At 38.8% G+C, this 240,012-nt stretch overlaps 4 protein-coding genes and 2 non-coding genes across 11 annotated transcripts; 3 read left to right on the top strand and 3 right to left on the bottom strand.

Annotated features, from left to right (window-relative positions):
- Nucleotides 1-20,837: 20,837 nt before the first annotated feature.
- trnag-gcc (transfer RNA glycine (anticodon GCC)) lies at nucleotides 20,838-20,908 on the bottom strand. The gene has a single exon. It is a non-coding gene; the product is annotated as a tRNA-Gly (tRNA).
- Nucleotides 20,909-23,812: 2,904 nt separating this feature from the next.
- On the top strand, nucleotides 23,813-139,714 carry ano3 (anoctamin 3). 4 transcript variants are annotated; one of them, XR_010330050.1, is made up of 27 exons: nucleotides 23,814-24,091; nucleotides 69,424-69,618; nucleotides 76,321-76,448; nucleotides 78,256-78,411; nucleotides 83,343-83,443; nucleotides 84,706-84,768; nucleotides 87,687-87,818; nucleotides 89,052-89,158; nucleotides 89,363-89,418; nucleotides 91,869-91,990; nucleotides 93,705-93,839; nucleotides 95,396-95,492; nucleotides 98,757-98,817; nucleotides 111,183-111,265; nucleotides 112,041-112,181; nucleotides 113,304-113,468; nucleotides 113,828-113,864; nucleotides 113,956-114,067; nucleotides 114,659-114,716; nucleotides 115,577-115,674; nucleotides 116,105-116,250; nucleotides 119,136-119,288; nucleotides 130,873-131,020; nucleotides 131,555-131,629; nucleotides 133,965-134,070; nucleotides 134,736-139,513; nucleotides 139,584-139,714. XR_010330050.1 is itself a non-coding variant. In XM_064335719.1 (26 exons), exons 1-26 carry the CDS (start codon nucleotides 24,046-24,048, stop codon nucleotides 134,916-134,918), a joined length of 2,886 nt encoding a protein of 961 aa, XP_064191789.1. In that variant the 5' UTR covers nucleotides 23,813-24,045; the 3' UTR covers nucleotides 134,919-139,714. The 4 variants fall into 4 exon arrangements, 3 of the variants coding, with proteins under 3 accessions (XP_064191789.1, XP_064191788.1, XP_064191787.1); XM_064335719.1 differs by lacking the exon at nucleotides 84,706-84,768 and adding an exon at nucleotides 84,615-84,659 and having other exon boundaries at nucleotides 23,813-24,091; nucleotides 134,736-139,714; XM_064335718.1 differs by having other exon boundaries at nucleotides 23,813-24,091; nucleotides 95,399-95,492; nucleotides 134,736-139,714.
- muc15 (mucin 15, cell surface associated) lies at nucleotides 96,927-107,139 on the bottom strand. Its single transcript, XM_064335722.1, has 4 exons — nucleotides 107,019-107,139; nucleotides 103,743-104,458; nucleotides 101,312-101,485; nucleotides 96,927-100,040 (listed from the first exon to the last, which is right to left on the bottom strand). The coding sequence occupies exons 2-4, from the start codon at nucleotides 104,443-104,445 to the stop codon at nucleotides 99,919-99,921; spliced, it is 999 nt and encodes a 332-aa protein (XP_064191792.1). The 5' UTR covers nucleotides 104,446-104,458; nucleotides 107,019-107,139; the 3' UTR covers nucleotides 96,927-99,918.
- Nucleotides 139,715-141,235: 1,521 nt separating the features above from the next.
- slc5a12 (solute carrier family 5 member 12) lies at nucleotides 141,236-180,319 on the bottom strand. 2 transcript variants are annotated; one of them, XM_064335720.1, is made up of 15 exons: nucleotides 179,903-180,319; nucleotides 161,783-161,848; nucleotides 161,551-161,602; nucleotides 160,650-160,717; nucleotides 159,606-159,760; nucleotides 158,022-158,162; nucleotides 155,735-155,864; nucleotides 154,566-154,654; nucleotides 154,210-154,319; nucleotides 153,971-154,038; nucleotides 153,804-153,890; nucleotides 150,459-150,634; nucleotides 146,294-146,397; nucleotides 143,090-143,214; nucleotides 141,236-142,834 (listed from the first exon to the last, which is right to left on the bottom strand). In XM_064335720.1, the coding sequence occupies exons 1-15, from the start codon at nucleotides 180,254-180,256 to the stop codon at nucleotides 142,685-142,687; spliced, it is 1,875 nt and encodes a 624-aa protein (XP_064191790.1). In that variant the 5' UTR covers nucleotides 180,257-180,319; the 3' UTR covers nucleotides 141,236-142,684. The 2 variants fall into 2 exon arrangements, with proteins under 2 accessions (XP_064191790.1, XP_064191791.1); XM_064335721.1 differs by lacking the exons at nucleotides 160,650-160,717; nucleotides 161,551-161,602; nucleotides 161,783-161,848.
- Nucleotides 180,320-182,269: 1,950 nt separating this feature from the next.
- On the top strand, nucleotides 182,270-182,351 carry trnas-gcu (transfer RNA serine (anticodon GCU)). The gene has a single exon. It is a non-coding gene; the product is annotated as a tRNA-Ser (tRNA).
- Nucleotides 182,352-234,979: 52,628 nt separating this feature from the next.
- On the top strand, nucleotides 234,980-237,494 carry fibinb (fin bud initiation factor b). 2 transcript variants are annotated; one of them, XM_064335725.1, is made up of 2 exons: nucleotides 234,980-235,223; nucleotides 235,512-237,494. In XM_064335725.1, the coding sequence occupies exon 2, from the start codon at nucleotides 235,518-235,520 to the stop codon at nucleotides 236,052-236,054; it is 537 nt and encodes a 178-aa protein (XP_064191795.1). In that variant the 5' UTR covers nucleotides 234,980-235,223; nucleotides 235,512-235,517; the 3' UTR covers nucleotides 236,055-237,494. The 2 variants fall into 2 exon arrangements, with proteins under 2 accessions (XP_064191795.1, XP_064191794.1); XM_064335724.1 differs by having other exon boundaries at nucleotides 234,981-237,494.
- Nucleotides 237,495-240,012: the final 2,518 nt, after the last annotated feature.

Here is a 240,012-nt window from a genome sequence, read left to right on the forward strand (position 1 = left end):
ACAATTGGGAACATGCTACAAACATCGGTTCTTTTAGCGGTCTATAATTACGCTGTTTTTTAATTTCTAGTGTAAGCCATCACGCCGCATGTTTTATTAATGACTCAAAGAACGGTTCATCATTTAAAAAATATTTTTAAGTTACTTAACCATTCAACACGGAGATAGCTCTGCTCTTATTCCCTTAACGCTATCCTTTTACTGTTACTTGGTACCCATATGTAGCATATCACCGAATATTTGTAAAGAGGGATGCTCTTTGATTTTATTATCTCTCACATTTGGTTGTTTACTTTAAGTGCAACATACAGGATAGTTAACAAAGTGAATTTAATATGTAGTTAGGAAACCATTCCTCCTCACGCTCCCGCTCGACTGTGAATATACTCCTGGCGTTATGTTGCCCTCTAGTGGCTACTGGGTAACCCCATATTACTTTTTTTTCTGCCATAGGCGTTTGATACGAATCAACAACTGTAAATTGTCATACTTAAATCTATATGGATTTTGGAAGCATGGACTAACGTCTTAGTTCGATCCAAAGAAGTACTGAGGTTATTGTTTTGCCGGTCATAGCAAGGACGTTCCTTATGTGCCTTGGCCGACTGGCTATTTTTTTTTACTTTTAATTTTTTTGTTCTATTTGTTCCATGTTCGACACTGCACATATGATCTATGTATACTCAGGGGGGTATTTATTTTGTCCTGCTGATCCATCATTATACTTTCTGGTCCGACCCTACACAGCATTATATTATAGATGATTACACAGCAGTATCGTGAAATATTAATGGTGGAAATGGACCTATCAAGCGGGCCAAATGTCTTGATCTCCTACATCGTAAGAAAATTCAAACTGCGTTCATACAGGAGACCCATTTAAAACCAGTTTATGTACACAGATTCCAAAATAAGCATTTCAAAGTCTTAGCAAGTTCATGTGCTACAAATAAAACAAAAGGAGTTTTAATCCTTGTCAATAGGAAACTCAGCCTAACTCTCCATAACACTGGAGGGGACTCAGAGGGAAGGTTTTGCTATGCTTATCTCACACTCAATAATAACAAATTTTGCTTTGCCTCACTGTATGGCCCTAATGACTTTGATTAATATTCCTTTTAGAAGTATATTATGTCATTTTTAAGTGTAGTATCATGTCATTCAGTGGGGATATTTTTAAGCTAACTTCTGTGATCAGTTACTTATACTTTTTAGAACCAGCCAAACACAATGATAAATGACACATCATATTTACACAATCCCCACCATATTTTACACAAATCCCCCTGTAGAGGGCAGTACCAGAACATTCTTGCTTTCCGAACAAACACATTTAAAATCCCAATGGAATTAATGTTTTTTGTCTTGATAGAAAAACCTGCAGCATCATGGCTCTGAAGAATTGGCCAAAAATTATTTATAACTAAACATACGTCTCCTGTCATTTCCATTGCTCATCCCTCAAATGTCAAAACAAGCTTGAATAAGAAAGTTGGAAGACTTTTGGCATTTTAATGCAGTTGCCGCATCCTTCCACAAGATGTCATCATTACTTTTCCATTACGCACTTCGCTATACAATCACTGTCTGACCTACATTTTGAGAAGACCAAAGATAGAGTGATAAAAAATGAAAAGGAATTGCCTTTTCATGGACCTTATTTTTTATTTATTGCCACAGAAATGGAAAAACACGCATCTGAAGCACAACATTCCATCGAGGGTTTTCAGAGTAGCCTCTGTGCACTGTGTCTCACTAGGGCTCGATGAATACAGGGACTGCAGGGAAGGCGACAGGACAGCCCAGCTGTGAGCATGCAGGTGGTGTCGACAGATATGAGAAAGGACTCAGACGCACCGAAATAAGATTAGATTCAATTTTATTATTATTTTTTTTTCCAAGGCGATCCCATAGATATTTTGATTTTAAAACAATGTTATTTCCAGACAACTGCCTTACACTGTTACCTCAGCTTAGTAAACCTTTTTTCTCAATGGTTATAAAACCATCAAATGCAATGTTCAGCATTCCTCAATAAAACTCTCAATAAATAGAACATTGACCTTTTATGCACATGTCATTCATGCATAGCTTTTGTATGGAAGTATTTACACTTACAGGCAAATGAAAATATTGGAAGAGGTCAGGTTTTGTTCACAGGCTTTTAAAATTGAAATTACTTACAAACATCCATGCTCTCTATCCACATTTAATATTCATTGTCCTTTTCCTTTTGAATTTTGTAATTAGTTGTTTTAGCACTATACCGGAAGACCGAAAGAGTACTGTAACAGTTTTCCCATTTTGTATTGTTGTACAAATCTAAACATTGCATACATTATGTTCAACTACTGAACTGATTTGTAATCACATGAAATATTTTTGAAAAATATAATACCAATATTTTACTGTACTCTCAGTTCAGTATCTTCTATTTTATTCTATACCACTTCATCTGTACCACTTCAGGTAAAATGGTCAGCTAAGTACTCTTGATCATGGGGTATAACTTCATAAAGTGGCTCCACTTCTCAACAGGAAATCTCATAAAATATTATGAAATGTGATATGACAAATAATATGTCCTTAAAATGTTCAGTGTTACTTTTATCCATCAATTTACTAGTTCTTTGTTCTCTTTCCCTGTTAGCACTGATAATTGTAATCAACAAATACCATAATGTATAAAAGAATATACTGTATATCTTTACTCACTGGACCATACTATTTTTCACATTCACTTTTCAAAAACTTAGTGGGAATTTGTTTGCCGCATGTAAAGCAAATAAAAAACCATTCATGAGACACACCATTGCAAAGTGCATACAAGAAAGATACAAGCAAGATTATGAACAACAAATATCCCATGCCAATCATTGCCAAATTTTTTACATTTTAGACAGAAAGACCTAGTTAAGAGGGCAAGGGGAAATAATTTAAAGCAACCCACTATGGACTAAATGACCAGATTCCAAAATTCAAGACAGAAGAGAAGTGCTTCCAATGAGGAAGCAATATGTAGAAAAGGAATAGGGCTGTTATCTTGGTGGATAAACTGTACATTGACAGAATATTGCACAGCAACAGGAAAGTTATTCTCTGGCTATATAAAAAGACCCTCAACACTAGCTACTTACTAAAACATTTTTTGTCAGGAAAACTACTTTCAATAAGTGTACTCTGCTTTTGTGCCAAGACCCATATCTTGGAACTTTTTGTACTTTACTTTATCATGTGTCCTTGTGTAGTTGATCTATGTTGATCTATGTTTTTCTGTTTCATGTCAGTTTTCACTTACTATGTGTACACTTACTGTTTGCACATGCTTACACACACAGGCACACACGTGCACGCACGCACACACGCACACACACACTCACACAAGCATAAACACACATACTACACAGGACATCTGACTTACATAATTCTAACTCCAGGCAAAAAGTTCTTATTAACAAAAAATACCAATAATTCACCATACAACCATTGCTGATCCAGATGGTTGCTTTATTATTTTTGTGCCCATATATAATAACAGTTTTACTACTGGCAATATTTACTGACCCAATTCTGTTGACCCCACTTTTTTCCATTCTTCACTTCTCTGAACAGTCTTACAAACTCCACAATCATAATTGGTGGCAACTTCAATACTTGTCATCACTCGACAGACCTAGTAATTCAGGTGACTCACGAAATTGATATTCAACTAATAGTACATGAGTGCCACAGGGTGGCAGTGCAGCACAATGGGTAAGGAGTTGGTAAGGAGCTGGTCTTGTAACCTAAAGCTCACTGGTTCAATTCTCACTGCCATTGTACCCTTGAGCAAGATACTTAACCTGCATTGCATAAGTCCAGCTGAATAAATAAATACACTGTAAAGGCTATGTAAAAGTTGTGTAAGTTGCTCTGGATAAGAGTGTCTGCTAAATGCCTGTAATGTAATGTCATTATCCACTAGGGCTGTCAAAAGTGCCATGGAATTGTGTTCGAATATTAGCTTTTGTAATTAGTTAGAGTTCGAATATATTCGAATATCATTTGCATATAATTCACAAAAATAAGCTGCTTATTGTCGGGCTCGATATGCACGTGACGCTCCCTCTAAACTGGCCTGCACGTTATTTTCCACAAGCGGGCAGTAGAATAGAGGACATCGGTGAACTTTCATACTAGGTTACTACATCTGGGGCCTCGTTTATAAAACGTATTTTAGATCAACTATGTGGCGCGTACGTACAAAATCACGTCAAAGTAGTGATTTATAAAATTTTAACATGACTCGATTTGACCTTGGAAACGGTTGTGGCTCTACGTCAGGTCTTCACTTGACGTATGCACATGCAAGTTAAGTTTATAAATGAGCCCCCTGCAGTTTCTATAGCCCAATGCGCAAATGAATAAAGCACTTTCTCGTGGATGTAATTTGCCACAACTCAGCATTTATTAATCACAATAATAGGGGAATGATTGTTTATAGGAAATCCCTGTTTATTTCTTAACACAAAAACTATTCAAACGGCTAATACGTGTAGCCTAAAACAACATAAATTACTTACTCTGTTTAGTTTGTTTAACTTCTTTCATCATCTAATTTTATAAAAATCTTCAGAACAGAAAGGAAACATAGCCTGCCATTATTATTATTATTATTACATTATTTGGCCTAAATTGTTAGCTAACCAGATCCGTTGAACGAAGTGAGAAAAGAGACTGGCTCGCGAGGCTAGCTGACCAGTAACGTTAGGTGTCCAGGAGCTGAAAGTATCTCCGGAGGTTATTGGCAAGGAAAACCAGACGATCCACTTGCTCTGGGTTCAGGGCAGAACGTTTTTTGTTGACAGAGGAAGTAACGTTAGCACAGCAAATGAACTTTGCGTGCATGAACATGATTCGCCGCATGAAATTAAAGTCTGTATATTTATGTTAATTACAAAATGCGGGACCCAAAACTAATATTGCTCAAATTTAGGTTCGAACTTTTAGGTTCGAAGATTTTCAAATATTTTTCGAACTTTGAATATTTTGTGACAGCCCTATTATCCACCCCATTACACTCAGTGATCATGCCCCAGCCTCACTAAATCAAACATCAGACACTCCCATTAACCAACATTCAGATGGCGTTTTGATGTATATTTCAAGAGAACATAGGTGAAGAACTTGGTTTAACTGGTTTCCAAGATACTCTATTTTCCAGATGTGTTGTTACTTAGAAAACTGTATTTATGTCTTTTTATGTGGAGTATGTATGGTCAGCAGGGAAGGCCATGCACACTCCACAAGACATAGATACAATTCTCTGGACTTTTTATACTTTAGCTTCTTGTGCTTTTTCCCTGTGCTTGCTTGTGTTTCTTAGTTTATTGTGTTATCTAAAATATTTTTGCCTATTGTGATTGTTTTGTGTATTTTTGCCTAAAATGCAAAAATGTTATATTATACATAACTTGACCAAGAAAGCACACAGATTTTCATACTCTCCAATAGCAACCCCTGTTCATAAAATCTAATCATTTCCATGCAAACATTTTTTCCTAATGTTTTGAAAGGGATATTATTTGCATACATGCATATAATGTAAAAAATAGTAAAACTATTAAAATTTGTTTTAAATTGTTTTTCTTGATTTAAAATTTTACAACTACACTTAAGTCTCTCAAAGTTTCATGGAGTTCAGGATGTGTTGGTTTTAGTATTCTCAACTTCCAAATTTCTTCTTTTGATTCATAAGCTAATACTGTGTTTTTCAAACATAGAGTATAAATAAAGCTTTCAATTTCCAATTTAGTGATGTTTAAAGGTCCAGGAAAATGAAATATGTCAATACTTTGCTTGTGTGTTTTTTTTAATACTTTTTTTGAATTCATAAATGACCAAGAAAAATTTTAAAATTATTTTTGAAAAAAAAAAAAGTATAAAAGCCTGTGCCAAATTTGGCTTGCTTTCTCGTTTGGCCAAACGGCAGGTTTTCAGCAAGCAGGGTTGACTGGGTATTTGTTACGTAACAAAAATCTGAAGTCCGGTGTATTCTTTTCTACGCGTAATACGTAAATGGTGCTCTTGCCACCTTTGTGAGGGTAAGGCAAGAGGCAAGCCAAGTTTAAGGATACCAAAGCATTGCCCCATCTCTGGATGTGGAGAAAGCATGGGCATAGGACCCATTATAACTGGGGGGAATGTGTCCACTTTTCACAAATGCTTATGCCCCCCCAAAATATTGGTGGTTGGTTTCAAATGTACACCTTTCATCGTGCACCAACATTATGTAGTTTTTAGGCAGGCAGAGTGCAGCTAACTGACACAATGGCCAATAAATGCTTATTTCATTGCATGTCTCCTCCCAATGTTTGAAGCAAATAAAAGTATTCTCTCCTGCTAAAACAGTCTCTTTCAGTTTGAGCAAAACACTCCTTTGCCATAGAGAATCATTGCCCGCATTATCACTGTAGATGTTCTGCTCTCCTCACAAAGTTCATTTGTTTGAGTTAGCTGATGGCAGACAGCTCCAATAAAGTTCCAGACTTGTAAAATTAAGTTCAGGTTCTTTACTGGTTCAATCATTTCTTGTAAAACTGCACAGAAATAACAGAAATAAAGTTTGCATACGTCTGATGTGCATTTGATTAGTTGTAGGTGGGACCATTAGGGAGGAGTTCACTGGGGAGGTGGGGTGGCAGAGCGCTGCTGACCACACCCATACAATCCAGAGGTTTTTTTCAATACGGATTTTATGCCTGATTTGAAATATGTTATTATAGCTATTTGAAAGGACAGTGTCAATGTGTAGTGGATACATCCCTTTGTGATAATTTATTGTTATTTCAAATATTTTCTGCCACTTTACAATCACTTTAAATATCAACTATAACCTACTTGTTGGTATTGATGATTTATCTAATTAAATGCCTTATTGTCAATGACGAGTTATTCAAATTAAATTTTAAAAGCAAGCCATGCCAGTAATATTGCTCAGATTCTGTATGGGCTGCTTTCTGTGTTAAGCTCCCTCTTCGAGAATGTCACTTGCAAGATTTATAAGGCACATCAATGCAGAAACCCCTGAAGCGGCACGGCCCATCTTCTACCCTGCTCTGTTTGTTTGCACTGAGAAATGTGATCGCTGCTCCCAACAGAATCAGACCTGGAAAGAGAAAATTGTCACTGCAGCCATCAGCTTTTTATTGATTTCTGTGGAGAATCTGCAAAACTGGGACATGAGAGAAGCAGGACAGCAGGGTATTGTGAAACCCTGTTATAATTTACATGGCTTGACTGTCCTCTTCTATTCTTCATTCAGGTGCCTGTGGGCAGGGCTATGTTGATTCGTCAGGGAGGATAGAGCACGATGTGCATCTCGGCATGTACAAGTTGTGTAGGCAAGGCACTGTACACTAGCATGGTACCTCTAATATTGGCCATGCCACCAGCAAACTAGAAGGAAATGGAAAGTCTGGAAAGATCTCTTGAACTTGTTGGCTCATTATGTTGATGTTGGAGGTGTTTGGCTTTTTGGATTGAACAAATCACCATGCTCAGAGAACTCCATTACACTTCCTGTCTCAGGCTGCCTGCACACAGAGAATACACCAAGAATGAAACCTGAGCCTTCTTTTCCTTTTCGCCCTTAGCTAAACACTTAGATAGAGTTTCTGTACTTCAACATTTATGTAGAATAATTGACATTTTTAATTTACTGAAGAAAACACACCTTGAATTATGTTGCTTAGTCTTTGGCAATAGATTTTTAAATAAAATTGCTATATAGTTTACAATTCAGAGCCAACCTGTTTTTAATGTGCCTATAATGCTAGATTGAGTAATATGGATCTTTTTTTAACACTATGGGCCAGATGTGCATACATCAAACTCGCAGCCCAAAAGCCTGCAGCCTGACGAGGGTATGTTAGTGCGTATGCGGCCTGTATGAAATTAACATTTTATTAGCAGCAAGCTAATTATCAATCAGCGAATGGGACTGCCAAATTAATTATTTTTTACACTCGGTTGGGTTACTCTGTAATCTTTTTGATAGTGCGCTTATTGAATGGAGTCCCAGGTGAAGTTGCATAGCACAATGAAGTACCACAAATAAGCTTGCTGACTCACGTAGCCAGCAGTAGCTAACTAGCAAACATTAGTGTTTGTCAAGCTGTAGTTCACAAAAGTGCCTTCAGCACTACAATGACACTAGCCCTGTCCATACTTTTGTTTCAAAATTAGTGAGCACTACAGTAAGCAAGTTGCCCCGTTAAATTAAAGCAATAAGCCACAAGAGGCCGTGGTTTACAGTGATTTTACAACAGCTAAGGGGCGTTGTTAGGCACGACGCGGAGCGTCAACGGCTTCGAACGCGGTTCAGCCAATCAGAATCAAGGACCGGAACTATGTTTTATATATGAGTTTTGTTAATCTTTGTTGGCCGTACGTGACAGTTTTTTCATCAGCCCCTCCAAATATAATGGGATACTACAAATATAAGATGATGTGGTTCAAGGTATAAAGGCTTCATTCATTGATCAAAGAGATCACTACAGCAATCTTCTCAACCGAGCATCTTGTCACTCCACAACACAATCCTGAAGTGTATACGAGTTGTGATTGGTCGAAGTAATGTGGGTTTTTTAGCGAAACGATGTTTTTACATCTGATTGGCTGAACTGGACTGGAAAAAAAACCTATGTGTGTTTTTGTTAATGCTAGTGCTATGAGGATTGTCTCAAAAACCCACAAATAAATGCAGGCAAGACACGATGCACAAATGTGAACCAGCTGCATTTAATTGTGGATCAGCGACATTCATTTGTGGATCCACTGCATTTATTTGTGTATCCACTACATTTATTTGCGGATCAGTTACATTTCTTTATTTATTTTTCAGATAATAATACCCCCATAGATGTACTGTACAGCAATATGATTTAAAACACTCATCATCTTGTACATTACTGTTTGTGAGTTGAAACTAATGGACATTTTTGCTTAGCTAACAAATATGCCCCCCCCCCCTTTCTCTCTCGCATACACATCCAGTCTCTCTCTCTCTCTCTCTCTCTCTCTCTCCAGAAGCTATCACAGCTATCACAGATCGGGGAAATCGGGATGATGATTTCTGTACAACTAAGATGTGTTCCAAAACAAATTTTAAAACGTGAATTGTGTAGCCCAGGGATGGTTGTGACCCTAAATGACTGCATAGAGTGTTTATGCCAGCAGCCGGCTCTGGGATTTTAAATCAGCTGATAAAATAAAACAATAGAATGCTTTCAATAAAAAGACAATAAAAAATGCTTAACATTTTGTTGTCTCTCCCAAACAAGTTCAGACAGTATAGCTGTTGTTGGGCTTTTTTGATGACGATGTCCACATTTTCTGTGAAATTGAGTATGTTATCAATAACTATGCTAAGATATTTTTATGTGTGGACAATTTAAACTGTTTCCCTGTGGCGTGTGCCTTTGTCTACCACTGTGTGTGGTTGGGGGTATGCCTTTAAAAAAAACAAGAGTGCCCTTGTTTTTGGCAATGTTCATCTTCATATTAGTCAGGTGTGTTAAATTTCTTCTTTGCTGCAAGTATAAAAGAGCTTTTATTATCTAGTTTTGATTCTAGGCTTTTGATTGCCTCTGGAGTATGTTACTGGCGTTTATCAACGTAAGGACCAGACTTGTGCAAATGAAAGTCAAGGAAGCCATTATACACCATTATACAGCCATAAGAAAGCAGATATAGGCCAAACCTTAGGTTTACCAAATTCAACTGGTTGTAGCCTCATTAAGAAGAAAGAGATCATGGGTGATCTGAGTAATCACAAAAGGACTGGTAGGCCAAGGAAAACCTTTACAGATGACCAAAGAAATCTAATCCCAAACACCTGTGAAGCCATTTATCCCAAATGGTGCCCTGAAATGGGGGGCCATGTATAAAAAATGCTGTTATTTCTACGTGGTGAAACTAAAATGCATTAAAATACCCTTTAATGAAAGCTGAGAATCTGTACTTTAACAACATATGAATTGTTTGATTACAAATATAGAATTATGGAGCATAAAGCCAAATCAAAAGAAAAAAAGGCTTTATGCCAAACATTATGGAGCTCAAACACAGAGATATGCATGCACTTTCACACACACACACACACGCACACACACACACAGATGCACACACGCATTATAGCCTGAGCCATGAATCGGGTTGGTCTTTAAATTGCAGTGTTTATCGTTGGCTACGTATATTGTGTAGCTGTAGCTAAATGAAAGCTACTGACATCAGTTTGAATCCTGCCAAGCCAGCTCTGCTGAAGACTCTAGCTAAAACCAGTTTAGATTCTAAACTGCTTTACAATGGTTTAAGCTGTGTGTTTAGCACTTCTAGTTGGTAATATCTGATCTGTGGCTGGCCAAAGCTGGTCTGTACCTGGACAAAGCTGGTAAAACCTGATTAAACTGGTAGAGTAAGCTGATGATCAGACTGGTGGACTAGCTGACTATGTAGGCTGATCAGCTGGTGAACAGCTGCAGAAGTACACAGCTTAAACCAACTTTACCAGTTTAAGCTGGTTTAAGATGGAATTTTCATCTGGGTAAGTACAGCCAATGCCAAGCAAGATTGCCAGCAGCAGGACCTGATTGCCCACCCACTGTTGCTATGCATTAAAGAACTCATCAATTAACCATGAGCCAGAATTTAAAATGGCAAACTTATCTCAAAGAAATGGCTGTGAGTACACTCTGCAGCAATCAGCTGGATGATGGGGTGGGGGTGGTTAGAAGGTCTGGAAGATGTGCATGAGGTGTGGCTGTGTAGGGGGTTATATATATATATATATATATATATGTGTGTGTGCATGAATTATACTGGCAGAGTAAGAAGTTATTGTCTAAACAAGCAATGAAAAGAAGTGCCCAAGAAGTGAAGCGTTGAATAAATAAATACAACTAAATAAATGCATACGTACAATATACAGATCACAGACAGAAGGCTTATTTTTTATATAATGCTATATTTGGAATGCCCAATCGTGTTCTTTGGCCCGCATTGCTGCAATAGCTGCTATCGATTCAGGACAGCACAGAAAAGCATGGGCTGTCCTCAGAAGTACATGATGTTAGGTGGTGCTTTGTTATCGTACTGTCTAAATATTGGGCTCACACAGATAAGAGTCAGGAGGAGATACTTTTTTGCCTCAACTGGCAAACCGATGGCAACTGATCAACCAGCAGGGGTCAGTGTAAGATGCCGTCATACCAGGCAACTGAAGCCCTACCTCCCTGGGTGATACTAGCAGCAGCCCAGTACGGGAGCAGATTGTGGGGCAGCCAGTAAAGCACTGGAACATTCCAGATTCAATCCCAGACTGTGGGGCCCATAAACACACAGAAAAACGGCCTTAACAGGTTGAGCCACCCAACAGGCCCCAGGAACTTTTAATTCTATTGCTGCAATGGAGTTATTAATGTTAAATAATATTTCTCCATTGGGATGTCACATTATATTAACCATGATGCCTTTAATATCACTAGTCTAAGTACCATATTTTTCCCCCTTTTTGCGAAATGTGGTTTCTAAATCTACAGGCAATAATATAAAATATTTTAAAATGATAAAAATAATAAAATGTCTTGCACTTTGTTACCTAGAAAGATTCATATGAAGGACTATTCATAACTGCTAATAATCCTCAGTAGTGTCCTCTTAGCTTGCAAGGTTACAGACTGCAGTGCTGAGGTATCTATATAGCTATAGTGTGATTGCCAGAAATCATTAGCTAAACAATCTGTTTATAGTCCTTGACATGGCTACCTGTTGATGAGCTGGCTCATTTCACACAATTAGATGCTGAGAATTTGGCTTCCAGACATCTATCTGTGATGTGGTGAGCGCACACAAAAATCCAAGGCAGCCACTGTGATTAAAAACCTTTAAACTACCTGGCACTGCAAACGGGACTTCCTTCCATGGTGATTTTAATTGACATTGACATCAATAAACAAAAGTAAAGTTTTATTGTATTTTCACATTTATTAGCGATGAATTAAATGTTTAAAAGATTTTTTTTTTAGCCCAATGTTGCAACATGGTGAACTAATGTTGGGAAGAGACTTTTACTTTTACTTAGGGAAATTAAATACACAGTCCATTCTTTAAATTGTACATTCCATCTGTATGTTGGAGAAATATTTTTTTTCAGAGTGGCAGTGCAAAATACATATTTCTCCAACTCTGAACCAATTGCACAACATACCATAGATAGTACCTCTCTGTCAGGGCTTTATTTTCTGGCCAGCACATGGCATGTTGTGAGCTTGGCGCCCTGGCAAAATGGTATTTTTGCCATATAGTTTGACATGCCTGAGCGGTTTGGTAATATTGTGACTTGTCAAGCACCGAAGTGGGAGGGGAGCCACTGCTGGAGGTGTGTCAGTTAATATCACATGGTGAACCTTTTTTTGGAATTTTTGGGTTAGTTCACTCAGTTGTCATTTGCACCATTCGGCACCCACCTTCCCAGATTACATCTATGACGTATGGCACAGGCCGTCATCCGGTGTATTGGTATTTTCGGGACACAGATGTACTGTATTTTTGCAGTTTTCATCAGTGATGGGAAATGGAGGTGATTCGTTTTCCATGCAACTGGGTCTACATTGCTTTTCAGCAAAGTTTAATTTTGCCAAAGAATGTGGCCATCTCTGACCACTGCAGCGAGGAGTGTTTCTGGGGTGCAGGCGTAGAGTTAGTGTTTTTAATTGGAGACTTTTGTGTTGTGTTTAGCCTATGGCTCTTGCAATGGGGTAGGTTTAATTGTTTTAGAGGTGGAATCAGACTCCAAGATGAGTGACAACATCCTGAACTAGTGAATTCCCCCTACAATACTGACTCATTCCCCAGAGTCTTTATCGGGGATTGAGGCTGGGTGCCATTACTGGGAGTCCTTAAAGTAATAATCTCAAAGATTTTCATTAAAATAAATGTCTGTTAAGTCACTATCTATTGCCGAATTCGGTAACACAATGGTGATTGAGCCTATTATTATATTAATTAATATTATTATTATTATAATAATTTATGATTAAAGAACTGGGTGTCTGTGGCGACATTCCCGGGAAAAAATCACAAGCGGCGCGTAGTTAGTGACGCATTTTCCATCACCCATCAGTGGTTGGTCCGCCAGAGAGGGTAGGCGGAGCTAACGCAACAGGCTCGCTCTTCAACTCACTTGTGTGTGAGCAGCGCACTGTTTTTTCCAGTGTCTGCTGGCGTTACAATAACAGATAAAGGGAGGGGAGGGGGCTTATGGAACCCTAAAAAGTTTTTGTGTAACATGAGAGGTCATATTATTTGTTGATGTAGATTTCGTATTACATTTGATGACAATGTAACGTTACTAAATTACATAGCTATTTGAACAGCTAACGCTAGCTACCGGACCATGTCAAGAAAGGCAACATTAGTTTAGACAACGTTGCGCACAGTATCCATCTCTCATATCAGGTAACGTTGCGTTAGCTAGCTAGCTAATGTAATTAACACAATCTAATGTCAGCTAACAATTAGAAAAAACGCTAGCTCACGCTACCGACCGGTACCGACCTTGCCAACCGTCTCTCGAATGCAATGCTACCTTGTTGCAACGTTGCAATGTAGCTAACTAAAGGGGCAGGCAACGGTTCTGCTACTAACCAGTTCACACCGCTGCAATTTTCTGTGCAACATTCTAAAACCGTTTGGTCTCGTTGCGAATCATTGATCTGAACTGGCCTTAACGTTACCGTTATTTACATTGCCATCAAGTTCATCAGTATATTATAATGATCGGAATAAAGCCGGAGTATACGTGGAGCAGAGCCGGGTCTGATTTCTGTGTAAAGCTGGAGAAAACTAAATAAAAGAATACGAGAGTATGGATTAGCGTTGTTATTATTTTATTACGCTTCCTCATATGTTCCTTCAGCCATGATGCCCTTTTTTGATGAAATCTCCTTTGTTTTTGTTTTATTCTTCTTGTTCTGATTGCTAATTTAACACCCAGCTCAGCTTTATTCTCGAACAGTTTCGCTAGCAAAACCAGAAACACCAGGGGTAACATTTTGTAAGGCAGTTGTTTCAAAAATATTACACAACAACAGTCATTCACGAAAAAGACTGTCTATTGTGCACGAGATACATAATTGCACAAGCCACAGCGAATCCCGCGAATTATTCTCTGCAGTGTAAAGATGCTCATACCGGGAAAAAGGTGGATAAAGAACGTCTGTGGAAATTGATCATCACTAATTCTACCCCAGATCTGCTACAGCATTTTAACCCGGCTCGGCAGTGTAAAGACAGTTTAAGTTAGCCTAATGTTAGACAATGAATTAATATGTACATAACATTACTTTTATAACAACCATTTTTTATTCAGTAAATAATAAGTGTTATAGTTGGTGTGGCCCAGGTGCCAACTGACTGACGTCACACTGGCAACACTGGTTGGATCCGGTTGGATCTATGGGAAGTGAGGTCCAAAAACGCGCCTGCAATTACCGCTTCTCGCCATTGGCACCGCCATAGAGAACGAAACGGAAATCTTCGAGATTGTAACTTTAAAACCTGCACTCAGTTTATACTAGAGATTTGGTGAGGCAAAGGGGAGGCACCACACCTTAATAGGAAAAAAAAAATCCTTTATTCATATCAAAATGAAATTTTACCAGTTGAATAAACACACAAATGCAAGGTTTTTTTGTATTATGACTGTTCATTTTTAAAATATGCAAATGAGCTATTTGCTAATTAAATATGCGCTGATTTGCATATAAGGTATTCAATATTTAAGCTCAACAAATAAAATCTGAACTGATGTGCTCAGTAACTCAATAGTTAGGGCTTGTCAGAGGCTTTTGTCAAAATATTGTTTTTTAAATTAATTATTCCAAAATTATGTACATGCTGAAAAAAACGTTTTTTACCTATTTTTACTGATAAAATGCCATATAAAATGAAAATGACAAAACACATCAAAAAATGCCTCTGACACGCCCTAGCTATAACATTTAAGAAGCAGTATGTAAACTTATGTAGCTGTATCTATTGTTAAAGTTGAGATAAATTGAATACCCTATGGGCAATATACAGTTTTGAGGAAATGGCTGTTAAAGATTTTCTAACGTAAATGAAATCGAAGAGTTCTGCTTGTCTTTCGTCCATCCTCACAGTGACAGCAAAGGAAATAGCCACATATGGTATACGCTCCTGGAAACAAGCTTTTTAATGATATATGATTCAAACAGGTCAATTTTAAAACCGCGGAGGCATTTAATCATAAAAGATGCTATCATAAGCTTATTTTATGCTTCGTGTTCTTGGCAATGGTGTTATATTATCATCTAAATTAACTATTTATAACAATTATTTCCTTTTAGCCTGTTCATTTTATGAAACTATAGAAGTTATAGAAGCAAAATATAAAAAAATATCAAAATTGACATATGGAATCAAAATCATTGTGTTTGACGGTGGTGCCTCCCCTTAATTTCATTGATGAAATATGTTAACCCGCCACTTTCATTAAAAAAATTTCAATATCCTCACAGAGTTTCGATAAAGAAAAATGTTGTCCTGTTAGTTCCTCTGAAGGTTTGAGCATATTCATTATGTGTTTCATAAAGTCCATTCCTGGGCATGGATAATCTGCCTGCCATCTGTCTCAGACACATGTATGTTAATGGCCCTTTTTGTTCAATTTAGCACTTGACCATCAGATTTAAAATTCCATCTAGTGTTAACATCCTGAAATAAAAGATAACTTTGCAGGTTTTGTGAACCTTATTTCCGGTGACAGGTGTGTCCAGCTTTGCTATGATGGCCTGTGATCCTTCTTATATTTATTCACTGTGTGTCTGCTGTTAAAGGCCTGACCATGTAGGATTGTACTTATGCGGCTGTAATTTTCACCAGCCCACCGTGATGCCCTGCTCATTTAAGGCTGTGGTGTATTCACAAGTCCATAAATCACAGGTGAAGGTCAATGCTTCCAATTTGCTGATGCATTCTCAGATGAAGGCCATGAGTGTCTTAAATCTCTGGGATAATATCGTTTAAAAATGTTGGGATGGCAGTTTGTATCTCAGTGCACAGTGTTTTAGGTGGTTTGTGAATCCATTATCTTCTTATAAAGATCCAAAGCCAAGTAAAAGTACTAGAATAAAGATCAATCACCATCACTTTGCCAATGCTGCATTGATTGCTGTTGCTCGAAGGTTGTCTGAAGTCCACCGCTGTTTTTTGACAGATCAGCATTGTTTGTCTGTGTTTGGTTGATCCTGATCTTTTGTCTAAAGCACTAATACTGGCATGCCTCTGAGGATGTTTTAAATGCAGGTGTTTTAGCAAAGGTTCCTTGCATCTTTAGGCAAATAGGCTATTTTTCCTCAAAGCAATTCCATTAGTATTAAAGAAGACAATTTTCCATTTTTTGAGCATGCAGGAATATTCATTAACTGTGTTGTTTATCTTATGCAGCCTTTTATCCCTCATTTTTCTCAGTGGTGTCAATAACTTTGGAGGGCACTGTAGTTAACCTCATTATGCAAGCTAGCAGACTATATGCTACAGTTGGTCTATTTAGTCTGTTTATCTATCAAATGTGAACTTGTGAATATTCATAATGGAAAGAACCCACCTCCTCAGTACACCAACTCATCTGTTCAGAAATATTTAACCTCAAAAATAAGCTTTTTCTTATGGCTTGACAAGGCACTTTAAAATTGAAAACAGTGATTTCACAGGGTCTTAAACATTCATGCCATCAGTATCCCAGTGACATCTCAAGTCTAGTCACAAGTCTAGTCCTGACCTCATTATTTCTTGACAGTGTTTGAGGGGAACTTACAGTTTGTGAGCTGGATATCCTGCAATGTGAATGTTTCAGAAAGTATTGCCCAGTGTTATCATGTACGTCAGTGGATGAGATGACTTATTTTTACCACCAACATGGGATCCTGATTCATTAGAATCAAATGATCGGTGGTTTATTGTCAAAGCATATCCTTGGAAAGTCTTATTTCCTAATTCTTTCTCATGGGTGAAATTAGCTCACATAAGTGTGTATACTAGGTCAGGCTCGTCGTTTTGTATGATTACGTTATTACAATCACTTAACAGATGCTCTTATTCAGATCAACTTATAAAAGTGGAGAGCATTAGTGTTAGCTCCATGAATACAAAAGTTCAATATCACCACAAAGGCACAGAGGACCCATCTAAAATCAATATGTGTAAAATCAACCAAACAATTCAACAAAGAGTACTGTAAATAAAAAGTAAATACCACTATACAGATAACCTTTGCACAGCTATACCTATAATATTATTGTTCCACAAGGAAATCTAAAAAGAAAGATCATGGCTAAAGTTTGTTGAACCCTAAATCTTTTTAGCAATCTACTTGAAATCCCCACTCTCTCCCTGCTGGTCTTTGTTTGCAGTGTTGCCCCCCACCCTCCACCGATTGCAAATCCCTCTTCACCTCCTTGAGGGACTAAGCTTCCGATCTTAAAAAATGCTAGAAACTCCGTAGTCTGATGAAGTGGGTCTTTAGTCTGTGTTAGAAGATGGTTAAAGTTTCTGCTGACCTGACAGTGGGAAATTCATTCCTCCACTGGGAGGCCAGACCAGAAAGGAGACATGAGTGGAAAGTTCAGGCAAGCAGTGAAGGAAGAAGCAGGTGCCCAGAGATTGCAGAATGAAGAGGTGGGTAGGCTCTGATGATCTGGCGATTTTTAGAAAACATTATGGAGCAGTCCCTTTTGTTCACTGAAAGGCATGAGATGAGAAGGGGAGTGACATAAGTGAGACTGGAGAGGCTGTAAATCAGGTGAGCAGCAACATTTTGGATGAGCTGGAGTGGTCTGACTGGCAGAGACAGGGACCTTGACTAAAAGCTGGGTTGAGTAGGTGTTGGTGAGGGGTCAGATTCTCCTTGATGTTTTAAAGGAAGATATAGCACACCCAACAATCCTTTACTCTGACTTTTCTAACAGATGAAGAGTTTGACCATATGGTGCCATACATGATAAGTGAAAGGTTACACGGGAGGGGGGACTTAGCTGGGAAATGTGCTATCTCTGTTTTAGCCAACTTGAGCTTCATTGTCATCTCAAAGGCAGAGAACAGACCATTGAGATGTTTTTAGGCAAGCTGCGATTCAGTGTATCATGAGAGAAAGAGAAAAAGTTGTTTGTCATCAGAATAGCAGTGATAGAACAGACTATGGAAAGAGATAACCAAAACAACAGACTTAAAATAGAGAGAGTGCAGAGGACCCAAGATGGAAGCACTTTATTTTGAGTGTTCAGTGTCGACACTTAACTTGATATTGTAGGAACAATGGAATTATATTTCCATGTATTCCACAGGAAACACAAGTGACATTTACAGCATTACTGCATTACAGTAAACCAATTCTGTAACCCTGGAAACACACAATTGGTAATACAATTTACAAAACTTGGGGCAGCCCATTATCCACTCCCGTTTTTCTCACTTTCACCACTCACCCATAACCTACCTCACCTCTTACCACCATCGCTTACAGGCACGGTGCCACCAACAAGACCCAACATTAACTTTGGAGACTGATAAAACAAACGCAGTTTATTTAAGTTCTTTTGTTAACTTCTGCCAAAGTTACCCATCGCCGAACAAAGGCGAGAGAGGCGAGTGACCCAGCGGAGATCCTGAATGATGCATTACCTACTTGGACCTGCATTCCATCCTGCCAACACAGAGTGAAAGTTCTTTTCCAACAAAGAGAGACACGCTGACTTTTTCTCCACAGATGTTCTGCTGTTGCCATCTGGGCATTTAATCATCAATATATGTGTTTTATCAATGTGTGTGATTTTACGCATTTATTTTGTTAATGGGCTGAAAGCAAACTTATGCATTTAGACTATCTGCACTAGCTACACAGACGACAGGAGGCCATCTAACCTCATGCTCATTAATTCCTCCTTACTAACCTCTTTCCTTATAATAGGAAGGATCTAAGCATGTGGTGTGTCTTTAATAATAACAAATGTAAATCTGACATTGTATTCCGTTATTCACATTTGATTAATTTGCCTATGCACATTATTTATTGTTTCATTCATTGGCAAAGCTACCGCATGTGGGTCTGCTAAGGCCCTATTCATACTTTCCTCTTTTCATACACATGTTCTTTTCTTCCCCATGTGTGCTTGAATGTGCACGCACATGCACACATAGGCCTATGCTCCCACTCTCCGGCTATCTCTTTTACACAAGTTCACATTTCCCTCTTGTATGTATAGTATTATTACTTACATTTGCTTTTCTTGTAAATAAGCCCCTTTTATTTACATCTGGCTGTCTGTGTTATTATCACTTAAACATTGAATAAGCTATTCTATTCAACAAATAAGATTCCTTCAGAAATTGAATATATTTCTAATACTTATTGATAGTAAATATTGTTAAAAGGGTATTAATTATTAGATATTAATATTGTAATTTTAATAATTTATTGAAATTCCCAAATTATGGCTGACTGATTACTACATTTTGTGCCACGTGTGAGGACATTGATGTATATGCCCTAAATGCCTCGTGTGTAAAGCAGAGGTATGTCAACAACATTTTGGTGCCCCATGTGAGTAACAGAATTTGCCATAACCAATGATTTTTGTGATGATAACACTTGTCTTGTTTTTGTGGAAAGAAGAGAAACAGGGTGATTATTATGGGTTAAGGAGGGGTCAAGAGTTGATTTCTGGTGCAGGAGGGTGACACTAACTGGTCTAAAAACTGCAGGGATACACCCATCAGACAGGGACTAGTTAAACAGGCAAGTGATTAATTGGGGGATGCTTGGAGAAATGGACTAGAGGAAAGGTGTGGGGATGATTTCTAGGGAGCAGGTAGTTGGATAAGAGGAAAGAATGCAGAGACAGGGTACGGGGAATCAGTGGGGAGGGGGGAGGATTGTCTGGGGAGTGGATTAACTGAGGTGTTGGAGGACTCCATCATATACAACTCCATTGAATGAGTTGAAGATATAAGCAACCTTCCCATCAAATAAGGTAGTAAAATCATTTGCAGTGAGAATTGAATGAGGTGGGGGATGGGGAGAAAGTGAGGAGGAAGTGTATCAGTTTGTGTGAGTTCTAGCCTTATATATATATATTCAGGTCTAGTCTGATAAAAGTTAGCCTTAGTAGCTGTAACAGTGGATGAACATATAGAGGTGAGGGAGTGGTAGCTGGATAGGTCAGCAGGGCCTCTAGCTTTGCACCATTTATTCTCTGTTGCCTGTAATGAGGTCCTGTTATCTTGGAGGGTGTCAGTTAATCATGGGCTAGGAGAGGTCAGTTTTGCAGGTGGGGTGATAAGAGGGCACAGAGAATCAAGTATTGATGAGAGGGAAGAGGAACATGGATACATCAGTATTAGTAGGTGCTGGGAGAAAGAGATGAAAGGAATGTAGTGACATCAAAGGAGAGGGTGGGACGTTAGAGGTTGTGGAGATTGTGATGCACCATCACAGGAGTGGGTAGAGGAGAGAAGAGGTTGAGAGATAGGTGAAAGGAAAAAGATGGGGAAATGGTGATCAGAGTTCTGTAATGCGTGATCATCAAATTGGAAACAGACCACTTTCTGTGAGCTTAGGATCTTCTTCTTCTGGCTGTTCCCGTTAGGGGTTGCCACAGCAGATCAGATCTGCATATTTTGATTTGGCATATATTTTTACGTCGGATGCCGGGATTATCCGGACTTGGGACCCTCACTAGGAATGCATTGGCTTGTGTATCCCCAGTGGCTGGGTTTGGGGCATTGGCCGGGATATGAACCCGGTCCGCCGGCGTGGCAGGCGGGAGCTCTACCGCTGAGCCACCAATGCAACCCCCTAAAGGTGAGCTTAGGATACAATATGAAATGTATTACCCTCTTCAGAGTCCTGTATGTCATCACTAATTAAACATAACCCTCTTACACACCAGTATGCATAGTTTGCCTCCTTCAGTATTTATAATTATGTGAACTGAAGTCATCGTTGCCTGCCTGTCTGTTTGGCCCTCAACAAGATTAAACTATGACTGTGTGCAGTATCATAATGAACCTGACATTTCAAAGTCTTTGGGGTTTCAGTACACCTCCAGTATTCTGTATTCTCTGTAGCTGCTTGCAGCTGGCTATAGCTGTGTCTTACTTGGTCAAGCTGCCGGATCTATGTAAATGGAACAAATTTGAACAAGCCTTAACTGAATGGTTGGACCTGTCTTATGGCATTATTATTATTTTTTTAAACATTTTAATTGCAATAATTTAGCATGATATGCATAATCAATAATTCAATTATTAATCTGAAATTATACATTGTAGTATCTTTACATATACTGTATATAGTATATACTATACTTTTTAAGTGACAGTGAGAAAAATAAAAAATTAATTAATTAATTAAGGAATAAACAAAAAGATAACATTTCAGCATTTGTTTGTGCGTATTTCCATATGCACATATTTACACCTCATAGGTATGTGCATTTGTTAGTCGATTTACAGTAGGTAGAACATTTTTTGGGGTTAGTGGTGCTTGGATTTTAATGATTTGATGCATGTGTAAGAAGTTGTTTGTTAGGAATTGAATCCAGAATGGGCCAGTTCTGACTTGTACTGTACTTGGGTGTACCATTGTGTGTGGTAATAATTTGCAATTAGCATTGCACTGGAAAAGACGTTTTTGGCTGACAATCCGGTTTATCAAGTGTCAAGAGCTTGTCTGCACCAGTCACTCACAGCACAACTCTGGCTAGGCAATTGAGCAGCTCAGCTATAGAGTGACATCAGACTGAGAAGGAGATATCTTGGCCAGTCTTGCTCTCCCAAATTAACAGATGATGTTGCAGCGATGAGACAGGTCCTTTTGTTTTTGGCTTGTTGATACGGTTCTTAATTGAAATGAGCTCAGGTGTGAAAAATGGGGAAACATTTTTTTTAATCTCGCAAAAAATGGCTATTTGTTTAGCTTGCCGGTACCTTTTAACATGTACTAAATGTATTGATGGAATGTCTGAATATGTGTTTATACAGTACTTAATTTCCATCAGCGTATTTATGTTAGCTACTTAGTCACCACTGCATACACTAAGAAAAAAGGTATGAAAAAGTGCCTAAATCATACAAATGCTTGTCACTGGGGTGGTACCCTGTTGCTACATAACGGTACCCCTAGCCAGCAATATACAATTCATTTGTACCATTTGTGCTTGTAAAACGTACTCATTAGTACCCAAATTGAACAATATTGTACTTTAGGGTACATTTGGAGATTTGTTCCTTAAAGAACAAAAATGTACCTCTACCCTGTATCTTTATTTCTGGGATTGTTAGATGTTCCATACAAATTTAAACATGAAAAAAAACATCAATCTAGGTTCTATCCTTTGTCCTTAAATGACCTACAGTAGGTATACCTGCAAAGGAACACATGCTTTCATTTTACTGGGTGCCATTGCATGACTGAGATGACCTATGATGTACCAGGCACCAAGTATTTGCGTGCCTTGAAGGCCTCCAGGCATTTTCTGCCACTGCTTGCTGTTCTTGGTTCCTGTTTCACATCCCAAGATCTAACCAAATGCTTTAGAGAATGTATTGTTGGTATGATTAACAAATCATGAGTGTGGCATTTCGGTGTCATTAATACCATACCATACTGTACCATACCATACCATACCAGACCGTAGCCATTAATCTTTCCTGTAGGAACATACTAGTGTTTTTTTTCGGTATCAGGTGATTTTTTTTTTTTTTTTTACAAAATAAAAAATGGTAATAAAATATATATGTCTTCAATATTTAATTTAGAATAGCATGTTTAATATTATAATTTTTGTTTGTTTTAAACCATTGCAATCTGGAAAATGAGCTACATGTCCAATTAATAAAAGTTTCAGAAAAAAGCATGTTTGGTCATATATTGGACAAATTAATTTAAATGTTCTCCTTTTATGTAATTAAAAGCTGGTATTCATATGTGACATTGTGTGATATTGGCATGTCATGCTTGGAAATCATTTAAGTGCATGCTGGTTCCCGTGAACTGAGGACACAACCTTTGTAATCTCAAGTTAGTCATTTATTTTATTTAAAACAAGATAATCATATAACCACATAACAATCATCATTGCATGCATTTATACAACTGCCACCAACGAAAATGTACAAAAATATAAATTATACATTTTTATTACAGCCCAAAATCAGTGTTGTGCAGTCAACAAATCTCCTTATACTTCTGGTAAGGCATCTACCAGAATTATTTAATTTTAAATAAATCGACTTGTGATATCTTTCAGGCTTTTGTAATTTTGTAATCTTAAGACATTTATCTGCAAGCAAAAAGAGGGAAACGACAGTTGCCTTTAACTTTGCTTTGGCCATGAAATGAGAACTTCATAAGAATTAGGAATGTTTACGATTTGAGCATGAGTTGATAAATAAATAAAAAGACCGCAATGAAACGAAGTGGGTTGGGTAGGCGTAGTATTCCAGCACCCCATACGCAATCACTGTTTAATGTAGTATTGTAGAAAGCAGACCTAATTAAACTCATTTTGATACGACTCCTCTCTGGGATGATGAGCGAATTTGACTGCGTATAATTCGGGACGTTACACCACTATCGGTTGTTCTCTGGAATAATAAACTGTTTTTAAAATTAAATAAATAAAATTAAGTTGTATTAATGGAGAGATTCTTTTTATTAAAGTAGTAGCCACGGAGGCAGCGAATTTCATGGCAGGACCTCCCTTACAGTATGTTGCCATGACAACAGCCATGGATGGAAGAGCTTGCTGAGCTGAAGCAGGTGTCAGGACTGCGCATCGCCACAGAAAGAGCTTGGTAGCCTACAGTATGCTAGGATGCTGCAAGAACACCTACGCACGCATTTCATAGATTCCAATGTCTTCGGAAGCGTGGTTTTGGTGAATTAGGAGTATTTCGTACTGGGGAAAGCAAGCACACGCCGCAATGGTCCACCACTCCGGCTCGATCCAGTCCTTCAAGCAGCAAAAGGGTAGGTATTTATATGTGTTTTTGTGACTTGCGACAGTTTTTATTTGCGAATTTGAATGTCATTATGTATGACACATTTTAGAACAATTGCTATGATACAATGACTGCAAGCGTGGCTAGTTTGAACGTTTTTTTTCTTCTTTTTTTTCTCTCTCTCAAATCCGCATGTTCTTTTCTGGTGTCCTGCAGTAGTGGAAAAGGGGTCGCTTTAAAACTATGACGCAGAGTTCAATGTGCAACCATAGTTTATGGAATCACGTTTTACAGTCGACGTGGAGTGACACTTGTAATTCGGTCAAGGCAATCTGAAATTCAATTAAATTAAGATATTTTTGCGGTGAAGCAATGTCTTGTTTTGGTTTGGGTAGTCAATGACTTTAAAAATACGAACGCGTGTGATCAGTAATGTACAATTTTAATCAAAAGTAGGCTAGTTGCTTCACAGCTTCGAAACGCTGCATGAAACACTATCAGTGATGTTACATGATATCAATTACGATTGGCTGTGATAATTGTGTTAGGAAATAAGGTCCATCGTTTGGTTGAAGACAAGCCTGGACCACTTCCGGACTGTAATACTAATAGTTCAAAAAAATATATAAATTGTGCAGTTATGTTAGTAAAAAAATATATATATATTTGTTATTTTGTGTTTAAGCTCCCTGTGATGTATTACAATTTTCACATGGTGACGTACTGTGACTACAATGCCAGTTTACCTTCTATATCTGAGTTTCATCTTATTTTCTACCACCATTGTACATATTAAAGTACAATACAGTAGCCAACATACATACATACATACGTACAATATGATGCCCTTGGAATTAAAATTGCATAGTTTATCAGAATGAGGAAATTGGATCTTCCAATGTTGTCATTTTTCTGTAAATGGGTAGTGGCATGCATCTTTGGGCACCAAATGTGATAATGCATGTCTGCAATCTTTACATTTGATGCAGCCAAGCAATTATATTCTAGATAAATAAAATACAAAATGAAAGGGTAAATAAAGGGGAACTGCATGCAGCTTCTGCCATTTGAAGTAGATTTGAACCTTCCCCAGGTTGTCCATGGTGTGCATTTCAAGGCAATATTTTCAGTAACTCTGGCCACTCTTCCAAGTAATTTGGAAACCATCAATATTTGCCAGTTCAGCCAAGAAAGGAGCACTTCAACGCTTTTTGTTTTCAGTTAATTTTAGTGGCTTCATCCCAAATAAAGCATTTAGTTATTATATAGCTGCAAGTTTCACTTTCCAAAACCTGGAATAGTAGCAAAGGATGATCTCCAGAACTCCTCTTGTTTATCCAATTATTGTCTTGCCTGAAGTGACACACTAACACTAAGTACTTAGAGGAACGTGTCCAATAAGATATATTCACATTAAGCTGCTTTCACCCCACAGCTTTCTATGGCTGTTATTGATTCTAGATATCTGTTCAGACCATTAGTGCTACTCTAATATGGGTTTAATTTATAACTCTGCTGCCCATATCTGTACAAGTCTGACTCTTATCAGTGAAAGACAGGCTCTTTAGCTCAACACATTAATGGCCTCAACATCTGTACTATGAATATATTGCTTGGAGGTTAAATTACTGGATATAAATGTACATGTAATTACTGTAAGATATGGTAGTGACCATTAAGATATGGCAGTAAATTTTATACTCTGCTTTATCTGATAGAACCTTGCACTCCTAATGTACTTATAACATCAGGATAATAATTATTGAGAATTTATATAATTACCTGGAATGTGGAAATCATTAAATCAATAACAAACATTTGCAGATTTGTATTGAAACATATTAATCTGATATATATATATATATCACATTTTAGGTCAGCAAAAGTACCTAGACAATTGACTGCTCAGCTGTTGCTTGACCAGCAGTGTGTGTGTGCTTGCATCATTAGTTCATGCACAAGAGAATTAGGAGGAGGTGTAGAGTGATTCTAGGTGTTGAATTTGCATTTGGAGTCTGATGTTGTTGTCTCACAACGTGAAGAACAAATATGTCAATGCCAGCAAAGCAGGCCATCATGAGGCTGTGTAGATCACAGAGACATTGCCTAAACATTGTGTGTGTCAAAATCAACTGTTTGATACATTGTTAGGAAGCAAGAATGTGCTGGTGAGCTCAGCAATAACAAACGACCTGGTAGACAATGGAAGCACACTTTAGTGGATGACTGAAGAATACTTTCAATTTCAATTTCAAAACTGTCAAACAGATCATGAACACTCTCCAAGATATAGGCATAGATGTGTCAGACTACATATAAAAAGACAAGGAATAAAGACGAGGCTACACTAGCATAACCTCAGAGGGTTCACCTCAAAATGGAAACCACTGGTAAGCGTCAAGAACAAATGGCAAGATTAATAAAATTCAATAAGTTATAGACTAAAGAGATAGACCAGGGTTTTTTTTAGGGCCAAAAAGTGGAAAGTTCTTGATTGGCCAAGTCAATCACCTGCCCTGAATCCAAAGCAGAAGGCCCCTGAAACAAACAAGAACTGAAGATGGCTACTGTACAGGCCAGAGAATTACCAGGGAAGGTACCCAGCTGGTAATCTGGTAATGTCTGTGGGTCGCAGGCTTCAGGCAGTCATTGAATGCAAAGGACTTGCAACCAAGTGCTAAATATGGCAACATTATTTCAGATTTTATGTAAATCTGTCAAATTACTTTTGCTCCACTACAACAGAGGAACAATGTATAAAAAAGGGCTGTAATTCCTACATGGACCACCCAATAACGATGTAAATGCCCTCATCTTAAAGCTGAACTTTTAAACTGTGTGCTCTAACCTGCACTCAGCTGTCAGGCTGCTGTAAATCAGGCTTGTGAACAACATAGCTCTTGATCACAACAGGGTGAGAGCTCACAATGACAAAAATATATAATCAAATATTAAACAATTTGCAATAATATAGTGCCCTCTATCACTACTGCAATGTATTTTATGCAAAAACTATGCAAACAAACTAAGCTCCAATAAACAATCAATAAAGTGTGCACTGAACTTCCACTCCTGTGCTGTGCTAAAATACAAAATGAAAGTGACTGGCTATGCAGCAGAATAGTGAAGTCATAATTTCAGCTAGAAGAAAGCCATAAACTGAGTTCGAAAGCTATGTAAATGAGCTTGAAGAACATGAGACTATAAGGCTACTGTAATATATACAGGGTTTCAAGTAGGGGCAAAAGTCACAGTGGGTAGACTATAGAGAGGGTCAATTTTTTCAGGTAGTAGCTTGCTTTTAGATAATTTACCCTGCACTGGAATGTCTAACTTGAGATCATTTTATCACTATTTACAAGGTAAGAAGTGACTTTTTCATTTTTAATTTTTTTTAGAAAAACAGCACTTTTCACGTTTGAAATTATATTTACGTCCATAGAAATCTTTTCAAATGCTCATGAAAACACTTTCAGGTCTAAGGACAAAATGCAGAATGAAAGAGCAGATTGATTGCTTAGGGCTCAGAGAGGGATTCTTGGGATATCAATGCCATCATTGTAGTATTAACAGTTTTTAAAAATTGTTACAGACAATTATTGGATTATAAAATATCAAAATCCTCAACCTGAGGTATCACTTCTGCCCTCCTTTGGGGGAGGGGACTACCTTGTTATTTCTTTTGTCATCTCTAGTAGTTTTACCGATCAAGATGGGATTTTTGCATCAAAGTGCGAAGAGTCTAAACTTTACAACAGTGTAGATGTTACTGCAGTGCACCTTGGATCAGTGAACGAGAAAACCAATAATTTAAGAGAATGTTATTTTTCACCTAAATTGGTTATAAGAGAGTAACATCATATTCACTGTTTCATTTCAGACCCAGTGTGCTGGAGTACAGAGCCAAAACAACAAAAAATGTGTCACTGTCCAAATAGTTATGCACAGCAGTATATTATATAATTAAAACACATAAGGCTATGTGTTAACATTTCAACCATCCTTCCAGGAGTAACTTTAAAAAAAATCAGGATTCAGTTTCAACAACATAACAATTCTTCTCTTTTAACACAGCTTTCGTTTCTTGCTCTATTACTGGTTTTGTGTACACTAAAATGTGGAATTCCTATCTAAGTCCTGCAACCTACCATGTATTTTCTGCAGGTTTGTGTTCTGGATGCAAATTTATCAGTGTATTCCACTGAGCTTTAAAGACAAATATGCCAAATAAAGACAATGGTTTTTTTTTCAACAATGCTATCAATAAAAAACAACAATTAGGGTCATTCTGATTTTGTAGATTCAGAGTGAAACATGCTTCTTTCCATGCTTGAATTTTGTTCAATATTGTGATTTGAGATTTCCATGTGCATGACTTAACAGAATGCCTGATGGACCATTATATGCACTGAATATCATAAATTCTCAATGTCAACTCATGCCCACAGTAATGGCCAAGATAATTATCCCAAAGTTTATGTTTCAGAGACCTCTCTGCATACAAGAGCGATTACGTAATGATGTGAAAGCCTGCCTTCAAGCATGAAATATGCAAAATTATAATTGAAGCTTTCCAGTCAAATTATGTGTGAGTGTGTAAATATAATGAGATCAGGTTATTATGGAATCAGTGTTTGTTAATGTTAGCTGTGTTTTATATGCATTTCTGTATTTGTTAAAATGATTCCCATAAAAAGCTCAAACATTGCCAGTTCACAGTGACAATATCTGTTAAACAAAGAGCTTTGTTGAAGTCATGCCTTTCAGGTTGTGTGGAAGAAAAAAGTGTGAATTGTCACCTCAATTGTTTCCATTCTCTTTCGGTCCCAGGGAATTCAACGGTTATAATACAATTTATTTGAGTTCAAATTTGGAGATTATTATTGTTTTTTTTATTTACATGAAAATTGACCACATAGTGCTGTGACTGCACATATATTAGTGTATGCAGAAGTATTTAATGTGATATTAAGACTAACTGAATGCATATTATGGCCTGTGCTTGGCCCCCATCAATGTTGCTTGTAGCTACAGTATGTATATTTTATTATGAAGAATAAATTCCCGAATGAACCCCAGGATAATATTTTGTGTATGGATGTGTAAGTCTGGTATAGATTGTGGAACATGCCAGTGCTGACAGTGGGTAGCAGTCCCACAGGGTGGTGCATAATTGGCCAAGTATTGCCTGGGAAGGGAAATTATTTTAGTCAGCAGGAAGCTGTGTCTTTTTGTGCAAGAGTGACACCTCTGGTCAGTTGACACCCACAGTCTGTCCTCAAACTAGACATGGATGATCTCTTTGGAATCAATGTGTGTGTGTTTAACTGCCAAACTTAATAAAGGAAGAAATGATTGGCACCACTTGGTTAAGAGAAGAGTGCACGTTACTCTGTGCTTTTCCAAATTGACAGAGGAACAGGCAGACGGGTAAACATGGCTTAGTAATATAATTGGGCACTCCAATTTATGAAAAAATAGGGGCAAAACTGAAGAATAAATTAAATAAGAAGAAAAAAGAAGGCTTCTTTTGACTTTTGAATATTCTAATGAAAATGTAGTTCAATTAGCATCTTTAACACATTGAATGGATTGCATTTCTCATGTCTCTATAACTCTATCGTGATAATATAGATTTAACATGGATTCTGAATTATTTGCTGACGATGGTTTTATATAGAATGAATGGCTAGACATGAACTGTACTCAGAAGCATCTTTAAATGCAGTGTGTCCCAAATTCATTGCCTTTTGAGGTCCCTTTACCTTTAGGAAGATACCTTTAGAAGGAGCTCAGAGCATTAGGGGCAGCTGCTTTCGTATTGGGACGCAGCCATTGTGTGTTCAGAAGGAACCAATGAAAGAATGAAACCCTCAACCCTTCACAGAACCTAGCCACCTGAGGACATAATAGTTATATTTATACACTTATATGTATCTTATTTTATCCTAAGGAATCAAGGAAAGGAAGTAATGTGAGAAAGTAAGATCGGATTTTTGACTTCTGTTTTTTGGCTGGACCGCAACGTGAATGTATGTGACTGACTCAGTGAGCGATTGAGTGAGTGATGAAGTTACACCATTGGTCGGCCGAGTTATGAAGTCACACCATTGGTTGGCCGGATCACGTGTGTTAGGTCCAGCCATATACTAGGTTTTAACCTGGTTTTGTTATCTCTTGGTGTATATCTGAGAAAAAGATTGACAGACAATTCTGAGAGTGACAATTCGTTACATGCAGGGCAGTCTTTCAATCATGATAATCTTGTTTCTTCACAGTTTTGGTTTAAATTTGGGTGATTACAAAACATCCCGCATGACTGGCATTTAACTGCAAGTAAAAGTTACAGAAAACGCTGATTGGATCCAAGTATCACTAGAAAGCTTTTCTGAAGTTGCTTTCAAACTCATCATCCAAAATGGACTTGTCATTTGCCTTCTTGATTGGTAAACTGAATGTCTTACACATTTTACATGCAGGATGTTGGGAAAGGATTGAGGTGAAATGCAGATTGATGAGTTGGTGGGGTGACAGACTGCCAGTGTGGAATTTGCCCCTCACTGGCATCCACTCTAGAGCTAGGCGTTGAGACAGCTGAGGTGATATCTTTATTCCTCCAGTGTGAGTCTGATTATGGGCTAGGGGGATCTTTGATCATGCAACAACCCCTCTGCTTTGGGCAAATCGCCTGCCTGATTATGTAACCAGACAGATGGTGTGATAGTTTTGTGTTTCTGCTTTGAAATAGAGTTATAGGCAGATTAATAGCAACAAATAAGCAACAAGACTGGATTCTTCTGCAAACAGTGACTACCTATCCATCTTAAACAAAAGTTATTTGAAATATCTGATAAAACAGACAAGTGCCATATTTGTGCCAGGAGTTTTGGCAAGGTACATTTGGTGGTTCTTGGCTGCAGACAACAGATGCAACATATTTTCCCTCTTAAAATGTTCTATAAACTAAATTATGATACTTGTGAGTGACATTTATTTTTACTCTTACAGTATCAGTCATAACAGGAGTGGGCAAGCAGTATCTAGTGCTTGATTCCAGATTTTGTGTGAGTGTGTGTGCATGCGTGTGTGTGTGTGTATAGTTTAGAGGCACTGCTCCTACTCATGCCTCATAAGAAATGTCTGCTTGGTCATCCATGTATGTGCCTAAAGTGGAAAATTCATCAATTGATCGAGCAGATTCCAATAATTATAATTTCAATCTTTCATTTCATTATATGTGAAAGTCCCAGGGCTTTGTACCTACCAGTTACAATGAAAATACTTTAAATACTGTACATGGCCCAAATAAGGCTGGTATTTGTAATAAACCTATGTAAAATTAAACACATTACCTTTACTGTGTTTTACATTTACATTACAATTACTCTGCATGCCTTTTAACAGTATTGTATGCTCATCTGTCTGTTTACAATCATTCATTTGGAATGGGCATATCCAGCTATTGTCAATTTTACACTGGATCTGTTTCAAATTCACAGTACCCAGCCTCATGGAGGCAGTCCTGACTCCTAGAGTGTTGCTGTCCTTTAGATTTTCTGGTCCTTTTTAAAAACTGAATTATTGTTTTTTGGTCATGTGATCACTTACTGAGGCTGATTGCTGGTTTTATATTGCCTTTTGCATGGAGAAAAAATGTGCCAAGCCCAAAACCGTGCAGCCAGATATGCAGTAGATACTACAAGCATTGTTTCTCCTGATTAATTTTCTTGTTGAACTCAATGGAAAAAATATTCAGGAGAAACAATGCTTGTAGTATCTACTGCATATCTGGCAGCAGCATGGTGGTTTGAGGCTCATTTTATACCTTGGACCCTTGACGACTTAAGGCCATTTAGCCAACAAATGTGTTCCATGCTGTATCAGCATAATTTACAGCTGAATCTAGTCCCACCTCCCAATTCCCATAGAGATCCATTCAAATGCAAAGAGTTTTTGTATCGCTTGTAGGACAACCTGACAATAAGATATCCAGACTCTGATGATGATGATAGGTCACAGACATCAAGAAGTCATGGCATGCAAATGATATTTTGCCATTTTGGGCTTGGTCCATTTTTTTTTTGCCTAGGAGTATATCTTCTTGGAGCATCTAAAACAATGTTGAAGAAAGGCGGTTGTATTTAAGTGGCATTGATGCTCAAACATCACTCATACATACATTTGCCATTTTTATTGCCCTTCTGTGTTAAAATAGCTATCATTAGATTAGCCTTTAAGGAGCCTGTATTGCATCTCTCATCAAGCATTACTGAAGTATTCTCTTTTGATTGACTGAGTATTGAGCAGTTAGATTAACCTTATGTGAGTCTACATTAACCTCTTAAGCATAAATCAGGCCCAATGATGGATCCAAACACGTATTCTATATCGTTTGAATAAATGATAGGGTGTAAAAGGATGTGAATCATATATAGAAAACAAGGTAATTCCTTAATGGGCTTCAGGGTCAGATAAAAGACAATGAAGGATTCAGACCCCACACACAGATGGTTTCTACCCCCCACACTTTCCCTTTCTACCCCAGTTTTGAGTGTCCATTTCTAATTGGATGCCCATTCTAAATCGATCTCCTATTGCACCATCACCTTCATCAGTTCAGGAGGATGTGCTACATTTATTGTCTCTCTGCTGGGCAGTGAGGTGAGGGATTCCCTGATGACTGAAACTCTCCTTTCTGGGGCAACATTATGGGCAACTGTGCCTTGCATGGCATCTGGTCACATTGAGCAGTATATTGGTCAGGATACTACTTGGAACACCATTTTTTTGCTGCACTAAGGTCCTGAAGTGACTGAGCTGGTTATTCCACTCAGAATAATGTTATTTGAGAAGCGCTGAGAAGTCCTGGGGTAGTAATGCTCTTGGAAGGTTTGTGCAGTTCTGTAGGCTTAATCCTCAACCTCCCATTTTCTGCAATGCTCCAGGAGTGCAGACCTTGGATTGTTTGCCCGTTAGGCCTTGTTCTGTGATATGTTCTGTTAATTCAGATCTTCCACTTGGTGTGCTAGCTTTTGCTGAGGGTCATGTCAAAAGACTGTGGCTTGGATTAAGTTTGAACTTCCCTCTTATTATTTTTGCTTTAGTACTAATTATACCAACAATACTACAAATATGTAAAGTAAGTTTAAAGGTTAAATCATCTATTAGTTAAACCCATAAGCGGTCAATGTAGTCAGTATCAAGGAAATGGTAAATAAAAGGTGTTGCCAGAAATTCGGAGTGCCCAAGCTGGAGGCAGGACAATTTTAAAGGGGAAAGACTGCTTCTGTACAAGTAATCTCATTACCTGTCTCCAGCTTTGTAGCCCTCACTATTATCCCTTTCATGAAATCATTTGTGATCATAATGTCAGTGTATCATATGCTCACAATATAAAAATCACTGAAAGAGCAATTCCTGGAGTTCTTTGTGGAATCCCACTTGCTTTATGCAGTATTAAACGAAAAAGCTTCTACCCAATGTTATTGTTTCCTTCTTGTCTTCAGTGTCATTGGTGTTTAATGCATCTCAACAAAAAAGGTTTTCAATGTACAAAAATGCGAAGTTATTCACGCATACAAATCACTGTCTATAAGCCATTAATTACAAATAACAAAATCTTGGCCTGCCATTAAAAGTATTGATATCAAAATGAGGCCAAGTTACAATATTGGCTATTTTAGCTAACACAAATTAAACAAGTAATGCTATGTTCCAAAGCAGTGCTACCCAATGTTTCCCAAATTATTTAATGTAACCTGCCGCTGTGTTTTTTCATCTTACCATCTGAATAAAATGTGGTCATTCAAACTTTGTATCACATCAAAGTGTCTGGCTAAAGAATTCTGGCAAAAGAATGCATTGTCACTGATTATTTAATATTATTTAATATATTTTTAAATATGAATTCTTATTTTTGCTATTTATAGTTTATATTAAGTTTTTTACTGCGTGATACATGTTTGAAATATGCTAGAGTCAAATGTACTGCAAACAGCACAGCTCATCTTGTCATTTCACTAATGGGATTCAATTTATTGTATGTATCAATCATTAGCAAAAAAAGCAACATTATTGTGAAATCTGGTGTCCTACATTAGACCTCCTTTTGGCACAGAAAAAGCCCCTTATTCATGATTCAGTGTTGGATTATTCTGGGAAAGTTGGTTTTTGCTTGATTGAATTGCAGTTGTCCTTAAGATAACTTGATTTAATCCAGACCTGAGACCACTTGTGAAACTTATGAAAAAAAGAGGTGACAAACATCCAACAGAATAAAAATGTATATTAACACTGAGCTTTTTTTTACACCAGGTATCCTGCAAAGTGCCATTTTGAGGACTCATACTGTACATGCAGCATTGAGGTGTTATATTGGCACTTTAATGTTTAGCATATTAACTTAGAGGAATGCTTCTCAGAAATCAATTGTGTGATGCAGATGAGCTCTTGTCATGGTGAAAAATCACACATTATCAGGAGGCAAAAGGAGGCAATCTTACAGTAGTAGCGAGAAAGTGATTGAGTGAGTGAAAGAGAGACAGCTGGTTAATCTTCTTATGAGATTCACTGAGCAAGGTTCTGCCAGGATAGGGCATTATTTCCCTGAACCCTCAGTTAATGTATAATCTGTTCTGAAAGCTTGCTCACAGCTGGGTTGCTAAGCAGCACGTTATGGACAGATTCCCTGAACCAATGCCCTTCACTGCAACGAATGACACAGGTAGATGGATGTCCCAAGTTCACTGCACCAATTTTCTCAGCTTTGCAGTGGTCACTTATCAAGTATGGTTCCAGAAATCTGACTGGCGAGGGGGCTTAACATTGTTAAATTAAGATGTGCTTACTATTATGATAGTCAAGTGGTTATGAGCATAGGTAAAACAACATTTTACTGTCATGATGGTTCTGCAGGGCCACAGAGGAAAATATTATTCCATTTTTCCACTCTTTAGTGAATTAATTGATTCACTAAATGTAGCTTGTTTGTCTCCTGTCTTGCATAACTCTATGCTTTATTTCAGGTCCCCCTTGCAAAAGATAATTTTATCTCAGTGGGTTTTTTCCTGGTTAAATAATGTAAAATAAGTTTTAAAATTAAATTTAGACTCTGTTCCCTTTTCAGACAATTTGGAAATTTAACAAAGGAATTCAGTCTGCATATATTTAATGTGTCCTTAATTTGGATGTAAAAAATTAATTAGAATAAACTCTCTTATGAATTATTGCATATCTGTGAAGTTAGTTTAAAATGATCAAACTCAGCCATTCTAATTACCTAGACCATCAATTTAAGGCATATTGTTTTGAGGAGACTGAACAGTGATGGACATATAATTTGCATACATGCTATCTCTGGCAGTTTTCTTACCTGTTAGGAAAGCATAGAAACACACTCAATGTCAAAGAGCACCTCAGTGACAAGTGGCCAGTACAATTTCCCACTTCTCCTATTCCAGCAGGCTTGGGGATTAGTAGGATGTGCACATTATTTCCTCTGGTCTATTGTTAAGCAGTATGTAAATGACACTATGCAAATATAGATAGATGGATAGATAGATAGATAGATAGATTTTTCAAGACAGACATTTTCGAATGACACTGTGAACTGACTTTTTTCACATGTGAATGAAAATTCCCATGTGCAAAAACAAAATGTGACATGATATCACATGAAATTTCACATTTTCACGTGACTGACTTTTTCAAATATGAACTACAATTTTCACATAGAATAGGTTACCTTTCCCTGCTCTCATTTTACAGTATAAGTGGAATTATTTTTATAGTTCATACCTGTACTCCTCACATGTTGGGTATTCAGATGTGATGTTTGGACACACATACTAGCCATATACTAGGTTTTGGCCTGGTCTTGTTTCATAAGGATAGAGGCTGAATATTTGGTAGTAGCTCTACCGTGTATGTGGTCTTGCTCTTCCTATGGCTAAGAACAGTATGATGGGAGATGGTTGTCTTTACCTTGTAAAAATGGAGAGGTGAAAATACTTTCAGAATAAAGTGTATGTGTAAATGTAGGTAAAAAGTGTAAAATGTATGACAATCTAAAATTGCCCAGTTATGCAGAATCAAGGCCTGTCTGATTAAACTGAGGATTATGGCCAGGTTCCAGACTGCTTTGCAGCACCGACATTATGTTGTATTTGTTGATATATATTTCAGTGTGAGGAAGTCTGAGATGATGTTGGCTTTGACATTATAAAAATGAACAAAATCTATAATACTCCCAAGTATTGATAATATTAATCATGTCCAAGTTCTCATTGTCTTATGATTAACTGGTTAACTTTAATTTGTTATGGGTAGGCCACCAGTTTCTATGTCATGTGTTTCACATGGATTCAAACCTGTATTTAAATTATCATCCAGGAGTCCTTATAGGATTTTGAAAGAACTCAGTCAAGTGACTAATAGTACAAATGAATGGCCAGTTATAATGTTTAGAAAAACAGGGGTAGTGAAAGGAAAGGAAGAGAACATGGATGGAATGTAGAATGCACACACTATCTAAAGCATGTCTTTGTGGTAATGAGTGGAACACTGCCTGTCTGGTACACAGAGGTTTTCATTTGGCAGAACTTGGACTTTTACAAAAAATCACGCAAAGAAGATAACAATAGACCCACAGTTAAAAACAAACAAGCACAAATTAAGGTCTGAGATCTACATTTAGACAAATAATCTGTCAGCAGGGGAAAAGACAGCCTTGAGCGGCAGCTGGTTGTCATTCATGATTTAACAGATGAGTTCTTGAATGCAAATACTCCACTGGAGAAAGTGGATTATCACAAATATTGTGAAGAATCAATGTGACAGCCCTCCCATTTCACTCACTTCCAGATTTATGAAAAAACTGTTGGTCCAAAATGGGCAATGGCAAATTATTTGTACAAGAAAACATTACTGCAATGTTACAGGGTGAATTATGGGATAGAGTTGATGGAATACTTCTAAATCTTACTCAAAAGGAAAAGCGGTAACTTTTGTTGCTGAAAGGTGTATTCCTTCTTATGAAAGTTTTGTTTTCACCAAGCACCGTTAATCAGTGACAGAAGAGGTTGTTAAACAGCAGATCATAATCAGATTACTCACATTAATCAGAGTTAGGATACTTTAATTTAAATTTCAAATGCTTACCACTTTTATTTCAGTTAGCATTTTTAATAATATACGTACATCTGTGCTTGAAATTACTTTTTATTAGTTGTTCTGTTTAGTTGTTGAACTATTTCTGTGCAGGTTAAGTGTTATAAACCTGCGTTCAGTTTTAATTAGAGTATTTCCCACTGCTTCAAACAAAAAGTAACATCCTCTGTATATCACTTCAAAATGTTGCTGCATGTCCACAGGTTGAATTTAACATGTGAGTGTCATGTGAACACTGCTATCAGTCATCAGTCTTCCACAATTTACATAATTTACATTGGCTGGAGTGGTGCAATTGAGATAATTGTTTGACACGTGGCTTGACAAAAAAGGCTATCTTGTTGGTGGTGGACTTACAGTAAATAGCCTACATCACAGATAACGACTGATGGTCCTAGTTATGGGGCATTTTCTTTGTAAGGTGTGCTGGGAATTCTGTTAACTAAAGCCATACACATGGATTTTAGAATAGGGTGCTCTCCAATGAGGTTTCCTTACATGGCTCTTGAACATTTTTTTTCTTGCACACACTCATGCATGTATCCACACACAAATACACAAATGCACCCGTGACCATATGAAGCTGTACTATGGCAAATTGATTTTTGTGATTCGTACATTTATAGTGTTTATACTCAGGACAATGGAATGGGATATTTATCGACCGTTATTTAATAATATACAGTACACACACACACACACACACACACGTATATATACATGTGTGTGTGTGTGTGTGTATGTATATACCAGCACACAAACATATAGGAATGACTTTGAAGCTGTCCTGTAATGCAATGGAAGAAAATGATTTGAACACAGCCTCCTTTCTTTGGTGCTTGGGAACCCGTCCAAGTTCCATGTGAGGTTCCCTCCCGACCCAGAGAAAAATAACAGTCAGTCTGTGCATCTTCCTGAAGCCAAGAAGTCATTCTGTGTTACCACATGCCACTGGTCAATAGTAGGCAACGTGAGGCCCGATGCTCAGGGTTTGATGCTAAATATGAAACGCACTATAACCATTCATGTGTAAAGACCACTAGTGTATGAAGTATGGCCAAAGTTTGATCTAAACTCTGGAAATCCAGCTGTGGGTTGCACCAGCTATACGTAAGATCAAAAGTAGGCTAGTTAGAACTTAAGTTTTTACTAAATTAGGGTTTACACATTATTAAATTAAAATGGGTTGCATTGCACAAACAAGCTTTTACATTGAACTTTGCAGCTACAAAATAAACTGTGGTGTCGCCAATGGCAAGCAAAATTGAAACATGGCCTGTTTTGAGTATTTTGAGGAGGCTGACTTAAATGACACTCACTGTCAGTGTGTGTCAAGACAGGCTAAATCTTTTACATAATTTTGGTGATGAATTGATTAGAATTAAGACTAGATACGGAAAGCACTCATATCTACACCATGGAAGCAATTGAGCACATCTGAGTAATCAGACTAATCACACCCATCAAGCCATTTGTCCCAAACATTAAGGTGCCCTGAAATGGGGGGACTGTATCAAAAAACTATGTATCTATGTATCACCTGGTTTCTTGAGTCTCAATTTCTGTTTCTGGTTTCAAGTAAAAACTCAAACCAGCAGACTATTCTAACTGTTCTTTGTTTCGATGAAACAAAGGTGGTCGTATAAAAATCTTTGTTACTGTATTTGTGTAAGACACTGCAAATGGTATGCTAAGCTGTAGTTTAAATATAAAATAAGAATGCATCAACATTCTGTTTCTTTCAGAAAAGTAGGTTCAAATTGATCTAATAGCACTGGCACACAGCTGTCAGACTATCTCATTCTATCTCTATTTAAAACTTCAATACCACCATAAATTAAAAAATGAACTGATGCACAGAGAGATTATGGGAATGAGATTTATGTAAAACCTCAAAAGCACCGTCACATGAGAAAATAAACCAACACGACTTGCACGGACAGATTGTGGGAGTGAGTTTCAGCGAGTGGGCGTAGTTCAGAAAGCAGAGAGGTGTGCCAGACAAAAACAAAAGCTCTTGGCTCTGACATATCCACCTACTGATACCACCCAACCCAACAAACCCCCACCACACCCTGCCACTTGTGGCCAAAACATTGACAAGGCCATGATGGATGGTCCTGATCACTGCCTGTAATTTCTCACTCCCAGGATCAGGCAGCTTAAGCCACCAGCAAAATTGTGAAGCAAAGACTTATACTTACGCAATCCATTGACAGTTGCCTCCAGTTATGACTGACTGTCCATAAATTCTGCCATGATTTGTTTCCCCTATATATTATTTATAGGTTTAGTTGGTGCAGTTCTTGCTTTGGTTCGCAGAAGAATTTGTATGCTACACCAGTTTACCTCCTTTGAAGGCCAGTGGTCCTCAGTCCTGTTCTCACGCCTCTTTCTATTCAGTTATAAAAATGATCAAATTTAATGATCACGTTTTTGGAATGATGCAATCTCAAGCTGTTAGTTGACCCTTATATGCTTATGCCTTAATCTTTAGTCATCTTACTGACAATGTAGAGGGAGAGTCATGCATTTTCATCTATTTATAGTAGAGAAATTAAGCATCACAACATTGATTTTGTAGAAAAAAAGTGACTTTCTGCTAGGGAAATGAATCCTGTGCAACCATGCAGAATTCAAGGACAGTTATCATTGACCATATAACAGTGGTTCTGCCCTGCTTGGTTACAATTGTATTAGCACCCACTAGCCTCTTGCCAGTTGTATTGTATGTAAGTTCATAAACTGTACTTAATTAGGGCTATGCTGCTCCTCTAGTTAATTAAATATTGTGTGGCTTGGGGAAATGATGGATATAGTTATTTTGTGAAAGAAAGGGGAAGATTGTCTGCAGAATACATAGCCCCCTGACATCAGGGCACCAAAATTTTTGGGACATATTAATTTTATGCAAAAGAAAGTAGTGATGTTTTGTTGTATTTTGCATGCAATGACTGGTTGAAGTCTGTGACACATAGACCTCATCTGGGCCCAGGAGTTCAGAAGTGATCTGATCAGATTTTGACTATCGGATTGGATTAAATCCTGCAAATGGGTAGTTCAAAACCAAAAAAGAGGATTGGGATCACTTTGGAATCCGATCAGATCAGGTAATCGAATCCTAGCTTTAATCTGGATCAAATCTTCAAAATGCAAAACTGAACGTAGTTCAAAACTTTAACATAGGATTGGGATCATTTTGATCCAAAAATCAGGATTACCTTGATCCCAGTAGAAGGGTGGATTTAGAGTGGATTACCAGAACAAAATATAGTATACAATTCATTTCAAAATACATTTCAATATAAAAAAGATGGTAGAGTTTATAAATTAAAATAATAAATTGTTTGTAGGCTCAATGGTTGCAACATTTTTGACGTTTTTGTCACATTTAAAGTGGCCTCTAGCCTACCTCTCAGGACAGTGCATTAAACCAAATAATACGTTTTTCAAAATACAAGCCTGCTTTGCTTTAATGTTTACAAACAAACCTTTTATGGCTTTTAAATCAAATACAAAAATGGTAGCACTTGCAAACTGCTATTCCTTATATCAAGAGCTGTCAGCTGAGCTAAAAAAAAAAAAAAAAGAAGAAAAGATTGTTTACATTTGTAGGGCCATAAAAATTGACACTCAAAATATTGCACCTTGAAATCCCCCCGAATATTATATATAATTTGAAGGTTAGAAAATACATTACTTTCTCAGTAATGTTCCAGTGCTTTAAAGCACTGATAATCAGGATCTGGTAATCTTGAAAAGTCTGAATCTGGATCAGGGTGATCCTATCCTGAATTGCTTTGAAATACCGGGACAAAATCTGGCTGAGTTGCCTGATCCTGGATCACAAAATATGGGATTTCAAAATCTGATCGGATCTGATTGAGATAAAAAGTTTTGAACTCCTGGGCCCAGGTGATGAGTATCTTCTCTGGTGATACTCTGCCAGGCCTATGCTGCAGCCATCTTCAGCTCCTGTTTATTTTGGTGGCTAGTTGCCTAACGTTTTTTCTTCAGCATATGATTCACATGTTCAGTTCAATTTAAAGCAGGTGCATGATTTGGCCAGTCAAGAATTTTCAGGTTTTGAATAATTTGTTTGTTGCCTTAGCAGCATGTTTTGGATCATTGTCCGGCTGTAGGATGAAGCACCTTCTAATGACTTTGAAGGCATTTGCTTGAACTTGAGCAGATAAGATGCTTCTGTACACTTCAGATTTAATTCATTGCATCACCGAAGACAAGTGAGCCAATACCATGTTTTACAGATGAGGGGAGTGCTTTGGAACTTGAGCAGTTCCTTTTGGCCTCCACACTTTGCTCTTACATCTTTCACTTGATACAAGTGAATCTTGGCCATATCTGTCCACAAGACCATTTCCCAGAGCTCTGCAGACTCGTTTAGGTACTTCTTAAAAAACTAGTGTTAACTAGTGGTTTGTGTCTTATCAGTTTAATCAGCAGTTTAATCTCGGTAGTTCTGTTCATGAAGTCTTCTGTGAAAATTAGTCACAAACACATCCACGCCTGAAAATGTAATTCATTTTTTTAAATAAAGATGTGATTTATATTTTAAAAAACTACTACAGTATAAGGAATGTGTTGGGCAGAGAAAATTCTCTCCTTTGAATAGCCAGGCATGACGAGGTATATCATATAAGAAATAGGATTTATTTCTGCAGAAAGAGTAAGAGGTACCTACACACAACAAGGTGGATAAAGTCAAACTGAAGAAGCCAGGGGCGGTCCCTGCTTTTATAAGCAAAAAGTGTTTTAACAATAGCATGCATAATTCTGTATCTGACTGGTACATGGTTAATACATAAGTGTATAGTAAGATTTAACAAAGGAAATGATTGGCTGTGTCTCGTCATATAACATGAATATTTTTTACATGAAGTAATTGTTTAGTCTTTGATCTATCAGTTGTTTTCCGGGTCCTGGGCAGCGTAATAGCCGATTCTTCCTTATCAGGATGGCAGAGGGAGAATAAAGTGAAAGGCCAAGCCTCCCAGTTCAGGATGGCAGGGGGAGAATGAGGTGAAAGGCCAATCTCCCCAGTTTGGACTTTTAGAAAGGCATAAAAAGACAGAGAAAGAAAATACACACACATAGACACAATTATAGGCTTTATTTCAAACTTGTTGCCTTTGGGAAGTTTGGGGCCTGGAGACGGAGGAGCCCTGCTGCAAGGCTTAGGAATTTAGAGTGGCACCGGAATTCTAGCAATGACAGAGAAACCTCTCCTCTCTTCAAAGGCATGGGGGCATAAATTGAAATGAAACAAGATTTTCATGCAGTAGATTATTGATTATTATCTTTGTCTTATTATATTCAAAGAATTATATTGGCAAAAAGACAAAACAAATACAAATGATAACAAATAGAAACTCTAAACAGGAACAAAATTAATACTGGTAATGAAATACATCTCTCAAAAGTATCATTTCTCTTTAACTGCAAGTGTTAAATGAGCCAATTTGACTCAAGCTGAACACCATGGTTAAGTCACTACTGAGACCTTGGAAATTGTCTTGTGTCATAACACAGATGATAAAAGCTCTATCAGCCTCAGTGAGAGCTTAAACCTGCTCTGGCTTTGTGTATTATGACTGAGAACACATCTCTGCGGCCCCAATACACTTGCCGACCATGGGGCTTCCCTCTGCAGCTTTCCCAGAGATCATTGGCGATTTTAGACTCTTTTTAGGGGTGCTCAAGCACACCTAAATTTCATCTCAGCACCCCTAAAAAAAATAAAAATTATTATTATTATTATTACTATTATTTTCTGAAATAATTTCTAGCCCTCTTTAACGTTAGATTTTAGCGAACTTGGGTGAGGGCTTAAATGCTTGAAAATTGAAAATCAGCACCATTCTACACTTCCTACCCACCCCACCCCTAGTTTCAAACTGAGCTGGCGAGATGTAGCTAGGTAGTGAATTTAGTATTTCATGGCAACAGCAGCCATCTGCAGCTCCGCAGACCGGCCTGAGGCGTGAGCTGCCCCTGGAATGACCGGCCCCTGGCGTGAGCGAGGAAGTGCGCATGCGCTTACAAGCGGAAGGAAAAAACAGAGAGAAAGCGGTTTTTTTAAGTGATACTAATTCTAATAAAATTAACCAAACACGGGCTTACATTTTCTGAACCTCGGTGATATAGTGGTGTAAGTAGACTGTTAGATTAGCTAGCTTCTAGCGCTTCTAGCGCTAACCAGCGGTACGCTTCTATCAACACAATGCACACAACACTCGGCATATGCTGATATGCACTTATAGCTACCACCGCTACAGCATTTTCAGTAATATGGGAGCATGCAGCTGAAATCCTCTATGGAAAGCATCCTTGCAGCGATCTTATCTACAATCAGTAGGCAGTGCTGTGCATATCCCGCTCTTATCTATCTATATATCTATCTATCTATCTGAATGTTCTTACAGACAACGTTGGGTCAAATCAAAATTACTGTGCAGTTGATTCGATGTGTTTGCTGATGTATCAAGGTAATTTTTGCGAGCTTTAAAGCCAGCTATCTAGCTAACGGCTAACGTTAGATCATCTATGAGCTAGTTTGCTTGTAAATTTGCTCATTTCAGATTTTAAACATTGCAGTGAATGAATTTCATTTGTGTGGGTGCTGTTAAAGTTAGGTAACGTTATTTATGTGTGCTTCAGTCCTCCCCCAACAAGTAGTCAATTGCCTTTTTGTAAATCCAGGGCCACAGGGTCTGTTGATTTCTATTTTCGCTGTATAGCCACCAACCAATACAGATACATGAAGCCAGGCCAGGTGGGTGAACTGTGTGTAATCAAATGTCCGGAGTAGCGAGTCAATCAGCATATCCCACAGCCCTCCATGGCCATGGTTGAGTACCCCTGCTTTAGAAAGATGATAAATTATAGGAAATGATGTGCTCCTAATTGCTAAAATTGTAGACACCTAGTCCCTGAGACTTTTTGTGGAAAATGTAAACCTGTATTGCAAGAGACATTATGAAAGATTCCCCTCTGAGTTTGAAAACCATTGTATATAATTGTATATGTTACAGAGTGTGTCGTATGCACTTGTGAATAAAGTGAGCTGATGAAGAACCTCATGTGGTTCCTTCAGAAGAAGGGCCCTTTCCCCTTTATTTGCCATAAGTAGCAAGAGATCTGCTACTTAGACCCAGCCCCCAGGAGACTTGCATTATCTGTAAACTCTTAGCCTGCGGAATCTCTAGAAGATTATCTTGATAAAACCATTTTAGCTTCCTTACCACATCTGATTTGTGGTTTCACGAGGCATGGAAAGTTTGATGGGCTACAAAATTCCTGGATTGCACTTGAAAAATCCTGGATAAATGACATGCTCTGATAGTTTAAAGTAATTATGTAGAGATGCCTTGTTACTGCTTTGTTTTTATATTTCACTGTTCACTGTTTCAGTTTGTAGCAAAATAAATAGTAAATCATTTGTGCTGGCCATTTCATTGATTTAAACACTTCAGTTTAGTCATTACCGTTTAGCCATGTTCCATTTTATCAACATCATAAAATTCTTATGTAATAAATATATAGCATTATTATATTCATTATTAAAAATAATAATGATTTTATTAAAAATGTGTGCCCTATTATGCATTGCTTATATTATTATATTTCTGACTAGTGCCTTTCACTCTTCATTACACAAAATTACAAAGAAATTTGAACCATATTAAATGGAACACCAGTGCTGGTTCAAAGTGGTATATTGAGTAGAATATCATGATAACAGGAAGTGGAGATTGAATTTTTATTCCCAAGGTACACCTTACAAAGATATGAATTGTCAATCAAATCTCCAAATTCGTTGATAGGCAGAGTGAACTGTTTGGATCAACCTTTATCAAAATGTACAACTCACAACCAGATGAGAAATTTAAGTTACAACAAATATTCATGTCTAATCTAAAAACGAGGTTCAAATACCTTAAAACAATTAATAAGGTGACCAACATGGACAGTTAGGCAATACATTAATGAGAGAAGATACCAAACCACAGCTTTTGTCCCAAAGTAATCCAAACAGCAAAAACCAAAAGAAATGTAGAACACCTGACATGGATGCAGGACTCAGATGCCCACTTCCAAATGTTAGGAACATATTCCTTCCATGTTCCCCATAAACTAACTGGAAACTAAAAGAAAGCTGCATAGTTTACTGATGAAAAAGAGGAGGGGGCATGGACATGGACACCCCTTCTGACAGAAAACACACACATACACACACGCACACACACACACACACACAGATTCACACCTCATATGGTAAAAAAAAATGGAGACAAAAATGGATTTTGTACCAACATTTTGGAAAAAAACTGTATTAAAAAAAAATATATTGATCAGAAATATTTAGAAATATTTTGTTTTAGTTTCGGTGTATTTGCATACCTCCTAACTGGGTATGAGGTACCACTAGCATTAAAAATGTTTTGTTCCAAAATATGAATGATGATGGAGAACAATGCAGAGTAGTATAGCAGTATTACAGAACCATGGTGATATCTCTGCAGTAACAGTTACATATTTTTCCCTCAGATTCAGTAATGTACTTCAACGAAAGGTACTCAGAGATTGGGATATCTTCCAGTGAAAAAGCATCAAAAGGGAAATAATTCTAATTAATGTTTAATTTAATTAGTTGGTGTTTTTTGTGAGGTGATTGTATAATCAACACATTCAAAAGTTTTGATATTGACTGCATTAGAGCTTTCCTCCTTTTGTCTCAGTCATATTTAAAATGCTACTTTCTAGCTGTAATTGGATATCTCATAAAAAACACGTTTTCAACGTACAAAAATGCCAAGTTACTCAAAAGTATTGATATCAAAATGACGAGTTACGGTACTACAAACAATATAGGCTATCTTGCCTCACCGAAATGACATAAGATGTATTTCAAAGCAATGCTACCCAATATTTCCTCAATTCCTTCAAGTCACTTGGCCTTGTGTTTTGTAATCTTACCATTTAACAATATCATGCAAACTTTGTGTCAGATCAAAGAGTCAAATATTTCGAATTGCCTCATGGAACACATTGAAATTAATGTACAAAACTGCTGCTGAGTAACTACAGGAAGGATATTTCTCCAGAAAACATGTTTGTACTTGCTTCTGAACTGAATTTGAGTACATGTGCAAGTTATTGTATAGTTGCTACGTACAATAAATACTGCATGCAAAATACACATAGTACATACATACATAGAGAACTTCTTCATCCCCATGGGGACATTTCCCTCGCAGCATGTTACATTCACATTTACGAACACACACTTATACCAAGAAACATACTATCATTCACGCAACAGAAAGGCTGGGCAGCGAAATACATACATACCCATACAAATTGGACATATACACGCCTATTCAATCAATCTTGACTGTGAGAGAGCCATGTAGTGCATGCTTATACACACAGGGCCAAGTGACTTGAAAGAATTGAGGAAATATTGGGTAGCATTGCTTTGAAATACATCTTATGTCATTTCGGTGAGGCAAGATAGCCTATATTGTTTGTAGTACCGTAACTTGGCGTCATTTTGATATCCATACTTTTGAGTAACTTGGCATTTTTGTACGTTGAAAACGTGTTTTTTATGAGATATCATTTCTTTTTGCAAAGCGTTTTATTATGAGAGTGAGAAATGCGAAGTGACCTTGTAAGAAACGGTTGTGGATTATGGCTATCCTTGTGTGAATTTGTACAGTCTGATGAGCGTGTACTGTTTAGCAGTTTCGGTTTGCTATATATGTAAAACAGTGGCTGTGACAAAGGGTGCGGTGGCGTAAATGTAAAACGTATCAGAAACGCATATGAAATATGGCCAGTGTATGTACTCACAGGATTTGGCGTCCATCCAACGAGCCTTGACTGACAAAAGAATCAGCAAGCCCGTAGAATTATAACTCCCTAGGTCGCAACTTGTGTAGCCTTCTGTCCTGCTCCGTTGTCTGTTATTTCGTGGAGATGCACTTTTAGTGTTTGTAAGGTTTGTAAGGCATTTTGATAGGCTTATCCGCAGGTAGGAATCCTCTTCGCTGTTTTGCTAAACTAGAACCGGAAAACATGATAGTGGAGAATAGGAGCAGACGCATATGTCCCAGCAGGCTTTGCATATGAGAAAATAGCAACAGTGTGAGAGAAATTAGGATGAAATTATGAAATTGCGTAGTTGAAACAATATGTTTTTAGCAGAATGGGCATGTAGGTGAAGGTTGACATGATCAGGGAGTATAGTGCGAAGTAAATGGAGTGACCATGAGCGAGCTTATATTCCTTATCGGACGGTATATATAACAGTCGCTATGAAGCACTAGCTGTTAAAGTGGAGGGGTAAGTAACGTGTGAAATCCATTGCACTGCTGTGTTTTTTCATGTTCACTACTAGTAGTTATAATTATGAGTGAATCATGTTTTTAAATGTAATGTTTTAATGGGGAGTTGCAGAACGTACATACGTAGTAATTGTTTGTATGTGGCTAGATAGAGAACAGGGCGAGGTAACATGAATGCAGAAACGTGGCGTTTGCTGATAAGAAGGTTTTGTACAGTAGCCAAGTGAAGAAATGTAGTTAGTAGAAATGGCACAGCTGTGAACTGGTGTAACTTTTTAATAAAAGGAATACATTTGCCGTCATGAAATGCATATGGGTGGCCGTGAATGAGTTTTGTTAAAGCAAATATAAAAGCGTAAGAAAACGTTAGTGTAAAAGAGGGAATTATCTGCCTGAGGGCGAGGCGGTATTCAATCCTTCAACCGGAGGTTTACCAGTCTGTGACTTTGTTAGTGCAGCACCATGACATAGCTATGCAATGCGTGAAATATCATTAGCAAACCTGTCCGTGGTTTTAAAGAACACAGGCCAGTAAGCACAGAAGGGCTCCCGTTGAATCCATATGGCTTTGCAATATTGTAGCCGGTTAATAACTGAACGTGCAGACGGTACGTCATAATTCAGTGTATACGTTCGGTGAACGGGTAGATATGGTGCAAAAGCAATAATTGAGAAATAGTAGACAATTATTAGTGAGGGTAAAAGCAGGTTAAAGAAACACGTTCCTAGCTGGGCTTGAACCTCGGACCCTGGGTTCCCAAGACTGTAACCTCACCCACTAGGCCACAGGCGGACTAGCGGTTTGCACGGAAAATGTTTCAGAGTAAAAAGGTATGGGTATTTTGCATGTGTATGCGAGTTTTTCATTGGGTCGTGTAGGTGAAGATTTGGTGGGTGTCGGTAAAATGTCCAATGGGGAGATATGTTATTAGTGGGATAGGCGGCAGGAAAAATAAGAATGAGAAGAAGAATGAGAAGAAGAAGAAGAAGAAAGAGAAGAAGAAGAAGGAGAAAACGCAAAATCCCCTTAGTTTGGGGCTTTATTGTGTGGACATGTGAAGTTGTTCATGAAATCTGTCTGTTGAAATGGGGTCAGAATGTACAGAATTTAATGTTTTTAAGGGCTGAGTGTCTGTGGCTGTTGTGGTTATTTCTGTGGGGAACCCTAAAAAGTGCCAAACTCTCGGTGCTGTATAGGTATGGGGCATGCCCCCGCCAAGGCGTAACTTGGCGGGATGGCATACCTGCCATCCCAATAATTTGACAGGTAGAATGAGTACTACTGAATGGCAGTATTTTGCAATACTCTTCTGGACTTCTGGAGTTCAGAATCACTGTTTCATTGTCATATTTTGAACAAGGGAAGACAACTTTTCATGGAGTTCTGCTAACTTCTCAGATTATTAAGTCTCCTTATAGTCTCCTTAAGTCTCCAAACCAGAGGACACTTGGGCATGCGGTGAACAATATTTCCATGGCCTCCATAAATTCCAATGCATATATTCTCAAGCAGCCAACCTCCATACTAAATCTGGAAGCAGAACTGTATGTTTTTTATTTCTGCTAACAAAAGATCCTGAATGGACCAATTTAATGATGTTGAATCAACCCATTTCCCAGGCTGTGGATCCATTTGACATCATTAAATAGCACCATTCAGGATCATTAGTTTGCCAAAATAAAAATGCTTAGTGAGAGAGGTGGGAAACTTGGACAGAACAGGCATGAAAAGACTGTAGAGCCTTTGAAACTCTTCCTGCTACATTCTGAGAACTGCTTTTCATTTTCTAAAAATGTATTTATGAAAGCTCGTGGGGATTAAGACAGTTGCTGAGAAACCTTTGTACAGACGATACCCCCTACTCAATTATTAATATCACACCCTAGGGGAAGAGAGGTGATAAAAATTCAGGACAGCAATTTTCATTTGGAAGGAAACATTTTTTTTTCTCCAGACTGACAATCATATTTGATCTCATTATTTAACACACACTTCTCAATTCTCAATTGTTACACGCCGCTACTGTAAGGAAATAGTGGCATGTAGCTGCTGTACTCTCCCCAGAGAAATGTCTGCTCTATTTTCTAAGTCTGAGACCTTAGCTCTTTTAGCAGTTTTTTTCTCTAAGAGTGATTAAAGTGCCCATTTTAGTGGCTCTTATTTTTCAATTAGATACCTATCTGCATAGTAAATCAGACCAATAATGTACAGTAATTTAGAGTTTAATTTGGCCCTGTTGCCGCAAGAGATCTTCCCGGCAGAGGCTAATTTACATGTATTTTTTTTCTGTAGAAACAAATTGTTGTTTGTGTGACGTGAGCACTCAAAACCATATCTGACAGTTAACACTTCGATCTCAGGACTCATGAACAGTGGCTTGTGGTCAAATTACAGCTGGTCTTATTTTAACAGGAAAGAAGGGGAAAATACATTTTAGTGACAAGTTGTAAGTCGAGACATGCTTGTTACACAAAACATTTTTGTGTGTATTTGAGTGAAAACGTCTATAAATGGTTATTCAAACTTTGTGGCCAGACTGGGGTGAGCCATATATGTAACGCATCATAAATGTAACACAGTCAATAACTTTTTATTTTTTGTTGTGATTGAATTAGCACGTCTGTTGACTTGAATGGTTCCCAATCTCTCATTCCTGGTCGCTATTCTACCATTGTACCAACTGTATTGTGATAATGATAAGATCAAGGGAATGTGTGGCCAGCAGACATATTGGCATCAGAGACAGACTTCTTACAGTCCCCCGTTTGATGCTTATTTGCAATAAAGCATCACATGCACATAGTCTTCATCAGTGGCGGTGCTGTCCTGCCTTAGGTTGCTCTCCTATCACGCGGAGAACCTTACCCGTCATTGGAGCAACACCTCATTCCACTGGTCTTACTCTGAGCACTGCCTGCTATTGCCTCTGCTTTCCCTGTGGATGTTATCACCACCACAACCTGGGTGCCATGCTGATGAATAATAAACTATAACGAATAGTCAGCGGCCGAGATATTTGAGACTGGGTACTACCCAAGCCAAGGGGACTGCTTTACAAAATATAAGTCTTTGTCGGTTTAGGACAGAACACATACAACAAATCATAACACCTTGAATCAAAATCAGTATCAAACAGATGCATACCGCGGCTTTAAATGTCAAGTTCAAAATCAAATTCTGGGATTTCTTCTACAAATCCTAACTCATCCTCAGGCCTAGTAGACAAAATGTGACGTGTGGAATTTACATATGGAAAATGGTAGGGCCCAATGGACCAGGCTGTAGGACCTGAGTGGCAATCAACTCCTTCAGTTTTAGTTCATTCTTTTTCATTTGTTGGGTATCCATCCAATTTGAAACACCTAATCCGGTTCCCGTAGCTCCTAGAACACCATCCAGGAACCCGAGCAGCTTTCGTCTGGTAGGTGTGGGGGTTGGGCTGTCGCTCTGGAAGTTGGCAGCCACCATGTCATGGTATTTCAGGAATGCTGTTGTCATGAGGTCCTTGTACTGGGTCACGCTCTCCCCCTTGCAGTGCTCGTCCAGATCTGGAGACCATGCTGTCAAGTTCATCAGGACTGGAATATGGACCCATTGGACATTGTTGTTCAGGGCGCCCTGATGTGGTCCTGCAATTATCCCAGACAGAGGTGCTGGGCGCTGCTCTGGGCACTCTTGTGTCATCGCCATCACCGGTAGCATTACAGTCAAGAGGATCACCCACATATTTATACTGGTTTTCTGAAATAAAGAGAAGAGAAACAAAAATAGTTATAACCCCCCCCTTTTTTTTTTTTTTTTTTTTTTTTGTAATATGCTAGTACTTCTGGTGTTGAAGCTACTACTGGAGCACAGGTAGGGGTGCATTTGTTAAGTTCTGTGTAATCAACACAAAGCCTCCAGGAATTTTCTGGTTTCCGAACTGGCCATATGGGAGACATTGCTGGTGAGAGACAGGGTCGTATGACGTCCTGTTGCAAAAGAGACTCAATTGTAGATTGAATATAAGGGTTTGCTTCCTCTGGGTACTTATATTGGTGGAGTGACGGAGGATCACGGCCTTGTATATTCACCTCCATGACTTCACGATCTATTCGCCCACAATCATGTTTACTATTAGCGAAAACACCTCTATGTTTTGCTAACACTTCCTCCAAACCTGCATCGTTAACTCTCAACAATGTATGTAAGTCATATTCTTCCGACTTCTTTATGGCATGCACTGCATGAACATCGGAAATCTCCACAAACTCATCTTTAGACTCAGTATTGCGCCAAATGCAATTGTTGCCATAATCTATAATGTAACCACGCTTTTTCATGATGTCTGAACCTAAAATGTTGCGACCATCTCCTGTTGCACTAAGCCAAGCTTTGTCTTTAAACCTGTCTTTGCCAATTTCAAAGGTAAGGTTATCTAATTGGGAAGCCAGAGACATAGTACCATCAAAGCCTTCTACTGTGATAGTCCTATTACTGTGACTAGGGGCTGCATTAGAATGAATTATGGAAAAGAAGCACCACTATCCACTAACCAATTATCGCATCGGCCTCCAACAGCGATCTGTGTAATTGGTCTACCCCATCTATCACGTGACAAAGGTGCCACGTGCAGCACGGAGGCCTGACACCCCTATGCTGAGTGTGAAGTGGTATTGCTCTTCATCTTAGAAATAGCTGCCTGCAAATCAACATTCTCTGCACTCAGTTTTGTTATTGCTGACTGTATACTACTGAGTGTCTGGCTCAAATTCGAGTGATCAGTACCCTTATTGTGAAAAGATTTGCATTCCTTAGCTATGTGTCCTTCCTTTCCACATGCATAACAAACAAACTTTTCATCCAAATTATAGGGTAATGGGCTCTCTCCTCTTTGCTGCTTAATGTAATCTGGCTCATATCCTTCATTTCTCCATGACACAGACCTATGTGAACTATTATTATGAGGCCTTCCTCCAACTGCAGCTACTGGATATCTCTTCTTATTCACCAACCTGTTGTTTTTGGAGTTGTAAAGTTGAGTCATTTTTGTAACTATTTCTGTGTATGGGGTATGGGAGTCTATGTGAAGTGTTAAGGCATCTCGGGTGTATGTGTCACTCTGTGCAATCAATGTAGACTTGAAAATAGGGTCTTGTTGGGTTAAATGTGGCATACCACTATAGTCAGAGAAAGCTTCCCATAATCTAGAAGCATATGCTGCTGGGTGTTCTCCCTGTTGCATTTCTACTTCCCTAATTCTTTCCCAATCTATCTCTCGAGTTCCCAGGACCTCTAGTAGTGCCTTCTTCCTGCTAGCTTTGTCTGCATTTTTGTTCTGTATATTAGTAGAAAGGCTCTAGCTAAGGCGTGTGGAAGGCATGCAATTAGTGTGACACAAGCATCAGCATCAGTAAGTCTGTGTAGATCTACCGCACGTTCTAGTGATGCAATGAATTCGAGCGGGTCTCTCTTATAAGGCTCAAAGTAACCAATGTTCTTGATTAGGGATTCAATGTCACCAGGTGAGAGAGGCCTAAGTGTAGTGGTTGTACTTGTGCGTTCCCTCTGCCCCCCTCCCCAGGCTGAATAGTAGTGGTTGAATGTACAGGGGCCATAGGAAACTTAACTGTGTAATCCGAATAGCTATCCCAATTACCCCATGCAGGTTTCCCCCAAAATTGTTGGTTTTATCATCCTCATTGTCTAATTCAGCCACTAATCCCTCAGGAAGGGGTACCCCTACCGCTGCTATGTGTCCTTGCATGATATCTACTGCTCTCTTGTATTTTCCTACCCGGTCTGAATTGCTAGTGTGAGTTCTGGGAGTCAGATCGGTACATTTACTAATCAAGTAATCATACGCCGCTTGTGCACGATTCAAGTCATTGACTGTTTTTTCTAGTGACGACATAAGATTCCGATTATTGTTTTCTAGCTGTGCAACCTCCTGCCTCAGCTTTATTTGAATCTCCATGTTAAGCGTGGCATTCACTTTATAGCTTTTAAGAGTGACTGCATTCTCTGCTACTTGCTGTTGAAGAGTATGGTTTTCTATCTCTACAACGTCTAATCTCTTTTTAGTCATTTTGTAAGATGCCAGAATCGCTTGCAATGCTGTAGCAATCTTCCCTTTCTTATTTTTAGGTAATTTCAAATCGTTTTCAAACTGAGACAATGCCCACTCGTAAGGCGCGTCTTGGTTTTCTATCCCTTCAAGCACACTGCTTTTGCCATGTTTAGCAATGTACCTAACCACAAGGTCTTCCATCCTCTAATTTATAGTTAGCTATCACACAATACACGAACAATATTGCCAAACCAGCGTTAATTCGCAATCTAGTCACGTGAATTAGTAAGTGATAAATTACAGAGTACACCCAATTTAAGAATCTATGTTCCAGTGCTTCGGAACCAATAAATTCTACAGACCAGTTACTTTAGGTCTATGTTCTAACCGTTGCGTTATCTAGTTGCTTTAAGATAAACAACAGCTACCCTGTTCCTGTACTTCGGACACAGGTCGAGGATTCCAGTTTACTTTATACTTTTAGCATAAAGGTCCCGGTGCTTCGGGCACAATTGATTCTGAAGACCAGTTACTTTAGGCCTACTTGTATCTACAAGTTACAACAGTGCCACACTCCGTTGGGCACGGTCCAGTTACTCTTAATTCCAGTGCTTCGGAATTAAAACTCTTACTGCCAGTATGATGGTGAAAACAAACAAACTGTCCCAGTCCTTAAAACTCCTTTCTAGGTTTTTTTTAAACGAGGGGGTTCCCTAAAATACAAACCAGCAGCATAAAAGAAGAAACCACGTTTCTTACCTTAGTGTCCCCGGTTTTTTTTTTTTTTTCGGAATTCCTCGCTGGGTGGCTCGCCAGTTGTAAGGAAAAAAGGACGTCTCTCGAACGTGATGAAAAAGTACAAAGTTTATTTCCAATACCGGCAGTGACAAAGCGCACGAATGACACCTTGGATTCAGCAGAGTCAGACTGAACCACGAACCTTTCCAGAGGCTGCTTCTTATTTGTTTTCGAAGCTTTGATCAGTAGTGTTGAATACACATACCAAGACGGATGTAGTCGGTCCTTGTAACACCTATCAATTAGGCCATAGTGTATTGGCCGTCCTGTTGTGATTGAATTAGCACGTCTGTTGACTTGAATGGTTCCCAATCTCTCACTCCTGGTCGCTATTCTACCATTGTACCAACTGTATTGTGATAATGATAAGATCAAGGGAATGTGTGGCCAGCAGACATATTGGCATCAGAGACAGACTTCTTACAATAGCCTAATCATTTGAAATAATGCTCTGTTGTCAATGAGATTAATGCATAGTTTTGCAATGTTGTAAAACAACGATCACAAGTTAATTCACAGATCAGTACATTGTCTTACAACAGTCGGCTACATGGAAGTTTTGATGTACAGTAATGTACGGTAGTAATGGTAAAAATCCAGCATAACTAATCAGACTCGATTAAGTTATGAACGTAGGCTAACTGATATGGGTAATTAGGCTACTACTGACATGCCAGAACTGTGTAAAATAAAATTTCATAATGCTAGGATAAATTTTAGAGGGGCTATACAGTAAATTTGTTTTTAATTTAGAATTTATTTAATAAAAAAATTGCCTGTAGACGTGTCTCTCCTCTCAGCGTCTAGTTACCCGTTTACTGAACAGGACAATTATTTAAATTACTGAATTATTGAAATAAACAATTATAGTTCAGCATTTTGATGGGTGGCACATTCTCCACTCACCATGCTCCACTCAGCTTCCTTTTGTTTAGATTAAATGGGAATCCCATTGTGCTGGTTTGGCATGCGATAAAGGAGTATGTGCATCGTGAAGCCAAACCCAAGAGTAAAGTAGAACTCATATTGGCTATCAAGACATTCCGGGTTTACAAGCTGACCACAGAGCTCTGCAGCAGATATGTTGACCATCTGAACAGAGTGTTGCGCCGAGCTGCGCAATTGTGAGGCGGAACAACAGGAATGTAGGCCTTTGTAATTTAATTGGATTTATTTCATCCCATAAGTATTAACATATTTATTTAAGATTGGTATTGCTCATAATTACCAGTTGTATACAATAAAAAAGATCCAGTGTACTTGCTGCTATAATCCATAAAATTATAGTTCAGTCCATTATATTAAGTTTTAAGAAATTTAAAGAAAGTAAATGTCCCAGAATTCTTCTTTGTTTGTTAATGCCAGTCACTGTCGCGAAAGGGTTAATAAAGATGGTACTACAGATACTAATTTGATTCTCGGCTTGGGCCTTTCTGTGTGGAGTTTACGTTCTCCCCATGTTCGCATGTCCCTTTTCCTCCGGGTTTCCTCCCACAGTCCAAAGACATGCAGGTAGGCTAATTGGAGACTCTAAATTTCCCATAGAGTATGAGTGTGTGAGTGAATGGTGTGAGCGCCCTGCGATAGATTGGCGGCTTGTCCAGGGTGTAATCCTGCCTCTCGCCCAATGCACGCTGGGATAGGCTCCAGCACCCCCCGCGACCCTGCCTAGGATAAGCTAGTATAGATAAAGGATGGATGGATGGATTAATAAAGAGAACTCCTTATGGTTGTTCAGGTTCTGACAGCATAATACAGCGCAAGTAAAATTAGTTAAAGGTTAATGCTGCACTTATTTCTGTAAGTTCTTTTTCACAGATACTAATCAATGCATGCTTGCCAAGTCATGCAGTAAAGGCAGAGACATTTGGGCTTTAAAGCCAGGTTTTATGCAGATGGAATACTCTAGACATAAGTGACCTGGAGCTTAGATGAGCTCAATGGCCTGTTCTTGTCACGATACATTGTTTTGTTCCCATGTAGAAAGAATGTAAAAATGACCCCCGAGGCTAAAGACTTTGAGGAGTGGAATTAATTTTTCTATGTGATGTCACAGTTATACAAATACATCTATTAAAATGGTTTTAATGGCTGAGATCTAACATTATCTTAAAATATAGGTTATTATGGTTGATGGCTTGTATGCATGGTGTACGTTTAAATTAAGATTGAGTCATGTGTGCACTCAGTTACTCTGTAACCGTCATGCAGCTTGGCTGATAGGCTGAATGAAGCTTTATCCTGGCATCAGAGGATCAGGACTGTGGTGGAGGGTAAATGCACGCAGCATTTATCCAGCTTTTTAAAAATGAGGCAGAGCATTTACTCACCTATTTTCTGTTCAAGAGAGTTGATTAACCATTCACATTGTTGCAGTTTTTCACAAAGTTACACTTATGCTTCATTTAGTGTTATTGTATGACAGTGCCATCATGTTATAATTTAGCCCTGCCACTCTACAAAAAAGTATATGTCATTAATGTACACGACTAGGCTATATAGATCATTACGTGCAATGGACTTCAGCAATGCAGAGGATGTGAAAGAGGTACAAAAGCCTCTCTTTGTTCTGCAGAGGGTGTCAGTTTGATTGCGTGATTACATAAAGAAAAGATTAACACTGCCGTATGCGGCAGGCTATTTGTGAAAATGTGCTCAACCCATGAGAAGTTTGGCATTTACAATTAGCTTAGTGGAGATTAATTGGTTTCAGTGTTTTTATCAGTTTACTGTACAAGAAACCTCACCTGTTATGTAGCATAAACAGATAATGTTACACTTTGTATATATAAACCTTTACCAAGCTTAATATACGGATCACAGTATTAAGAAAAGAAGATAGCGATACGATGGTATATCCATTACCCGGCTTAATCTTGGCTGTAAATCTATAATTATGGTTTCAAACAGGATTTTGTGTGCTCTTAGGCACATTTGCCCTTGGAGAAAGAGAAAGAGCCCTTGTCTCTGTAAACTGGTGCATGCCATAATGGAAGGAATAAACGCTGTTTTTTTGTAATTTAATTTTCATCCCAGCGGCCTTGAATGGTTTTGCTGCAGTAATAATACTCTAATCGCGGTTCATTAATTTCTCCTACTTCATTGTGCTAAGTTATCACACCCTTTACTGAAGTGGTGAAATGCTACTCAGAAGCTATCAGAAGGGTGACCTGCTGGATTAAGAAATAACCCCCCAACCACCCGGCTGTGCCATAAATTCACAATCCCCTTAATCTCATACTCTCCTCTTCGTCAGTAAGCTGCTCTGGGAAAATCCAGATTCTGGACCGCAATGTCGCCTAAAGAAGAGCCTGCTTCATGATCTGAACAGAACAGTCGAGGGCTTGCCTGAGTGCCACTTGGTGAATCTTTGTCATATACTCGACAGCCGGTGATGAGGATGGCGTACTGCTCTCTCATCTGTATCCACCTTCTCACTTCCTCATTTCATTTCAATTGTCCCCCATAAAATCAGTTCTGGTCAGCTCACAAGCCCGCAGTGAGAAACCATTTATGTATTTATATACTTCTATAAAATACAGATGTGGCATAGTCAACTCAGTGGAATTTGACTGAAATCAGCAAGCCTGATTTCAGTCACTTATCATAATTCAGATATGAGAATTAGAATTTGCATAAGTCAAATTTAGCTATGGTGACATATTGTATGACACTTGCTTTTTCTAGTGGAAGTCTGAAGAACAGTCCAGTGCCTTCTGATTGGCAAATATAAATATTAACCTAGATTTATGTTGTAGAATGCTTGCTTCAGGTAATTTCAAGTAAATTCTGTGAATGTAACAATCCTCAGGTAACTTGAACCTATAGCCCTGTACCTCTCTAGCAGGCCTCGTATTGTCGATGTGCTGCCTTGACACATTCAGACATGAGATGGTAATTAGCCTTTTTTGTATATAGTGAGTGATAAAATCATGGAAATTAGAAGTTGTGTGTGCTTTGTGGATTCTGGGACTATGCAGCAGCAAATTACTTAATAGCGGTAATAACGGAAGAGTTTTAGCCAATATGCTCAAAATGGGAACCTAACCCAACCAACATAGCATACACTGGCTTATACATGAATGACTGATCAATAAAGTATATCTTGGCAACAGAAAGGTAGTTGATATTATTACTGTCATTAGTGGACAATCCGGCCACTTTATGCCCATCATATTAACTGGCCCAACCGCATGAATAATTAATGCATGCACTAGTGCAATTTGTACAGCATGTGCATTTCCGCAGTAATGTTTCTGCCACATATTTACAGTAAACAGCAAGATAGTTCCATAACAGTCATAAGTAAGCCCAGGCAGAGTCTATGGACTTCTTTTGGGTTTTCTGCTCTGTTTCAGGAGTAAAATCTGCAGAAATCTGTGGGGTGAGTTTTTTCTCTAGCAGTATTACAGTCATTCACCACTTTACTTATGTGGCTGAGAAATAAGAAAAAAAGTCAGTGACATAGGCCAAACCTTAGACCAAAATCAACTGTTCGGAACATCATTAGGAAGAAGGAGATTCCTCGGTAATCGCAAAAGGCCTGGTAGGCCAAGGAGGACAATCACTTGATGGCCAAAGAATTCTCCCCAAAACCGACAGATCAGAAATGCTCTTCAGGAGGCAGGCATGGGTGTGTCAGTGACTACTATTTGCAGAAGACATTCATGAACAGAACTAAGGAGGCTGCTCTGCAACGTGCAAAGTTAGCTGCAAAAACAGGATGGCCAGGTTCCAGTTTGCTAAGAAGTACCTAAAAGAGCCTGCAGAGTTCTGGAAATAGGTCTTGTGGACAGATGAGACCAAGATTCACTTGTGTAACAGGTAGGACCCTAGGACCCGGGAGTCATTGGTGGTTGGAACAGGCCAATATGGTGGTACGAGAATCCCGTTCTGATGTGGCGGCTTGCATTTGTGTGGAAGCAATTGAGTTCAGCGTGGGAATGAAATAGCACTCTTGGCTACTTGCGTGGGTGTGTTAATTCACCAGTCTGCAGTGGACTTGCGTGGCAAACCTGTTTAATATTGTTGTTTCATTCGGTCCCAAGCAACATATTTAATAGACGGACAAATGCTTGTTATTTTTGGGAGGAAGCCCCAGCTGGAGGAGGCATATTACTGAGTTCAGTCATTGGGAACCCAAAAACTTCAGGCAGAGACAAATTCAGTTAATTTTGCACATTTATTGAGTAACAAACTAAAGTAGAAAATTTTTGTTTTTCGATTTCAATAAATATGGCAAAGAAGAAGGCATTAGGCTTAGACGTGCCAGGCCAAGTAAACATATTGTGGCAAGGTTATTCCCCATGAGAAATTTCAAGGAAGCTTAATATTTCCAGGTGCAGTGTTCAGTACACATTAAGAAGGGTTCAGCTGATGGGCAGTGATGTGAACAGGAGAATACCTGGACGATCAATAGGCAGTAGACAAATATCTTGTGGTGTCTAGAAAAAGAAACCATTGTAAAATTGCACCAAGCTAGTAGTAACATTACATAAACCACTTGCCTTCCAAGTAACTTGAGATGCACCAGCAGCGTCTGGTGCCTGAGGTAGTCTGCAGATTGCAGACAAGCTTTGCAAAACAACACTCCCCCATCTTCATAGCATTTTGTGTACCAACCACGCAATTCTTGGTCAACGAAATGCCAGCTGAAACTACGCAACAAAAAAAAAATTATTGTAATTTAATTACGGAAAGCAATCAATTAATACAAAACAATGCCGTACATGTATTTGGTATTTAAATTACATCCCTCGAATTGAACCAGATGCTACAACCTTGTGCTTGTGTTTCTGTAACCCCTCCCCAACCCACTCAACATCCACTGATACGCAACGATACTTTATTATCCACCAAGGCATAACGCTGCATTGCTGAGGTAAAATGGAAAGTGGGGACTAATAATCAAGCACAAAAATGTGACCGTAATGTTAACATATAAAATGTTAAAACATGTTCGGTAAGTTTACGAGATGATGCATTTCAAGGGGTATATCCTAATGAGATAAATTTGTGTATATAATTAGCCATAGTAGTAGCTTGCATACGATTTAGCCTCGTTACGAGACGTGTGAATAACTGATGGAGTAATTTAGCTGCAGTAACTCAAACGCTATGGAGACTCCCTGTTCAAACTTTGAATCGTGCACGCTCTGTTGGAGCAAAGTGACCATTGCAAAGGTGTTTGACTATAGACTGCTAACGTAGCAAGTAATTCCTATTATTGCAACCAGTCACCCGACCAGCCTTGCAGTTAGAAAATAATCATGACGTCAGATGACGAGGATACTAACAAGAAGAGAGAGAGAGCAGCAGACCTACTAAAAAGAAGCGTGTCCATGCCCCCCAGAAGTTCCTCGCAAAATATCAGGAGCAATGGCCGTGCCTCCGCCCCTCAAAACTTCCGCACTATGCATTTTGCACATTGTGCAATTATTACATTACATTACAGGCATTTAGCAGGCATTCTTATCCAGAGCGACGTACAACAAGTGCATTAGTTCAAGGTGCAGAGGTGCAAAAGAAACACACTAGAGTGAAGTAAAGATCGAAGTCCTAGAAGTGACCACATAGATCAGGACTCCAACCCTGTAGAGTAACCTGTTCAGCAAACAACAATCCTGCCAAGTACAAACTAGCACTGAAATCACATTTGCCTAATCAGAATCAGACAAAAACAAAATCAGTCCTGCCAAATAAAAAACTAACGTAATCGTATTAGCCTAACTAGGTACATTGAGCTAAACTATAGGCTAGGGAGGGGTGGGGAGAGGTGCAGCCTGAAGAGATGAGTCTTTAGTCTGCGTTTGAAGGTAGTCAGATTCTCTGCTGTTCTGACCGCCACGGGGAGGTCATTCCACCAGCGAGGGGCCAGGACAGACAGCAGACGGGAGCGGGAAGTACAGACGCGAAGAAGGGGAGGTGCCAAGCATCCAGAGGTGGCAGAACAGAGAGGTCTGGCTGGTGTGTAGGGTCTGATGATCCTCTGGATGTATCCTGGTGCTGACCCCTTAGCTGCCTGGTATGCAAGCACCAAGGTCTTAAATTTGATGCGAGCCATAACAGGCAGCCAGTGGAGGTCAGTGAGCAGGGGGGTGACATGGGAATGTCTGGGGAGGTTGTAGACCAGACACGCTGCAGCATTCTGGATGAGCTGCAGGGGTCTGATGGCGGATGCTGGCAGACCAGCCAGCAGCGAGTTGCAGTAGTCCAGGCGGGACAGGACCATCGCTTGAACCAGGAGCTGGGTTGCGTAGGTGGTGAGGAAGGGGCGGATTCTCCGGATGTTGTACAGGAAGAACCTTCACGTTCGACTCACCGCCGTGATGTTCTGGGAGAGGGACAGTCTGTTGTCCATCACCACTCCAAGGTTTTTTGCGGTGGGTGATGATGACACCACGGTGTCCCCTAGGGAAATGGAAAAGTCAAGGAGGTTAGAGGATGGAGCAGGGATGAAGATCATCTCTGTCTTACCTGGGTTCAGCTTAAGATGGTGGTTATCCATCCAGCTCTGGATGTCCCTCAGGCAAGCAGAGATGCGAGCGAAGACCTGTGTGTCAGAGGGGGGGAAGGAGAGAAAGAGGGTGTCATCGGCATAACAATGATAGGACAACCCATGGGCAGAGATTACAGGACCAAGAGATTGGGTGTACAGGGAGAATAGGAGGGGACCAAGGACTGAGCCCTGAGGAACTTCTGTGGCAAGGGGGCGAGGTGCCGATACTGCACCAGCCCAGGCGACTTGGAAGGAGCGACCGGAGAGGTAGGACTCGATCCAGTCTAGTGCTGTGCCACAGATCCCCATAGCTGCCAGGGAGGACAGGAGGATGGGGTGGTTGACTGTGTCAAAGGCAGCAGAAAGGTCTAGGAGGATCAGGACAGATGAATGGGTGGCTGCTTGTGAGGCGTGAAGCGACTCACTGACCGAGAGGATATGATAGGAAAGGGAGAAGGGAAACAGGATGGTAGTTCTGGATGACGGAGGGATCCAGAGTGGGCTTTTTCAGCAGTGGGGTGATGTGGGCCAGCTTGAAGGAGAGGGGAAACATCCAGAAGACAAGGAGGAGTTCACAAGGGAGGTGACAAATGGGAGGATGTCAGGTGTGATAGTCTGGAGGAGAGAGGAAAGGATGGGGTCAAGAGCACAGGTGGTAGGGCGGTGGGAGAGTAGGAGCTGGGAAACATCAGAGTCAGTGAGGGGAGAGAAAGTGGAGAAACAAGGGGAGGGAACAGAGACGGGGGAGTGGGGAAGGGTGGCGGTGGACGTGAAGGAGCTGCGGATGTCTGCAATTTTCTCATCGAAGAAAACTGCGAAGTCATCTGCAGCGAGGGAGGACTGAGGTGGGGAAGGAGGAGTGCTGAGGAGAGAGGAGAAAATGGAGAACAGTTGATGAGGGTTAGAGGCAGATTTATGAATTTTTGTTTGATAATAATTAATTTTAGCAGAGGTTACAGCAGTAGAAAATGTAGCTAGCATAGACTGGTAGGCAGACAGGTCGGATTGAGCCATGGATTTCCTCCACTTCCTCTCCGCTGCACGTAGGCTGGCCCGGTTGGTTCGGAGGGGGTCAGACATCCACGTACTAGGAGGGGACGAGCGTGCCGGCCTGGAGACTAGAGGACAGAGAGAGTCAAGTGCTGAGGAGAGCGAGGAAGACAGAGCGGAGGATGCAGAGTCAGTGGGAAGGTTGGAGAAGGATTCAAGAGTGGGGAGTGAAGCAGTGACACTAGAAGCGAGAGAGGAGGGAGAGAGGGAGCGGAGGTTACGGCGGACCATGACAGTAGGAGTGGATGGAGGGGAGGGAGGGAGAAGGAAATGAAGTGGTGGTCAGACTGGTGCAGAGGGGTCACTGTGGGAGAAGAGAAGGAGAAGGAGGAGGAGAGGGCTGCAGGGGTTGCAGTGTTGCCTGGTGTGATCCAGGTCTCAGTGAGGGCAAGGAAATGTAAAGAGAGGAGGGACGCGTAGGCTGAAATGAAGTCAGCCTTCTGCGTAGCAGACTGGCAGTTCCATAGCCCTCCTGCGACTGTGAAGTTGTCACAGGGGGTCAATGAGGGATAGCGAAGGTTGGAGAAGTTCCGTCGCCGCGGGGGGCCTCGCCTGCGGAAACGAGTTCTGTAGGGGAGAGAACAGGTTGGGATGGGGTTGACACATAGCATAGCAGTGAGGACAGGGAGTAGTGAGAGGAAGGGTGATGGTAGAAGGATAGAGATGCAATAACACTAACTGGGAGGCCAGACTACAAGCCCTAATTACCAAATGAATAGCAGCTGATGACTGAGCAATTACCCCACAAGCCAAGCAGCTAACTAGCTCCACACAATACCTGCCTAATGCAGTTAGAGCAAATGAGACTAATAAGATGCTACGCTACACAAACAAACACCAAAACTAATGCTGGGCAAACTACAAAACAGGTAGAAGTCTAATCTAGCTACACTAATGGCAAAAAACAGATACTTAGCCCGCTCTAGGAGAACTTCTGCGGGTCCTGCACAGCAGAGTCCAATTGCACTTTCTAACTAACTAACTCCAAACAGTTCTAATATAGCGTCGCTCCAAGCCAGACTACAAGCCCTAATTACCAAATGAATATTATTAAATAATTATGATTTTGACATATGATTTTTGCCACCAAGGAGCTTCAGGTAATAATCTAGCTAAACCTCCAGTTACAAAAGCTTACATTCCTAGATAATTTGTCAGTTGAATACTTTTTTTTCATTAGGCCTATATGATGTGTGCCTATATAAGCTGATTCAATTATTTAATTATTAAATAAAAATGGAAATCATGAACAGAAACTTGGTTTTATTCATAATTGACTGTGTTTTACATCGCAACATAAGTTTTTTTTTTTTTTTTTACATTACAACATAAGTTTCTGTAAATACTTGAAAATGCAAACATATGTTACAATATACAAAATAAATTATTTCCATTTTTATTAAATAATTGAATGCAATTCACTTATAGTTATCAGTTTGTATAAGCACACATATCATATAATGAAAATCATATAAATGAAAAAATTGTTTTAAGCAGGTGTACTCAAACTTTTGACTTTCAGCCCTACAGACGTGAATGTCTGTGACTGAGTGACTGAGTGATCTGACTGAGTGATGAAGTTACACTATTGGTCGGCCGAGTTATTAAGTTACACCATTGGCCGGCCGGATCACACGTGTTAGGTCCAGCCATATACTAGGTTTTGACCTGGTCTTGTTTATTCAAAGAACTAGCTAACCCTCACTATGACACACACAGCTGTCACACAAACATGGGAGGGGGTGAGGTTTTGTTAACTTGGTGAATGACTGTTTACTATGTTTGAATTCTCATTGGAGTTCTGTGGCCTGAAGGCTTTTAAATCCTAAAGCAGGCTCAAATACTATTTTAATGACATTGCCACAAACAGATCACTACATATATTTAAAATGGTTCTGTCCATTTGAGGTGAAAAACGTACTGAAAAAAAATTACTGAAATAATTAGTTGTCACGCTGATGCAAGTCACTTGATTATTTAATTTGTAGATTGTATAAGTAAAATATGATCAATTTGAGTGGGATCACATGTACTCTGTCACAATAAAATGTACTCTATGAAACTGTATTTAACACTTTACATTGCACTATGTGCAGGTCACATAGTACTACAGCAAAGAGCTTGTACCAGTGTGAGGAGAAGTGTGCCTCTGATGACAGCTGGTGTCCTGTGGGGGCCTGGCGTGTCAATGGGATAAACTAGTGTAGAGGAACCCTGGCTCATCCTGACAGGATGAAAAAGAACAATTGTTTCATGTGTCTGTGGACTCCCTGCCATAGCCTGTGACTATAGTTCCCAGCCTGCACTCATGGTGAGTGCCCATTATGATCAACTTGGGATGCCCTGACTTTACGGAACAACTCTGTAAAAGGACCCTCAGTAACCTAAGATAAAGGAGGCAATGTTTGAAACAGCAATAATTGAAAGACTGAAAGAAAACAACACTAACTGGTGCTTTTACCCTTAAATATGTTTACGTGTGTTTATTTAGTGAGTAACATGATTACACAATAATTTTTTAATCTACATATTATCAAAAAGGCATTACATGTCCAGAATCAATGAGAAATATACACAGGTTTGCATATATTTCACCATACACCATCACAGTTAAGGCTTTTATCAATATTTGAAATTGGCTTTTAAATGTATGCTTCCTGTCCAAACAATGACTACAATTTATCAATTATATCTTAAATCAGGCTGACAAAAACAGATCCTCTGGCACTTACCCACTCTTGCATTGTTGATTTTACCATTAATAATTTTTTGTGGCTGTGCCAGTGTCCGGGTCTCATTTTCACTTCCTGGTGAGCATAGGCGGTTTTACCATAGGTCATAGGTAGGCAATTGCTTGGGGCCTCGTCCACCGAAGGGGCCTCATTTCTTTCTTTTTTTTAAATTTATAAAACATTTTTATTTTCTTGTCACTCCAAACGAATGATAATCTGTAATAGATAAAAAATAAATCTGTCTACATGTAAATGTGGGCCTATCCAATTAAACATCTATATTTGCCAATATTTATTATTACCACATTTTACATTTAATGACTATTCCACATTGACCTTCCTGCATTTGCGCCTAATCAATGACGTAGAAATTTGAGTTGCCATCAGAGACAGAGAGTCACGATCTTTGTTACCATAAAGCTTTTCAAAGTGGATTTGAGAAGAGGAAGAAGGAAGATGTCCAGTTTAAAGAAAGTTTGCCCAAACTGACGAAATTCTTTAATAAAACAGCCAGAGACTCCACGACGGAGGAGCAACAAGTAGAATGAGAGCACCTATTATCGACCACCCTAACCGCTAGTGTATTTACTTCGTATTTATTAGAGAGAACTGGACATTGTTACCTATTTAAATGTAAGTCCTGTAAAAAAACACATAATAAATTGTCTAAATGTAAAAAACCAACTTCATACATATACATTTAGTTAGATTTTGATATAGTAATACAGCCTTATTTACTATATCAACTTTAAGACAAGCAACATGCTTGGAATTATCTCATCGCAACCCATTAAATCCAATGGCGCAGACGTTGCTTAATAATAATTTCAAACTGCTTTCCTAACGGTATTTTGCATCCTGCAACTTGGGTTACAACAGTGAATATGTACGGATTCCTAGACATGCTGATAGCGACCACTCTTTCTCATATTAACCTCAAATATGCAAGACAGGACACTTACTACAGTATGCTAGCAAATTTATGTCAAGTTCCATTCATTTTATATGGGGTGGTCGATATACGTCCCCTTAGCAACCAAAATCTAGCGCTGGACCACCTTTGAGTTATTTGCCGGCACAAAACAAATTGCGAAAGTACTTTAAAAGAATGACTACTGGAGGATAACGAGGACATTTTTCCTACATAATTAGGTACAGGGTGTTACCGATATTTCGCCTATTTTTTCATATGTAGTTGCAAATCAGTTTTACGTTTTCCTGTCTGTCGAACAAAGTTGGTTGATAATAGGTGCTCTCACTCTAGCTGACGTTAAAACAGGTGTAATGTTAGTTGAAGAAGCTGAGCTAGCTAACATTAGCAGCCTGACTGGTGCCTCAGCCTGTTGTGCACCCACCGCACCTACTACAACTTCACCTACTGCCTCTGCTGGTTGCGGTGAACCAGCTACAGTGTGGGAGGAAAGTGTCAGAGGCGACACAGACAGCAGCCCACCACAAACCAGACACCTGCTCGGACCGGGACCTTTACCCCTAGAGAATAGTGGATGTTCAAATGCTTTATCAAAAAGCATATACTATACTTTTGTCTCGAAATAATTAAAGATTATATACTTATAATCTTTTTCTTGCCATGTTGTCTTCTTCTAACTGACTGAAGGTCATTTGAAGTTCTTCAGTTAGAATTCTCATTTGGGTCTGTCCTTTAGTTCTGTGGCTTTGTTAACTGAAAAGAGCTGCCTCCAAATAGTTTTTGTTCACTAGCTATGATTGCGTTAAGCAAAATGGAGAAGGGCCTCACATTGGTCTTTGCCTGGGGCCTCCAAATCACTAAAACCGCCCCTGCTGGTGAGCAAAAGTTGATTGAAATTCATTGCTTGTGACAGGAACAAGTAATTCAGCCCCTTGAGGTTCTCTCCTTGGATAGACGGAGCGATGCATTGCTATGGCAGGGAGCATTCCGAGGAACCACACTAAGATGTGATTCCTCTGCGTGAAGGAGGAATCTTTTTCTTTGGAAGAGAGGAGAATTCTTGCTGAAAATCTGTCTAAGGGTTTCAGGGGAGAATGTATGTGAGGGCCACAAATTAAAGGAACAGTATCTAAGTATGGACTGATACTTCTCAATAGCATTTAAACCAACCCATCTTATATTTAAAATATAAAGGATGTAAACCTAACCAAAGTACTGCATTTAAATAATGCAATTATGAATTAGATTTTTTTAAGTGATTGAAAGGCTTTTTTATGAGACAATTTGTTGCATTTCAGTCAAAATAAAAGAGGCGCACACTCACAAATGGTGACACTCACAAATGGTGTTGGGGGGGGGGGGGGGTTAATGGTTCAGTTAAAGGGTGGTAGGTCCTGCTAAAACACTAGCCATTGGTAGCCCAGTCGGGAATCTAATTCTCACTGTGCGATTGGTGAGTGTGGCCTTCAGTCTCGAGGTAGTGCATAGTTTCCATGGCAAAGTATATTCTCACTAAAGAGATCCTGAGATACAGTATAACATTTAAACTAAATAAATGCATAACCATATTTTATAATCATATTCTTTAACCATATTATCAACTCTAAACATTTTATCACATTATCATCATTATCCACTTGTGCTGATGGATTTATTTTATAGGATACACTATACTCACCACACTCTTTCAGTGTAGAGGTTATTTTGTTAATCCTTTAATAAGCAATAAATAACTGTTCAGATTATTGATTGTATGACACTGATTCTCAGGATTGCTGATTGACTGTTGTTTTCCTGCTACTTGCTGAAGAAAACTGGTACAACATTGAATTTTGAATAACTATAAGCCTAACCTCTGATTTGATTTGGAAAAATAATGGAGTGTTACTGCCAGCCTCTAGTAGTGCTTAGGCTTGATCTGATTTGTATGATGTTCCGCATTAAGAGATGTATTGGATTACAGTGGACTGCAGTACTACACAATAGAAGAACAACACTCATATTCCTTGTGTTAATATTCTATAGTTGTAGACTGAGACCTCCCTGCTGACCCAGGCAGGAAACATTACAAAACAATGTTGTATTTTGTATAAAATTGTAACACAGAACCGTGTGAGCCTGGTTTCATAAAGGTATTTTCCTGGCAGATAGAAGGGGGGCAGGGTTGGTGCTCTCTGTCATCATTCTATTCTGAATAAATTAGCTACTTACTGCAGATCTTAATATAATTTCAAGTCTCAGTGGTGCCTCCCATTCTTTTCCCCCGCAGCAGACATTAGACACTGGAGCTTGCAAACAGGCGAGTCTCACTCTCCCACTTAGGCATGATGCAGGGTCCCGCTGGGTACCTCAGTTTGCGAGGCCTAGAAAGGAGACACAGAGGGACTACAGGAATAAAAATAGAAAAGGGATGATCATGGCCTTTCTAAATCTAATAAACATGGCCTTTCTGAATTTTCAGCGTTCCTCAGTACATGAATAGGTTGTGGGAATGTGACAGAAAACAGCCATTGCTGGCTTCGAGGAATAGTAAACAGCAAAAGCTGTAAGTCACATTGTGAAAATAAAAGCTGTTTTTTGGGGAGGGAAGGGCTTGTGAATGCAGTGAAATGTCGCATGGGAGTTCACCCTTTCTGCAGCTTGCAAAATTTGCTTATTCTAAAAATCATTAAATGTAATTACCATAGATTGCACGCAGCATTTTCAAAGATGCATCAAAAACATATTCATCTGTTAACAATCCTCCCCTCCACTGTCTCTCCAGGCATGCACACCAGTATCAGTGAGATCCTGAAGGAGAAGACCCTGAAGCCGTCTCGCCGGAGCCTGCCTTGCCTGGTCCAGAGTCGTACACACCCCCAGAACCTCAACCACGGCCTGTCCGTGCCTCTAAACCTCAACCCTTCACCGAAACCTCGCAGCGGCAGCCCCTCCTGCCCCGACATCTCCCACCGAACAGGTTAGGCCTTAACCTTCCCTTCTGACATGAGGGCCTATACTCATAAAGCATCTCAGAGTAGGAGAACTGACCTAGGATCTTTTATCTCATTATGGGTAAAAGCAGAATTTGACCAAGCTGATTACCTGTGTAATCAAGGAGGGGAAAGGAAGCAAGAAAGAGCAAGTAGGAGAACATTAAATGGTTACAACGAGAGAGCAAGATTATGGAATTCAGCCTGACATCAGTACTCTAGTTGAATGATTCAGCCCACAGAAAACCCAGCCACAAAGCAAAACAAGGATGACAGCAGCAACCTTGGTAGAACTGTCTTTTTTCAGTTTACACTGCCCCAAAATAGCAGTATTGTGCCAACAAACTGTGTTGTGTCATGCTTTGGCACCCACACAGGATGATCTAGTCTGTCTTCACTCCATGTAAATTTGTATTATTGTTTGTTCATGTATTATTATAAATTAGGTTCCTCTCATTAATAATTGTATACTGTATAATTGTACAATATACTAGCAAGAAGCAAGTTGTGTGCGTGTGTGTGTGTATTATATAATATATACATACAGTACATTTATTTTTTGTTCTGTTGAAATAATGAGCTGACCGTTGATTTGGAATGTATACTTGCTCTGCTGTGCTTCCCCAGCTAATTTTACAAATAATTGTAGCCAATCTCACTTGCCATCATTTGGTGATTACATTCACATTCCTTGGATGTGGAATGCTTTTAGAATGCTTTTAGAATTAGAAGGCCATGAATATGGTCAATGCATTCTTTTTCATTGTTATTATTATTGACTGTAGAACATAAAGGTCAATTATTAGAATAATACAAATGGAAAACAGTTGTGCACATTTATGGGATCACATACTTCAACTTATTGCAGTAGAATATTTATGCCATTATTGACACTATAAATCCATTGGAAAACAAGAAGATCCTTTCAGCAAACTCAGGTCAAAATGCATAATGCGTGCAACGTAATGCATATGGTGCCCAATCACAATGTAACTCAAAACAATAAAATAGTATAAATGTACAGATATCACATGCAAAAGTAAGAAATTATATTTTAATTACATATAAAGACCACAGGTTGAAACCTGATGTTTAAGCAAGACCTTTCTCAAAGAAGTGCTGGATAAGCAAAGCACAGCAATCTGTTCTCATTAGGTTGATAAAATAGATGGATAGAACTAAGTTATCAATTAATTAGTCACATGGTTGGATTGAACTAGTGTGCTCAAACAGTATTCTGATACATTGAAATTTTAGCAGAGAGAACTAGCCAAAGGAGACTATTGACACAGGGCAAAGCAATCCTAACAATGGGTGAAATTTGTTAACTGCATGTGTATACCTTTTCTTTTTGTTGTATAAATCCATATAAATACATCTATTTTTGTAGAGCACTTGATGTACCTACAATGGCTTGGTAGCTGAACCTACAGAAAGAATGTTGTTCCTCACTTCTGTGAACACATTGTTATTGTATTTGAAATGTTTTTGTCAGGCTGTCATTTTTTTGCTTCTAACTGTCTTGTGAGAATGAATGTTAGTACTATGAAATTGGATTCTAGAGAGCCCTCTGGCAGTGTGGCACTTCTACATTATTCATGTAGCAGGCTTATGATCCCTGGTGAATTTGTGAAAGGGATATCCTATTCTCCACCACACCACCTACCACATCTGCAGTAGTCGCTACTGTCACAACTATAAATCAGTGCAACCATTCAACACTATTGTGTAGAGTAGACACAGTAGAGATGCTTTCATGATGCTTTTCCAGCCAGGATTCACAAAGCATGAATGTTATTACAACCATTTGTCCACATAAAAGTCAGTCAATTATCATTATTCAGCATAGCACAGACATCGGAAGCATTCTCCATTACACAGTACAAAGACCCTGGAGCTCTGATGCAGACTAGTAAACGCATCACTAAAGAGACATAATAGGAGTCTCCATTCTGAAGTGGTCAGCGTATGTAAGGGTTCTTGGAGTTGCTGTTTCAGCTCAGCATCCAGTAATTCTCTGTTTATTGGCTTGCTCCATCCCATTTCATTAAAGGCAAGTTCAGATGGGCTGGAATGTTTAATATAGAAATGTGGATAGTTAGCTATGTTAGACTAAATAATAGTAGCATTTAAATGATGATTTCTGTTAATGCTGGTAAAAGAAATTTAATCTCAACCAAAAAATGTTTTAAAACTTACGTAAATATCAAGCTGGTCACGTGCTTACTATTAGAGATACCTGCTCCTCAAGTGCAGGCATACACACACTTATGACAAAACCAATTACATATCATTGGTTTATATAATGTAATATTGATATAAAAATAAAGCCAAGTTATGAATATTTGATCATATGACCTAACTCCCAATAAAATTCCATATCAGTGCCACTACCCTGTGTGTACTAAATGCATCTCCTTTGACCTTGCTGTCGGTACAGTATGTTGGGATAAAAAAGTAGTCTTATTTCCACAGTGTTAAGATAGAGATACATTGATTATTATGTTCGTCAATGGAAAAATTTGGATACATATATTGGATATAGCTCTGTTTGATATGAGCTTTTTGAGTGGTGCACTTGTGAGAAAAATGGGTTAGTATTGATGTACTGATCGTTTTTTATTCTTATGCTTTCTAAGAGGTATTCAGTGCTTCCCACATTATGCACTTAATTGTAAAAAAAAAGTTTAATGTGGTTTTGTAAATTGGTGTGGAAATGTGAAGTCCAGAGGCCATAGCTGCTCTCCCTGTTAACGGCATTGGGTATTGCATTTGTCAGCAGTGATGGATTGTATAGTTACCTCAAAAGCAGTGAGGAGAAAGATGCTTGACAGCATATGAAATCTAATGAGTTCAGTACAGTCATCTTTTTTGTTTGTTTTTACAGTAGTGGAGAGCATCTCACGACTGATATTCTCCACTACTGCATTTCACTGTGGATAGGAGCAATTGCCAAGTGATTGCAATGTAATGTTTGTATGATTTATTCAGCCTGTAAAAAGCATGTGTGTTTCTCTAAGTTTGAATGTGGTCATACCCATACTTGACCAAGCATATCAGCACCATGTATTTGCGGCAATCTCCATTACTATTTGAACAGCTTGGAAGCACAAAAGCTCAATTTTGTAATTGGATGGATTCAGAAATACAGCAATTTGTTTCTTTAGAGAATACTATATATTAACTTTGCCTATTACAGATGAAGGCCTTCTACAATGCTGTGTATTTTATGTGCTTCCGGGAAGATACTGCATGCTATTTATTTCCTGACTGACGTTTTATTGGTACCTTTAAATCATACTTAAATATGATACTTATTGTGAATATTGCCTGCTCCAGATGTGCGCAACTGATAAGTCAAATGACCTTGTATTATCCCTGAAAATAAAACTGAACACAATCCTACAGTCTCTTAAGAATATTTTCCATCTTTGAACTGCATTATTAATTTAGTATAAAGTATGTTCTAAAATCATATGGCACATGTGGCTGAGCATCAATCCTGAGGTCTATTTTTGAATGCTTGAATAAAGTCAATAACCAGCTCAACGTTTCTGTTCATTGAAAGATGGCGATTTCAATGAAGGATCAAGATATATTAGCAAACACTGAAGGCCTGTGTCAAGGAACATGGGCTTGCAAGGAATGGAAAATGGACAGCCCTTGCCCACAAAGGGATCCTTCCATCAACAAAAGAAACAGCGACTGCAGTTCATGCAATGGTCAGCATGTCAGTGCATGTCACAGCATGGTCAGTGTGTTGTAGTACTGGTCCTTCAGGCTCTGACATGGAGTTGAGTGATACAATTACAGGGTTTTGAAAGTCATAGTAAGGTCAAAGTTGCTTGGAGAAACTTAAGTTCATTGCTTGACATCCAAAGGCTCATAATATGAAGGGGAAATGAAAAGCTAGTAAACAACAGCATTTATTCCACATGCTAGGCTCAGTGCCTAGTTAATTCATTCCGGCAGGAACTGATAAGTATTTTGTGATGTTTGTGTCCCGAAACCCAATTTCAGAAAGATCTAAAGTTTAGATTGCACAAAGGTTTCTGGACCAATCACTCAAGCATGTATGAGATTTTATAAGGGAGAGCAACTTGCTTCTTCAAAGGAATTCCAGTTGTATCAAGGCATTCAAGAATAAATTATTTTCAGGTAACATAAATCATATATTTTTTTATTTCCTCGACAATACCATCAAATCTCTTCCACAAATAATTCCTGTTATATAAAGGAGCTCATTCATACAGTACCTTAACCAGGATCATAATGTCAGGTTATGGAAATATTTTTTTTTCCCCACATCACAACAGTATTGAAATTGATATTAGACAAGATTATCTGCTATGTGTATGCAAGTGTTATTGAATTACTGAAAGAGAGAAAGGGCAAGTATCATGGTAGAATAACCACTGTATTGAGAACTTGAATTAATGGGTACTCAGCAAGGTGAAACAAAATGTAACAACTGCTAGACAAGACCAAGCAAAGAGCTGGACTATAATACTTGTTTCACCTGTTTGCCAGGGGATATTGAATACAGATTCAACCTGCATTTGACCTATTCACACCACACTATGGTCACAGTTAAGTACCAGGCCCTTGCTGTTTACACAAGACCTAGGTTTGCTAGTTTACTTCCATACACGTCATTGCTGAGCAGGGTTATCATGTTTCCACATCATTACAAGCGGACATTTCAAAGTTTGTTTACATTTTGTCCATTGACAAGAACAGATTTTATGACTGAGAGAAGAGCTTTTCGGTCTTCTGTGGTTGCTGTCGTGCTAGTGCACATCCAGTTATAACCAATGAGGTTCCTTGTTTGATACCCAGGTAGCAAGGGTGTAATATATGGGGGGCGGGGGGGATCGGAGGGTTACAACCCCTCCAATATTACAAAACATGCCAAATAACCCCAAAGAATAATGAATGATGATGAGAACATTTTTTTTCACATAATAAAGATGGGGATATCATGATGTAATTGGGATATACCAGCGGTGTCAAACTGAATCCCAAGGGGGCCGCATTGTCTGCAGGTTTTTGTGGTTTCCTTTCAATCAGCTGCTAATTAAGGCCTTGAGAACAAGATTCCTTAGCCAATCAATGACTTAACTCAATGAACCCTAGGGTGACTTTGATGTTTTTTCACCACCCTCGTTTTTTAAATAAAAAGTTTTTTTTTTTTTTAGATTAAACAGGTTTATTAAATAGATAATCCGTCTCTTTTCATAAATCCTTGGAAATGTCAAGTTTAGGCCTGATTATGATATGATTCATTTGGTGGGCCCTATTAAAGGAGGAAAAATAAGAACATTTTGCTGACAAAAAATAAAATAAATAAATGTTCACTTGAGTATGTCTCCAAAACCAAAAGTGTTAGCTCAGGTGTATAATCTTAAATTACAATATAGATTGTATGGGGTAACCACATCCTAGAGCCATGTCTACAGGAAATATGCTTATAAAACTGAAATAGTTGAGAAAAAAAAGATTTTCTTTTATTTTCATGACACTGCAATCAATTCAAACAATAATTAATTTTTTCATCGGCAAGACCACTAAATCTGATTTTTTAAAGCTCTGTGGATTATCTGATTTTTATTAACAAGCCCCTTTTGAAAGCACGGTGAACGAAGACATCGGAGAAGTCAAATAGGCTGAGCAATGGTTGGTTAAAAACTACCTTCCAACACTCGAGCTAACAAACCGCTGCTCGTGCATTCACTTCTACATCATTCAATAGGCTACGTCTTTCTGTGGTGTATTTTCAAATTTACCCCACACCCTCCGCAAAATAAGATAACGAAACTAATTTAGCATTTTTCCCAGGTTCCAGTTTTTTTTCCCCCTTCAAGGACAATACAAAAGCGAAAAGGCTTGTATTTTTTAGCTGCTTATAAAATATATGGTAGGGAACTAGGGACACACCCCCAATGGCCTAATATAAGGATGAAATATAAATCAGAGCATGTATACCTAGCATTTTAGAGCATATTTCTGTGTATAAACAGGTCATCATGACACGCGACAAGCCGAAAAATAGAACAGAAGCGAAAAACTACGCTTCAGTTCGCTTGTGTCGCACGAGTTTCGCAGCCGGTTCGCGATGCATTCGCATCTGGTGTAGAGGACGTCGTCCGCTGCCGTTGTAATAACAGTACTTCAACTGCGCTTCAGTTACGGGCGTAGTGCGCTCGCTGTCGCTACGCGTGCGGTGGGTGTCCAGCTTAATAGAGATTCCATGTAAGACTAAATTATTGTTGTTTTCTAGCGGGAGCTACTAATCTATTCAAATAAGGCACCTGTTTGTGTTTAGACTGACGCAGCAGCATGACTCTGGAAAATATTTTTCTGAACATAGATAGTTGTGGAAATAGTCTACTTCAAACTGTAATTAAATATCAGTAACATTTTAGTAAGCTGTCTACCAGACAGTTGCTTACTGTAACATGCAGATGTTGTTTAGTGTGGCCTTCGGAGGAACCAGTCCCTGAGAATAGCCAGTGCTCCTAGTGTTAACAGGACAAGCCACCTAACAGCTCTCATGGCTGAGGTCTTATTAAGGCAGTTGAATTAATTCATTTTGAAGTGCACATTAGCAGTACTACACGATTTGAAAGCCCCTCAGGCCTGAAGTATCTGGTGCCACACACCACGCTGAGTTTCTTTGTCTTTGGCAGATGGCGGTAAGGATTTATATGCCGAGGTGTCCGAAGCTGGGACCTATGAATCCAGGACAGACGAGTCACTCCTGATCCGGACCCCAGGCACCAGAGCCAAATTGGAGGCCCGAACAGAGTCCCTTAAGGTACCGTGTCCTTTCTAACAGACGTTTGTCTACATAAACGTTGTGGGCAGTGTCCCACCCTGACTGCACTCATGCTGTATGCAAGCTGATGCCATGGTTCTCAGAATTTCACAAAGCACATTGTATTATAGATTTGGAAGGAAAGCTTTGTTCAGTCTCTCACTCAGTCCTCTCTCTTAAAATGGGATTTCTCTGTATTCTGCATATTATATCTATATCTGCTTGAATTCTGCTAGCTGCTAATGACAAGATGTAAATGGATACAAGTCTTTTTATACTGTTAAATGACCTTCATGTTAAGTCTTGCTTTACATCATCTCAATACACAAATATGTATCATTTAGTTTTTGTAGTTCAATTCAAAATTGAAATGTCTTTTTAGTGAAACAGGTTGGATCACTTGCAGCATGCTTTCAGTTTTAAGCTGCGAATTAAGATGGGTTTCCAAAGCACTGTGCTAATATGGGGTCAGCTGCATATTACTTTTATGAAGGTCTTGAATACAGCGGATAATTGGAGTTCTGTATCAGCTGATTCCCAGCAAGTCCCAAAGTTCACTGTTTATGTTTCCCTGCTGTTGTACATACTCCTGAGCTGAGTTCGGTGAGATTTAAAGGTGCAGGCACTGTGAAAGCTGAGAAAAGCTGAAAAGTTTAAATATTTGACACGGGTTATTTTTTAAATTACTGAAAGCCCTGCGGACGTAATTATTATAACATAGAGCCTTTACAAGACAATCCCTTTAAACCACTTTAAAAAGATAAATATGTTTAAACCTTCTTCTAAATGAACTATTTCAAACTGAAATGTTTCCTGGTCTACTAAATGGTATTTTCAACATTCAAATTTGCTTTCGATTTGCATATGAAATTCATCATTATATTTGGTCAAAAGACACCTCTATTCACACATCAATTGCTATAGTTAATACTGCTCACTTCTGTCAAACTAATTATCCAATTGTCAGTATTCCTCAGATACCGGTTAATGCTTCAACCCAATACATGGTCAGTCCTTGACTTAAGGAGACTTGTATGCATGTTTTATTGTGACAAACACACTCACTTGAATCTTTATACAGCACTACAATGATGATATGCTAAGAAAGAAAATTATTTTCATTATTAAATTTGCAACTCATTTTTTGTGAATCAGCAAAATAATTAATAAAATCTGTTGAGCAATGATACATTGAATTTTAATTTCATCATTGTTTCAGTCTCTTAAATGTTTTCCTTAAAACATTAAATTATGTAAAGTTTAGGGTAATACAATGCAAATGCATATAATGCACAGCCAGCCATTTAAATTTATAATTGAGTGAAATCTACATTATATTGTTTATTGCTTGAGCATCAAGTAATTTAATCTTTAAAATACCTATTTAATGAAAAACAGTACTTTTTGGAGACACATACAATGACACCATGTACTAAATATATTTTTATGTGAATACTTTGTGTTAATGTACTTGTCAGTTGCAGATGTGTGGCGAAAGACGAGGATGCAGTAGGCAAATTTCACTTTGTTTTATGTATGAACAGACCTTAGTCTCTTGTAGAACCTGGTTGGCAGTAGGTTTAGGTAGTACTCAACTTTAGGTGCCATTTAAAGTATTAATGAGTTTGAGAGCACATTGCAATCAGGACTAAGATTCTACATCCAGGAAATAAGGAATGTCTCAAGCAAATCCTATTCTAGTCTCCAACTTGAGGGCATGCTGCAATTGGCCCGATGTACTGGTGTTAGAAAATGTTTTTAAGAAAATTGCAACTTGGCAAGATCGTCTGATGTGATCCTTCTGTAGAAGAGCAACCCAGTTGCCCCGTCTGGCCTTTTGTTTCGAGATGGGAAGAAGCGCATCGACTACATCCTGGTGTACAAAAAGTCCAGCCCCCAGGTGGAGAAGAGATGCACCTTTGAGCGGAACCTGCGTGCCGAGGGACTTATGTTAGAGAGAGAAGTAAGAGGTCTCCACTTCTTCTGGCCAAAGCACACACCTTCAGATCTGAAAAATGTCACAATGGTTTTGAAACACCAGTGAAATCTTCCTCTCTTTTGCACATATCGTAATCTGCATATTCTTGATAAATATTCATTGATGTGTGAATGTTTTGAAATTAGCATATTGCATAGCATGCATTTTTGTTACAAGACTAAAACAAAACAAAAAAAGTCTATATATAACGTTCTATAAAGAACAGTCAATATATAGGGGTGGCGAAATGAAGCTATAGAATATAGACAGCAGTATATGTGCATGGGAGAAAGTACAAATCTCACCAACAACATACAGTTTGGTGTTGTTTTTTCCTTTTGTGAGGGTCAGTCAGAACAGCTGCATCCTACCTTTTTGTTGGCTTTTATCGATAGCATTGCAACAAAGGAGTACAGCAAAGAAATTAATTGCTAGATAAAACAAATAGAATTAGTCTACACAAAGAGATCTTTAACACAACAACTTTTAATGCAATACCAATTAAATGTCATGAGCGGCATCAAAAATCTCTAGATCTCTAGTCACACCTGCAATAAACAGCAAATGTCCCAGTATAAAATGGATTAATATTTTAAATATGAGTACATTTTAAATATTTTTGTATTTTCTGAATCAACAGTAATGTTTCTTGCTGGCTGCTCATCAGTGAAAGAAATCCAAATGCCCTGTTGCTATGTAAATTGAAATGTTCAGTATGGTTAATTGTTGTCTAAACTACTCGGAATAACTCTTTTGCATAATTGAAGCCTGAAATGTCAATTATCTAAAACTCTTCAAACTGTTGACCAGTAATTTGGGATGTTCAAAATCCGAGATTTATCAAGTGGCTAGTGAAAATATTGACCTGGCTATCAATCAGAACTCTGACAGTCTGAACTTGAGCCAAATGCCAGAACTGAGTACGTAAATGTATACATTTGTTTAATTTGCACATGTTCCAAAACCCCACAAGACTAAATTACTGAATACTCTGTGAAATCTGTGTTCTCAGGGTCCTACTATTATTACTGATAAAAAAGGGGAAATAATGTATTCATTTTAAAGTTGTGGAAGTAGTTGGTATATCACATTAAAATTAATAATATTGATTTGCGGAAATAAAAAGTTTGGTTATCATGCCTACTATATGATTGTTTAACATATTATTTCATCATGATTATACACACAAATGATGTGGAAGGACCATATTTCATGAATATGCAAAGGAATGGTGAGAATAAAAAAAGAGGATGGGTTTAATGATGGATCGAAAGACAGCTTCAGTGTGCATCCACATAAAAACATGAAATGCTATATGCAGTATATGATACTTGTCATTTCTCTTCATAATCTAAAACATATTTTTTAAAAATCTATATGAATGTATACTGTGTTGGTGGTAATATGAAAATTGAAGCAACCTCAAATTTTGATGCAAATGTAAATAACCTAGAAACATATTTAAAGGGCCATTTCATGTTCCATTTTTTGTTGCAGAAATGAGAATATACAGCACATGCAAAGGTGAATGTGTCATAAAGCACGACGCAGCTGTTCTATTATAATACAGTGCATTTTTAAATTTTTAACTTCAGAGAGAATTATTAATAGCACATGGAATCTAGACTGCACAAACTAAAACTGATATTTCATATAAGATTATGCGTTTGCAAATAGGGTTGAAACACAACTTAGATATACATAATTTAGAATCCAAGTTAATTTGCTTAGTAAGTTAGCACATGCAAAGAATATGTCTCGGTTTGGCTGATATCGATCACATTATACAATACAGAACAACTGGAGCAAAATGATTAGGAATAAGGGAAGTTAAACAAAGGGACATAAAGCATATAAAATAAAAAATAACTGAAAGTATAGGACTGAATATACTATAGTAAAGATATAAAAACTATAGTAAAATATAAAGCATACCAATTAATGAACACAAGTATGTACATAGACATGCACACATGAATATTACTATAAGAAAATATAACGGTAAAATATTAATATCGTAATACTGTATTGTTGGTAACACTGTAATACACAGTATATAGAATGTTATACATGTACTGACAGTTAGTGTAGGAGCTAGATACCAGCTGTAAAGTGCAAAAGGCAATTGGTACAGTGGTGGAAATTTCAGTTATTGATTAGAAAGAAAGAATGACAAAAATAAAGAAAGAAGCTGTTCTTGTATTTGCTTATCTTGTTGTCTGATTGTCTGAAATTGATTCAGATGGGAGAGCTTTGAATACGTGCTGGCCTGGGTGTGAGGGTCAAGGGGGTTGCAGGGAGGGGGTGAGGGGGGTCTTCACACTTAAGGCTACACTTATGTTTATTATCTTAAGAGAATTAAGCTCCAAGTTGCTGTGGCTGCACCAGGTAACCAGCAGCTCAGCCTCCTGGCTGTACGCAGACTCATCGCAGACCCAATGTTTTGTCGCCCACAAATTCAAGGAGCTTAACCGAAAGGTCCTTGGAGCTGTAGTCATTGGTGTAGAGAGAGTGAAGTATAGGACAAAGCACACAGTCTTGAGGGGTGCAAGTGCTGAGTCAGTCTGACAAAGAGTCAGTGATCCATTGACAGATGGGGTTAGGCACAGATCAGCTGGGTTTGTGGGAGTTCTGGTGTGATGGTGTTGAATGCAGAACTGAAATCAGCAAATAGAATTCATGTGTGTATTCCTGGGCTGTGAAAGTTTTGAAGCATGAAGTGTAATCCCATGCTGAGCGCATTGACCACAGACCTGTTTGCACTGTAGGCAAACTGTAGGGGGTCTAGCACTAGGCCTGTGATGGCTTTTAGATGCGCCAGCACTAGTCTTAGCAGTAGACCATGATGAAAGAGGTCAGGGTAATAGGTCTGTAGTCATTCAAGCCTGTGTTTTTTGTTTTTTCTGTGAGGACTGGAGCTCTGGTGCAGCTAAAAAAGGTAGGAACAGTGCATAGGCTCAGACTAACTGAAAATGTCTGTGATGATTGGGGCCAATTGGACAGCACAGTGCTTCAGGGATGAAGGAGAGTCTGGGTCTGGTGCCTTTTTGGTCAGGTTGTTTTTTTGAAAATTCAGGTCATTGGTCATTTCAAGGTTATCCACTGAGTGAGGGGGGTCTTTCTATTTCGTAGTTACTCCTTTAAGTTTCCTCCTTTACTGGTTGAAGCTGCCTTAGTTCTGATGTAAACCAGGGCTTGCATTGTTGTATCTAACCTGAGTCTTTGTGGGAATACAGAATTTCTTTCACAAAAGCTGATTTAAGATGTCACATTGTCAGTGTACTCATCCAGGCTGTTTGTCGCATCTCTAAAAAATATTCCAGTCTGTGGAGTCAAAGCAGCCCTGTCGCTCCTCAATGGCTCTATGAGTCCATCTTTTTGCCTTGGTAACAGTAGGCTTGGCAGATTTCAGTTTCTGCTAATAGATTGGAATAAGGTGGACTAAGTTATGGTTAGAATTTCTCAATTGCAATATGTATTTTTGATTATTGCATAACAGTGGTTGTTTATATACATTCTACAAGCTTACTAACAAACCTTTTCTATATTATGATCTAGGCTGCATGTTTTTATATAAGAGATTTTGAGGAATACCTTGCTAAACGAGGACATTTATATACATTCTAATGAATAACAAAACATCTTTAGTGCTAAATGCTTAAAAAAATTATTTCTCAATGAAGCGTACATTTGTGACAAAATTGAACACCAGCTGACAAACATTGACATATTCCCAAAAACAAAAAAAGCTGTGAACGTTAACTCCTCGTCCGCTAGTACAGCTACCACCAATTAATACTTATCTCCTCCAACCAAACTAATCTTTGGCTATCAAAAGCATGCATGGAGCTTGAAGTACACTTTAAGATATACTGACAGTTGGCAGATCCCAGACAGATAAATATCTGTCATAACATTTTCTACATTACCCCCCTTACAACTCCAACCTGCCGATGTGACATTGAACATTGGAATATTGCCTGTCTTAACAAGGGGGATGGCTTTTCCAATTTTGCTTAACGAGGGATAAAGAATGATGCTCTCATAGTTCATAAACTGCACTATTGTTTACATTTTTGCTGAGATCAGCAGCAGCACCGTTGAGTGCCTGCCCTGTTCTGGTGTAAGGTGCTATTAGTGGGAGAAGGTTGCTTGAACTCGGACCGTGAATAAGATCTGATGCAACAGCATCTGTGGTACTTTGCTTTAGTTTAGGAATCAAAAATCTATGCATGATGAGTTCATTTAGTTTAAAACAGTAACATTAGTAACAGCTAGCCAGGTGATGATAGCAACACAACAAAAGAAAGGTCCAAATTCACTACTACTTAATAGACTAGATGTAGGCTACATTTTTATTATCATTATTACAATTAATGCCAAGAAAGTAACATACAAGCAACCAACAGAAAAGAAGAATCCAGAGGCACAGTGAATGGAAAAAAGAACGAAAAACACATTTATGACCTAGCTGGCTTTAATGGTGACAATTACCTATTGAAGCTATAGTACATTGCATAAAACCACCTGCAGCAAACACTAAAACACAAAAAACTGCAACACAAGACTAAAAAAGTTAACAAACTTAATTATAAACTTTTAAACCAAATCACCTTTATATTCTTCTTTTTTTTGCTGTGAGTTAACATTAGTCTGTCCCAAGTGATAGACAGTTTATGACAAAAATCGAGTGGTCAGCCTCCAGCTTTTGTGTCACCCAACCAACCAATCAGAAAATAGATTAAATTATTTCAGTTGTTATTTTGAAGAGTATTTTTATGATTTTTACTTCACTGATTTTTATTTCACTTGTGTGATTTTTACTTCATTTTCCAGACCTGATGTAAAATAATCTTCAGACCTCCCAACAAATTCCAAATAACCACCTTAAGTAACCAGTTTCATTTTCTCAAAAGCCTTCTCTGACCAACAATGACATCATGTTTGTGAAGATCCATGCCCCTTGGGACGCACTCTGTAAATACGCTGAACAGATGAACATCCGGATGCCCTTCAGGTAACCTTTTCTATGTCAAATCTTGGGGTGAGAGCTGGTGCTGCTTATTATAGCTAGAGATAAATCTGGGCCTTTAAGCACATTATTTTTGAAGGGGTCATTTGCACAAAATCTCTTTGGCCTTGCATTAACACGTTAGCAAATTACTAGCGTTGGGAAATCCATATATTATGCCCTCTCACAGATCACTGATTAGAAAATTGGCTCAATTGGCTTTCAAATCAAGTTTATTGGGGACATGGCAGCATGAAACAAAACTAAAAGCTACTATACTTACATTGCATTTTTACATTCAGTTTATATCACAGTGCTTAACAGCACATAACAGGCAGAACCCAATAGTTACATACTCACCATGTGCAGGAAAATGAATGTACACGGATATACAGAAAAATTAAGAAAGAATAAGATTCTCCTGGTAATGGAAAGTGGTGTTACTATTGCATGTTCTAAAGCTAGTGACATTATGTGATTCTTGGTATCAGCTTGGTAGATGATGAAGGATATAATTCATGCAATGTATTTATCAATTAGCTTTTTATTCCATGTTTTCTCCTATAATTTGACCTGTCTGAGAACATTTTCCTTTAGCTTCAGAGTGCACATTAGCATGCACGCCCCCTGAAAGGGGTGACTGGCTGCTACATTTCATTTGGAAACAGCTGGCATCTGATTTTTTTCCCCAAAACATTTTCAGTTTTGCCTTTACTCGCTTATAGTATAAGGCTAGGATATGCACTGGGGAAACCTGATACTAGATGAACACTGCTACTGATATGCTTTGTGAATACAGACCCTGGACCTCTTTTTCACAATTAACAAACTTTCTAATTTTCAAAATTCTGATTATAGCAGCAAATAATGTGTAGGTGTATTTAATTATTTTCAATATAAAAAAATTCCAAGATCACTTCCAAATTAAACCAAGCTGTTTTTGTAACTAAAATGATTTAAAGAGACGGGCATAGAACAAGAGCTATCACGTTGGATGCAATCAAGTAAAAATGAATCAGCTTGCGGAATTATTTCAGAAGTGCATTCTTTTTGAAAAACTATCCAAAGCAGGTTGTTGTTATGTTTTAGTAATTATTTAATAAGTTATCTGCCTTCCCTATGTATCTTAAAGTTTGAAGGTTGTCTTCAGTGTGCCTAACCCTTTTTTTGTTTTTAGGAAGAAATGTTACTTCACTGACTGGAAGAGTAAGGCCCTGGGAAGGTGCGTTGTCTGACGGATCGGTTAGCTGATAGTTGCATTCTTTCAGGTTCAACCAGCGAATCCTGTCTAGGGTGGAGTCATACCAACAGACACAGGGAGACATTGTGGGGTAGGTCCACTAAGAAAAAATACAGGGCACAGTTTGTGCTGCTAATTGTGCAACTGCTTCATTTCATCTGTGCAATATTAACAATTTATTCACTAGTATTGATGCAAATCAAGTCACCACACCACCACGTCCAAATAGTGAGTGCAGATCACAAGTACACTTTTAATTTTTTATTGCGAAATGTAGATTTGGCCATCAGATCAGTTTTTGTATGGTATTTTTTGAGTGAGGATACACCAAGTTTACTGCTACATTCATTTACATTTGAGGCTCTGCCTCATCTCAGTGATCTGAACACGGAGTGGGACAATAAACTGAGTAAAACTCAAAAACAGATTTTGGTGTCAAGTTATCTGACTACACAAATAAGGTAAATGACTGATTTTGCTCACCTATTTTTGAGGTAGAGCAAGAACTGTTTCAGCAACATTAATTGAATAATAATGAAAGAAAAAATTGAACCCTTGAGTCACAGGTTAGATTGGCTGAATGAACACAAATGGGCCTCTATCATACTATCTCAATTCACATAATTTGACCATTTTGAATAAATAATAAATATAAAATTAATTTGAGGTTTAAGTAACATTTGAGATTATTGTAGTCTAATATTTGTCTCCATACAAGGAAGTAGCCTACTTAAATTACAGATACCTTGATACTAGCTGCATCTTGCTCTTGCAGTTATGACAGAGGCCATGATCATTGACGTGTTTACTGAGTTTCTTGGCTTTAAAATAGACTACGCCACATTACTGCCAGTGGTAATTACAGTCATCTTCATGAATCAGACGTGGCCTGTATTGAGCCCTATTTGCATAAAAATGTGTAATTTCGACACTACATTTACGTAGATAATACAATTTAAATATGTATGACCCAGGCAGCATACTGTGTCCCTGGTAGTGCAGTTATCTGAGCTTTCCACCCACTGTGGATGCTTTGGGAATCATGCATAGTTTTATTTCTGCTACTTGTGATGGTATCCCAGGCACAAAAGCATTGCAGTGGTTCTGTGAGATACCCCTGAAGGTCTTATGACTGACTGTTTAATTTGGCTCTCCTGGACACTGTACATCAGGGCTTCCCAGCCCTGTTCATGGAGATCTTCCATCCTGTAGGTTTTTGCTCCAACCCTTACAAAACACACCTCACTCAACAGCTATAGATCTTGTTGAGCTGCTAATTAGTAGAATCAGTTGTACCGGGATTATGGCTGGGTACTGTACGTGGTGTGGTCTAAAACAACTTTGAACAGATAGTGACTCCAGCAAAGACTTATCCACCTCTCTTGAACAGTTGCTGCATTCCTCTGTCAGAGAAGGGTTGGGTTAATGACCGTAATAAACAAAACAGTTTGTGTGTGTTTGGGTGTGTAACATGTGTGAAGACATTTCACTGGTTTCAATATACATTCAGATTGATTAAACACGTTCAAAATTGAATTGTAAATAATTAAATGAAGTATTCATGCACAAAAACTGTGACAGGATTTCAATACGCTTGTGCAGTAAATATTCATACCCACTGCAAAAAATGAAATGTTAATAGGTAATATAAACTTACAATATATAAAGTCCTTACCTATCAAAGTTAATTCAACATTATATGCTTTATGTAAAAATCTTTTCCATTACATTTTTTTTCTTACCACACTGGCAGGTAATTTTGCTTATTTTAAGTGTTTGCCTTCTTGTTTGCATGGTGAATTCATTGTCCAGAGGGCTCTTAGCTCTTGGAATTATATATTTTATTCATTATAGTGAGAACTGTTCTCTACAATTGACTCAATTAGTTGTTACGCGTGATATGTGAACTTCAAGAAAAGATTTCTGAGACATCCCTTCGATCATAACTGGGAAGGGAATTACAGCCCGAAGAAAGGCCTTTGAAATCCTCATTGTAGTGCTAATGAATCCCTGTAGATGGTGGTTTGTTATAACTGAGCACAAAAAGGCAGAGAGAAATGGGTAGTTATTTCTGTGGTTCTTCTTTGATCTGAAAGGCAGTCTTTGGAAGGTAACCAATAATTGTGCAGAGAACTGAAATCTGCCTGGTAGTGGTAATCAATTTAATTTCTTCATTCCTGAAGGTCAACCTGCCAGAAACCAGTCATAGTCAAGCTAAGTGAGATGATGGTGTATGATATATGATATATGATATCAACAGCCATGGCTGCTTGATGAATTACAACTTTTTATGGGATATAGATATAGTCTATAGGCAATTTCTCAGTTTTATAATAAATTTCACATTCCTTGAGCACATATTATTGTTTCTCTTCTTGTGAAAGTGGTAAAGTTAGTTTCATAAAAAAGGAGATGAAATATAATATTAAATATCCTCTGTTCAGTTTTTCAGGAATACATATGGGATTATGCATGTTCAAATAGATTTTTTTATGCCCATGTGACACAACGCTATGGAGAGGAGAAAGATTTTCTAAAGCGCAGCCAACAGCTCTTACTTGTTGCCTATTACAATTCCACATTTGTCTTTCTAAATTGCAGTGATGAATATCTGGTCCTTATAACACCTGCTGGTGGCACAGCCCAACCAAATGATTATGTACACAGTAAAATGTGCAGAGTTAATTGAACGTTAACAGTGTTAATTGGACTCTAACAGATTGTGTTCGAGTGGGACCAAATGATATCTGTTATAGTTGAATCAACACTTAGAGCTTGATTAACACTAAACATTTTACTGTGTACCTGTGTTATGATGAACCTCAGGCTAAGCTTGCACTTGAGTTATCAACCCATGGCTTACATAATTAATTCTTCCTGGTGGGGAAAAGAACAGATATTCAGTTTGAGAAGAGCTTTAGGCACATAATAAAGAATGTGTGGAGTGTGACTGTTAATGTGTAGGTGTGCGTGTTAATGGGGTGTTAGTAAATCTGGGCTCTGTGTCAGACTCCAGCTGCGTTGGCGGCAGTTGAAGAGCTGGCTGCCCAGGAACCCCATGAAGCTGGACAAAGAGGCCCTACCTGACCTTGAGGACACCGACTGCTACACGGCACCGTTTAGCAGGGCCAGAATGCACCAGTGAGTGTGCACCTCAGTCATTATAACCCTGCTTTAAACTGACAGCTTCCCCTGCCTTCATCAAGTAGAACTTCCCTCCCTGTCAGCTGGCGGAGTTGGGGTACATTCTGCAAATCAACTGGAATTCAATTTGTCGACTGAATCTACTGAGTTGACTGAATTGAATTGAATTTGTCATCAGCCCTGCTAAATACCCCCCCCCCCCCCTTGTTTGCCACTCCCCCATTCTGCACACAACCAAAATAAGAACATGTTTTGTCTGTATTGCTGTATTTGCTGTGGAAAAACAACATTTCAGACCTCCTTTTACTTAACTAATGCACATAATGTGCTATAATAAGGATTTAGCAAAAAATGTTTTTCCTGTGGAGATACCTTGGCATGGAGCCAATTGGCAGAAAGCTGGTGTGATGTGGGAGAGATTTCTGTTCATCTACAGTTTTAACTGAGGACTGAGGAAGCTTGCTCTCCTCAGTCCTCAGACTAGCAGCAAGTAAATATTTCTGTTTTGCAGGAGGGGGAGGAATAATATTGATGAACAAACAAACCCTGAAACACAAAGAATCGAATATGAAACCGTTTCTCTACACAGTGACAGCTGTGGCTCTGGTGTCATTTCATGGCAGTGGCATTTTTTACTCCACTTCTTTCCAATAAACTTTTGCCACATTGTTCTAAAATCGGTTCTTTGGCTATTTTGTTTAAAATTTCAATTAACCACTTTTTTAAAAAGTGGCCATAGAATGAAAAAGCATTTATAGAGTTAAGAACAGGACTTTATTTTTCAAGTATACACTAAATAAGTTACCGTACATGTTATATGGATAGCTGATTTAAAGTCCAGTGTTTGACTTTGTTTTCTGGGTAATTTGTGACCACCACAAAAAAGCATTTTGACATTTTCCCATGAACATTCCATCTATCCTAATAGGCACCTAGGGTTTTATGTGAAAAAATCAGAGAAATACATTATGGCGGAATATTGGAAATGCATAAAACCAGCATGTGAATTTGGACATGTAGTAAATTCCTGTGACTTCTCTGAACCTTTCTAAAGAGGAAGGATATCTGATGCATAGCAATCCCAATGCCAATTTTTCAGCCATTTTCTCAAAAGTACATCTGAACGAAAGCTCAGATGTGCATTGAATAACTTTTCTGAGGAAAATGTTTGGAGAGCAGACCTAGATTCCTTTGAAATGGATTAGACTTAATTGTATTTTCTGTGTTTAGCTTCACCATCAACAACAGAGAAACGTTCTTCTCCAACTCCACAAGGAGTAGGATCGTCCATCACGTTCTGCAGCGCACTAAATATGAGGACAGAAAGTCTAAGATGGGTAAGGAGGAGTGTGGTCACTGTCATGTCATCCTGCCCCATCACTGCAATCCATCATCCGTGGTGTGAGAGGTTGTGTTATTTATTATCTGTTATGGAAGTTGAAGGATCCTTGTAACATTCCCCCTCAGTGTCTAGTCCAAAGTAACAAATAACTCTGTGAGACAATCTAGTGACATACTGACAGTGTCCTCCACCTTTTCAGGTATCAACCGGTTACTGGGAAATGGAACATATGAAGCAGCTTTCCCTCCGCATGAGGTGAGAACCTCAGTTATGGGTGGAGTTGACATCACTAAGGAAACTGATGTGATTAATGAAAAATGAATGTCTAAGCTGTTACCTTGTCCCACATTCACAGTCACATTATTGCTCCTTGAAGCTACATAACATTTTTGTATTTGCGATAGTCTAGCTGAGAAAAAGTGTGTGCATCTTGGTATTATTTATTTGTGTTGCCCCCCCCCCCCCGCCCCCCACGCCCAGTTGTACACATTTGAGAGCATCGCTGTATAATCCTGTATCATCGCTGTATAATCCTGTTTGGCCATTGTAAACGGAGACTGGGCATGACTAATTAACTGATTTGCTTTCTGTGTGTTGTCCCTTTTAAATAAATAAATAAAAATAAATAATAAATAAAAATGGCAAGTTACTCACGCATACAAAGAACTGTCTGTAAGTCATTAATACAAAGTGGGCAGAGGCAAAAAAATATGTCATTTGCTCAGGACAAAATGAACAATTCCACTTATGCAGCTGACGTGCAAAAATAAGGTCCAATATGATAATGGAGATCCTTTCAGTTCTGCTGTGACTGTGGCTGTTTCTATTATACTGTTTCTAATGGCACAACAAGCTGCAATTATGGACTTTAATAACATTTAATTTACCCTCTTTCGCTTTCATAAAGGTGTTGGCTCAACCTGTCTTCCACCATCTCAGCAATATTTTAATACCCAATATTCATTGATCTTCTCATTTCTGTTGTATTGAGCCTTAAAGACAATTACTCAACACAGCCATACCAGTATTCTCAGTTGCATTTCTGTCTAAGAGGTGGAAAATGATGTATGTTCCCTTTGGAGTGATTCACACTGAAAGAAATTAATGGCAAGAGGCTGGAACGTGCAGCCACCCCTCCCCAACAGCACTGATTTATTGGCCTTCTTCTATTTGTTCTCAAATCTGCAAAATAATGTAGTGTAGCTATACACCTGGTTTTTCCACTTTGGTTACTGACCTAGTTTTCTAATCGCCTACCTGAGTACTTACATGAATGATTTCACACTTATACAACTATAATGAAAAAATAAGCTTTCTAGCACTTAGCATATCTAACATTCAGCACACTCATTTATGTGACCTGCTAATGCATTGTCTGATTGGTCAAGCCCACATTTTGCCTGTGGCAGCTACACATATAGTGCAGCCCTCAGCATGCTCAGCATACCTGGAGGACTGAAAAGTGAAGAGTCCTAGCTGGTAATCTGAGCTGTCCTGAATGAACTAAAGGTGTTTCAGGTGAGACATGCCTACAAATACAAATGAGCATTCCAAATTGAATGCCCAGTTCACATTTTTTAAATGCTCAAGAAGAACAAATATCTAACAGAACACCAAAAAAATAGTATATTTCAATGGCTGTATTTGTTTTTGTGTCCGCTTTGATCCTTCTTGATCTCCAAAGCAGCTGCATTGGTTTCTAGTGTTTTGAGGCTGTGTCCATATTGATAAAAGAGGTTCCCCCTTGAAGCAAATGTTTGGTCTGACCTTTTTTTATGGGCTGCAGGTTTATCATGACAGCCCATTTTTCCTATGGTAATTGAAGGCGGTTATTTAGAGAGCTGTTGCAGAGACAGGACATGGGGCATTATGGGGGAAAGAGGTGAAAGGAGGAAAAGAGAGTTAACGATAAAAGAGGAGAGGGAAACTACATTACATTGCAATCATTTGGCAGACACCCTTATCCAGAGCAAACAGTAGTGGAGAATATTGGTGTTACTCTCAGGAATACTAAAACATAGTTTCTTCAAGAAGGTACAGAGGCCCAGTTATAATTATTAAGTGTCAAATGATGGAGATAACAAAGCCCACATTTAAATTTTTATACAGAGCAATCATCAGTTTGGATGAGCACAGTTTCCATTTTTTTTTAAATACAGGAAACACATGCTCATGCATCTATGAACTGAAATCTTTTTTAAAGCTATCATTTGTTTCAGATTTTTCTACATGTGGCTCATGAAAGGTTGCTGGGTACCACACTTTGGTACTTTAGACTTGATGTTTGATTGATATTGTACTCACTACATTTATTAAAATAGTTTTAAAGGCTTGTGCTCCCACTTTTGCTTGTCTCCATTTTTTGAAAGAAGAAATCTTGACCGAAATGACACAGGCTTCTACCAGGGGACACCAATAGTTCTGTCACTTCAGCAGAATGTATGTATGCTGTGTAATCTTGCTTAGAGAAGCAAAGACTGTTATTCCTACTGTTCTGGTGTCAAGGATATACAGTTCAGTATATTCTTTTCAATGGTATCATTTTTTAGTCTAAGGAATATCTTAAAACCAAATTAAAAGTTGTTCAGTTTATTTGTCTGTAACATATACAGTATTACTTAAAATTAGCTTATAATTAAAAATAGGGTTATATGTGAATACATTGAATGAACAAATGTTCTGTGTTTCTGTGTTCTCTCCATCAGGGCGGATACAAAAGCAGACACCCAATTAAAACGCATGGTGCCCAGAACCACAGACACTTGCTCTACGAGCGATGGGCTCGCTGGGGAATGTGGTACAAGTACCAGCCACTGGACCTTATTAGGTAAGCAGAACTACTACAACTGAATCTCATTAAGAAAACAGAACCACTGGCAGGCATAACTTTCATGATGCTACATTTTTGTGTGTTTTCTGCACAAAAAACTGTATTCATATTATGTCTCCACCATCCCTTAAACCATATTCCTTTGTTCTCAAGTTCCAAGCAAAGGCCTCAGTTGTGATCTGAACTCTGCATACTGTGTCCTGTATGGAAACAGTAGAGTGAAATTTGTTATCTTTGCAATATACATAAGGCATGTGGAAAAGATGAATATGAGCCAAAAGTACAGAGTCAGCTTTTATTTTATGGTATTAACATGTGTTTTACCATTATACAGAAACATCTGTTTTTGTGTTGAGTCCCCCCATTTTCAGCTCTGCAAAAGTAAGTTAAAGGATTAACAGTATATCAAAGGAATGAAGTCTAATAGTTGGTTGCATAGAACTTAAATGCAATAACTGTTTCAAGTCTACAAACCATTGACCACACCAGTAATTTAGTATCTTTGTAATTTAAATTTTTTAAAAATAATTTCAAATAATTTTTAAATTTAATTTGGAATGTCCAATTAGCAAACTGTGTACAGTAGACGCATGCTCATATGTGGTGAGCTTAGGAGAGTGATAGAAATCTGTGGATCTCCTCCGAAGCTTGCACCTCTTTTGACACCACATCTGCAAGCCATGCACTTGCAGAGCAGGGGCGGAGGAGACCCATTCATGCGCTTGCGCAGAGAAATCTAGCCACGGGTGTCTGGAACACCAGCAGGAGTTGTTCGAGCAATGAACAATGCTCTATCCCTACCAACTGTATCCCTCCCATATCCCTGAGGGACGCAAAGCCAATTATGCACTGTTCCTGTGGGGCTCCAGACCACATTTTGCACTAGCATGGGTCGGTTTCGATCTGAGACCGGGGTGCTCTCTCAAGTGACATTTTTACCAAGTGAGCTTCCCAGCAGCCTGAATTTTTTTTCTCAATACTTTCCAAACTGCTGTACTTGATATACCCAGTTTCTGTGCTGTCCTTCTTAATGAATTCTTCTGTCCTCTTACAGATTAGTTGGCTTTCAGCCATAGTTAGTGCTCTGATTTTCAGGACGGTATATACCTCTGACTTTAAATGATCCACTGATGATAATAGTGAATAACCCATGCAAAACAGTCATCTTTTAACTCACTTTTCAGCTGAAAATGGGGGGACTAAACATAAGAACAGCTGTTTCTGTAAAATGGTAAAACATATATATGATTGCCAGTGTATTTGTCTCATATACATCTATTGATCGCATATCCAAATGCCTTAAGTATATAACTAGCAAAAATAACTCATTTAAATCTGCCGTTCGTATACTTTTGGAGGGCACTGCATATGTCAGAGCTAGTTAGTATGTCAAATTATATGCATTCCTGCATTTTTAAATAACTATAGTAAAAATATATTGATACTCTAGTTTCATATGAATATGATAAATGACAGTTGTGTGACAAGCTGAATTTTATTTCTCAGAGAGCAGGCCAAAGTATGTTATGGAAATGCCATTTGCATCCATCTTTGGTACTCTTTGTCATGAAATATGAATGTGACTAATTAATTGCTTGGTGACTGTCTGAGACCCCCTGCATGCCTCCCTTCATCCAGATCCTTCTCCCTCCTTATAGATTCTTCCATCATCACAGACAATATTTTGGCTCTTGGCCTTCTCTCTCTGCAGGCGATACTTTGGGGAGAAGATCGGCCTGTACTTTGCATGGCTGGGGTGGTACACTGGCATGCTGATCCCTGCCGCTCTGGTGGGACTTTTTGTCTTCCTGTATGGCCTCTTCACTATGGACTCCAGCCAAGTCAGGTGAGTCAACTTCATATATAATACAATGCACGCATTACTGTCACATGTTCTGTTAGTATTTTAGTGATCCCTGTGTATAACACTTTCAAATACAGATATTTCTGCCTGTTGAACTGTAGAACATGAGCTATTGTTTTTTTCATTTTTACTTTTATATACATTTTGGAATGCCCTGTTGTATTTGTAAGCCTATCTTCTTAGTTCTAAACAAATGGTCTGTGGAACTCATGGGTTCATGAGCCATTGTTCTTTATTAAATACTTATATATATATATATTGGAATGTGCTGTTGTATCTATAAGCCTGTCTCATCAATGCAGTGTCTTCCATGAATTCAACAGCACACGTTCTCCTCTGAAACCTTAATATGCCAGCCAATCTTCTCACTCTATAGTCCATACTTGATCAGATCATATAGTGTAGTGTACTAAATTAAAATTTAGTGTATTAGAAGGAAACTTGATAGTGCCCTGAGTCGTTTAATAGTCTACTATGGGCCATTGAATTGCATGGCTGTTTGGTTTAGTTACTTCTTCATAAATGACAGGTGCTCCATAGTGTTTTTCCTGTCTAATAAAAAGTAATCAGATTTGAATGCAAAAAGTAAAAAGCAGAGGTTTTCAAACTTGTTCCTGGGGCCCACTGTGTATGCTGGTTTTTCCTCCTACCATTGCGACTCTGAACAGTTACAAGCTGTCAGTTGCTCTTAATTAGACATGTGATTTCTACTAAACATTTTACCTTTTCAAGGTGCCATTATGTCAGAAATAGCTGTGTGCCATGAAGAATAAATATTCCATATTGACATCCCAAGACCTTTAATCAAGTCAGATGATTACATGCTTACATTCAGGTGCTGAATGACAAATGATTCCTTAAAATATAGGTTAAATTCTTCAGTTGATTAAATTACAGAATGACTGGTGAAATCACTGGGGTCAAAATTGCTGAAAGTGTGTCACCTGATCACTGAAACTGAATTGTTTTCGAAAATATAAGAGTGAAGTGGCAGAGAAAATGGCAATGAGCAAAACCTGTATTATGTTGGAATAAGTGAAAGTACAAAACTATGTTAAAACATAAGGACATATTTTGAGCTTAATTGATTAACATATTGGCTATGACAAAGTGTGGGTCCCCAGGATCAAGTTTGAAAACCTTTGGTTTAGAATTATAGTGTGAGAAGAACACTAGGTCTCTCACGCTTTTTCTCAGACTTGTGACCTGTGCCCTAAAGGCCTGAAACCAATCCCAGTCATTTTGACTCTCAAAACAAAAGACATTTATTTTGTTACTGAATCTTGTAGGAATAGGCAAACTGAACAAAACAAAGTCATGCCATCCCCCTTGCATGATATCTGTCTCTCTATCTCTACTGTGTTCTCTCTTTTTATTGCATTGTTTGCAGGCCTTACTTTCTTTACATCTGGCAAGCTGTTGAGTGTTTCTTCCTTATTCTAGAAGTAAATATTGTTCTTAGTTTAACCTCATTGTAAGAATAAAGAAATAAAAAATGGATAAAGTGACAAAGGTACATCTCAGTCCTTTATCGTCAGTAGGGAGATCTGTGAGGCGAACACCATCATCATGTGTCCCATGTGTGAGGGAAACTGCAGTTTCTGGGTTCTGAGTAACAGCTGTGTGTATGCCAAGGTAAGCCCTTCACGCTCCATACCGCTTTTTAGAGGAAGTTATCACTCAGCCAATTAATCAGTCATTTATTTTTAGAGCACCATTTACTGGCCAGTTGTTAGACAGCTCTACACAGCGGGAATTTTTCGAAATGACTAGTGACTAAAAAACTGCGAAATTATTCTCTGACGACTTCAAATACTTATTTCCTGGAAAATGTCATCGATGCTTTCGAGTAAGGAAGAACAGGCCAAGATTGGATTCAGAATTTGTCCTTAACTTTGACATACAAATTATTTTTTCTTCACAGACACAGGGTTGAATTTGGTGATCTTTTGGTGATCTACTTGTTATTGTGAAGAGTCACATCTAGATTTCAAAGATATTAGAGGAGCACTGCAGAGATTAAAATAATATTCGAAAAGGTTCTCTTTGGAAAGAAGAGGAAATGCAAATATATCAATAAAAGAGGTTCAGTTTGTCAGTAAAAGTGATCAAAAGGTAAACATAGCTAACAAGTGCGGGTCCTAGGCACTCTTAATGGTGAGATTAATAGCCTTTATTTTAACATGGCAACTATGCAACCTACACATCGCAACCTACATGTTGCCATGTTAACATAAAGGCTTTTAATCTCACCATTACTCTCTCACTTGTTTACCTTTTCATAATTTTGACAGAGAAACTGAACCTCTTATCTTTTTTGATATATTAACGTATCTGGTTATTTCTATGCCAAAAGATAAGGATGGAATACAGACCAAAATCTTTTGCTCCCTAATCTATATTTTCTGTATTATAATACAAATTCATTTTGTACATGACCATTATTGGCAGGTTAGAAGCTTATCCAGTCCAGCAGCTCATAATATATCATCAAATGTGATATTTGATTTAAATTTGCATAACATAGGTGGGGTTATAGTAAGAATACCAAAACGAGAAGTTATTTCTCATTTATGCAGAACATGTTTTAATGTTAGGTGGACAATTAACCCAAAACTATTTAAACTGTAATGAATCACAAAATAGGTTTCTCTTACTAAGGGCTAGGCATAAGCAAAAGCAAAACAACCCCCTTGAATCGTTGGAGACAGAATACATGGTGATGTCAGAAAAATTTTGAAACCTGTTCATTTTCAGAAATCCAGTTATACCTGTTTTGAATAGTCTTGTCTTAACTTAAAAAATATTGTCTTCTAATCCAGCAATTTAAATCCTTTAAAAGTACTCAGTGCAAAGTTGAAGGATAGCTTCATATACAGCAGGAATCCTATGCACATTCATGAAACATATAGCTCTCTTACAGTAAGCTGATAAATGCTACAGAGGCTATGATTTAAATCAAATACTCTGAAACTGCTAACTACCCAGCCACCCTGGAATAAAGAATACTTATGAATGAAGTAGGAGTATAAATAATAATATCACATGTAAATGAAAATGAAACATCAATGGCAGAAAAATAACTTTATTTACAGAACTCACTTTCATCCATGTTGTGCTTTTGGAGACTAGTATAACATTCAACAAATAGTGCATATTCATCTTAGTGCATATTGAACCAAGCACTGCCTGAGGGTAAATTACTGTAGCTGTACTGTACTGTAACGAGCGCTAATTCTATGGCAAATGAAAAGACGGTCATTTTCACTGTCAGCTGGCATATTCAGACATTTAAAAAAATAAGAGCAGTCTATTTTACTCATTCAGCATCAAAGTCAAGTTCATTATACAACCATTGGAATTGGTCTGCATTAAATATACAGTATAGTCCATATATATGACACTATATGACACTTAAAATATTCAAATGTTGCACATAGTGTGTAGTTTGACATAGCTCCTGGAAATGTATTGGCTTGTGTGTGCATGTCTGTACAGTCTACTTCTCTACAGGAGCAAAGACCAATAATACTGAACATCTTTCAGCATGTAGTATTCAATGTTTTATCTCCATTTTCTTTTCAATTCTGCACTGTAAATATTCTGAAATTGTGTTTTAGGATTTAACTCTATTAGAGCTATTTTGGAATAATTTAATTATGTGTTTTACAGCTAAGAAAGCAGTTAGGGGAGGGGAAGGATTATGACCAATCACCCATCCCTCAGTTTGAATTCTCCTGAAAAAATAAATGTTTAATGTTAAATGTGAATTTTTCATTGAGAGTAAAGCAGTATATTTACAAAACTGGATAAAATGACCCCAGTGGGTTGTGCAGTATACATTGTTCTCATAGCCTTTACATACCTACTAACACACAAACTGTAATGAATTCTGTTCATCTCCCAAGCTTATTTACATCTGTGGCAGTTTTATCAAGAGACCATTCCATTGCTTGAGACCTCGAATTTCAATGCTTTTCTTCAGTTTCTGTTAGGTCACGTACACACTGGCAGTTTTTGGGAGTCACTACCAAATTCATTAATGAGACTGAATACTGATATATAGTACACATTACAGCAAAGCAGAGTAGAATGTGTATGAATGGAACCTGTAATCACGTAGAATAGCAATGTTTACCTCAGACCAAAGATGGCAGCAACCATACCCAGTCTGACAGTACTTTGTGTTCACTTGACTGCTCAACTAACTGGAGGCATCAGTTTATCTGCAATTTCATGATAATAAATTGCATAAATAATATCAATAATATTAATATGATGCTTTACATTGTCATAGGCTACACAGTACTGTAACAACACTTAACTTGACAAGTCTTTAATGCAAGGATTAAATTTCAGCTGCGGGTAGCTCAGATAGCGAAATTTGTAACCAATTTAAAATCATATAGCTAGCTAGTTAGCTGTACGCTGTTTGCAAGTATGTAGTTCAGTGATTTAGAGACAAAAGAAGCTGGCCTCTTTTTGTACCTTGTTTCTTTTGTGTCCTGTCCTCAAGCCAAACACTTATTAAAAATAAAGTCTGTTGATCTGACCTTAACTTTAATCTAACTTTAATCTGCCATTTTATCAAATGAATAAGGAAGGAGGAGGGAGCAGCATAGGAGTGAGCGTAGCGCCTATGTCACTTAACAACTAGTTCTAGTGTGGTCTACTGCACTGACTAACCACATCCACACTCAGATATTGTTGTCAATACCTAAACTTTCAGATAGTGAGTTGAATTGTAGAATATGGTTGTCACTAACCTTCATAACTAAACTGCGTGTGAACGTAACAGGATTAAGCACTCCAATGAGGAGTGTCAATTGTATTTAGCTGCAGTGTGTACGTGACCTTAGAGGCCTGTACTGGTAAAGGTCACCCTTTGTGTTTTTCCAGGTGACCCATCTCTTTGACAATGGCGGAACTGTTTTTTTTGCAATCTTCATGGCAATATGGGGTAAGTAGAGAAAATTGTACAGTTCACATTTGTTCTTGTTAAAGAAATGGCAGTAAGCTTCTTCAGCTTCAGTTAATAATGATCAACAAGCTACCAGCTGTTGGTCCATATGGATAATTGCAACCAACTCAAAGCTGAGTAATGTGGGCAGAATGTAAATAACCTAAACTAACTAATTGAGGTGTATGTTTACGTGAAGATTTGCAAAGCTCATCTGCTGAAAACTTTAAATGGAAAGTTTGTGGTGAATTTCTAGATAACCCCTTTAATTTCAGTCCTAAATGCTTGTTGAAATGATTAAATGCACAGATTCTAAAGCACACCACGTATAGCAGGAGACAATTAAGGAAAATTTCCAGAAAAAATATTTCTCAAAATAGCCATTTCTCTTAATGATATATTTATCCAAATTTATTTGTGAAGTGAAGTTTTTACAAAAATATTGCAATTCCACAACATATTGATTACAGCTACCACTAAAATATTTGGGCCACTTGTATTTTAGACTTTTCTGGTTTTCAACATCATGTTCTTGATCATAGCCTGGATGTTATTGCAATGTTCTGTATCAGAACTGTACTAGAGTCTCATTCTGTGACCGAATGAATTAAATCACTCCAAGTCGAAACACCCTTTGCCATGAACTGCAGATACCAAGTTGTTTTAATTTAAAGCTTAAAATTGTAGTCATGCAATCATTGATTTTGTTCATTATATCATATATTATATCTCCATAATATGTTTGACATTTCTAAAAAACTTACGCCTAAAGTGTTAAGTGTTAAAGGTCATTGAATACTAGAGAATATGAAATAAAAAGGTTGACAGAAATATGTCAAATCGGATTTAATTCAGGTAGATAGATAGATTTAATCCCATGTTTAGAGGCTTCCCCCATTAATTTCATGCAGAAAAAAATTCTCATTGTAATTCTTTGGCAGATTTGTTTTGATTTACAAAAAGTTTCTTCTACTGAATAGTGTCTGTGTCCCCCAATGTAGGCAAATGGTTAGGATGAAGAGTTTCTAGTATGAATAGCTCTTGCGTTGTCATACTACTGTATGACGTGTGGGAGTCTCTCTCTGCTTGCCTGGCTGTTCATCAGTGCCTGTGTCCCTGTGGAAAGTTGGTCATCTGAATGTGGTCTCCTTGGACTCCAGGGTTGTAGTAGGCCAAGCCATCAAATTTCAAGTCCAAGGGCTCACCGTTGTCCAGTCTCAGAACTGGGGGTCAGAGAAATAAAAAAAATGTAAACAGCATACAAATGTCAGGAAAGAGTGGCATAGTGGTCAGTGGAGGTAAGTATAAGTATATTTACATATATATTCATGTACTTATACTTACATAGATTACATCATATAACATTACATTACAGGCATTTGGCAGATGCTCTTATCCAGAGCGACGTACAACAAAGTGTATAACTGTAACCAGGGACAAGTGTGTTGAAAACCTTAGAGGGAAGTACAGTTCCAAGTGTAGGGAGCGACCGCATAGTTTAACTTGGATATAAGCAAGTACATGAGTATATAAGTAGTTATAGTATACTGCTATAATACAAGCTGTGTAAGTTGGCAGCCAAATAAGTACATATAATCATAGCTGAAAAGATTAAGTCAACATGGTAAAGCATTTTATGAGGAATTTATGGAAACATAATTTCAATTGGTAAGGATTAAATACTGGAATATGTTAGCAGGTATTTACTTGGCTGATTGTTTAACTGCCAGTTTTTAAAGGGAAGTGCAATGTATTGGGATCCTTAAAGGGAGAACACAGCTAAGGATTTAGAGTCAGATTTCAGGTGTGTCCTCAGGCAAATGAGTTACTGCCATTTGAATTCTACTTCCTCTTTGTAAATGGGTGAAATCCTCACTCTGGTTACCATGGATCTCATTTCAGCCAGTGAATAATCACCAGTTTGTGAAAGATTTTGTGTGGCTGTGTGTCTCAACAAAGGGAAAAGAGCGCCTGACAGGGTGTGTGTGTGTGTGTGTATGGGGAGGGGGGGGGAGGGGTGGGCAAGATTAAATCTCGCCTTAAGGGCTCTGTGCTACATAATCTGAAAACGCGTTCTTCTTATTGAAACAAAAATGGGTCAAATTATTAGATGGCTGTGTAAACAGGAGCTGTCCTAAATGCATACTTTCATCTTCTTACATGATCCTAGTCACTACATGCACATGGGTGAGCACACACATGCACGTGCATACAGAAGCATTTTTGGTTTTTAGCTTTACAAAGAAACTCCTAGTAGAATACATAAATGAACTTGTCAACCCATGCCACTAAGGTTTTCTCCCAAGCCCAATAATGTATCCATTCTAATTTAGACTTTGTACCCATGAACCTCATAAATAAAACAATTTAAATGGAGCTTTTTACATCTACGATTGGATAGATTTTGGCCTCCTAGAACCAGTGGTAGGAGTGGTGATCATTACTAACTAGAGGCTGGTAATCAGAAGAAACCAAACCCATCCCCTGATTCTACCTGGTTCCGACGGCATATCCTCGATGAGTTTCCTGTGCATGAACTGTCGTCCATTCTTCTTCTTCAGGAGGATGTAAATGATAAACCCCACAAACCCCACTGCCAGAGCTGTGCCGATAATTGCACCCCAAGCGTTAGTGTTATTCCTTGACTTCCTGTCAATGTGCGTGAAACCTGAAATAAAAAAGTTAATCAATGCCTTTAATCTTTTATTTTTCCAGTACTCTCTGAAACAGTTCAGACTTAATGCCTACCGTCAGTGCAGTCACTGCAGGCCTCCGCTACATACTTAGTAGGGCAGAAAAATGCTGTTCTAGGCAGAATATTATCACTGACCTCCTTTTGCTTATTTTGGTGCAGAATCAACTGTACTGTACTGTTCTCTCCTGAGACTTTTATAGACAGGGTAACCATTGGTCTGATGCCTGAATTGTCCAAGCGTTTAGAAACTGTGGGAGGTACCAGGAACTTTCAATATAGGTTGCATGGAAATAGATTTGTAATTCAAATAAGTGGTAATATAAAGGAAGCTTGACTAAAGTATGCTCTGGAAGTATAACTTGATGTTCTGCTTACTGAAGATTGATGAGAAGCTCAATTCCAACTATATTTGCTCGATAATCATTATTTTGATGTTGACTATTTGTTTAAAGGCTACCCATTCCATCACAGAATACACTTCTTGGTGTGAAATGTTAGCTATATATCAAGATTAATATTCAAATGCAACATAAAAAGCATCCTGGGGTTTCCTATAGCACTAGCATTTATATGTGAAATGATACCTTTCTCCTAGATGCCTACCTTCACACAAATACACTACATTTCCAAAAGTATGTGCATACTCCTTCTTCTAATGAGTGGTTTTGACTATTTCAGGCACACACATTGCTAACAGATGCATAAAATCAAGCATACAGGCATGCAATCTCCATTGACAAACATTGGCAATAGAATGGATCATACTGAAGAGCTCAGTGACTTTCAACGTGGCACTGTCATAGGATGCCATTTTTCCAAGTCAGTTCAGTTAATATCTGCCCTGCTGCCCCAGTCAAGTGTACGTGCTGTTAATTTGAACGTATAGGAGAAACAGCCGCTTAGCCACAAAGCGGTAGGCCGCACAAGCTGACAGAGCGGGACCGGCGAGTGCTGAAGTGTGTAGCGCGTATAAACCATCTGTCCTCAGTTGCAGCACTCACTACAGTGTTCCAAACTACCTCTAGAAACAATGTCAGCGCAAGAACTGTTCGTCAAGAGCTTCATGAAATAGGTTTCCACAGCCAAGCAGCCGTACTCAAGCCTAAGATGCCATGTGCAATGCCAAGCATCGGCTAGAGTGCTGTAAAGCACACCGGCATTGGAATCTGGAGCAGTGGAAACACATTCTCTGGATTGATGAATCACACTTCACTATCTGGCAGTCTGATGGACAAATCTGGGTTTGGCAGAATGCGTGCCAACTGTACTGGCCCAAATCGTGCTAACTGTAAAGTTTAGTGGAGGAAGAATAATGGCCAGGGTTTGGTTCCAGTGAAGGGAAATCTTAATGCTACAGCATACAATGACATTCTATAGAATTGTGGGCTTCCAACTTTGTGGCAACAGTTTGGTGAAGGCCCTTTCTTGTTTCAGCATGACAGTGCCCCTATGCACAAAGAAAAGTCCATTAAGAAATGGTTTGGTGGGGGAAGAAATAGACTGGCCTGCGCAGAGCCCTGACCTCTACCCCATCAAACACCTTTGGGAAGAATTGGAATGCCAACTGCAAGTGATGGACTGGAGGCTTTTACAGCAGCAAAGGGGGGGTCCAACTCCATATTAATGCACCTGTATTTGGAATGAGATGTTCAACAAGTACATAATGGGAATGTTCAGGTGTCCACATACTTTTGGAAATATAGTGTATTCCTGAAAGCAAATGTGCTCTTACTGCCAATGAAGGGCCTGCAAATCAATCAACCACTTATCATTTCCATTCGATTCTGCATGTATCCGAGGGTGGGGAGCATGAAATGTATGTCAGCCAGCACAGAAAATAAACTCTAATGTCATTTAATGATGCCTGGATTACCTTCTGTTTGATTGCTGATTATTAACCCTGAAGGTAAGGTACAGTATAGGCTTATAACAAAATAGAATATCCTGTTTCAGAATAAGGCTACAGTGCTGGAAGACTGATTCCAATTCACATTTTAAAAAATCTTTTGTTGCAAACATTTTAGTGGCCTAAACACCCTGAATTCCCAATGTATTCACATCTCTGAGGTTTTGCTGTATTTGCATATAAAAAATGAACTGAACTTGTGTGAAGGTACCAACTCTTCATTTCATGAAGTTACGCAAATCACTATTGTTTTGTGATGGTAACAAACAAAGGAGCCCCTTGGCATGGCTGTGTTTCCAGACAGTTCTGTCTCTGCCCTCTCACCTCTGTTCTCTGTGTTGTTCCCTGAATCCCCAGCCTTGACTTTGGTGTTGAGGCTTGTTGTGTTGGTGGTGGATGTAGGGGTGGAGGTGGAGCTGGTGATCGTGGTGGTGGAGGTGGAGGTGGAATTAACTTGGGGTGGCCCAGGGATGTGCTCTGTTGTGGAAGAGGTATAATCCTGGCTCTCAGGTATAACTGTCACAGTGACGTTAGGTGCATCTGCTGTGCCATTGCTGGCCCAGCCCTTGGTGGTGGTGGTAGTGGTGGTGGTCGGGGGGCTCGATATGGTGGCATTAGACACTTCAGGCAGACCAGTATCCCATGGTCCAGTGCTGTTGCTCCCCGAGGTGACAGATGTATCGTTGGTTGAAGATAACAGGATGTCTGGTGAAGCCGTGATGGGGTTCCCAGCTGCACCATTGGTCGTAGAGGCTGGGAGACTATCGATTGCATTTTCCATCACACCTGGAGTGGTGGAGTTCAGCATTGGGACTTCTTGGAAAGCCTCGTTTGTCATTTTGTCCTGCTTTGCGGTGTTTGTATTCACATCCAAGGTGTTGCTACCTACACTGGTTGTTGGTGTGTCAGTGTCATTGATGTTTCTGTAGAAATTCTGTGGAAATTCTGTAGAATTCTGGAGTCGCACTCCATTCAAAGCTTGGAGCATCAGGACCAGCAGAGTGGTCAATCTTAAGTGCAGGTCCATGGCTTTTAATATTCTGTATGAAAGATGAAAACAATGAGGAACTGAAATGGGATATCATTTTGTCATGTAATAGTTATAGAATTGAAGATACATTGCAGATTTGAATAATATGTGACTGATTTGTTACCCTGGTGTGAGAACAGTTACTGATGTGCTTCAGATTTCAACGTAAAAGTATGATAATATGTAAAGTTTAAAGGCTTGGTATTTAACCAAGGTACTGCTTATCATAATTATTTATATTGAAAGTTAATATATCTATCCTGGTTTGTGAAAGACTAACTCAGAATATTTTAGCTTCTGGTCATTTTTACTGCAAGTGCTGATATCAATAATTATTATTTTTAAGCTTTCATTGTAGCTGCTTAGCTGCAAGTGTAATTTCAGGTATACCAGTGCTGTATTTGTTTATACAACATGAGATAAATCATTAGTGTATTGGTTAGATGTGAATGCTAATGTGGACAAACGCTTGTAATATCATGTCTGATGTAAGCTGCCAAAAGACAAAACATTTTAAGAGAACTTCTTGTCTCTTAAACACTAATGCAGTTCTCATGGTGAATGTTTTTATAAAAGAACTTCATGCAACAGTGCGATCTGGAGTGTGGACTCCTTCCAAATTTAAAGGGTGTGTACAACTTCAACTGCCACATGACTTATAAGAAGCATGACATGTGTAACTGGCCTGGCTATTCTGACAATGTTACAGAGGCAAGACTTTTATGCTGAACTGCCACTCGTTTTCTGCATTTTTATGAGTTATGTTCCTTTAGTTTCTCTCCTCATATCACAATCTAGCAATCATCTCATTTTATTAATATTGCTTAAAGCAACGTGTCATGTGTTTGACATTTATTATTTATATGACACAGCATTTGTATTATGATTGTGCTCCAGAATGAGGTTTTGTACTTTTCTTTCTAGTTTAGGATACAGGGTCTCTATATTTAGAACACGATGCCTGAAGGTGTGTAATACATTAAACATGCATTCAGACCAAGACAACGGAATGTTGTTCACCTACAGGTGAAAACCTGTGTCATAAGGAATGAAGAATTAAATACGTCTTAGTTACTTGAGGTTGTTTCTCAGATTAAATACAAAGTGCTTTGTGATTTGAAAGCCTGGAGGCAGACTTCGATGAGAAAATACTCATTATGTTATAAAAAGTGCAGATGTTAAGGCTAAGTGAACAAATGAATCAGGCTACAGCTTTTTGTGAGTTGTGAATTCAATACCATTGTCTCAGCTGTGTTCTGTAACCATTTTCAAGTTAAACACATTTTAAAGGATTCGTGTTTCCCCTGAAACAGGATAAACAGGTCCTTTCATCACGGAGGTTGTTTTTTTATGGCATATGGCTTATAAATAGGAGGAGTCTGATTTCAGATTGTATTCCCACTCTCGCTTAGACATCTTCCCTGTATCTGTTTCTATAGTAAACGTCTTGTGTCAGTGAGTGTTATAGAAAATACCGTGGCCTCAGAGCAAATTATCTTTCTTTGGCCATTTATTTGATCAGTCACATAAAATAGAGTTCCATATATAAAACTTGAAAATAAAAACAATGTTCTCTCTCTCTCTCTCTCACGATGTGTGTGTGTGTGTGTGTTTGTGTGTGTATACACTATTAATATGTAGTTCACTTCTTTTGTTATGTAGTATCTGTTTAAGGTCACAGCATGGTGTTGTGGATATGGAAACTTGCCACCAGAAAGAAGCATTTTCCCATGTGAGGAGCTGCTGTCATATCCATAAGCAGAGTATAGTAAAAATTCGACTAAAATCATAGATAATATATGAACGATTTTATAAAGTCATGACAAATGAGGAAGCAAAGCAATCTAATAGTGTCTTGGACCAAATTTTGAGGGCATAGTCATCAGCCTGTAATATTTGCAAGAACATTTTGGGGTTGTTTCCTGAACAAAAAAATCTAATATAAAGACATTTTCAAGGATTGGCACATTTCACAATGTGACACATTATACTCATATTGTGAAGTTTCATCAAGGCCTTTTGCGTATAGTTGGTCTTATTACAGTCAAAGAGGGAAAGAGAAAACTTGATACATGAGCAATAATCCACTTTCATCTAGACAATTACCCCTCTGTCCATTCTCACTTAAAATGATTCACTCCAAATAGAGACTCCTTCCCAAAAAACCTCTCTATGCTACATACAATTGCTCAGGCAACCATATATACTTTTCTGTGATTTTACAGAATGAGAACAATACTGAGAAAAATACCTGAGAAGTTCCATAATGTATTTTCTAAATAGTTCTTTCTTGACAGTTCTTATGAATTTTTCCAAAAAAAGCCATTCTTTCTATATTGATCCATTTTGTATTTCTACCAAAACATATACCTCTGACATGGCACCAGCATTCTCTGATAACTAAAGTGAGTTCAGCAGATTGATTTACCAGACAACCGGCAAGCAATCTTTTTATATTTCCGGAGGATGGATATTGAAATCATTTAGTTTCCCTAGTTTGAAGTGGAAGCATAAATGAAAAGTTTAAAATGTTATCACTACACTACATAGAGAAAATACAAGCCACGTACCTGAAGCAGGAAATGGGTAGGTTCTCTGTTGTCGTGCGAGAGCAGGTGTGAAATAGATGAGCGCTGTCGCCACAGAAACAGAGCCAGCCTATTAGACAAAGAGGTGCATGGGGACAGGAAGTGGGTGGGGAACACCTGAAGTCACCTGAAAACCCGCTTGACCGGATTTTTTGCCATTCAGTGCACACCCTTGTATTCAGCCAGTGAATACAAAAGCATTATCACAATGTGGTTCTGTTATGATGTCAAGTCTTTGAACTATGTTTAAAAATATATTTACGTCACAACATTCTTAAAGAGTGACTTGTATCTATTTTCTACCCACGACTCTAAAAAGGGATATTTTTACGACAAAACAGTATATTACAATTACAAAAGTATATTTTTTCTTGTTTGCATTTATTGAGAAGTATAGTCTACTCTAGGTTTCCACCAGAAGAGATTGGGACAGCAGTGGTAGATCAGAAAGCTGTGCTTGCCTCCTGGCTAAGGAATCATAGTTCCCTTGACACAAAAGAATATCTGGTATATTTACACCTATGTAATCAGGAATCCTGAGGAACCTCTATTTCAACAGTTTGACTGTGAAGTAAATTTGATATCAAGCAAAACAAAACTCATTACTTGTCACTAAACAAGCTGAATTCCTCATTTGTGTCACTGTGAAAGTTAGTGAGGCAGAACATAAATGAATATCCTTGTGACTAAAATACAATGATGCTCAAATGGGCCTTTCTGTCCCTAAAATGCTTCCTAAACAATTATCAGTACTTATAGACAAAAAAACTCTAGTAATAACTGATATATATTTATTAAAGCTGCAGGATTATAAGAATTGTTATTCCTTACCTGCTTGTCGGGAGTATTATGCTAAATGTCATAGTAATAGACTGACCATTTTGAAATTCTTCATTACTGCAACAAAATGTAGTCCTTCACCTTCAGGGTAGAATTGCAAAACCAGCCACACAGAGATTACCAACCCCTGGTTCTCCTCCTTAACTTGACTACAAGTATGTTTGTTGTTATTTCCCATCAGCCACAAGATTCCTCTGCAAACCAGAATTTACATGAGGGCGAAGGGTAGTTATGGTTTGAACAGAAATAAGTTATAAATTGGATTTCTTTTTCCAATTAAAAATATTGAATTTTATACTTTTAAAAGTATTTTATAGATCTTCTAATTCAGGTCTATGAGTCTTGTTTATTGGACAGTTTCACTGTCCGGCAGTATGCAGACAAGCATGCATTTCACCTCAGAAGTGCATGCTGTGACACAGTGCTACCAGCTGGACAGTCATTGTGTTGGGGAGCACACTTAATAGAGAGCTGGTCTAGGAAAACTACAGGTGGCTGATCAACCGGAGGAGGCATTGTTCCATGATGAGACAGGGACGCCCCTGCTTAACGCTCAGGGACAGAACTTCACTGTGACCTGACCGATGAGCACATCATTACACTAATGTGAGTGCTTCAGAACAGCATGCCCTAAAACAGCTACATAATTAAAATATGATATTATGTAAATTCATTCAATTTCAAAATGTTGCATTAAATTTGTAATTTCTCAGGTACAATATTAAATTAACATAACATATATGTGACATCTTTATATATATATATGTTTTATATTCCATAGCAATATATTCCAAAGAAGCAATGAAAGCTTTGACATAAATGCTGTTTTTTTCATCTAATGTTTCATTCTAGCTACAGAAAAAAAAAAATGTTGGTTTTATGTCCTGAAATTGTACTGGGTAGATAATTACAGGGGCCACCTCAGCAACTGGCAGTTGGTCTCTACTGTGATGTGTTTGCTTGCGATGATTCAAGGTTGAGAAACTAAATGAAGCTTTGTATATAAGCCTCACAGCTAAAAGATAACAATAAATCTGTAAGGATGTTGGGTGTTTCTTATTAATTCTCCTGTGTTAATTATCTACCTCATACAGTTTGAGGCCAAACGTTTACATACACCTAGGCTGAAGATATTCAAATTCAGTTTTTCACAACTCCGCACATTTCATGTTACCATATGTTTCTTTTGGAAAGTCAATTAGGGCATCTACTTTGTTTACATCAGAGTTCATTTTAAAACAACCGATTAGAGATGGTTTTATTTCAGCTTTAATTCACCATATCAGAATTCCAATGGGTCAAAAGTTTACATACACTTTGTTAATATTTGGTGGCATTGCCTTTTAATTGCTCAACTTGAATAAAACGCTTGGGGTAGCTTTCCACAAGCTTCTCACAATACTTTGCCAGAATTTTTGCCCATTCCTCCGGGCAGAACTGGTGTATCTCAGTCAGGTTTGTGGGCCTCCTTGCTCTGACATGCTTTTTCAGTTTTTTTGATGGCTACTCCAATACTTTCACTTTGTTGTCTTTAAACCATTTTGTTACAACTTTGGAGGTATGCTTAGGATCATTGTCCTGCTGGAAGACTCAGTTGCAACCAAGTTTTAACTTTCTAGCTGCAGGTGTTGCTTCAGTATTTCTAGGTAATCCTCTTTCCTAATGATGATTATTTTGAAATGACCTCTTATGGAAATAAAGTCAATACCCTAATTGACTTAACTTATGGGCATCAGTGTAGTATGATGGGTAAGGAACTGGTTTTGTAATCATAAGGTTATAGGTTCGATTCCACCGTAGGACACTGCCATTGTACCCTTGAGCAAGGTACTTAACCTGCAGTACATATCCAGCTGTATAAATGGATACAATGTAAATGCTAATTAAAAAGGTTGTGTAAGTTGCTCTGGAAAAGAGCATCTGCTAAATGCCTTTAATGTAATGTAATGCCTTTAATGTAATGTAACACATGAAATGTATGGTAACATGAAATATGTAGAGTTGTGAAAGTTTGAATGTCTTGAGTTTGAATGTCTTCAGCCTTGGTGTATATAAACCTTTGGCCTCAACTGTAAATGGATAAAAGTTGTCTTCCTTTCCTCCTTTCATTGGGCATCAGCTAATGGATTTCACATTAAGTAAATAGTAATTTAGGAGGAACCTAGCAATACATTCACTATGAGTTTAATCAGTAGAGTTTAACACTTATTTGAATAAAGAGAAAACACAGTTTGCAACACACAGCCTTTATTTACAAATATTTAAGAGAAGACATAGAAAAAGATATTAATTGTGGGACAGTGGCTTTCGACTGCTGAGGAACTCACAGGCCGGTCCTTGCTTCTAGCTTCTCCAGCACAGGCCTGTTGACTTGGATATCTCACCGAAACTAATATCTTGACCACAGGTTTACTCAGAATCTTCCATCGTGAGTAATGGAGTAAAGAGTTAAGTCCCAGCCTATTTGACGAAGTCTCTTATGATGGTATCCTCTCACGGGCAAGCTGCTTGGTCCAGGGCCTTGGAGTCGGAACAAAAAGAGCTGCAAAGCACTCTTTCAAAGGGAAGCTAAAAAGCTTGAAGTAAGGAGAGAAGCACAGGAAGCCCTGTGCATTGACCTCCTACTGTATATATTCATTTGGTCAATCCCACATTCAAAGCTGTTTGTCAGCTCTGATGTCGCACGCACACTAGTTTATGTCTCCCAAGCACTGGAGGAGAGAATGTCCTATGACGCATTCAATTGAGTCATAAAATGTTTTCAGTATCATTTCGTTGAAAAGGGGAGGGAGAGGGAGCAAATAATTAACTTTGCTCAACAAGGAATGCAGAATGTGTACGCTACAAATCTATGTAAAGAATGCATACATAGAGACTTTGAGAGGTCCCTTGCAGTTGTTTGTAATTGTTTAGGATGTATTGCTGAAGTTATTAATAGGTGTTTCCAAGTGGCCCCATCAAGGTAGCTCTGCTTGTCATCTTCAAACCTAAGACTTTGCTGTCACCGCCACATAACAAGCAACACGATTAGCTCACTCAACTATTGACCAGAAAGGATCACAGCCAATCACACCCTTGCTTCTCAAATGCTTAAGTCATATTCTGTAGCAGATTTTCCACTGTACATAGATGTTCTATGACTCATCAAATTTCTAATTTTGAATTGACACCCATTTTCTCTTTTTTAATTCACTGATGGGGTATCAAGGCTTACCTTCTTTGATAGCCGTTAACTAAAGACGTTAATATCCAGATAGACAAATCTGTGGGAGATTTGTCATGGTCTACTGATTCTCTCCTCTTCAGCCACTGTGTTCCTGGAGTTCTGGAAGCGGAGGCGAGCAGAGCTCACATACGACTGGGATTTGATCGACTGGGAAGAGGAAGAAGTAAGGGGGGGGCACGGGGATGGAGGGCCGTAGGACTTTATATCACCATGGTGATAATGGAGAAATGACAAAATACATAGAGATGGAAAATTGCATAAGATAACAGACAATTCAGCTTGATTCATCATTTGCCCATATCTTAAACAATGAAAAAACAAAAGCTGAATAAAAGCTAAAATAAAAGCCAGAATAAAAGCTGGCCACCTCTCCAGAGAGAGTGTTGTTTCCAGCAAGTCCCGCTATAATTCTGCCCATCCATTAACATTCCTATTATAGTACTGACATTGATCATGTTATTGATTGACTGTCTAATGCCTTTTTGGATAGACCTAATTTAAGCATTTAGTAGTGAAGCTATTTATAGGTAGGAACAGAGGTGGAGTGATGGGAGGTCACTTGATTCATGGGCTCAAAAGGAAATTGAGGGTGAGCATGAATGACACAAGGCTGTCAATCTGAGAAAAAAGTGTCCTGGTAACATGTTTGGTCCAGTGTTTAAATGAACACTTGCTGGACTTCAGTTTCACATACATATTGTGTTCAGAATTATTCTAGAAAGATTGAATCCGATAAACATCTCACGTGATGATGAAAAACCTCAGATGACCTAGAAATAGTTGATGGCATACTCTTTCCATATATTTTAGTGGAATTATGGCTATCTTAAAAATATAGCTCTTTTGGTTTTCACAAAGTGTGTTTGTGTGTGTGTGTGTGTGTGTGTGTGCAACTGTATGGAACAATGTATAATGCTGTGGAACAATGTGACTTTCAGGAGGAGCTGCGGCCCCAATTCGAGGCGAAATATTCAAGAGTAGAAAGAGTCAACCCCATTTCTGGAAGACCCGAACCCTTCCAGCCTTTCTCAGACAAACTCAGCCGTCTAATGGTCTCTGTGTCAGGAATCTTCTTCATGGCATGTTCTTATTCTTCTCTTTGCTTCTCTTTGTTACAGTTTTTGCATGTCTTGTATTTTTGTTTGCATCTGCACAGCAAGCAACCTTAGTCAGGGCAACATGTAAATCAATATGAACGCAAAATGAAAAACAACAAAATAATGCACAAATTCTTGAAATAAATGGTGTAATAGTACAATTATTGAATTAACATAATTGTACAATACATTTCGTAATCCAAGTAAGAAAATAATACAATGGCCCCTGTCACCATATAAGCAACATATGACAGAAGCTAATATATATTCAACAGTTGATCTAGAATGTTGGCCATCTATATATTAATTTAGTTGCATAAGATAATTAGGTATAGTAAAATACAGTGACATTTTTTTAGGTTGAATAATATGAAGTCATTATACAGATAATATGTTGAAAGAGTCTGTTTCTCAAATGTCTCAGGTGCCAACACCCTTGACAGCAAAATATCCACTTCTGAATCAAATGCATTATTATTCATGCATTTTCAAGTTTATTCTCATAAACTACAGCTGCAAGATTCTGTGTCACTTTAGCCAGGAACGGCATATTGGTTTTTCAATCTGACATGTGGCAATATTTACATTCAGCTCATGGTATTGATTTTCTTCCTTTGTCATACATCCAAGATTAACTGGTTTTAACCTAGAGCGGTGCTGTAGCAGCCTAACATCTCCCTCTACTGGATTACTCCAGATTTAATATAGGCAAAAACCAAACCACTGTGTTTCCCAAACAAATAATCTCAATGTCAATACTTGGCTGGCATGATTACAGGGCATTGTGGCTGTAGATGTTGCCTGCCTATAAATGCCCAAATAGCTCACAAAATGGGGATTACCTTGCAGTAAAGTTTTAAGAGGCCAGTTGTCCAAAATGGTGTATGATCCCTCTCTGGATTAAATATTAATTTTGTGTATGAATTGCATGACTGGATTATTTCTATCATATTTTTGCACATAGTAGTGTGTTACCTTGTGTGTTGCTTTTAATAAACATTTACATACATAAACTGCCTCAAGCAAGGATAATGAAACTAAAAATTAAAGTTGCAAACAATGATATATTATTGCATTTATCACTTTCGTTCTCTCTATTCTTAGCTGTCCCTGGTCGTGACTGCTGTGTTTGCTGTGGTGGTTTTCCGCCTCATTGCCATGGAGAAGTTTGCGTCTTTCCAGTGGGAGTTTGTGAAGAAGAACTGGCAGTTTGCCACATCCGGGACCGGAGTCTGCATCAACTTCATGATCATAATGTCTCTCAATGTGGTGGGTTTAGCATGTGTGTTATCCGTACACTTAAAAATTCTGCACCTTGTTTCTGGAATTCAGTTCTTTTAAATCAGGTTTTAAGACTTCTTGTCTGTTATTTCTCTTAGTTCAGACATTCAGCTGATTCAGATTTTTTTAATTTAAATTTTTTTTTCTTGTAAAGTACCTGGGATGTTTACATAAAAGTGTCTATATAAGAGCGCATTGTTTTGTATTGTATTGTGTATTCTATTTTAGTAAAGGACTGGGTGTTCCTTCAGTTTTATCAACATTAGGCGTGGGTGTGCAGGCATATTATTGATGAAACTGTCAACAAACTGCCTTTTTTCTCTCGCATTTGTATATATCCTATCCAGGTGTATGAAAAAGTGGCGTACCTACTTACAAACTTAGGTAAGTAAGAGTTTGCTTCGGTTAAAAACACAATGCACCTTCGTGGCCCATGGCCGCGGGCAAACTGAAATGTGGCCGTCTCCTTTTTCAGAGCACCCTCGGACAGAATCGGAATGGGAGAACAGCTTTGCCCTGAAAATGTTCTTCTTTCAGTTTGTCAACTTGAACAGCTCCACATTCTACATTGCCTTCTTTCTGGGAAGGTAGGACATTGCTATGTACATCATATCATGGAATGAAGTTTAATCTGCTTCAATTAAGGAAAGGCCATTGCCTTCACTCTTTTTGTTTCTCATGATCTTCATTGCTTTTTCATCAAAGCAATCACTCTGTTTAATCAATATGCAGCTGCTGCTCTCCCTGGAACACGTTCTCAGCAATGGATTGACAGTGAACATATACTGCATACTACTTTCATACTGCAAAATTTTTCAAGGAGTCTGTCTCCATACAAAGTACGCAATTGCATAGTCATGTATAAATTATGCACCAACCATATTCATTTATGAAAAAACTTTAAATAGCATTTCAGTGTACCGTCTGCCCATTGTGCTTTGTGGACTTACTGTTGTGTAGTAAATTTGCTGACATTTCCTTCCTTGAATTAAAGGGGCTCTAAATGTTGATGAATGAACCATAGTTCCTCAATTATTATATTAAATGTTTGTTTGAAAGGTCTGATGCAGGGCAGCTCAAGATCCATTTCATTTCATAATTAAACTGACTGCAACTTTGGAACAGCTCATTGCTTTATATCAAAATGATAATACATTAAACTGAAAACTTCTGTTCAGATTTGCAGGCAGGCCAGGGAAATATAACAAGATTTTTAAGAGATGGCGATTGGAGGAGGTGAGTCATTAACAGAAATAGAACAGGAACCCTTCTAACCATCTGCATTCATTAATGTGTCTGAACTCTTTTCCAAGCTACTAATGTAAACTGTATTTGATTTGTTCAATCATCCTTCTTTCCTGCTATTCCAAGAGTGAGCATATTATTATCAACATGTATGGATACTTGTTCACACCATTCAAATCTTCCATTCATGCATGTGTATTTTTATTATAGAGTGATTTGTCAGAACATGGACAATCTGTACAACCTAGCGCTTTAGCTGATTGGATGACTTGCATGGCTTTTTTCAAAGGAATGGAGTTTTGTACATAGTGCACTATGCAACATTCATGCATCATGAAAGGAGCTTGCAGGTTTTTTATATAACTACAGTAGACTGTTTTTATCCACACCCTAAGTAAAGATGAACAAAGTAACTGTAATAAAGGCATGAACAAAAAGGAGTCTACTGTAGCTAACCAAGCTCAGAAATGTTGAAAATAAATTCCACACTGAAATGCAGTGAAAATACTCTGAAAAGAGTAGTCATGCAAATAATCCTATCAGCCTGTGGGAATTGTAATCCATTGTCAGCCATGTTATATTTTTAATGTTTGTAGCAGAATCCTTGCATAAAGCCTTCAGTGATGGAAATAACATTTAAAACAACATATGACCAGCGGTTGACACTGTTTATGATGGTTACAATGCACAACACCTTAATTTCAAATTAAGAATTCATCATATGAAGGCATATTTGAGGCAATACTCATGCTTGGTGCTTTTATTCAAAATTCATTTAAGTGATTTTTTTTGTCATTATTAGAACTCTTATCAAATATTGTTTTAAAACCTTTGACTGTTTCTGTTGGCAGTGCCACCCCAGTGGCTGTCTAATAGACCTGTGCCTACAAATGGGTGTCATCATGGTTTTAAAACAGATCTGGAACAATTTCATGGAGTTAGGCTACCCGTAAGTACCTAATTGTGCATTGTGTATTTCCAATATATGGTTTATTTTATTCTATTATTTCATTTTGTCTGGTAAGGGAACATGACTGACCAGCCCCAGCCCCCCCCCCCCCCCTAAGCCTGAAGCTGACAAATGGCAGATAACCAGCAAAAAAATGAAAATAAAATAAAACCTGCTGACAGCCCACTTTCAGTGCCGACAAGCACATTTGTGGTGGGGAGCTTTTAAAGGACCATAATGCTTTACAGCTGCAGCTGAATTGGTAACATCATTACAACAATTTGAATATGCATGCATCACAATATCTTTACTAGTGGGGATATCCATTGGTCCCTGTGATGTAATCCAATGTCTGTTTTCTCTGACCTCTGGCCAGTAATGTCCTACTCCCTGTTTACTGGGTGCTGCTGTGCTGTGCACTACTACACAGGTTACTTCAGAACTGGTGGGCTCGGAGGAAGATAAGGAAAGGTGGGCAACGCATGGAGAGTAAGGTTTCACTTCCACAGTGGGACAAAGACTGGAACCTGCAGCCAATGAATGCCCATGGCTTGGTTGATGAGTACCTGGAAATGGGTAAGATCATCCGATAACCAGAGAAGTCATCTGGCATTCAGCTGAACTTTTCTTGATCTGCAATCCACAACTTGCAAATGTTTGTTAGAAGCACTTTTTATATACACAACTGCTGAAGTAAACAAACACTTACAGGTCATTTTTTGTCATTAGCGGTTGTGATTTGTTTATCAGAGGCTAGTTCGGTTTTAAACTTTATACTTTTACTGGTATATTCCTCACCATTTGACTTAAGGACTTTTGATCTTAAGGACAATTAAACAATGATTATTTATTGCACACAGTAAAACATGTTTTAATGCAGTTCTGGACACACTGACCAATGCATTTATTGTTTCTCCACACACCTAGCCCATGGTCAGGCACCCATGGACTCGCATGCCAAAGCCACATACACTACATGGCCAAAAGTATGTGGACACCTGACATCCAACATCTCATCCAGAATTATGGGCATTAAAATGGAGTTGTCCACCATTTTAATTTTGCGGCTAAAACAACCTCCACTCTTCTGGAAAGGCTTTACACTACATGTTGGAACATTACTGCAGGGATTTATTTCCATTCAGCCAGAAGAGCAGTAGTGAGGTCAGGCACTAATTGGACGACTAGGTCTGGCTCGGAGTTGACTTTCCAATTGATCCCAAAGGTGTTGGATGGGGTGGAGGCCATTTCTATGTGTGCCCAGGAACATTGTCATGCTGAAAGAGGAAAGGGCCTTCCCTATTGGGGAAGCATAAAATTGTCCAGAATGTGATTGTATGCTCTAGCTTTGCCTTCATTGGAACTAAGGGGCCTAGCCCAAAACACGAAAAACTGCCCCAGATCAAGGGGTGTCCAGATACTTTTTCCTCATATAGTCTATGGGTCTACCTTAGATGCATAGGGTTCTACATGTTCAATATTTGCTAACTGTCTGATTGCAACTGTATTCTCATTGGTCACCAGCTGGTACGCATATGTAATGAACCTGTGTGCTTCCCATTAATGTTAATTATGGCTGCTATTTATGTTGTGTTGTTGAATCTAAAGCTTCATATTTGCTAAACTGGTACAGCTCCCCTATGAAGGAATACATTTCCCCTTAAAGCCAACTGTTATAAGACTGCACTGAAAAAACCAGCACTGTTGCTGTGCTGGTTTTTCCCACTATTCACTTAGTCCTTGTGATTTTGCATATAAATACCTGAAAAAGTGAGTGTTGGCTTATTTTACAAGTGGTCTGTGGACAACAAACATTATTTCACCCTGTGGCAAACACGCCTGCCACAGGCCACCGAAGTGGCTTTTCTTGGGGCCCTCCAGCACAGAGACACAGGGAGAAGATGTTAAAACAGTCCACGTTTATTTGCAAGGGTCGGCAAGATGTTATAGCCGAGGAGCAGATGTTAACACACTGTCATGACAGAGAGGCTCCCCTGTGTGGGTGGGGATGGCAGATTTAACCTGTGCGCAGTGATTACCTCACTACGCACAGGTGCAGCCACTCCTGTTCCTGGGTCCAATTAGCCTGGCCAATTATCTAATTATTAACCGATTATCCAATTGGCCAGGTCTAATTAGCTTGACCCAGGCAGGTGTGGCTGCTTAAACCAGCCATCCCCACACCACATACCCCCAACGCCAAACTGAGGCCAGGGAGAATCCCTGGCCGAAGCCTACTCCCCCCCCAGCACTCCAACCAAGCGGGAAAAAAAAAAAAACGAAACAAAAAAACCAAGCGCCCTTAACACTTTAAGGGCCCCGGAACAGTCCAGTGCACAGCCGTGACCCTCCCCGGATGATAAGGCAGCCCTCCCCCCTCCTCCCTCTCGGAGCGCGGGGATTCCTGGGCTGCTCAGCTGGTTGGTGGGGATGTCACCGGCTTGGGCTGTTCCAGGGGCTGTGGTGGGGTGGTTGGGCTGGTGGGCTGGCTGGGCTGGCTTCCTTGTGGCGCTGGGGACCAGGAACCCTTGCAGGTGTGGTGGCCGCCAGTCGGCTCTGCTGGAAGGCTGGTGCAGGCTTTCCCCTTCACGGGCTCCGGGCAACCCAACCAGGCCAAAACGATGAACTAAAACAACCAACAGACAAGAAAGGAAGCAATACGGCGCGGCCACTGCTTGTGCGCCGCCCGTAGCTGACCCGCCTTCCCGGCCAAGTCCAGCTCACGGCGCGACCACCTCTCGTGCACCGCCCGTAGCTGACCTGCCTTCACGGCCAGGTCCAGCTCCCAGCGTCCCAGCTGAGGATCGCTTCCTTCCCCTCCGTGGTCATCTCCCGCTCCCCGCTTTTGGCCTGGAGGATCCGCCCAAAGCCCTGTCAGGAACACCGCAGCTGTTCCTCCTCCAGTGTGCTTCCTGGCTGGCCCTCCTGTGCCTCTTTCTTGTGCCGGAGAAGCCCCACGTTGGGCGCCACTGTGGCAAACACGCCTGCCACAGGCCACCGAAGTGGCTTTTCTTGGGGCCCTCCAGCACAGAGACACAGGGAGAAGATGTTAAAACAGTCCACGTTTATTTGCAAGGGTCGGCAAGATGTTATAGCCGAGGAGCAGATGTTAACACACTGTCATGACAGAGAGGCTCCCCTGTGTGGGTGGGGATGGCAGATTTAACCTGTGCGCAGTGATTACCTCACTACGCACAGGTGCAGCCACTCCTGTTCCTGGGTCCAATTAGCCTGGCCAATTATCTAATTATTAACCGATTATCCAATTGGCCAGGTCTAATTAGCTTGACCCAGGCAGGTGTGGCTGCTTAAACCAGCCATCCCCACACCACACACCCCTTACTATGATTTGCACCCTGAACATAATCACAACCATTTAAAAAACCACTGACAGTTTGCCTATGAAAGAAAAATCAGTGTGTAGTTGGCTCAAAGTAACTCTCTCCTACTGTCTCCCTTAGTCCTGCAGTTTGGCTTCACTACCATCTTTGTAGCAGCCTTCCCATTGGCTCCCCTCCTAGCCTTGCTGAACAACATCATTGAGATCCGACTGGATGCCTACAAGTTTGTCACACAGTGGAGGCGCCCGATGCCTGCTCGAGCTATTGACATTGGTTAGTCTCAATTACAGAAGTACATTTCAGCTTGTGGCTGAAGTCAAACCTCTTCTATATATACCTACATACATGGTAAATATATCAAATTGCACTGTCAACCAGTGTCTAGTTTCTCCAGAATCTAGTATCTCCGGGGAATATTATAGTTTTCCTGATTGTTTTCCTGTTGAAGTCTTATTGGCCAGTGTTATTTTGCAGGTCATTGGTTGAGTTGGCTGATTCGCCACCTCCAACTGGAGCAAAAACTATACAAGGTCTTGTGTTGTTCGAAGAAGAAACTGACCATTATTTCACTAGCCAAGCACATCACTGGAAATTAGGTGAACTCACAATCAGGGAATGTTTTTAAGCATAAAAGAATAACCATACAGGCAATCATTCATAGTTTTTTTTTTTGTTTTTTTTTTGATGCGGTAGTAATCAGAAGCCATGTGAAATGCTTCCAGAATAAAAAAACATCACTGATATTTGTTGAATGTTTATAAGACAGCCAACCAGCTGTAAGGTTGCACAGCTTCTGTGATCATTTGACTTGTTTTTTTTTAATCACATGGAAGTTGTAAGGTCTTGCTACTGATTAGCTGTCTTCTCAGCACCCAAAACATATCTGAGATTTTTTTTTATTCCTGGAAGCATTTCACACAGCCTCTGACATTTGTTTGTTTGTTTGTTTACTACCGCATCAGGTATGGTTAAAGCAAAAACAAGAAGAAAGATCAACTATAGGTTAAAAAACCGTAACTCGATATATTGTGCAGCCCTACTCAGAATGTCAGTCTGGTCAGGCTGTTTCACCTTTGGAAAACCAAAAGAAAGTGAGACCTGAATGCTAGAGTAAGACCAGTGCATAGTAGTTGCTAATAACAATGAAACATTGCTAATAAAATGTATGTCATTGTTAGCCTTTCGATTGGATAACTGGCTTCCAATAGCAACTGTTGCTATTAACACCATTGACCCATTGGCTCCAACGCACCTTTTGAAAAGCTTGAATTTAGAAGTGGTTAGTAATTTAGTAAACATGTAATTGTCGAATGAGAGAAAATGCAGTGTATTACGTTTCCTAAACCATGAGTTAATTAGGAAAATACAATACTCTGGATTAGAATCTGCCGATGACCGCAACATCAGCTAAACATGTCAGCCATTGGCAGTGGTGTAAAAAGTAATCAATTTTTATACTTAAGTTGGGACACTCTATTTAAAATTGATCCAATTGTGAAATTTAAATATATGAAGTGTTCAAAATTATGCCAAGTCAAAACAATCTTCATAACAGTTAAAGTGGAATTCCACTGCAATAATGAAACTTTTCAGAATGACTTATTTCCTTTTTCATTTAATGACACTTTTCAAATTGGTAAGAAAATGAGGTGGTAGTTATTTAATTCTTTCAAAATAAAATGAATTATTTATTTATTTGTTTCATTTTGGCACATTTAGTCCTCCATACTTTAGCAATAAAATAACTGAACATATAAACTTAGATTTTTTTCTTTAGTGGCTAGCTTGCTAGTGAGTAACATTACCCTCTCTCCAGCCAAGTAGTAGGCTAACACCCATCCTCTTCATTAGCATTCAGCAGGAGTGGCAACCTGTGACTGGCATTATATGACACTCACCCATGGACAGTACGTACCTGCCCGTTGTTGTCTTTTAGTAAAGCAGGTACCTCGAGCATGCGCAGTAGTTTGGGGCTATATCTCTGCACTCACTACAGGTAGAGAATTTAATTAAGAGCACAGCTACTCCTCTAATGGTAAAAGGTCATTTCATGGTGGAATTCCCCTTTAAAGCAAACTGTTGCTTAGAGCGGATCGGTTCTTAGTATTGTGCTATATCTAGTAATAAATCCATGACTTTATAATTCCTGGAAAAGTTGTTTTATGTTGTTGCCTGCTAACTAGTTTCCATATTATAACTCAATGGCTAGTTATAAGTAGCTAACATTCAATAGCGTGCTGAAAGCTTCCCAATGGCTATTAGATACTTAGATAAAGTCAATTTAATAGTGAAGCTAGCTTAGTTGGCTATATATATTTTTTTTGTCCTTTTTTTTGGCTGGACCGCAACAGTCATTATTTGGTTAATTCTTCTAAATACAAATTAAAGTAGCATTATTCAATGTTAATATTTTTACAGTGGTTCATGCATATAAACGTGTAAGTGCATATGTAAATGTTTATAAAATATTTTAGTCTCATTGCTATGAAATAAAATCATGAAATTAATTTTATATGTTAATTAACCCTTTCATGCAAGCCCCTTAGTGGGCGGCACACTGAGATTACTCAACTCAGACATTCATTGCTTCTGCAAACTACGAGTGGAAACTGAGTGGAAACAACAAACTCTGTGTTTTATATTTATTTATACATAATACACTACAACAATGGAAAATACAGAGTTTTTAAGTGCCACCAGTGTTGAGATGGTTGTCTATTTCACAAGCACCCCCTTCTTGCTGTCTCATCTGCAACTATACCCCCATGACACACCGAACAACAGCGTCCATCTGAGAATTCATAAATATATTCTTTCACCACCAAAAATTTGTATTCCATCATAGCAACAAGATAAAGCCAATGGTAGCCCGAAAGCACACCAATACAGTGGTGAAAGATGCTGCTGACTGAATACCAAAATAAACTTGAGGGATTTTTGTGGAATTATACCACGTCATTCTACTATCAATATCTGTGACTAAATATGGAATAAATATTCAGTCATACCATTGGGTTTGCATGTCATGTTGTCCCTTTCACGATTGGTCATTTATTGCCTTGAATAATCCTTTTTAGACGTAAACACGCAAATAGAAAACGGGTAGGTATTTCCAACAGCCGCACATAAAACCCCACTTGCATTTTACAGTAACTCCTTTCAGTTAATTTTGATTTAATTGATACCTAGTTGATCATGTAGAGGACAGTACAAGCTTTGCAATGGTATATGGAATGTTTCAATAGAATTTTATTGCAAAGACTGAGAGCCCCGTGTATCTGTATGAGTGGTTGCTTCAGCACAGTGTTGTGCATTCAACCTTAAAGTGACAATTTTGAAGATTTCAGTTTCGTTCTCTATGGCGGTGCCAATGGCGAGAAGCGGTAATTGCAGGTGTGTTTTTGGACCTCACTTCCCATAGATCCAACCGGATCCAACCAGTGTCGCCTGTGTGACGTCAGTCAGTTGGCACGCCAACTATAACACTTACTATTTACTGAATAAAAAATGGTTGTTATAAAAGTAATGTTGTGTACATACTCATTCGTTGTCCAACATTTGGCTAACTCAAGATGTCTTTACACTGCCAAGCCGGGTTAAAATGCCGTAACAAACCTGGGGTAGAATTAGTGATGATCAACGTTCTTTATCCACCTTTTGCCCGGTATGAACATCTTTACACTGCAGAGAAGAATTTGCGGGATTCGCTGTGACTCGTGCAATTATGTATCTCGTGCACAATAAGCAGTCTTTTTCGTGAATGATTGTTGTGTGGTATTTTTGAAACAACTGCCTTGCAAAATGTTACCCCTGGTGTTTCTGGTTTTGCTAGCTAAACTGTTCGAGAATAAAGCTGAGCTGGGTGTTAAATTAGCAATCAGAACAAGAAGAATAAAACAAAAACAAAGGAGATTTCATCAAAAAGGGCATAAAGGCTGAAGGAAGCGTAATAAAATAATAACAATGCTAATCCATACTGCCGTATTCTTTTATTTCGTTTTCTCCTGCATGACGTCTTCAGAAATCAGACCTGGCTCTGCTTCACATACCCCGGCTTTATTCCGATCATTATAATATATATTGATGAACTCGATGGCAATGTAAATAACGGTAACGTTAAGGCAAGTTCAGATCAATGATTCGCAATGAGGCCAAACGGTTTTAGAATGTTGCAGAGAAAATTGCAGCGGTGTGAACTGGCTAGTAGCAGAGCCGCTGCCTGCCCTGAGGTTTTAAAAGACCGTCCTTGTCAAATCGCCAAGTGCAGTTTTAGAACGTTTACAATCAGACGTCTTGCAAGTTGCACCCAGTTTCGATGCAAATCATTGATCTGAACTGGCCTTAAGTTAGCTACACTGCAACGTTGCAACAAGGTAGCATTTGCATTCGAGAGACGGTTTGCGAGGTCGGTACCGGTCGGTAGCGTTAGCTAGCGTTTTTTTTCTAATTGTTAGCCGACATTAGATTGTGTTAATTACATTAGCTAGCTAGCTAACGCAACGTTACCGGATATGAGAGATGGATACTGTGCGCAACGTTGTCTAAACTAATGTTGTCTTTCTTGACATGGTCCGGTAGCTAGCATTAGCTGTGCAAATAGCTATGTAATTTAGTAAAGTTACATTGTCATTAAATGTAATACGAAATCTACATCAACAAATAATATGATCTCTCATGTTACACAAAAACTTTTTAGGGTTCCATAACTCCCCCAACCCCCCCTTTCTCTGTTATTGTAACGCATGCAGACCAGAGACTGTAAAAAATATGGACAAAGCTACTGTGACGTCACTCATTGCCTCTCCGTGGGTCTGTAAAACACGTTTTGAAGCTCAATAGCGGGCGCGGCCATGTTCTCGATTTGGAACCAAAACCATAGAGTTAAGCGGTCTTGTGATTTTTACAATGTGATTGACAGTCCGGTGCGGAAAAGCCCATCAACCTGAACGAACGATTGCAGAACGAACTTGAGGCTAGCTGACTGTCTGCCGTTATGTTTTAAAATATATGATCAAATGTTTACGAAGTTTAATTTCCATCCGTGACTGTACTGTGTCATGTAATCACGTTATATGTATGACATTAATAATACAATTATGTTCAGTTATCATCAATTTATGTTTCTCGTCAAAACGAATATGCTTAGCTAGCATATCAGCTTGCCAGTGAGCTAGGTAAGCTATCCGTGGTTAGCTCACGCATTAGCAATATGAACTACAGGGGAAGAACATCGACTGCACTGATGGTCAGTCAATCAGAGATGTGTAGACTACTGGTGATTTGACTAGGCTAATTTTCATATAACTGTCTGGTAGACCTGCTGTTAAGCAAGCAAGTTATCGTCGTAGGTTTTCGCCACAGTCAGTTAATGAGCCATTAACTGCTACTACTCCATCGCCGTTTGTGGTGTTCACTTGCTGGGTGACGCTAGCTGACCGATCGTTCGCAAGTCACTTTTTACCGAATAAAAATGAACACTGTCAGCGGTGATTAACAAATCTACCAAGTATTTTAATAACTGATCTACAGGCGTGTAAATATGACAACGCGCTTTGAAGAGCAAGTTTTCCACCTGTTGCATAAAGACAAAAATAATGTACATTGAATTTCTAATTATTATTATTTTCTTGCTAGCTTCTAGCTTTGTCACATTCGTGCAGCATAGCCCAGGTAGACATTTACGGAATGTAGCCTACACTACTGACAAGCCGTCAAACACGTTTGACAGATGGAATATTTGCCGGTTAGGGTTAGCTAGCTAGTAAAATGGCTTGGTAGCCGAAGTTGCGAACTGTTTTAGCATAGGCTACTGGACTACCACATATAGCAAATAAGCGTTAGCTGATTACGCTTTCTGCCAACTAATTATTTGGTTAAGTGGGCTAAAGGAAATAGTAAAAATGACTCGGCTACCGCAAAACTTCAGAGGAGGGTTATTTTATGGTCGTCTAGTGCAGCTGTAAATAGCACACGCTATAATGAAACCACTACAAAATGGGATGCCTGCATTTTCTGACTTCGCACAGGTGGACCGTGGTCGGAGCCGCAATGTCAAGGTCAAGAGACGCCACCTCCCACCCCAGTGACCACAGATTGTAGCCCCTACTGTAGCTCAGTCCTCCGCAGTAATCCGGAAGTGACGCAAGTTGTATCTCATTGGTCCAGAACAAATATTGGCACTGTGCCCAAATGACGCAATAAATCATAAAATCGACCCATGGACAGTCATAAGACAAATAAAATACACCTATTATGACTATTTGTTCTTGTGAGAAAAAATTATTGACTTTGTATTTTGATCGCATTTGTACCGTAGACTTACATGGAAACCGGATATGAAAACACCTATACTGGAGCCATCCGTAGTGGCACTAGTGAGCAACCAGGAACTACAACACCAGGAAATGAGCTTCAAAAACGAAGTCTGGTTTTGGCCGCTTGATGCAGACACCAGAAAAAACAGTACGCCGCTCACACACAAGTGAGTTGAAGAGCGAGCCTGTTGCGTTAGTTCCGCCTGCCCTCTCTGGCGGACCAGACCACTGATGGGTGATGAAAAACACGTCACTAACTGTGCGCCGCTTGTGATTTTTTCCCGGGAATGTCGCCACAGACACCAAGTTTTTCAATCATGAATTATGATAATAATAATAGTATAAATTAATATAAAAATAGGCTCAATCGCCATTGTGTTACCCAATGCAGCGATAGATAGTGACTTAACAGACATTTATTTTAATGAACATCTTCGAGATTATTACTTTAACATTACACAGCAATTTACAAGCACTCGTTGAAGCTTAATTTGTTTTTGTTTTTTTTTCCCCCGAAAGATTTTACTATCTTTGCCAACTCATCAACATGGCTAAATCAAATTCTTGTAAGAGGGGGTCAGAAGAACCGGCAGAATTAAGTCTGGCAAAGATATACAGTACAAACAAGGATATATTACTACTGGTAACATTTCAATGTATGTTGTGTTATATTTTTGATATTGTTATATTCACGTTGTTCGTAAGAGACTGTTTGCCTTTGCTAATAAGTCTCAGTACGTTTGTATTGGGGGCTAACTAACAGCCCTAGCTGCTAGTATGGAATGGAAAATACTAATTCAAATATACTGTAAAATAAAATACTGTGCTAACATGTGCTAGATGAACATAAAATTCCCATTGGAGTGATTATAATTGTAACATGTCCTCATGTCCTCATGCAAGAAACAATTACGTGGTTTAGAATTCAGAAAAACATACAAAAATTACATATATAGGTATTTGTATCACAGTGTGTCACAATGTTTTTGCATTATTTTTCAATTTGATATCAATGTTTCATCTTAAACTACCACAAAGGTTTAAGATGAAACATAAATATGCTTTATAATGGGAAAAAGCATTTTACTCATTTTTGGAGAGGTTTTGGGTAGGTTTTTGGACCCCTAGATTTTAGACCCCTATACTGATGAAAAGATTGTAATTCCCACTTGAAAATTATGCTAAATTCTTATGAGTCTCATGAGTCTAAACTGATTTGTTGTGAAATACACGTTTATGTTTATGTATTTACAGAAATTCACTATTTAAATATTTTAGATATATTTGTAGACACTTAGTGATACCAGGCTATACTGCTCACTTTTTGTTTCATATATCTTTAGTAGTTCTGCATATCACCATATTATGGAGTTTATGATATATTTTTACCTGCTATATACATGTAATGTACTTGCATGTTAAACATGGCACTGGGAGTGGGGTTATTTAGGTGTTCTATGGATCACTGCTAGAGCACTGGAGGTTGCTACTGGAGTCTTTGGGCTGACACCTGGAGTCACTGTTGAGTCCTCTGATCTGACAGCTGGGGTCATTGCTGGGGCCTTTGGGCTGGCATCTGTATTATTAGGCATTGTATTGAAGGTGTTTGGCTTCTCCAGCTGGGTGCAGTCAAAGGCCTCCCTGTTCAAGGGGAAGATGCCTGCCTTATTGAATACTGCTTTTTCATTTTCTGGAAAGGCAGTCAGGGGTTAGGTCTTTCTAAGAATGGATGAGAATTTATTTTTCCCAATAACCAGGTTCCCCCGGGGACCCTAGCCCTCTTTGTGTAGAAGCCCGGCTGAAGATCCTCTTCAGAGGATTAAAGACACTCAGGTCCATGAGCTGCAGGATATAAGTGGTATAGGCCAGCAGGCAGATAATCTCAATCATCTTTTCTCTCCAAAACGTGATTACATTCCGGGACACGTGTGTCTCATGCTGGTCCATTATGATTAAGAAGGGCCTATCAGTGGGTGCATGCTTGATGAAAAAAACAGCCCTCTGCTCATGGATTTTATCTTCAATGGAGGAATTTAGTCAGGTCACAGAGTAATTCAACAATACAACTTTTATTTGGCCAAATAGGAGAAACCATTCAAGCACTCATCGCAGAGTTCGAGAAGAGAATCTCAAACGTCTGTTCATACCTCTCTCCTTTATATCTCTTTTCAACAGCCCTTAGACAGGCTTTGGTATGACAGTCGCCCCCGCCCGCACTCATTTCTATTTTTCTGAGAAACTGTTGCTCAGAAACCTTGACTTATCCACATAGTGCGTGTGAGGCTTGCATCCGCAATAGAACACTGCACACGCATCGCCTGTGCGTGCACCCGGGAGTAGCTAGCCAGCTAACATTGCAGCCTTCAACAACAAAGGAACGTACATGCAACACAGAGCACACTTGCATGACAGAAAGAGAAAAGAATTACAGCAAAATTCAATGGTATAAAATAAGCAGCTAGGAGCACATAACAGGCATAAGTGGTACTTGGCAGGCAGCTGGGAAAATGATAAAAGGTGGAATATTCATTCCTGCGGCACTGACGCAACAGTGCACTGTGCTGCTCGCTTGTTGCAGTCTGCTGCTGGTAGATGTGTTGGCGCCCCCTCTGGCTGAGAAGCCTTTCCCTCCCCTAGGCTTGTGTCCAAACCCTGTCTCATCATAATTAAAAATCAAATATGGATTGTGCCATGATTCATGCTTTTGAAATAGGGTTTCATGTATGTAAAACAACTCCCTTATCATTGATGGGGTGGCTCCATGTACCCAGCCCCTCTCCAAAGTCTCAGGGACTGTTGTAAATTAAAAGTAGTGAGCTCTGAACCTGACCCACCAGTTATCACTGGGACACGTGTTCAGATTAACAAGGGTCTTGCCTCCACTTGTCTTTACAGTTTAACCTGCCAGACCCTTGACCACAGCTCTGGTGTATCCATGATCAGCCATCCATGTGGTGTATGATATGAGAAATCTCTCCTCCTCATCAGTAATTGTTATTTTTGTAATTGTAAGGTATGCTGGGGGGTATCCCTGTCTCTCTGACAACACTCCTGAGACTTTTCTCTGACTTCTCTAAGGTCTTGTTTTTTTCTTCATTGCAGTTTTCCTTGCTGCTATTTTCCAGACACGCTCCCTTTCCAGTTACATACTGTATAACATTTACAGCTCTCCATGATTCTCACCCTGACATGTAATTAAAATTATTATTATTACTATTATTGTTGTTGTTGAAATGATACGTTATTTTAATGAACTTATAAACCATTATAACCAATACATATAGGTATTGGATATAGCAGAGATAGTTTGATATTTTTAAAAAAAATGTCTCTGGAAATAGCAATCAGAATCCTATTTCATTACTGCGATGCCTGCGGTCGAAGTTGGCTCACTGACAAGGAGAAACTGCAACTATCGTTAGCCAGCAACAACACACAGCAGGATCAGTGTGGCATCACCAAATTAATTTAATGTATTTTTTTTTTTTTTAAAATCAAAAGTGAAGAATGTAACTCTGTAAGTGTTTTCTTTTTTTTTAATAAGCAATTTACAATTTAGAAGCATTAGTCTCTTATGACCAATGTGAATATAACAATATCAAAAATATGACACAACAGAGATAATTGAAATGTTACAAGCAGTATACGGCATCTTTTCCATCCTTCTGGCTGGATTTCATGTTTCCTTCTCCTCTTCTGCCCCCTTTCCCAAATCTATGTCAGCAAGGCCAGATTTCGCCTTAGCTATGCCGATGAGTTGGCAAAATTAACAAAATCTTCCAAAAGCCAAAGGTACAAATACAATTACAAGTGCTCTACTGGATAAAATAGCTTTCAGTCTAACTAGAATGAACTGAAAAGAGATACACCAGTGTAAACAGCAAGTGGTGTGTGGGACTATATGTGTAAAATCAATGGTAAAATTGTATATGTATTGCAAATTTAGTCACAGATATTGATAGTAGAATTAAGTAACGTAATTACACAAGAATTACTCATGTTTATCTCACTATTCAGTGAACAGCATTTTTCACCACTGTATTGGCATACCTTCAGGCTATTGTTGGTTTTATCTTGTTGCTATGAATTAATACAATTTTTTGGTGGAGAAAGAATATTGTTATGAACTCCCAGATAGATGTTACTGTCAGGTGTGTTATGCTTGGGGGTTATATGAGACTGCAGGGATGGGGTGCTTGTTAAATGGACTACGTTGTCCAATGGTGGCATTTGTTTTGCATAGTTGTCATGTATCTTCTACTAATAAATCCAAAACACAGAGATTGTTGTTTCCACTCATAGTTTGGTTGCAGGAGCATTGCATGTCTGAGTTGCTGACATCCAGGCCACTGGGGGGCTTGCACAAAAAGATCTCACTGTTCCATATAGAATACAATGGTCAGTTAAAAATCTATGTCTATGGTGTTACAGTACATTGCAATTCACTATGATACAGTGTCAAGGGGGGTTAAGGTGGAGGGAGAGGTATGCATGTCACCATAATTTATTACAGGCACAATTGTTGTTTGTAAAATGGTATTCTGACTTGCAAAAAAAGAAGCATTTGTTTCTGTACAAAAATCCATTCTTAGATTTCAGTTTTTTAGGCAGGTGTTCCACATTTGGATTCTCACTCCTTACAAACAATAACTTCTGTACCCTCTGACCACATGTAAACACACAAAATGCTGATACAATCGAAACAACCACATAATGAAGCTCCAAGCAATACCAGCACACGACCAGTCACAAAATCTATTTGTTCTTCATAGTAGCCAAATACAGAACACAAAGATTATGTCAGCAATATTACTATAGACTAGTAATTTAATGCTATTTCGGTCAACAGAACATGTTAAAAACTATTGAAAACATTTTTCTCCTGCTTCAGGTTGTAGGCTACTGCGCATTTTCTGGCTATATGTAGCTGAAAAATGAATGAATAATACTGTGTACTGAGAGAACTACTCTATATACCAATCAAAACTGCAGACTAATAATTTTCCATGTAATCCCTGACATATTACTTTGTGGCCCATTCATACTCTTGAAACCAAAATGGCAGTGGTGTGACTTGGCAAGATACCTCTGAGCTAGTGATGTTATCTCTGGTATATCTCTGGTAAAATGCCTATAATGTATAGTTCATGTGCAATCAAACTGATAACAAACTAGCTCCATAACTAGCTTTATTTACCTTCAAAGACAGACATTATTAACTTGCTGTGCTACATCTAGTGAACACACAATAGCTATATAGCTAGCTAATTACACATATTTAGCTGTATCAGAACAATCTGCTGCTAGCTAGCTTGCTGGAAGATTTCTCTCAGAGACAATAGCTTGATGAACTTATCAACAGTAACTATGGATGGGATTTTGGGTGAGGTCTGGCTCTTTTGGTGAAAATAGATGATTATTTAATATTTTGCAATAATCCGCAGGACTGTACTGGTATATAAGGATTACAGTATTGCAGATAAATATTTAAGACAGAAATGGCTTCTATACAGTCTGTGACAAACACTGGTCTTATTCTTCAGGCATTTGGCATGGAGTGCTTGAGTGGATTGGTGTGCTGGCAGTCATCACCAATGCCTTTGTCATCGCCATCACCTCTGACTATATTCCTCGCTTTGTCTACGCCTTCAAGTATGGTCCCTGTGCGAACCGGACCAATGGGAATGAGGAGTAAGCATGATATTGTCTCCATTCATAGGAAGTGTAATCTTTAAAAATCTTTAATCTTAAAATCTTTATAGAATATTGACAAGCTATGTAGCCACATTCAATGCTAAAACCAATGCCTATGCTGTGGAAAGCAGTTTATGGCTGAAGTGCTTATTTCAGCTTCAGTACAGGTGTCAGGGATAACTTCAGAGGCAAAGTTAATGACAAATCATCAACAAGGAGGGGGGGACCTTGTATTGCCATTTTGATCTCATTGTGTAGTTTTTCGGTTTATGTCTGCCAAGTGTTATTGTTACTATATCATTCATTTTAATATTGTGTATATACATTTCCAGTGTTTGTTCTCATGGTTATGGGAAGTCTTTGTTAGTTCCTTTAGTTTCACATGGAATAATTTCACAAATAACTTGCTGACCCATGCAAACAAATAGTTATATTCTGCTCATGTTCCTCTATGTTAGAGACTATAAAACTTAATGGCAGGAGGGATTTTTGGTTTAGAATTTCACTCCCCTGGTGGTGTCCTCCTTACAGATGCCTGACAGGCTACATGAACAGCAGCCTGTCTGTATTTGACATGGGGGATGAGAGTCAGCCGAGGTACTGCAGGTATGTACAGTATGTCCAGGGGGAACTGGACCTCCACCCATTTCCATGGTCTAGAATTTTATTCTTTCTTTTTCAGTTTTTTTCTTGGGACTTCTTAAAAAGCCACGCGTACTATTGGTAGGGCAGTGATGTCAATCATAGTAGGGCCTTCCTTTACTGAGAAATTTCTAAGGAGGCATGTGCTGCTCTGCTGAACCAATTCAGTTCTACTGGAATGCTGGCTGTAATACAAGATACACAGACAAGTTTACAAGTTAACCCAGGGACCCATGCCGTGGCCATCTTAGTTCTTTCAGGAACTCACTCTAGCGGTTGCAAACTGAATGCTGTGATGGAATCTTGGCCTTGACAGCAAAAAAGGACAATTTCTTAGGTTCAGTAGAACACAGTCAGATAGTAGTGTGAGATTCTGAGATGCCTTCATAAACATGACATACATGGCTTCATAGAGCATGCATAAGCAAATGCCATGCTTCATAAAGGGTAACATAACACTTTCTTATACAACATGTTATACCAATTGTGACATAATCAACAATGTCACCTGGCTATTGTTAACCCTAACCCTAACCCTAACCCTTGACTGCTGTTACAGTGGCAGTAAATATCTAAAATTAAAAGTGTGCCACAAATTATTTTAAAACAAATACTTCAACTTATTAATATCAATGGTTTTACTTTTACCAGCAGACTACTCAAATAAGCATCCATGTAGATTATATACAAGAACACTAAATATTGGCTTCCCTGAGCTCTAAAAAGTATTTCTGTTAACTTGAAACTGTTGTATTCAAATAAGGATGCTTTGCACTCTTGAATGTGCTAGCTGGCTGCGCAATCACTGATACTCTTAGATGGTGTCGATCACAACAACTAAGAGCGAGTGAAAGTACAAATTATAAGAAACTGCATCAAGCTTTGATGTTGAAATCTGTTAAAATTAGAAATGGTTGTTGTTTGGTCGGGCATACAAATTTGAAAATTTAGAGTGATAGTAATGAGCCAGTAAGCCATTAATTGCGAAGTACTTAAGTCTGAAGACTTAATGTCCCTGTATGAGTACTTCGCAATTAACTGTTAGATCAAGACTCCACTCCACCAGTTGTATCCCAATCCAACAACATGGTGGTGCTATAGAGATCCAAATATTTTAAAAATTCAAAAATTCCGTACAAATCACCCTTCTTTTGCAGAGATGTCAAACTTTCTACAATGACAAAAGGCCTTATTAAGAACATATATGTGCTTCATGGGTTGGTGCCATCTTGAATTGGCCACCATTCTTTGTTATATTTGCTCATGTATTGTTCCTTAATTGCTTGGCTGACTAGAAAGTGTCACCCAACAATGCAGTACCAAATTTGGTGGCAATTGGTCACTTGGAGGCACTATAATGGTCAGCTGCAATTATTTGCAATTATTAAACAATCGTAACTCCTACACTGTTTAACCTGTAGACTTGAAAACATCAGTAAATGTCTCAAATTTGAATGAACAAATCTGCCTCAAAGCAGATTCCACCATTTTTCCACAAATTTTCTTAAACCACTTAAAATAATTGACCAGTTTGCATGAAATTTGGTATTTTGCAACTGGCATACCTTCATGCAGGTATTATTTTCCTTGTGGTCATGTCAAAATGTAGCTGATGAATTTGCAGTGGGTGGACTCATCCATGTGCCCTGCAATAGATTGGCGGCCTGTCCAGGGGTGTATTCCTGCCTCTCACCCAATGCACGCTGGGATAGGCTCCAGCATCGTGACCCTGCTCAGGATTAGCGGGTATAGATAATGGATGGATGGATGGATGGATGGAGCTCGTCCCAAAAATGCTAATAATCCCAAATTATTTCAAAATTATGAAGATTGGTATTTGCACCAACAATAGGATTAAGACACCAGCCCTGAAGGCTCAGCCCCATCCAACCACATGGTGGCACAATACAGATATAAATATAATGAAATAATCAAAAATTCACTGCTGCATCAGACATCAGTTTTTGTATGTAATGCAAGGTTTTAACACTGAAATAAACTGTTTGATATGCACAGGTGACTTTCTTGTGTTTTTCAGTTGAAGGCAATTTTGTAAAATAATTAATATTAATTATATTTTATATGACATATTAATTATATTATGTAAAGGTATACTCATTGTCCTCATATGAGACGTTGTTTCAAAAACTACTCCCTATTCAAAGACATTGCTTAGTTTATGTGGTTATCAGGTCCTACTAGTTAATAATAGTGAGGACAAAATAAAAATGCACACAAAAACATGGTCTGGGTCTCAGTGACAGACTCTTGAAACAATGGCTTGTTTGTCTGTTTGTAGGTATCGAGACTACAGAGCACCTCCCTGGAGTCCAGAACCTTATGAGTTCACTCTGCAGTTCTGGCATGTTCTGGCTGCCAGACTGGCCTTCATCATTGTGTTTGAGGTTAGTTTTTTAGCTTCGCATACTGCTTTTCAAGTGGTGCTGGCACCAGACTAGCGTAAAAAATAATCATCTCCTGAAATTTCATCTACAGCAGTGAAGGGAATCAAGAAATAATAGAACTGCCAGACTTTAGTCACTTTGTACTGCTGGAATTGTTTCTTTCCTCCCTGCATAATGTAGATTTGCAGTTACTTCAAGACCTTGTAATATTTATTTTTCAATGATTTAATTTTTCCTGCACAAACACTATTTTGGTGATAACTGAACTGACCAAACTGTGATTTTGACATCTTTGCATCTGCACTGCAGTGGGTACTTTATCAAATACAATCAATTATTTACATAGACAATGTTTCACAACAAGTCTCAATTAAGTTTTCCCAGGGCTGTATGAGTAAAAAAAGATCTGACATTCTAACACAAAACTGTGTAATTTCATTGCACAGGGAGGCAGGAAACAACATGGCTTTGAGTCCCATTGAGGCCCATTGCCAGTCTCAGTTGTGAAAAGTGGCAGGTGCCATTGAACCTTTTATTGGAATCTCTTTATGGAGTAATATGCTTGACCCAGAGTTTCCAAGGTGATTCAGGGCTGTATTTGATGAGAGAGTCCTTTTGGCACAGTCAGCCATTGAGACGATGAGTTGATTTGTTTGTTCCTACAGCACCTGGTCTTTGGCATCAAGTCTTTCATCGCCTACCTGATCCCAGACATGCCCAAGGGCCTGTGCGAGCGTGTGCGGCGGGAAAAGTACCTTATGCAGGAGATGATGTATGAGGCCGAGCTGGAGCACCTGCAGAAGGAGAGGAAGAAGAATGGCAAACGTTATCACCATGAGTGGCCTTAGCTTTGCTCAACCTCACCCTCCAATCCATCCATGCACACACGCAGAACTCAGCAGGGAGTCACAGGGGAAACTGACCCGATTTGGCAAGATCTGTATCAGAGAGATGCATTCATCATCTTACATCCAGATTTGAACCAGCCCCTGCCAATGCCCACTTCCAAATATCGCACCTTGGGTCTCCAGTCCTCAGACCTTTCGGTCGGTGTTCATTTCGATTCCCATGTCAATGGCCTGCCTCAGCTTTTTACCACAGGGGGAAACCATGTCTGTGCAATTTCAATGCTTCGAAGGAGTATCTGTGCAATTGTCATGTTTACTATGCAGATGAAGGGCTGCAGGTCACCAGTGCTCTCTTCTCACCCATGCTCAGCCTGCACTGTTGCAGCTTGTGCCCTGCAATGGAAGAAAGGCCAGGCCCACCAGCCAAACTGCTATTTATGGATACCAACATGGACGCTGGCCAGTCACGCTGTGTTCTTGTTGCACGTAGTGATTATTTGTGCTGCCAAGTGGGCCCAGTAAAACAGCTACCAAAAATATCAGAGAACGCTTTATGCAAAGTAACTGTATATTGCCCTAACAGCATGCAGAATTACATCCTCAGTGTTTTCTTTTTGATTTTGTAAATGCAAAACAGACACATAAACACACTGTAAAAGTGTGTATAAAGAACTGTATTGGTAAATGGTCTTATAGAAAAAGAAAAAAAAACAGAAAAATGCTCTGACTAATGCATGCTGGTTTTTTCCCTAAGCACACCTTGTACATTTGGTCACAGTGCCTGGTTTGATGTGGAGTTTTCTGTGTGAGCATTGTCTGTCTTTGAGAAGTGCCGTGTCACCACTTCGTCCTTTGAGATCAGGAGCCACGGGTTGCAAATTTGGTGCAGTTTGTCCTGTCGTGTGCGTGTATATGTTTGTGGTTTCTGCAGTAAGATCAGAAAGTAACTACTCATCTATTCTAGCAGAGCATTCTAAGGACATTTCAAATGACGGAGAAGCATGAAGACGGTTTTGCCGTCTACTCATCACCTCTACTCTTTGCCTTCAGCCTTTGAATTTTCCTCTGTAACAGAATAAAAATTGTATGTCTTGCCTTAGAAGAATTTAAGGGTTAACATTTGAAGCAATGCATGCCAAGAAACTGGTCTTAGACACAACAGCTGTGAAGGCACAGCCTTGCTAGCTTGTTTTTACTGCTTTCTTTTACCACACTTCAGCTTTGGTAGGAATCATCCTATTTCAATACTTTTGGCCTGACTTTTCAAAGGGAAGGTTATTTACTCTTCCTGTTATCCTATCCTTTCCTTTTCAATTTTGTTAAAAAATTTGGTTTGCACAAACCTTCAAATCATGTTTTCCAAATAAATTAGGGGTCTCCACTTTCTTTGCGGAGCAAAAAGGTCAGAGCAGTATCACAGTTCTTTTTGCAATCTGAAACAAAATAATGAAGGTCATACAAATTACAACAAAGATACTGCCTTAATTTTGTTTTGTTTTTTGATCACTTGTGTTTTTTTTTGTTTTTTGCTTCTCTCATGTTAAATGGAATTGACTCCTCAGCAAGGAAAGGACAGTGTGCACTGTAAACTGCCGAAACTCAGTTTTTGGATTTAGCTGCATGACCTCAAGTGTCTTAGCAAACGCAAGCTAAAGAATTAGCATTATCCGCTTGCTTCCAGGTGGAGTTTTTATCAGTTGTTCTGTGTTCTTCCTGCGTAGATAACTGTGAAATTCAAAATGCTTTTTTCATTTTTATGCCTAGAAGTAAAATAGATATTAATTTCAGTAGTTAAGCTATTACTGTTAACTTTTTTTATGGATAAGTGTGAATAAGGTGAAAACAAAGATAGATATAATTTATAGGTAACATTATGTTCCATTTCTGTCACCATAATTTGTGGTAGGTTGAAAGGATAATATTAATGAAATCTGCACTGCATTTATTGTTTTCTTTTACAAACATAAAAAATAACTATAATTGGACATTTTCAGTGAAGCCCTAGGGCTTGCTTGACAATGTGGGTACAACAGGAATAAAAACATGGAGGGGCCATACTAATTTGGTGCAAATGATTCACCACTCAGCTGAACACTGTGGCAGTAGACTGGCTAAGTTGTACTCAAATGACAAAAATCCAGGATACAGTGATAGAAACGATTATTTTATTTGGCCTTGGATGTGTCTGTGTCTGCACACAATGTGTGTTCTGTTCAGACTCCTGATTAACATTGAACATTTTCTTTTAATGAAGATAAAAAAAATTAATTTGATGTTGTAATGATTTTCTATTATGTCAGCTATTGCTTTTTGCATTTATTTGCAGTATTTCTTTTACTTAACATTTGTATTGTATGCACTAAGATTTGAATCTAATTTGACTGGCGTGTCACATAAGAGGTATTATGGCTGGCATTAAGGCAATGCAAGTGACTAATTTGTTTCCCTTTTGTTGGAATGAGATATTTTTATGTTTTCTTAGAAGTTACATTTATATTCCTGCTATGCATACATACACATGTTTGAGTGAAATTTGTGTGTATGCATATATGTATAAGTATGTGTAAATATACACACACACACACACACACACACATACACACTCACCCACCCACACATGGACATGAATGTTGAACCTTGTAGCTTTTCACCACATGATAAATGTGAAAAAAGTAATGCCACAGCTTTTCTCAGGTGTAATTTGAATTTTTACCAGTGTATTCTGTTAGTTTTTTTTTCTTAGCACAGGCATCCTGCTTTTTAGGATGTTTTTACTTCTTTAACAATTAACATTTGCATGGGGATGATTTATTGTTAATTTAAATACAAAAATGAGCACTTTAAAGTTTTTCTTCCCTAAAAAATATGAACTTCCTTCCCTGAGGAAAACGGGATTTGAAATCAGGCAACACCTGAGATATATTCAGAGAAGATATATAAATGAATAAAGCAAGTACTTATCACTTAAAATGTGGATTTTTATGTGTACCTGATGTATTGTGAAAAAAAAAAATATATATATGGTCACATATTTTATTATGCAGAAAATTCTGAAAATGCAATAGATTAATTACCTCCTTTGTCTAATGCAGGAATGGCCAAGCTTGGACCAGTAGAGCCACAATTTTACACATATTCACAATTCTCAGTTTCTGTATCTTCTCAAATTGCCATTTTGGCGTCGTAAATAATGGATTCAGTTAACACTTGAGTACATAACCAAGGAGACACTTGAGGCTTCTCTGGACAAGGTTGGCTAAAATATATTTTTTGTTTGTTTAGGCTTCTTCAAGGTTAACCACAGTAAAAAAAAATTGGATTACAGTTAATGTGCAAATAATTCTAGGACATTGTGTTTTGAGAATACTGGCATATACCCTCCCTTTGTCGCTTTTCCATTGACATCTCTAGACATGCCTGCAATGAACTGCAATGAAAAGGGGAGTAAATGCATAAATGAGTGTCCAGTAATACATGTTGAATGTGCATGGCTTATCCCTGCTCAAGACAGCACTTAACTCATATAAATATATTTGTTTTGTTGTGTAGATAATCATTTAGTAATATTAAATAAAGTTTTACCATTTTTGAACATACAGGCTGCATGCCAGTTTAACAACTGGACGATTGAATTTTGGCCTGGTTTTAATTTGTCGTTCATGAGGTTATTCTTTCATCAGGATTATTTGAAGATATTTAATGGTTGGGTGTTTCCAATCATATCCTGATATGATACTGCAGTCTTGTTTTGCATATGAGTTGAATTGAATTGAAAGGAGGCATTTTGAGAAAATGTTTTAAATTAAACTTAAGCAATATGTTGCTTTCACAGTATTTCTTTTCAAAGTCATTGAAAGTAAAAACCAATAATGTTGTGAAAGTGATTTATTGCTTAAATTTGTGACTCGGATTAAACAATGTCTTCACATTAAGATTAAATCAAGCCACTGTTCTCAGTTTATTGTTAATAAAAAAAATCTTTATTTGAGAGAATAAAGCAAGGAGAGGTGAACTATGCAGACATTTTGAATACACATGGGCTCCTTCTTGAAATGAGCTATGATAATGAATCAAACCATTAAATACTCTCTATTAATTAGCAATTAAAGTATTACATTTTAAACAGGGCTGGGGCCAATGTAGTTAATTCACAATATGAATTGAAATTCAACATATTACTTGAAAAATCCATTGAACTTCATAGGCATTTTTTAGTTCATGAACAGAAATTCAACTCATTTTGTGAATTCAATGATTTGAAAATGGAATTGACCCCAATCCTCATTTCCAAAGACTTCCATTTCATCCTTCATGATCAGAATGTGACTGGAGAAAGTTTAAATTAATAAGAAAATATATATTACCCTATACGAGAAATGCCTTTGAACAGATACTGCAGAAATGTACAAGGATTTATTTAAAGGCATACTATGCAGGATTTTTGCCTTCAAAATAAAATAAAATGACCACGTTCACTCATATCTATGAAGCACTGGCAATCTGTTTTTGCACACATTTGCCAAATCCATGATTCTCTGCTTGTATTTCTTTTTTTAAGATGTGTTCGGGATGTTTATGAGTGTGAGGAGGGGTTTGTGTGGTTACAGAGCCTGTGGGATGGGGCCAGGTTTCAGTGGAGCATTTGTAGCTAGCTAGGTGCTGCAGTATCTGAGGAAAAGAAGCACAAGTACAGCAAAGCGAAGCGACAAGCTGACAGGGCTCATTAAAAACCTAGTCAACCTTGGAATTGCTTTTCATTGATGGCGACAATTATTAAAAAATAGAGATATAAAAATAAAAACGTTTTTGATTGTAACTGCAGGTCCACGGCAAGGATAAAAAATCCTGCACAGTATGCTCTTAATTGTAAATTATAGAACAGCAACTTGGAAAACCTCTACCTAAAAAGGTCCAAATACAGTGTGGGACAGCCAACACTCCAGTAATTTCAAATTATGAGTAGCCCCAACTTTTGTACACCCTTTCTGCTCCTGTCTGAATATCTCAAATGTATTACCAGGTCCTATTTTTAGAAGCATCACAAAAAATATGGTTTGAAATTTGCAGATTTCAAGATATAATATGCAATAATTGCAAGATATTTCTTGTTCATCTCCAAATCAAAAATGAGACTGAAAGTAATTAACTGGAGCAGGATGTCCTCTCATTGTAAGGATTATTATCTTTTTTTAATGCCCTTCTCAGCTGGAGAGATTGAATCAATCAGGATAGTTGTGCTAGAGCAACTGCTTAGAGTTTTGAAGCGAAAGCACATTAGAGTAGAATTTTTACAAATTGTTGGCGGCTGTGACTCTGAATCATATCAATAACAAGCATTGTTTACTTCATCCTTGTTTACATGTAAAAATAGCATATAAATATTTATCAGATGATCTGTACCATAAATTAAATGATTTTGGATATCACCTTTTCTGTAATAAATCAACGATTGTACCTTTTTATGTGTGTCTGTGTCATTTTGTATATTACTAGTTGTATTTGGACAGTGTTGGGTTGGCTCTGTATTCCAGCACATTGTACTTGAGATTTAAAAAAATAAAAAGTGCAGACTGTCAGCTTTAATTTAAGGATTTACATCCATAATCAGTGATCGATGAAGCAATTACAGACCTTTTTATAGTCCTTTTGTACTTTAAAAAAATACTTTCTTTTGACCACCAGGTGCTGCTAGCGAGCCTTCCTGGTAACTTAAATCAGAAAGTGCTTCCTCTTTTTCTGTACCTGGCATCTCTCTGTTCTCTTCTGATGCCATCCTGTCTTCATTCGCTGTTGCCTGTTGCTCCAGCTCCTCCTCTTCATTCAGATCCACATCCACATCCACTGCTTTTTCTGGATAGGTACACAGGTAAGTGGTCCTCTTCTGCAGACATTAAGTCACATGGTAACAGCAAGTTCTTGTGGAGGATTCGGGTTCGCCCCTTGCTGTTCTTGCAGGTTTCATGTTATATACATATATATCCTGGTGTCACTGTGCAAATCCTACATTTTTATTATGCTATGTACTGATATAAACGTATGGTGATCGCTAAATGATATCACGTAACTTAAGAATAGCACATCACAAGACAGTGAACAGATGTGTTCACTAAACAAATGCTGATTATGCCTTATGTATTTTATAAGAACAACCAGTGAAGTAAACTTTACAAATGCTTCACACGTGTTGGTGGTCTCATTCTTCAAGTGTGCAACATGCAGTACATTTCCTTCACCAAAAATACTTTTTATTAAAGAATCATTTTCAAAAGAGCCACCACTATTTACTACAAAAAAGAACTTTGCCAAACAAGTGAACATTATTTCAAAGAACATGAGAATATTTATTTTTCACACTGAAAAATGTGCTATAATGCATTTATCAACACATTGACTAATGAATTTATTAACTGACAGTGCTAGAAGCTGACTAAGTTGAGCTGTGCTGTCAGAAGCTGCCATTACATCCAGACTGCTGCTCACCTTTCAATGTCCCCTTACTGATGTCATGTCTTTTATGCTTTTACGATATGAGAAGAACTTGTAGTCCTAGCTTGCTTTGAACTTGTAGTTCACCCCATGTATCCTTCTAGCACATTTCTTGGTTAATGGTTTTCAGTGTCCCCGTAACTGACACATGTAGGATACATTCCTTATGAAATTATGCCTGCTGTCTGGTAATGTTTTTGATCATTCAAGAAAGGCAACAATAAGGATAGAGTAATGCAAGTAACCATTGCAATGAATGATTAAAAATAAAATTTCCTTTCCGTTTCAGAGTTACAATAAATAATGACTCCTGATGAGTTTGTATCTCCAATATTTACTGTAGTAAGGGGCTAAAGGGCCTCTTTACAGTAAGTTACACAAATTAAATCTTGACTATTTGATTGCAGTCACAAATAACATTGGCCGGGCTTAGCAATTCTAAAGTCAGTGCTTGCTGTCCAATTTTAGTTATTGATACTCTTGTCCACATCTCCATTAACATAATTTTAATAGGGGGCATGTGTGAGGGAGGCTTGTAGTAGTAGCTGGCTTGCTTGCGTGACTAGCGTGGCTAGCTAGACAACAGTGACCTGCTAGCTAGCTAGTAACATTCGCAATACTGTTTTTTTCTTGCTGTTATCCATTGACTCAGAATACAAATAGTTTAGGTTGGTAGAGAGAGTAGGATGCTCTCAGTCTTAAGAGAGCATCCTACTCTCACAGCACCTGCAGTGTCACTTGCAGCTAGAGCTAGTCTTAGTGGTTGTTCAGACAGAGACAATTATCAAATGTAGTTGTATATAACATTAATTTAATTAGTGTTGTAAAATACAACTTTAAAAATAATCTGTAAAATCAGAAGTTTGGTTTGCTATATGGTTCGCTTAGTTTCTGTGAAACATTTTGGAGAGTTTCATCCTAACTTACCATCATTTTGATATCAATAATTAGTTGTGCATGAAGATTTTCAGGACTTGTGTTATTACTGATTTATAATGGAAGCTTTCTGTGTTTTAGTAATTTGGCTTTTTTTATGTTGGCAACATTTTTGTTGAGATTCTGTATACTTTATGTAGTGTAGGCTATAAACGTTGATACATTATAATGCAAGACATAATCACGTGCATGGCAAAACTTTCACAGCTCATAGGCAATGACACCTCCATTAACTCCATTAAATCTTCAGGGGGCTTGAATTCTTTTTTTTTTTTTTTTAAACAAATGATTCTGCTTTGAGTGATAAGCCATGTCCTGATTTAACACTCAACGTGCGTCCCCTCTTAAAGCTGTGTGTCCTTTATGAATCCTGCATTGGTGTAGGATGCCTTCTGCAGGTCATAACTCCTTCCTGTTCCCACAGGGTCTTTTCGTAGGCAGTTCTCATGGTCTGGGGATTTTTCCTGCGTGTGGACAATTTGGCTGTCCAAATCCTAAAAGTACAAAACAGATGGAAGATAGATATTGTATTTATATATATTTTTTTCAATGTATTTATTGATATCGTGCATTGTGAAATCATGATTGAATTCCATATTTAACCATTGACTAGATTTCATTTTAATGTGATTTAAGTAACACACATGCTCTTAATTATATCATTAATTAAAGAAAAGAGGTGTCAGCCTGTGTGTAAGATTGTGTGTGTACAAAAGTGCATGTGTATGTGTGTGTTTTCGCTGTATTACCAGGTTGTCCTCCATATGATCAACACCACACCAACACATCCTCTTGTACTTTTCAGACCAGAAGCAGAAGAGGTCACATACTGGTCGTATTAGCCAGGGTTTCACATCCTCAGTGGGGGTAGAACCTTGCAATGGAGAACAATGCTATATTTATGAGTCTGCTGCAGACATAAGGTATCCATTAAATAAATTTCCATTCGGTAAGCGGCACTATGATAATGGGCTTTGTACTTAATCTATTTGAAGAATAAACAAAATAAAATGTGGTTACGGATGCCTTATTTACAAAATAAATATGGCAGAAGAGTTCACAATTTCCAGATTCCTTTTTGGGGGCAGAAAACACATTACTCATGGTCTTGGAATATTTTTTCAAGCTTAAATTTTGGTCCCTCACATGGTGCCTCAGTTTCCACAGCCTGACATATTTTATTCAAAATTGTTATAGCATGCTCATGGTAGCAGTGAAAGGATGAAGGATTTATCATAGGCCATAAGCACAATCATAATGAGCAAACTAGGTTTCCTGGATTCATAAAGGCTAGAGGTTCCATGAAATCACAGAGTTACTCAGGGCCCCGTCCTAACTTCAAATATGTACGCTTAACTTGAATTTATGCTCAAGTTCAGCACATTTTTCCTTATTTGTATCCTAGCTTGGGTGGTGTAATTGAATTCTGAGTTATGTGAATGCTGGATTGAGACCGTTTCATCCATTTTTATCTATGCAGCTTTGATTGTCTGAAAAGGTGGAATAAATAGGGCATCCTATCATCCAGCACATGGAATTACAACTCAGTCAATTTTAAAACAATGGTTTTACATGCAAAGTGGACAAAATTGAGCCAGACAATGTCCTTTTATAACAATTTAGTTTTATGTTCAAATTAGAAGTTAAAATGGTATGTTTAAGGACATATTTAGAACATTTGGTAGCCCATTACTAATGAATTGTAAATACCATATACCTGCATCATTAAAATAAAATAGAATTATAAACAGAACTACCCAAGCTTGTACATTTATACGTGGATGTACAGCAACTGATTAATGGCAAGGTTCATTGCTCAATATTGTGCATGCTGTTAAACCCAAAGCCTTTTAATTATTTATTATATCTGTGATCTTTGTGGCAGAAGCCAAAAGTTCTCAAAATTTTACATCAGGCTGATTAACAAATGTAACACTTTAGAAATTCTCAGTGAACATTGACAGGTCATTTCCTTTTCGTCTCACTTAGCAATGTTCACGTCATAACAATTTCAGCTAGCCTTAACTGAATTTTTAAAAATCTAACAGTTACAAAGAAAACACTTCAATTTAAAATTTAGTTTTGTATGTATAAAATCAGTAACAGGGATGGCAGGTGTGCCATCCACCGAGTTACATGTTTGGCAGGGCAGGCCCCATACCTGTGTAGCATTTATCAGGGTTTCCCACAGAAATAACCACAATGGCCACAAACTATGAGCCCTTAAGAACATTAACTTCCATACCTTCTGTCCTCCAGACAAAATTCACAAAAACTGATTACATCATCACAAATATTCCAGTACCACAATCAATAATTGTCCCCACTGGACATTTAGCTACTTCTACCAATAATAACATCTGATCTTGAAAGTAGCCAATTGCAGGATACTCGGATACTCATACTCAGGCAAAATGGACATATAAGGATGTGCACATGTGATGCTATGTCAGCCAAAAACTTTGTGGTCACCATTTTTGTTTTGTGTGCAAGCCAGCTGGCTTGCAAACTAATAAATTACAAAATATTAAAAATATTGCTTTTACAGCTGTAAAATCTTTGTTGGAAACTAATTTTCTGAAATGCATTCTCCATTATTTCACATGCAAACCCCACATATTATCTTTTCATAACTAGGGATGGGTATTGTTTAGATTTTGATGATGCCAATGCCAAAAAGATATGGTATGGTGCCTCAACCAGTAGTCTACTTTCTTTAAGAAAATGAGCAAACAATGACATTAAAGAACAATTTTTATTGCAAAGGCACATCCTATTGTTTGAATACGTTTGGGTAAAATACATCCACACTTTTGACAGTTTTGCTTTTAGCATTTTGAGTTTAACGTTAGCTAGCTTTCTAATGGTACAGAGTGTGTGTAACGTTAGTGATGAAGGCGACAGCAAAATGAACCACCAATTGCGATATAGTCAATTTAGTAGGCCTATCAGTTCTATGGGTACCAGAGCCATGGTGCAACAGGGTTTTTCTACCTGACTGTATTCATGAGTCTGACAGCTACATGAATGCAAGGTATGGCCTAAAACGCAGACTACTATTGCAGGCTTTGGCTAGGTTTGGGCTTCTTTTGCCGGCCTGCAGCCAGGTACTATTGGAGTGCTTTTGTTACATGCAACGATCAAAATGCTCAAGCATGCAGAGAAGATAAATGATGGTCAATTTGATCATTCATGGCCATATACGTGCTTATAACTTTATTTCCTTATGCAATATTGATATTCAAATTGGATCAAAATGTTCAATACATATGTTTCGGAAAAGCCACAAAGGCGGCAACCATATGGATTACATAACAGCAGATTTATTGATTTTCTTGCCTGCTTGCAAATTGACTGTTGTGGCGTTTCAAATGTAACCACTTTTTAACTAGCCAATTGTAGCTACCTTCCAAATTCCAAATTCCTTCCATTTTAAATTAATATTAGCTAGGCCTATAGATAATCTACCAACACACTACATGGCCAAAAGTATGTGGACACCTGATATCCAACATTTCATCCAAAATTATGGGCATTAATATGGAGTTAGTCCACACTTTGCTGCAATAATAACCTCCACTCTTCTGGGAAGGCTTTATATTAGATGTTGAAGAATTTTCTTCCATTAGCCAGAAGAGCATTAGTGTGGTTGGGCACTGATTGGACAATTAGGCCTGGCTCAGAGTTGGTTTTCATATTGATCCCAAAGGTGTTGGATGGGGTTGAGGTCAGGGCTCTGTGCAGGCCAGTCAAGTTCTTACACACCGTTCTCGACAAAACCATTTCATTATGCACCTCGCTGTGTGCCCGGGGTAATTGTCATGCTGAAACAGGAAAGGACCTTCCCCAAACTATTGGGGAAACAGGAATCAAAGATGTAAGACACTTACTCCCTAACACAGCCACACTGTTCATTTCCATTTATGAGCATGTGTAATCCATGATCATAGTACCTGTGAGCCAGGTTATCAGCAAGCCTCCTGTGACGGTAGCGATGAACCCCACAGCACTGTAGTAAAGGTAGGACATGGAATACCAGTAATCAGCCAGTAATGGCCTGAAACAGAAGAGAGAAGGACAGAGCAGATAAAGATGTGATACTACTCATCAGCTAACTAATCCCATTTAATCACAGAGAAAAACATTTTATTTTCTGTAATATACCTTTACCCTTTAAAGGGAGATACAGTTTCAAACTGAGCGTGTTTACTTTTTTATTTTCCATGTCAAATTATTTATTTATTTATTTTTTAATGAGAAGAACCTCATGGACCTGGCTTGTAACTCACTCACTCACCCACTCACTCACATTCAACAGGCTGAAGATTCTCCACAACGGGAAGCTATTAGTAGCTGTAATTGACCACAGGCAAAAAACTGGGGCGCTACGTAAGAATGGTTCTTCACATCATAGACACTGGGAGTCCTTGCTTTTGAAAGATTTTTTTGTTTTTTTGCATTTTAACCAGAGTTCACTGGGTTGTTAAATTGTATTGGTCTGGTTCATTATAAAATATCAAGTAGACCATGTGGAAAGATATTTACGGGAGTACAATTTCATTAATTTCAATTTCAATAAATAGTTCTGAACATTTATCAAGACTGCGTGCACTTACAAAACCTGACACATGTACTTGGGAATCTACATAGACATGCTCCTGTCTTCAGGGCCAGAAGGAAATGAGTGATGTTATATCGCATATTAACTCTGGAAGAGTATGACAGCAAAGAAGTCAGGTTGGCATTCATGATGAAAATTCCATATGGAATAAATACCTTTGCCTAGCTGTCAACCGCAGCTAATGTAGCATCAGAGCTGCACATTAGCTTGCTAGCTTGCTAGGCTGATATGCCAGTGACACACACATAGGCTACAATTCATTTGTTGCTAGCAAGAGGACCAAGACCCCCAATTTTTTTCAAACCCCTTGCACTTTTTTCTCCGCACCACATGGTGCGTTCACACCAGTTGAAAAGATCTGAGCTTAGCAAAAAGTTTGGAAAGTTCTGTGAAAGCACCCTAATTGTTGAGACTTCTAAAACATGTATAATGAAAAATAAATAAATAAATAACCTATATGGCAGTCCATGTTGGAAATGTCTGATAGTAGTTAACTGCAATCACATCCTATTAATTTGCTCTTTGGATTGTGTGATGGCTATGCTTTGTTTGTCCACAGGCTGTGTCCAACTACTCTCATCACTGGTATTATGTGAGGTTTGATGTCTTTTTATATTTCCAGCCATATTTTACTGTAAGTAATAAAATTTAATAGAGTATTTAACTGTGTATCTGGGGTAGAAATGCACTGTGTCATGCTTTATTTATAAATCATTGGGTATGATAAGGTTTTTTCCTCTATTGAAGAAACAGCAGATTTGAAAAAATCTAAGATAATGAATAGAATGAATGGAGTCTGTTGCCAAAAGTGTAACTGGAGCAAAATTTGTCACTTTCAACACTAGGAATTATTGTAGCTCGTTGTCATGCCTCCTTCTAGTTTGACTCTAGTTTGACCATAACTTTCTGACCTATCCTATGCTCACTGGTAGAACTGGACTTGATCTTCATGGATATGGATAACTGTTACATAGTATTGTACCTTATCAGACCTGTGTTATGTAGTTGTTCCAATGACCTTTGGTATGGACTTACTGTATTGTACATCACTTAGGATAAAAGCGTCTGCCAAACAAATGCAATGTAATACATTGGGCCTGAAAAACCTTTGGTCCAAAGCGGACAAATATGAGCTGCATGAACACAACAGATAAATCAGCAAGACACAGTGAAGTAGATATCTACAATAAACATAACATCTGTCATAACTAGTCATGACCATTTTTTACAGGTTAAAAATATAATACTCATAACACTCATAATGCACGCAGCAATAAATTTTATGAGACACATTTACATAGTAGCCTATCCCATACTAAGCTATGTTTAACTGCTCTACAAGCTAAATTTGTCACTGGTTAATGGCAAGTCTTTTTTAAATTATATTTACAACCATAACCCTAACAAGTTAACATGAAAAACAGAAATACTGCTGAATATTACAGAGACCTATCCACAATACAGTATTTTAAAGTCAAGCGGTGCTGAGATACATAATTGCATTTACAAGTTCAACATCCGGACAATAGGTGGCAGCAGGAGCCAGCCATTCTTAGTTTACGGAGCCTTAGAACAAGCCATCCTTAGTTTACGGAGGAGGCCTATGATGTTATTTCGGTGAATCGTTTTGGCTGTTTGGCTGCTACATTGCGTATAGCTACATAAACCAAAAGTTGTAGGTGATGATAATATGAATTTCTTTTTTTCTCATTTTACACTTGTGCTTCTGTTTTTGTAAATGTGTGCAAGGAGCAGCTACTAGCATGTACAAGGGATGGCACACTTTCTGGACTTTTTTTATTTCAAGTTGTAGTGCCCGTTTTAAATATTTTAGATTTATAGCAATTTCTGACAATCTACCGGCATTAATGAGTGGTATAGGTGCAATCCCGGGTTTGTTGTTTCAGCCAGAAGAGACACTTCATGTAACTCTAAAGCAGTTTAACAGCAATGTTGCTGGTTGGAGTGTAGCCTAGTTCAAAAGCAGTGTTGAAGATTTGCTTACAACACACACACAGAACTACTGTCATGTAAAACATGAGGTAATACTTAACATTAATTTTCATCTATATCCGTATGGTAAAATTGTAACTAACTTGGTAACAAGCAGTTACTACTGATTAGTTCCAACGTAGGTAACATGCAACAACAGCTAGCGGTATTCCTAATTATTAACAATATTGCATTTACACTCATAGGCCATACATATTCAAGATACCCATGTGGCCCAAATCAGTGGGTTTCCATGATGTTTGACAAAGTCAATTTATTGTTTAGTCTGGCTAAAACTGGACTTTTAAAAATCATGTAGGCCTAAACATTTTAGTCTGACTGAAATCGTACGAAGTCGATTTTTTCAGTCGGACTAACATACCTAGATAATGCGGTCGGGGGTCGATTCAGTACGGCATGTATACGCTTCAATAGGCCAAAACTTGGCCTGTGCATTCTGTTCCGTAATTTACATAGCAACTATACGCTCACGGTGGCCAAGCGGAATCGATAATGTTTCAGAAAATATATAACTTTAAAAGATTTAATTCAATCTTCTACTGGGACCTTTGCCGTTTATTGAGGGTGTGACAGAAAATTTTGGTGCTGCTGACTATAATTGAATGTTTTTTCACATTTACCGTTCGATTGAGCAAGTACCATTCAAAGTACATTTTTATGGGTTAGTGCTGTTCGATTGTGCTAGCTACTTCACAGTGACCTTGTACAGCGATCAATAAAGGCTAACAGCACAGTACCACTTAATTATTGTCACTTCTATCACCACTGTAATGATCTAAAAAAAAAGGTGACAAACAACCTTTTCTGTGAGAAATGCATTGTCGAGCTCACGCGCATACACTGCTGGTGACATTCTAAAGCTCCGTTTTGCCTTCCCTAGTATCATGGCAAAAAAACACATTTATGGACGGACGAGGATACCAACGTCATGCTATCGCGACTAAAGGAGTTAAATATCCTAAAATACATGGATGGAAGCAAAACGCGTCAATGGCGAACTGTTCAAAAAAGTTGCAAGAAAATTGGAGGAAGCAGGATTTATAAGAAGCCTTCGTCAGACACACCTCGGTCAATAAATTGATTCATTCTGAGTCATGTATATTGGGACAACGACAATAATCCAATTAAATCTCATCTTTGGCCAAATCGAGCTATTAATATAGATTGATTTCAACTGTGCATGTAAACGCACTGAATGTGTCTTTGTGATATGGAGTGATTTCATATTGACAGAAGAGATACAACAGGACTTGCCTTTTGCACATGTAATTAATACTGCTAGCTGTTGGTCTATGTTACCGATGTTTTACTCCACAGATATAGCTGCAACTTAGTGTAACCAAACATTACTTTAATGTAAACCTACTTGCTATGCCCTTATTTGTGTCAAAAGAATGCAAAAGGGCTCACTTGAAAACAAGAATGTTTGCATTTTTAACAGTTAAAGCATACTGTGCAAGAACTGTCGGATGTAGTATACCCACCTGACTGATGTGGCTTCCGATGAAACTGGGAGAACAGTTGTGTTAACAACAGCACCGCACCCCCCAGTGGTGAGTGGCAGAGGTCGGGTCTTACTGTCAAGAGCAGGGTAGATGAATGCACCAACTCCAGCCCAGAAGGACAGAGTGATGCCCAATATCAGGCCCCCTGCAGCCCCCTAGAAGTAAATTCAACAGTAAATAATAAATGGTGCTAAACTACAGTTAAATGCCAATAGTACTAGGACAGTGACACCATTTTTGTTGTTTTGCCTCTGTACTACAGCACACTGGATTTAAAATAAATCAATGAACAAAGATCACCTGATATGGGTATTAATACCCTCAAATTAAAGCTGACAGCCTGCATTTTAACATTGTATTAATTGCATTATTTCAAATCCAACGTGCTGGAGTACAGAGCCTAAACAACAAACATTGCCCCAATACTTTTAGATTACTGTAATTTGACTTTCATTTCCACCATTTTTACAAAAGTCCAGTTATCCGATGGAAAAAGGTAGCCATTGCTGTACCAAACACCTTTTTACAGCAGTAAAATATTTTACAGCAGTTCCCCATTTGAAACAAAATTGCTTTATCGCTCAAATAATTCTCTTTTAAGATTTTCACATTTTTGTTCACTTGAACTGCCTCTACTCTTCAGTTATTCCATGTGAAATGGAAGCAACACATTTTCTGAAGCTGGAGGATTCCTAAATTCTTTCTTACCACCAGAATTACATACATTTGTAATTTGAAACTTGTTGTTGGCACGAGTAAAATCATTATTTTCTTCTTTTGATTTACATTTTTAAAATATACCCGATAAAGTTAAGTATGAGAATAATCCATAAACAAGTCTCACTGAATCCAACAATGTTTATTTTCTGTAAAATATTTTAACCTATCTCTGAGATAGGTAATGGACAAGCATCCATTAAAGAAGACAAGCCATTCTGCTTCTTCGATTCCAATGGTGCCTGGTTTTGTAACATTATGAATAAATCAATACAATAACATATAACATAAAAATAAACTTTGAATACCGTTGAACAAATAATAGGCAGTAATATTCAAATTGTAATACTGCTTTATTTTATTGGGTTTGGGGTTTTTAGGCTGCCTTTTGCATATATTCAATGGCAAAGAAAGGCAAACACACACCCTGCCAATGTACTTGAAGCGTGGACCTGGAAGAAGCAACTGGCAGATGAAATGAAATAAAACATAAATAACTCATACATCAACATGAGTACTGCTCTCCAAATTGCTTCATTCACAAAAGAAGTGGTTATGGTCAATTCAACCTTTTTCAAGATCCCAGATTGAACCTGTGAAAAATATGTGTATATTTCCATTTTTATAAACCAAACTTCACTGTTCCCTGGTCTCTCCCTTTTAAATTATTTATGTTTTTCCATTCTTACTTCCCACTCCTGGTTTCATCATTTATTTGTTTTTCGGCCAAGCAACAGAACAATTGTAGAGCTTTTGATTGTCAGTCTTGATTAGCTTCCTGTTCTTATTTGTACATTCAACATTCCCTAACTTGGATTTACATTTGGCACAGCTTTGACAGAGGATTCAGTAAAAATGGTGGTTTGCAATGGCTTGAAAATACAAGCCATTGCAAACATAATTTTTTGGTGAAAGAAAATTCTCAATGTTACTGGATGTAAGTTTTTCCATCTGTACAAAAGGGGTATTCTTTAGGTTCCACTATTCATTATTGGTTTACATTGGCTGTCATAACATTTCCTGTCATTCCCAATGAATTCTATTTGGCGGCTACTGCTACCCTTTTTAAGAATCCCATAAGTCAGTAGGATTCAGCCTGAGATATTTGTGAATATCTCTAAACTGCCATACTGTTTTCATTCAAGGCATGTCTGAATCTGAAGTTACAACAACAAAAATATACATGAATAGAAATAAAACACATATAGAAAATTTTTCATGAATTGTACCAAAAATGTTTTGTCATAAAATACAGTAGCGTACAATACTGTACAGTAAATACCACCGAGTTGTTCTTTATTTATCATCACACTATCTGCAATGTGCTTGAAAATGTGTACAGATATCCTTGATATTTTCTCATTAAATACTATTTTCATGAGTGGAGACAATAAAAAAAATAGTTTTCCTTGTATCGTGAAAATGTTTTTCTATAACTGGAATAGGATTTTTAAAAATTAATTTCAGGTAATTACTAGCTAATAATCTTTTAGGGTTTATAATATATTTTTATAATGGTTGGAACAAGTAAGTCTGGGTCTTCTGTGGTATTCAGGCCATAAAAATAAATCAAAATAAATCTAATTGATTCATCATTCACACCATTTTGTTTCCACTATTATCATTCCTGCTGGGCCAAAATTACTATCATAAGATCTGAAATATTATCAATTCCTTCTTACTGTGGGGTGGCACATCCAAATGGCACACAACATTGGAACACCAGCACTAGAGCAGTGACAAGCCCCATCCTTAAAACACCAAGGCTGGCTATGACTAAAAGTTATGTTGTATGGTAATCAATTAGCTGTAGCATTGCCAAGGTGAGGAAGGTTTCAGTTCACAGGAAGGCCCCTGTTATGTATGCTGGCTTTTGTGCCAAACCAGCTCTTGATCAGTTGAGGTTATTGAAAACACATGTTTACATTCTTCTATAATTTTGCACTGAAACAGTATAGTTTAACACAGCACAATAAAATGGGAATCAATACCATAGCCGTAACGGAGCACCTTTGGCAGAGAACATGCAGCACATGCCTGATTAGTGCCTGATTAGGGCCTGTGGTGCTCAACTTTTACGGTCCCTTAAAACCATACTTTTTTGTTTGGAATTTACGATTATTATCATCATCAGCTACATCAACCTCATAAGCAACACCAACAGCACAAAGATGGCGGAGGAACAGACAAGATACAAGTGGGAATTTACATCTGCAAGTTGTAGTCAGATTGTAAATTGGCTGCTGTAAGTTACCATGCTTGAACAAATGTCAAACCTACTTCATAAATATGAATGAAGAAACAACATTTACAACAAATATTTCACAAAATTGGCTCCATTCAAATTAGCATTTTCATAAAAATATTATTTTCTTGACCACATAAGTATCAGTGGACAATTATGACAAAAATTATATTTTGACTTGTATATATTTTGAGCAAAATAGCTTACTTGTGAAAAGAAAAATCTAATTGACTCCCATTCAAATCAAAATTCTGCTTCCACTGCATAATGTTCTTGTTCTTTCGGGCAAGAGAATCCAGAAATTTGCCTCTCTTAGTGCTGAATATTTCTCTCTGAGCAGAGCATCTTCATTCTGAACTCACCTTGGAGTTTGTGCAGGGGAACAGGATCCCTAGGGAGAAGAGCCCAAGCATGGGACCCCCGAACATCCCATGAATACTCAGTGCTGCCTGTGGACCGATAGGGGAAATTGCTTAAACCGTACACCCTCAACTTGCCCCGACATAATCCACAAATGTTATCTTTATACCTGCACAATTCCCCCCATTAAGGATGCTGTGACCGCCATTGTGGTACAGACCACTCCAAAGAGGACACCTGATGGGATGCATAGATGTTGAGTGTTACGCATTATTAGCATTATATGTATTCTATCCCCCATAAAGTGATCTCAGCAACAGTATGCAGGGGTTTCAACATTAGCCTGACTATTTCTTTTAGTGACTGAATTCTACACTATTTGTTTGAGAATAACTAGTGAATCCTCACACAATCCCTTGCTGATCCAGGTTCCAGCTTTGTCAGAGAGGTCACAGCACTGTTTGACGAAATCTTCATAGGTTACAGTTGCCAGGGCATTGATGCTGGCAGCCACAGTACTGAAATATCAAAGCAGGGAGAACATGACAATTCATGCTTTTCATACAGCTCAACCTTTGTCTTCTATTGCAAGAATGCAACATATACATAGCAATTAGTGCACCTGATGTCAAAAATGTTCACCTGCTAAAACATTTTCAATAATTACTATACCTATTCTTTGCTGTTAGTGAAAACTAATGAGTTGCAATGAGTTGTCTAACAATACTTCTAAGCATTATACATGAAATGTAAAGTAAGCTCACCTCAATGTCCCACTAAAGGCACAGGCAACAAACAGTCCTGGAAGTCCAGGATAATTTTCCAGAATTTCCATAACAAAATAAGGCATAAGCTGAAGACAAAAAACCAGGTATTAAGAACAAAACATTTGACACAATGGATTAACAAACTGACATACAGAGATCGTAATTATTCGTAGCACATGATATAATTTAAAGTTCTCCAGCGCAATAAAATGGGAGCATATTTAACCTAGTAAAGGTAAGACATGGGCCGAATATCTGTGTGGTCAAAATCTGGAGAAGTTTCCAGGATATTCAAATTAAATTTATCTCTGAAAGTTATGTCAGCTAGGACTGTTTCAGTTCATACCAGTAGTTAAAACCATTGTTTAACCTGAGGTGCGTTCAAGTTCAGCAAACAGAGGCGAACGTTCATGGCGAACATGTTTTCTTTGAACAGTTAAATTTGAATGGTTTTTTATGAACATTCCAAATTGTTTGCATTAAACATAAACAGACATGGTGACGAGAGCGTTTGTACTCACAGCCGCTTCTGTGATCATCGATGATAAAAAAAAAAGCTAGCGAACAATAATAACACTGGCTAGCATTAGCAATAACATTATTGAAAAAACTGATCACACTTAACGGCATGTTCAATTGAAATACCCATCTGGGAACATTTCCCTCAGTCCAGCGTCCATTTCTGTTTGCCGCAAACTACCTTTTCAGACTGTTCGCTTATGTTTGCAAATGTCTGCGGCAAACACAAAGCTAACGGAAAAAAGTTTGCAAACGTTCGCCTTGTTCGCTAAACTTTAACGCACCTCTGTCATGAAAATGTTTAAGTGGATATTTAAGACCTTAAACATGCATTTTAAATCACATTATTTGATTGCAAGATTGATCGTAACCCAAATACAGTGGTTCCCCAAGTCTGGGTATGAGAACCCTTTGCAATGGTCCTACTACTTGTAATGGTGGTTGCAGTAACATAAAAGGGCCTGGTAACACATTTTGTTTTGTGGGTAGAAAAACATTTTTATGATATGGATCAGTAGTGTGGCATAAGGCCTGCTCCTGGAGCAGTTTTCAGTTTTCTGCTCCAGGAGTAGTCCAGCGTCTACTCCTCAGTAAGAACTGTTATTGAAACGTGAGACTTCCAGACAGTTGCTGATTGTGTATTTTACCTGGTCAGATGCCTGTACAATTCCAGCAGACCAGGGGTCACATTGTGCGTAGAAAGCATACATGACGAGACCAGACATGACTGCACAAAATGTAATCACCAACAGACCCAAAAGATTTAAGTACAAAGCCCTGTGAGATGAACAAGGAGGTTAGAATTAGCCTTTTGACTATATTTGACCACTCTTTTTTCCTACCCAATGAAGAAGCCAGTTGTGCCTGAGAAATGGTAATCCCACCTATGCATAAAGAGAACTTCAACTGAAAAAACAGTAACTATTTTAAACCTACAGCCCTCACTATACTGCATGAGAAACTTAGAAACAATAGCAAATCTCTTTCTGACAAAATCTGGTGCCTTCTAGGGGGTCTGGCATGTAGGGGGAATAAAGTACTGCAGTTCATTTTTAAGTTTGTCTGCAACCTTAGACACGTGTGCCACTTAGGCATCCACTTTTGATGTGATTTTCTTCACAGAAACTAGCCTACCTTTGCAAATTTTGGCAGTTTTCTGTCTATGTAGGGCAATTGTCAGTTTATTTATGCCACATTTGCCGACTTTTATTATATATTGATAGATCATTATGCAATGTAATTGGATATAATTTCATGAAAATATCTTAAATATGTGCTAATGGTTTATGTGTCATGGTTCTGCCTTTTCTGTTCTGATTATTCCTTTTTTGGCCACATTTCACATCTAAAAAATTCCTACATCAAAGCGGGGACCTAACCAGAAAAGTCCACTACTCTGGATGTTTGCTCTGAAATATACAATGGTTTACAAAGAACATAAGAGTACATAATGACTAGAACAGGCCCATATAAGCTTGTCATTTACTTATTGATTAGGATTGATCCATCATTACTGAATCAAGTGCACTACTGCAGTGTGTGGATCCAGTTTTTTTTTTTTTCTTTCCCCATTCAAATCGCAGCTCCCATCTCTCGGGTAGCCTAACGCTAAATATAGTGTCATTTCATGAGATGCGTCACCATTTTGGTTTGGCTCTCAACAATATTGTATTGTGCAGCATGTAGCTCTCTTCCAGCTCTCTGTTCTGAAGGCTAACCGTGGCTTTATGAAGCTCCTCACCCTCCTCACAACTGTGGTTTGTTTGTCTGATTGCGTTCTCCTGTGTTGATTCTATTATTGGTGTCTCGTTATTAAATCATTGTGCCTACCTGTGTCTCGTTATCCCTCTCCTCTCTGGGTTGATTGTGCATTGTGTTCTCCTGTGTCTTGGTGGTATCCTACTGTTGTGTGCCCTTGTTGGTTGTTCCCTGTGTTTCGTGTATTTTGAGGATTTCAAGTTCCCCTGCTTGTTTTCTTGTTTCAAGTTTTTTCGAGTGTTTTGAGTTCCTCATTGTGTTTTTCTTTTACAAGCGTTTTTGGAATTGCCCGTCATGGCTTGATTTTGGTTTCATGTTGGTTATCTTGTCAGTAAAGTCTTTGTTTAAAACTTACTGTGGACTTCCTGTGTTTTTACCTAAACAATTCCTGACATTATGCAAATGTGTTCTTTCCAACGAAGCGAATGGGAATGGGATTGGAATTTAGCATTAAATTCTATATTAACCTACACTTTTTTGCCTATCTGTGAAGACTGAACTGAGAAATAAAATTCTGAAAAGCCTTTAATGTTGTGTAGGGTACAAGTAAACCAGTGACAAAAAGGATGGTAAAAGCATTATTTGAGTGAATGTATAAAAATGATTTAAATAGAGTAAGCTGAGATTTGTGTGGATTCTTTAAAATGTTAATTAAAAGTGTACCCAAAGTTTTGAGTGACAAAAATAAAACACATTTCAAGACATATTACATTTGAAATGTCACTATTCTTGTCCAGTGACCCCCTTACATGTAAATATGTAGTAAATTGTATTCTATATGGCTAGCCCCTAAGAAAAGGGTTAAAGGCTTCATTAATACAACTACAGTGGTTTGACAATAACTCAATAACAGGGGAAACTAGGAGACTGCTAGATGTCTGATGATTAAAGGGAAAGGGCAGATTCAAATGAAAGATTATTCAGCAATAGGCTATTCACACAGAATGTTAACAAAATGCTCATCAAACAAACAATACATTTTATGAGCGTGCATCAATTACTTGCTGCTTGATGACAGCTCACTTTATGCACCACATCCTGATGAAAATGCTAATGATCCTTATGCAACATTGAAACATTCTTCTCACCAAAAAGCTGGATGAGTGTTATGGCTGAATATTTTTAAATATAGGTCTGTTAAACTAAATATCCAACGTAAGAGATAAGAGTTCTTACAGCTTGGCATGTCTCTCAGACTTGCAGGAAATGCACCTCTGGATCGTGGACTGGTTCACTCCATAAATCCCCAGCCAAGTGAAGGCGCCCCCAACGGAGACAGTCCAGAATGTGTGGCGCCGCAGGGGGTCAGGGTCAAAGCTGAACATATAACCACAGTAAATCAATGGCTGAAATCAAGGTATTTTGATATAAATCCATCATCCGCAGTGGTAAATCTCAGAGAAACCATCCAAGGCATTTATGGCTGAATGTACAGATATTGATAGCCTTTGTACTTTTTGCAATAAAGCTGATGAAACTCCTATCCATCTGTTTTATAGCTGTGAAATAACAAAGAAATTCTGGGAAGATTTAGCATCTTACTTATTTTCAAATTCTAATATTACATATTCCTTCATGCTAAAAGACATTGTCATTATGATTACGAAAATAATAAAACATTGGAATATGTAGTTAACTTCTTTATTCTTATTGCAACATTTTTTGTTCATAAACAGAAATTCTCTAACTCCCGTCCTGCCTTGCGTCTCTTTTTGATTGAACTGGATTCACTTCTATTGTCAATTAAAATACTAAAGGACAATAAAAGTCAAAAGTTGATTAAATATTTACAATTTGTTTTTTGAAGAACCCCCTGTTGAAATGTAACTGACATACTTGGTTAATTTCACTCTTTACTATTGTATATCTTAATGTATATTCATTTAATTAATTTAATTATTTGTACTATTACTGACAATGGAATGTCTGTATTCACATTATTATTTTCCTTATTTTACTTTATTTTTTATTTATTTATTTATTTATTTATTTTTATTTTTTTACTATTTGATCTTTAGTAATTTTTTTCTATTATTTTATATACTGTACCATTTCTTCTGTGTTTCAATAAGATACAGTAACATTTGAATTTACATATTGCTGTACTTACCTGTACTTACCTGCTTTAACCTGTAATTATAACCTTTGTAATTTCTACCAATAAAATTTTTTTTTTTAAAAGACCAGGACAGGTGTATGGGGGTTTTTCAAGAAAAAAAAATGTCTTTGTCCCGAACATTATGGAACTCACTATATATATATTTTTTTCTAATTTTGTTTGTCTGAATAACAAAAATATCTGTTGCAATACAATTGCAGTCATTGGACAGATGCTCTTATTTAGAATGACAAAATGAATGAGATGAGCGCTTTCAACAGGGACACACACAGTATGGAAAATAAACATGATTTGAGTCAGAACTGGCATGATAAATGCTAGACTAAACTAGATTGTTAATAAGCTAAATGAATGTGATAAAAATAGCAAGAAGTTCAAAAGAACATATTCAGCGCAGTATTTGGCAACAATAATTGCATTAAGTGCTATAGAAGTACTAAAAATGTTTGGCTTTGAAGGACTGACAGAGAAGGTCAACCCCAGCAATAACTGTGACAATAAAACAAACATTTCTTAAATATGTTAAGAATAAATATAGATAATTTAAAATGGAAAACAAATGCACTTTTAAATAGATATTTTAGCAACAATAGGACTGGGGCTTAAGTGTGTGAAGAGTCCCATTACATGGCCAAACTCACTCAAAGATGTCCAGCCTGGAGCCTTTCAGAGCTGTCTGCCACACCTTTTCCACCCCCCCTGCTCGGCTGGACCCCTGGATCAGCACGGTCAGGAAGCCGACTACCATCACCACCATCTGAAACGCGTCTGTCCACACCACGGCCTTCAAGCCACCCTTGGGACAGCAGAAAATTTGCTAAAGCATCCATCAGTACACTCCCACTGCCCCACCTCTTGCCATCACTTTCCATCCACACTTTGTTTTCTGTCCCAGCAGTGGGCTTCAGAAACGTCCATAATTGTTTAACGAAGTGGCCAGCCCCTTTGAGCACCGGCCGCTGCGCCACTGCAGTCACCTGCAATTTTTGGCTCTCATTGACATTATGGATTGGATGTCAGATCTAAAAACTCAGTATGAATAGGCCTCATACTTGCCCAGAGAAAAAGGCATCATGCACATTCTAACTTGCAGTTAAACAAAACCAGTCTTTAATGTCATGAATTTTCTTATTTTTGAGAGTGCAGCCAGTTCACGTTGTTTGCATCTTGCCAGACCAGCACCTCATGATACGCACACACACACACACATTAATAGTTAGTTAATAAAAATCGGCTCTAGTAGCAGAACTCCTGTAATTCCTCATGATGGTTGCCGATCCCTCGATCTATCGTGGATCGGCACCAATCCTAATGCACACGTCATAAACACTTTACCGAATGGAAATTTGCTTGCGCACAGGGTCTCTTATGTTTCACAGCACAAATAGAGCCGATACCGGAACACATTGGGATGTTGATGCCGTCAACTGTTCCTTCAGATCTGCAAGCACACTCTTGAGAGCAATTACAGGGCAAACTGTGTGGCCAGCTTGTGATGGGGGCTATGCAAGATTGAACCCAGGCTATTGGCAGGAGGTTTCCACCCTCTGAAAGGAGAAAAACTGCAAAATGACGTAATTCCTCAAGGAAAAAATAGCTCTGCAGAGTTTCATTATGACAGTTCTGAAGAGATCTCCAAATATTAACATTCTTCACAAGGCCGGTGTGAGTGGAGTTGGACTCACCAGTGTGCAGTAAAATGTGCAGACTATGCCAGTTGCGAATATGGAGCCCCACAGGTCAAACCCAGTCACTGGAAAGAGAACACAAGGCCTGCCTCTCACTCTTACACAACAGGATATAAAAGCTAGTTGTTGAGTTTCATGAAACTTTTAGTCAATGTTTTTTTAAACCATTTCTCAACTTGGGGAAAAAGCCTCAATTTTACAGTGTAGAAAGAATGTTTATTAAAATATTGGAATTCTGTAATAACCTGGTTGCCAAGTAATTTACTGTATCTACTGTATGTATGTTTAAATCTTGACAAACTGGACATCTTGTTTGTGTGAACTACTGGCCTAGCTGTTGACACTTAATGGAGACATTATTTAAGTCAGAAGGAGCACTACTGGACAACTACTGTTGATAAAGTATTGTGCTTTAACAGAAAATGGTCATTGATGTGGAAGCCATGTTGCACAACAGTCCTCCACAGCAAGGTTCACAGACATTTTAAACCCCCTAAAATGACCACTCTGTGGCTGTAGACCCCCATTTTGATAAAATGGTAACATTTTGACTTCATCCAACCCCCACTACAGGCAGCAATGCAGTGGCAGTTTAATACACAAGATTGTATTAAACGTACTGATTTATGTACAGTACATGTGCAATGTACATATAATAATGACAGTGATCACAATATTTCGCAATATTTAAGGATGTTTAAAGAAAAGGTTTATTTCACACAAAATTGAAGAATTCTTATTTTATGAACACCATATAAGCAAAACATTGTTTTATATTTGTATTGTAAGCTATATTAGTTATAACACTTAAAATGGAACACAAAGTACATGCAATTTAAAAAGGTCAGCATTTGAGAAAAAGAAGGCAGGAGGATAGTATTGTGCTAGGACAACATACCTTGATTGAGGGCAAGGGCAGGTGCATACACCACTACTCCTGTGTAAAAGATCTGAAAGGTCCAAAAGTTGAAAAGCTTTGCATTTATATCCCAACTCTGGGTGTCCATTAAACATATGTTTTATTGACAAGCATGCACATACATGTAGTATTGCTAAAATCAATAATTTACAAAGAACATAATTAAACAATATCAAATATCAGTAGTGGAAACAGAATCCTTGACACTCACTGTCTGCACCACGTAGATGAGCGTAGCAGTTGTGCGGACTCCCTTAGAGAATCTCTGTTCTAAATACTGGGTTACACACAGAGAACACAATCTCATTAAGTGTAGGCACAAATTCCAGAAACATTATTTATGAGAAGCTGTTTAGGCCATAAATCATACTTCCTCTCACACACACCATCATACTCTCTCACAAATGGCGGATCGCGAGCGGCTTAACCCTCATCCTACCGACTGGGGTCCCCGCAGACCCCAGAGGTATACTTTTTGTTATATTTTGTCAGGTGCTTTATTCTATCATTCCAATTTTTCATGACTTTGTCAATCAATTTGTTCCTAATGACTTCATATCATTGTTTTCTGTTTTAATTAGTGCTTTTTAAAAATACTAATGATTTGGGGTCCTGGGGGGACCCCAGTCAAAAGCACCCAATTCCGCCTATACAGTTTTAATAGATGGAACTATTTATTGAGTTCATGTCTGCCATGGTTCCTAATTTAAAGTTGGGATGGCAGGTATGCCATCCCGCCAAGTTACGCCTTGGCGGGGGCATGTATAACACACCATCAGGGGGGGCGGGCACTCTGTCAGTCATTTTGAAGGAGACAGTCACATGCCAGTATGCCCTTTTCATTTTACATTATGTACAAATCTAAATTTGAATTACATTTATTCAACCTTTATTTTGACAGGGGGTCATACTGAGACCAAGGTCTCTATCTACTTTTGTATTGAAAGACAAATAAAATTAAAAAGTGTTGAAGTTTGAATGACTGTGGGTTTATTTCAATTATTTTATATTGGGGTCAAAATGACCCCGGTTGGTTTCACCATATAAATATAACACAAATAATGTTTACTTGAAATTACTGAAAACTAAATGATACCAGAATCAAAGGATGGTAAATAAGCTTTTAAGTACGAATGTGGATTGTACTTGGGATAAAAGCTGCAATTTGTATTAAAGAAATGTATATATTTTCATTTTACACAATATGCAAATTCACTTTCCTAAAATAATAATAATCTGTTTTTTTTCAGATGACATTAATTACATAACTAATAATGTTTTGAGAAGAAATAAGTTAACATTTTGCTATGATGGTTCTTACAGTAGTTTATTCTTGGGGTCCCCAGGGACCCCAGTCGGTAGTCCATGTATGTTAAATATGTTGGTAGGATGAGGGTTAATGAAGCTATTAGGTTATTAAATACCATTTTAAATTCTCCAACTGTAATTACAACAGTATCAAAGACAACAGCCATCTGCGGTAAATGCATCTACAGTTGATGACGAAATGCGTCAAATTTTTACGGTTCAATTGAGTACGTCGGCAAGTGCCACTTCTTCGGGAGAGAGCCATGCGATGCGGCCCCAATATCAAACTCAACAGTATTTCGGGACATGGGCCTCAAAGCCAAGGAAGAGGTGAGTCGACAGTTTACTTATCATGTTTTCATCTCAGATTAATAAAGAGCATGTGAAAATTCTCAGAACGAGACTGAATAACATGGTGATTACCACATTGTGTTTGTAAGGCCTTTCTTGAATTAAGCAAGGTAGCGGTAATAACGTATCTGCCTGTCTGGCCATGTCAATAACAGAGCAGTGTGAGGTTGAGTTAACAAATTTTTAATATGCTGTAAAAAGCTAGTTCGGGCTAGTTCTTCACGGAAAATGGGTTCAAAAGCAAAAAACACTTTCAGTAGTAAAAACAATATCAAGCAACCTTATTTGTAATTTTATTGATTCCCTGTGAATAAACACAAAAGTAAGTTGTGTATAAGGGTAATTAGGAGAGATGAAGGAGATTGGTTTGTAGTTAAAAAGGCAGCGCTTTCCTGCAATAGTAGTTCGTTGCAGGCATGCATCCCCGCAATGAAGAGCACCACCAGTAGTCTATGTAAAATCATAACAGGCAAATAAGTGCTTTCAAAGTTAATATATTTAATCTTAAGATAACTCTCACATCCAAGTGCTTTTAAATTGGCAGCATTCAGTGCAAAAACAGGAACGCTATTTCATTTTAGGCCAAGATTTATTTGCAAAGTTGCCAAAGAAAGTAACAAATTAATGTTGAAGCATGAGGGCAAACTGACAGGTAGCCTCTAAGGTCCGAGGGAAAAAAATCACAATGACCACAATTAAAAAATAGAATTCCGGCTTCACAGATGCCTGCCCTCCGCCCGCAGTTCTGTTGCTCCGCCGGTAAGAACAGAGAGGATGTTACGCATACACAACACGGCTGGAAGTTCTGTGCAGGGTTTCCAGACTGGGTATTTACATGTTAATGTATTTAAAAGTCCATAGGGTATGGGAGTCAATTGGATATGGGGGATTTTGAGGAGTGTTTTAAAGGGAATTAATTCATGAGTCTGGCAACATTGTTATTTGCCTGATGCACAGAACCTTTCTGTCGGTTGATAGGCCTACCATCTCTGTAGCCAAGTGCTATTACTATTCAGAGCAGGAGGAGCGAACCAATGCAGCTACTGATGATAGCCTATAATGCAGATGTTTTTTGTTGCCTACACAAGACAATTTTCAGGGTTTTTAGCTTGTGGGATGGTCTGTTTGTCTTGGGCCTACATGTGGGTAGAAACAATATAGCTATGATTAAAAGCAGTCGTTTGCGTGCTGGATCAAAATAATCACTTTCTATTGTGAATCACAAGTTGTAAAATCGACAGGATACAGTCGCCCAAGGTACTGTCCTTCCCTCAGTGATGACTGGAAGGCAGCTGCTTTTGAGAACTAGCGAAGTAATAGTGACAGATGAGCAAACCAGCTAGCTTAGTAACGTAGCTACAGATACATTTGATAGAAATAACCTTACATAATAGAAAACTGCCTTGTAACGCCAATCATTTGTGGTTGGCTGAGCTAAACCCGCAATCAGAACTACTCAGCAGCAGCTGCCTGCAAGTCGTCACTGAGGGAAGGAAAGTGTCTTGGTCGGATACAACCATGAACAGTAGTAGCAACCCTGTTAGCCAACTGCGAGTGTGGCGGCTAGCGGGATTAGCCTAGTTGGCTAGCTAGCTCACAGGAGATAGGTTCTTAGAGGTGTTCGTAACTAGCTAGTTAACAGTATCTAGTTACATACGGTAGGGCAGGCTAATGTCGCAGGCCCCGGTTAAATTCAGCAGTCGTTGTTTTCAAATATTTTCGCTGTACTCGATTGATTTATTATTGCGAGTAATACATTAAATAAAGATTGTACTTGTCATCATTGTACAAAATGGCACAGAACAAAAAAAAATGCCAGTAGTACTCCGTAGTTTACCTCGACTTCGGATTCATACCATCTCTAACCAACCCTCAACTTCCGATGTGCTTGGTGTGTGAACAAGTTTTCTCTAATGAGGCTATGAAACGCTCACGCCTTAAGGAGCATTTTGCCAAATGCACCCTGACAAAGCCAGTAAGGGGCGTCCACATTTCGAGGGCCTTGAGGAGAAACATGCCAAGCGTACCACGATCACAAGTTTATTTGCCAAAAAAGCTAGCCAGGATGACAGCGGGCTTTTAGCATCTTACAACATTGATCTGCTTATAGCTAAATGTGGATATCCATTCACTGTGGGGGAGAAATTAGTACTGCCTGCCATAAGGGAGGTTATGTCCACTGTCCTGGAGTGTGATCCCACTCAAATAATCAAGTCCATTCAGCTGAGCAACGATACTGTGGCAAAGAGGATTGATGAAATGGGCCAGGATACAGAGGAGCAGCTGTGCAGCATCCTGAGACAGAATCTGTTTTGTATACAGCTGGACGAGACCACAACCTCTGACGACAACGTGTTGCTCATGGCTTACGTCCGCTATGTAGCCTCCGGGGAAATGGTTGAGGAGTTCCTCTTTGCAAAGTATTTAGAGACGGACACCAAAGACTAAACGATCTTTGACACCTTGGGTGCATATCTCAAGGAGAAGAACATCCCGATCCGTGCGTGCACCACTGACGGCGCCCCAGCAATGGTTAGTCGGTACCGTGGATTCACCACTTTGTTGAAGGAGAAGGCCCTGCACATCCTCACGGTGCACTGTGTGCTGCACCGACACAATCTGGTTGCAAAACACATCAGTCCACCTCTCCACGATTCGCTGAGTGCTACAGGCAAGGCCATAAACAAAATTCAAGCCCACGCCCTGAGTGACAGACTGTTTAGGCAACTATGTTGCAAGAACGACAAAGCTTTTGTGCGTCTGCTTCTCCACACCGAGGTCCACTGGCTCTCAAAAGAAAACTGCCTTGCGTGCTTTTGTGATCTGTGTGACTCTGTCGTGGAGTTCCTTGACAGAGTCGACCCTACTCTCAGCAAACGAGTGAGGTCATACAAATGTGACATCCATTACTTGGCTGACATATTTAACAAATTGAATGAGGTGGCCCTCAAACTGCAGGGAAAGGCAGTCACCCTTGTCCACGCCAAGGCCGTCATCCACAGCTTCACCAACAAGCTGGAGCTGTATAGGCAGAACATCGGCATGAGACAAATGGTGCATTTCCCTCAATCGACCAAGGTGAGATAATGAATAATTTTACCAATTGACTGAAAAACCGTAATTAAAGCTTTCTGAGGTAGTCTATTGCCATCTCATAGCTATCGTCTAAGTAGGTCTAAAGAAAATGCATTTAAGAGAAAAATACATTTTAAATAATAATTATTATTATTATTTAATTATTATTATAACTATACTAATACTACTAATAACTGTACTACTAATACTATTAAGAATAATAATAAGAAATAGGAAATTCTGCAAATTACCTAATTTGTTGGTGAACTTATCTTGGGTGTCTGGGGTGCTGAACGAAGAACGCTGCCTCTGATATGCCGACCACCTGGTCCGATGAAGCGAGGTTAAAGTTTCTTAGATTTGTGTTGTAATGGAATGTCTTTGGATGATAACCAAACCTTTTGTCCTGACTGGTAATCTGGTGCTGGAGTGCGATGGCGATCAGCGATGCGCTGGTTGCGGTCGATGGAGCGGAGCAGGGCGGCGCGGGCATTCCACCACACCGTATGGCAATGGCACAGATGAGCTTGGACTGAAGGTACGGCAATCTCTTTTCTTGAGCCAGGAACAGGGGAGGCTGATAGCCGAACAAGCTTTTGAAGGGGGACATGCCAGTGGCGGCGCTCGTCAGGGAGTTGTGCGTGTATTCCACCCAGTCCAGGTGTTTGCTCCAGGAAGTAGGATTATGAGTGGTGACGCAGCGGAGCGCAACCCCAAGGTCTTGATTAGCCCTCTCGGCCTGCCCATTGGTCTGCGGGTGGTATCCCGAGGAAAAACTCACCGATGCCCCGAGAGCTTGGCAGACGGCTTTTCACACTTGGGAAGTGAATTGGGGGCCACGGTCAGACACCACGTCAGTGGGGATCCCATGCAGTCAAACCACATGATGAACCAGTAATTCAGCAGTTTCAGAGGAGGTGGGTAACTTCTTTAGAGGCACGATGGTGAGTATCCACAATTGTGAGTGTAACAGTGTTACCCATGGAAGGTGGGAGTCCAGTCACAAAGTCCAGACCAATATGACTCCAGGGTCGGCTCGGGACAGGAAGGGGACGAAGGAGACCGGTAGGTGGCTGGTGAGAGGATTTGCTGCGCGCACAAGTGGAGCACGCGAGCACAAATTCCCGAGTGGCAGCGTTCATGGAGGACCACCAGAAATTCTGTCTCAGGAGGGATAGAGTGTGACGAATCCCTGGGTGGCAGGCGAAACGGGACTTGTGAGCCCACTGCAGGACCTGGGAGTGGACAGCAGAAGGTACAAAGAGGAGTTTATTGGGTCTTCTCCTGGGGCTAGGCTGCATCTTTTGGGCATCCTTCAGGAGGGATTCTATCTCCCAGGTAACTGCAGCTACTAAACAGGTTGAGGAGAGGATGCTATCAGGGTTGGCGGAAGTGGAGTCGGAGACAAATTGCCGGGAGAGGGCATCTGGCTTGACATTACGCCGGACCCTGGCCGGTAGGTGAGGGTGAAGTTGAAGAACGGGCTTGACGGGAGTTGAGTCATTTGGCGGACTGAATGTAGGCTAAGTTCTTGTGATCGGTCCAAACTACAAAGGAGTGTTCAGCGCCCTCGAGCCAGTGTCTCCACTCTTCCAGGGTGAGTTTGATGGCGAGCAGCTCCCTGTTGCCAATGTCATAATTTCTCTCCGCAGGTGACAACCGACGGGAGAAGAACGCACAGGGGTGAAGTTTTTGGTCCGTGGCAGAGCGTTGGGACAGGACAGCTCCCACACCTGTATCAGACGCATCTACTTCGATGATGAACTGGCTGGTCGGGTCAGGATGGATGAGAACAGGGGCTGAGGTGAATCGCTTCTTCAGGTCAGTAAAAGCGGGTTTCTGCCTCCGGGGTCCAGGTAAAAGGGCTAGCTGGGGATGTGAGCTGGGTGAGGGGCGCAGCAACTCGGCTGTAATCGCAGATGTAGCGCTGGTAGAAATGAGCGAATCCCAGGAATCGCTGTAGCTGCTTCACGGAAGTGGGAACAGGCCAATCAGCCACAGCTTTAATCTTCTCCGGGTCTTCCCTTATTTGGCCCCTCTCAATGATATAGCCCAGGAAGCAGGCGGAATCGACATGAAAATCGCACTTCTCTGCCTTGACGAACAGCTTATTTTCGAGTAGTCTCTGAAGCACTTGTCTGACATGCTGCACATGTTCTTCCGTATTGCGGGAGAAGGTTAGGATGTCATCCAGGTATACAAACATGGAGTGATTCAGCAGGTCTCGGAGGACGTCATTGATGAGGGCTTGGAAGACTGCCGGAGCGTTAGTTAGCCCAAAGGGACCCCCTGGAGTGCTGTATCATTCCATCCTGATTCCGCAGTGATGGTCCAGAACTCCACTGAAAATTTCGCCACACTGCGCGTGCCCTGGTGCATAGACAGCAGGCGTTGATTACAGTCTCTCCCGCAAACAGAGTGATCAAAAACTTTTCGCATTTCCGCAAAAAAACTAGAGTAGTTGAAGCTTGTAGGAGGTTGGCTCTCCAAAACTGCTGTGACCCAGTCTAGTGCAGTTCCTTTCAGCAGCCCCACGATGCAAGAAATATTTTTCCCATCGTTGTTGTAAGTGGTGGGTTGCTGGTCGAAGATGAACGAACACTGCATTAGAAACGCCTTGCACTTCCCCAAGCCTCCAGCGTAGCGCTCAGGAGCAGGAATGTGCGGTTCCCTGTGCAGGAGGGCTGCGGGGTGTAGAACTGGACCGGGTCGGGAGGAGTCGTCGGGGCTTCGGGGGCCGGGAGGCGCATCTGACTGGTGAGCGCTGTCAGCGAATCCCGGATTTCCTGAAGGGCTTGCTCGTGCTGTCCCACGAGTGCGCCTTGGTTGGCGAGGGCGTTGCGCAGGTGCTCTGGGTCCACACTGGCCAGATTGTTCTGTCACGAGTCGAAGTTGGGTGGACCCAAATGCAGTCTCAGACAGCAATGTGGCGAAACTCCCGTAGGAGATGTTTAATGCAAAGGTACACAATACAGCAGGCAGTCTCGTAGTCAGTTCGTGCATAAGATCAAAACCAGAAAATTCACCGGGGCAAAAGTTCAAAAACAGACGGCAAAATCAGAGAAACAGGCGAAGGTCAAAACAGGAAATCAGCAAAGCAAAGACGGCAGGCAAAAATCGGTGGTCGGGAAAACAGGCAAGATCAAGAACGAGACAAACTAACAAGAGAAAACGCTGGAAAGGCACTGTAAACAGAGGCACAATCTGGCACGGAAGAGCAGGGAAACAGAGAATATATACCATGTGAACCAGGTGAGTGAAATGAGAGATAATTGAACACAGCGTGAAAAGGTGAACAGGTGAATGAAATGAGTGATTAACCAGTGCATGAGAATGCGGCCAGAACAGGTGAGAGTGATCAGCTGAGGGGATAATTGGTATATATGATTAAACTAAATCTTAAAACCATTACATGACTAATTTGTTAGCGAACATGCAAGTAATGGCTACTACGGCAAGGAATGGATGCTAGTGAAACTGACTGGGTTCAGCTTGCTTTGCATTAGCCGGGGGCTGAAACAAATTCAAAATATAAAACCATCATTCGTCTATGTACACAAAAAGACATATGTCAAAGTATCGTAGAAGTAAAACAAATGTTACTTTTGACTCCAAATAGTCTAATGACATATGAAAATCTTGAAACCATAGTCTAAACGGATTCACTTGCTAGTGAACAACACTTTGCTAGGATGTTTGTTAATCGAACTGGATAACATATGAAAACACATTTCAGCATTTAGCCAGGTTATTGATATATTTATAACATTCAAATGTTTATGGGTGCTTGTGTAATATTTTTCATCTGGGAATAAAAGATTAAAACCGGTGAGCTGGGATGGGATATCAGGTACAAGGCCCCAGAGTGCGACCATTTTGGTTGCACATGCGACCAAAAATCTGTCAAGTGCGACTAAACATTTTCATTGGTCGCACCGGTGCGCCTGACGTTTAGCAGGTCTGTCTCTGTGTGTGTATGTGTGTAGCGTTATTTTTTTCCCACCCGCATTCTGCGAAGACCCGCCCCCACTCTGCCTCTTATTGGCTCTGACCGTGATATTCTTCTTCGCTGAATGCGGGTGGGGAAAAAAAAAGGAATGTGTGTATTAGTGATGCGCGGATCGCAGTTATATCCGCAGGCACCGCGGTTAATCCGCTGATCGGGCGGGCCGAGTCATAAAAATTTACATTCTGAGTGTGGGAGCGATTTAGTGAAATACTTGACGAGTATTTCACTATGACTATAACCATGACGAGTCAAGTGCTGGGTACGTCATATGCGTCGTATGTGAAATAATGAGAAATAACGGTAAAGTGTGATCGGGTATTAGGGCCACATTGAGGGGGAAAAAAATCTGAGATTTCGAGAATAAGGTCGTAATATTACGAGAATAAAGTCATAATATTACGAGAATAAAGTCGTAATTTCTGTATATGTTAGTGGTAGGATTTCAAGTTGTTCCCTGTGCCTGTACAGTGTCCGTCTGCTGATCCCAAAGCATAGGGCTATTCTTTGCCAACTCATTCCAAGTGACATACAGTGAGTTATTTGTTCGGATAAGATGTTGTACCGAGGGCGGTCAGGATGACCAGTTCTAATGGTTGGAGGAACAAAAGAATTAGGCATAGCCCTATTAGTTACTTCAACTAATCTTGAGCTTTATAGTTATCTAATATGGAGCAAAAACATATATACACTGCGTCCAATGCACTTTCACACTCTCTACGAGGTCCCTCGTTAAATTGCTGACTAATGGAAATAAAGGCAGATATCATCCATGTATGATCATGAAGCTCCCTGTATAACCTTTCCAAAGCCATGCTGTCTGGTCCCATGCATTCATATTTCAATTGCATGTCCTGAACACATCGAATTGTATTGCTAAAAATAATAATGTCATCCTCATTGCCATTCACCTCTGGAAACAAAAACTGAGCTTGAAAAATAAGGCTAAAAATAGGAAAAATCATGATGGCCTTGGTATCTTCTAACAAAACATTTTGAATTTAAAGTGTTGTTAAACTAGCTGTGTTATTAAAACTAGCTTGATTTAGAGGCTCCCTGACTATTAGAATGCTGGATGTGCCACTGAGAGAGGGCGGGCCCTGCCTGTGAAAAAGCTGTTGGCCAATCAGGGACTGATAATTTAAACTGCCTTCCGTTTCAAACTACCTTCCGATTTTCAATCAAGCTAAGCCTACTACCATTCTCTATGATGGTGTGTGAGAGAGTATGATCGCATTTATGAAAATAAGCCAAAAATGAGTGGGCCTTGGATTCTCCCTGGGAATATGATTAATGGCTTCTATAAAAAAACTATTACATTGAAACACCTGTAAAATCACAGGTTTAAAGGCTTAAAGCACCTCTAGCATACCACTTCTGGTTTTACCTGCTGTGAAACAGTGCTAAAAGCATCTCTGTTACAATATTCCCGTTTCATTCCAGCACGTTTTTTTAAACTAATTGTTTTACTTGATTATTCGTATTACAGTTCACTACCATGCTACAGCCGAGCTGATTACAGAGACCTGTCGAAACAGCAGTAATAACCGCCTTTATCCCAAATTTATAGCAGTAATAATAGGATAAATCAAACACAAATATGAAACCATACCCAATGACAAAATGGCTATTACTGGTTTGTTTACTGCAATGTTGAATAACTCCAAAAAGCAAAAAAAATAATATATCAAATTATACCGCTGTGGGATCCGAACACGGATCGCTGGATCAGTAGGTCGGGATGCTACCATTTATGCCAGAGCTTGCAGATGGTAACGTAGAGAGCGTATGTATAGCAGATAGGAGTTTATATTGCTGGATCATTCACATCTTTAAATAGGTGTTTAATGTGGTACGTTTTAGTTTTAATGGCATAAACAGATATGTAAATATTTAATTTTGACAAGCCGCTTATGACCACCACTGGTCTCGCGTACCAGCGCCGGATTATCAGCAGCTAGACCAGTAGCTGTAACTCTCTCACACACTACTATTCTCTCTCACACATACAATCAAACTCTCTCACACATACTAGTATTCTCTCACACACACACTACTATTCTCTCTCACACATACAATCAAACTCTCTCACACATACTAGTATTCTCTCACACACAGACAATCATACAGACACACTGCCGTTTTCTCATATGAACTCCGGACATTGTCCAGAGTTGCCCTTTCACACATGTAGCATACAACAATTTGCAGAGCGAGGTTATCCTATGTGTGCAGGTTCCATCGACGGCAGCCACATTTCCGTTATTGCTCCGAGGGATGATCCAGCTTCTTATTACAATCGGAAAGGAAGGATCAAACTCTCTCACACATACTAGTATTCTCTCACACACAGACTATCAAAACTCTCTCACACATACTACTATTCTCTCGCATACTGGCAGTCATACTCTCTCAAACATACTACTATAGTCTCTCACACATATAATCATTCTCTCTCAGACACTACTATTCTATATGGTGGTGTGTTCTGAGAGAGTGTTAATGATGTGTGTAAGAGAGTATAATGGTGTATGTGAGAGAGTATAATGGTGTGTGTGAGAGAGTATAAGGGTGTTTGTGTGAAAGTATGATGGTGTATGTGAGAGAGTATAGTGGTGTATGTGAGAGAGTATAATGGTGTGTGTGAGAGAGTATGATGGTGTATGTGAGAGAGTATAGTGGTGTATGTGAGAGAGTATGATGGTGTTTGTGAGAGGAAGCATGATGTATGGCCTAAACGGCCTCATTTATTCCCCAATTAATGCTTTAAAAAGTACCTGAGATTCTCTTATTTCATCTATGGAACAGGGTTTGAAAACAGAAACAAAATGGAAACAAAAACTAAAACCAGAAATGACAGGCCTTTTTGTGGGAACAAAAACGAAAACCAAAATAAAATAAACATTACTGTTCACTAGAAAAAACTTAAAGTGTACCGAGACACCAGATTTTCGCGGGTCTCTGCCCACTTCACAATTTTAAAAAGATGCTAATTGGGATTGAGACCGAGGGTGAAGCCGCTCAACCTCCATCGAGAAGCGACCTCATTATTGCCTCCATTTCAATGGGAGCCGATTTTTTACATCCGAAAAGGAATGGGATGGCTAGCAATGCGAGACAAGCCGGCAAAGCGACTGGAAGGATGGGAACATGGTGCGATAACCAATCCGTTTAAAGATCCGACGTAAACTATCTCGGGATCTAGATATGATTTTTCCATTCCTAATAAGGAGGACTTGTTCATTATTGCTGTGTGGGGATTTACTAAATATACATTTGATATACATTTATGGAACACAGCTCTAAAATTAGAAAACATGCCCACAAGTATGGCAATTGTGGGAGGTAGGAACGATGCCAGGCAATCTCTTCGGAGGATGTGTGGCTTTACCCTGACCCTGTGTTCCTTAAATGAATATCGATCGTATATTTTGGAAATCCCTACAATTATAACAAGTCCTTCGTAATCTCATCTCAGACACAATGCATAAAAATACAGTGATATTGTATTTGAATCGACCCTGTTATTCCAATTTTATGTAAACCTCCTTCATGTGAAGCCAGGTTGCGCTGGGGCCATATGGCCATATAGCGCTACTTAGATGTGAGCTGTTAATGTTGACTTTGCTGTTATAATTTGATTTCCATTGGATGCTTGGTCATGAATACTTTGCCATTAGAAATAATCGATTAACCCAGCAATCCACCAGATATGTATGCTCCATAAAGTGACATTAGCTTGTCATGAAAAATTATCCCAGCAATCCACCAAATATGCAATATGAATCTATGAAAATTGCAGGAAACCTTAATAGGCTACATGAGCTTGTGAGCATATAGGACTTAGTTAATTTGAACAGAGCATTACACTGCATGTAAAAGGCATGAATAGCATGTAAAAGACATGAACAGCCAAACTTCAGAAACCATTTGCCCTAAAAGAATCACATAAACCAGCTGATAAAAATGGAAACCTCCCGTCAGCAAAGAAGTGTTGAATTACAGTAGCTAATGGCTTAATGGAGGTGGGACGAGTAGGATGTAAAATATGTATATATGTGATGCAAAATATGGCAGGCCTTTAGAGCAATTCCAGCAATTCCAATCATATAAAACTCAGCAAAACTGAGAAGCATCGATAAACCAAGATAGCCATTGAATGCTCACATTTTTGCCCATAAAACTAATTTTTAAAAAATGCCAAGATAACACAGTGCTTAGTTGGCTTGTTTAACCAAATGCTACTTAAATATAATGCCCTTTCCTTTATATTAGTTTGTATAAGCCTATCCTACTTGTTGCGGGAGAAGGCAATGAGTTAAAATGTCAGAGTCTTAGGCTAACTACCAGCAATGATTGATGAACAACAATTGGTGTCATTTAGCTTTACAAAGCAATTGCAGGCTTCCGCCTCAGGTAAACTTGACAAGCATAAGATGCCAGAACCGGAATGCAGTGCTTAATTATCCAACAGGTACCCCTCTTTAACAAACTTTTCTGAAAGGCATAAATTCAAGCATGGATGGCAACAGCAGCATGGCCCAATGAGCAAAGTCATGGATCGGTGAGGTTGGTGATTCAAGTACCACTCCAATGAAAGTGTTAGCATCACTGTCACCTGACAGTGATTTGGCTTTGCATTATGTTTCCCCTTGTGGTAGCATAAAATCGTGGAAGGCGGCAGGCGTTTTTAATTTCCCAAGTTGAATTTCTAGATTGCTACACAGTTTGATTTGGTAATATTAACCTTCTTTCTTGCTGGACACGATGGATCAGTATCATCCAAGTGTAAAGCGTAAATTGAAGAAGAGGAGCGAGGTTTGACTCTGCAGTTCTGCAGAAGGTAATGCAACCTTGCATCATCTGTTTTTAATTACATTTTTAAAGTTGCTGCTGCAGCCTGCTAACACTTCAACCAGTGACACCACTTCTGCTCGTAGCTTGCCAACTAGTAGGCCTACACACACCACATCAGGATAGCAATGCCTGAGTGTCCTTTAGTTTATTGATTGCCAAGTCAGACCTTGCCAGGAAGCTGGAATTCGATGTCTGTGCCCTTGGTTTTCTAACTGAGAATGATTAGGCCAGTCTGTGCATGTTATTGCAATCAGGCCCCAGCCACCACAAAGTTGCCCGGTTATATCACAATAAAGTGAGTGGTATCATTTTATTTAATTACCTTTGTAGCCGCTCCTATGCTACACCTTGTAAATGCCTGAAGTTGATTAGATTATTTACTTGTGCTGCTGTGAGCAATTTGAGAATTTGAGTCTCCTCCGGCGAGACTTCCTCCATCATTTCCCTATATCAAAGCAATTCTAATGTGGTTATTTTGTCACAGTGCTGTATTTACCATGCTAAGTTATTCAGTGCTAACACTATGTGATATTGTCTGCACACGGCGATGGGATGGAAGGCCTCATGAAGGCAGTCATGATATAAGTGAATTGTCTGTATTTGCCGAAAGACAGGAAAGTAAATTCATCAGCCCTAACGCTAACATCAGCCAGCTCTCCATCAAGGTGTATCAGCACAGACCTTTGACAATTGCTACAGCTCTGTATATGTCTGCTGTACTTCAAACAACATTTACTCAACACTGGGCAGATTGCTTAAGATTCAAACCTTATCGCAAAGAGCCTAATTCATACTTTTATGTCCATGCTAGCTGGCCATATCTAATTAGTTAGACTGTTAGCTAGCTAGCTAGACATGAGAGTTGCTACGGAGATACAGGAGATAAAAAGATCACATTGGTCACCCTAGCTGTAATAATATAACTTTAGCTAAAAGATAGCAAGGACAATATAGTACCTAGCTAAAGTTAACTAAACTGGCAAGCTACATGGTCTTTCCCTTGCTTGCTTTAGTCTACTGGAGCATTGCTGTTAATTGACTGCTTGCCACTTCAAATTCAGTGTATGACTGACTGGCTGCTAGGTATCTGCTGCCTGACTGTATGTGCCGGTTACTGCTGCACTAGACAAAGACGTAACAGCCTCATATTTTTAGCGATCATGTTCTTTTGGAACTTCAGACAGATGGAATTATTCAAACCTTGAGAAGCTAGCCTAATTTATAAATTGTCATTGTGTCTCTCCATGTTAAGTAATTCATCATCAAAATTCTGAGGTCTCATTCAAATTGAATAAATCCTACAGCCATGAAAGTATAAAAAAAGCATGCATGTCTCAAAATGACCGTCAGAATGAGGGGTGTTGTGTCAGGTGTTGCGTATTTAAATTGAGTTACGTTTGCACAAAAAAGTATGGTAATTTATAGGGATGCACCGATATGAAATTTTCTGGCCAATGCCAATTTTCGATTGTTTGGGGGGAAACAACGACCAATGCCGACACCGATATTTTGGTAGTTTCATGCCTTTCTAAAAAACACTGTGTAACCAATGCCATATTATAATTAAGACTCAACAATTGCGTACAGAGCATCTTTATCAATGTTACAAACTCAGATAACAAATCAGATTTTTTTTAACATTAAAGGAGTAACAGTGGTTTTCACACTTTCTCGGTTTTATGTGCTATTTGCACAAGAGGCATTGAAGAAACACGATGAGTAAAGTATTAAATATGTCCGTTCTTTATTTTTGGAGAAATATGCGTTTTAAATTTATCGTCCGATTTTCAGCTGGTTGAGAATGTTATCGACTTAGTGCGTCACAAGTACAGTAACCACTCCCTTTTCACGCCCCGTAAAGAAATCTGACCAGACACACCGTCCTGCTACAAGTGTGCTGTGAAGTTTAGGTAGCAAACAACAAGGCTGAATCCTTCTGACGTAGTTTACATAGAAACTATATGCTCAGATAGCCTAGTTTCACTCACTGTGGCCAAGCGGAATCGATAACGTTTCAGAAAATATATAACTTTAAAAGGTTTAATTCAATCTTCTACTGGGACTTTTGCCGTTTATTGAGGTGTGAAAGAAAATTTCGGTGCCGCTGACTATAATCGAATGTTTTTCAGATATACCGTTCGATTGAGAGAGTATCGTTCAAAATACATTTTTATGGGTTAGTGCTGTCCGATTGTGCTAGCTACTTCACATTAACCTTGTACGGCAATCAGTTAAGGCTAACTGCACAGCACCACTTAATTATTTTCACTTCTATCACCACTGTAATAAACTTTAAAAAAGGCGACAAACTACCTTTTCTGTGAGAAATGTATTGTTGAGCTCACGCGCACACTGCTGGGGACATTCTAAAGCTCCGCTTTGCCCTCCCTACTGTCAGTCAGATTGCTGTGATGCTCATTCTAAATCATATTTGGGGACCCATGGATAATTTTTGTCCCATAGTTATTATATTTAACTAACGTTAGGTTCAATTTTTAGAGTACCTTTTAAGGACTATTAGACTATCTGGTTGGTTATATTCATTTATAGCTAGCTAATGTTCGCTAGTTAGCCTATGTAGTTTGCTTTCATAATGTAATGTTATCGATAATATTAGCTAGCTAGTTTGCTTTCAAAAGGACATTATAGTTGTGGTTTTATCTTAACTTGGCTAGCTAGCTGGCAAAAATTATTATTGGATATAAGTCAACGTCCTTAGCTATCGATACTTGATATACTAAGTTAGCTAGCTTGTGAAAATTCAGTCTCCCAAGATGAGCGTGTATCATGGAGGTAGCTATGGTAACGGGGCACGGTGTGTCAATCATAGCTAACTGACAGTTCTCATTACCACGCCCAGACAGTTCGGGTGAACTTTTATAGTGGGAAATTTAGGCTTAGAAAAATACGTTTTAAAATACATTTAAATGACTGAATAATAAAAAAATATGCATATTTGTTTTGTTGTTGCCTAAAGACAACTGGCAAGTGTTACATTCAACTGCCATATTAGATCAATTTAAATCAGATTAAACTGAAGTGCCAGGAAGTTCTTGGGGTCGTATATTTCAAAAGCATGGCTATTGGAGGGAAAAACACCAGGGACACATTACTTTGCACACTTACCAAGGTTTTATGCACCTTGCGCATCAATGTTAACAATCATTTAACGTTTGCAAAATAGCACATAATGAACACAGGAGAAAAATGTTAATATTTGGTTGTCTGCCCCCCTCTCTTTTTTCATTTTAGTTGGTGCCATGCTCACATGTGATTCTAGTACTTCAACTGGTGACATTGTGGTTGCACAAAAAAATATTACATTTATACTTAATTTCACTTCGAGATGCTTTGGAGAAGAAAGAAAGCCAACATGTCTCTGGTCTCAACGCGTCAAGTTTCCCAGGCAACAACATACAGGTTGACTTATGTTTCTGACCAGCGCCCCGCAGAGAATCCCCAGAGATTTCCATATGAATAGATATTTGCCATTATTTTTGGCATGCTAAAAAAGGATTTTGTTGGTCTGGCAACAATTATAGTGGAAACAATGAATATGAAAACAAAGTACAATTATTAGACTTAGATTATATTTTTCTTTTGATTGACAGGTCATAATTGGATCTGATGTTTGGTTGTTTTTAAAACAATTGACTGATTGTTCAAATTGTTAATTTGCCGATCATTACCGATCGTTGGACGATATATCAGTGCATACCTATTAATTTTTAAGGGGGTATCCACAAGTTAATGGCATAATATAGCTACACAAAAATCAGTATTTGGCAAGTCTATGGCTATTGTAGTCCACCAGCAAAATGGACGTTTCAGTGGTTTAGAAAAAGTAGAGATATTGAGGTCCAAAAAACTGATGTTTTACATGGGAGCGCTGACCACTGCAAACATATACCGTGCTCAGTGTAATAAAATAGTCAAAAGGCATGTGCATATCAGAGAATGACTGATGCACAATTAAGAAATAACTTCAACTGTGTTCATTATTATTTTCGGAAATATGGTCACAAAGAAAATATGTTTTAAGACATGCTGCTTTCAATGTTTGGGGGTGGGAGAAAAGGAACATTAACCAGTTTCTTTTTTCTTTCATTTTTACCAATTCATGAATGTTATGTTGCACGAGGAACAAAAGAACAGAAACATTACAATTCACATTCTGCTTGGAACAAATAGATAGGAAAAGAAAATATGTTTTTAAGAGTTTGTGCATGGAATAATTCACTGCACTCCTTAGGTTTCCTCGGGCAGTAGATCACTGCTCTGGAAAGTACAGAAAGATTCTCCTGTTCACATACATAATCAAAATACTTGTAATAATGGCATGGTTGACCTGTCCTACATTTTCATTTGAATATACTTTATTAACATATGAACAAGATACTAATTTTGACATGACTGCAATAGGAAAACCCTTCAGACATGATAATTTTGTGGCATGGTAAATATTTGTCAATGACATTGTTGTGTCTTATCAAACCTTTTTATTGTGATGGAAACTGACTTTAACAAAGAACAGATATCCAGGGTTAGACTCCAATTAAATATACAGCAAATTGTGTTTTTGGTAGAGAGGGGAATAGATTCTATCTTGTCTGTTCTAATTCATCAGGGTCCTTTTCTCTAGCTCTGTGAGAGGTTAATTAAATGTGCGTGCTTTACTTGCAAGTAGATAGACAGATAAGGAAATCTCAATTGAACAATAGTGCATGCTCCTACCTCATATGTGCTGGTGATTCCCGATCTGTAGAAAACAGGTACAAAAACCTCAGCTGACAATGTCACCACAAACAAGAAGGCAACACAAAAGTAAATATAGGCACCCCCAAATCGGTACACGTCGGCAGGAGCCCCCAGGACTGTCACTGCCGACATGAAGCTGGCAGTGAGGGAGAGTGCCACAGGGCCACAGGACATCTGCCTTCCTCCGACCAAAAACTCATTCGAAGTGACCTTCTTCCTGTCCTTGATTGCAAAGAAAATCCCTATTCCACAGGACACCACAAAAAGGCCAGCAAACACAGCATAGTCTGCAGGCCAGAAAGTTCGTACTTTAGAATCCTCGAATGCCATTACGGATTGTGTGTCTGCACTAAGAATACTGTACAGTGAGTATTCCTTGTCTTCTGAGGACCCTGGAAATGATTGGTAGTGTTTAACACAATTTGCACATCATTAACCAAATCAACCATTGACCTCTCTAGCAATAGTCCAGGTGCCAAGGTTCAAATATTAAAAAAGAAAACATTTTTAAATATCACTTTCCCACATTTCATAGGCTTTTGCTGTAACCTCCCATTGTCTGATCTTGGCAACCAGATACAGCTGACAGTTAAATATTAAACATAACATTTGAGGAGAAGTGGCAGTTCTGTATTCACGACTATGGTGTACAAGATTTACTCAAACACAATTTCACCATATACAGAACAACATACTTTGAAAGGCTTATATCTGTTAAAATATACCAAAATGTTCTGTATTGCTACTCACGATGAGACCTCTGTTTACGTTTCCTGCATTGTATTTGTTTTGAGTTCCCTATGAGAGTAAGTTATTCATTATTCTGGTTTGAAAGTGCTGAGAATAACTAAAAGTGTGGCTTTCGACCCATGAGTTCACAAAGACATGAGGAAGCACATTCATGTAGTCATCAATTACTGACTACACACTTTGTCCTAAAATAATACTCCTGTAAGTGTGCACACGCGCGCATGCACACACATCGGCCAGTTTATTCGGTACACCTGCTTGTTGACACAAATAGCTTGCTCCTTCAAACAGCAAATCATGTGGCTGAAACTTAATATATAAAGAATGTAAACATAGTGAAGTGGTTAGTTGTTTAGTTGTTTTTTGACCATACATTAGAATGGGCAAGACATGATCTAAGCCACTTTTGACCATGGTATGATTGTTGTTGCCAGAGTAGTGGTTTCAAAATCTAAGAAACAGCTGCCCTCCTGGGACTTTCATACAATACAGTCTCTAGAGTTTACAGAGAATGGAGCGATTAACAAAAAACATCTGTTGAGCAGTATTTCTGTAGGCAAAAACACCTTGTTCATGAGAGATATCGAAAGAAAATGGGCAGACTTGTTCAAGCTAACAGAAAGACTAAAAATGCTCAAATTACAGTTCTTTACAAGAGTGGTGTGCAGAGGGGGATTTCTGAACACACAGCACTTTGAACCTTGAAGCAGATGACCTACAGCAGTAGAAGACCTCACCGGGTTGGACATATGTCAGCTATTAACAGGATGAGGAGACTACAATGGACACATGATCACCAACAACCAGATGACTGAAAATTGGAAAACATCCTCTGATCTGCCGAATCTCGATATCTGCTAGATGTGCATATGGTAGGGTCAGAAATTTGCATAAACAGCATGAATCCATGGATCCATCCTGCCTTGTGTAAACGGTGCAGGCTGGTGGTGGTGTTGTAATGGTGCAGAAAGGTTTTCTTGGCACATATCAGGTCTGTTAATACCGATTAGGCAACATTTAAATTCCACAGCATAACTCAGCATTGTTGCTGACCATGTTCATACCTTTATGGCCACAGTCTACCCTTTTTACAATGGATACATCCAGCTGGATAATGTGCTGTGTCACAAAACATGCATCATCTCAAGTTTCATGACCATGACAGTGATTTCAGTTTGCTCCAGTAGCCTGCACATTTCCCAGATCTCAGTCCAATACAGAACCTGCAGGTGGAAGTGGAGGTTCACAGCATGAATGTGCGGGCAAAAAATCTGTGGGAGCTATCGAGTCAGCATGGACCAAAATCCCTGAGGAATGTTTCCAGCACCTTGTTGAATCCATGTTGTGAAGAAAACACACAAAGTTGACCATACCCAATTTTATACACACAATTGACCATGAACAATAGTATAAACATTGTTTCAACTTCATCTGATTATACAATTTTAAATAAAATAAATGATTACAGTAATTTACATTGAATAGAAGCCAGGACTTCCTGCATCATATTAAGTTGGGTGGTGCTCCAGACCCAGCATAAGGTCAGATCATAAAAATGAAATGATTTATCCCTCAAAACTGTCAAATATCACAGACGAGGTGGCCGAGTGGTTAAGGCGATGGACTGCTAATCCATTGTGCTCTGCACGTGTGGGTTTGAATCTCATGCTCGTCGGCATAACAGCTTGTTTATGCACTTATTGGAAGTCAATTTGGATAAAAGCTTCTGCCAAATAAAGGTAATGGTAATGAATACTTGGAACAAAAGCGGCTACTCATCCTCATGGGGTTGGTGTTTATCTGACCTTACAACAGTTATGCACAGTTATCTGTTTTGCCATTTTTTGTTTTGTGCTTTTGGACAATTTCTGCACATTGTACACAGTGTATTTTCTCACAGCAATTCACAGAAACATGCAAACTGCAGTAATTCAAAAAGATTTCAGTGTCACATGGGTGTCAAACGCATGACTGGCATTTGGTTCAGGGCCACACTCATCATTTGGTTTATGAATGTCATTACTGAACTAAAAAGTTGCAAAGCTCATAGAATATAAGCACAGCTTTTCCCTGTGAATATTTCTGTTGGAATATGAACAAGACTTCTAAATGAGTTAACCCTGACTTTTTACCTCACTTTGTAATGCCCAATTACAATTCTGTATAAGAAATTAAGAATAATTAAACCAATACAGTAATTCATCAAAGAAAATAAACATTCAAGGAACGTCAAAAGCAGTGTAAAAGCATTCAAATGCTGTGAATAGTTCATAAAATCATAAAAAAAGCCAGAATGAAGTTTGCAGGTGATCACCAGTACGAAGACCTAGTCATTTGGAGGAGCGTTCTTTGGTCAGATGAAACAAAATTGAACTGTTTGGCCATAATGATCAGCACTATGTATGGAGGAAAAAGAGTGAGGCTTTTAGTCCGAAGAACACCATCCCAACTGTGAAGCATGAAGGTGGCAGCATCATGTTGTGGGGGTGTTTTGCTGGAGAAGGAACTGGTGCACTTCAGAAAATAGATGGCATCATGAGGAAGGAGGATTATCTAGAAATACTGAAGAAACACCACAAGACATCAGCTAGAAAATTAAAACTTGGTCGCAAAATGGCTTAAAGACTACGAAGTGAAAGTATTGGAGTGGCCATCACAAATCCCTGACCTGAATCCCATAGAAAATTTGTGGACTGAACTGAAAAAGCGTGTCCAAACAAGGAGGCCCACAAACCTGACCGAGTTACACCAGTTAAAAACCAATCAATTTAAACATTTCCCCCTTGCTATGACAATGTTTTTTCCTTATCCAGCTCCTTTTCTCACTGCAGTGATGTTTGCTTTCAAGGTGCTGGAATCACATCCTGACTGCCAGTGCTGACCATGGCCTGCCAGGAGATAACTGTCTCTACTGCTTAGAGAACGTAGGTTATAGTCTGCTGGGTTTACCCAGCCTCATTTATCATGAGTAGCTCATCAGGTTGTTTGTGTGCTTACAGATCTACAGTTATGCAGTTTTGGCATAGTTGAATAAATGACAACTATAATATATTTTTTAAAGTACTCATGTTACTGAAGCCTTTTTAATTTACCATTTACAGTAATTGGACAAGTTCACAATCAGGGTTTACTAATACAATGCTTAATGATAAAAAAAACTGAGATAACAACATAAAACTGAGAAAATCTTTTTGTAGAATGTATTTCCTGGTTCAGGAAGTAAATGTCCTTCCCAGTATTTTGTTCTAATCATCTGGATTTCCTAATTAGCACAATTCCTCAGTCAGGAGGGAGAACTAGTGAAATCACTAGCTCATGGGCATAAGAAAAATGACTTTTACTTTCTGATCCCTGAACTTTCTACCTCTGCATATTTCATTGCCAATTTCATCAAGTTGAGAACAAACCATCATGTTGTATCAGCACATAGTAGAGGACCCATGGACTAACAAAGCCATAATGATAAATTGATGATGTCATAATCTAGAATTGAACAGTGCTGACTATTGGTCTGGGCTGTGGTACTGTAGAATGATTCATATATGTTTTCCTATTGTGAATTTAGGTCAGCAGAAGGTAGAGGGCCCTTGGTCTCACAGAAGTCATGATGATAAAGTGATGACATCACAATCCAGAATTTATTGGTGTTGACTATTGGTCTGGGCTGTTTCAGAATAATGAATATGTTTCCATTGGTCATGCTGGAATTTTCTATCAGTAATTTATGTATTATATAACATTATTCAAGTAACCTTCATTAATCTCTGGTGTCTAGATAATGAAAATCTGTAGACACGCAGCTTGCAGGAATGCAAAAGGAGGAGATGGACCTGGTGTTGCTGAAATGAACAATGTTAACCATGAGCTAAGCGTTCTTTTTTAATTTAATAGCTAGGGAATACAGAATAAAATGAGCCTTTTTTACATTTTGTATCATGGTCAGAAAAAATACAACTTTCAATTTAATAATTTCACTTGTACAAAATGCAGGTTCCTGTACACCCATACAAACTATTTAGGCTATCTATTTTAATTATGGGCTTTCCTCTCCTCAAGCTGTTTTGCTCATCTTACCCAGAGGTCACAGTCTGAACAAATAAAATGGTACACAGCACACCAGATATCACATATGAGCTTACCTAATCATGTAACTGTAAAATACTGGCACTGATACTGGCACTGATGCCATGAATGTTACTATATATATATATATATATATAAATAACTTTTTTTTTTTTTTTTTAAGTAATATTTTATTTTCACTACAGGAATGTAAGGCTGTTGTCATGGTTCGGTGTTTCTGTTTTTCCTGCACTTCAGTTTGTATTTCTGTTCGTTCCCTCATTGGTTTCCCCTGTGCTAATTGTATTATTGTTTTCTATTATTCAATCATTGTTTCTGTTCATGTCTCATTATCCCATCCCTCTCTTGTTTGATTATGTATTGAGTTCACCTGTGTCTGGTTTATTTAAGTCATTTGTTTCCCTGAATCGGGTGCTGGTTCCTTGTGTTTCTGCCTGTGTTGCTGTGTTCTTGTGTTCTGACCTGCCTGTGATCTGCCCCGTCTGTTCTAGTTCCCTGCCATTTGAGTTTTTTTTGAGTGTTTCAAGTTTTCCTTTGTTTTTCTTGTCCAAGTATTTTGAGTTATTTTGCTGTTTATCTTTTTGGAAGATTTGAGTTTTTCGGTTTTGCCCTATGTGGCCTCATTTTGGTTTCTTGTTTTTTTTTTGTTATTAGTAAAGTCCTTGTTTAAATTTTCCTTTTGACACCTGAGTTTTTTGCACTCTGCATTTTGCATCAATTTCTCTGAAAACCCTGACAGCCGTAGCCCAAACAGTGGCACAAAAATTAGGATCGCTCAAGAAGATGCTGCTGTGGAGGTGTTGTGTGACTTTGAGGTCAGGTGGGGATTCCCCAGTGCTTTGGGGCAGTGGACGGGAGCCATATCCCAATCCAAGCAAAAAAGCACTATCTGAATGACTACTACAATCAGAAGGGATTCCACACCTTTGTACTGCAGGGCTTTGTGGATCACCAGTACAAATTCATGAACATCAACTTTGTTTAATTCCAGCTTTACAGGCAAGGCAAAGAAGGGAGCTTGTGCTCCCAGATTCAGAAATAGGTGGGAGGAAGACCCATACCAGTTGTCATCCTGGGCAACAATGTCCTGAGGACGTTGAACAACAGCTCACCATCAGGAAGATCCAGTCAAGGAGACATCCAATGTCCAAGTTGCCCTTGTCCAGAATTATGCTGGCCTTAGATAAACACACACAAACACACACGCACACACAGTTGAAATAAAAATTATTTCCCCCTGTTTTTCATTAAAACAATGAAATTATTATTTAAAACGTTTTGGTTTACTCAGATTCCCTTTGTCTAATATTACATTTTGTTTAAAGATCTGAAACAATGCAGTATGACAAATATGCAATAATAGAGGAAATCTGGAAGGGGGCAAATAGTTTTTTCACAGTACTATAGAATTCCTCTCAGTGCTAGTTACAAATTTGATGAATAATAAATACATTTATTAATTAAATTAAATATAAAATGTTCCTCTCACACACAGAGAAATACTAAATGACAGCAAGTTCAAATTGCATTGATATAGATTTTACTACCAAAAACAAAACCTGTGGTACAAGTAAAGTATATTATTTAACTTTACATAATCATATTTAAATAATTTATATTTTTAGTAAATGTAATATTTTGGTAAATATAATAAATTGGCTACTGTAATTATTCAAGACAGAGGCACAGAAGTTTTGGCAATGTAACACATTTCATGTTTGTGTAATTACAAACAGTCAGATGTTAAATAATGGGCACTCATGAAAAATAGACAATAGTGCTTTTATTTAAGAACAGGAGTAGTATCTATCCTATACTTTCTGTCTAAATGATTGATTTATAACCCCCCTGTCAGTTTAAGTGACAGAACAGTTTGATTGACAGGTCAGTTTGAGTGACAGGACAGTTTGAGTGACAGGTCAGTTTTTGACCACCATATGTTTGATTGAAAGGTCAGTTTGAGTGGCAGGTCTGTTTGTCAGTGAGAGATTTATGACACCTCCCCCAGTCATTGTTTCAAGGGCAGATAGGAGTATTTCATGAGCCAAGGGCTGGCTAACTGGTAGAGCGTGGCCCCAGATTCGAACTAGGGACGCCCAGGTCTGTGATACTAAAATGGCAACATCAGAGGCAACAAAGAGTGTGAAGATGGTACCTCTTACACCCATTTCCAATACTATTGTGGATGACGAAATTACTTTTGCGCCAAAAAAGAGAAAATCTGAGTATACGGAATACGAATGGATGTTGCCTGATGGACGTGTTGGTGGATATGTTTTTGACAAAGTTACACGATCTGTGAAACTATACGCCGTTGAATCTGGCTGGGAAACATCTGAAGATGACACGTTTCACATTTCATTCCCTGCTAAAGACTGGAGTTTGTTTAGAAACAAATTTGAGACCTTGAAGTCCCTGGTTTGGACCGTGTCTAGTGCCGCGTGGAATAGCGCAACACCACAAAAAGGCTACTACATATTTGCTGATCATGAAAAGGATCCTGATTATTACGTTTATATGTGCAGCGATGAATACACATTCGTAAGGGGGCATAAAGAAAATGATGTAGAGAAGATAATACACGACCTGAAAGTTATGGTTCTTTGGAAAGACATTCCTGTTCTACATGACGTTTTCAAGAAGATAGACAGGTTGTTCAAATGGTGCAACGTTTTGGATAGATACCAAGACATCAAAGTAAAACTTTTTCAGACGTGTCAGTCTGACCTTGAGTGTGACTGTGGGGTGCCCCATTTGGAATCACCGCCCATTCTCTACAAGCATTAAAAAGGCCGACACCTCCAAGACAGTTCATCTCAAAGACTTGTTGACATGCTGACTAAACATGTCACTGGTAAATGAAGCTGCAATGCCTGAAGACTACGGATGACTTGACGATTGGTGCGAAAATCTGGGGAAAATGAATTTGACATACACGCAGAGGTCTGAGTCTACTGAATCGCTAACAGCATTGCCTTCAGTAGGTTACGATAGTGACACCTCTACACCCCCTGGAGAAGACGTGGTTGGATGTATAGCGCCGCTGGGCTTCAGACTCATGAAGGCAGCTGTTGGTGTCATATTAGAACACATCATTGGTGTAAAGTTGCGGGAATTTAGTTTCGGCTGTGAAGTGGATCACCCGAGCCAGTTACAGCATTCATGTCTCTGAACCTAACGCATACTTTTTTCAAACGAACATTGAGGAAATAAAACTTTTCAAGCCGGAATTACTATAGGCCTTGACACAACTTCTGAGCACATATGGACTACACCCACACCCGCAAAAAATCCACGGTTCTGTGGAAGCTATTGTCTACGAGCTGGAAGAAGAACCATACATTTGTGAGAAACTGAAGGAAATAAGAGAAAAACCACAGGGCGCACAAGCTGTTTTTGATGCACGGGACTGTTGGCGGGGAAAAGGTGGTTGAGTTGTGTCAATATGGGGATTGTCTGTGCCTGTACCAGTTTGTCAAAAGATCTTGTTAAACAACGTGCAAAATTTGAATTAACAGCATTGTTATATAGAATTATAGCTGATGAGGTTGACAATTTTAACACTAAAAATGCGGTGGATGAACAGTCTTAAAAAACAAATGATGTTAGCCAGGAAAATGTCTAAAGAGTGTGGTGATCTTTAGCGCATTTGTGCAAATGCTGTCAAACCATGTCATGTGACTGTGAGCGATCTTTTAGACTCCATGGAGTCATGTCGAAGAGGTTTCAGCATAGGACACATCACCAGTCTTTGTACATACAGAACAGGTGTCTGTGTAACAAAGCTGTCTAAAAAAGAGTCAGTAAATGTGTGTAAAGTAGTAGAAATACTTGTCGATTTCCTTCTTGAGAGAAATGTTGACATACGTGTTAAATTTTTAGACTACCTTGACACAATGTGAGTTTATAATCTTGTTGAAAATAAAAGATGAGAATCAAGCAAATAATGTCATTATTTGTTCAGGTATTTGGTGAGCTGGTATCATGACAGATCTTCTGAAATCAGTTTACTTCACACCCTCTAACGAGGGTTCTTTTGGTGGTAAAAAGCGTTTAAAAGAGGCCGTGTTCAAAGACATAGGGGTGCGCTTGTCTGACAAACAAGTTTCTGAATGGTTAGCCGGAAAGGATACCTATATGCTTCACAAGCCGGCACGCATTAACTATAAGAGAAACAGAGTGATAGTGCGCGGTATTGACATTCAATTTCAAGCTGACCTGGTTCATATGACTATGTACACAAAGGAAAATGACAATTTCAAATATATGTTCACTGTATAGATGTATTTAGCAAATATGCATGGACACGTGTTTTAAAAAACAAAACAGGAGCGGAAGTAGCAAAAGCATTCGAATCCATACTGGAGGAAGGAAGAATACCCTCAAAAAACATTTGCAGATGACCGTTGTAGAAAGGACGTTTTATTTAAACCACAAGACTATATTTTCAGAACTGTAACTATGTCAAATATACATATTCACCATCTTTTGTCCACACAGGCAGCGAGCTAAAAGCATCAGCATTGAGCTAACGCTCTTACTCATAGGAAAACTAATTAAGGGTAGACATGTTGGCGGTATAAATCTCTAACAGCAGTCAATTCCAAACGATATATTGATGGCTTGCAAGATTTAATTACCTCCTACAACAACAGTTATCATCGGAGTATCAAAATGAGACCCGCGGACGTATCCCAAGAAAACGAACATAATGTATTTAAAACCTTGTACGGGCTGAAGGGTGGAAAAGATAAGAATGTTGTGTTTAAATATAATACAGGCGATGTTGTGTGAATTTCCAAAGTAAGGGGTCCCTTTACAAAGGGATACGAGCAAAATTACACGCACAAGTTTTTCACCATATCAGAATGCATTCCACGGGCACAGCCAGTCTACAAGTTAAAAGGTTATGACGGGGAAATAATAGACGGATGTTTTTATGAGGAAGAGTTGCAAAAAATCTAGGTAGGTAGGGATAAAAGTTTCAAAGTTGAGAAGATTTTAGAAAGGAAAAAATGGGGAGAAAGATTATGGTTTTGGTAAAATGGCTTGGCTGGCCTTCAAAATTCAACAGTTGGGTTTGTGAAGAAGAAGTGGTTAACATTTAGAACCTTTTTAATTTGTGTTTTTACACACTGTGTTTCATTTCGGAGTGAACAACACCATGGGTGATGACGGATTTTACATAACGTTGCCTTGTAATTCGTCTTGTTAGTCGAATTCCAGTATCCAAGAACGTGGGAGACTTTTCGCGATGTAGATGGATCTTCTATCCTCATTGATAAAAAATCTAAAGAGTCAACCGGATGCAAGCTGAGCGCGGGGTTTTACCCGAGCATTGCATCAATAGTTGATGAGATTAATCAACACATAGTTCCGCACCATGTAAAGTTTGGTTATGACTCTGTAAAAAACAAAATATACATACAGACAAGGCGTGACATCATTCTAAAGTTCTACGGAAAACTCTCAATAATCCTGGGGCTAAATGTAAAGGATGTTCTTGACCCTGCTGAACCGCCAAAGACGTCTGAAAGGCTTCCGGACAGAGTTTACGCACCGAACCCCGCGGACATATTCAACGGATTCTACACACTTTTCGTGTACACCGATATAATTGAGCATCAAGTTGTGGGCGACTACTTTGTACCATTGTTGAGATGCGTAAATATATCAGGGGAAGACAAAGAGATTATCACTACTAGATACGACAAGGTGCACTACATACCCGTGTCTAAAGCCGTGTTTCCACCAAAAGTACCCGGAACTTTTAGTCCCAGGAACTGCTTTTCAAGGAACTAAAAGGTTCCTTCAGCCAATGGTTGTCTGCATTTCCACCGCGGTCTAAAGTCCCGCGAAGATTAGGCAAATTAGCCCACTGACGTATGAAAAAGCGACGTTGTCGTCGGTCCATCTGTCCTATGATTTCTTCTGTAACCCCATACTACCACCGAAGTAGCACATTATTTTCTAATAACCGGGACAGTCCGGAGGGGTTTATTCCACTTATATACAACAGGCTACCAACAATGACTGTATATGGTTACTTTTGTATTTATTGATTTTTATTGATTTAATCACCTGGAATTGAAATATTCTTCTGCAGCCGTTTGGGAATATTTTACCGTTGTCAAGCAAAACTGTCGTTGGTAGTTGAACTTGGACCGTTGTTATGCAACAAATAGCATATAACAGGCCAATAGTCAGATTGTAACTGTTTTATATATCCTCTCAAACACATTCCTTATGTTTTTATGCGAACATTCACTTTCATGTCTTGACATCCGAGGCGACAGAATGCATTCACATTTCCAATATAACTGGCAACAACAGCAGAAAACATGCACATGTTGTAAACAATTTGCTGTTTGATTACTTTCCCATCGTCAATTCCATATAGACTAATCGCAAAATGACAAGAATAGAACGAAAACTCGGACTTGAGTGAAAAGTTAAATTAGCAGTGGTACAGCCACAGTTTGCTTTCCTTCGAAGTTACTGCTAGCCGAGCAGCGAAGTGTGCCCTCCAGATGCGAACCATGCACCATAAATTAGTCCATAGTCTTCCTGGTCTTTTTGTGGAATTGAAGAATGGCAGAGTAAAATTACGGTAGTCTGAAAAAGCTAAAGGGACGATTACTAGAATTAACCTGTTATTTTACCCTGACAAAAAGTGCGGAAGGTGATTTCCAATTTGCTTTTACTGTAGGCTATCACCAATGTGAATTACGCTGAACAACCGCATACCTCACATAACGTATCAAACGTTTTGAGTCAATTACAACGGGCTAACAAAGAAAATCCGGAAGAAAATATTCAGCAACCAAATTAATCCGTTTGAATGTTTTGGTACGTAATATGCTGTCCCAGCACGAATGCTTACCATTTTATAAAACGAATACTAAAGCAAGAAAAGAACAGAAGAGCATACGTTATAATTCCAAGACGTTGGCAGGCTATAACCAAAACTAGGCTACTGCGCCGCATAACATGCAAGTTTGATTTTAAGTTATTATGAAAATTAATTGGTTTGCGGCTGGAGATTTTTAAACATGGCGGCTGAAAGTAAAAAAAATAACACTGCAAGTAGTCGACCAATCAGAAATTTTCAGTGCTTGCGCCCCACCCCAAAGGTTCCTGTACTTTTGGAAAGTACTACCCCCCGAGCAGGAACCTTTTTGGGGGTAAAATAAAGCCCCCGGAACTAAATTTAGACCCTAGTTCCTGCGGTGGAAACGCACTGAGTTCCTCAAAAGGTTCCTAGTTCTGGGGTAAAGTTCCTGCGGTGGAAACGCGGCTTAAAACACACATCAGTGACATTGCGATAGAGGTAAAAACGGATCAAAACTTCAACGTGCCATTCAAGCTTCATTTTAGGCCTGCGGGACAAAAGCTCCGATTTTAAAAACGATGAAACCGTTTAACCCGTACGCTCAGGATCCGCAACGTTATGTGACTTATTATCAAAACCAGACCGGTGGGGTGTTGCCCAGATATGTGGGCAGCACTGTAATGTATGGGTCAGGGCTCGGTGGAATTTTTTGCGGACTTTTTCGAATGGCCGTGCCGCTATTGAAAAAAGGGTTCTACATTGCAAAACCCCATCTCAAGACCGCTGCTAAAAACATTGATAGCAAAGTGGTTACTAACGTCATGACAACCGCAACCGTTTAGAAAAACCAAGGAGGTTCAGGCCTGCTTGTGATGTCAGGCAGATCTGTGAAAAGACCCCCTGGGGGCAAGGCGCAAACCATGTGCAAAGAAAAACAAAGCGGTTCTTCAGAATGTGCCAGTGTCAAAAAAGAAACCAAGAGGTAAACAACATAGTGTGCATCGGGTGGAAAAGGTTTTAAAACCATATTCTCACCATGTCCCTGATACATGATATGTCAGAGGAGTGTGTTAAGTCAGAGTTGGACTTGTTCACAATTCCATTGACACAAACAACGATAGAAAAAAACACATATGTAGAAGTACCACCTATATCAGCAATATTTGACACAGCGCCATTGGAGTTTTTCATCGCAGGGAACGGTGAAGACTATATTGATCTAAACAATATGCTGTTGTACATATGTCTCAAAATCACAAGACCTGATGGGACAGCCATCGCCGACGGTGCGACTATCCTGTGCGACAGACTGGTCTCACAGAGCTCGAACACTTACCCATACCGTAGTATCATTGAATGTTTAATGAACTATGATAGACACACCCTGGAATCACTATTCTCTGCTGGGCTTTTTTACAAGGATACAGCCAGACATATGGATGCAGCAGACCCCGCTGGCGATAATAATGGTCTGACAAAGAGAGCAACTTTTACAAATGCGAGTAGAGTGGTGGAATTGTTGACACCAATCCACAGCGATAAAATCTTCAATAATTCCACACTGCGATGCGGTTGTCGTACACCAATTCCTCATCACAGTAGGTGCCGGTAGGCCTATATCGTTGTTCTCCTTCGAGTCCGTTTGTAGACCCCCAAAGCCAGCTTCGTCCCACAATTTAATTTGTGTATCCGTCCAGGCTTCGACGCAAACTAAATCGACAGTCGCAGTTTGGGGTGTCTGTTCACACTCTTCAAACAGTCCGGGGTCTCCTAGCACGGTATCCTCTGTGTAAAAATCTGCAATTTGGTATATTAATAAATTTTGTGGTTAGTTCAGTAATAACAATCTAGATTTCTCTTTTTCATTCAGTAGCCTATACGTTAGCATTAAGGTCGCAGTGTGTAGGATCTGCCGAAATGAAATACAGTATTCACAAATATGTTTGTCGTAATCTGTAATTTCCCCCACCTGATGTCACCATCACACACAATACATCTTTTAAACGACGATGATTAGTCTATAGCCATTTAGATTTTGATCTCACCTATGACGTTGTCCACCAACGAATTTGAACGCTTTGCCGAAACGCTGACCTCCGCATCTGTCGGGGTCTTTCCGCTTGGCACCCTCTCCAACAGGCCTTTCCAATGATCGGCCTGAAAACTTCCTTGACACCCCTCGCAGCGGTTGTTTGAACTCTGGCGGTGTGATGGATTCAACCAGATCTCGCAGACTAAAACCGCATTAGCCAGCATTAGCAATATAGTTTATCACAGAAATATAAATTCTCAGCCTATCAGTCTCTCCTGACAGAGTTTTCTTCTGCTGTCACTGCCGCTAAGGCAAAATTCTACCAAACTAAAATTCATAACTCCATTTCTAACCCTCGTCAACTTTTCTCTATTTTCTCTTCTCTCCTCGGCGTGCCACCTCCTCCACCCCAGTGTTCCTTCACTGCAGATGACTTTGCAGCATTCTTTGACGAAAAGATTGCAGACATCTGCAGCTCCTTTGCGCTCTCCGCCCCCTCCGCGCCCTCCGCCCCGTTTCTCCACATTTTCTCTCCTCTCAGACTCTGAAGTTTCCCAGCTTCTGCTCACCCACCGCCCTACCACCTGCGCCCTCGACCCTATCCCCTCATCTCTCCTCCAGGCAATCACACCAGACATCCTCCCTTTTGTCACCTCCCTCGTGAACTCCTCCCTATCTTCTGAATGTTTCCCCTCATCCTTCAAGAGGGCGCACATCACCCCGCTGCTGAAGAAACCCACACTAGATCCTTCAGTCATTCAGAACTGTCGCCCGGTATCTCTCCTCCCTTTCCTATCCAAAACACTTGAACGTGCTGCATCTAACCAACTCTCTGCTTTCTTCTCTCAGAACAACCTGCTTGATCCCCACCAGTCTGGCTTCAGGCCTGGCCACTCGACCGAGACTGCACTCCTCTCGGTCAGTGAGTCACTCCATGCCGCACGAGCAGCCTCCCTCTCCTCTGTCCTGATTCTTCTAGACCTCTCCGCTGCATTTGACACTGTGGAGCACTCTATCCTCCTGTCCTCCCTGGCAGCAACAGGGATCTGCGGCACAGTCCTTGACTGGATTGAGTCTTACCTCTCTGACCGTTCCTACCAGGTCGCCTGGGCGGGTAAGGTATCACCACCCCGTCCCCTCGCCACCGGAGTTCCCCAGGGCTCAGTCCTCGGTCCCCTTCTCTTCTCCTTGTACACCAGATCCCTTGGCCCTGTAATATCTGCCCATGGCTTGTCCTATCACTCCTATGCCGACGACACGTAACTCTTTCTCTCCTTCTCCCCATCGGACACACAGGTCCCTGCCCGCATCTCCGCTTGCCTGAGGGACATACAGAGCTGGATGGACAATCACCACCTGAAGCTCAACCCGGGAAAGACGGAGCTAATCTTTATTCCTGCTCTATCCTCTCCCCTCCTCGACTTTTCCATTTCCCTAGGGGACACCTTAGTGACATCATCACCCTGTGCCAAGAAAGCCGGGCATGCAGATTTTTCCTGTATAACATCCGCAGAATCCGCCCCTTTCTCACCACCTACTCAACCCAGCTCCTGGTCCAAGCAATGGTTCTATCCCGCCTGGACTACTGCAACTCTCTTCTGGCTGGACTACCGGCATCTGCCACCAGACCCCTGCAACTCATTCAGAATGCTGCGGCTCGTCTGGTCTTCAACCTCCCCAGACACTCCCACGTCACTCCCCTGCTCACTACCCTCCACTGGCTGCCTGTTATAGCTCGCATCAAATTTAAAACATTGGTCCTAGCATACCAGGCAGTCAAGGGATCAGCCCCAGCATACCTCCACAAGATATTCAAACCCTACATGCCAGCCAGATCCCTCCGTTCTGCTACCTCAGGATGCCTAGCACCTCCCCCTCTTCGCACCTGCACTTCCAGAACACGTCTCCTGTCTGTTCTGGCCCCACGATGGTGGAATGACCTCCCTGTGGAGGCCAGAACAGCTGAGACACTGACCCATTTCAAACGACGACTGAAGACTCACCTCTTCAGGCTGCACCTCTCCCCATCCCTCCCTATCCCCCTGTAAATGACTGTAAGCTTAGCGTTGTAACTAGGCAGCTGTTTCGTAGGTGACTTAGGTGGATTAACTGTCTTAACTACTGCTTGTATTTTTTCCATAGATTGCGTTGTTGCTGTTCTCGTTGTGTTAGTGTTAATCAGTTTAACCTTCAGGGTCCAAGTTGAACTATGCGGTTGTTCCCTGCACTTGGACCGGTACTTCTCTCTAGGGGTTTCGTCATACTTGTTCCTGGTTATGGTTATACACTTTGTTGTACGTCGCTCTGGATAAGAGCGTCTGCCAAATGCCTGTAATGTAATGTAATGTAATGTAATGTAAGAAATGGATATTCTTGGAAAAAAATAGGATCGTGCTTACCAAGTGGCGACTGTTTGGGTACACTTTGGTCACACAATACAGGCATAATAATATCACCGTACACTGAAAGGTATGATAAAACAGGTTTAATTAATAGCAAAATAACAACGTCCCCAAAATGTTATTTTCTTTCATAGACATAAATGATTAGGCTATACTAACCGAGAGAGTCGAATCCTTCAATATCGACGATTGCGTTAATGGTATCGCATTCAGCAGCACCTATCAAATAAACAGTCTGCCTGTTAAACAAAAAACAAAAGCGGACATAAAGCTAAATGCAGCAACACAAAATGTAATTATAAATAAAACAAAATCTGTAAGAACAAACAAATCAACTCACTCAAAGTGAAAGAATCCATCGCAGTGTTCTCAAGACGCGCTTGTCAGCAGGTCAACTGGGTAAATAACCACGCGGTACCCGGGTCAGTTTTATACACACCCTACAGGTTAAATATATTTACAACCAAACACGTCTCGGTCATCAGCCGTCGCGACATGTACGGGCAACACGCAAATATATATAGTGTTATACAAATGTATAATGTCATAAATCTCACTGACAAACAGATGTCTCCTTTTAAACACCAACAGGGGGTGGCATCATTAAGCACATCATACTATGGGAAATGTTTGAAAAGTCTGAATAAAAGATCTGACAAATGCCCCCGCTGACAAACAGTTGTCTCCTTTTAAACACAGATTGGCGAGGTGTCGTTAAGAATGTCAACTACGAGGAAATGTTTGTAAAGTCTGAATAAAGACATATAACAAAAACACCCCCATTTACAAACGGATCTTAGAAACAATGACTGGGGGATGGTGTCATAAATCTCTCACTGACAAACAGACCTGCTACTCAAACTAACCTTTCAATCAAACATATGGCGGTCAAAAACTGTCCTGTCACTCAAACTGACCTGTCAATCAAACTGATGGGGGGTCATAAATCAATAGGTACTACTAACAGGGCTGTATACGAACTTCCATCTGGCAACATGGTTATAGCTTGTGGATTCAGCATCCGCCCTAGGCGAGAGAGGAGTTCCAATTTATGATCTCTTTCTTCTTAGTGTCCTTTTCCTTCTTTTTTCACAGCATCCTCCTCTTGTTTCTCAATCCACGTCATGAATTCCCTTCATTAAGGTTTTCACCATGTCAGAATTGTTGGTTCTTTTTCATGAAACAACTCTGGGTATCTAATGGAGAGACATTAAAAAATTATATTTTAAAAATCATTCATAGTTTTAGCATCTTTTTGCATTTAATGAACTTCAAATGATCACATCTATCCTAAAGATCTAGTAATACCAAAAACTATTTCCAACAAGGTTTAGAAATATTCAGTTTATAGCATAATTAATGTGACTTCATTATTTCATTATCTGTGACCTGTATGCAATCTTTCAGAATGTAGAAAAAAGATAACAGATATTTCAGTTATTTTTTCAAAAATTATCTCTCTATTGAATGTGCATGTGTGAACACTTGCCTAGCCCTGGACTAAAATCTCTCTTAGCCCAGCGCTAAGGAGGCCCTTAGCCCCAGTCTAAGGACAGTTTAAATACTAGCATAGTTTGGTTGCAGGAGCACTGAATGTCTGAGTTGAGCTATCTCAGGACATTGGCGTTCTGGCCACTGGGGGCTTGCACTAAGTTAATAAAATTGTTTTTTTATTATTATTATTATTTGTTTAACGTATTACGAATACAAGGTATTAGGGTGATTTATGTGAGTGCTCACCTTTACCACACACATCAAAATAATGCAAAATAAAAGTTACAAATTCAGTGAATCAGTTGATTCTGATCTAATGGGAGACCACTGCTTGATGTTTCACAATGTTTAATCAGTGCTTTGAAAGCTGACACAGATTCCTCTTCTCCAACACTACAAGCTCTAACACAAAAGCTTTCATTGGCAAGAAAACAAAAATTCAGTGTAGACAATTGTATCACTCACATTTTTTACCGTTTTCTCGATTGAAAGACAAATGCCTCATTGATGACGTGTGTAATGTCTTATAATGATAGCATGCGACCATGGTATAAACATTATAATATTTTCTGTTTGTGTTTTCATTCTTGGTAAAACATCCTGTTCTGAATCATAAACAACAAAATACCCTTTGGCCAAAGAATCAGATGAGGCACTGAGAAGGAATGTCTGGTTTCAATGAGTGAGCCAGCCCTACGTAACACTTTGATATTTAATCTCCCACCCAGCGTTTTTGGAAGAAGGCCTTAACTTTTTCGCCTGTCGTTCAAACAGCCTTGTTCCAAAGCACAGGATTGGTCAGTGGCTGTTTGCAGTGCTGAAGTCAGTCGTAGATTAGCCGCGCCACTGTGACACAAGGATTACTCATTCGTCTGGGGCAGCCTTCCTCAGGCCAACAGGCAGGCCTATGTCTCCTGGCAGGAACCACAGCATGTGGGATGCAGCTGAGAGGGAGAGATTCAATATGGATCTCTGTTCCCATTTGGCCAGTGATGTGAGGATCACTTTACCATTCATTTTCGTTCTGTCCATTTTGCACCTTGTATTGTTTCTCACTTACATCCCTGGAGAAACTCAAGCTTCCGCCCACCCCAACATCTGGGTCAGTCGGCGTCATGTGGGAAAGAGCTGCTTGAGAACCTGGAATGTTGTCATTGCTAGGACTTTTGGACAACATCTGCAAAGATTAGTATCAGTTGTCTCCCAGCTGTATCAGTCTGTGGTGCTTAAGCACACAAATGTTAAAGTGCTCAATGATCTGGTCTACTGTCCTCGGCAGTATTTTCTCTTATATGGTGTGTACAATTTCTGTTGCCATTCTTTTTGTTTTCTGTACAAAGACAGTGGGATGTGTTGCTATGGTAAAAGCGCTCATTGGAAAGATGATTACTGTCCAGAACAAATCACCCTGTCTAGAAATTAGACGCTACTGAAGAATGTTTTTTCCTAGTATAATCAGTTAGAAATTTGCGGTCGAAAAAAAAAAGACTGTGTGGTTTTCTGTTTCACTGGTTTTCGTCTACTTCAGTGATTTGTCAGTCATTAGTAGCAGGAAACACTGTCTGGGAACAACAATGAGAATCTTTTGAATCCCATTTCAAGGAAAGGAAAATTTGGGTGGAAATCATCTTAACCCTCTGGGGTCGAGAGCTCCGCCGGCGGAGCTTGACAAGATGAAATTAACTTTCGTTTATATTTGGATGATTAACTTCACGTGCTGTTATCATACAGCCGCAACAAAAATATTGACAGAAACCTTAGAATCGCAACTTTCCAATGCGCCCATTGGCAAATAATATAAATTGTTTTAAATGTTCCAAATTTGATTAATTAGATCATGTATGCTTCGCTAAACTTTACTCATTACTATGTGAATTTCGCTCAGCAGGAAGTCCGCCCAAATCGCATTCAACTTTATAATTACTCTCCATAGAAGGAGACTAAAGGAGGGGCGATGCGAGATCCATGTGAGAAATGCCAAGTCTGCGAAAGCGGGATAGAATGTCACAGAGTGTCGCCTAATTCACTTCTTTTGAGGTGAACATTTTGTTTAATTTTGGAAAATGGTCCGTCCGGAAGCCGACACTGATGAAGAGCGGTGTCATTTCGAACAGCGAACTGATCCAGCTGAGGATCAACTTCATGCATAAGTATATTTCTTATGATCATATTGGTAAATATGTGTACTGTATTGCAACGTATCTGTGTGTTTGTAGGAATATCCAGCAATGTGCGCGTTTGTAAATTCCCACACTACGAACGATTCGAACTATTGCATCTCAAAATTATAGGCTAGACTCTCTGCGTCTGGTTGTGTTAGAATTATCAGGTAGACTGTATGTTTTTCGATCATATTCGTAATAAATAGCTCATGCCTGGCGTGTAGTGGCGTGGCTAGGATTCTAAAACTGATGTCCTTGCACAATCAATATTAGAATACTCTAAGTAAGTTCGGGAAATAGCAATAAAATAACCACTTAGCTAAACAGACCTAGCCTAGTTCAGATTGAGGCATTGTTATTGATGAGTTGCGTGTAGTTTAGTTGGAATATCAGTGTTTATTTAGTTAAGATAATGTTTTTTCGTTGATAGCTTGCATTATTTGTAAATGTGTGCTGTATTACATTCTCTGTGTGTTTGTAGGAATATTCACTAATATGCGCGCTTGTAAATTCCCACACTACGAATGATTCTAACCATTGCTTCTCAAAATTATAGGCTACCTCTCTGCGTCTGGTTGTGTTTGTTTGGTTCTTTGTTTGTATATGATGTCACATTTCATAAATTTTGTTTTCATTAGTTAGTGGTTTGTCCCTTTTTCACCTGTTGAAGGAAATGTGCTATATAAATAAAGTTTGATTTGATTTCACATTTCCTAACAATTTTGTTTTTATTATATTTGCAGAGATGTTGATCAGGAAACACGGCCTAGTTCACCACTAGCTAAGAGGCCAGGCAGACGTTGCAGGAGTTCGCCAGTCTCATCTCATCTTCCATGCAGTTTACTTCAATAAATGTTCTAAAATCAAAAGTTGTCTTTGTTTCTGTCTTCTAAATGGCTCACTGATTCTTTGTCTTAGTGGTGGGGAGGCATGCGGCCAGGTGTGAATAGCCTACTTAGCTGGCAGGTATTCCTACCCAATGCATATTCATTACAGAAAGGCCATTTGCCCTCCCATTCTCACCTGGTGTTGAAAAATAGTAGTCACAACACTAACTTTTAGCAATTTATTTTATATTTCTCATTGGATTTGCTAAAATATTTTGTCATCTTTTGATACCCAAGACCTTGAAGAACACATTTCATTGACCAAAAGTCTTATTCACAATTGTTTAGTGTGTTTTATTACAACATTCCTGTGCATGTTCAAAACTACTGTTTACAGTTTGTGTGTTTTTAGAGCAGTTTACAATCCACACATTATTATGACCTACTTACTGCTGCCATATTGTTGTAGCTGAGTTTGTGCTGAAAACAAAGATATGAAACACTTTGGAATCACTGTATATAAAGTTGATGAAATTTACACAAATGTCAGAGCATCGCACAATCACCAGTGTGCCTCATTTTACCCTTAGACCCCAGAGAGTTAATGTTATTCATATTTAAAACACAACCTGCACTGTTTTGAACAGGAAGAAAATAATTCCTGTCTCTTTTTCGTATAAAACCACATCCATGAGGATATAACCTCTCAAATTATTATTAGGGTTAACTATGCTTTTAAGTCCGCCTGGTTTCAATAAGTTACTGTAGCACTGATGATGCACAGTAGTCCTTAGAAAGAAATATTCTTATCCTCCAATCAGCACTGTAGATGTAGTACTGTGCAGTTTATCGTGTTAAGTACAGTCACTTATTCATGGGAATGTGTGTCAGACAAGTGCAAAGTGGCAGGGTGGCATGACAGTAATTTTGGAGGTACAATTGGTTCCAAACTGGGGGGAAATGGAAAACTAGGAAATAGAAACCATATTTTTTAAATTGTGAGACCTACTTTTTAAACGAACATGTGTTTTAATGCATTCAATGTTTAATGCTAGATAAACAGAAAAATAATTTAGATTTGAAATGGCTTGACCAAAAATGTTAACTGTTTATAACTGTTTACTTTGCCTAATTCATCCTGTGGTTTGGATTCAATTAAAACTAAACTTTCACATCAAGCAGCGCTTTAGAAGAAAAAAGTAATACTTTAATTTATCTTAGTCAAAGTTAAGGACAAAACTGATTGATTCAAATTGCTGTATTTTACCCAGCATAGTTCCAATGCTGTATTTCAACCTGGAAAAATAAATAAATACTTTTTAAAGCAACACTTCTACATTCTGTAGTTAAGCCTATAGAGCTAACCACAAACTTTATACAGCACTAAAATGTAAGTAGATTATAACTACTGCCTCTCATCAAAGATGCTACTCAACATTGTACTAGAACTGGCTTACAGAATAGGAACATTAACATAAACATGTCAAGTGCAGTTGGGCTTAATACCACTTTTTTCCAAAACTGTTCAAACTGGAATGCGACTGATGACACTCAGAGAGTTACGTTAAGGTTAGCCAAATATTATTTTCTGAAGTATGCATGTGTCAGGCTTATTTTCTTTAAAATGTGCATTAAGCTACCACTGGTATTATCAACAGGTGTGCTATCTACTACACTTCTGGTTGCTAATAATAGCTAACTTAGCATAATTTAGCAGTTGTCGCTAGCTTAAAAATACAGTGGCAGCCATTACACTGTGCAAAAGGTACATTGCCTGATTAGAGAAAGAACTATGGGCTGTCGAAAAAGCACTGTTTTGAGGAGGCTAGTTTTCTAGTTCTTACACAGTTCTGTGCCACTGCCCAATCTGGCAGGCAGTGCCATGGTGGACCACACAATCGAGGAGACCGTTTCAGTCAGCTCAATAATAACGTCTCAGTTTGAGTGGATGAGTTGATCTGCATAACGCAGCTACATCCGCTAAACAGACCTCCATACCAGCAGCATACAGCTGGTGGAATACAGCATGAAAAAGAGGCAGTCAGCATAGTCCATGCCTTCTTATTTACAAATGTGGGGAACCTAGAGTAGCAACAGGATGCTTAGCATTTGAGAGAGACATGGTAGAAAATATTACAGTGAGTGTTATAGAGCTCATTGTTTAATATGATTGTCATAAGGGGTGACACCATCTCTTGAGTAAACCCCAAGAGCCGTTTCAGTTTCAGAATGTGGGCCTTTTCTACACAATGGTAATCTGTTGCTGAGAGCATTTCCCTTGCAGATATGCAGGAAAAAAGAGCTCATGTCACAGGAAGCCCAGTTCTATTCACTGTACTGGCAACAAAAAGTGTGTAATAATGTTTTTTTTCCCCCCCCACTGCTGCTCTTTACAGTTTAGCAACATGTGATGTTGCTAAAACAGAAACAGGGTGAACATTATGTGTATTATCTGTACCTTTGGCTCTCCCTCAACTATATGCTGGTTTTTGCTACCATCTCAGCTATTTTCATGAATCTCCTAGAGAGATACTGAATGCAACAACTATAGCACTGGCTCAGCCACACTCCCAACACACATGCATAAAAATAAAAAAGTAAGTAAGTAAATAAATAAATCTTATGGTACATGGAGCAAATGAGTGCATACAGCATAAATTAAGAAGGGACCTACTTAAAACATCTGTTCTTTTGGTCTTTTTGCTTGGATAGCACTTTTGATGATAAAATACTCCCCTGCTTTCTTTCTCACCTGAAGACTTGACATTTTCTGTGTCAAAAAATGTATATTTGTAGTTATGATAATACAGACTTTTTGCAGCCAACTAACATTCATATATTTTATTTGGTATGGACAATGCAAGTTAACATAGTACCACTTCAACTCATTACAAACAAGTTGATGTAACTGATGTACCACATACAGAGATTATAGCTATTGCTAGTTTCCAACTCCTGTCCCTAGTTAGGCTTTTAATAAGAAAAAAGAAATACAAAAATAAGAAACAGATCATAGTCCATACTTTTACATTTATATATAGGGATAATATGCTACATTGAAGGGAACATTGTAAAGGGGCTTAGAAAATACAATAATGTACATTTTAGGATGAATATGCTTTATAGCTTCATTTTCATATAATATGCACCCCCCATGGTCTTTGTTACAGAAACTTTAGAAACAAGGTTTAGTGGAATATCGATTGCAAAGATGAAAATCACGAGCAAAGACATGTACTTTCCAATTTGTTGTTTTGCAATTAGGCATTGCCTTTGGAATTACGCCTCAGTACAGTAAAAAAAAAAAATGTTCCTTTTGTGCATTATGTATAGCAGCTGGGGACACATGCATACATGTTTTGTGAATCATTCATTTAAAGCAGCTTGATTTAGTCATGTCGATGAATAGTGGCTGTTGGGGCCACAACTACAGTATCTAAAGACTATTAGGTTTTCAGTATACAAATGCCACGTTCCTGACATGTATAAAGCATTGTCTATAAGTCATTCATTCAAATTAGCTAAATCTAGGACAGCCATTAAAAAACTTTTTTTTTTAAATGACTACATATACTATATATTTAAACAATTGTCTGCATCGAATGCTTTGGGTGTATGAAAAGCATATCATGAATAAAATGCATTAGTATTATTATGTAAGATTTATTTAAATTTTACATTGTTAAAGAAATTATACAATTATACTTATTTGGCTAAACTTTACGTAACCCACAAGCATACTGTACATTAATATGGCAAACATACTGTAGGTTTGTAAGATTCAATATTTAATAGGCTTAACATTTCTCATTTTTATCTGTATTTATCCTATTTATTTATACTCTGTAATGTTAATGCTTGTATGTCTCTTGGTATAAATGTATGTACATGCGAATGTTATATGCTACATCTATTTTACAAACGGTATTTAACTTGCAAATATACAAGAACTTGTTCAAGTTGTAAAACTAACTCAGCAACCAAGTACAAACTGCATTCATCAGCCGTTAATTAACATTAATTTAAATGATGTCTAGGCAATTTTTGTTTTTTGAAACTGATGTGGCACAAAGTTGAATGACTACATTCTCTTCAGATGATTATAAAAAACACATGGCCAAGTTACTTTAAATCATTTAGGAAACATTGGGTAGCAATGCTTTGGAATACAGCTTGTTTCATTTCTGAGAGTTAACATAGCCAATATTGTTTCTTGTTACTTTTTTCTTTCCTTATTGATATCAGACCTTTTAATGCAGGCCTAGGTTTAATAAGTTTGAATTAATGACTGATTGACAGTGCTTTATACATGTGAGTAACTTGCCATATTTGTATGTTGAAAGAATGTTGACTGGATTAGGGGGTAGAGTATGTAACATAGAAGTTCTGATTAAAAAGTGAATTTAAATGGACTAGGTGGTAGACACCTCATGGCTCCCATGTTTTCCAGTCATGAGCTTATGCTTGGACTAGCTAGCTGGCTTAGACATCAAATAACTGAAATTATCTCAAAACTGGCCAGATTTAGGAAACATTGGGTAGCATTGCTTTGGAATACAGCTTATTTAATTTTGGTGAGGCAGGATAGCCTATATTGTTTGTAGTACAGTAACTTGATTTTGATATACTTTTAATGGCAGGACTTGATGTTGCCAGTTTGAATGAATGAGTTATAGACAGTGCTTTGTATGTGTGAGTAACTTAGCATTTTTGTACGTTGAAAACGTGTTTTTTATGGGCTATAATATACCAGACCGAATCGCAACCCAGTTTTTTGAGTTTAATTTCAGAAGCGTCTGTACTAACGTTATACGCACGGTCTGTTGTCTCGTTAGCAAGGTAGCTAACGTTAAACTTGGTGAAAATGCCGAAAGTGGAACTGTCTGAAGTGGGGGGTGTATTTTATTTGGATTTCAGAAATATAAATGAGTATATATCGTATATATACCATTTTGTTTGTGTATCTGATGTTATTATTGGCTGACCTAAATGCCCAACGAGGAGACGTATTCTTTGTGGGCCTGGAGCATTTGTGATGTTATTATTCAGGCAGGAAAAAGAAGGGGAAAAATGCAAAAACGTTTGCAGCTTTATCGTGTGGAAGTTGTTTGTGTCTGTTGAAATGGGGTCAGAAGATACAGAATTTAATGTTTTTAAGGGATGAGAGTCTGTGATCATTGTGGTTGTTTCAGTTATGAACCCTGAAAAGTGCCAAACACTAGGTGCTGTATAGGTATATATATGGGCCATGCCGTCCCACCAAGCCGTAACTTGTTGGGATGGCAACAATTATATACAATACAAAGCATAAAATAAACAGCGCACTTGATTAAAATGTACAGAACAGGCCTATAAAAAAGTGAAACATAAAATATCAAAACAAAATAAAACAAATAGTGAATAAGCATGTATAGCAGGATCAGTATGTTGTTGTTGATTATTGGCAACATTATTGGATAGTAAGAATTCCAAGTTTCAAAATTAGGCTCATTATCTGCACTGTCTATTTTTGCATACTTTTGGATCCAAGACATGGAGCAGCTTAAAATTTACAGATCATTTTACCCAGACTTATGCGGTGTATAAACTATTTTGTTATGCCCGTGTTTAACTGCAATAAAAGTAATAGCTTGGTCAAGTAGATGTAAATATATTTTTCATAAAAATATAGATTGTTTAAGATAATCCCAACTAACACAAAACATTCTCACAGTATTGCTATCTCCGCCAGGCGAGAGCCTGGAGGGGATTGTGTGTTTGTGTATCTGTCCGCAGCTAATCTTGCATAGCCTACTACTCGGCCAATCAGCCTAAGACATGTTGCGCATGCTGACAGCAGGCCAAGGACCTGAATTCTCGAATATTTTGCAAATCGGTCAACGACAAGTATTTTATTTGAATTAATTTCCATCATTGTCCATTTAAATACATAGAGTGCTAACTCCTCACTCTTCCTAACCGGCTGGTAGGGGCCGCAAGTGATCAGCAACTGCTTCTGTTTGGAATGAAAGACCAGCCATGTAAAATGTCAATTTCAACGTTAAAATTCCAACAAAATAATCTGCCAACTAACGGGGTACATTAATGTTTGAATCTGTGGCAATTATTTTGTTGGCATTTTCACATTGAAATTGATATTTTACATCGCTGGTCGTTTGGAATTGTTCCTGTCCAGATTTGAAACTAAAGTTCCAGACTATAATGTCAGCGTTAGCTAAAACATCGTGGCTGATATGAATGAAATTAACTAACATGTCACCACCTTTCGCGTTACTTCACTGAATTGGTGTTTTTGGGATTTTCAGTGGCACATGGTAAAAACTTGTAATATTGTATTTGTCTGGTTGCATTGATTGTGTAGCCTCTATTGTTGCATCAGCAAAGCTAACACGCCTGGCAGAGATCTGCACTCTACTGAGTGCACTCTTCTAGTTGTGAGAAGATTTCCTGTTAGCTGGGATCATTGTAATTTATCAAACCTTTCCAAAAGAATTTTAATACAGTTGGGAATTTCTAGTTTAGTTAGTTGCTTGGTAAAAATACTTCTTAAGACCTAGCTAGTTTAACTAGTGAGTCTAACAAAGCATGTGTAGAGTAACTAGTGAGCAAAATAAAATGACATAGCTAGTTTGATGTGCTGTTTTTGTGGCCCAAAGCAGCAACTAGCTGTGTTCCAAGGGCAGCTAGTTGACTTTTTGGCACAGCTAGCTAGGTTTTATGGCCAGCCAGTTGGCACAAACAGCTGCTAGCTAGGCAAATGTCATAACTTGCCAAGTCATATTGCCAGCTAGCTAGGAAAATGGGCAGCCAGACACGATAATATGGTAACTAGCAATGAAAAAAGGATTAAAAGACAAAACAGCTTACCATATGTTAAAATCACAACACTATAGAAACAGTTCCTTCTTATTTTGATTTTCTAAATCTTATAGGTAGGGCTGGGACCACAAATTATAATCCGACCACTACAATGCATGAGACACTCAAAACTGCCAATGAAGAGGATGGTGGAGTCGAGTCCCCCAGGGAAAGCCTCAAGTATTGACTGTGTAGCCTTAGTATATAAAAAAAAAAAAAAAATTAAAAAGCCAGGGCCATCATTGGAAGACTTCAACTTTTTTGTGCTATTTTGGTTTTACAAATTCCAACCATCACTGGGATTGCCCCTATCTGGCTCACACTATGAAAATAATCATTTTGGATTATTGCGCACTAGGTAGTTACATCACATCCTGCATGTTGCTTACCCTTACAATCTCTTTTTGTGACAACTCTTTACAATTTGGAAAATATTGTGATTCTCAGGGAAAGGACGATGGTTTTCCGGGTGACTCAGCAAGTCAGGTGCATGGTCTTTCCAGTGACTAGGTAGGTCAGTGGCATGGTCGTCTGTGAGCCACCAGGTCAGGGGCATAGTTCACTCCTTCAGCCTCATCTCCTGACTCCCTGTCCCTGCCACTATCTTCAAGATCTAGGGGGAAGTATCCTCCAGTGACTTCCCTTACCACTCTGTCATCTTTCCCATATGCATGGCAATTAGCAGTTTGTTGATATGGTTATTGTGGACAGTTGAATCAGACAGTCTGTAGAAATGCCAGTGAATATACACATCATGCTCCATATCCATGGCAATACTGCAGATCTATTGTGTTTCTGCTCAGTGGTGCCTGCTTGTGCAGGTTGCGCTATTGTTACAAGCCACCACTTGTTCTAGAGTTCAAGAAGCCATTCTGTATACTTAATTTCAGAATAATCTTCATTAATAATAAAGCCATTATCTGCAATGTTTCACAGTTGAGAAGCCTACTCATAATGTAAAGGTTGGGTTTTTAAATCTATTAAGCAAAGGATCAAAATTTGCTGTCACCTTGAACACATCAACAAGAACAGGGCAATTTGCTTGCCTAATAGCATCGTCTTACTAAAACGGTTTTGTTTTGTCATCTGTTTTGTTAAATATGCTCTGACCCAATTGTAAAATTCCTGAGTCATTGTGCACTGCAGCTGTAATTTTATAATTATTGTTCTTGCACAGGATTTCCATTATTCATGCATCAATGTTCCTACCCTGAGAAAATTGAGCAAATTCAGCCAGGCCCAACACCCTTTTTTGTCCCAATTGTTTTTGAGAAGACACCTCCGCATGTGATGCCACAAGTTGTGGCACAGACCCTTTGCACTAAAAACAATACTGCTTCTTGTTTTGTCCTCTTTTGCTCTTTTTTTACTTTAAGGGGCCCCATTTCATCTGTTGAAACTTTTGTGTCATGCATGAAGTCCCTTCAATTTCATAATTTTTCTGGCAACTCCTTGAATTGTTTTGATGCACGTTTGATGCTTTTTTTAAAGTTTTCTTAAAATTTAATGTATTTCTATGTTGTGTTCTGGTCCTCTTCGTTGTACATTCTCTCAGGTTTTATTTTTCTGAACTTCAGGTAATAGAGGAATTTCTTCATCACTTTCCAAACTGCAAGCTGCGTCCTTTGAGTTTGGAATCTACTCTTCATCCGATGAAGCCATTTCATCCTCACTGGATTAGTGGAAACCATCCTGTTGGTAGAATGCAGAGTATGACATGAAATCCTGAAACCAGCCATCCAATAAAGTGAACAATCGCCTCAACCTGTGTCACTACAAATAAATTATGTAATATTTCCCTTTGTGCACAATAATAGCAGCTCTCCCCAACACTACGATCTAGGTATGCTACATGCCGTAGCTATTGCCGCACTGTGAAGATTTGGTTGCGCTTCTGTTTGTAAGATTGGGTAGCATTGCTTTGGAATACAGCTTCTTTAATTTCTGTGAGGCAAGAAAGCCTGTATAGTTTGTAGTACAGTAGCATAGCGTCATTTTGATATCAATACTTTTAATGGCAGACCTAGATTTAGCCAGTCTGAATGAATGAGTTATAGACAGTGCTTTGTAAGTGAGAGTAACTTGGAATTTTTGTATGCTGAAAACGTGTTTTTTATGAGATATCTTTTTTTTTTTTTACTGTGTTTGTAATGAGTATGTATGGAGCCATAGAGAGAAAAAAAAATCTATCGAGGCCACGTTTTACTACATCGAGCGCTCGAAATGCTATTGTGTGCACATGAGATACAATTCGTTCCCACGTTTTGGTTCATTTGTGCACACGAATTATACAATTCGTTCCCACGTTTTGGTTAATTTGTGCGCACGAGATACAATTCGTTCCCAACTTTTGATATAATGTAATTCTGTATTTTTACAAATATTATACAGTATTTGTTTACAATAATTCTTAAATCCACATAATGACAACAATAGGCCTACAGTTTGAATGTAATCCATGATAAATAAAGTTTGTCTTTTGCGACATTGCCAGGGTGTTGTGGCAATGTGGGGGGCAATGTGACTCATTGCTAACCATTAGGTCTCCCTCTGGTCACTGTCATCAGAGCCAATCTATCTTGAAAATACTGAATTAAGCTCACCTGGTGTTGCAGTACGTCAGTCCATGTTCGTTTTGCATCCACCATAAGAGTTAAACTACTTTTATTGCAATTTTAGCGAAACTACAAACAAGCCAGCCCACTGATGTATAGGAACTATTAGTGTGTTAAATATTGCTATAAAAGTCTGTATTGGTTTCCGAGATAACAATGATGTATTGGACCAACGTTGGACCAACAATCATACCATGGTCAAAGTTGGACAAGTGACCAATTAAAGGAAAAAATCAACATAAAGTGTCTCAGTAAGGTGTTGGGCAACCGTGAGCTGCCAGAAAAGCTTCAATGTCAATTCAAAATTAACAAATATACAATCTATCCTAAGTAAACTCCTCGGTTCAGTATTTACCACTCCCTAGCACCTAGGTAAGATAACACGCCAATTAACCAACTAGGTATGCTATACTGTATCAGGTGAGAGAATGGGATATGAACTACAGGAAATAATGTAGAAAAAAAATGTTCAAAAATCGGAAGCCAATTGAACCATTATCTACGTTACCTTTAATTGTATCAGGTAATTAGATATGTTTAGAGCCGGCCCGCGGTATGGGCTCATTATACTCACAATTAACCTGCTCCCTCTTTGCCATTCTCCACCGCTCGTGTAATCGGGAGGTAGCCTGCCGTGTAACATGCACCCAAGACCATAGGCTGTAAAAGGAACTAGACCCCTTGGAAGTAACAGGAAACAGACTCTACTGTGCATATTGACGGCGAAAGAGCTTGCTGCCCATTGACTTCAATATAGGAAACCAAGATGATTTAACAACCAACAAAAACCAAAAAGCTATTTTTTGTGATCATAAGTTTTCGGAAAATATTTATGAAATTTACCATATTTTATCAGACTATATATTATATATTTTTACAATCTGCTTTTCATGTAAACGATCATTAATCGAGTTTCAAAATACCATTGGGGAAGTTTATTTTGCCTTGAAACGTCATATTATATTTCCTATTCACTTTAATGGGAGTTCCAAAGTTTTGTCCTCAACAGGTACAGTCCAGGCTTACTTCCGTGACTTCACAAATTTAGGTTAACAGAAGGCGTGCTTGCCTGTCTAGTTATATCAGCAAGCCTATGCCACTGACTGATATGTATCACAGTTCTGACAAAATGGTATTTATAATATTTATTGTACTTGAATTTAGTCAAATTTACGAATTTCCACAATACTGTCCTAGTACTTATCTTGGAAAAAGTGCGGGGGACAGAATGAGATTTGTTACCTGTTTGTCATACCAGTATACATTTAAAACATTGATTTTGATACAGAACCATCAGATCTCATCTGCTTTCTAAATGATCAGTTTATACAAAGTAAGCATGCAATCATCAGGGAGGATGTCATTCAAAAGTTGCTCTTGTTTTTTTTAACAAGTTGTACTACTTGTACTGCTCATTCCCTTGGAATGTCTCTGTTTCTGAAGCATATAATGTAAAATTGTAAAATGAAAAGTGCAGGAATAGAAGATATGTATGCAAACGACAAGGCCAGGCACAGCTCAGTTTAACATACTCAACATGTATTCTCATGTCCATGTGGGGGTAATAAACCCAAGTCCTCAGAAGGGAAATCTGGGACAGGTGCAAAAGCCTGATCAGAAGAAAACACAAATGGAAGATGGCTTCATCCTGTTCATACCTGCTGTATTGCCCCTTGCTGTGACGCTTGAAACTGCAGCTCGCGCTTGCGTTGCAGTGAGAATTTCAGGCGACACATTTTAGAACGCAACAACGACTTTGCATAGCTCGAAGCATCTGCGTTTGTGTACGCATATAGGTAATGTTTCCAGCCTTAAGGACAGATTGTGTCATCACAATAAATCTGCATGGGTTGATAAAACCTAGCTAAGAGTGTTTTCATAGTCTTCCAATATTTACATCATGCCTGTTCACTTTCTTTCCATAGTTATTTGCGTAATTCAGTTGGATCCAAAACAGTCCTATTGCCCCTTTGGTTTCCACAGGAGTACATAAAACCTTCCAGTGGCCTATCCTGTCTTTTGCTTGGAGCCAACAATTGTGTGTGTGTGTGTGTGTGTGTGTGAATAATTGATTTGTGCTCTAAGCATGATGAACAGGCTACAGAGGAGAAAAGGGCTTTGAAAATAAAGGAAGGATGAAGCCAAAAACAAACTGTCATTTTGAAAAAGACTAGAATTATTTTAACAAAAAACCAGGAAAAAGCAAGGGGAGCAGCCCAGGGCATTTATTTTGGCAGAACTCAACAGCTTGGAGAATTTACTTTGGCTAAAACAGGCAGCAGAAACTCCCATAACACCTATTCTGAAATGAAAAGGCACCACAAAGGTGGAAAACTTGTGGAAAGAAGAAGAAAAAAAGGCTTAGGTCCCATAGGCTCTTACTGATTCAGGAGATTCAGGTCCAGACCAAAAAAAAAAAAAAACAGCAATGAAAAGAGGTACTGTTTTTCCCAGCAGTAAAAATATCTTAATTACAAAACAACAAAAAAGTAATTTCCAAAACTTCCAAAAAAACATAAATCAAGCTTTTTTACTCCACCCATTCCTGTTCCATAATCTAATTTTCACATTTTTCCTAAAGGTAAAGATAAATGTGGAAAAACGGGTGCTGTTATGTTAAGATTAGGATGGACTTCCTTCTTTCTGCTGGGTCAGTTGATAACTTAATGAATTTTTGCCAAGTTTAGTTTCAGTGTTTCAGTTTATTAATATGGAGTCATTTTCCAGTTTGACCCCAGAAAGCAATAACAGATACCAGAGATTAATATGTTGAAATTTAAGCCCATAAAATATTACAGATGTTCAGAAGCTGAAAACATGCATTAATTGCACTCATCTGAAATTAATTTCAGAGCCTCTGAAATTATATATCTTTTAAAATATACTCACATACTTTATTTCTTAGTCTAGGAAAACAATACCATAATGGGCATTCACTTGGCGAATGCAGCTAAAGCAATAAATAATAAAACCCGTGTTCTGGGATGAAATCCTTACCGCACCATTGCATGACCAGGAAGTCCTCAAGAACTGACAAAGGAGAATAAAAAAAGAAAATAAAAGAGTAGAGGTTTTTTAAAGTAGTTAAAAATTTTGTTGCATTAGCTGATATTGATTATGAAAGATAAAGAGAAATAGCAATGCTTTGTATTTGTCTGGTTTGGTTTTATGAATCTGGCATTTAGCTACATGCCTTTTTATGTCTGCCATATCGGTAAACCATTATTCACTGTAGCTGTTTTCCACAGATACTTCTCTTAACAGACAAGAGCCAATTTCATCATTATTCATCAGCTTGTCTTCAGTCTGCACACTCGAGACATTCCTAGCTGGGGGAGTAAATGCTTGTGGTAATTGAAGAAAGGCAGTGGCGGAGTGTTTCCACTGTTTTTTTTCCTTTCCATAATCTTTTGTGCAACCTCATGGCTTATGTGCAGTTCTACAGTTTAACAGACTGTGCTTGGGTTAGCACTGTTCTGAGCACCTACACCTCCTGAGGCGGTGGGGAATGAGGACAGGGGTCAAACTGTTGAGAGTTGTCAGTGGGTACCTGCTCCACATACCCCCTCCATCCACACACCTGTGACTGAGTATGAGAGCACAGACAGATGGGATGTGTTTGTCTCCCTTGCACATGTTTCAGTATTTAAAAATGAACTGAACGCAGAGCTATTTGTAATCGCAGAGTTGAGAATTCCAAATAGTGCAGTCAAAAAGGGACACCTCTGAAAACTGATTTCAGCTACTATCCACTTTACTTTTTTTTTTACTTCATTTTATTACTTTGGTCCTATTTTAGCTCAACTTCAAATCTTCTAAATCGCCTTCATGTTGCATTGTTACTGTATCTTTGATTACTTGAACCTTACAATATGTACTTTTATGGGTTTCTCCATGTTCTCTACTTAGATTAAAATCTCACCGCATATGAATATTATTATTGTCACAAATAGACAAAGAATAGAAAATAGAAAATATATAGGCAAATGGATAATGGATAACTGAACAGTACATGATCTTTTAGAGTGTAAAATTCATTCAATGCATTTCAAGAATGTTTTCAAGAAATCACAAAGCACTCAAGACAAAGCAATCTGTATGAATGTGCATGATTCATTCATATTATTCTTCTCTTTGTCTGTCACAGTAATTAATAGATTAAAGACTAGTTCTCTTCTCAAAGGGGACGCAATATGTTGCAGAAAATGACCTGTCAGTCAAATATATAGTGCTTTTACAAATACACTAGTCAGCTGAAACTAATGCTTTAGAATTTCCTATGCAATTTGCTGGATTTGTGCAGATATATAGTGTGACATTGTAAAGACTAGTCTCTTTTTTGGCACTGTTTATGATTGTCCACTGCCAAAGTCATTGTGCGTTTACGAGCTGTTTTTACGATTAAGCTGTCATTTGGACATGGTCATACTTTCCATTCATTACAAAGCGTTCAAGGAATTTTGCTGCTTCTTTGTGGTCTTAAAGCTTTGGAGAACTGGCTCTAATCTCAGACATTGTGTGGTGGAAGAGATCATGTTCAGTGCATAGAAACTTATTGGAAGTTTATCAACAGGAGCAATTTGTAGGACTTTTATATTCACATTAAATTGTGCTGCACTTTTAAGACCACATTTTTGTCTTTTTGAACTTTAGTATTACTCAGATAAATCTGGATAGGGGCCCTATTTTTGCTGCCAAGGCACACCTGTCAAACCCGAGTGTATACTCACTGTGGTGGTAAAAGAAGGTATGTCCAAATTAATTTCAGTAATATTGTGACGACAGATCATAGTACACCTGCAGTACAGTTATATAAGAGGTTTGTTTAAGAGGAATGTATTACCTGGGTAGTTTGGTGTCATTATGGCTAATTACATTGGATGCTTTCTTTCCATTTAATACCATTGCATTAGCAAAATGGCAGTTTCATCATGTCTGATTTTTTTCCGAAAGATGCACAGTAATCACATTTGCATTTATGGCACTTCATAAAAGCCTCTTCAGGCAAATTCTGTTGTCAACGCAGTCTGTGATCTACAGGAGGTTTTTTCACCTTAATTGGACAAGCCTAAAGTATTGCTTCATTATTTGTCTTTTTATTATGTGTAGTAGTTGATGGGTTCAGAGTGTTCTCCTCTGGAAGTAGACACCATATGGTATGAGGCAACATTAATGCCATAGGTTGTTTATGTACAAAACAGATGTCATTGGGGAACAAAGAGATAGGCCCTTGCGGGATGGACATGCGTACCCAGTCAAGGCCCCAAAGGGTAATTAAATCAGGGTAGAAGACCAGTGCGGGGTGGGTTGCATTACCGCAAACTTGTGTTGTGTTTCAGTGACCTTCCTGCTGGCCAGTGTGAATACAATAAACTTTTACTTTTTTCAGTAAAGTGTTTGTTGTCCTAGTGAGTTCCTGCTTTGTCCTGACTTTGATCCCACGGGAAAAAGCTGGGTCCTAAATGTAGTATGTATGTACTGCTTTTTGAGTTTACCCATCTAAGAAACACAATGCATATTCTCCACCTCCAGGAGTCCCACTATGCAGGGTATGGCCGCAAGAGGGCCCCAAAATCACCATGTTAGAATGTATTTTATTATGTTATTATAGGGGAGCAAACAAATTGCGAACCTAAAAATTGTACCAAAAACAGCTGACGGTTCATACAGAAATTCATAACAGGTTCATATAATAGCACATTATTTTATTTCATTTCAATTCAGTTTAAAAAGTATAGACAGACAATTTCCCAGTCGAACATTAAAAAGACCTGAAGGTGAAGTCCAAGAAACCTGGGGCTGACAGGAGGAAATGTCTAATTGTGAGATGGCACCTCCATGCAGAAATAAAAAACTCACCACTTAAATCTGAAGTTTGGAATGTTTTTGGATTCTCTGTCAATTATGAGGGTGGAAAAAGGCTTGTAGACTAAAAAAAATGCAATTTCAGATTGTAAGAGAGAAGAGCAGTATAGCGTTCAGCACAAAGAAAGTACAGTAGAAGTCAAAGAAAATTGGTGTGATATAATTACTTTTAATGTCATTATGATCACTTCTTTGTTTCTTGTTCCATGTTGCTTAAATGAAGTCTCTATTGATGTCAAAAGCATGTAGCAGACACACTGAACCTCTGCAAAGCCACTGCTCCACAGTACATCAACATGTGCAAGCCATTAAGGGTTTTATTTTGGCTTTCTCTTCCTGTGTAAACTCACGGATGGAAAGACCTGAGCCTCTCTTCATCATTAGGAGGAGCGGAGGTTTTTTGACCTCAACAACATCTTTGGAAGATCTTGGCATGTAAAGTTAAGCCCTTCTCTTGGTTCTGGTTTTGGCTGTGCTCATCACATCAGAGTATTGTACCTATTATATGATGGATTTCCAAAACAGCAATGAACACAATTATGGTATCATTTCCTAATTGTGTTCATTGCTGTTTTGGAAATCCATTATAATAGGTACGATACTCTGATGTTATGAGCACAGCGAAGAAGTAAACAAAGTCTTTAGAAGCTTTCTTATGGAGTATGAAGCAGGTACCACAGTGCTGTTCTAGGCAATCAAATTGTTTATATATCTATCATATACAAAACAAGAAAGGTATCTGTGTCAGGCTTTGAGGCCTTGCCAAGCCTTCTGCGCTGCCCATTGAAGGTCTTTCTTCGATTATGTGTCGGCAAAGCATCATCTCCATTTCCTGACTTATTACTGGAGCCTTTGCCAGGTGTGACACGATGTTACTACAAAGCTTGCGAGTTGTGCTGGGGTTGAGTTGGGGTTGACCTCAACTGGCTGTTCCAGACCAGCACATATTAAAATTCCTTCCCCCTTTGATGGTAATGTATGATCTGCTGCAATTGAACCAGAGAGGTTTGTGATTCTGTTTTGGTCTCATTCGAGTATCTGAGGAAAGGTGGGGTGGTGACCTTCACTTTTCATTTGTGTCAGAACAACATGTCCTGCTTGCCTTCTAAAGGGGAAGTAGTTTCATTCACAGTAAAAGATTCTCATGATGAAAGCATACATATTTCCTTAAAGGCTAATCTATTGCTGCAGGATTATGATGTTCAGTACAAAGTATATAATTGTTGATGACATGCAAAGAACAATCAAACACAAAGAAACAAAAATGCAGTAACACTGAAGTACCATTGGCTCCTAGAGCAGGGGTCCCCTAACTTGGTTCTGGAGGTCCACTGTGTGTGCTGGTTTTTGTTCCAACCGCAACTGCAATCCCAGAATGTTAACAAGCCATTATTTTTTCTTAATTGGGTGTTTTTTTATGCTTAGAGGGATTAATTACCCTGTTAAGCCACATTATGTCAGGACTGGCTATGCATGCCAAAAAGAATAAAATTTAAATGTTCACCAGGGTTCACCATATTGTACCTTACCTGTGCTTATTGTGCTATATTGAAAACAATTACGTAAAAGGATGTGACATTAAAAAAAAAAAATTAATAGACCAAAGTAAAGGCTGAGTTGAATCAATAGAAATCCTGATTGGTGAAAGTATGCACACATGGTCATAATACAAACCATTTGGTATATATGTCTTTGTATTCTGTAGCATTAATATTTCCCTTCACTGGAACTAAGGGGCCTAGCCCAAACCATGAAAAACAGTCACAAACCATTATTCCTCCTCCACTAAAACACAGTTGGCACTATGCATTCGGGCAGGGCAGGTAGTATTCTCATGGCATTCGCCAAACCCAGATTTGTCCGTCAGACTCCCCTTTGTTACATTAGCCGATATTGACATTTTTAGGGGGCGTGGTTTAGAAGCCTACTTTTTACTGTATTTCTGTCCAAATGGTCTATATTTTTTTTTTTAAATAAAAATAATTTTTCGAACCATCCTCTCCATGAGCCCAGATTTGTAAATTAATTAAGAAATTTAACCTGCATGTTAACTTTTAAATTGATTTTTAAAAATACGCCCAAGTCATTGATAATGTTACAAATTACTACTACTGTTTTTTAATTCAATTTTTACATTATGATTGCAAGCCCAATTTTCAGCAGCCATTACTCCAGTGTACTGACAGCACACTATACTACATCATCCTTAAGTATTCATGCTAATGTGCTAATTTTGTACTAAAGAAAGCACTCCCATTATATTAAGTGCAGCTGAAAACAACCGTGCTGTTTAAAAATATCGTCCTTTCAGTCATTACAGTATCTAGTACTCCGGCATTTCTGAAGTTCAATTTTGGTTTAAAAAGTAGCCAAAAAGAAACAGCTTTCGCTACAAACTTGTCAGTCAATTGTTCTTTTGAGAGATAAAGGCTGTTCCATGCGTGAGATTGCCAAAAATCTGAAGATTTCATACAAAGGTGTACACTGCTGTCTTGAAAGAAGCGAGCAAACTGGATATGACCAGGACAGAAAGGGAAGTGGAAGGCCCAGATACATGACTGCGCAAGTGGACAAGTAAATCAGAGTCTCTAGTTTGAGAAACAGATGTCTCACAAGTCTTCAGCAGGCAGCTTCATTGAATAGTACTCGCCAAACATCAGTTTCATCAACGACAGTGTATGGACGACTCTGGGATGCTGGCCTTATAGGCAAAGTTTAAAAGAAAAAGCCACTTCTGGAACTTGCAAACAAGGTGAACAACATGAAAAGGTTAAAATTAGCAAAAGAACACAAAGATCGGACGACAGATGATGTTTGGGGAGTACTACTCAATGTAACTGCCAGCTGAGGGGATCGTGGTCAGGGAAAGTGGTTTCGCTCTAGTTCCTGTAGATGTGGTGCAGTTTTATTATGGTTTCTTTCGCTGTACAAGATACTGTATTTGTCTTCTGCCTCTTGATCTTCCTGGTCTTCTCCTCTTAACACTACTGCCCATCAGCTAGACCCTTCTGAGTGTGTACTGAACACTGCACCTGGAAATCTTAAGGTTCTTTGCAGGGAATAACCTTCTTGCTAGAATATGTTTCCTTGGCCCTGTACGTTTAAGCCTGATTCCTACTTCTGTGCCATATTTCTTGCAATTTTTTTATGCCTACTTCACTTGCTCTACAGGCTAAAGGTATTAGGCTACCTGTGGTTTTCAAAAAAACTTAAGGTAGATTAGATTTAACTCAATTTAATTAACATGCATGCAATTAAATTTTAATTTTACTTTAACTTTCAACAGGAATTCTCCCTTTTGTATGAAAAATTCATACAACTGCTGAATGTTCCTGAAGAATATTAGAAAACCACAGGCTAGTACCATACATAAAATAAAATAATCAATGGATCAGTGATGGTAGAAAAATGACAAAAACAGCACAATAATGGCAATAGGAACAAAATGAGGGACTGTGAAATGTTGTAGAAAGAGAGAGAGAGAGAGAGAGAGAGAGAGCTAAAGAAAAGATTATTATTTCCTCATCGCAGAAACACCCAGAATGGGCCCCAGTCTTGGAAATTTTTTGGATAATCAGTGATATTTTAAAGTACACCTAAAACTAAGATGTCTGACTTGGAATTTTTTTTCCATATGTAACAGTCATAGTGATTATAATGATGTAATGTGTAAATGGATATGGAGCTCTGAGTGTACAGAGAGATGGGGGTGCATACATGCTGAAATATGGCCAAGGACAAATGAATATTAAGCAAGCTCATGTTTCTGTCATGTTTATTCCATGGGGTATGACACTGATTTATTAATATTTAAGTAGAAAGTAGGAAAAATTGGAGAGCTAGTTGTGCAAGGGGTTTCTACAGAACAAATTCTTTATACGGAATATCCTCTCTGTTTTTTCAGTTTCCTTGCTACCATGTCTTCCCAAGTGTATTTTATGAGTAAGCAACATTAGATGTCCTTTCACCATACCTACAGCTTCAGTTGATAATATTAGAAAAATCAATTGACAGAACCAAGAACAAAATGAGTGCTTCTTTTTTTACAGTATCTCTTTTTAGAGTCCACTGTCCGGCCATTGCTCTTTGGCTGATTGCTTTTGCTCAATTACTCATGCCTGATATCAGTGATGGCTACTGACCAGAATGTTTGGTGAAGAAAACACCCGCCACTGATCAGTGTGATTGTAACCATGTTATTGCCATGATCTATCTGGCCATTTCTGCAGAAAATATATTGTTTAAACTATTCAGTTAAATATTTTGTGGTCATTTTTTTTTTTTGGTACTACTGTTATTTTCTGTTATGCAAAGATTGCTGGGAATTATGTATGTGTATGCTATTGTCCAATGCCAAGTGTCTATTTGTCACAACTGTTAGCTATTTTTGCTGGTCAAATTGTAAGGTCATCTAGCTAGCTTGACCCTGATAGTAAAGATTACATTGGCTACTGTAGAGTATAGAAAACATAGACAATAGTGAATGATTACATATTTAGGTTTGTGTACCACAATGTGTCACAGTGGTTTTGCATTATTTTTCAATGATTCATTTTAAGCAATCATAACTGGCAAATCTGTATGCTTTATGATGGACAAAAGCACTTCATTCATTTTTGGAGAGCTTTTTTGGACCCCCAGATATCTTAGACCCCTATGCTGATGAAAAGATAGTAATTCCCAATTGGAAATGTTTATGTGCTGCCTTATTTGTCTTTAGTTTATGCAATTTATCTAGTACTTCTTTATCCCCTATCTGTGAAGACATTCTGATTACTGAATATGCCTTCCGGCCTATTAGTAACCTCTCCTCTGGTAAACCTCAGAAATATCCTTATGCTCCTTCTTTATTCTTAATGTACTTAATCTCCTCTTACTTTCCTTTTCCTAATGCAGTATTGAAAGAAACTCTGACAGAACTCCCTTCACTCTCTCTCCACCACCAAACAGGAAGTGCGTATCAGGCAGAGCAGGTTTCTCTAAGACAACAGGTGAAGCAGAGCTTCACCAAAAAAAAAAAAAGAAAAAAAAATGTTTCTCATTTTTTTAAATGTAAGAATTTTTAATGGGGCGTTGTAGACATACTAATTGTTTGTATGTCAGTAGATAGAGAACAGGGCTAGCTAACATTAGTTTAGAAATGTGCCATTTGCAGGTAACGTTAGCTACAGAAGCCTAGTAAAAAAAAGTAGTTAAACAGTAGAAAGGCCACAGTGGTCAGCTGTTGTAACTTTTTAAGAGGATCAATAAATCTGCCATCATGAAATGCATATGACTCCCAGTTTATGACTATTACTAAACATTGAACATTCTGATATAATTTGGATGTCAATATTGCATAAGGGAATAATGTTATGAACACCTACTTAGTTAAATAGCCATGAACGGCTTTGCAATAAGATGTTTTAAAGTAAAGGACAGTTATTAGTTAGCAAATAAACATGCGTAACGAATTAAAGATTTACCTGAGCATTAGGGGCCTTATTGTGTCGATGTGTGAAGCTGTTTGTGAATTCTGTCTGTTGACATGAGGTCAGAAGGTACCATAATGAATGTTTTTAAGGGCTGAAAATCTGTGGTCATTGTAGTTATTCCTGTAGGAAACCCTGAAACTCTTGGTGCAGTATAGGTATGTGGCATCTACCGGTTATGACTGAATAAATAAGGAATTTCAGGATGAAAATAAGGATGAAAATGCTTAATTGCTTAAATTGTGAAAGTTTCAAGATTCTACTAATATGGCCTCATGTCACACATTTTTTACTTTTTAGAAACCAACAAGTGTGGTTTTAAATTACCCATTGTCAGTTACATTAATGTTTTACATAACATTACATTACATTTATTTGGCAGACACGTTTAATCAAAGCGACGTACAAAAAGTGCATTTCATGGTCATAGACAACTGCTAGACACAGGTTCAGTAAGGTACAATACTTATTTTGTACAGCTATTTCTAGCCTAAGAACACAGTTTAGTTCACACAGAGAACACTATTCAGACCTAACCTCTGCAAAGCCAACTAGGCAAAAGAATAAGCTACAGTATTAGGACAAATACAAATTACCAAAAAGTGCTGGGATGGGGCAACATGTAACAAGTGTCATGAAAAAGGGGGGGGGGCGGAGATTTAGAGTGAAATATGCAGCATGGTGGTGGTTAGTCTAGGTATAGTCTGAAGAGATGAGTCTTCAGGCCACGGCGGAAGATGGGTAGTGAGGGGGAGGTTCGGAGAGGGACAGGGAGTTCGTTCCACCACTGGGGAGCTAGGATGGAGAAGCTCTGTGATCCCTTTGGGCGGGTGGGAGGGGTTACAAGGCGCCCTCCGCAGAGCAGAGTGGTCGAGCAGGCACATAGAATCAAGTCATGTCCTGCAAGTAGATGGGGGCTGTCCTGTTGGCAGCAGTGTAGGCAAGGGTCAGGGCTTTGAACCGGATCCTGGCAGCGACCGGTAGCCAGTGGAGTGATCACAGCAGAGGAGTGACATGGGAGAATTTGGGAAGGTTGTAGATGAGTCGGGCAGCGGCATTCTGAATCATCTGTAGTGGCTGTATGGCACAAGCTGGCAGGCTTGCAAGGAGAGAGTCGCAGTAATCAAGGCGAGAGGTCACCGTAGCCTGGATGAGCAGCTGGGTGGAGTGCGTCGTCAGGTATGGTCGAATCCTTCTGATGTTGTACAGAAGGAATCTGCAGGACCGTGATGTTGCCTTGATGTGCTCCTTGAGGTCCAGTTGGTCATCCAGGACCACCCCCAAGCTCTTGGCAGAGTGAGAGGCAGTCACTGTGGTGCCATCAACCTTGATTGAGAGCTCACAAAGTAAGGAGGTCTTGCACGGGAAGAAGAGCAGCTCAGTTTTGTTGAGGTTGAGCTTCAGATGGTGGCTGGCCATCCAGGTGGAGATGTCAGCCAGGCAGGAAGATATCTTATCATTGACCTGTGTGGCCGAGGGGGGGGAAGAAAAGAAGAGTTGTGTGTCATCTGCATAACAATGATAGAAGAAGCCATGTGAATTAATAACTGAACCAAGAGATCTGGTGTATAAGGAGAACAGCAGAGGACCCAGTACAGATCCCTGCGGCACTCCCGTAACAAGGGGATGAGAAGCAGAGGCAGACCCCTTCCAGGTGACCTGGTAGGACCTATCTGCAAGATAGGAAGCGAACCAAGACAGGGCAGTCCCGGCGATGCCCATCCCAGCCAAGGTGGAGAGGAGTATTTTATGGTTGACCGTGTCGAAAGCTGCAGACAGGTCAAGAAGCATCAGGACAGAGGAGAGGCGTGAGGCTCTTGCAGTGGAAAGTGCCTCCGTCACAGCTAGGAGTGCAGTCTTTGTTGAGTGCCCGGATCGGAAGCCAGACTGGTGAGGGTCTAGCAGGTTGTTCTGATGGAGAAAGGAGGTTAGTTGTTTAAGAACTGCTCGTTCAAGGGTTTTGGACAGAAAGGGTAGAAGCGATCTTAAAATCAGAGGGATCATGACCAGAGGAAAGAGAGGAATTAACAATAGAGGACAGATAGGGAAGGAACTCACTGGAAATGGATTGGAGAACTGTAGATGGGATGGGGTCAAGTGGACAGGTGGTTGCATGATGAGAGGTGATGAGTTGTAGTACATCGGAATCCTCCAGCATCTCAAAGGAGGTCAGTGTGGCTGTGGGTTTGTCCCGGGGGGTTGGGGGGCTCACTGGATGGGCGTAGGAGTTCCGGATTGTAGCCACCTTTCCTTCAAGGGCGGCCAGAAAGTCATCTGCGGAGAGGGAAGAGGGAGGTGGGGGTGGAGGAGGAATGAGGAGGGAAGAGAAGGTGGAGAACAGTTTGCGTGGATTAGAGACACATACACTGATCTTAGATTGGAAAAATGAGGCTTTAGCTGACGTGAGGGCAGATGTGAAAGTGAAAGTCCTCTCTGCAGCCCGCAGTGATGTTCTGCTGGAGCGTAGTGACTCAGTCAGCCATGGGCAGGGGGGTGAGGAGTGTGCTGGTTTGGAGACAAGAGGACAAAGTGAGTCGAGGGACTGGGAGAGGCAGGAGTTGAAGGTGGAGGTAGCAAGATCGACTGGCAGGTTAGAGAAAGACGCAGGAGGGGGAAGTGTAGACAGAGCAGTGGAGATGAGGGAGGATTGTGACAGAGTAGAGAGATTTCTCCTGAAAGTTACTGTGGGTGAGCTGTTGGATGAATTGAGGGGGAGTAAATAGGAGAGGGAGAAAGAAAGAAAGAAGTGGTCTGAGACATGGAGGGGAGTCACTGTAAGTTGGGGAATGGAGCGGCTTCTGGTGAATACAAGGTCTAGTTGGTTACCAGCCTTGTGTGTGGGGGGGGAAGTTTTGATAATTATGTGTTCTGTGAGTAGATTTGGGTGTAATTACCACAATATAATAATCTGATTTTTATTTCCTTTATTGCCAGAAATAATCACCTCCCTCCCCCATTCTGAGTTGGACTGAATATAATTAAGTTAGTTCACGCTGAATTACACCTACAGATGGAAAATATGTATTTCCTTTAAGTTACAATTCCATTTCCTTATATTAGCTCATTCAGTGCTACAAATCTGCAATATACACATATAAAAGGGGTTGTTTTTTTGTTTCTATGCATCTGTTCCCTAATCGCCAAATGAAAAGCTTGTAACAACAGAGCGATATGCACTTTCATATATGTCTGATAAGACACATTTTTGTTTCGGTGTTCAGGATACAAAAACAAAAAACTGTTCACTAGTTAGCTGCTTTGTGAAGCTAATTGTGTGATCTACATACAAAGACAAAGTCAAGAAGTATTGTCTTTCTAATGACTACACTGACTTTACTCAATTCAGTTGACAATTGTTTATACGAGTTGAACAAAAAGAACAGTATTGTGTGAAACAGAAATTAACTTGGCTAAATGCCAATGGTCACTGATAATTCCAGAAGTTACCATGATTGTTAATTAAGCAAATGTAATGTACTGGAAATATTTTGAAAAATGAGTGAGTCTCTGCTATTGAATTCACAGATATAACTGACATTTAAAATGGTTTGGGTTTAACACCATGCATGTTTTCTGAACTAAGCAGAATTAAGCAATAAACCCCAACCTCTTTCTATTGACATGGTATATCCAATTACATAATTCAAGCTTGGTTAATTCTGTTGTAAGCAAAATAATGCTGACAAGGAAGGGGGTGAGGAAAGAGCCACAGAAAAGCTGTGTCTACATTATAACTAGACACTGCACTCTTTTTGTACTGACTTGCGTAGGATTAGCCATATCCTTTTAAAACATCTGTGAACTTACTGAATGGATTCTATGTTTTGGTAGAAATATACAGTTTACAATTAATTAGTCATGGCCTGTGAAATGTAGGGACATCCAAACATAAACATGTATGCCATTTCAACAATTCTTCATTTTATTCCTTTGAACATAATAGCCTAAATTTCCCTAAAATGGCATTGTTTGATGTTTCATGAGTATTGCATCACAAACCATTATTGTCCGTTTGGAAAATAATGCATTCAGCTGTAATTCCGTGTGATTCCATGGAATTGACTTATTTATTCCACATTTCCAAGTGGGCAAAGACTGCATACAGTAAACAAAGTAAAAATGTCTCAAGCCAGCATTCACATCACTCAATATTGAATGGGACACAGCTTCTTTTTGGGGAGACTCTTCCCCAAGAGTGAAACTACAATACAATACATCTCCACTAAAGTTACCCAAGCCAAGGTGCCTGTAGTGGAAATAGCACTTAACTGCATGGAATTTCAAGTTCAGTGTGTCTATCTCAAGCCAGAATCCGGCCCATAGCCAGTTTAGGGGCATGTTCAATTCAATTATACCAGACCTAAATTGTTTCAGATTAAATCATACTAGATTTAAGACAGAAAAATCCCAAAAATTAGGGAAAGGTCTATCTTAAAATTGTGGTGCCTGGGCTGGAGATGGCAGTTTTTCATACAGAGAAAATGAATTTACCATTTGCAGAAAATAATCTCAAATTATAAAAATAGGTCTGGGTCAGAACTGGCCCAAAAATTTCAAAATTTCTGGCCAGATTTTCAGTCCCTCTAGCCCAGTGTCAGATTCAACTAAAGTCCAGTTCAGTATCTAGTGCATTGCCCCACTCTTCTCCAAATTAAGGTCTCATTGTCTTTTATTTAGAAAAGAAGCAAAGAAAGTATAAAAGTACTTGCAGATTTGGGTGTGGAATGAACAAAAACAAAACTCTGAAAACTCTTCAAAAAGACTGAAGTTTTCCTACAGTGAAACAAAATGTTGATTTGGCAATGTACTCCACAATTTTAGATTAGTAATCAAACAATTCAAGTGACATTCTCGGCTTTTATTTAAGCATATATTTTATGATTTCACCATGTAGAAATTACTGGACTTTTTATACATATCTCCCTAATTTCAAGGCACCATGATGTTACGGACATATTAATGACACGTATATGAAAGATTTAGCTCTCTGTCGCATGTCCTTTGCATGCACTGGCTGCTTTAAGTCTGTGACTCACAGACATCACCAGATGCTGAGTATCTTCTCTGGTGATATTCTGCCAGGCCTGCACTGCGGCCATCTTTTCTATTCAGCATATAAAATGCATGGATTCAGAATGAGTGAAGGACTTGGCCAGTATTTTCCAGTTTTTGGCTTTAAAAAACTCTTTTGTTGCTTTTGCAGTATATTTGATATCATTGTCTAGCTGTAGAATGAAATACCGTTTGAGTTTGGAGGCATTTGCTTGAACTTGAGCAGATAAGATGCTTCTCTACACTTCGGAATTCATTCTGCTGCTGTCAGCAGTCATATCATCAATGAAGACTAGTGAACTAGTACTGGTGGCAGCCATACATACCCAAACCAAAATACCCCCACCACAATGTTTCACAGTTGCGGATGCTTTGGATCATGGGCAAATCCTTTTGGCCAACACAATTTGCTCTGGTGCAAGTGAATTTTGGTCTCATCTGTCCAGGTCCAAGACCTTTTCCCAGAATTCTGCAGGCTTTTTTATGTACATCTTAGTAAGCTGTAACCTGTCCATCCTGTTTTTGTGGCTAACTAGCGGTTTGTATCTTGCAGTGTAGCCTCTGTAGTTCAGTTTGTGAAGTCTTCTGCTAACAGTAGTCCCTGACACATCCACCTTAGAGGTCTTCCTTCCTACCAGGTCTTTGTGATTACTGAGCTCACCAGTGCTGTCTTTCATCTTAATGATGTCTCTGAGTGTTTCTTTTCCATATTTTTCAGCCTCATCATGGTTTCCTTGACTTTCATTGGCGCAGCTCTGGTCTTTAAGCTGGCAAGCGCCAGTAACAGACTCCAAAGGCAACCAAAAGCATAGAATCAAAACTAGATACTGAAAGCTGTCTTATGTGCGCAATAAAGAAGCAACTGAACACACCTGACTAATCAGAGGCACATTTGCCCAAAACATTATGGTGCCCTTAATTGACTATGTACAAAAAATACTGTTATTTCTACATGGTGAAACCAAAATGTATTTAAAAATACCCTTTAATAAAAGCTGAGAACTCTAGCCACATGTAAATGGTTTGATTACAAATGTTCACATCTGTCCTTTGAACAAAACAAAACAGTGTATTACTATCACAAATGTGCACATTTTGCTGCAATGTAGGTCACCTATTAAGATAACTGAACAGACACAATTATAACCAAATTGTCATAAATATTCATATGTCCAGTGTTGATTCAACTCTAAAAGAGTACATATGAGTTCAATGGGGACCATGTGTACTCTGTAATAGCTGACTGAACACTGAATATTGTACTGCGTACTAATAAATATCTGTGCATTATTTACTGAATAACAGACATCTAAATGCAATATTTTTACCCAACGATTTATCTACAGTAACAATAAACCATCAGTCTACAAGAGGGACTAGGATTGCAGCACAACAGAAGTGCAAAAAACTTGTTTACCAATTTAATTATACTCAATGAACAGTCTTCATCTGCTAGGCTCTGCTATAGGTTTTGCTAAGAGGATAAGGCATCCATGGTAAGGATTGGGATATTAGTTGATGGACAACTACACAAATGCCAGAGTTTGTGGGGTGGCCGTGACTTTCTAATAAAACCTTACATTGTATTTTAACATGTATATGTGGGCATTTTAAAAATGGCTTGACCAATGAATCAGAACCAGGAGTGACAACCTTGGATGAGAATACATGTTCATTGGCAGGAACAGGCATTTGATTGAATCTAGCATTTCATTTTTTCTGCCATGTGGCCTTCTGTATCTACCTAAAACCTAAAATCAAGATATAAATTCCCCTTAAGAGGTCAGTATTACATTGAACTGTCACTCAAATGAGCTGCTGATTTCTAATTGCCCTTTTGAGAAGTTTTTATTTCCTATATTGTTACGGTTACCACATTCAAAATTTCATATAAGCAAGAAATAATAATAATAATAATTAAAGCCGCAAGCGGCGTTGGGAGGGGTCCAAGCATTGGCACCATCGCGCCCCCTATGGAGCGATTTTAAAATGGTTTTTTCCTCATGATCATATGCCTTCATCCAACATATCTACTGAATATCATGATGATTGTATAAAATGTTGATGACTTATGGCCAATTTTGTGCGAAAAGACGCTGTCGGATGACTTAGTTGCGTCGCCATGGATGTGTCCTGGCCGCTTCCCGTAAAGGCCTTTACTTTGTCGTAGCACTTAGATGGGATGTCGTAATACTTAGATGGGATGTCGTAACGCACATATGGCCTGGCATGTTTGTACAGCTGTAGCGCTTCCATGCTGTAACTAAAAAAGGCGTCACACTAGTGTTGTCACGATACCAAAATTTTGACTTTGATACCGATACCAAGTTTAGTATCACGATAATTAATACTGAAACGATACTGATTCAATACTCGGTACCTAACGATACTGAAATTACCTTAATAGATCAGAAACGTAATGTCCACAAGGGTTGACCTCATTTTCGAATTCACGGATTATTAAAAACCTGGTTTATTAACAACCTTTAAGTTGAAGCCTGTTAAACATATCAATAAGCATAGGCCTATAGTGTTACAACACTAAACCATAGAAAACTATATAAAATATATTTCAAAAATTAAACAGTAGTAAAGTAATTTATTTTTAAACAGGTCTTTCACTTTAAAATAGATCTAAAAACTGCATGTTTCAATAACAATACAGCATCTTCCTATAATAAAATATTTACAAATTAGAACAGCTATTGCTACTGAAGTGAACTGAGTCTAAGCTTGCGCTGTATCAACCACGAAGAATGCACAAGCGCACGTCACCTTACTTGCCAACCTTAGTTGCTACTGCCATCTAGCGAAGATTCTGACAAATTACACTTTTCATCCTCTCAATCAGTAATGCGGGAGACACAGTTCCCTGGCTTTTACATTTGACACAAAACTACCGAACGTCGGAAAATTCTAATAGCGAACCGTTTCATAGGGGTCCAAGCAGCGAAGCTGGTGGAGCCCTATTGTATCTGTTAGGATTATTATTAGGGGTCCAAGCAGCGAAGCTGGTGGAACCCTATTGTATCTGTTAGGATTATTATTATTAGGGGTCCAAGCAGCGAAGCTGGTGGAACCCTATTGTATCTGTTCGAATTATTAGGGGTCCAAGCAGCGAAGCTGGTGGAACCCTATTGTATCTGTTAGGATTATTAGGGGTCCAAGCAGCGAAGCTGGTGGAACCCTATTGTATCTGTTAGGATTATATATTATTCTTATTATTTTCTCCGCTAAAAGTGTCTGAGGCTCAGCAACCATAAGTCCTGGAGCAACAATTGGCAGGTGGGTTCCTATGGCCCACTACTCAGGCACGAAAAATCACGTATTCGACTAGATGGTGGCGCTATAACAAAGGGTCATACTTTAAAGTCCTACTCTACACCATAGTCAGATCAACACAAAACTTCATCGACTGATGCATCTGAATGTGCTCTACACTTTGGAGCACCTATGTCCGCCATATTGTTTGCCCGCCATTTGGACTTTTTTATTAGTTGGGGTGCGGAAGAGCTGGAGCTCCAAATCTAAGTGTTACGACATCTAGTAAACTCTTACGGCAAGCGACATCCATGGCGACGCAGTAATCCGACACCGTAGGGTCTAGTTTTATCAGTGAGGGGAGGGTCTGACCGTCGGGGAAGGAATGGAAGACAGTGCCACCCAGAGTGCATGCTAGGATACCAAAAGTTTGTTAGTAAAAGCTTTTTGAGAGGATGTATAATTACTTTTCTGGAGCATGGATCCATTTGAAGACAGTATCGGGTGAGTTTGTTTAGTCATTGAATCTGTCATTATGCTAAGAAATAGCTAAACCATTTTATTGATAGGTTTTGAGTTTCTGTGCAAACGCGCGAAAACATGCTCGTATAATAAAACAATGACGATAATACATATATAGTCCGCTTCGTTCCGTTGCTACCATAACATAACACACTATCTTGTGTCTACAGCTGCAGTTTCTCGCTGCAATTACTAATATTGAATATAAACAAAAGACGCAATTTATGCTGTACTCTGCCAATGTCTAAATAATACGGTACGGTAAAGCTTTGAGAGGATGAATCATTCCTTTTCTTTGGCATGGATCCATTTGAAGACAATATCGGGTGAGTTTGTTTAGTCTTTAAATCTGTCATAATGCTGAGAGAAATCGTATTCTCAATTTAATCTCTAAATTGACTGTAAGCTTAGGGTTGTAACTAGGTAGCTGTTTCGTGGGTGACTTAGTTAATGCACTTTTAACTATTGCTTGTATTTTTGCATAGATGCGTTGTTGCTGTTCTTGTTTGTGTTAGTGTTAATCAGTTTAACCTACAGGGTCCAAGTTGAACTATGCGGTTGTTCCCTGCACATGGAACGGTACTTCTCTCTAGGGTTTTCGACACACTTGTTCCTGGTTATGGTTATACACTTTGTTTTACGTCGCTCTGGATAAGAGCGTCTGCCAAATGCCTGTAATGTCATGTTATGTAATATTTTGTAGCAACAAGATAAACCTGACATTAGCCCTAAAATATGCCAATACAGCAGTGACAACGCTGCCCACTGAATTTTTTAAAAATTATACCATGTCATTCTACAGTCAATATCTGGGACTAAGCATTTAATAAATATACAATCTTACCATCGGTTTTACGCGTAGAGATGTCCCTTTTGCGAATGAGTGGTCATATATTGTCTTGGACAATCCGTTTGTGAAATATACGCGCATCTGTGACGCCTGGTATGACATGGTATAATTTTTTTAAAAATTGTCTCGTTTATTTCGTTATTCAGTGAGCAGCATTGTCACTGCTGTATTGGTGTCATGGTTCTTTGTTTTGTCTCTGTCTTTCCTTGTTGGGCCGCCAGATGGCGGAACTTCTGTTTTGTGTCCTGCTTGTACCCTGTGTAATTGTATTATTGTTTTCAATTGTTCAATTATTGCTTTTTGGTTGTCTCGTTTTCCCTTCCCTCTCTGTGGCCTGATTGTTCATGGTGCCCTCCTGTGTCTCGTCAGTGTCTGTTCTATTTAAGTTTCCTTCTTCCTTGACTCAGGTGCTGGATCCTTGGTTGTGTCTGGTTGTTTGTTTGTGGATGCCGCTGATCTTGTTCCTGCCCCATGTGTTCCTGCCCAGGTTCTGTTTTCCACGTGCTTTTGGACTGTTGGATTTCCTGTGTTCCCTGTGTTTTTGAAGTTTTCCTTTGTGTTGTTTGAAGAGTTTCCCTGCGAGGCCTTTTGTTCCCTTTTGTCCTGTTTTGTTAGTAAAGTCTTTTGTTCTTACCATTTGGAGTTTTGAGTTTTTCCCCCTCTGCGTTTGGGTCCTAACCCCCCACGCACCCTGACAATTGGCATATTTTAGGGCTAATGTCGGGTTTATCTTGTTGCTACGAAATATTACATAACATTACATTACAGGCATTTGGCAGATGCTCTTATCCAGAGTGATGTGCAACAAAGTGTATAATCATAATCAGGAACAAGTGTGTCGAAAACCCTAGAGAGAAGTACCGTTCCAAGTGCAGGGAACAACCGCATAGTTCAACTTGGACCCTGTAGGTTAAACTGATTAACACTAACACAAACAAGAACAGCAACAACGCAGTCTATGCAAAAATACAAGCAATAGTTAAGACGAGTGCATTAACTAAGTCACCTACGAAACAGCTAACTAGTTACAACCCTAAGCTTACAGTCAATTTAGAGATTAAATTGAGAATACGATTTCTCTCAGCATAATGACGGATTTAAAGAAAAGTAATTATTCATCCTTTCAAAAAGCTTTTACTAACTTTTAGTAGCAAAAAACGAAATATCAACTCGCCATCCATGCTTACTGCCTCCTACGCTCAGAGTACCGTATTATTTATTTAGACATTGGCAGAGTACAGCATAAATTGCGTCTTTTGTTTATATTCAATATTAGTAATTGCAGCGAGAAACTGCAGCTGTAGACACAAGATAGCCTGTTATGTTATGGTCGCAACGGAACGAAGCGGACTATATATGTATTACCGTCATTGTTTCATTATACCAGCGTGTTTTCGCGCGTTTGCACAGAAACTCAGAACCTATCAATAAAATGGTTTAGCTATTTCTCAGCATAATGACAGATTCAAAGACTAAACAAACTCACCCGATACTGTCTTCAAATGGATCCAGGCTCAAGAAAAGTAATTATTCATCCTCTCAAAAAGCTATTACTAACAAACTTTTGGTAGCCTAGCATGCACTCTGGGTGGCACTGTCTTCCATTGCTTCCCCGACATTCAGACCCTCCCCTCACTGATAAAAACTAGACCCTACGGTGTCGGATTACTTGCGTCGCCATGGATGTCGCTTGCCGTAAAGAAGTTTACTAGATGTCGTAACACTTAGATTTGGAGCTCCAGCTCTTCCGCACCCCAACTAAAAAAGTCCAAATGGCGGACAAACAATATGGCGGACATAGATGCTCTCAAAAGCAAAGTTGTAGATGCATCGGTCAATGAAGTTTTGTGTTGATCTGACTTACGGTGTGGGAGTTATGACCTTTTAAACATGTCCCTATGTTATAGCGCCACCATCTGGCCAACATAGGTGATTTGTAGTGCCTGAGTAGCTGGGGGGCCATAGGAACCCACCTACCAAATTTGGTTGGTCTACAACATATGGTTGCTGAGCCTCAGACATTTTAGCGGAGAAAGCTTCCACACCCCAACTAAAAAGTCAAAATGGCAGGCAAACAATATGGCGGACATAGGTGGTGCCAATGGCAAAGTTGTAGAGCACGTTCAGATGCATATGTCGATGAAGTTTTGTGTTGATCTAACTCATGGTGTGGGAGTTATGGCCTTTTACACAAGACCCTTTGTTATAGCGCCACCATCTGGCCGACATACGTGATTTTTAGTGCCTGAGTAGTGGGGGGCCATAGGAACCCACCTGCCAAATTTGGTTGCTCTAGGACTTATGGTTGCTGAGCCTCAGACACTTTTAGCGGAGAATAATAATAATAATAATAATCCAAACAGATACAATAGGGTTCCACCAGCTTCGCTGCTTGGACCCCTAATAATAATAATAATAATAATAATAAAATGCTATTTGATGCTAATAGGTACAGTCCTATTAGCACTGCCATGTTATCAACGGTAGCACCACCCAGTGGGTAGCACTGTCGCCTCACAGCAAGAACATCCAGGGTTTGAATCCCAGCCTGTGTGGAGTATGCATGTTCTCCCTGTGACTGTGTGGGTTTCCATCAGGCACTCCGGTTTCCTCTCACAGTTCAAAGACATGCAGGTAGGCTAATTGGAGACTCTAAATTGCCCATAGGTATGAGTGTGTGAGTGAGTCATGTTGTTTGTTCAGTGATACATTGGCTACCTATCCACGGTGTATTCCTGCCTCTCACCCAATACACGCTGGAATAGGCTCCAGCAGCCCCCGCGACCCTGACCAGGATAAGCGGGTATAGATAATGGATGGATGGATAGTTGCGCAACTACACAGATATGGGGGAAAACAAAGTAATATGGTAATTATCTTGAAATGCATCTATAATATCTACAGGAATGGAAACACTTCAGGGGAAAGGGCAACCAATCCAGCCCCTATTTCATGTACTATTCAAAGTTACTCACATATACACAGCATTCACTCTATAGAATTGTAAAATAAATAAATGAATAAATAGACAACAAATTATTGATATAAATATGATGCCAAATTACTAAACTTTAATTATTGTTTCACAAGAACAAAACAATCCATATTCCCAAGCAATGCTACCAGCCCTACATTTGTTCAAGTAACTTTGCCCTGTGTTTCATCGTCTAATCTTTCATTTGGTTTCTTAACATTTTGCCACCACAAAGACACAAAAAGATATGCAACTTCAGTAATATGAATTAAATATTCTAGAATAACAGGTTCAAAGTGAATAAGACATATGGCTATACGAAGGGCATACAAATCATGCAATTTGATGTTTGAAATTGATCTGATAAACAAAACCCTGTCTAGCCATGTACAGTACAATTCATCTTATATGGGAAAGATAATAGATGCAGGCCTTGTTAGCAACTTTGGTAGCCAAACAGCTCTCCCTGAAGACTGAGAGAGAAACTATAGGAGCTTTGGCCCCTAGTCATTAGACATTGAGGTGTTGGCTCTGGAATTTGCAAAACTGCATTCAATCTGTTCTGACCAGGCAATAAAGTGCAGTCCCGTGTCTTGATGACTTGAAAGAGTGTCCAAATAGAATTATGCTAGTATCAAATTCTGTAAGTTATTTTTTTGATTGCAGCACTTAAAATAGCTAAATTGTTCCTTTAGTAATATTCAACTTTACTACGGCTAATTGCCTGTCCAATGGGGACTATAACAGTAATAGGCTACTAATAGCAAGGACCGTTTTTTTAGAGCTGAAAAATGAAATAATATACCTGTGGTACCAGAATACACATGTATTTGTGAACTAACCTCAATATAAATAGCCTACACGTTAACTATGGAACTGTGAATTTAAGAACACTGGCTAGTGCAACTTTAATAGCAGCCTCCTTCGGGACAGAACCCGTGCTTTGCCTTTTAAGTGACGGAGAGAAGCTGTAATTTGAGAGTCGGAAAGGGGTATCATTAGCCAAAAACCAAGCGTGGTGCTTTTTGCAATCCAGATGTTGAAACAGACTCGCAAAAGACAGCCAAGGACACCACAACATCGGTCTACATTTGAACTGTTTACCCCCTTTGCCTGGAAACATCCTAAAGAACGGAATGACCTAAACTTAAAAAGAAGCTTCATTCTCAGAACCTGGGTACATGCAAACACTGGGATCTGTTGACTGGGAGCAATTCATGTAGGGATACCAACAACCACCGGAATTGGTACTTTACGCAGAGCTGAAATTTTACGCACCATTTTCGAAGTTTTGGAAATTGAATATCCTGTCATTCTTTCCACCGTTATGGCATCTTTGAAGTAGCTACATGTGATGGAACATATAAAGCGGGTTTTTATAAAATAAGATTATTTGACAGCACACTGGATTGTAGTAAATTATCTGTGTAATTTATTAATAGCGAAAAGTGGATATAATGGCTCTTAATTTGTTGCTGACAGCTCTAATGCTTTCATTCCCTGTTTGTGGTGCGATTTTTACTGGACCTTTGCAGCCGGAGATGTCCAATGGCACTTTCCATCACTACTTCGTTCCGGACGGCTATTACGAGGAAAACGACGACCCGGAAAAATGCCAAATGCTCTTTAAAATGACAGACGACAGAAAATGCGGAATGGGTGAAAACCAGGATTCCGTCATCCGGGATGATTTCACAATCATTAAGCGACACATAGAAGACGCTGCAAGGGTTTTGGAAGGAGTTGGTAAAAGTATTTCTTACGACTTGGACGGAGAGGAAAGCTATGGGAAGTATCTCAGAAGGGAGACAACGCAAATCGGCGAAGCTTTCACCAACTCCGAGAAATCACTGCTGGAGCTGGAGGTAAAATTCAAGCAGAGCCAAGAGAATGAACTGAAAGAGGAGCACCGAATCAACGACGACTTTCTGAACATGATTGTTCACACCAGAGATGTGTTGAAGGAAACTTTAGACATCTCTATAGCGCTGAAAGACAAGCACGAGTTGCTCTCTCTCATTATCCGCAGTCATGGGACCCGACTAAGCCGACTAAAGAATGAGTACATGAAAGTGTAATGGGCTTTGCAATACGGCGACGTGGGGAAATACTTTGTTTTAACGTTGTATTTGCTATTTACCAAATGTATAAATCGCAATCAAAGGGAAATGTGCTCGCTGATTAACCGATAGCCATACAATAAATTCAAGAAATGAAGTCGACACTAACATGAAACATATAATTTATTAAGTAGCCTGTTCTGATTTGTGCTCGATTTCATATCTATGACCTAGATTTATATACCACGAATATATTTAGCTATATGAACATTTTATTGTGTTAGTTATTGCAATTCGGGCTATTGCAATTGTTTGTGTGATTGTGTTTGTGAGGTCTATTGTAGCCTTTGGTTAACCACCATTTCAAGTTTACCGTCATGTGCGATAAAGCTTAGAGAGGTGCATTTTACCAAAACCTATTTGAGAACACAAGGGTTATTTATTTTAAAATATACAGTCGTATGACCGAACCTCTCGATACTATTTTGAAGACACCGGAATAAGTAAGATTAACCAATTCGCAGTTTTGACCAATGGGACTATAGACATGTTCAGGTGCTCACAACAACTTCCACACATAGTCAAAAATGTGCGTCAAAAACCGAAAGCACTGACTGTTTTTTTTTTTTTTTTGTCATGTATGCAACTTAACATAAAGTCATTTGTAATGCAGTTACCTTGTAATGGCACATGAGGTAAGTTTTGAAGTTGTTCAAGATTTAAACTGCATTTATTATGTTTACTGGAAGTAAAAGTAATAATTCAGATTTATTCAGTTGCTTAATCGTAATTTACGCAATTGTAACTTTTAATTTTTTATACTTTTCACTTTTGAATGTTATGTTTCTTTATAATAAGTTTCCATCTGTGCTTTACGCCTTTTGGGGAATGCATACTGTATAATTGAGCTTATGAAAATTATTTAAAGCTGTGTGTTCATATATTTAAGGAAAAATGTGTAATTCCAATGTTGTATTATATGTTTTTCTCTTTACAGTGTATTCTTGAAATTATTCATTTTACTTGTAAAAACAAACAAAAGCAGACAGAGATTATCCTCTAGTCTAACAAGAAACTACTGCAGGCAGGAATATAGGAATGCATCAAAGGAGTAACTAAATACCTGAGTGTTGTTCATATGTAGGCAATGTTCATGGCTGTAATGTGATGTAAGCAGACTTTCACACTGTCTTTCCAAGATACTTGTTTAAAGCTAAACCAGTCAGTGACAGAACTCACTTGTTATTGTTTCCTTTTGCATTAGTTTGCATTAAAGACTATTGTTTTATTTCAAACATTTTGCCCATAACTTTCTCCCAAAGTTTTTCAGTATTGTATGAAGACTGTTAAGAAAGGTGTATAGGTATTCCCAATGACATTGGAAATTGGCTACCTTATAAATTTAGCTTAATTTGTTTTATGTTGCTAAATAATGTATTAAAGACATTTTTTCTTGTACTGTCTGTATCTTGTTTTGGAGAATTATACAAAGCAATAGTCTTTGAAGGCTGCTCTGCCTGTAAGCTCAGAAAATGAGTTTTTAAGGTATTTAGAAATGTGCAGAAAAGCTAGCGATATACCTTTATAATGCTTAATATGCCTTCTACAATGTGAATATTCTATTCCCAGACTACCTTGGCTGGCCGTGCACCAAATTACTATAACTAATACTCGGAGGCAGTACAATTGCCCTATTTAACATAACCTGTGAAGGTAGATGTGGCTTATATATGTCTGCACATGTAAAAGTAAAAGGAAGATTAGTAGGCAGTGTACAACTGTATAATGTGCATTAAAGGTTCATAAGGAAATGGAATGACCATAAAATCTCAAGAGTTTCTGAATCCACAGGTTAAAAGGTCCAGTGAAGCAACGGTTAGCTTAGCAGAGTTGCAGTTTAAATGTATTATGCGAAATAAGTCAGTTTTCACACATCTGAAACATGGTGTTTACCTGTGTCTGGAATTTTGTGTTGTGTATGTTGGTTTTTCAATAGACATAATTTCCTTCATTGACCAGCAACTAATAATTTTTTTTGTTTGTGTTGAAACTTGTATTCCAGCAAGACACTTCCATTTACAATCAATGGCCACTTTATTTGGTACACCTATCTAGTACCGGGTAGGACCCCCTTTCACCTCCAGAACAGCCTGAATTCTTCACTGCATGGACTCAGCAAAGTGCTGGAAATATTCCTTAGGGATTTTGGTCCATGCTGACTCAATAGCATCACGCAGTTCCTGCAGATGTTTGAGGGACAAATTCATGCTGCAAACCTCCCGTTCCACCTCATCCTAAAGGTGCTGTATTGAGATTGAATGGATTGAGATCTGGGGATTGTGCCAGCCATTGAATTAAACTGACTCATGTTTGTAGAACCAGCTTGATGCGTGCTTTGTGTCAGGACACATTATCCTGCTGGATATATCCATTTAAAACAAGGTAGACTGTGGCCATAATGAGATGTACAATGTCATCAGCAACAATGCTTAGGTATGATGCAGCATTTCAAATGATTCTCAATTGGTAAAGGGCCGAATGTGTGCCAAGAAAACCATTACAACACCATCAGCAGCCTACACCATTGAGACAAGGAAGGATGGATTCATGGATCCATGTTTCTTTACACCACATGCTGACCCTATCATCTACATGTTGCAGCAGAAATCAAGATTTCTCAGATCAGGCAATGATTGTCCAAACTTTAATCAGGTTATTTGCATTAATGAGCAGGTGTACCTAATAAAGTGGCCACTGAATGTATAGTGACTTATGTGCCCATTGAAAGTGTCTGTTTAACCCTGATTATAATATCAAAATAACACTAGAAACCTGGTTTTCTGAGATGACTTCCTCATTGAAAATGTAAGCATAGCCAATCTGTAAAAAAGCTCTTCAAGCATAGGTCATCTCTCAAGTCTCCAAACTGTTTGAATAGACAGCAATTTGCTTATAAGTATTTATGTGAAATTTGTTTTTGCTCTTAACTTGTGTGTGAATGCCAAAGAAGCAACTCAGAACTCAGGATTTCCCAAAAGAGCAGATATTTCAGACAGTTTTAGAAACACTTCACATGTAAGTTTGTAAAGTTCCTTTTTTCAATAAATGGAGAATGTTGGAATACATTATACATTGTGCATTCTATTTCTACTACCACAGAAAACACTTCTGTTAACCAACAGCATTACCAGTACATTTTCCCACTGATAAAACTCACTGACACATTGAGATCTACACATACAGTAATTGTTGTTTACTGCTTGACACATGTGACTACATGGCTTTTTTCATATCTTTAAATCTATAATGTTTGGGTCAAATATGACCCTTAAAGTTGATAATCTAGAAAAACTACTTAAAATTTATACTTGTTCAGTATGAAACTTCTTTACTGCATAACAGTGTAATCAACATTTTAATGAAATGGTTCATTTCATGTATTTGCAAACCTGTATGGGGATTGACCCGGGAACATTTTTGCTGTACCTAAAAAATGAACAGAACAGGAGGGTTAAGTATTCTATAATGTTGGTGTACTAGTAATATTGATCCTTGAACAAGTTCATTTCTGAAGAAACTTTTGAGTTGAAGGGAATTTTTATCACTTGCTATCAACCTATAGTAAAACATTTAAACATTTAAATAGCAGTCAACAAAGAAACGACTAAATGGCACAGAAGGCACTATCTGTTTATGAATTTTATGGCAATATATGCTCCTATTTGTATAATTAGTCCAAACATTGAAGTAGGTCCCGGGAGACCCCCGTGTATGCTGATCCCTTGATCTATTTACTGTTGAACATGTTTAATTCCCCCCAATTTTTTCCATAAACATATCTACTGGTTTAAGCTCTGTTTTCCACACTTCTAGCTGGTCTGTGGCTGGACAAAGCTGGTGTCTAGCTGGATAAACCTGGTTAAGCTGCTAGAGTGAGCTGGTGGTCAAACTGGTGGACTAGCTCAGAGGTTTCCAA

Source organism: Anguilla rostrata, chromosome 5, assembly GCF_018555375.3.
Source record: "Anguilla rostrata isolate EN2019 chromosome 5, ASM1855537v3, whole genome shotgun sequence".
Lineage (NCBI taxonomy): Eukaryota > Metazoa > Chordata > Actinopteri > Anguilliformes > Anguillidae > Anguilla > Anguilla rostrata.

Excerpts from the sequence above, each read along its gene's own strand:
- fibinb (XM_064335724.1), top strand. The coding sequence starts at position 235,434 with ATGGCTCTTAATTTGTTGCTGACAGCTCTAATGCTTTCATTCCCTGTT.
- ano3 (XM_064335717.1), top strand. The coding sequence starts at position 24,046 with ATGGTCCACCACTCCGGCTCGATCCAGTCCTTCAAGCAGCAAAAGG. Across the intron at positions 87,819-89,051 it reads AGCAGGGCCAGAATGCACCA|CTTCACCATCAACAACAGAG; the intron begins GTGAGTGTGCAC and ends TTCTGTGTTTAG. Across the intron at positions 91,991-93,704 it reads CAGCCACTGGACCTTATTAG|GCGATACTTTGGGGAGAAGA; the intron begins GTAAGCAGAACT and ends CTCTCTCTGCAG.
- slc5a12 (XM_064335720.1), bottom strand. The coding sequence starts at position 180,256 with ATGGCATTCGAGGATTCTAAAGTACGAACTTTCTGGCCTGCAGACTAT. Across the intron at positions 154,320-154,565 it reads GCCTTTAGTGGGACATTGAG|TACTGTGGCTGCCAGCATCA; the intron begins GTGAGCTTACTT and ends TTGATATTTCAG. Across the intron at positions 142,835-143,089 it reads ATCATATGGAGGACAACCTG|GATTTGGACAGCCAAATTGT; the intron begins GTAATACAGCGA and ends TTGTACTTTTAG.
- muc15 (XM_064335722.1), bottom strand. The coding sequence starts at position 104,445 with ATGGACCTGCACTTAAGATTGACCACTCTGCTGGTCCTGATGCTCCAA. Across the intron at positions 101,486-103,742 it reads GAACAACACAGAGAACAGAG|GTTTCACGCACATTGACAGG; the intron begins GTGAGAGGGCAG and ends TTTTTATTTCAG. Across the intron at positions 100,041-101,311 it reads GGATATGCCGTCGGAACCAG|TTCTGAGACTGGACAACGGT; the intron begins GTAGAATCAGGG and ends TCTGACCCCCAG.